General features: G+C 42.2%; 12 protein-coding genes, 1 long non-coding RNA gene and 1 pseudogene across 20 annotated transcripts in view; 6 read left to right on the forward strand and 8 right to left on the reverse strand.

Annotated features, from left to right (window-relative positions):
• Nucleotides 1–310, forward strand: part of LOC135520473 (amyloid beta precursor like protein 1-like) — a 56,425-nt gene extending 56,115 nt beyond the window's left edge. For both annotated transcript variants that reach the window (XM_064946067.1, XM_064946068.1), the window contains exon 17: nucleotides 1–310. This exon is cut by the window's left edge. The gene's annotated coding sequence lies outside the window, so the exon portion shown is untranslated.
• A 32,403-nt stretch (nucleotides 311–32,713) lies between these two features.
• On the forward strand, nucleotides 32,714–44,265 carry LOC135520474 (zinc finger and BTB domain-containing protein 16-like). The gene is made up of 5 exons (XM_064946069.1): nucleotides 32,714–32,780; nucleotides 37,830–39,040; nucleotides 40,533–40,633; nucleotides 41,985–42,158; nucleotides 42,302–44,265. The coding sequence occupies exons 2-5, from the start codon at nucleotides 37,929–37,931 to the stop codon at nucleotides 42,529–42,531; spliced, it is 1,617 nt and encodes a 538-aa protein (XP_064802141.1). The 5' UTR covers nucleotides 32,714–32,780; nucleotides 37,830–37,928; the 3' UTR covers nucleotides 42,532–44,265.
• Nucleotides 43,302–55,563, reverse strand: LOC135520477 (uncharacterized). The gene is made up of 3 exons (XR_010452391.1): nucleotides 55,010–55,563; nucleotides 45,033–45,069; nucleotides 43,302–44,908 (listed from the first exon to the last, which is right to left on the reverse strand). It is a non-coding gene; the product is annotated as an uncharacterized LOC135520477 (long non-coding RNA).
• On the forward strand, nucleotides 55,548–58,806 carry LOC135520475 (IGF-like family receptor 1). Its single transcript, XM_064946070.1, has 7 exons — nucleotides 55,548–55,730; nucleotides 55,858–56,053; nucleotides 56,192–56,231; nucleotides 56,477–56,606; nucleotides 56,773–56,874; nucleotides 57,018–57,125; nucleotides 57,951–58,806. Exons 1-7 carry the CDS (start codon nucleotides 55,565–55,567, stop codon nucleotides 58,271–58,273), a joined length of 1,065 nt encoding a protein of 354 aa, XP_064802142.1. The 5' UTR covers nucleotides 55,548–55,564; the 3' UTR covers nucleotides 58,274–58,806.
• Nucleotides 58,807–59,066: 260 nt separating this feature from the next.
• LOC135520476 (histone-lysine N-methyltransferase 2B-like) lies at nucleotides 59,067–62,999 on the reverse strand. The gene is made up of 3 exons (XM_064946071.1): nucleotides 62,849–62,999; nucleotides 62,236–62,319; nucleotides 59,067–61,686 (listed from the first exon to the last, which is right to left on the reverse strand). The coding sequence occupies exons 1-3, from the start codon at nucleotides 62,938–62,940 to the stop codon at nucleotides 61,560–61,562; spliced, it is 303 nt and encodes a 100-aa protein (XP_064802143.1). The 5' UTR covers nucleotides 62,941–62,999; the 3' UTR covers nucleotides 59,067–61,559.
• Nucleotides 63,000–73,264: 10,265 nt separating this feature from the next.
• On the reverse strand, nucleotides 73,265–153,160 carry LOC135520478 (histone-lysine N-methyltransferase 2A-like). Of its 3 annotated transcripts, none has more exons than XM_064946074.1 (34): nucleotides 152,805–153,160; nucleotides 147,287–147,365; nucleotides 129,493–133,941; nucleotides 129,107–129,300; nucleotides 128,772–128,885; nucleotides 128,385–128,547; nucleotides 128,003–128,237; nucleotides 127,594–127,892; nucleotides 125,614–125,717; nucleotides 124,808–124,918; nucleotides 124,180–124,293; nucleotides 123,853–123,993; nucleotides 123,255–123,465; nucleotides 123,006–123,119; nucleotides 103,274–103,458; nucleotides 102,850–102,951; nucleotides 102,588–102,698; nucleotides 101,208–101,284; nucleotides 99,730–99,965; nucleotides 99,468–99,622; nucleotides 99,124–99,261; nucleotides 98,810–98,968; nucleotides 98,599–98,716; nucleotides 98,409–98,487; nucleotides 98,160–98,320; nucleotides 97,212–97,355; nucleotides 93,813–97,086; nucleotides 93,067–93,176; nucleotides 92,788–92,925; nucleotides 92,225–92,477; nucleotides 81,320–81,427; nucleotides 80,709–80,792; nucleotides 76,663–76,792; nucleotides 73,265–76,069 (listed from the first exon to the last, which is right to left on the reverse strand). In XM_064946074.1, the coding sequence occupies exons 1-34, from the start codon at nucleotides 153,111–153,113 to the stop codon at nucleotides 75,794–75,796; spliced, it is 12,675 nt and encodes a 4,224-aa protein (XP_064802146.1). In that variant the 5' UTR covers nucleotides 153,114–153,160; the 3' UTR covers nucleotides 73,265–75,793. The 3 variants fall into 3 exon arrangements, with proteins under 3 accessions (XP_064802146.1, XP_064802145.1, XP_064802144.1); XM_064946073.1 differs by having other exon boundaries at nucleotides 129,107–129,297; nucleotides 152,781–153,160; XM_064946072.1 differs by having other exon boundaries at nucleotides 152,781–153,160.
• An 891-nt stretch (nucleotides 153,161–154,051) lies between these two features.
• Nucleotides 154,052–155,762, forward strand: LOC135520484 (gamma-secretase subunit PEN-2). Its single transcript, XM_064946084.1, has 4 exons — nucleotides 154,052–154,189; nucleotides 154,571–154,681; nucleotides 154,903–155,007; nucleotides 155,267–155,762. The coding sequence occupies exons 2-4, from the start codon at nucleotides 154,621–154,623 to the stop codon at nucleotides 155,404–155,406; spliced, it is 306 nt and encodes a 101-aa protein (XP_064802156.1). The 5' UTR covers nucleotides 154,052–154,189; nucleotides 154,571–154,620; the 3' UTR covers nucleotides 155,407–155,762.
• A 4,961-nt stretch (nucleotides 155,763–160,723) lies between these two features.
• Nucleotides 160,724–170,338, reverse strand: proser3 (proline and serine rich 3). Of its 3 annotated transcripts, none has more exons than XM_064946076.1 (14): nucleotides 170,038–170,338; nucleotides 169,715–169,799; nucleotides 169,493–169,604; nucleotides 169,084–169,376; nucleotides 168,719–168,870; nucleotides 168,142–168,248; nucleotides 167,532–167,617; nucleotides 167,277–167,374; nucleotides 166,831–167,045; nucleotides 166,252–166,691; nucleotides 165,951–166,167; nucleotides 165,609–165,771; nucleotides 165,027–165,108; nucleotides 160,724–161,062 (listed from the first exon to the last, which is right to left on the reverse strand). In XM_064946076.1, the coding sequence occupies exons 2-14, from the start codon at nucleotides 169,723–169,725 to the stop codon at nucleotides 161,023–161,025; spliced, it is 2,016 nt and encodes a 671-aa protein (XP_064802148.1). In that variant the 5' UTR covers nucleotides 169,726–169,799; nucleotides 170,038–170,338; the 3' UTR covers nucleotides 160,724–161,022. The 3 variants fall into 3 exon arrangements, with proteins under 3 accessions (XP_064802148.1, XP_064802149.1, XP_064802147.1); XM_064946077.1 differs by having other exon boundaries at nucleotides 166,252–166,541; nucleotides 167,277–167,410; XM_064946075.1 differs by having other exon boundaries at nucleotides 167,277–167,410.
• A 96-nt stretch (nucleotides 170,339–170,434) lies between these two features.
• LOC135520482 (protein lin-37 homolog) lies at nucleotides 170,435–173,218 on the forward strand. Of its 3 annotated transcripts, none has more exons than XM_064946081.1 (10): nucleotides 170,435–170,481; nucleotides 170,866–170,912; nucleotides 171,031–171,106; nucleotides 171,251–171,298; nucleotides 171,439–171,468; nucleotides 171,562–171,647; nucleotides 171,794–171,954; nucleotides 172,074–172,205; nucleotides 172,299–172,372; nucleotides 172,549–173,218. In XM_064946081.1, the coding sequence occupies exons 2-10, from the start codon at nucleotides 170,879–170,881 to the stop codon at nucleotides 172,634–172,636; spliced, it is 729 nt and encodes a 242-aa protein (XP_064802153.1). In that variant the 5' UTR covers nucleotides 170,435–170,481; nucleotides 170,866–170,878; the 3' UTR covers nucleotides 172,637–173,218. The 3 variants fall into 3 exon arrangements, with proteins under 3 accessions (XP_064802153.1, XP_064802152.1, XP_064802154.1); XM_064946080.1 differs by having other exon boundaries at nucleotides 170,449–170,515; XM_064946082.1 differs by having other exon boundaries at nucleotides 170,458–170,515; nucleotides 171,037–171,106.
• On the reverse strand, nucleotides 172,443–175,763 carry LOC135520481 (C3a anaphylatoxin chemotactic receptor-like). The gene is made up of 2 exons (XM_064946078.1): nucleotides 175,648–175,763; nucleotides 172,443–175,049 (listed from the first exon to the last, which is right to left on the reverse strand). The coding sequence occupies exons 1-2, from the start codon at nucleotides 175,682–175,684 to the stop codon at nucleotides 174,010–174,012; spliced, it is 1,077 nt and encodes a 358-aa protein (XP_064802150.1). The 5' UTR covers nucleotides 175,685–175,763; the 3' UTR covers nucleotides 172,443–174,009.
• Nucleotides 175,764–180,110: 4,347 nt separating this feature from the next.
• Nucleotides 180,111–182,349, reverse strand: LOC135520483 (chymotrypsin-like protease CTRL-1). Its single transcript, XM_064946083.1, has 7 exons — nucleotides 182,334–182,349; nucleotides 181,961–182,061; nucleotides 181,545–181,624; nucleotides 181,330–181,412; nucleotides 181,013–181,192; nucleotides 180,471–180,588; nucleotides 180,111–180,222 (listed from the first exon to the last, which is right to left on the reverse strand). The coding sequence occupies exons 1-7, from the start codon at nucleotides 182,347–182,349 to the stop codon at nucleotides 180,111–180,113; spliced, it is 690 nt and encodes a 229-aa protein (XP_064802155.1).
• An 863-nt stretch (nucleotides 182,350–183,212) lies between these two features.
• Nucleotides 183,213–185,827, reverse strand: LOC135519737 (heat shock cognate 71 kDa protein-like; annotated as a pseudogene).
• Nucleotides 185,828–199,969: 14,142 nt separating this feature from the next.
• Nucleotides 199,970–205,778, forward strand: LOC135520486 (uncharacterized). The gene is made up of 9 exons (XM_064946085.1): nucleotides 199,970–200,079; nucleotides 200,338–200,398; nucleotides 200,500–200,877; nucleotides 200,984–201,031; nucleotides 201,171–201,209; nucleotides 204,575–204,674; nucleotides 204,839–204,916; nucleotides 205,059–205,140; nucleotides 205,452–205,778. The coding sequence occupies exons 1-9, from the start codon at nucleotides 200,002–200,004 to the stop codon at nucleotides 205,524–205,526; spliced, it is 939 nt and encodes a 312-aa protein (XP_064802157.1). The 5' UTR covers nucleotides 199,970–200,001; the 3' UTR covers nucleotides 205,527–205,778.
• Nucleotides 205,779–215,970: 10,192 nt separating this feature from the next.
• On the reverse strand, nucleotides 215,971–221,982 carry LOC135520487 (sialoadhesin-like). The gene is made up of 10 exons (XM_064946086.1): nucleotides 221,909–221,982; nucleotides 221,748–221,823; nucleotides 221,060–221,422; nucleotides 220,579–220,869; nucleotides 220,066–220,317; nucleotides 219,299–219,568; nucleotides 219,089–219,185; nucleotides 218,914–219,000; nucleotides 218,694–218,769; nucleotides 215,971–218,560 (listed from the first exon to the last, which is right to left on the reverse strand). The coding sequence occupies exons 1-10, from the start codon at nucleotides 221,975–221,977 to the stop codon at nucleotides 218,495–218,497; spliced, it is 1,647 nt and encodes a 548-aa protein (XP_064802158.1). The 5' UTR covers nucleotides 221,978–221,982; the 3' UTR covers nucleotides 215,971–218,494.
• Nucleotides 221,983–240,558: the final 18,576 nt, after the last annotated feature.

Consider the following 240,558-nt stretch of genomic DNA (forward strand, 5'->3'; position numbering starts at 1 on the left):
AAGCACAACTGTGAACAAATGATTGCTCTTTGTCAGACACAGATACTGGCTGTATATAATGTGAACTCCCACCATTTTGACTATACTCTGATTGGAATGATACTGATGACATCACTGAGGGAGCTGATCTTCAAATCCCTTCAGAACTTGACCAAACACATGCTTTGCTCTAGAAGAGGTCAGACAACTGACTAATTTGACCAATTGTCCCTGAGCTATGTTGAGTGTAATTCATGTGCAAGAAATCTGAGCAATGGAGATCTGATTAAGCTAATTAAAACTGTAATAAAATTTGAAATAACCCACAAAACACTGTTTCTTGAATCACTGTACTTCACCTCTGAGCACAGGATGGGATAGTTGACTTGATTTTATAATATCAGCCAGCATGGGGTCACCAAGAGAGACGCCTGTGTTCTGTCACAGCTATAACCAGAGAGATATTCTCTGGTTCTAATAACACATTAATAAACACACCACCCACAGGAAAGTGGAGTGTTGTAAAGCATGGCTTATGTTGTGTGGCTGGGTGTAGCCTAATGTATGATCTAGATTGGTGAAGGTATCTATACTGTGTGCAACACTATAAACAGTGTGCTGCCATATTTGGGATTTGAGGTCTTGAGATTGAAACCCACCTTCATATCTGTACAAAACATAGCCAACATAGATAGTTAAGGGAATAAAACCTCAAGTGTTCTGCAATGGTGTTTATGCATTTTTATGTCCGAACAGGGAGTTTAACACTTTCACACATCACCTATTTAGATTCAATAGAACATGAAGCACAATGACATCCTGTTCTTTCACCTCAAAATGTCCATTCCAGTATTTAAACATCACAGACTGTAACTCAGTATATGCAAGAGCAGGAAGTCAACATGGTTATGGTTTGTTCTAGGCCAAATGACAACCCTCGGCAGCAATACTGTCTTAAACACCATAGACAATGGTTTTGCTTGTCTACTAAGTCAAATTCACTTGCTCCAATTGAATGAGTGGAATTGCTTTCTGTTTTTATCATTTTTAAAAATGTAATAGCTTCAACAGGCTCAGCACATGTTATTTGGTTGGAACGTTATTAGGCATTAATTATGACTTTTGGACTGGTCGATCTCCAATGAATTGCTATTCGATCGTCAAAAATGTCAAAAAAACAAAAAAAAGAAAAGCATCGAACGTTCAGCAAAGTTGATGCCGGTATATTTCAAAACTTTAAAAACCATGACAAGAGGGAAAGCCAACAAATACATCAAAGAGCTGTTGTTTTTGAGTAAGTTCATGTTTAAGTTGTTAGTCAGCAATGTCAAGACTTTGTTTAACACTTTTATATGCCATAAAATGCACGTGCCGCTGCATGAATTAATATTGGAAAGTGCTTCCGATAAGCTTGCGTGGGTATTATTAGCGGCTTGTGTCTTTTTTAATATCAAGGAATATTTATTTTTCTCTGGTCATAGGAGTAACAACATGAATTGGTGCATATGAGGCAGAAATAATTCAGTGCGATTTGAGTTTCCCCATCAGTTGGAAGACGATGTCCCCACAGATAGAACAATGAGAGAGTTTAGCAATAAACTTTGGTATACCCTTTTCTCACGTAATGTTTCCACAACTTTCGTATTCGCCCGACGAAGGTCCTCGCCCATTTATTTTTAACGGGAGCATGCTGAGCAATGCGCAGCACGAACCCTGCTAGCAGAGCAATAGAAAATATTCAGCTCAACTTTATGCACATTGAATGCTGACACCGCTGTCGTTAACCAATCAGGTGAGGAGTAGATATTTGCTTAAAAATCCCCCACCCATGAAACAGTTCCGCCAAGTTTCAGACAAGCACAACCAAAAAAGTTGGAGGATAGCGAATCATCGCTGTGTCTGGTTTTACAATTCTATATGATTTTGTTTTGCTACAACACGAGGTCAATGGCATGGAGGAGAATTTCAGAGATTGTTGGTGTTGATGGCGGGTGAAGAGAGATTTGCACAACAATATTTGCGTGTGCTGCTAGCTAGCTATAAACATAATGATAATCATGATCAAAGCCACCATTTATATATAAATGAAAATTAAATTGTGAAATTTGCCCACCAAAGGATAGAAATCACCAGTTAACACACATTATAACATTGTAAATTATACACCAAGCATGCATTTCCTATGTAATATGCTACCAATTGGATTATGGTATTTTAACATTATGAATCTTATATATTAAAGCTTAGGGCTCTTTCATTATGTTGTCATGACATTGATGATTATAGCTCACTTCCTGTAAAATACATAGGTCTACATTCACATGAATGGGTACTTTGGGTAAAGGGAATTGTGCCTTTGACTTGCAAAAATGTATGTGCAAATCTCTCTTTACCCATCATTAACCTCTCTGCGCACCGAGCCCGTTAGCAGGATGAAATTCGACAACATGCAGTGATCGCTACATAAATAGTCATATTAAACATTCATCAAAATACAAGTGTCTCACATGTTTCGAAAGCCTAGAAATTTGCTAATCCAGTGTTGTCAGATTTAAAAAAAGGATTTACTGCGAAATAATACGATGCGATTATCTGAGGATAGAGCCCCATAAAAAACAACTACACTGCTCAAAAAAATAAAGGGAACACTAAAATAACACATCCTAGATCTGAATGAATGAAATATTCTTATTAAATACTTTTTTCTTTACATTGTTGAATGGGCTGACAACAAAATCACACAAAAATGATCAATGGAAATCAAATTTATCAACCCATGGAGGTCTGGATTTGGAGTCACTCAAAATTAAAGTGGAAAACCACACTACAGGCTGATCCAACTTTGATGTAATGTCCTTAAAATAAGTCAAAATGAGGCTCAGTAGTGTGTGTGGCCTCCACGTGCCTGTATGACCTCCCTACAATGCCTGGGCATGCTCCTGATGAGGTGGCGAATGGTCTCCTGAGGGATCTCCTCCCAGACCTGGACTAAAGCATCCACCAACTCCTGGACAGTCTGTGGTGCAACGTGGCGTTGGTGGATGGAGCGAGACATGATGTCCCAGATGTACTCAATTGGATTCAGGTCTGGGGAACGGGCGGGCCAGTCCATAGCATCAATGCCTTCCTCTTGCTGGAACTGCTGACACACTCCAGCCACATGAGGTCTAGCATTGTCTTGCATTAGGAGGAACCCAGAGCCAACCGCACCAGCATATGGTCTCACAAGGGGTCTGAGGATCTCATCTCGGTACCTAATGGCAATCAGGCTACCTCTGGCGAGCACATGGAGGGCAGTGCGGCCCCCCCCCAAAGAAATGCCACCCCACACCATGACTGACCCTTGCCAAACCGGTCATGCTGGAGGATGTTGCAGGCAGCAGAACATTCTCCACGGCGTCTCCAGAATCTGTCACGTCTGTCACATGTGCTCAGCGTGAACCTGCTTTCACCTGTGAAGAGCACAGGGCGCCAGTGGCAAATTTGCCAATCTTGGTGTTCTCTGACAAATGCCAAACATCCTGCACGGTGTTGGGCTGTAAGCACAACCCCCACCTGTGGACGTCGGGCCCTCATACCACCCTCATGAAGTCTCTGTTTCTGACCGTTTGAGCAGACACATGCACATTTGTGGCCTGCTGGAGGTCATTTTGCAGGGCTCTGGCAGTGCTCCTCCTGCTCCTCCTTGCACAAAGGTGGAGGTAGCAGTCCTGCTGCTGGGTTGTGGCCCTCCTACGGCCTCCTCCACGTCTCCTGATGTACTGGCCTGTCTCCTGGTAGCGCCTCCATGTTCTGGACACTACGTTGACAGACAGAGCAAACCTTCTTGCCACAGCTCACATTGATGTGTCATCCTGGATGAGCTGAACTACCTGAGCCACTTGTGTGGGTTGTAGACTCTGTCTCATGCTACTACTAGAGTGAAAGCACTGCCAGCATTCAAAAGTGACCAAAACATCAGCCAGGAAGCATAGGAACTGAGAAGTGGCCTGGTCACCACCTGCAGAACCATTCCTTTGTTGGGGGTGTCTTGCTAAATGCCTATAATTTCCACCTGTTGTCTATTCCACTTGCACAACAGCATGTGAAATTTATGGTCAATCAGTGTTGCTTCCTAAGTGGACAGTTTGATTTCACAGAAGTGTGATTGACTTGGAGTTACATTGTGTTGTTTAAGTGTTCCCTTTATTTTTTTGAGCAGTGTATTTCAACCAGCACATGCATAACAAAATCACAAACTGCAATAAAATAAATCGTTTACCTTTGACGATCTTCCTCTGTTTGCAATCCCAATGCTCATTGTTACACAATAAATGGTCTTTTGTTTGAGAAAATCAATTTTTATAGCCTAACACGAAACATTTTGTGAACCGCTTGTGCCGTGAATTCCGCCTCATTCCATTTTTGACGACACATTCGATGCAAATACACACATTAAACAAGACTTTTCCAGTCATGTTTGGTTTCATTGCAATCAACTGGTTTGTTTGTAACACAACCAAACTTGATGGGTCATTTCGTGGGACGTATTGACTGAAAGAAACCGATTTGAAGACAAGTAATGACATCATTGTTTTGTTGATTGACTGTATTTTAACCCAGTGACCACTGATCGTCTTGAAATCTAGCTGGGTAGATAGCCAATGAGCTTCGGTAAACGGCAATATGTAATGTTTATGTGTTGGAAGACCAACCCATGTAGTAAACTCCGGCGTAAAGAGGGTCATTCGTCATTGAAGTTTCATACCGGAAGGAGCAAACCATGTTACGCACAGCGTTGTTTTGGTAAAGCGCATCTTCAGCTGTTTATATATCAATCAGTATGGCGACTAAGTCAGGGAAAGCTAAATCTAAGTCTAGATATACAGATGTACACAAAATTTTAGAAGAAATTGATCAGGAAAGTGAGACAGAGATTGTTGGAGGACGATTCATTTAGCAATTCCCAAATGGAGGAATATTTTTTTGAACAGAGAGGACATCATTTTGGACTGGCAAGTTCTTCTCATGCTAATGCCGTTATTAAATATTATTTGTGATTTTTATTTTATTTTAGTAGCAATATATAAAAATGTAATATAATGAAATATGAGATGCGTGTGTCTGCCGTCCCACCCCACCCCCACATGAAATAGCCTATTTGAGGCTGTTGAGGGGAGGGCAGGCCCACAACAATGGCCAAAGTGAAATGGAGACGGTAGATACAGCTGGTCTGTCATAATATAAATGAGACAGTAGATCTAGCAGGTCTATAATAATATATTCAACCTTATGTTCTCTGTACTATATATATATATATATATATATATATATATAGTACAGGTATATATAGTATATAGTATATATATATATATATATCTGTTTATTATACCTGTTGATACAGGGCTCATACATTGGGGCAAACAAGTATTTAGTCAGCCACCAATTGTGCAAGTTCTCCCACCTAAAAAGATGAGAGGCCTGTAATTTTCATCATAGGTACACTTCAACTATGACAGACAAAATGAGAAAAGATGGAAAATGAAGAAAAAAAATCCAGAAAATCACATTGTTGGATTTTTTATGAATTTATTTGCAAATTATGGTGGAAAATAAGTATTTGGTCAATAACAAAAGTTTATCTCAATACTTTGTTATATACCCTTTGTTGGCAATGAAAGAGGTCAAATGTTTTCTGTAAGTCTTCACAGGGTTTTCACACACTGTTGCTGGTATTTTGGCCCATTCCTCCATGCAGATCTCCTCTAGAGCAGTGATGTTTTGGAGCTGTTGCTGGGCAACACAGACTTTCAAGTCCCTCCAAAAATTTTCTATGGGGTTGAGATCTGGAGACTGGCTAGGCCACTCCAGGACCTTGAAATGCTTCTTACGAAGCCACTCCTTCGTTGCCCGGGCGGTGTGTTTGGGATCATTGTCATGCTGAAAGACCCAGCCATGTTTCATCTTCAATGCCCTTGCTGATGGAAGGAGGTTTTCATTCAAAATCTCACAATACATGGCCCCTTTCATTCTTTCCTTTACACGGATCAGTCGTCCTGGTCCCTTTGCAGAAAAGCAGCCCCAAAGCATGAATTTTCACCCCCATGCTTCACAGTAGGTATGGTGTTTTTTGGATGCCACTTAGCATTCTTTGTCCTCCAAACACGACGAGTTGAGTTTTTACCAAAAAGTTATATTTTGGTTTCATCTGACCATATGACATTCTCCCAATCTTCTTCTGGGTCATCCAAATGCTCTCTAGAAAACTTCAGACGGGCCTGGACATGTACTGGCTTAAGCAGGGGGACACGCCTGGCACTGCAGGATTTGAGTCCCTGGCGGTGTAGTGTGTTACTGATGGTAGGCTTTGTTACTTTGGTCCCAGCTCTCTGCAGGTCATTCACTAGGTCCCCCCGTGTGGTCCTGGGATTTTTGCTCACCGTTCTTGTGATCATTTTGACCCCACGGGGTGAGATCTTGCGTGGAGCCCCAGATCGAGGGAGATTATCAGTGGTCTTGTATGTCTTCCATTTCCTAATAATTGCTCCCACAGTTGATTTCTTCAAACCAAGCTGCTTACCTATTGCAGATTCAGTCTTCCCAGCCTGGTGCAGTTCTACAATTGTGTTTCTGGTGTCCTTTGACAGCTCTTTGGTCTTGGCCATAGTAGAGTTTGGAGTGTGACTGTTTGAGGTTGTGGACAGGTGTCTTTTATACTGATAACAAGTTCAAACAGGTGCCATTAATACAGGTAACGAGTGGAGGACAGAGGAGCCTCTTAAAGAAGTTACAGGTCTGTGAGAGCCAGAAATTTTGCTTGTTTGTAGGTGACCAAAAACTTATTTTCCACCATAATTTGCAAATAAATTCATTACAAATCCTACAATGGGATTTTCTGGATTTTTTTCTAATTTTGTCTGTCATAGTTGAAGTGTACCTCATCCAGCTCCTGCCACAAGTGGTGTTCATCTGCCCAAATGTATTTCTGGAGGCATGAAATCCCCCATCACCTGCACCACATGCTTGGTGACCCTCTGCTTTACAGCAGAAAGGGACTGCTATGACACCTGGCATCAGCAGCACAATATTGTGTAGAGGACTGAGGGTCTTCCAAATATTGAAAGTGTTATTTTTTTCATGTTTTTTCTCCATTTTTTTTTGGGGGGGGGGGGGTGTGTGTTAGAATACCATTTTGCTATTTTGTATATAGTTATTCAATTCAAAATGTATAACTTCACCAATTCGGCCACTTGGGTATATTTGGGCTACTTGTGTGGGACACCTGGGTGACTTCATGATAAATGTCATGTAGCAGACTCAGAGTGTTTTCTTTCAAATTAAATCAAGAATATGCATATCCTTGGTTCTGAGCCTGAGCTACAGGCAGTTAGATTTGGGTATGTCTTCAGGTGAAAATTGAAAAAGGTAGGGGGGTAGCTGTGAAATACTCCATGTCACTGACCTTCTTTTTTTTTATCTCTGTATTCTAAAATAATTTTCAGCAAATATACGAGGTAGAATTACAACACTCCCCACGCCACATCATTTTCCTTTTTTATATTTTTCATTAGACTAAAATTGCCAGCTCATTTTCATCTGATTAGTATGCTATATAAACAGTTCAATGTCAATAATATGTTTTAATATGTTTGTTTTGGTTACACTGATAAAATCACCAATGTCTATTAAATTAGTTATATTTCTTTGTGCATTTATTAGGGAAAAACGTCTTACAATCAAGAGATGTCCTCTGAAAAAGATTCAAAAGAAAGGTAGATAATGAAAATAGACGTTTCAGGGAAGAATTGACAGAGAAATGGGCATTCTTACCATCTTTCTCCACTGTCAAACCAGAGTGTTTTGTTCGCAACCAAACTGTTGCTGTTTGCAAATAATTTAATATTAGACATCCTTAAAAATCTAAGCATGGCACTTTCAAAAGTTACCTTTCCACCCAGACAGGCTTGACTGACGCAGAACAACTTAAGCTTCAACTGCTGGCTATCCGTCCATTGCTTATCCCAACAACAGAAGTGCTTCCCTAAAAGCTGCCTGGGTTTAATTTTTTTATTTCTATTTATTTAACCTTTATTTAACTAGGCAGGCCAGTTTAAGAACAAATCCGTATTTACTTATTTTGGTAGAGGATAGCCAGCATTACAAATTAAATAAAAATATAGGACAAAACACAAACATCTTCTCTTTTCAGAAAATGAAAAGCTCAATTAATAGGGATAGCAAAGTCAATGTTTTTCTCTCCTCCAATATCGAAGGCTGCAGCTCAGCTTCAGAATGTCATAGTGAGGAATCAATACATCCAGAAATGCAGATGTGTGAATTTTAAAGCTTGTTTCTAGCATAAGGCAGCATGGTGTTAAGCGTTGTTATAGAACGCTTTATATTATCTGGATACTTTTTTAGTTATTTCCAAATATAAAGCTAACAATAGGTATCCTTTTTGTACTTTTCTTTAACAAAGGGTATGGCATACCCTCACTCAATTTGAACCCTGGTTTTAACCTAACACATCAAGCCCTTCCCAGACACGGAGGTATTTAAGGAGTGCATGATGACAGTATTGGAGGATTTGGCTATAACAATACATTTATGGATATCATAATTGTGTCTGTCAAACCAAGCGGAGAGAGAATAAAGTAGACGGCGCGCGTCAAATGTCTGATTTATGACCCTATGTCCGGATGACGCGTACATGCCCAAGTATGAGCATCTGCCAGGACATCCTTACGGGAAGGTGTCACGTGGTTATGGCCATATAAGTACAACCTGTTGTCACGTGTAAGAGGGTGTGTTATTTTATATCTATATTGCACTTATTCCTTTGAAGTTGTCATGATGATTGATTGTGTAGGGACCTGGTTGAACTGGGGGGGGGGTTGTGTTTGAACATTTCGAAGAGGATGGCCCCACACCCACCCTATTTTATTGCCCTTAGGGTTGTTGTCTATGAAGCAGGAATGTCCGGGGTGAATATATTTGCGGCAGACGCATTATAAATAAAGCCCAGAACAACACATGCGGCCCCAGAACACTAAACAAGATTTTTTAAATAAACATGGATTTTGTGATCAGTGGCAAAGCAGTGATGACCGTAACGATGGAAGCAGGACCGTCGCTGAAACAGAAAGGGACAAGTATAAAGCCACAATATACGATGCGCCAAAAAATAGGTTTCTAAGTGTGTATAGAACCCAAATACCGCCCGCAACTGCGCTGAAAGATCAAGTGATTATGTCTAATGGACAGCAATGGGGGTATCAGTTTGATTACCAGGCCTTTAGAGTGAAACTCTATACCGTAGCCAAAGGAGAAGAATATACCGACCAGACTTTAGGAGTGGACTACGGGCTTGAAGACTGGACGGTTTTTCGCAAGGTTGTGTGTCCCGAACTGAGAGTTATCACAAAGGGGTATAGGGTGTTCACGGGCTATGAGACCTATTGGGAAGGTTCACCTGACTCCTCAGGTAGAGTATTTCACAGTGTGAAAATGCAAAGAAAGAATGGACTTCCATGTGGATGCGTGGAGTTCTATATCAGCAACGAGGAAACCCACAACCAAAACATTTGTGATGGTGGATTTTAGGTTGCGCATGCTTAATCATTTTAAAAGTTGGGATCTAATGGAATTGAAAATGTTAGTTGTTGGACGCTCTTTTTGTACAGAGACAACAGCGGCAGAGCATTGTTCGGCTAAGGAAGTGCATAATATATACGAATCCTGAGCATTATGATTCAAAGGAACACCAAGAAGGTACATCCTCAGAAGGTTCAGCCCCCGAAGAAAGTAAGTACACGGCTGCGTTAACCACGCCCTGATACCCAAAGGACTGGTTCAACAATAAAAGGAGTGCCCATAAAGCCTCCGGTTCTTCATTTCAGCATATACCACGGATATTCATACAACATACCAGGACTCCGATACGTCATGGGGGCCAGACCCTAAGGACTCTATGCCATGCAGCCCACCAATCTACTCCTCCCAGGCAAGACCCCCGACACCTCCTACATGTACACAGCCTAAGGTTGTGTTTGATGGGGTGGTCAGTACTATTTTTGTGGACACCATCAAGGCCTCTGTAGCCACACTTTTAGATGTGGTGATTGGAGAGTATTTAAGAGAGAAATGCATCGGTTGTGAGATCAATGATCCCAGCCAGCACCATCGTCCGTGCCGATACGAGCCCCCAAGATACTACTTCTTCAACCATTTTGAGGAGCTGGTGAAAAGACTTCGGTCCTGCAGGTTTATACCATCGCTGGTCAGAGCCCTGGAGTCTATGGGCCTTGTGCCATCTATCCCCAGAGTTTACGGGGTAACCAAGGCTTTGCTACATGAACTGAAGGAGGCGATCCACATCCACGAGAAACTCAAAGAAATCCGACACACCCTGGTGGACGACAACAAATACGGGGAAGCTGTGGTGGCTGATGTGATGACTTTCTGGCTCAATAAACCCCAAGAGACCGAGTGACAATACATATTTGTATCCTGCAACGTATCCTGAATTGTCTGTATACGTAATACTTGATGTTTGCAAAAATAAAAATTCAAAATGAAAATGAAATGTTGTCGTTATTTGAAGTGGCTCATTAACGTTATTGTACCTGAGAGAGGCAAGAAGGATGGCGGAACAGATGTTGAAAAACATTTATTATACCCCCTCTAACCCTGGGTCTTATGGGGGTAAGGAGCGTTTACAGAGAGCTATAGCCGAAGAAACAGGTAGCCGGTTAAGCACTGCTCAAGTGAATGAGTGGGATGCTCATACTCTACATAAACCTGTACGAAAACAATTTCCAAGAAATATAGTTTTTTTCTACTCATCCCGGATCTATGTGACATGCAGGCCCTTGCAGATAAAAATGATGGAAATCGCTACATGCTAACGGTTATAGATATTTTCTCTGAAATAGCATTTGTAAGGTTCTTAAAAAATAAGAGCGGGTCAGAGGTGACCCGGGCCTTTGACTCTATCTTGAAGGAAGGAGGAGCCCCCAAGAAAGTGCAGACTGATGGCGGAAAATAATTTTTTAATAATACTTTTCAGAAACTCATGAAGAAGCACAATATAGTACATTTTGCTACAGGCTCAGATTTGAAAGCTTCAGTTGTTGAACGCTTTAACAGAACTCTGAAGAAGCAGATGTGGTGATATTTTACAGCTCGCAACACGCATACATATATCGATAGTTCAAGATTTAATAAAGGGGTACAACAACAGCTACCATAAGAGTATACAGATGAAGCCCTCCGAGGTCTCTTCTGAAAACTCTTTTCAAGTCTTTAAAAATCTGTATAGTTTGTTCCCCCTTCGCCAGAAGAAAAAAAATGATTTTAAATTCATAGTGGGGGACTTGGTACGTATATCCAAATTGAGGGGTGTTTTTGACAAAAAAAAAATATGAGCAAGGTTACAGCGATGAGGTGTTCGCCATTACCAAATATCTACCGCGCATACCCTCTGTCTACAAGTTAAAAGATTATGACGGGGAGCTTATAGAGGTATCTTTTTATGAGAAGGAATTACAGAAGGTACAGTTGGGTAAAGACAAAGTCTTTCATATGGAGGAGATTCTAGATCAAAAGAGAGAAAAGGGTAAAAAATATGGGTGCTGGTCCACTGGAAAAACTGTCCCCGAAAGTTAAACAATTGGGTATTAGAGCATGATGTGGTGGAGGCATCAGGGGTTAACTTAAACCCTCATGCATGATAAATACAACATCATTCGTGTGTACACAGGAGTGCATCATGGAACACAACGGCTTCTACCTGACTCTCCCCAGTAATGCGTCGGCACATATATATCGTAATAACCAAAGTTTGAATTATACAACCAATTTTCCAAAGCCTATAGAGTTATCATAGGCCTGGGAAGTATGTCTCAGCAAGTATTAAGCTTAAAAAAGGGTTCTATAGAACCGTCAACAGGATCGTCTCAGAGTTGAATGAACTCCTAACCCTGAACAATATGGAAATACTCTTGATCTACAACCCTATACATAAACAAACGTCGGTATTTTGGGTATAAAAATCATCTTTATGGAACAAAAGGAACATTTGCTGTGTAACTGGGAGTCTCGTGAGTGAAAACATCCGAAGATCATCAAAGGTAAACGGTTAATTTAATTGCTTTTCTGATTTTCGTGACCAAGCTTGCTGATGCTAAGTGTACATAATGCTATGCTTGGCTATCGATAAACTTACACTAATGCTTGGATTGCTTTCGCTGTAAAGCATAATTTCAAAATCTGAGACAACAGGGTGATTAACAAAAAGCTAAGCTGTGTTTCGCAATATTGCACTTGTGATTTCATGAATATGAATATTTGTTAGTAATATTATTTGACTGTTGCGCTATGCTATTCAGCGGTTGCTGACGAAAATGATCCCGCTACAGGGATGGGTAGCGTCAAGAAGTTAAGGCCCTGGCAATCCTCAACATTGCCCTCTCGGGTGTACCCAACTATAAGCTTCGTCAACAGATTCAAGCTTTAAAACAAAAACATTCAACAAGCTACAGCACCCCTAAATATATCACAACAATCCCTCCCCGCTATGAAAGGGATGATGATAACTCATTTACCCCCCTGAACATCTCCGGACCTTTTCCTAATCCCGATCTCTCAGGGTGGTTAGACTTTTGAATGACTGATTAAATTCAATAAAAAAATTATTTGAAAAATTAAGCAATTTAACATTTGTGGCATTCTTGAAACATTTGACGTGAACATAAGCCTGGATGACATGGTCTTAAAGGACACATATTTGAACACTCTTGATATTTTCTAACAAAACAAGCTACAACGTTATCGTTACTTCTTAAATCATCATTAAAAAGAGACATAACATCTTCAAAAGTAACTCCCCGGGCTCTTTGGCATAGGTAGAATACACAGTGTTGACCACATGTAGTGGAAAGGTTATCTTGCACTTGTTTGATGCTGTAGTACGGATCCGTTTTTGGTCAGAAACTCTTTCATAGATTTGGGGAAATGTGAAAAACCAGGGGGAAAAAGTTTAGATTTTTCTTCCTCCATCGTCTTCTAACGTCACAGCTAGCCAATGTTCACCCGGCATGTATTTAGGATGGGTATTGACAATAAACATGGCAGGCCACTCCGGCCATTTCTCAATAGGTAATTCATCACAAGCCAACACTCCACAAAATTGTATTCCAATCAGTCGGCTCATGAGCCCTTCCAACTCTTGGGTATTCATGTCTTTGCTCAACGATCCTTAATAAATAATCCACTAAGACCTGTCTTCGGCTATTCACTTCCAAGATTGAATCAGAGCATGCATAAACAATCATGCTAACGGTACAGGCTAAAGGTGTACGGAAAAGGTTACCTTGGGACACCACAGACAGATTTCCTGAGGTGTCATCATCAGGTGATAAATTGAAAGCATACAATGTATAACCCTCTGCAAAATAATTTCTGTCAATAGGTAAAGAGAGATCTTTTAGATGCCTCCCGGTAGCCAGGAATAGATTGTAAAATTCTCGCACAGATAAGTTGTTATTAAATTGCGGTTGGAAAGCCTTAGCAGGGTCCTGACAGAGAGCTACATACTCTGCATTGAAGTGTTGAAAATTAAATGGGTTTTTATTTAAGCTGCCCGTATTAGAGGCGTGATCAACCAAACCTATAACAATGTATTGGGGTAAAGGGCCTAGAAAAAGGTTTTCTTGACTGCAGATTCTACTGCCCACAGGTATGCTAAAGGTTTTCATGGTAATTCTTTGGAGAGGGTAAAGGGCATTTCCTTTCATCAAAGCCTGTGAGTGACCCAGACAAACTGCCGGAGACACTTTAATAAAACGCGTTGCCCCCAACACTTTTAAACTAAAGTCACCGTCCTGGGCAGACATCAGGCAAAACTCATCCTTGGCCCTGGTAAATATTAGTCTTAAATCAACCGAATTTAAGAGTAAACGTTCTTGAAAGAAAATGTCAGGGTGTATAGGCCCTAGCAGATGAAACTCTCGAGATTCAGCACAGTAGCGAGCGCGTGCTTCCAGTCCTTTGTTTGCACCGGTGGAATGGTCTATCGATGCCATAGAGACTCCTGCAGTATCCTTGCTAAACAGCCCGGTGCTGAATTGTGTCTTGAGAGTGTCTTCGGAGTAGTTGAGTAAACACTCCATGATGGCCCTATAAGGGTATTAGACACTGCTTTTAAATGATTAGGCGTTCACCCAAAATCACATCCACTTGGGAGAACATGGTGGCCAAGGGCCTATGAGACTCACTTTGGCATCGTCTGCAATATTAGTAGCATCTCTTTTGGTTACTTTTAGATGTAAATGCACCAGGGTGTTGTGGAGGTCCAGATAGTTGTCATCGTGGCCTGGTATGAAAAATTCTATAGGACTGTTGTCTGTAATGGCAAAGAGTGGGGCTACCTATTGAAAATTTGGTTAAAAAACTGACGCCACCCGGGAGGTCTTCTGTCATCAGCAACCTTGTGGGCAGCCGTGGTACTTTTAAGCAAGTCAAGCATATGTGAACCCTTGACAACAGCGCCCTGAAGGATAAACTCTCCTTTGTCATTTCAAGTAGCGGTCCCCTTTGAGTCTTTTATCTTGTTCATAATGTATCTAACATTCAACATAACTTTATCTTCAACAGGCATTTGATCTTCAGCCGATGAGATCGCAGGTACAGGCATTACAGCGGCTTGGCTCTCTCTAGGCGCATCATCTTTTAAAGGGTCCGGTAGGGAAAGCGTTAAATGGTTGGTCTCTCACCTTGTTTTAACAAGGCCAAATACCTTTGCAAGAGGTTTGTGTATTTTTGGACCTTATCATATGGGTTCAATCCTTTTTGGTTCAAAATCTCCTTCATGGTCGTATCCAAGTCATTTTCTGCTGTTTGTCTGATATTTTCAGGACCCTGCATTTGTTTTTAAGTCTATCCAACTCTTGTTGAGGCACCAAGTACATTTTGTTGGCCTTCACACTCTGTGTTCAACCCCGACATCTGGCAGCAATAAGACTGGTGATGAAGGGCACGGCTATACTTAGTAAAGGTAGAAGAAAACCGCCAGACTGTTGTATGATATGTCTTTTCTTTTGAAGACTGGCCCTTTTATTGGAAAAGAGTTTGATCGCGGTCTTTTGTCTCTTTTATTTTTTCAATTGGGTCAGGGTGAGTGGAATGCATCCTTTGAGAAGATTCAAAGCAATCTCACATAGAGATAATATGAGTTCTGAAGAACGTGACCCAAGATGGCATTCCGTTCTTTAGCTGTAGCCCCAACTAGGGTTCTCAAGAGGGGCAGGTTTCTTTTTAAACGCAGAGACATAGCTGTTACTTTTTAGGAATGTACACAGCCGGCCACTCACATGGGAACAGACCGGTTCGTAGCCTCAGGTGTTCTGGAGTATTTGCTTTTAAATCCACGATTAAATATGAAAATGGTGCTTTCGTAGCGTCCTCATAGCTCTCCATAAAGTAGGATTTCCTTCCTGGGTACATCTGCTGAGCTAGAGTGTTAATTTGTAGTTTGTCTCTAGGGTTTTTTAACAAAACCATGTAATTGGCATTCAAACTAATGGTACGGCTATTTTTAGCTTGGTGAAACACATTCTGCACCAAGTAAAGCACGGACAGGTTTCTATGATGAGTATATTGGGTAAAAGCTTGTGCAATTTCAGCATGTTCGCTACCTGCAAATGGCATATCGTCCAAAACCAGCAGAAAACCAAACAGTTTTTATGAGGAGGGAGAAGTTCATCATCAGACAGGGATTCAGGTATTCCTTCAACAAACTTGATTTTTATTTTCTTCAACAATTCATCATACAAAGGTTGATAACACGAATAACACCACACAATATTGTCAGGCTTTTGAGATAACACATGTCCAGAATTCTCTAAAATACTTTTTACAAAACAAGTTTTACCACTATTGGAGGTGTCTGCGATTAAGGCCGAAAATGGTACTTGCAACCGGGGGTCAAAACCTTCTACAGCAGCCATTATATCTTAAGCTTTAAGACACACTGGGGCTTGTAGCATAAGTCAGTAGCCAAAGGGCAATGTGGTCCCGTCAGGTAAAAGCAGTCTCTTGTCATAGACTACCCTGAATCTTTTAGTAAGTGGGGTATTCCTTAGATGGAAGCCCTTTTTATCCCTAAACATTTTTTGGTAGGATGCCAAAATCTCCAAGTCACTATTCCGGTTGTTTATGAACCCCTCGACCAAGCGTGTGATTTACACGTGGGGCATTTTCATAGTTTTGAGTCACGCCTTTGGCTTTCAACACCACACGATTGTCTTTAGTCCTAAAAGCATAGCTTTTAGGACTAAAGGAAAGCTTAAGTACAATTTCGATATATTTCTTTTGGTTTTTTTGACCTCTATTCTGTCAGGGTCAAGAAGTATGCCTTCTCTGTCGTGATAGTCTTGAATGTACCTGTCTTTGCTCTCTTGATCTGTGACCGATGCAGGATAGCCTGAAGCCATTTGCTTGCATCTCAAGAAGGTCTTGATATACTCTTTAAAAAGAGTGTCTGATTTCCTGGAAAAGTTCCACAAGATTTTGGCCACACGATACCCCATCTCTAGAGCCTTAGAGAATTCAACTGTGACCCATACACCTGTCAGGGCTCTTTCTTGATCTGAGTGATCACAAGGCTTTTCCTGGTTGTTGTTTTCACTGCAGGTGTGTTAAAGGGGAAAGAAACGTTTTCCTTGAGGTTCCTTGTAAGGCAACACTGGTATAAACAAACCCCTAGGAGGGTAGACAGTTGCTTTGATAGACCAAAATAGTTTTGGGGTAAGTCAAAGTCGCTGTGAATAATTTCAGGATGCCCCATAGAACAGCATGAGGAACTCATTACATGAGGATAAAGGGATGTAAAATCTACATATCCTATTGTCTCGTCGGGTTGCAAAGCCTGTCGTGTTTCCAAGGGTTCTGGTGTGTCAAAGCTAGAAAGGAAGGCTTGAACATGAGGATCAGACTTTCTGAGTTCAGTCCACTCATGCTGCCACATCACATTCACTTTTAACCTGCAAGTAGCCTGTAAAGATTCCAATTTGTCTTGAAACTCTTGGTACATTACCCCAAAGGCTTTTGGGTTAGGACACACATGTCCTGGGGCACAAAGCAAGATATACAAACGTGGAAGAAACAATCATTGTACTCAAACACAGTCGCAACACCGTCAATCTGTATGTATCCATCTACATGATAAGGCCCAAACGCCTTCTCACCCCTATTCAAAGCATGTTGAATAAAAATGTCTTTGTCCTGGGCCAAGTACTCCAACCATTGAATGGACCCACTAGAGTATGACTTAGCGTTGGTAGTTGTCAGGCGAGGGGATAGCTATAGATGCTGTAGGTAGAAAGTGTGTACGATAGGTTTTCATGAATGCCGATGCAATAGTTGTACAACTCCAGGGGTCAATGCCTGCATCTTTGATTACCTCTTTGAATCTGAGGCATCCTTCACGAAGTATGACCACATCATTGTCACAGTGTGATTCCATCTCTTTATGGAAATCAACGGTGTTATGTCTTACTGTCTCGTACCACGTCATGAATCTCTCTCGCTCTTTGGGAAACATTTGATCACACCCGTACATTTCGGGGCTGGGATAAGATCCGATATAATGTAGATTCTCCTCAGATGTGAAGAAGTGGGGAAAACAGCCTTTCAGAGTTCTCAAAACCCAAGGCCTCTGGCTCAAATGCCAATCTCATGGGTAAGAGGCTTAAAATGTCAATGTATCTCTGGTTGAAGGCAGGGTCTACAAAACACAAGATTTTACTACCTTGAGCTATGACACTGGGTGCCATGCCTTGCTGTATCAAGGGGTTCAAAAGAAGGTAGGAGTCATAGGCTCTAGAATTGTGCGGTATAATCGTGAAGTTTCTTTACTGGGGTTTTCTAAAGTGTTTTGGAAAGAGGAGTGCACAATTGGGCCACTCTGCCGACCACTTATCACCCTTGAATGTCATGGTAGATACAAAAATAGGCAAATGAACCCCTGACTGCATATTTGTCTCAAAATCATAGAACACATATTTCTCTGAATGTTCATCTTCAGCCAAGGGCTGAATTTAACACTCGTGTGGCACTTCTTGAACCACTTCAGCATCTCTGCTTTTCAAAGTCCCATATTGTGCACCTCAGCCACGCTCAAGGTTCTAAACAACATCATAACCGCCATCGATAAGAGACATTACTATGCAGCCGTATTCATCGACCTGGCCAAGGCTTTCGACTCTGTCAATCACAACATTCTTATTGGCAGACTCGACAGCCTTGGTTTCTCAAATGATTGCCTCGCCTGGTTTACCAACTACTTCTCTGATAGAGTTCGGTGTGTAAAATCGGAGGGTCTGTTCTCTGGACCTCTGACAGTCTCTATGGGTGTGCCACAGGGTTCAATTCTCGGGCCGACTCTCTTTTCTGTATACATCAATGATGTTGCTCCTGCTGCTGGTGATTCTCTGATCCACCTCTACGCAGACGACACCATTCTGTATACTTCTGGCTCTTCTTTGGACACTGTTTTATAACCCTCCAGACGAGCTTCAATGCCATACAATTCTCCTTCTGTGGCCTCCAATTGCTCTTAAATACAAGTAAAACTAAATGCATGCTCTTAAACCGATCGCTGCCTGCACCTGCCCGCCCGTCCAACATCACTACTCTGGACGGTTCTGACTTAGAATACGTGGACAACTACAAATACCTGGGTGTCTGGTTAGACTGTAAACTCTCCTTCCAGACTCACATCAAACATCTCCAATCCAAAGTTAAATCTAGAATAGGCTTCCTATTTTGCAAAAAAGCATCCTTCACTCATGCTGCCAAACATACCCTTGTAAAACTGACCATCCTACCGATCCTCGACTTTGGCGATGTCATTTACAAAATAGCCTCCAATACCCTACTCAATAAATTGGATGCAGTCTATCACAGTGCCATCCGTTTTGTCACCAAAGCCCCATATACTACCTACCACTGCGACCTGTATGCTCTCGTTGGCTGGCCCTCGCTTCATACTCGTCGCCAAACCCACTCGCTCCAGGTCATCTACAAGACCCTGTTTGGTTATGTCCCCCCTTATCTCATCTCGCTGGTCACCATAGCAGCACCCACCTGTAACATGCGCTCCAGCAGGTATATCTCTCTGGTCACCCCCAAAACCAATTCTTCCTTTGGCCGCCTCTCCTTCCAGTTCTCTGCTTCCAATGACTGGATGAACTACAAAAATCTCTCAAACTGAAAACACTTATCTCCCTCACTAGCTTTAAGCACCAGCTGTCAGATTAGCAATTACTGCACCTGTACATAGCCCATCTATAATTTAGCCCAAACAACTACCTCTCCCCCTACTGTATTTATTTATTTAGCTCCTTTGCACCCCATTATTTCTATCTCTACCTTGCACATTCTTCCACTGCAAATCTACCATTCCAGTGTTTTACTTGCTATATCGTATTTACTTCGCCACCATGGCCTTTTTTTGCCTTTACTTCCCGTATCTTACCTCATTTGCTCACATTGTATATAGACTTATTTTTCTACTGTATTATTGACTGTATGTTTGTTTTACTCCATGTGTAAGTCTGGTTGTTGTATGTGTCGAACTGCTTTGCTTTATCTTGGCCAGAACTTGTTCTCAACTTGCCTACCTGGTTAAATAAAGGTGAAATAATTTTTTTTTAAATATATTGGAAAAACACATGATTTCAAAACTGGAAAATGACATGATTTCACATGTGAAATTCCCACGTTTCGCAAATACCGACCAGTAACTAGACTGTATGGATAATAGATACAGTCTACCATTCTAGTGACATGGACAATAGAGACTCCATTTCTCTCCTATAAATTTAGTAGCTAGTTATGTCTTAAGAACAAAATATTATTTTTTTATGATTGTGATTTAAGTTAGTAGGAAGTCAAAATACTATAGAGGTAAAACAAAACAAAAAAACATGTAAGTGAAAAATTCAATCCCAGATTTTATTTTGTTAGGCTTAAAAAAGCTAAATCCACAACCTTTCCCTTTCTCTGTAACCACAATTAGTATTTAACAGTAACTACAGGAAAAACAGTAACTACACTTTTTGGACAACAAAGGTCATTCTACCATTCCCATGACATGGACAATAAAGACTCATTTTCTCTCTCCTATAAATTGAGTAGCTAATCATGTCTTAAAAACAAAATACAATAATATTTGTTTATCTTGAAAGAATAATTGTGATTGAAGGTTGAATCATGGGGAGTAGATTGGTGACTTGATGTTAGAATGTTCCACCCGAGTCACGTTTTACACATTGTCTGATGAATAAACTTGTACAGCAGGTATGTCCAAAATTAAATGAAGATAACAGCCTTGATCAATTATGTGAAAACTGTGAAAAAACAAGCTTTAGTCTAATATGTATATGGAATTATATTGGTGCAGGCACCTGATTTTACCATATACCTCCTACAGTAGCAACGCCCTTAAACTGTGACTATGTTCATGATGTAACATGACCTCATATGCCATAATGCTCAGGGAGATTAACAGACACTAAACCATGTGAATATCCCTTGGATTCAATCATTGCAGATTTTCTGCTACTTCTCTCCGGTTGTTTATGCTGTATCAGAGGTGCCTGATTATTATGGCTGATAACCTTGACTGCTTCCTGTCACAACCCTGTGCACTCAAATAATGACATTTTATTGACATTGTCATTGGATATTGATATAGTATGAAGTCACTCCCATCCTAACCTTCCTTGGGTGAATACTAACTGTAGTTGCCAATATTAATTGTTTGCTATTTTGTGGACTTGTCCATGATGAATTATTCGCAATGATTGAATTCTGCCTAAATGAGCTTTGTTGATATACTTCCAGTACATGCATACATTTGGCACAAGAGGGCAGTGTTTTGCTTTAGAAAGAGCGATAGAGACACAGAGACAGGGGTTAAGGTAGATATCAGGCATATCTACATGGATTTTATGGCAAAATATGACACTTTTGATATCAATATCAATGAAGAATAAAGTCACACACTCCATCGTACTGTATTGTAGGCCGATTCAATGTTTGTTTGAAAATAGTGCCTCATTTGTTTTCCTTTTGCATGATAAATATCCCACCCTTCATCTCCCTAAGGCCTACTTTTATTGGCTTTTAAAAATATATATTTTATTGTATTGTGTTTACTTATTTTGATGGAATGTGCATCTTGTCAAATGTGTCTTCAGTTGCAATACTTCTAATAAATATGCCAGTATCTAAGTATCATTAAATTGCCTGAAAACTACATTTGCACTCGTCTTTATAATTGAATTATATGAATTTGACTTCACTGAAAGTTGAATGCTTCTGTGTAATACAGTGTGAAAGGGGAACTGAGAGGGAACACCCTGTATGAAGGACCTGATTTGATGTACATAGTGGGTTCCCCCTCTTTAACATTGGGGAGGACCCCCCTCCCACACACTACACCATATGCGGTTCACTATCCCTACACAGCACGGTACAGGTTGAATCACACACCCGTTCATATTTTATATCTTAAGATACTACTGTATAGTGCATAGCAGTGAGCTACTGACTCAGTAGCTAAGGGCTCGATTCAACCCATAGTACTGAAGGCCTTTACTACATCGCAATATACATTTAAAAGCAATGTTCCCGCGTTTGTGGAGACTAAAAACTGCATATGTTGGCTCATTTGGACATTTTTTTTAAAGTTACAAAATTTAACCAGGCAAGTTAGTTAAGAACAAATTCTTATTTACAATGATGGCCTACCCCGGCCAAACCCGGGCGACGCTGGGCCATTTGCGCACCGCCCTATGGGACTCCCAACTATGGCCAAAAGTGGCGCAGCCTGGATTCAAACCAGGTATTGCAGTGACGGCTCTTGCACTGAGGTGGCTTAGATCACTGCACCACTCGGGAGCTCCATTACATGATCTTCCATGTTACGGATTGAATCGAGCCCAAGAACCTTGAACTGAACAGAAACGCTAATTTAGAAATTACCCAGAACTACTCAGGACTAGACAAAAGTTTTATATTCCCTTTGTTTTTAACTTTTCTACCATGAATTATGTGCACTGTATTTACTGTATGTATAGGTTATGCAAGTATAAAGATGTATATTCATGTGTACCTTTGACGCTGTAATAATCTGAACTAAAAAAATTTCCTAACAGCTTCGGTTGGTACGGCAATAAAATCTTGAATCTTGAAGGTTCCCTTCCTTCCTTCCTTGAAAGGTTAATCATGGCAGAGATGTTGCAATACATGATAACCATCTGTAGGCTATATATAGAAGGGGTAAGTAATTGGAGCTGTTATTGTGCTACCTGTGTAGTGTAGAAGTTGTCATTGAATGGTTAATGTTGGGTAGGGGGAAGACTCACTGACTCAAAACAGTGCACATTCAAGTTGGAAAAAATGCTTTTCTTAGGAAATAGAAACTTTCACAAGAGTTTATACAGAAAAATAGTAGTGTACATGTGCACACAACCAACAAACACACACATTTAAGGCTTCATTCATTTGAATCCAGATTTGTTTGAGTGAATCAGGCTATGTCATACTGTATGATCTTCCAGGGGAGATAAGGCTTTAAATGGATAGCTCTGGATAGCTCGAGATTTTCAGAATTTACAATCGACAAAATAAAAGCTAGACACGCGCCATGTCAAAATGCATAGAATTGTAGGACATGAGCTTAAAAACATAAAACAATTATCTCAACTCCATGGTAAAATGAATAGAATTGCAGGAAATGGACTTGAAAATTGCTAAATGTTCGTTCAGCTCAATGGCAGGATGTGTGGAATTGCAGGAGATTAGCTTTGAAACTGCAAAATGTTCTGTCCGCAGCCAAGATAATATACTTGGTCTGTGTATGTTTTTTTTACCGCTCAACCCTTATGGTGGGTCATGACCCCCTAATTGGTGTTTCAGACAAAATCGTTTGGGAACCCCTGTCCTAAAGTACATGCAAATGCCTCCAAACTCATTGGATGGCGCTTCTTCATACAGCAAGACAATGACCCCAAACATACCGCCATAGCAACTAGGGAGTTTTTCAGGGCCAAAAAGTGGAAAGTTATCAAGGGCATTTAATTTATTGAAGATGAGACTTAAGGGAAAAAGACATTAAAACAAACAACAGCTGAAGATGGCTGCAGTACAGGCCTGGCAGAGCATCACCAGAGAAGATAACCAGAGAAGATACAGTGGGGCGAAAAAGTATTTAGTCAGCCACCAATTGTGCAAGTTCTCCTACTTAAAAAGACAAAATGAGAAAGAAAATCCAGAAAATCGCATTGTAGGATTTTTAATGAATTTCTTTGCAAATAAATTCATTAAAATAATCTTGCTTGTTTATAGGTGACCAAATACTTATTTTCCACCATAATTTGTAAATAAATTCATTAAAAATCCTGCGATGTGATTTTCTGGAGAAAAAAAAATCTAATTTTGTCTGTCATAATTGAAGTGTACCTATGATGACAATTACAGGCCTCTCTCATCTTTTTAAGTGGGAGAACTTGCACAATTGGTGGCTGACAAAATACTTTTTTGCCCCACTGTATATCACTCAGATATAGGACAGACACTTCAGAACAAACTTCACATTTACATTTACATTTAAGTCATTTAGCAGACGCTCTTATCCAGAGCGACTTACAAATTGGTGAATTCACCTTCTGACATCAGTGGAACAGCCACTTTACAATAGTGCATCTAAATCATTTAAGGGGGGGGGTGAGAAGGATTGGTTTATCCTATCCTAGGTATTCCTTGAAGAGGTGGGGTTTCAGGTGTCTCCGGAAGGTGGTGATTGACTCCGCTGTCCTGGCGTCGTGGGGGAGTTTGTTCCACCATTGAGGGGCCAGAGCAGCGAACAGTTTTGACTGGGCTGAGCGGGAACTGTACTTCCTCTGTGGTAGGGAGGCGAGCAGGCCAGAGGTGGATGAACGCAGTGCCCTTGTTTGGGTGTAGGGCCTGATCAGAGCCTGGAGGTACTGCGGTGCCGTTCCCCTCACAGCTCCGTAGGCAAGCACCATGGTCTTGTAGCGGATGCGAGCTTCAACTGGAAGCCAGTGGAGAGAGCGGAGGAGCGGGGTGACGTGAGAGAACTTGGGAAGGTTGAACACCAGATGGGCTGCGGCGTTCTGGATGAGTTGTAGGGGTTTAATGGCACAGGCAGGGAGCCCAGCCAACAGCGAGTTGCAGTAATCCAGACGGGAGATGACAAGTGCCTGGATTAGGACCTGCGCCGCTTCCTGTGTGAGGCAGGGGCGTACTCTGCGGATGTTGTAGAGCATGAACCTACAGGAACGGGCCACCGCCTTGATGTTAGTTGAGAACGACAGGGTGTTGTCCAGGATCACGACAAGGTTCTTAGCGCTCTGGGAGGAGGAAACAATGGAGTTGTCAACCGTGATGGCGAGATCATGGAACGGGCAGTCCTTCCCCGGGAGGAAGAGCAGCTCCGTCTTGCCGAGGTTCAGCTTGAGGTGGTGATCCGTCATCCACACTGATATGTCTGCCAGACATGCAGAGATGCGATTCGCCAACTTCCTTTTGATTTTTTTAAAAATCTGTTGTTCTATCTGTTGTTCCATGTAATCAATCTCTCATTCAATGCGTTTCTATGGGATAATAGCAGTAAGAGCCAAAATAATTTTTCATGAAATATATATTTTTTATTACTTAAGGGGGATTTAAAATTCAAAATCAAATAGCAAAATGATCCTTGGTATGACCTTCTTAAAACAATTCCACATAGCTTAATAGATCCACCCCCTTACTTACAAGCCCTTAACTAACAATGCATTTTTAAGAAACACAAGTGTTAAGAAAGTATTTAGTAAATAAACTGAAGTAAAAAATACATATAAAAATAGAAGCCCAGAATGCTAGTACCATGCTAAAATCTTGAACTATCACTTTAAGACTGTAAGGAGTTGAGTTTAGCTGAAAGTAGATATCATCAGTTCTCTTGTACCATAAGGACTACTAACTCAGACTGGCTGCCTGTTATCTTAAGGATTCCACACTTCCTCAAACATTGACTACAGAAACAAGCTAGGGTTCCACTGTAAAGATTTTCACTGAACACCAGATTTGACCAAAGGCTGGGGATCTCTGGCCTATTGGGTTCAGACAGCTAGACTGAAAAAAAGAGGTGTTCATGGAAAATGTGTTTTCTGTATTCAGGCTTGTGTCATGAATTGTGGTTATGGTACATGCACATTAGCCAGCTACATGGTGAAATGTTCTCTACCTCCTTGTCAGGAACCACACCACCTCTTGGTTCCATTGAAACCTTTGCACATGATGCTATTGTCCCTGTCTGAACCCACATCTAATGTGGTGTTAGTTACACCCAGTCTGTCTTGGTTGAGATTCTTATTAAGCAGACGTGCTTATCCAGACTTAAGGAGAAATTGGGATTAAGTGCCTTGCTCAAGGGAACATTAGCATATTTGTTTTGCACTAACTTCTTTGACTCATCACATGCGCTGCTGCTACTGTTGACCATCTGTCACTTTATTCCTAGTTATATGTACATATCTACCTCAATTACCTCGTATCCCTGCACATCCACTCAGTACTGGCACCTCTGGTATATAGGCAAGTTATCATTACTCATTATCTATCTTTTATTATTACGTGTTTTACTTCTATTTCTCTATTGTCTTTCTCTCTGCATTTTTGGGAAGGGCCCATAATTCACGGTTCGTCCACACCTGTTGTTTACGAAGCATTTGACAAATAACATTCTATTTTAGTTGAACCAGTGCTATTATTGGCAAGAGCTTATTGACCAGGGCTATACAAGGTATGGTCCCTATACAAATGATCCTGTGCAAATAGGTCAATGTCTGTCTGTACCAACTTTCCCTGCCCAATGATCAATACAACACTACAGTTACAAAATATAAAAAAATCATACATCTACAGTGCATACAGAAAGTATTCAGACCTTATTCTAAAATCGATTAAATTGTTAGTTTTTTCTTCATCTCCACACAATACCCCATAATGACAAAGCAAAAACAGGTTGATTTTTTTATTTAAAATAAAAACTTAAATATTACATTTACATAAGTATTCAGACCCATTACTCAATACTTTGATGATGCACCATTGGCAGTGATGACAGCTTCAAGGCTTCTTGGGTAGCTTGGCAGACCTGTATTTGGGGAATTTCTCCCATTATTGTCTGCAGATCCTCTCAAGCTCTTCAGGTTGGATGGGGAGCGTTGCTGCACAGCCATTTTCAGATCTCTCCAGAGATGTTCGATCGGTTTCAAGTCCGGGCTCTGGCTGGGCCACTTAAGGACATTTAAAGACTTGTCCCGAAGCCACTCCTGCATTGTCTTAGCTGTGTGCTTAGGGTCTTTGTCCTGTTGGAAGGTGAATCTTCGACCCAGTCTGAGATCCTGAGCTCTCTGGTGCATGTTTTCATTAAGGATTTCTCTGTACCTTTCTCCGTTCATCTTTCCCTCGATCCTGACTTGTCTCACAGTCCCTGCCGCTGAAAAACATCCCCACAGTGTGATGCTGCCACCACCATGCTTCACCGTAGGGACGATGCCAGGTGTCCTCCAGACGTGACGCTTGGCATTCAGGCCAAAGAGTTAAATCATTGTTTCATCAGACAAGAGAATCTTGCTTCTCATGGTCTGAGCGTCCTTTAGGTGCCTTTTGACAAACTCCAAGCGGGCTGTCATGTGCCTTTAACTGAGGAGTGGCTTCTGTCTGACCACCCTACCATAAAGGCCTGATTGGTGGAGTGCTGCAGAGATGGTTGTCCTTCTGCAAGGTTCTCCCTTCTCCACAATGGGACTCTGGAGCTCTGTCAGTCACCATCAGGTTCTTGGTCACCTCCCTGATCAAGGCATTTCTTCCCCCGATTGCCCAGTTTGGCTGGGCGGCCAGGTCCAGGAACTTCTTCCATTTAAGAATGATGATGATGCCACTGTTCTTGGGGACTTTCAATGCTGCAGAATTGTTTTGGTACCCTTCCCCAGATCTGTGCCTCAACACAATCCTGTCTCTGAGCTCTACAGATAATTATTTCGACCTCATGGCTTGGTTTTTGCTCTGACATGCACTGTCAACTGTGGGACCTTATATAGACAGGTGTGTGCCTTTCCAAATCATGTCCAATCAATTGAATTTTCCACAGGTGGACTCCAATCAAGTTGTAAAAACATCTCAAGGATGATCAATGGAAATAGGATGCACCTGAGTTCAATTTTGAGTCTCATAACAAAAAGTCTGAATACATAAGTAAATCATTTATGTTTTATATTTGTAATAAATTTGCACCAAAAAATGTGCTCTGTCTTTATGGAGTATTATGTGTAGACTGATGAGGGAAAAAAGATGTAATAGATTTTATATTAAGGCTGTAATGTAATAAAATGTGTAAAAAGTCAAGGAGTCTGAATACTTTCCGAATGCACTGTAATTGCAGTAGTTGCATTAGTATACATTAGACACAAGACCAAATACCTTCAGCAGTCTCTAACGTAGTTCCCAGGCTATGATCCACCTGATAGTCAATGTGTACAGGCTCTCATTGTCATCTCCACCATCACCCACAAATTAGAGAGAATTTCACTGACCTGTCCCCTTTATTTCTCACTGCAGCTTCACCTCTACCACATCACAACTTTTAGGCGCCTCTGCTCTACTAACGGTAAGACCTGTATACACAGATTACTCTGAACAGGGTCTGTGGCCGTACACTGACGGTTTGCCATTCATGCGTTTTGTGTAAGTCACAGTCATCTTGGTAGTTGTTCCTCTGAAGTACTCAGACACAGGCATTTACCGTGTTGTAGTGTACTGTAACAACGTAGCATCACATTCAGTGGTGGCGACCTTATCACTTCTGTTAACATCTCACCTGCTACTCCTGCTTTTCATTCATGGACGCTTTGATTCATTCAGAGACAATATAAAACTGTTTCTAACAGAAACAAATGTGTGTCAAGAGACTCAGATCAAAGAAGGGAGAATTAACAGTGAGTTTGTCTCATCTGAATGATGACTGAAATATAGGTGTTGTCATCCAGGTCACCTGGGACTAGGAGAACTGGAATAAACATCTGTAGCAAAGTGGCAGATGTCCTGAATGGACGACCATGTCAGCAACCATACAGAAATTCCACTTACATTGGTTTGGTTTATAAAGGCTAGACACACACACACTCCAGTGACACATACCAGTGAGTCAGCATAGACGCGGAGCAGAGTGAGTGAAGTGAACATTAAACTGGCAGTAGAGGACTAGCAGGTGTTAGGGGGTTGGATGTGGGGGAGAGGTACTCTTGCTATTACTGTATAAGAGACCGTAAAGAACAGCCTCATACACCATCTCTCGCTGTCTCTGCCCGGTATCTGAAAGGGTGACATTTCTGTGTTTGGTTAGAGGGACCACTCATAACCACTTACAGCCACATAGAGTAGACGAGACAGTCCGGTGGTTTGAGTTCAAGTCATTTCAACACCAAACAGTGAAGTAGTCTCAGAGCATGACACAGGAGCTCTAACGCTAACTCTCTCTCTCAACTAAATTCAAAGGGCTTTAGTGGCATGGGAAACATATGTTTACATTGCCGAAGCAACTGAAATAGATAATAAACAAAACTGAAATAAACAATATAAAATGAACAGTAAACATTACACTCACAAAAGTTCCAAAGGAAGAGAGATATTTGAAATGTTATATTATAGCTATATAGAGTGTTGTAACGATGTGCAAATAGTTCAAGAAGAAAATGGAAAATAAATAAACATAAATATGAGTTGTATTTACAATGGTGTTTGTTCTTCACTGGTTGCCCTTTTCTTGTGGCAACAGGTCACACATCTTGCTGCTGTGATTGTACTGTGGTATTTCACCCAATACATACAGTTGAAGTCGGAAGTTTACATACACTTAGGTTGGAGTCATTAAAACTCATTTTTCAAACACTTCACAAATTTCTCGTTCACAAACTATGGTTTTGACAAGTCGGTTAGGTCATCTACTTTGCGCATGACACAAGTCATTTTTCCAACAATTGTTTACAGACAGATTACTTCACTTATAATTCACTGTATCACAATTTCAGAAGTTTACATACATTAAGTTGACTGTGCCTTTAAAAAGCTTGGAAAATTCCAGAAAATTATGTCATGGCTTTAGAAGGTTCTGATAGGCCAAGTGACATCATTTGAGTCAATTGGAGGTGTACCTGTGGATGTATTTCAAGGCCTACCTTCAAACTCAGTGCCTCTTTGCTTGAAATCATGGGAAAATAAAAAGAAATCAGCCAAGACCTCAGAAAAAAATTGTAGACCTCCACAAGTCTGGTTAATCCTTAGGAGCAATTTCCAAATGCCTGAAGGTACCATATTCATCTGCACAAACAATAGTATGCAAGTATAAACACCATGGGGCCACGCAGCCGTCATACCGCTCAGGAAGGAGACGCGTTCTGTCTCCTAGAGATGAACGTACTTTGGTGCAAATCAATCCCAGAACAACAGCAAAGGACCTTGTGAAGATGCTGGAGGAAAGTATCTATATCCACAATAAAACTAGTCCTATATCGACCTAACCTGAAAGGCCGCTCAGCAAGGAAGAAGCCACTGCTCCAAAACCGCCATAAAAAAAGCAGACTACGGTTGGCAACTGCACATGGGGCAAAGATTGTACTTTTAAGTGAAATGTTCTCTGGTCTGATGAAACAAAAATAGAACTGTTTGGCCATAATGTCCATCATTGTGCTTGGAGGAAAAAGGGGGAAGCTTGCAAGCCGAAGAATACCATCCCAACCATGAAGCATGGGGTGGCATCATCATTGTGGGGGTGCTTTGCTGCAGGAGGGACTGGTGCACTTCACAAAATAGATGGTGCCATGAGGAAGGAAAATTATATGGACATATTGAAGCAACATCTCAAGACATCAATCCTATAGAAAATTTGTGGGCAGAACTGAAAAAGAGTGTGAGCAAGGAGGCCCACAAACCTGACTCAGTTACACCAGCTCTGTCAGGAGGAATGGACCAAAATTCACCCAACTTATTGTGGGAAGCTTGTGGAAGGCTACCCGAAACATTTGACCCAAGTTAATTAAACAATTTAAAGACAATGCTACCAAACACTAATTGAGTGTATGTAAAATTCTAACCCACTGGGAATGTGATGAAAGAAATAAAAGCTGAAATAAATCATTCTCTACTATTATTCTGACATTTCCCATTCTTAAAATAAAGTGGTGATCCTAACTGACCTAAGACAGGGGATTTCTACTGGGATTAAATGTCAGGAATTGTGAAATACTGAGTTTAAATGTATTTGGGTAAGGTGTATGTAAACTTCCGACTTCAACTGTATGTGAGTTCATCAAAATGTGATTTGTTTTCGAATTATTTGTGGGTCTGTGTTATCTGAGGAAAATATGTGTCTCTAATATGGTCATAAATCTCGCAGGAGGTTAGGAAGTGCAGCTCAGTTTCCACCTCATTTTGTGTACAGTGTGCACATAGCCTGTCTTCTCTTGAGAGCCAGGTCTGCCTATGATGACCTTTCTCAATAGCAAGGCCATCCTCACTGATTCTGTACATAGTTAAAGCTTTCCTTAAGTTTGAGTCAGTCACAGTAGTCAGGTATTCTGACACTGTGTACTCTCTGTTTAGGGACACATATCATTCCAGTTTGCTCTGTTTTTGTGTTAATTATTTCCAATCTGTCAAGTAATTCTCTCTCTCTCTCACTCACTCCTCACTCACTCAGTTAACTCTCTCACTCAGTTAACTCTCTCGCACAATGTGAATAGTTTTCTTCTGGAAAAGTGTTTATTTCCTGTGAGAAAGATGTGTAGGTGTGTTTCTTGACACCTACCCGTAGACCTTCTATTATTTGTGATCTAAATAATGTGATGAACAGACCACCTTGTGGTTAACCCCAACAACAGGAGTGTTTGACTAACTAAGGGAGATGCATGGTGGCAACCAACACCTCCATCACTTCAAATGGAATGCCTACTGCACTTCATCATAGTATTTCTGTTACTTCTGTTTCAAACAGGCAACATGCACATCCAGAAAGGCTTTTCAGAAAGTTACATTTTGGATCAATTGGATCAATCAAATCACATGATCAGTTATCTTCAAAAAAGTTGTTCTGTAAAAAAATAAAATAATTCTAAATGCAGCTTATCTTTGTGTGGACCTATAGAGGAGGATTAGGCAGGGAACCCCACATAAGGCTATGACACTAAAGTTGACATTGTTTCCCCCCGTGTGTGTCATCGTTGCTCTTTCTGTCTCGGAAAGCAGTTGAGCTGATATGCAAAAACAGGTGTTAAGGGTGAAGGAGTAGGGGTGAAGGAGTAGGGGTGAAAGGGAAACCACTGGACCATTCAGATGGTTGGTTGTCCCTCTCACCCCCCCACCCACTCTCTTAGTAAAATGGAAAAAATATCCGGCATAGTACAGAAAGAATGATTGGTCAAGACTCTCCATACTACAGTAGGTCTTCTCAACACAATGGAGGTTCATTTATAGGGTCAATGCAGATGTTTTTATATCAATATCAAATCCTTTCTGGGTAACAATTAAGTACCTTACTGTAATAGTTTTCAATTAAAATAGTCAAAAAGAATATACAAGATTTCTCAAACAAGAATTTAGCTAAGACTGTCTGGGAGTGGTCTGAGTAGGGAGAGGAAAAATAGCTGTTATTGGCAGAGAAGTTTGGAACTCTCGTTGTGATTGATCTATTAAGTCATTTACCACCTGGTGATGTCACCAGCCAAGCCGAAACTCCACCCATGCAAAACCTGCTTGTTAGGTCGTGTGTAGATTGTATTTTCAACCAGCAAATATCAGGAAATAACACTGATCAAATGTATTCACACTTTTACAGTGTTAGTTTCATCAGCTGTATAATATGATACAAAATATAGGAAAACTGAATTGTGACTGAACTGGTCCTTTAATAAACATAAATATCTTTGAAAAATAGAGCCTTAAATGTCCATGCTTCACTACTGTATAACGTACTACTAAAGATGCTGCATGCATTGTAAAGAGTGCAAGGTCTGACCATTGACCCCATAGTAGAAGCCTACATGCCTATATCATTAATGATAATAGTTTTCACATTATCCATCTCACACGCACATGAAATGCTGCACCATCAGGCTAATGCATGTGCTATTTCAGGTAGACAGGTTCTATTTCAGGTAGACAGGTTCTATGTTGTTACAGCATCTCCGGCCTCTCTGGCGTTCAACATCCTGTCAAAGCTAAACTAAGTGCAAATGGTTCTCTGAGCACAGTACTTCAGCCCATTACAACATTTCAGTAACCTGCGACTGTGATGTGGGTGGGAAAAAATGAATAAATGTTTGTGCCTTTTAGGATAATATCAAAAACATGATTAAAGAGATTACTCTGGCATAACCTGTGCATAGCTACATTTCAAACTGTCAGTCTCAGCCTAACACAATATTTTGAAATGAGATAATCAACCAAGATCAATAGTACAGCCAGTTCAACTCTGTATACTGTAGTAACCAATCATATCTCATGGGTGCTCCCATGACAGACCAATCGGGGCCAGATGAGGTTAAGAGGAGGGACTGAGAAGAGAGAATAGGTAACCACCCTTTCCCTTACCTAAACGGACACCCAGCCAACCCTGTCATTCAACAGCCAGGCCACAATGCGTGTAGTGTCGACACTCTCCACACTGGGTTGGTTGAGTCACTCGTGAACTGGTGAGTCTCTCCATCGCACTGAACACTTTTGCTTCATTTCACTTTCTGTCCCTGCATGGTCTCCCAAGCCAATTTAAAAGAAAATCTCTCTCTCTCTTTCTCTAACTCTTTCTCTTCACTATCTCCTCTCTGTTGATCCTGTCATCTAGCTGGTGTCTCTGTGGTTTTTAGCTTTAAAATGTTCCTCACATGCAACTCCAGCCTTTACATGTGAATAGAGGAGAGGCCCTCTGGTTTTTCATGTGTTGTCAGAGGATGTTGAAGGTATGTCAGTGCACACTAGGTTTTCCCCTTAGCTTTATGGGCTATTGAGGACATGTAGATTTGCTTGTGGTATTATTGAGGCCTGCATACTGTAGGCATAATGTCTGTCTGTAGCCCGCTACTGTATGTGTGATATTCAGTAATCATATCGCCATCAGTACCTGATTTCTGATGGTACTCTCCTGTATGCGTATAACCAGGGAAGATCTACTCATTCAACTTTGTGGATTGATTAGTTTGTATGGATGATTGCATTGATGGTGGATCAAGCTGTTGTTAAAGGTTCTGCATGTAACATTTCTACCTGCAATAGTCCTAGATGTCAATAATAATAATAATGCATTTTACTTCTATAAACCCATGTCAGTATCAGTAAAGGAACATAGTCGTGACTCAAATTATTGGCACCCTGATAAAGATGAGCAAAAACGACTGTCTAAAATAAATACAAGCTATGCTGCAAAGATTTTAAAATGATAGTATTTTTACTAATACAATTGCTCAGAAAAATGTATTTTGTTTAACAACTAATATTTTCTTTCTCAAAAAGATAGGGGTCATAATTATTGGCACCCCTGTTTTCAATAGTGTTTTTCTCAAATGTTAGAAGAGATTGGAGAACACATTGGGAGGGATCTTAGACTACTCCTCCATACGGAATCTTTCCAGATCATTGATATCCTTTGTCTGTGCTTATGGCCCTCTTCAATTCAAACCACAAGTCCGGAGACAGAGATGGTGATTGCAATATGTTGATTTTGTGGTCAATTAACCATTTCTATGTGGAATGTTATGTGTGCTTGGAGTTACTGTGCTATGGCCAGATGACATGAAAGTAGACATGTCTGGCCACGCAAGAAGGATGTGATTAACAGAAAAGAACCGCATACCTACTGTAAAATATGGAGGTGGATCTTTGATGTTATGGGTCTATTTTGCTTCCACTGGTCCTGGGGCTCTTGTTAAAGTCAATGGCATCATGAAATTTACCTAGTACCAGGACATTTTAGACAAAATCCAGGTTGCATCTGACAGGAGGTTAAAACTTGGCCAGAAGTGGATCTTCCAGCAAGACAATAACTCCAATCGCACATCAAATTCCACAAAGAAATGGTTAATTGACCACAACATCAGAATTTTTCAATGGCTCTCTCAGTCTCTGGACTTGAACCCCATTGAAAACCTGTGGTTTGAATTGAAGAGGGCACTCACTCCATTAGCACAGATGAAGGATATCAATGATCTGGAAAGATTCTGTATGTGGGAGTTGTCTCAGAAAAAGGCTCAGTGCCGTCATCCTCACAAAGGGAAGGTGCTGGATTACTGAAAACCGAGGTGCCAATAATTGCGACCCCTATCTTTTTAAGAAGAAAAAAAGTATTGTTAAACAAAATCTCTTTCTGTGAGCAAAATTGTATTAGTAGAAAATAATATAATTTCCCCTTTTTTTCAGCATACAATATAGCTTAGTATTTGTATTATGTATTTTATACAGTATTTTCTGTCGTGACTTGATGTCCTACTGGTGGAAATAATATAATATAATTTTTTTAAATGCACTTATACAATTCTCTAATATACAGTAAATAGTCAAATTAATGTCAGTAAAGACGTTCTATAAATGTTTACCCTATAAAGTATTACTGTACCAATAAAAATAGGGATGAAGTGATGCTGGAATACATTGTACGATAACTGCTAATCTGTAGTTTCACTTACGCATGAACTTCATTGTCATTTTCGAGAAGGGTGTTCAATTTAATTTAATTCAATTAACATAAAGCAGTTGCTTCTCAACAATAAGAAATTCAAAAATGTGATTGTGGGATCCCTCATGTTGCATACAGAAAGTTTAGCAGCAAGATTTAAATCCGAATATGATGATTTCTATGATCTGTTGTGTCCCCACCACCAATAACCAGCGTTATTGAGCCTTGAATGATTGGCCTTTGTATGTTTGTGTCTTGGCAAGGATAATGTATTGCACATTTGTGGACAATGTGAATCCATCATCTGGTGCATAAATACGATATAGGGGGGTGGTATATGGTCAATATACCACAGCTAAGGGCTGTTCTTAGGCACGACGCAACACAGAGCCGTGGTATATGGCAGCCCCCCGCACCTTTCTGATTCAGAGGTTGGGTTAAATGTGAAAGTCACATTTCAGTTGAATGCATTCAGTTGTACAACTGACTAGGTCTCCCCCTTTCCCTTAATATCACCACCTTCCGGAGACACCTGAAACCCCACCTCTTCAAGGAATACCTAGGATAGGATAAGTAATCCTTCTCACCACCCCCCCCCTTAATGATTTAGATGCACTATTGTAAAGTGGCTGTTCCACTGGATGTCAGAAGGTGAATTCACCAATTTGTAAGTCGCTCTGGATAAGAGCGTCTGCTAAATGACTTAAATGTAAATGTAAATTGGCCACAACCCCCTGAGGTGCCTTATTGCTGTTATAAACTGGTTACCAACGTAATTACAACAGTCAAAATAAACGTTTTGTCATACCTGTGGTATACGGTCTCATATACCAATGGCTTTCAGCCAATCAGCATTCAGGGCTCGAACTACCCAGTTTATAATATGATATAATCTATAATTATACAGAGGCCATTACAGAGGCCAAACAGAGGCATAATATAACAGTTGTCCATGGCCATCAGTATACTCTCGTTGTTCGTTTTAGTTTTTGTATTTTCACTCTGGGGTCTGTAGACCCATTCAGCAAACAAATCACATTCTGTGTGTTTAGTAAGCAAATAAAGGAATGTATTACTTAAAATATTGAGTTCATACTTTTGGGAGTGGAACTGACACTTTGTTTGACCATGTGTGTGTTGGAAAGAGATTAAGCATCAATTACAGTAACGATGATATTAAAGTGCTGTCATTTCAGTACCGGTATGTCTACTTTCGATCTTATCGACTGTCGCCGTCGGCGGATAGAAATGGAGTCACTGTACTGAGCAGAGGTTACTGTGCCAAAGTGCTCCATGGGACAGTTCTCTCAGAGACAGGTCAGCTGGAGGGGCAGAACAGAGGATACACAACTACACATCACACACATAACTGACCACTTGGAGTTTTTAATGAAGGGGGTTTTAATGAGTTCAAAAATAAAGTAAGTTTTAACCTGTTTTGCAGTGGTTTAAGTAAAAATACTTTAAAGTACTACTTGAGTAGATTTTTTCAGCATCTGTACTTTACTATTTATATTTATTACTTTTACTTTTACTCCACTATATTCCTTAAGAAAATATGTACGTTTTACTCCCATACATTTTCTCTGACACAGAAAAGTACTCATTATATTTCAAATGCTCAGGTAGGACGGCTATATGGTCCAATTCACGCATCTATTAATATAACACGTTGTCATCCCTACTGCCTCTGATCTGGCTGACTAAATGCAACTACTGCGTTTGTAAATTATGTCTGTGTGTTGGAGAGTGCCGCTGGCTGTCCATAAATAAGAAAACCAAGAAATTCTTGCCACCTGGTTTGCTTTATATAAGGAATTTGATGTAAAGCATTTTGTTGTACTTTTTACGTATAACAATTTAGTACTTTTTCCACCATTGTAATGAAGTACATTTAAAACCAGATACTTTTAAAATATAAATACATTTAAAACCAGATAAGACTTTTACTCAAGTAGTATTTTACTGGATGACTTTCACTTTAGCCATATTCTATTAAGGTATCTTTACTTTTACCAAAGTATGACAATTGAGTACTTTTTCCACCACTGCTGTTTAGTAGGATTGTGCACAATATAGCACAGAACTGTGGTTGACCCCCTGTAAATTGACGTGACCCGTTTCTTTTCGACACAATCCTGTCATGTCAAGACTCACTACTGCATGTTCCAATAGCACAGCTTGATTTATACCACATACAGCACACTGTTACAACTGTAGATGCCTATCTAAACCAAATTACAGTACACTATAGGTTGTTGTTGATCAAACAAGCTTGTCGTCTGTCTGTGAAGCCTGTGTGTACTGGCATTAGTCATAGTGTCATATTCTGAGGAGGTTTGTGGCTTCTGAGCGTATACCTGAGAGATTCATTTCAAAGCTAACATGAAACATAACATTTCCACACGTCAACCAGACATACAGCCTCCGCCACTTATTTTTAATACAGAGGTCAGACATAAGATGTTCTAAAAACATCTGTGAAATATGCTGTACTTCATCAACCACAGAATTGACATAGACGTTTTAAGCCACATATTGCCACACAAGGACTTCAGGGGAAATGGACTTAAAGATAATATCATGAATGGATATAATTTATTACGACATGTTCTTGAGATTAATTTCACTTCATGCTGCAGACTGTGAAATGCCACTCAATATTTATTGATATGTAACACGATCGACATATCAATTGCTCCTGTAATGTTGAACTTTTTAAGTCATTCTTGCATTGTGTCAGTCCCTTTCGGCTATGAATTTACAAAACCCTAGTAACCAACAGAACGTTATCAACCGAACCTACGTCAGCAGGTGATATGATCTGCCCTCTGAGTTTCCAACCCCCTCTTCTCTCACCCCTGATAGCTTGAAAACATCCTAAACGTCTGGCATTGATGGAAAAACACTAAGAACCAGGCGTGGGATATAATCTATTTATCACAACCGCAATCTCTGCAATTTACCTATTTATACAAATACATTTTCCAACTTGCAATCTGCCATTTTTATTTCTCAGAAACATTACAAAAAATGATCACATTTAGATAATTTCACTGTCTCCTTTTTCCTATAGGTTGAATGGCATTGTCTCAAACAGTTTCCAAACCATCTCCTATCCACCTGCCCATCTTCTCTTCCCATCACTCCTCCCTTCCTCCTCCATACCTCTAAGATGATCCGAGTTCACAACACCCAGTACTCCCTCTTCCTGCGCCAGGCAGATGTCTTTCGTCGCTCGGGGACGCTGTGTGATGCTGTTATCTCAGTGGAGAGCCAGGTGTTCAGGGCCCATCGGCTGGTGCTGGCCTGCGCTAGCAAAACCCTGGAGCATCAGCTCACCCTGCAAGCTGCATACTCAGACCAGCACGATCGCCTCGACCAACCTCACCACTGTAGTCTGGAGCTCCTCTCTCCACACACCTTCCAGCAGGTCCTAGACTTTGCCTACACCGAGACACTGGAGGTCCCTGTGGATGATCTGCCCCAGCTTCTGAGGGCCGCCAAGCTCCTGGAGATGCATTCCCTGGAGGAGCAGTGTCGCAGCCAGCTGAAGAGAAATCGGGGGTGCCTGAAGAGAGAGAGAAGAGAGTTGAGAGAAATGAAAGAAGTGAGAGGAATGAAAGAAACTGGAGAAATGACAGAAACAAGAGTTCAGATAACAGAAGAGAGAGATGAGAAAGAATCCCTGAAAGGAAGTCCCATTCCAGGAGAGGGGGATCCCCAGACAATTCCCTCCATTGATCTGGAGCCCCAGAGCAGCCCGTACACTGAGGACCCCACTCTTCCTGACACTAGGGATAACTCCTCTGGTTCATCACCACCACAGAGAAAAAGGCCAAAGCCACTCACACCCACACTAGTGACCACCACACCGCCTCCATCCAGAGACAGTGTCATCGCCACCACTGCTGCCACCATCCAACCCCCTCCCCCTCCTCCCCCAGCGTCGAGGGTCATGTGGCACCAAGTCAACACCCTGAGGAGGATGGCCTTGAACTATAACGACATCCTAGCAGCCAGTTCCTCTTCCCTTCACCCCTTACAGCACCTGGTGACATACCCCTTCCACCTCTCCTCTCCCCACATGTACCCCCTGCTAACGTCCTCATGCCCGCCCCAGGTCCACAGCGCCGTCCTGGGCTACCCGGGCATCCTGCATCCATACCACCACCCCCTACTCTCTGGGTCTCGGGAGCTGGGGGACATCCTGAAGCAAGGTCTGCTGGGAAAAAGAGACCCGATGGATAAAGTGTTGATAGGAGGAGCACTAGGGGAAGGGCAAAGGTAAGACCTCTCTGGACGGGTTTTATACTACAGACATTTTGGTCTTCATTCTTCTCCTTCTTTCCCTGTTCTCACTTCTACAATATAGTTCAGAATCCCCCTAATTTGCTTACATTAAGTAGCACATATCGACACAGCTATCTGACTCATTGTCGTTTGGGTGGATCTGAGTGAAAGTTCTTTCCTACAAGCAGAGTTTCCGCTGTCTCCAGTTAACCCTGTCTGTCATATTCACATGATGTATATTATGGATGTAGATGGTCATTCATATTAGCTGTGTCCAAACCACAGAACAGCTGCTGAAGTCCTGTTATGTGGTCTGTCCCTTGATGGTGGCATTACACTGTCTCGTTTCTGGTTTTACAGTGAAGCTACTTCCTCTTTTCTAATGCAGAGACATGATGTACAGTATGGTGTAATTGAAAGGCTCTACAAAGCAGATTTCTGCATAGTATCTAAAGGGGAGCCCCCTTAATTACTCTCCTCCCTTGCAAATATCAACCATGAAAGACATTCAGATCCACTACGGATCAGTTACAACCTGTTCTTAAACAATGTCTGCCTATTTTTTATTTATTTAACTTTTATTTAATCAGGGGAGTCCATTGAGCCCTGAGGACAACAAATTTAACACGAACATTCCAATAAAACAATATATATATAAAGAAATGCAGTTTACAATTTGGTATAAGGTCCCCGTAATACACATTGCACACACACACACACACACACACACACACACACACACACACAACATGATACATACTGCACTCCCTCAGATACCACCTTGATGCCCAGGTCAGAAATAACATGTGGCTCAGATCAGAGTACTACAAAGTACTACAGAATGAGTGTAAGTAGTCTTAGAACTGTGTTTATGTGATCCTGTTTCAGTGTTGAAACTATCGATCGTCAACATCTTTCTGACTTCCTCCTCCCTCCTGTTGTTGATCTCTGAGGTTTATCTGATATCTGTGTCCATTTAATTTAGGTGGCGTAGGAAACCATCTCGCAGACTTTGTAGCAGATTTGTCACATTTGTTTATTTGGGGGATTTTAGGGCCACAAAGAGCGTTACCACTCCTCCTTTAATCTCTGAAAAATCATTCACCAATGGTTTTTCAGTCGAGCTAACAACGTGCGTCAGATGCTGTGGAAAGTCCCTCTTCTATGTGACACTAAACATACAGTATATTTGTAACGCCTGGCCTCTTCCTCAGAACTCCAGCCTACGACAGTTGAGTACTTACATTTGACATCAATAGACAGGTACATATAGCCTGCGGTTGGAGAGGCCGGGGAGAAGGACAGGATGTCTAAAGGTGGTGTGCAAATCAATCAGCTTTGGCATGACACTCATTGCAACACATCAACTGGGTTATCTAATAGTGGTTCGGTGACCACCATGCTCCCGTGTTTGCCTTACAACAGTTACGTTGACTCTTGTCCTTGAAATAAGGTTTTATTTTGAACCTGTCTTCTATGGGGCCAGATACTCCCAGGGGCATCCAGGAAGAACCCAGGACTGTCAGCACTGCAACAAGGTCCTCCTGGGCAGCTCATGGCTGCAGGCCTCAACCACCAACCCCTCAGGTATTGTAATGTCACAACATTCACTCAGTGCTTTTTCACCAGACCTCTAACTGGGGTACATTGCAAAAAGCATCATCTCTTTATGTGAATATTGTATTGAGAGCTGTACAGAACTAAGACGTGACTGTATTCTTAATATTCTAATGGATACATGGCAGTGACATTTCTAACAGTGTGACCCTTAACCTCTATCGTCATAGGGACAGAGCATATAGGAAACATGAGAGAGAGAGAAGAGTGCCTGAGGGAGAACGAGAAAAAGAGAGTAAGAGAGTGAGAGAGAAAGAGTGGGGGAGAGAGAAAGAGTATGAGAGAGAGTGAGAGCAAGAGCGTGTGAGAGAGAGAGAGATACAGAAAGACAGACAGACAGACAGAATGAGTGAGTGAGTTGTGGCTTTGTGCTGGCGGTGCAGCAGTGCGGTAAGCTGGCAGAACAAACAGTACGTTCTGCAATGTTCTGGTGGTTTTGATACAGTGCCAAAGGGAAAAAAAGCTTACATCTTTTTTTCACTCTATGTAGGGTGGTCAAATCAGCCTCACATCTTTACAGTCTGTGTTTGTGTGATGGGGTTAGCACTGTCACTCGCTCGTTACAGTACGACTGAGAGACAGTATTCACGTGACTCAAGATTGTCTCCACCAAATTGAATGGACAGCCAAGAGTAACACATTTAGTTGAGTAATGAGTGTTTCACTGACTTCAACTGGTCACTTTTATCAGACTTGATCATTTTAGTCCCTATAAGTGAGATACTTATCAAGCTTAGACGTCAGAGGTTTGTGCGTTCTAAGTGAGAGGCCAAGGAAGATTTGGACAGGAAGCTAATTGAGAACAGGCTGAATTGTAGTGAGAGAGGAGTGAACACTTTATTGTGGTCTTGGTCCTTGCTCTCCCCCACCTCTCTTGCTCCCTCTCTCATCACCCCCCCCCCTCCATCCATCTGCATGCAATGTGGCTGAGCTCACATCACCCTTTAGTGCTATTAGTAGGTCATCACTCTGGCCTGACACTATTGTTTAATCGGGTAATGGTCACCAATGATTGTGCTGATAAATATTGACGTGTGAGAAAACAATTAACCCATACGGTCAATTATACCGGCTGCAATGGGGAGCACAGGGGGAACGTCAGGGGAAGAAACACATTACAGAATAGAAATGGAGCTAAGCTAGGTTTATTAATACTGATGTTCATTGGACGGTTCTGTCTGTATACACAATGTACATTCATGTAAACTATAACTAATTATAAGTTACTCATCACAAGATACTAAATGAAAAAAGGCATTTATATGACATGGAATGATTACAATTCGACCCCCACCCCAACTTGTTGCTCTCTCCTCCCCAGGCTCAGGTGAGACTTCTCTGGGGTGTAAGTACTGTGATCGTAGCTTCAGGGTGGAAAGGTCACTGCCGTCCCACCGGCGAGATCAGGGAGGAGAGAAGCCCTACCAGTGTAAACGCTGCTCCAAGAGGTTCAGCCTCAAACACCAACTGGATACACACCATCGGGTACACACAGGTATTATATCCCCCTGTGTTTGTGTGTGTGTGTGGGGGGGTGGGGGGGGGGGGGGAGGGGTGTAGGTGTAGGCGTGGGTGTGTGTTTCAATGTGTCAGTCATTGTGTATGTGCTTGCCTGCTCACTCTCAATGTCAACCCCAGGAGAGAAGCCGTTTGAGTGCCGTCTGTGTGGCCAGCGGTCAAGGGACTACTCAGCCATGATCAAGCACCTGCGGACCCACGGCGGGGCCACACCCTACCAGTGTACTGTCTGCCTGGAGTTCTGTAGCAGCCTGGCTGCCATGCAGAAGCACCTGAAGAACCACCCGCTGCAGGACTTTCCCCCAGACTGGAACATCAGCAGCACCTACCTGTACACATGCCATACCTGAGCGAGCTTGAAGGCAAATGTAATGTCAACAGAGAATCATTTTATTGCCAAACAACTACATCTCAGGGAAACTAACTCATAGCATGTAATGTACATACATGGTAACAAGACACCAGTTACCGTAGCATTTATCCATGTACTCCAAAAGTGCATGGAGTACGTCAATGCATATTTCCACCACTAGAGGGACACTGGGTCTCAGAAAAGAATGTAAAACGTCTTGCATCAACAGCATTATCATTATCAAGCACAGTATTATTACCATTCTATCATGGCTGCAGCTGTCAGTGACTTCCAAGAGACAAGGAAAGGAAACATCAAGACTATTTAGAGGCAGCAAAAAATGTGTCCTTGTTTCATATGAATGTTTCCATCCATGTTTGGCCGTTATCTCTCTCAGGACGACTTGGAGCAATTGTTTTGTACTCAAGTTCTTGATTTTCATTTAGCCATGTGTTTAGATCTTGTTCGATTCATATTTACAGTGCCTATAGAGTCTGCACCTCCTGGAATTTTGCATTACAAAGTGGGATAGAAAAATATTTTATACATTTTTAAAAATCATTAATCTACCCAAAATACTCCCTAATGTCAAAGTGAAAAGAAAATTCTACACATTTTTACAAATTAATAACAATTAAATAACTAAAACATAGTAGCTGCAGAAGTAATAGCCTAAATGAAGTAAAATGTGTCTTAACAAATCACATAAGTTATACGGACTCCCTCTGTGTGAAATAATAGGGCTTGACATGGTTTTTGAACGACTACCCCTTGCTCTGTCCTCCATACATACAACATATGTAAGGTCCCTCAGCCAAGTATTGAATTTGAAGCACAGATTAAACTACAAAGACGAGGGAGATTTTTGAAAGCCTCAAAGATGACCAGTGATTGGAAGATGGGTAACAATAACAAATCAGACATTGATTATATCTTTAAGCATGGTCAAATGAATAATTATGCTGTGGATTATGTATTAAACCACCCAGAAACATCAAAGATGCAGTCGTCCTTCTGAGCTGCAGGACATTAAGGAAACTGCTTAGGGATGTTATTATGAGGCCATTGGGGATTTTAAAATAATACAGAGTTCAATGGCTCTGATGGGAGAAGACGGAGGATGGATCAACAATATTGTAGTGACTCCACAATAATGACCTAAATGACAGAGTGAAAAGAAGAATATAAATATACAGAATAAAAATAATCCAAAACACGCATAAAGGCACTAAAGTAATACTGCAACAACAACAAAAACATGGCAAAGGAATACACTTTTTGGCCTAAATGCAAAGCCGTATGTACTTATCTAATCAAGGTATATTAGTGTCTTCCACTTTAATATTACAGAGTATTTTGTGGAGGCCGTTGACCAAAAAATACAATTAAATCCATTTTCATCCCACTTTGTAACACAATATAATGTGAATAAATCCAAGGGGTGTGTAGCCGTTCTATAGGCACTGTCTATTTGCTTTAGCCCGTTGCTATTTTAATGATAGTATTGATGTAATAAATGTACTCATTTGGCAGATGGCTTGTTTTTCTATTGAATGTAGATCCTCACACAGTCACACCCAACAACAACAAAAAACAGTAGCCTGTCAAACCTTTATGACCATTGATTTGTTTTGGCATACATTACACAGCAGCTGGCATGCAGAGTGGATTTGTAATTATTATCTCTTCAGAGAATAAATGTTTTAAATAAATATTTATTTATTTTTGACAAGTTGTCTGTGTCAGTGTTCTACCATTTTACTTATAGTACTTTTTAGATAAAACTATAATCTCATTATTAAACAATATCTAACATCTTATTCATCTGGTCCAAACTATCCTCATAATTTATCTGAACTATCTACCTGAAAAGATATCTGAAAAGCAGTATTCACTAATGCAGCACTTTAAACAATCAACGCGGTCAGTCTTAAATAAACGAATGTTCTACATTTAAAATTACAGTTGCTTATTATTTTAAATTAAAATATCTTAGGCGAATATAATCAGTTAATGTGGAGGCCTGAGAGCATCTGATATCACAGAGTAGTGATCTGATCCTGGCTCCCATCACACTCTTTCACTTCACCCGTTCCTCTTGGATGTTGTCTATAGTGAAGCCCCCACCGTGCGACGGCCGCTTCTCCTTCTCCTCCCTTTGCCCTCTTCTCCGTCTCTCTTTCTCTCTCTGCCCCGTCAACACAGTTCTCCGAGTCGTCGCTGGCCTTGGAGGGTGCGAAGAGCGTACACTCCACCAGGACGTTAAGCTGCTTGGTCTCGCGGGCGCTGCAGTGGGGTGGAGTGGAACCGACGCAGGTCCACCCGGAAGGAGCCCTTCTCTAGGGTCATGCATGGCTCACATCGAGGCCCCCACTCTATCAATTCAATTTAAGGGCTTTATTGGCATGGGAGACATATGTTAACATTTGCATAGAGAGTGAAGTATATAAACAAAAGTATATGTCTCTATGCAGGAGATATTTGCTTAGCACATCATACCTGGTAGAGGAATAGTCAGTCAATCCAGTCACTGCATCTGGAAATGCAGAATAAATAATACACAATACACATCATAATATGACAAATGTATTATGTTTATAAATTAAATATTGTCTACTCGAGAAATTTTTTAATTACTGACGTAGCCTACAAATGGCAATGGAAAAGCTGAATCTCTTTTCGACTGTTAAACTGTGCTTCGGAATGGATCGCATAGAGCAAAATACTTCAACTAGCTTATCTATTTACTACTGTGAAGTGGATACAAGTAAATAAGAGATGAAGCCTATCCTTACTTGTTGTAGGCTTATAAGGTTTTCAGCCAGAACATTTGCAGAACATTTGAGGAATTTATTCTGCAACATCATGGAAATCAAATAATAGGCAATAGATGCCCATTTCTAATTATTTTAGAATGGAAAGATAAAATACATAGAATTTCGCTGTTCTCACGAACGGCAGATAATTTCATCTTGTTATTAAAGCGTATTTAGCTTCATGTTCTTTTTAGGAATAAGAGCGTCATTATATTTTCTCCATTTCCCAAGGTTCGGCTATTGCATTTGGCTTCTTGCAATGCAATACTTCAACCGCTAGAAACTGTGCTTACACATGGTCTAAAGTTTGCGGGAAGATAAGCACATTCTCACATCAAGTTGAGTTTTTATAAATGGCAACTTTTGCGTGAAAACTGTCGCATGGCATATTTTGGGGCATATTTTGTGCATATGCAATGTTTATAAATGAGGCCCCTGGTCACTTCAACAGTGTTAAAGGACAGTCCTCCAACAGTGCTCACTCAACACATCAGCCACAATTAAAAGGGAAAGACACCCATATCTCTGTTGCCTGCAGTTATGCCAAATGTCTCCATTTTTTTTATTGGTTGTATTTCGGGCATTTCCTGATCCAGAGACTCCCTTTGGAAGGCTTCTACCTAAAAATAAAACCTGCCTGAATCATTTATACATCTTGGTGTGTGTTTAGTCACTGCCACTTGCATAGTCAGGGACATCACATGAAGTACTTTCCTACAACCATGTTCCTAGCCACTCCCTAGTCTAACTGGCAGCAACACACCAATCAAGAACCATATACAACCATGTTCCTAGCCACTCCCTAGTCTAACTGGCAGCAACACACCAATCAAGAACCATATACAACCATGTTCCTAGCCACTCCCTAGTCTAACTGGCAGCAACACACCAATCAAGAACCATATACAACCATGTTCCTAGCCACTCCCTAGTCTAACTGGCAGCAACACACCAATCAAGAACCATATACAACCATGTTCCTAGCCACTCCCTAGTCTAACTGGCAGCAACACACAAATCAAGAACCATATACAACCATGTTTCTAGCCACTCCCTAGTCTAACTGGCAGCAACACACACCAATCAAGAACCATATAAAACCATGTGCAACAGAACCACAGATATACAGTCTGGAGCTGTCCTGTGAACAGTGTTTACAGCAGTAGAAGGATTTAGTAGACAGATAAAGACAGTAGGGTGGGGGAGAGATTTTGGCTCTTAACCTGTCCACTCAAACAGGGCCTGTTGCTCTAAGCCCCTTCATCCTCTGTCTCAGCAGAATTGTAATGGTGTCCCAACCGAGCACCACAATGACTGGGACAATAATAATATAAAGTATTTTTTTTTATCCAATGAGCAACTTACTGTTAACACACATATGAGGTGAATGCAGGATTTGAACCCACAGCCATGCTATAGTGTCCGCACCTACAGTATGTGTCCATGCCTGGACTTATCTTCTCTAAACCAGTGCAATTAAAAACACATGGAAAAATAATGGAGTCCACCTGGAAAGCATCTTGTCTTTATTTGGTGACACGAAATACCTCACTGGGGGGGGATTAATGAGGTTGTTCTTTCAAAGATTATTTAACTCCTTCAGCACAAGGAAACACAAACAACATTTGGGAATACTCTACAAAATTGGAACAAAAAAAATGTCATGTAATCTGTTAAGAAATACATATTATATATGAATTTGCCTAGTAAAATGTTGGTACTCCGAACACAAGGTAAAAGGTAGCCCGGTCAGCCTACACTCCATCCCTACAGTCTAGGCATCGACCATTGGTCAATGCGTATGTCTGTCTGTCGAAGAAAAAAAATACTTGCTTATAATAATATCCTTTAGTCTGGTTACACACATTTTGCTTTTAAACAGTGGCTGTCTGTGACGTTTATACAATTATTATTTTTTATGAACATGGCCTTATTATAGCATATTGGATAACTGTCATTCATATTCCAGTCACCCAGTTCAATGTAACAGCGATAGTGCATGATACTCAAATTGATTCCATACCCATAATGAGGTTGATACAACCTAGCCTATGAATGAAAGTTTACAACATACAGTAGGTGCACAGGTCAAGAGAAATCTGAGTATTCGAGGTGACAGACATTAACACATTCAATACCGCTTTGCACACTATTGTGATCTAGGGTGTAATCATTAGTTCAACAGTGGCAAACGAGAGTTTATTGGACAAATTCAGGTATGTTTATACCAATTTCGTTCTGTTTGCTTCCGTGTAAGATTTTTTTTTCAACAGAATTAGTGGAATTTATACACCCCTGATCACACACAAATACAGTTCACTTTCATAGCAGCCACATACAAACAGCATGATCTCTTTGTTGTATAATTCCTTCTTGCATCTACGTGCTCTCCTCCTCTCACCTTTTCCCTTCGCTTATGGACTTCAGTCTACAACACCATCAGCTTTCTCTGACATTACATTTAAGTCATTTAGCAGACGCTCTTATAATGAAAAAAACTTTCCAAGCCAAACCTTCATAACATAACTGTTAAATTCTTAGGGATAGCCCCCTTTTTTAATTTTTCACCTAAAATGACATACCCAAATCTAACTGCCTGTAGCTCAGGCCCTAAAGCAAGGAAATGCATATTCTTGGTACCATTTGAAAGGAAACAATTTGACGTTTGTGGAAATGTGAATTGAATGTAGGAGAATTTAACACAATAGATCTGGTAGAAGAAAAAAAACAACCGTTTACCACCATATTTGAAATTCAACAGAAAGGTCCCAAATCTAGCCATCTCTATGGTTGTAAATCCAATGGTGTCCTAGAGAGGGCAGCAGTGTATGTGCAAAGACTCAGACTGATAACTTGAAGTATGAGCAAGCTACATGACATTTAGTGTGAAGTCACCCAGCAACATTTGGGCAAATCATGAAGGACACATTTCATTGACATTTTTCTGCAAGAATATCATCAAATCTGTATACTTGCACTTTGATTGAGCTTTTCCAGTATTAGTAGCCATATTGTAAATTCAACATTTGTAAAACACCCAGGTTTCATAACTCTCCATATTCTTGCAATTTTTGTCCAAAGGAAAAGGCTTGCTGTCGCACAAGGTTAGCAGAAAAATTGTGCGACAGACATAGGGTTATCGCATACTCCTGTAAAGCCCAGCTCATTGGCTATCTACAGTTGAAGTCGGAAGTTTACATACACTTAGGTTGGACACATTAAAACTTGTTTTTCAACCACTTCACAAATTTCTTGTTAACTAACTATAGCTTTGGCAAGTCGGTTAGGACATGTACTTTGTGCATGACACAATTCATTTTTACAACAATTGTCTACAGACAGATTACTTCACTTTTAACTCACTGTATCACAATTCCAGTGTGTCAGAAGTTTACATACACTAAGTTTAAAACAGCTTTAAACAGCTTGGAAAATTCCAGAAAATTATGTCATGGCTTTAGAAGCTTCTGATCAGCTAATTTACATAATTTGAGTCAATTGTGTACCTGTGGATGTATTTCAAGGCCTACCTACAAACTCAGTGCCTCTTTGCTTGAAATCAAGGGAAAAATCAAAAGAAATCAGCCAAGACCTCAGAAATAAAAAATTGTAGACTTCTACAAGTCTGGTTCATCCTTGGGAGCAATTTCCAAATGCCTGAAGGTACCACGTTCATCTGTACAAACAATAATACACAAGTATAAACACCATGGGACCACGCAGCTGTCATACCGCTCAGGAAGGAGATGCATTCTGTCTCCTAGAGATGAACGTACTTTGGTGCAAAAAGTGCAAATCAATTCCAGAACAACAGCAAAGGACCTTGTGAAGATGCTGGAGGAAACAGGTAAAAACGAGTCCTATATCGACATAACTAGAAAGGCCGCTCAGCAAGGAAAAAGTCACTCTAAAACCGCCATAAAAAAATTCAGACTACGGTTTGCAACTGCACATGGGGACAAAGATGGTACTTTTTGGAGAAATGTCCTCTGGTCTGATTAAACAAAAATAGAACTGTTTGGCCATAATGACCATTGTTATGTTTGGAGGGAAAAGGGGTGGCTGGCAAGCCGAAGAACACTATCCCAACCTTGAAGCACGGGGGTGGCAGCATCATGTTGTGGGGGTGGTATGCTGCAGGAGGGACTGGTGCACTTCACAAAATAGATGGCATCATGAGGGGGGGAAATTATGTGGATATATTGAAGCAACATCTCAATACGTCAGTCAGGAAGTTAAAGCTTGGTCGCAAATGGGTCTTCCAAGTGGACAATGACCACAAGCATACTTCCAAAGTTGTGGGAAAATGGCTTAAGGACAACAAAGTCAAGTTATTGGAGTGGCCATCACAAAGCCCTGACCTCAATCCTATGGAACATGTGTGGGCAGAACTGAAAAAGCGTGTGCAAGCAAGGAGGCCTACCAACCTGACTCAGTTACACCAGCTCTGTCAGGAGGAATGGGCCAAAATCCACCCAACTTATTGTGGGAAACTTGTGATAGGCTACCCAAATCGTTTGACCTAAGTTTAAATTGTTTAAGGCAATGCTACCAAACACTAATTGAGTGTATGTAAACTTCTGACCCACTGGGAATGTGATGAAAGAAACAAAAGCTGAAATAAATAATTCTCTCTCCTATTATTCTGACATTTCCCATTCTTAAAATAAAAGTGGTGATCCTAACTGACCTAAGAAAGGGAATTTTTACTCAGATTAAAATGTCAGGAATTGTGAAAAGCTGAGTTTAAATGTATTTGGCTAAGGTGTATGTAAACTTCCAACTAGCTTTGTTTGACCCCGATTGGTGCTTATTTGACAAAGTTACAGTCAATCAAGTGTAGACTGCCCGTGTCATTGGCGCGCCATTAAGGCGTCGCTCTCTGACCAATTTTGGTGTCTTATAGGATATACTACACCCCTAATGATATAGTGAAGTATGGTTCCGTTCTAGGATCTCTAAGGAATAAATACGAACATAATTTGACTGGTTGAAACAACGTTTAGGGTTAGATTTTCCCAGATTCCTTTCTTTGCAAGTTTTATTTTATTTTTTATTTTACCTTTAAGGTAGGCTAGTTGAGAACAAGTTCTCAATTACAACTGCAACCTGGCCAAGATAAAACAAAGCAGTGTGACAGACAACAACAGAGTTACACACGGAGTAAACAATTTACGAGCCAATAACACAAACAAGTCAATGAAGCAGTAGAAAAAAAGAAAGTCTATATACAGTGTGTGCAAAAGGCATGAGGAGGTAGGCAATAAATAGGCCATAGGAGCGAATAATTACAATTTAGCAGATTAACACTGGAGTGAAATTAGCAGATGATGATGTGCAAGTAGAGATACTGGTGTGCAAAAGAGCAGAAAAGTAAATAAAATAAAAACAATATGGGGATGAGGTAGGTACATTGGGTGGGCTATTTACAGATGGACTATGTAGAGTTGCAGCGATCGGTTCGCTGCTCAGATAGCTGATGTTTAAAGTTGGTGAGGGAAATAAAAGTCTCCAACTTCAGCGGTTTTTGCAATTCGTTCCAGTCACTGGCAGCAGAGAACTGGAAGGAAAGGTGGCCAAATGAGGTGTTGGCTTTGGGGATGATCAGTGAGATATACCTGCTGGAACGTGAGCTACGGGTGGGTGTTGTTATCGTGACCAGTGAACTGAGATAAGGCGGAGCTTTACCTAGCATAGACTTATAGATGACCTGGAGCCAGTGAGTCTGGTGATGAATATGTAGCGAGGGCCAGACGACTAGAACATACAGGTCGCAGTGGTGGGTGGTATAAGGTGATTTGGTAACAAAACGGATGGCACTTTGATAGACTGCGTCCAGTTTGCTGAGTAGAGTATTGGAGACTATTTTGTAGATGGTAAGTTTGGCGGCGTTAGTGAAGGAGGCTTTGTTGCGAAATAGAAAGCCGATTCTAGATTTGATTTTGGATTGGAGATGTTTAATATGAGTCTGGAAGGAGAGTTTACAGTCTAACCAGACACCTAGGTATTTGTAGTTGTCCACATATTCTAGGTCGGAACCGTCCAGAGTGGCGATGCTAGTCGGGCTGGCAGGTGCGGGCAGCGAACGGTTGAAAAGCATGCATTTGGTTTTACTAGCATTTAAGAGCAGTTGGAGGCCACGGAAGGAGTGTTGTATGACATTGAAGCTCATTTGGAGGTTAGTTAGCAATATGTCCAAGGGAGGGCCAGAAGTATACAGAATGGTGTCGTCTGCGTTGAGGTGGATCAGGGAATCGCCCGCAGCAAGAGCGACATCATTGATATTTACAGAGAAAAGAGTTGATCCAAGAATCCCTGTGGTACCCCCATAGAGACTGCCAGAGGTCCGGACAACATGCCCTCCGATTTGACACACTGAACTCTGTCTGCAAAGTAGTTGGTGAACCAGGTAAGGCAGTCATTAGAAAAACCAAGGCTACTGAGTCTGCCGATAAGAATACGGTGATTGACAGAGTCGAAAGCCTTGGCCAGGTTGATGAAGACAGCTGCACAGTAATGTCTTTTATTGATGGAGGTTATGATATCGTTTAGGACCTTGAGCGTGGTTGAGGTGCGCCGTGACCGGCTCGAAAACCGGATTGCACAGTGGAGAAGGTACGATGGGATTCGAAATGGTCAGTGATCTGTTTATTTACTTGGCTTTCTAAGACTTTAGATAGGCAGGGCAGAATGGATATAGGTCTGTAACAGTTTGGGTCTAGGGTGTCACCCCCTTTGAAGAGGGGGATGACCGCGGCAGCTTTCCAATCTTTAGGGATCTCGGACGATACGAAAGAGAGGTTGAACAGGCTAGTAATAGGGGTTGCAACAATGGCGGTGGATAGTTAAAAAAAAAAGATTGTTTAGCCCAGCTGATTTGTACGGGTCCAGGTTTTGCAACTCCTTCAGAACATCTGTTATCTGGATTTGGGTGAAGAAGAAGCTGGGGAGGCGCTGAACGAATGGAAATACAAAATCGATCATGCATGCTATATGGACCTTTTCAGGATATGAAAAATGATTTTATCTAAGAAAACTACACTTTATGGTATCTCTGGGACCCTTGGGATGATAAATCAGAGCAAGATTTCACAATCTAAGTACACATTTCACTTTCAGAGGTGAATTTATCAAACGTATCGCGGTGAAAAAAAGTGTTTTGTTGTCTCCTCCTCCTATTGTAAATTGGACAGTGTAGATATATTAACAAGATGTTATGCTTTCAGCCGGTATAAGACAAACGACATTTGTTGTTTCTCTAAAATCTGCGATCGTGACACACGGCGCTGCATGATTTACAACTGTCCCGTTGACGGGATGCCTATCCCTAAGAAATTTTAACCTCTACACACAGCCTACATCGTTCTCACCATATTAACATCATAGTCAACATAGCTACTAGAACTAACACGCTACAAACATGCAGTACAGTGTACAGTAAGCAGCTACATCGGCGGGCCCCGGTGGCAATAAATTAATAATACCAAAACCTTACTTCAACTTGGAAGAGTTCCAGTGTTTGATAGCCATATCCAGATAGCTAACCTAACATCCCTCTCTGTTTGAGCCAGGTGTTTGAGTAGGCTAAACTAGCTAGCTGCATTTGCTAGTTTAGTGAAGGTGAAAGTTTAAAAAAAATACAAAATATAGCTCTCTCGCGTCTCCTTAATTTAGGAATAAATTAATTTGTTCAAAACTGTTATACTATTGTTTTTCTCTATTTGAGTCAACTACCCACAACATTTGATGCACTGCAGTGCTCGCTGGCTATAGCTTATGCTGTCAGTACTAGATTCATTCTCTGATCCTTTGATTGGGTGGACAACATGTCAGTTCATGCTGCAAGAGCTCTGCTATGTTGGATGAGGTCCTCCGGAAGTTAGACTGGATTTACACAGGCAGCCCAATTCTGATCTTTTTTTTAAATTAATTGGCTCAGCTGTTTTGCCCATAATTGAGCAAAAGATTAGATTTGGGCTGCTTGAGTATGTATCTCATATCTAATAAATAAGCAGAGGCCTAATGTAGTTGAGCTCTATCTACTGCCACGTAGCCACCTTCCACAATCCAACCCTCCTACCCTTTTCCAGGGCTGGCAGCAGAACGAATCAGTTGGACAGGCCTTTGATTTCCATACAGAGACACGTTTTTTCAGTAGACCTCCTGCAAAGAAAATCTAAAAACCTATTTTTGCTTTTTCTTTATGGGGTATTGTGTGTTGATTGATGGGGGGGGGGGGGATTCAACCCATTTTAGAATAAGGCTGTAATGGAACAAAATGTGGAAAAAGTCAAGGGGTCTGAATACTTTCCGTGAGTTAAGACAATAAGAAATACGCCATTGCCAAATGGGCACTTTCCTACATATGAATGCATTCTGGAGAGAGAAGCACCATATCTTCGCCACACAACCCTCTCCTTCTTCTTGTTGCAACATTTTAAATTACACTCAAGGCACATTATGTTCAGACGTTTTAGGCACTTTTCACCCATCAACTAGCCTTTACAATTTGCAAGGTGCTGAAACCAGAGATCTGTATATAATGATGAGATGTTCATGTCTCCGCCCTTAAAATGGGAGTCTTTGTTCCAAAGGCGGGAAAGCAGGCGACAAGTTTAGGTCTGCATATTATTCCTATAGAAACTAACTGGGCTTATTCTGGACAGATTTTGGTGAGAGTGAGCACTCTCGCTTCTTCTGTGCTGAAACGATATCACCAAAGAAAGCACAAACACAAACAGACCCCACAGACCCCCAGGACAGCAACACAATTAGACACAACCAAATCATGAAAAAAAAAGATAATTACTTGACACATTGGAAAGCAAGCTAGAAGGCTATTTGGCCCTAAACAAAGAGTACACAGTGGCAGAATATCTGACCATTGTGACTGACCTGAACTTAAGGAAAGCTTTGACAATGTACAGAAAACAGGCTATGTGCACACAAAATGAGGTGGAAACTGAGCTGCACTTCCTAATCTCCTGCCAAATGTATGACCATTTTAGACACATATATTTCCCTCAGATTACAATGATCCACAAAGAATTAAAAAACAAACCCAATTTTGATAAACTCCCATTTCTATTGGGTGAAATAACACAGTGTGCCATCACAGCAACAAGATTTGTGACCTGTTGCCACAAGGGAAACCAGTGAAGAACAAGCACCATCTTAAATACAACCCATATTTATGTTGTTCTTCCCCCTTTTGTAATTTAACTATTTGCACATCGTTAGCACACTGTACATAGACACAATGTGACATTTGAAATGTCTTTATTCTTTTAGAACTTCTCTTGTTTATTATCTACTTCACTTGCTTTGTAAATGTTAACATGTTTCCAATGCCAATAAAGCCCTTAAAGCCTGAATAAAATGTAAAGCATCTGAGCGAGAGAAACACCGCCCATATAGGCCTATCTGATGCTGTCTGGACAGAAATAGGTTGACATGCCATACACTTTCGGTCCAGACAGAATCAGATACAAGGTCGAAACATACTGAGCAGTGTTGCCAACTTATCAACTCGGTCGCTATATTTAGCGAGTATTCAGAACCCTCTAGCAACACATTTTCAAAAAAGCGACTAGCGACAAATCTAGCGACTTTTTCTGGTGTTATTGGAGACTCTGATGTGAAAGCAGGTATCGTTCTTACACTTCTCAAAGAGCAGCGGGTGTTGCCGGGATGCTGCCGGGGTGCTCCTACCCCCATCCCAATCCCAAAGCACTGACAGGCGGCCCAGTCCTCGCGTAGTAGTCCCTCCTAGCTGCAGTCAGAGCAGGAGATGTTCACCCCTCCGCGTCCAGACTGCAAATGAATAGCACATGCGGGAAGCCGCCGCTGGCTGATCCCGCCCTGGCAAACATTCAGGGAGGGAATATAAAAAACAAAAATTTAAACATTTAAAATAAAATAAGTAACTCGGTCAGTGTCTCTTTTGCAGGTCCCAAGCCCAGATAAAGGATGGGGGTTGGAATTGTGACATAAAAAATAAATAAATAAAGTTCATTTATAGTTCAAAACATATTTAGGGTGTTTTTTACTCACTTTTTGTCTCTCCCCACGACATTTTTCCTCTCTTCTACAGCGTCCATCACAATTACATGGTCAATTATGCAAATTGTGCTATGACGTCATTTGGCGACTTTTAGGACAGCCAATAGCTACTTTCCTTACTGAGGAGTTGGCAACACTGAATTACTGAGACAGATGGTTGCTGTTTCGCTTCCACTAACAGAACCTTGTCTATTCCTGACGTCTTCTCTGAACGAAATGGACCACTATTCTCATCATTGCTCTGATGACTTGGATACATTTTGGGATGAGTTGAGTAATACATGTGTGCCATGTCGTCAACATAATCCGATCCGACCAGGTAAACTCGACATGCTGCAAAGATAACTTTTGATTTAAAATAAAGATTTCGATGTTGCTACGTTTTGATGTTTTTCTGTGCACAGCGGACACTTGTAGTCTACGAACAATGATACATTTTTGACCAGGGTACGAATTTAGTCCAAACTGTGGCAGGCATGATGATGGGGGAAGATCAGAAATACCGTATCGACCGTGTGTCGCCGCCCAGAGCTTCAATGATGGGAGCTTCGTGAAATGCCAACCCTGTTTTCGCTGCGCTCCAAATCATCAAAAGCTGTCCGAATGCAACGCAACGACAAACACGCAATGCTGCGTAGCGAGGTGAGCGCAAATTCTCTCTGGGATAGCTTCAAATCTTGATAGGAAAAGAAAGGATGGCCATTTGTTTTCAATCTGGTGCTGAAACTATGGGTGCTTGGTTGTTTGAGTAAAATGTTTAACTGTAGACCCTATGTCTAGGGACCAGACACGGTGTTGGAAAGGAGCCCTGAGTACCACGGTAGGTTGCACCGATGATGATGAAGCTGATGAAGAGCGTTTGTGTGCTAGACTTTGAAGACCACTCTAAAATGTATCATGGCTGTTATTAATCTGTGGACTAAATACATCAACAACAGTGCCCCAGGGAGGATATTTATTCACAAATGTTTTCAATTTTGGTCAATGTCTTCTCAATAGGGCAATGAGCAAATGTATTACATTAGAAATGACAAAGTTAATATGTTGACTTCACATACATTTCAGACTCAACATGTCCAACGGTCAACAACATTAAGGGTCCAAGTGTCAACATCAAATCCCACCACAGCCAAACACATTGATCCAATATTACGTGTTGATTCTGCAACTTCACATGTCAACCATCAGACTGCATGTAAGTTCCAACCCCCAAATATGAGCCATTTTAGAAGTAATTTAAAAGGTACTGAGTTTGATAATACCAGTCCTTCACCATTCAAAAAGATGACTTAAACTGTTTTGTTAGGATACTGCTGAACATGTCTAACTGCTCATTGTCACGCTCCTCTGTGTTCTTTCAGGGATAGTGCTTACTGTCGTCTTGGTTTTCTCTGTACTTGCATTTCTCTTATTCATCTATATTAAGACGAGAAGGAGAAGATCAAGACCTTTTTGCTTCAGAGGTGAGCAGGATGATGAACATTAGGGAGAATAAAAAATGAAAACTGTCAGGCTGCTTAAAACTGCTCTAGCTCTTCCATTTGCCGTACTCTGTGTAAAAAGCACTTTTTTCCTGTCCTGTTTGAATGGTTGTGGTTTGACACAGATAAGGAGAATACCCACCAACGGTCACGGAGCAGTAAGACAACAGCAGCTGTCAATGAAGAGGTTGCTCTGCTACAGTCAGAGACCAGGAGCCTAGAGGACATTTTGAGTGAGTTATCAAGTGCTATTACTAATAGAGCTGCTACCAGTCTGTTATTCATTGGTATTACCAGTACCTCTACATCACTACTCTTCCATAAGTTGCAAAAAGGCTGGAGGTTTCAGTGTGCCACTCAAATTTCAGCACAAATCTCCCATGATATGTGGGTGGTTCCACGAAATGGGTCCCTTTTTTGTGTTTTTTTAAATATTTTAAATTGTGCCCCATATTTAATTTTAAACATCTGTTATATTAAATTAAGTGCCCTTTAATGTAGACCACATGGAAGACTGAAAAGGATGTTCAATGTTTCTTTTGAAGCAATTACCTAAAGGAACAGTTTAACATCTAATAGTCAAATCATTGTGTAAAGCAGGTGAGCTGGTTCTACTGTCAATTTTATGGTGTTTTGTGGTGGAAAACTGAGTGGGTCGAGCAGAACACGTCAACCCTGTTACCCAACAATTTACATTGTGAAGCTTGCATTCAATTGTCCCTCCCAGTTACACACAAGCTTCCATTCACCCTGTCAAAAGGGGATTTATGGCTGATTTAAGACAAAATCGTCAATCATGTTACATTATTTGGCACTTAATATAGTCATTATTTTATTTAACTTTGATGGGAAAACGTGTTTTTGATTAAGTTGACAGTGTGCTTTTCATGACAATGTTATAATCAGATTTTTTTCAACCAAGTTACACTACCCAAAAGGGACTCATTTAGTGGAACGACCCATTAATACTTGATTTACGTATTTGGCTCTGGATTGACACAAGTCAGCATTCCAGACACGTCACTCACCCGTAGTGATATTTCCCCATGTCTTACCAGGTTCTGACCTCCAGTCTGCGCCACTGCAGACAGTTCTGGACAACCTGGATGTTCTAGAGGAGCTTGTGATCCTGCTGGACCCAGAGAGCCCTGGGGTGAAGAACACCAGCCACCTAGCATCTCGCTGCTCCTTCCCCGCCACCTGGATTACCTACACCTACTCCCTGAGGGAGAGCAAGAGCCCCCTGAGGGCCGTGCTGGAGGGGGTCACCACCAAACACCCAGACTGGACTGTAGGACACCTGGCCAGGTTGCTGAGAGAGATGGACCGGAACGACGCAGTGGTGGTGCTCACCAAGCTCAGCTTGCTTAAGGTGTTCTAGTCTGGATGTGTTCTGTGTTGGGCCCGGAAAAGATTTCTCCATCCAGATACAACTGCGAGTCTCTACCCCCTGCCAACTCACAGATATGTGACTCGTTTCAGGAAACTAGGCGTATGTCACGACTTCACAGGAGAGGCATTTTTTTTGTGGCAGAAATGCCTTCTGGAACATTATAACCGGAGGGCCAGTAGAAGGCATGCCTTCCTGGGGGACACCAAAGTCCCAAGGCAGTGATTGGGAACACTGCTCCTTTGCATTAAGGTTCAAAAAAGATATTTATCTTCGATAACATGGCACTTAAAGCAAGGATGGTAAACCCGGTGTCCAGGCCAAGTTCCCAACCGTGGCCAACTAATCATTATCATCTTATGTCAAATGTATTATCACCAACCAATGATATTGCTTTATTCATACATTGCATGTTATATAAATGGCATATCAGCATTTATTTGTTGTTTAATTCTCTTTTCGAATGACCAAGTCTGATTTTAGGCATATAACATGAAATAAAAAAAGTGCATAGAAAAATTAAACAGGTGTAGAAATATGTATACAATTATTTACAAACTCATGGTTTATTTGTACAAGGTAACAAAGACAAGTTCACACATTTTCTTGTTTTATGTCTGTTATACTTAATAACCCTACCATATAGAACATACAGCTTTCTGAACCATTTCTGGGAGAGATCGTCATGGTAACTTCAGGTTTCCAACTAGTGCTTTGCATGTTTCATCGAACACACAGGCCAGCTCTGCAGGACATTAAAACCAAGTTACTCTTATTATATTGTCATCATCCTCATTTTTGCATTAGTATTCTTTAACATCTGTCAGAGCAACTGAGGTTCTCTGAACAGTCAACGGAAAGCAAATATGTACAACCTGACGGATGATGAGCTCTGTGAAAAATAATTTCAGATAAATAAAACAATGATTAAAGTAAAGATAGAGATATAGCTAAGGGATCAACTAGAAATGATGGAGCCAACATAATTATGGGTGTCAAAGAAAAAAAATACCTTGACTTTGTTGTCCTTAAGCCATTTTGCCAAACTTTGAAAGTATGCTTGGGGTCATTGTCCAATTGGAAGACCCATTTGCGACCAAGCTTTTAACTTCCTGACTGATGTCTTGAGATGTTGCTTCAATATATCAACGTAATATTCCTCCCTCATGATGCCATCTATTTTATGAAGTGCACCAGTCCCTCCAGCAGCAAAGCACCCCCACAACATGATGCTGCCACCCCGTGCTTCACGGTTGGGATAGTGTTCTTCGGCTTGCAAGCCTCCCCCTTTTTCCTCCAAACATAATGATGGTCATTATGGCCAAACAGCTCTATTTTTGTTTCATCAGACCATAGGCCATTTCTCCAAAAAGTAAAATCTTTGTCCCCATGTGCAGTTGCAAACCGTAGTCTGGCTTTTTTATGGCGGTTTTGGAGCAGTGGCTTCTTCCTTGCTGAGCGGCCTTTCGGATTATGTCGATATAGGACTCATTTTACTGTGGATATAGATACTTTTGTGTCCATTTCCTCCAGCATCTTCACAAGGTCCTTTGCTGTTGTTCTGGGATTGATTTGCACTTTTTGCACCAAAGTACGTTCATCTCTAGGAGGCAGAACGTGTCTTCTTCCTGAGTGATATGACGGCAGCGTGGTCCCATGGTGTTTATATTGCGTACTATTGTTGGTCAGATGAGCGTGGTACCTTCAGGCGTTTGGGAATTGCTCCCAATGATGAATCAGACTTGTGGAGGTCTACTATTTTTTTCTCTGAAGCGGATTTCTTTTGATTTTCCCATGATGTCAAGCAAAGAGGCAATGAGTTTGAAGGTAGGCCTTGAAATACATCCACAGGTGATCTTCCAATTGACTCAAAATTATGTCAGAAACTTCTAAAGCCATGACATCATTTTCTGGAATTTTCCAAGCTGTTTAAAGGCACATACAACTTAGTCTATGTAAACTTCTGACCCACTGGAATTGTGCTACAGTGAGTCAGTGAAATAATCTGTCTGTAAACAATTGTTGGAAAATTACTTGTGTCATGCACAAAGTAGATGTCCTAACCGACTTGCCAAAGCTCTAGTTAGAACCAGCAATTTGTGGTGTGGTTGAAAAATTTGTTTTAATGACTCCAACTTAAGTGTATGTAAACTTCCAACTTCAACTGTAGTTTGCACACAAATCTCTGCACCTCTGAAATAAGAAATCATTAATATATTTACGTGCAAGTTCCTTTATTCTGTCGGAACCAGCCCTCGTTAGGAAGGTTGTTGGCCTTTCAGTGGAAAACTGTATGGCTCTGATTGCCCAAAAGGGTATCCCTTTTCTCGTCTTCTACTGTTGTTCACTCTGGAAGATAACTAATCAGCCGTGTCGACGGTTCCCATTGGTGATGAGCTTAGTAGAAAAGTCTAATTTAGATTCCCTTTTCTAGATATTTGACACGATAGCTGTCTCAGTGGTTGTCTGGGAGGTGAGCTTCTCGCCTACACCTCGTGTTGATTATTCAGAATTCATACTACTATGGTCTTGAGATGCAGCTTGCCGTCTCTGGTCTAAAGGAAGGTGAGTTTAATTCTTCACCTCATGTTGAGGTTCAAAGTTCCAACCATTTCAAACATGTAGCTACTGCCTCACATTTTCTGGTCTAATGTTAATTTCGTTACCAAGCTATTTCATGTACTCTGGGCGAAAAGGACAATTCCATCAGTCTGACATGCTCTCCTGCCTCACTCGGGGCTTGGCTACGTACTTATGCACAGTTTATAGGAGATAGATTATCTTATACCTCCTAAAACCACATTAATATCTTAACAACAATACTTTAATCATTTTTCATATTATATGCGCAACGTATTAGATGGAAACTTGACATAACGGGGATTTACTTTCCAAGTTACAGTTTTTTGTCCATAGAGTTTAACGACATCACAAAATGAAAACCAATGTTACATTCATTTTCCAAAGCTCTCCACTGACCATTCCCCACATTCTTATGTTAGAATTATTGTTCCATTAGACCGTGTTAGAGTTTCGGGGGGAAAAGTTAACAAAGAGCATTACTTGGGATAAATACTGGAGGGGGAGAGAAAGTCTACTTACATTTACGACAGGGCTCCCTCCTCCCTTCTTTAGTGGGTGAGAGAAGGTCTTGTTTTTGTCAACCATTGCCAGGCTGATCTGACCCATTGTAATCCTCACAGGACAGTCATGACAGTAAGCTCCTCGCCCTGGTAGATCTTGCACAGGGCAAAGATGACGATGTGCTTCTGGCCCTCTACGTTGATGACGCGTGAGTAGCAGTTGGGCTCGCACAAGTGGTTGATGAAGCGCCCCGCATTGCTGCGCATTGTGGCATCCACCACGTCAAAGTCATCGATATGGAACATGTAGCAGCCGATACCCTGTGGAGGAAGGAGGGAAAAGAGACAGGGGACTTAGTTTTAGTTTAAGGAACATGTATTATGTTGGTATCAATAACATGTATTTATATATAACCCACAATTAGTGGATCCACCAAATAAGGTCACGTTGGGATGAACCATAGGATTTATGTCGTCTCCGCAAACACACTCTGGACTAATTGAACACCAGTTTCCATAGCTAATCTCCTTGGCTATTTATTGATTTAAATCTATTTTATGTATTTATTATCTGACGCTGAGTCAATGGGAATTCATGTTACTCATTTTGCAGCAGAATAACAGCCTTCACTATGACACTTCTTGAGGAAGTCTTAAAAAGGGAGAAGCAGGAAATATAAACCATGACTCTGTCCCTAGTTTGCTGTGACAGCTGTAGAGAACCACAGTAACTGCTTCCTCTCCAGACAGACCACAAATGACCTATTGTGGGGTCAGTTGGCCACCCCACTGAGAAATGCATGAGCTCTTTAGCCCAGAATCATGATCATAGTCACAGGCTCTGGGGACCAGGACAAGTTGTGTGATGACCTGTACACGCCTACAGCCTCCTTCGATGTCCTCTCCAGATGTCTGAAGCGCATGGCCATGGGGAGCTCCAAGCTAGTGGCACGTCTAGGAGAAAAGGGATAAGCAGAGAAGATGACGATGTGCTTCTGACCTTTCACATTGAACTCTGAGAAAAGAGTCACTAGAGACGAAGACACAAGGGTAGAACACATTTGTAACGTTGCTTGATTGGGGGAGGTAGTTGCAGAAATGACAGAATGGTTTAGTCCAACCACAAAGATCACTTTAGGGGAGTTACAAATACAGGAATAGACAACATTTCAATAGTGAATTAGTCACAGCTATAAAAACGATTGTGTAATTCTGTAGATGTACAGCTGGCTCCTTTGTTACTCATCAGGCTGAAGGAATACATTGATATGTCTACCAACTAAAAATTGATAATTTGTTAATGTGAAAGTTGTTTTTCAAAGGAACAACATTTGCGGCCATATAAAACAAGTTCTAAGAATGTTCTGCTAGACAAGATCTTTCATGGACTAGCTACTGCAGTATTTAGGCCAAAGCTTCCTTTTCTAAGTTATTAGCTAGCTTCCTTTGCGATGGCCAGCATACAATAACTTCGTAATCTGACCTTGTGGATTTGAGTGGGACTTCATCCTCCTCCTCATCGTAGGGGTTGATGTCAGGGAGCTGGCGGTGCTGGGAAGCCAGGAAGTTGAACATGTCGAAGGTGGACTTCCTGTAAGAGAAGACAGGAACAAGGTGTTACGCTAAATTTTACAGTATGCAGACTTTCTTTATCATAGTTATTTTGCCCAGCACTGGTGTAGAATTTGGGATGTGGACATCACCCACACACTCTTCATATGTTAATGAAAGGAGCAGCATAGACGTCATACAGGTCTTATTTCCAGCTTACTCAGACTGTGGTATTGGAGTTCACACTCACATCGAAACACAACAGTCACAGACATCCTTTGTTCCTCTAAACCTGACAGCTGTCTACATTCAAAACAGACATTTCACCAATACTCCACACAGAGACTAGCTTTCACTGAAGTTGAAAACCACCTACAGAGGGGAAACCCCAGATTCTCTAGACATTTGCTAGACAGTGGTATGGGTTGACCAACTGCAAGGTGAGGACAAAATAATACCTGTTTCCACCATTACACTTGTGGTGATTCACCAATTCTCTGAAATTTCGACTAAGACTCATGATACCTAGGAAGTGTTTGTTGAAATATTAAGATATGTAAGATGAGTATGTAAGACAACTTGGACTCAATTTCTGATTTACATTTAAACTTCCCTTGTAATTTCTATATTTACCTTCCAGGGCAGCTGTTGTGGACAGAACACAGGGACACTGACCTGAGGTAGAAGGTGTGGCTATGGCAGCGGCGGGCCGCCTGGAGCTGCTCCACCAAGAAGACCACCGTGTCGTGGAGCAGGCCCAGCATACGGACACCTGTCATCCCAAAGAAGGACATCTTCCTCAGCCTGGCCCCAGCCAGCGCCCCCTGGACAGTCTATCACTACCCTCCAGGCCACGGAGGGAAAGGAGGGGGAAGAAGAATGGAGAGAGAGAGAGAGTAAGGTGTGAGTAACACAGGATAACACAAAAATGTAATTCATATTCAACATAATTTACAAATAAATTCATTAAAAATCCTACAATGTGATTTTCTGGATTTTTTTTCTCATTTTGTCTGTCATTTTGTCTGTTGAAGTGACAACTGCACCGTATTGAGGGGAGGATGGATGGGGTCATGTATCGCGAGATCTTGGCCAACATCCTCCTTCCCTCAGTAAGAGCATTGAAGATGGGTCGTGGCTGGGTCTTCCAGCATGACAGCAACCCGAAACACACAGCCAGGACAACTAAGGAGTGGCTCCGTAAGGAGCATCTCAAGGTCCTGGAGTGGCCTAGCCAGTCTCCAGACCTGAACCCAATAGAAAATCTTTGGAGGGAGCTGAAAGTCCGTATTGCCCAGCGACAGCCCCCAAACCTGAAGGATCTGGAGAAGGTCTGTATGGAGGATTGGGCCAAAATCCCTGCTGCAGTGTGTGCAAACCTGGTCAAGAACTACAGGAAACGTGTGATCTCTGTAATTGCAAACAAAGGTTTCTGTACCAAATATTAAGTTCTGCTTTTCTGATGTATCAAATACTTATGTCATGCAATAAAATGCAGTGTATCAAATACTTGTTCTCCCCACTGTAAGTACCTGAGTATTTGTTCTAGTCAGTCAGGGCACTGCGACACAGTCCTGTTGTTTACCCGTGTTCCCCCCTAGTCGAGGTATAGACAGGCGGTCCCAAGGCCCTGGCCTGTGAGGAATATAACAAGAGAAACACTGAAATCGACTGGATACAGGCTGAATATCACTCACTTTATCAGATACACACCTTAGGGCAGAAATGCAGTGATGACAATTGGAGAGCATCGTGCAAACTAGGAGCTGTATTGTAGATTGGTAAATGAGTGGTGACAATGACAATCTCAGTTATGACTTCAAAAAATGTTTCTATGCATGACCTGCTCTTTGCCTAGTAAAATAAAGGTAAAATAAAAAAATAAAAATAAAAACTGACCTCTACATAGCCTATCGACAGTTCTATTTCAGGAGTAAAACACCTTGTTCCATTTGTCATATCATACTGTAGGTTACTAGTAGGGAGAGGAAGAGTTAAGAGTAAGGTTAAAAATAGCCAGACATGATCTTATCGATGCTAAAGAGAAGAGGCCCACACTGGAAACATGAGTGACGTGCCAATTGTGAAAAAGAATATTTCAATATGAATCTGACTTTGAGCATAGTTGCAGATATATCAACTTAATCACTTTTAAATTAAAACGGAACTCTACAGGAGACTCACTGGCCATTAAACATAAAGGCATGACTATTCTTGTATTATTCATTGAAGATACATGTACATTTTGTCTCATTACTCACTTCATTAGATCACTGCCCTGATAAGTTCCAAAAGACTAACCTGGTGCTTTCAGAGTCACTCAAGTGCTCCTCCTTTAGCCTGTCAAGGTCCAGCACACTTTTCACCATTGAGGTTTTAATGCGAACACCCCTGACCAGGGCTGGACGATATGGCCGAAATCTCATATCCCGATATAGGTAATTTCATATCCCGATAACGATACATATCACGATACACACATTTTATGTAAATTCAATGAAAAAATAGTTTATATAAAATGGCCACATGTAAAGGCCTATTTCTTATTACATTTTGAATCATAAAAAAAATGTGGAAGTGCACTGTCTGGAAAAGGTGCTGATAATTTGGTACAAAAGGTCTCTATGGGCGGCAAGACTGTTGACCCTTGGGAGGATGTCAGGGGTTGTAGCGAGATGCTACTGAGCGGTGGCCTTGAAGGGTTAAAGCCAGGCAAAGAGGACTGCACAGAGGGACTCATTTGTAAAGGGTTCATCTGTGCTACGCTGGGGTTACGGAAGTCCGAGGAGATAAGAGAAGAGGGTTGAAGAAGCTCCAACAGGGCGCCCTGACTACTGCTCAACGAGGGATCTCGTGAACTCTCTGTCAAGTGGTTCATGTAAATGGCAGATCCATCTGTGGGTGATACAAAGTGGCCGCTGTTAGAATCCAAGAAGAGGTCTTTTGGGTCTTGAGGCTGATGGGTTTCCATGGGAGCATCAACCTGGACAGGGACCAGCTCAGTGAAACAAGTGCTGGGGGAGGGAGGATCACACCTTTCAAGAACAGGTGGAGCCCCAGGGACAAAGTCCAGACCAGAAACTTGAAATAAATCCTATAGGTAGACCGTATCAGGCACCTTAGTATGGACAAAGTCCAGCAGAGTTCCTTGAAGGGGTGCAATCAGCACTGATTCGTGGGAGTCTAAGGAGGGGACTGAGTTATTTTGCTCTACAGGAGTTGGGAAGGTGTATAACTGCAGGGGAGTAGTATTCACATCAGCAGGGCTGTATGTTGTGGATGGGTCCACTGCAGCTGGTCTTCGAGCTTCTGGTAAGATCTCAGTTGGTGCAAGGGTCACACTGTCCAATTCAGTCCCAGCTAGTTGTGTGGAATTGAAGGCTTGGATGGATCCTGGGGTATACACTACTGGTCAAAAGTTTTTTATTTATTTTTACTATTTTCTACATTGTAGAATAATAGTGAAGAAATCAAAACTATGAAATAACACATATGGTTCATGTAGTAACCAAGAAAATGTTAAACAAATCTAAACATATTTTATATTTGAGATTCTTCAAATAGCCATCCTTTGCCTTGATGACAGCTATGCACACTCTTGGCACTCTCTCAACCAGCTTCACCTGGAATACTTTTCCACAGTCTTGAAGGAGTTCCCATATATGCTGAGCACTTGTTGGCTGCTTTTCCTTCACTCTGGCGGTCCAACTCATCCCAAACCATCTCAATTTGGTTGAGGTCAGGAGATTGTGGAGGCCAGTCATCTGATGCAGCAATCCATCACTCTCCTTCTTGGTAAAATAGTCCTTACACAGCCTGGAGGTGTGTTGGGTCATTGTCCTGTTGAAAAACTAATGATAATCCCACTAAGCGCAAACCAGATGGGATGGCGTATCACTGCAGAATGCTGTGGTAGCCATACTGGTTAAGTGTGCCTTGAATTCTAAATAAATCACAGACAGTGTCACCATAAAAGCACCCCCACACCACCAGCAAAGCACTCTCACCTCCTCCATGATTTATGGTGGGAAATACACATGCAGAGATCATCCATTCATTCACACGCGTCTCACAAAGACATGACGGTTGGAACCAAAAATATCCAATATGGACTCCAGACCTAAGAACAAATTTTCACCAGTCAAGTGTCCATTGCTCGTGTTTCTTGGCCCAAGCAAGTGTCTTCTTATTAGTCTCTTCCTATTATTGGTGTCCTTTAGTAGTGGTTTCTTTGCAGGAATTCGACCAAGGCCTGATTCACCGTCCCCTCTGAACAGTTGATGTTGTGATGTGTCTGTTGCTTGAAGGATGTGAAGCATTTATTTGAGATGCAATTTCTGAGGCTGGTAACTCTAATGAACTTATCTTCTGCAGCAGAGGTAACTCTGGGTCTTCCTTTCCTGTGGCGGTCCTCATGAGAGCCAGTTTCATCATAGCACTTGGAGGTTTTTGCGACTGCACTTGAAGAAACATTCAAATTCTTGAAATGTTCTGTATTGACTGACCTTCATGTCTTAAAGTAATAATGGGCTGTCTTTTCTCTTTGCTTATTTGACCTGTTCTTGCCATAATATGGACTTGGTCTTTTACCAAATAGGACTATCTTCTGTATACCACCCTTACCTTGTCAAAATCCAACTGATTGGCTCAAACCCATTAAGGAAGACAAATTAACTTTTAGGGCACACCTGTTAATTGAAATGCATTCCAGGTGACTACCTCATGAAGCTGGTTGAGAGAATGAAAAGAGTGTGCAAAGATGTCATCAAGGCCAAGGGTGGCTATCAAAATATATTTTGATTTGTTTAACACTTTTTTGGTTACTACATGATTCCATATGTGTTATTTCATAGTCTTTGATGTCTTCACTATTATTCTACAATGTAGAAAATAGCAAAAATAAAGAAATACCCTTGATTGAGTAGGTGTTCTAAAACTTTTGAACGGTAGTGTATACAGTGGGGGAGGTTTGGTAGCAGGGAGGACAACTCCGGTTGTAGACTCGGGAGGGTTGCCAAAGGGTGACTGATCTGGGACAGGGCTTCGAGAGTCTGCACTTAGACCATTTGTTGTCGTTTCAACATCAGGCGGAGCATCTTCCGTTTGAGCTGGGTTCTGGACTTGACTGGCGCTCTTCAGTTTCTGAGCCCCGTCCATGGTTGTCATGCTGGCATCACTCTCCATCCCATTGTCTATGCCGTCCAGCTGAGGGATAGATCTTGAGGAGGGAGAGGCAGGAGCCTGGGGTGGGTCCCTGGAGCCTGTGCGACTGACCACAGCGCGCGTGGAGTCAAAATAGTGCTCCATGTCCTCATCGGAGGAAGTGTTCCCCCAGTCTTGCCTGGTGGATGCAGCTGAGCGGGTCAGCGCTTCCTAGGTTTTTCCAACTATTTCAGGCACTTCATTAGGGGTTTCAGCACAATGGTGGCCCCTCTGACCTCCCTTCTGAAGGGAGGTCCTCGACAGCTGCTCTGGACTGAGGAGGCCAAAAAAGCTTCCTGTGTGCTCAAGGAACGTTTTACGAATGCACCTGTTCTGGCTCATCCTGACCCGTCTCTGCCCTTTGTCGTGGAGGTGGATGCCTCCGAGGTTGGAGTAGAGGCTGTTCTCTCCCAATGCACTGGATCGCCGCCTTAACTCCATCTGTGTGCCTTCTACTCACGGAAGCTGTCTCCCGCGGAGCAGAACCACGATGTTGGGAATCGTGAGTTGTTGGTTGTCAAAAAGGCACTGAAAACATAGCAGCACTGGCTGGCGAGTGCTCAACACCCATCCCTTGTTTGAATGGACCAATGGAACCCAGAGTATATTCGAGCAGCGAAGAGGCTGAACCAGCCAGGATCTAAGAACGTCAAGGCCGATGCATTGTCCCACAGAGGATCGGAGGGAGAGCGTGACACCCATTATTCCCATGTCCCACATTGTGGCTCCTGTCGTCTGGAATGTGGACGCGGACATCCATCGAGCCCTGCGACAGGAGTCCTCACCTGCCCACTGTTCCGAGGGCGTATCTACATCACCTCTGATGTGCGGGACCGTCTCCTCGCCTGGGCACACACAGCACCTGTGTCGGGGTACCCGGGTATAGCCTGTACTATCGACTGTCTCTCCGCCAAGTTTTGGTGAACCACCTTGGCCCAGGATGTCCGGGAATATATCTCTTACTGCACCACCTCCTTATGGAGCAAGACACCGAGACACCTCCCCTATGGCAAACTCCACCCGCTGCCGGGTTCCCCATGACCCTGGTCCCATCTCTCCATGGACTTTGTCACAGACCTCCCCCCCCCCCACCATCCTAGTTGTTGTGGAACGGTTTTCCAAAGCCTGTCATTTGATTCCTCTGCCTGATCTCCCTACGGCCATGCAGACCGCGGAGGCTCTTTCTCTCACATCTTCCGGCACTACGGGATCCTGGAGGACATCGTGTCTGACTGTGGTCCTCAGTTCACCTTCCGTGTCTGGAAGGTCTTCATGGAACGTCTGGGGGTCACAGTCAACCTCACCTCCGGGTACTGTCCCCAATCTAATAGGCAGGTGGAAAGGGTAAATCAGGAACCGGGTAGGTACCTTTTGTAGTTACTGTCAGGACCGGCAGGGGGACTGGGCTGTGTTTCTGCCTTGGGCACACCTCCACTAACCTCACACCCTTTCAGTGTGTTCTAAGCTATCAGCCTGCCCTGGCACACTTGCACCAGAGTCAGATCGAGGCTCCTGGTGTGGACGATTGGTTCTGGCGCGCCAAGGAGATATGGAACACAGCACACACCCATTTCCAGTGCGTCGTCCCCTGGCAGAAGGCGCAGGCCAATCGTCACGGCAGTGTGGCCCCGGTCTTTCACCCCAGTGACAGGGTCTGGCTCTCTACAAAGGACCTGCTCCTCCGCCTGCCCTGCCGGAAGCTGAGCCCACAATTTGTGGGGCCGTTCAAAGTCCTGAGGAGAGTCAATGAGGCGATTTACAGATTACAGCTCCCCGTAAATTACCGAATCTCACCCTCATGTCTCCTCAGGCCGGTGGCAGCTGGTCCCTTGGATAGTGCTGGACCCCACGGCGCACCTCTCCCTTTCTTGGACATCAAGGGGGCCCCGGTGTACTCCGTCCACAGCCTGTTGGACTCACGGCATCAAGGGGGTCTCTCCACTACCTGCTCGACTGGGAGGAGTATGGTCCCGAAGAGGGGGATGCTGGGTTCCAGCGTGGGACGTACTGGACCGTTCTCTCATTCGGGACTTCCACAGGCATTGTCCCAACCGAACCACATCTCCCGGGTCGTCGACAAAAGTCGGCGGCATCCCGCTGGGGCAGCGCCTCGGCGTTCACTTTGGCTCCCCCTCTTCCCCAGGTGTTCGGTGTCGCCTGCCTTCTAGCTGCTGCCAAACCTGCTGCTGGAAAACGCCCTTCACTCATTAACCCCGGACTTGTCTTGTCATCATTACACACACCTGGTTCCAATCCCCACTCTATCACTGTATGTATATTTCCCCTGTCATTTGTCTTTGTTGGTCATTGTATATGTTGCTTGTTTTCCTGAGAGGAATCTCCAGTACATTTTCCTGAATACTTTATTATTTTGCACTTTGGGTTTCGTCCAGCTTTTATCTATGGTGCTTTAATAAATTCAGTAGTTCTAAACCTGTGGCTGCCTTCTCCCTAGTCCTCTCTACACGTGTGAAATTAGCTCTGTGTACTTTCAAGGGCCAGCTGTGCTGCCCTGTTCTGAGCAAATTGGAATTTTCCTAAGTCCTTTTTTGTGGTACCTGACCACATGACTGAACAGTAGTCAAGGTGCGAGAAAACTAGGGCCTGTAAGACCTGCCTTGTTGATAATGTTGTTAAGAAGGCAGAGCAGCGCTTTATTATGGACATCTCCCCATCTTAGCTACTATTGTATCAATATGTTTTGACCATGACAGTTTACAATCCAGGGTTACTCCAAGCTGTTCATGCATCTCAATTTCCACATTATTTATTACAAGATTTAGTTGAGGTTTAGGGTTTAGTGAATGTTTTGTCCCAAATACAATGCTTTAAGTTTTATACATATTTTGGGCTAATTTATTCCTTGCCACCCACTCTGAAACTAACTGAAGCCCTTTGTGTGTTGCAGTCACTTCAGAGCATCTCGCTGCTCCTTCCCCGCCACCTGGATTACCTACACCTACTCCCTGTGGGAGAGCAAGAGCCCCCTGAGGGCCGTGCTGGAGGGGGTCACCACCAAACACCCAGAGTGGACTGTAGGACACCTGGCCAGGTTGCTGAGAGAGATGGACCGGAACGACACAGTGGTGGTGCTCACCAAGCTCAGCTTGCTTAAAGTGTTCTAGTCTGGGTGTGTTTTGTGTTGGGTCCTGGAAGAGATGGCTCCATCCTGATACAACCGCGAGTCTCTACCCCCTGCCAAGGCACTGAGATATAACAGGAGGGCCAGTAGGAGGCATGCTTTTCTTGGGGACCCCAAAGCCCCAAGGCAGTGATTGGGAACACTTGCATTAGGGTTCAAGTAAGATATTTAACTGCGATAACATGGCACTTATCGCTTAAAGCAGGGATGTTAATATCCCGGTGTCCTGAAAAAGAAGAGCTACACACTCTAGGTTAGTATATTATTGCATCTGAGCTCCTAATAACCAACGTTTCGACAGACAAGCTGTCTTCATCAGGGCATAATGACAAACACTGTGGGGTGACTAGTTTATATTGTGTCGAAGGACACACACACACAAGTGTCTGTAATCATGACCGGGTGTGGCTTGATATCATTGGTTAATTTTCAGATATAAATGGAACATGCATGAATGGATAGCATACAATCATAGATAACATTTTGCTACATAGGCCTACAAACATTTATAATGAATAGCAAGATCACAGTAATGACTTCAGATCAATGTCTACGTTGAGACCGAGGGGAGCAAGGGTCTTTAAAGTAAAGATCCAGGCAGCCTCTCGTTTTAACAAATTGTCAAGGTCACCCCCTCTTCTTGGGAGAGGTGCCGATATAACGTAGGGACGAAATTTTTACCACAAGGACAAGTTGTAAGATAAATAACTGCTTTAGCAGAGCACGTGATAACACCTTTGATCGGGATCGGTTTCCCTGTTTGGGGGTGTTTAAAGGATCTACATTTGTAAGTGACATTGTATTGAGCGCAGCTGTTACACTTGTAGTCTCCATCCGGTAGAGGTGCAAATAGATATTGTGCAGGAGTATTTTGGGGTGGTAAATAAGTTCACCAATTGATCAGAGATTCTGCCCCGTGAAAATATGACCAAGGGAGGGTCCGAAAACACATTACCGATAGTGTCATCGGATCGTAGAATGTGGCAATGTTTGTGAACGATTCCCTTAATTTGTTCAGGGCACTTTAAATGAGGGGTAGTGAGGATGCAAGAATGCTTCTTTTTGCGAGACTGTCCTTGAAAGAGATTAAGGTACATTTTGTTTTCGCCATTCTCATCTAATTTCTGTGTTCATGCAAGTGGTTGACTGGACAAATCACACCAATGAGTAGCTGCAATTTGGCAGTAGGCCCAGACCGTGTTTTGAGAACAAACGAAAGATCTGTTTCAAGGTATCAGCTTAGAGAAAGAATCCTTGTGATGTGTTGGTCTGTCACGTTATGAAACCTTATTGGTGGGTAACATGGATGAAACAAAACGGTAATGATGAATGAATTATTTACATTTACATTTAAGTCATTTGGCAGACGCTCTTATCCAGAGCGACTTACAAATTATGCCAAATCATACAAATATAACTTGTCTGCGTATAGCCGTACATAAGACAACTATTGGGCCTGCCCAGGCAGAGCTCCTGATTGACACGTGTTCTATGATGCATTGAGTTGGTTGGAACCTCTCCAGCACGCTGACAAATATACTATTATTCAGTTAAGATTGGAGTGTCCCTGTGTAAGAATTAGTTGTGGATTTTTGTACCCCCTCTCCTAGAATTTTGTTTGTATCTCAGCTATATCTGTCAATCTGTTTTTTATTCGACAGAATTGGCTGTCGGGCAAACTGTATTTCACGGGAAGCGGGTGACAGATATCAGCCCTCAAACTGTTACGATCAATAGGTTTCCTGTAAAGATCAGTATATAGAACATTATCCTCACACAAAATCGGAAGATCAAGGAAACTGATTTGATGTGCGTGACAGATGTGTGTCAGATCTCAGGTGCTCAGAACAAATGTTAAGTTCCCAACCTGGCCCACACAATCATTATCATCTTATGTCAAACGTAATATCACCAACCAATGATATTGTTGCATTTATACATTGCATGTTATATAAATGTCATATTAGCATTTGTTTAATTCAATTTTCAAATGACCAAGTCCAATTTGTTCAAACATCTTAACATCTTTATTAAGCAAATAACATTATAAATAAAAAAAGTGCATAGAAAAATTAAACGGGTTTAGAAATATGTATACAATTATTTACAAACTCAGGGTTTATTTGTACAAGGTAACAAAGACAAGTTCACACATATTTTCATGTCTTTAACACTTTGTTATACTTTAAAATAACCCTACCATATAGAACATACAGCTTTCTGAACCAGTTCTGGGAGAGATCGTCATGGTAACTTCAGGTTTCCAACTAGTGCTTTGCATGTTTCATCGAACACACAGGCCAGCTCTGCAGGACATTAAAACCAAGTTACTCTTATTATATTGTCATCATCCTCTTTTTTGCATTAGTATTCTTTAACATCTGTCAGAGCAACTGAGGTAGAATCCTGGCAAGAGGTTAGGGAGTGGAGTGGGCATAGAGAAACCTGCTCTGAGTATTGTTACATCATCAGGTTTTCAGCGAAAAATGAAGCTAGGTTAAGGATAGCTGTATCCCTGAAAAACCCGATGCATCCTGTTATTGGCAAACTCTGCTAAGGGTGTTAGAAGATTGACAAATGGGAATACAGGCTCCATCTCACTGATTGGTCGCGCAGGCTGGTGGGCTTAAGCTCTTCCTTACTGGGTATTATATTTCAAAAGGACAGTGCTCATTTCCTTTAGAAAATGATCTGTACCTTGAAGGGTTCTCTGTAGCACGCAGATGGGAAGAACAGCATGACTCGAATGCTTGATATTCTCCTGTTATATGGCCTGCCGATACTAAGGCCTGCTGTACTTTCTCCATGAAAATTCTACCAGAACAAAGAAATACAATCAAAAACAATTAAAAAATACCTGCTTTAGAACAATGTCTTGTGTAAAGGCTGAAATGTAATACACAACTGTCCTCAAACATCAAGGTTCAAATAAGAGAAAGAAGAAGTAACAAAGTAAACAAAAAGAGGAAACGAGGAGAAGAGGATTTCCCACTAGACCACCATTTATACAAAGCACAGCTAGTTTCACCAGTCCAAAATCTGAACAGAAACAAATACAACTATTCTAGAGCTCAAGCAATCTCTTATTGTAAAGATGTGAACAACAGGGTGTACATTTGATGTCCTAATATGTCTGACTGAACTGACTGACAGCGTTGTCTGAAGTTGTACGACAGCAAATGATAAGGTGCTGAGTGCATTCTCTCCCTATCTTGGTTTTACACCAAGACATTACTCTCTCTTAAAGCCATCCTACTGAGCAACATACAGTACAGTACTGGCCTAATGCTATGCTTGAGATCTCCAGTGCACAGGGCAGCTGTCAGTCCACAGTCAGGTATATATAGAGTTTATAACACATCACTTAGTGGTGTAACATGGACAGCGTTCCACCCTTTGTGGATGGCAGAGAATGTCAGAAGGAGAAGTCAGTACTTTGTTAACTCCACTGACTGTTGAGAAATATGGAGTCTGGATTTTGTTAGTTCACTAAAGATGTGCAACTGTAGCAAAGAAGTAGGCCTAATATTATTGCAAAAGGTAATCAGCATTTGCCATGATAGTAATAAAATATATTTTTAAATAAAAAAAGAGCTACACTCGTCACTCTTGGATTGGGTAGTGTTTGCTACATACACAAATGGTGAAGGGAAAGTTCTTAAAGATATGATTTAGCTGCAGCAAACTCTAAGGGTGACACTGTTATCTAACCGTTTAACTGAACATAATGGAGGTCTCTTCCCCGGTCTGTGTAACAGGGAAGTGGAGAATGGATAGAAAAATAGGTATTATTTGCTGGGTCTCTGACCTAGGAGCCACAAAGTCTATGGCCCATCATTTCTAGCACCATGGTTCTCTGAACAGTCAACGGAAAGCAAATATGTACAACCTGACGCATGATGAGCACTGTGAAATATAATTTCAAATAAATTAAACAATGATTAATAAATCAAGTAAAGATGGAGATATGGCTAGAGAGGATGGAGCCAACATGATTATGGGTGTCGAAATTAAAAATCTCCCCCTGCACCCCCGACAAAAAAAGATGAGAAATCTCTCCAAGTCTAGCTTTTCTGGTCCACCCTTATTTCAACAGAAAGTGCTTGACGTTATGGCGCCAAGGAAAATACCTTCATGCAACATAGAACCAGCATAACCACAATATGTCTGCAGTGTTCAGTATCCTGTTCTCAAGAAAAAACCACACGCTATAACGGTAGCTACTTCCGCTCTCTTCTGTGGCGAACTTGCCCAACCTCTGGCAGATGCATATCAGTTAGGAGCCAATGTGAGCTTATGGATGCATGTCCCTGTGTGGCGGTCCTCTTCCCTCTTGCTCCCCATCTCCTGGCCCTGGTTCCTCTCCCAGTCTCTTCGTAGTGGCTCATCCTTTTCTGTATTTTCTCCTCCCCCACCTCCCAACCCAGTAAAACCTTAATTTAAGGCTTTTAACCTCTTCCTCTGTTGACTCTGCTCTCACCCCCTTCCCTTGTGCCTTGTTCCCCCTGGCAGTACCAAGTCCTCCTACTGCCCCTAGTTGAGGAAGCGTCTGCATTTCCGGGCCCCGCAGTTGCAGTTGAGCTTGCTTGCTGGGTCTTCGATGGGGAACTTGTAGTCGTAGGTGAGCTCCTCGCCACGGTAGATCTTGCGCAGGGCGAAGATGACGATGTGCTTCTGGCCCTCCACGTTGATGACGCGCGAGTAGCAGTTGGGCTCGCACGAGTGGTTGATGAAGCGTGCCGCATTGCCGTGCATGGTGGCATCCACCACGTCAAAGTCATCGATACGGAACATGTAGCAGCCAATACCCTGTGGAGGAAGGAGGGAAAAGAGACAGGGCACTTAGTTTTAGTTTAACATGTATTATGTTGGCCTCCCGGGTGGCGCACTGGTTAAGGGCGCTGTACTGCAGCAGCAGCTGTGCCACCAGAGACCCTGGGTTCGCGCCCAGGCTCTGTCGTAACCGGCCGCGACCGGGAGGTCTGTGGGGCGATGCACAATTGGCCGGGTTAGGGAGGGCTTGGCCGGTAGGGATGTCCTTGTCTCATCGCGCACCAGCAACTCCTGTGGCGGGCCGAGCGTAGTGCGCGCTAACCAAGGTTGCCAGGTGCACAATGTTTCCACCGACACATTGGTGCGGCTGGCTTCCAGTTGGATGCGCGCTGTGTTAAGAAGCAGTGCGGCTTGGTTGGGTTGTGTATCGGATACCACGAAATTGGGGAGAAAACGGGGTAAAATAAAAAAAAACAAAAGAAAACATGTATTATGTTGGTATCAATAACATGTATTTATTCAAGCCCATAATTAGTGGACTTAAAAAAAAGTCCACCAACTAAGGTCTCGTTGGGACAAACCATAGGGCTTATGTCGTCTCAAACACACTCTGGACTGATTGATCTCACCTTGCCATCGTAGTATTTCTCTCGCTTGTCTGTGAGCACTGAGCGAATGACGATGCCGGCATACTCGATGACCATCTCCTGAGCATCGATGTTCCTCTTGCAGAACAGACCTCGGCCGTGGATAGCAGACCTACACCAGAGAGATGTCAAAAGAGGTTCAAGTATGAACAACAGTTCCCATAGCTAATCTCCTTGGCTATTAAAAGGATGCAATGGATCACATTTTTTATTATCAATGGAAATTCATGTTACTCATTTTGCAGCAGAATGACAGAATAGCAGAAAAGGGAGAGGCAGGAAATATAAAGCATGCCTCAGTCCCTAGTTTGCTGTGATAGCTGTAGAGCAGTGGTTCCCAAACTTTCTATAGTCCCGTACCCCTCCAAACATTCAACATCCAGCTGCGTACCCCATCTAGCATCAGGGTCAGCGCACTCCGATGTTTTTTGCAATCATTGTAAAGCCTGTCACACACAAACACACTATACGATACATTTCTTAAACATAAGAATGAGTGTGAGTTTTTATCACACCCCAGCTCGTGGTAAGTGACAAAAAGCAGCTCTTATAGGACCATGGCACAAATAATAATAATAATCAATATTTCTCTCTTTATTTAACCATCTTACAAATAAAACCTTATTTGTTCATCAAAAATTGTCAATACCTCACCACAGGTTGAGAAGGGTGTGCTTGAAAGGATGCACATAACTCTGCAATGTTGGGTTGTATTGGAGTCTGTCTTTAATCATTTCACACAGTCTCTGCCTGTATTTTGTTTTCATGCTAGTGAGGGCCGAGAATCCACTCTCACATACGTACGTGGTTGCAAAGGGCATCAGTGTCTTAACAGCGTGGTTTGCCAAGGCAGGATACTCTGAGTGCAGCCTAATCCCGAAATCTGGCAGTGGCTTCTGATTAAATTCGATTTACACAGAACCGCTTGTTGCAATTTCAATTTCTCTTCTTCAGATATCAGTAAGTGGACTGGAGGCAGGGCATGAAAGGGATAACGAATTCAGTTATTTGTGTCATCCGTTTCAGGAAAGTACCTGTGTAATTGCACACCCAACTCACTCAGGTGCTTCGCTATATCACATTCGGCATGGTCCGTAAGCTTGAGTTCTTTCGCACACAAAAAAAATCATACAATGATGGAAAGACCTGTGTGTTGTCCTTGTTAATGCAGACAGAGAAGAGCTCCAACTTCTTAATCATAGCCTCAATTTTGTCCCGCACATTGAATAGTTGCAGAGAGTCCCTGTAATCCTAAATTCGTATCATTCAGGCGAGAAAAAACATCACCCAGATAGGCAAGTCGTGTGCGAAACCCGTCATCATGCAAGCGGTCAGACAAGTGAAAATTATGGTCAGCAAAGAAAACATTAGGCTCGTGTCAATACTTTGCCCCATGCAAATAATTGGTAGATTTAGATAGTGTTCTCTAAAGTTTCTAAAACTGTTAAAATTATGTCTGTGAGTATTACAGAACTGATATGGCAGGCGAAACCCCGAGGACAAACCATCCCCCCCAAAAATATATTCTGTTTACCACTGTTTTCAATGGCAAGTACTATAATTATAAGCCCAAGTCCTCCCAAATTGCAGTTCCTAGGGCTTCCACTAGATGTCAACAGTCTTTAGTTATAGTTTCAGGCTGGTTTTTGGAAAAAAAGACCCAGAATTTGTAGTGTTTCTAGGTGGCTCCCATTTTGGCTGTAGTGTTTCCAAGTGGGTGGAGGAAAACGCGTTCTTATTTATCTCCGGTAATGAACATACTATTCTCGGTCTTAAATTGTATAGTTTATTTGCATATTAGGATACCTAAGGTTTGATTATAAAGGTTGTTTGACTTGTTTGGAAAAGTTTATTAGTAACGTTTGGGATTCATTTTGTATGCATTTTGAAGGAGGGAAACTGGATGGATTATTGACTGAAGCACGCCAGCTAAACTGAGTTTTTATGGATACAAAGAAGGACATTATCGAACAAAAGGACCATTTGTGATCTTTTGGAGTGCCAACAGAAGAAGATCAAATGTAAGGCATTTTTTACATTGCTATTTCTGACTTTCATGTCACACCTGCCTGGTTGAAATATGTTTTTCATGTGTTGGAATGCAGGGTGCTGTCCTCAGATAATCGCATGGTTTGCTTTCACCATAAAGCCTTATTGAAGTCTTACACAGCGGCTGGATTAACAACAAGTTAGGCTTTATTTTGATGTACTACACTTGTATTTTCATGAATATGAAATATTTATGGTAATTTAATTTGAATTTGGCGCTCTGCAATTTCACCGGATGTTGTCGAGGTGTCCTGCTAGCAGCACGCCTTTCCCAAATTAACAAAGTTAACCATTTTCACTGTAGTGTCCAAAACGTCTTCAAGCTGTCAGGCATTCCCTTGGCAGCAAGAGCCTCTCAGTGGATGCTGCAGTGAGCAACTGTTTGCACGCGTTATCACTCCACTGTGTCTCCCTGTCATGGCTTTTGCACCATCAGTACAGATACCATTTTTTTGGAAAAATAACGTTCCCAAAGTAAACAGGCTATTTTGTCAGGACAAGATGCTAGAATATGCATATAATTGACAGCTTAGGAACTATAAAAATATTGTCTGTGAGTATAACAGAACTGATATTACAGGCGAAAGCCTGAGAAAATCCAATCAGGAAGGGACTCTTATTTAGAAAGCTCTGCGTTCCTATGCGTCCCAATTGAGCAATTGAGCAGTGAATGAGATATCAACCAGATTCCTTTTTCTATGGCTTCCCTAATGTGTCTAGTGTCACAATACATAGATTCAGGCTTTTATTTTGAAAAATGAGCCTGAATGTCAACATTGCGTCAGTGGTCAGTTGGAGTCTCTCAGAGTGTTTTGTGCGTAAGAGACAAATGCGGCCATTGTTTCACTCTTTCCTACTAAGAAGCCATCTGTCCCAGTTGATATATTATCAAATAGATATTTGAAAAGCACCTTGAGGATTGATTATAAACAACGTTTGCCATGTTTCTGTCGATATTACAGAGCTAATTTGGAATATTTTTCGCCGTTGTCATGACCGTAATTCCGGTGGAATTCTCAGCCAAACGTGAAGAACTAACGGAGTTATTTTGGCTACAAAAATAATATTTTTGGAAAAAAAGAAACATTTGCTATCTAACTGGGAGTCTTGTGAGTGAAAACATCCGAAGCTCATCAAAGGTAAACACAAATGCTTGTCTTGCTTTGGCTGTAAAGCATATTTTCAAAATCTAAGATGACAGGGTGATTAACAAAAGGCTAAACTGTGTTTCAATATATTTCACTTGTGATTTCACGAATATGAATATTTTCTAGTAATATTTATGTCCGTTGCGTTATGCTAATTAGTGTCAGTTGATGACAACGCTCCTGGATCCGGGATGGGTAGTTACAATTAATTAACAAACAGATTACCGACCATTTCGAATCCCACCGTACCTTCTCCGCTATGCAATCTGGTTTCAGAGTTGGTCATGGGTGCGCCTCAGCCACGCTCAAGGTCCTAAACGACATCATAACCGCCATCGATACAAGACAGCCGTATTCATCGACCTGGCCAAGGCTTTCGACTCTGTCAATCACCACATTCTTATTGGCAGACTCGACAGCCTTGGTTTCTCAAATGATTGCCTCGCCTGGTTTACCAACTACTTCTCTGATAGAGTTCAGTGTGTCAAACCGGAGGGCTTGTTGTCCGGACCTCTGGCTGTCTCTATGGGGGTGCCACAGGGTTCAATCCTCGGGCCGACTCTCTTGTCTGTATACATCAATGATGTTGCTCTTGCTGCTGGTGATTCTCTAGTACACCTCTACGCAGATGACACCATTCTGTATACTTCTGGCCCCTCTTTGGACACTGTGTTAACCTCTCTGGGATATGTGGGACGGTAGCAAATTACCTTTGTGGGGTCAGTTTTCACCCCACTGAGAAACGCATGAGCTCTTTAGCCCAGAATCATGATCATAGTCACAGGCTCTGTCCATAGTTTTGGCTTTGACCAGGACAAGTTGTGTGCTGACCTGTACACGCCTACAGCCTCCTTCGATGTCCTCTCCAGATGTCTGAAGCGCATGGCCATGGGGAGCTCCAAGCTCGTGGCACGTCTAGGAGAAAAGGGATAAGCAGAGAAGATGATGTGCTTCTGACCTTTCACATTGAACTCTGAGAAAAGAGTCACTAGAGACTAAGACAAGAGGGTAGAACACATTTGTAACGTTGCTTGATTGGGGGAGGTAGTTGCAGAAATGACAGAATGGTTTAGTCCAACCACAAAGATCACATTAGGGGAGTTACAAATACAGGAATGGACAACATTTCAATAGTGAATTAGTCACAGCTATAAAAATTATTGTGTAAACCTGTAGCTGTACAGCTGGCTCCTTTGTTATTCATCAGGCTGAACGAATACATTGATATATCTACCAATTTATAAATGGATCAGTTGTTGATGTGAAAGTTGTTTTTCAAAGGAACAACATTTGCGGCCATGTTCAACAAGTTCTAAGAATGTTCCGCGAGACAAGATCTTTCATGGACGAGCAACTGCAGTATTTAAGCCAAAGCTTCCTTTTTTAAGATATTAGCTAGCTTCCTTTGCGATGGCCAGCATACAATAACTCTGTAATCTGACCTTGTGGATTTGAGTGGGACTTCATCCTCCTCCTCATCGTAGGGGTTGATGTCAGGGAGCTGGCGGTGCTGGGAAGCCAGGAAGTTGAACATGTCGAAGGTGGACTTCCTGTAAGAGAATACAGGAACAAGGTGTTACGTTAAATTTTACAGTATGCAGACTTTCTTTATCATAGTTATTTTGCCCAGCACTGGTGTAGAATTTGGGATGTGGACATCACCCACACACTCTTCATATGTTAATGAAAGGAGCAGCATAGACGTCATACAGGTCTTATTTCCAGCTTACTCAGACTGTGGTATTGGAGTTCACACTCACATCGAAACACAACAGTCACAGACATCCTTTGTTCCTCTAAACCTGACAGCTGTCTACATTCAAAACAGACATTTCACCAATACTCCACACAGAGACTAGCTTCCACTTTGAAGTTGAAAACCACCTACAGAGGGGAAAACCCAGATTCTTTAAACATTTGCTAGACTTTAGTGCTATGGGTTGACCAACTGCAAGGTGAGGACAAAATAATACCGGTTCCCACCATTACACTTGTGGTGATTTACTAATTCTCAGAAACTTCCAAATTAATACATTTATTAAACTTCTTCCAAACTATGACTCATGATTAGGGTTGCACATTTTGGGAATATTCAGAGGTGAAAACTTTCCGTGGGAATTAACGGGAATATACGGGCATTAACGGAAATGCACTACCGTTCAAACATTTGGGGTCACTTAGAAATGTCCTTGCTTTTGAAAGAAAAGCGAATTTTTTGTCCATTAAAATAACATCAAATTGATTAGAAATACAGTGGTGACATTGTTAATGTTGTAAATACTATTGTAGGTGGAAACGGCTGATATTTTATGGAATATCTACATAGGCGTACAGAGGCCCATTATCAGCAACCATCACTCCTGTGTTCCAATGGCACGTTGTGTTAGCTAATCCAAGTTCATCATTTTAAAAGGCTAATTGATCATTAGAAAACCCTTTAGCAATTATGTTAGCACAGCTGAGAATTGTTGTTCTGATTAAAGAAGCAATAAAAATGGCCTTCTTTAATATAGTTGAGTATCTGGAGCATCAGCATTTGTGGGTTCGATTACAGGCTCAAAACGGCCAGAAACAAATAACTTTCTTCTGAAACTCGTCAGTCTATTATTGTTCTGAGAAATGATGGCTATTCCATGCGCGAAATTGCCAAGAAACTGAAGATCTGGTACAAGCTGTGTACTACTCCCTTTACAGAACAGCGCAAACTGGCTCGAACCAGAAAAGAAAGAGGAGTGGGAGGCCCCGGTGCACAACAGAGCAAGAGGACAAGTACATTAGTGTCTCTAGTTTGAGAAACAGACGCCTCAAGTCCTCAACAGGCAGCTTCAATAAACAGTACCCAAAAAACACCAGTCTCAACGTCAGCAGTGAAGTGGCGACTCCGGGACGCTGGCCTTCTAGGCAGAGGACCTCTTGCTCAGTTGTAACCCGGGGCCTCCCACTCTTTCTATTCAACAGTCATTTTCAACATTAATGTATTTCTGATCAATTTGATGTTATTTTAATGGACACATTTTTGTTGCTTTTCTTTCAAAAACAAGGACATTTCTAAGTGACCCCAAACTTTTGAACAGTAGTGTACATGCAAATTAATATTAATACCGTCAATACCATCCTGATGTCCGAGCCGTGTCTGAACCCTGGCTTAGGAAGGCCACTAAAAATTCTGAAATTTCCATCCCCAACTACAACATTTTCTGCCAAGATAAAACTGCCAAAGGGTGTGGAGTTGCAATTCACTGTCTGCAGAGTTCTGTCATGCTATCCAGGTCTGTGCCCAAACAGTTCAAGCTTCCACCATTCTAGAAATAAGTCTCTGACTGTTGCCGCTTGTTATAGACCCCCTCAGCCCCCAGCTGTGCCCTGGACATCATATGTGAATTAATTGCCCCCCATTTATCTTCAGAGTTCATAATTGTAGGTGACCTAAACTGGAATATGCTTAACACACCGGCCGTCCTACAATCTAAGGTAGATGCTGTCAATCTCACACAAATTATCAAGGCACCTACCGGGTACAACCCTAAAATCGGTAAACACGGGCACCCTCATATATATCATCCTGACCAACCTGCCCTCTAAATACACCTCTGCTGTCTTCAACCTGGATCTCAACGATCACCGTCTCATTACCTGCGTCCGTAATGGATCCACGGTCAAACGACCACCCATCATCACTGTCAAACGCTCCCTAAAACACTTCAGCGAGCAGGCCTTTCTAATAGACCTGGCCCGGGTATCCTGAAAGGATATTGACCTCATTCCATCAGTAGGATGCCTGGTTTTTCTTTAAAAGGTGCTTTCCTCACCATCTTAAATAAGCATGCCCCACTCAAAAAATGTTGAACTAAGAAAAGAAAAAGCCCTTGGTTCACTCCAGACTTGAATGCCCTTGACCAGCACAAAAACATCCTGTGGCGTACTGCATGAGCATCAAATAGCCCCTGTGATATGCAACTCTTCAAGGAAGTTAGGAACCAATATACACAGGCAGTCAGAAACACAAAGGATAGCTTTTTCAAACAGAAATTTGCATCCTGTAACACAAACTCCAAAACGTTCTGGGACACTGTAAAGTCCATGGAGAATAAGAGCACCTCCTCCCAGCTGCCCACTGCACTGAGGCTAGGAAACACCGTCACCACCGATAAATCTACGATAGAATTTCAATAAGCACTTTTCTACGTCTGGCCATGCTTTCCACCTGGCAACTCCTACCCCGGTCAACAGCTCTGCAACCCCAACCTGCCAACTTTCTCCTTCACCCAAATCCAGATAGCTGATATTCTGAAAGCGCTGCAAAATTTGGACCCCTACAGATCAGCTGGGCTAGACAATCTGGACCCTCTCTTTCTAAAACTATCCGCCGCAATTGTTGCAACCCCTATTACACTTCTCTTTCGTATCGTCTGAGATCCCTAAAGATTGAAAGCTGCCCCAGTCATCCCCCTCTTCAAAGGGGGAGACAATGTAGACCCAAATACAAACTGTTACAGGCCTATATCTATACTACCCTGCCTGCCTTTCTAGTCTTTGAAAGCCAAGTTAACAAACAGATCACCGACCATTTTGAATCCCACCGTATCTTCTCCGCTATGCAATCTGGTTTCCGAGCTGGTCATGGGTGCACCTCAACAACGCTCAAGGTCCTAAACGATATCATAACCGCCATCGATAAAAGACAATACTGTGCAGCCTTCTTCATCGACCTGGCCAAGGCTTTCGAATCTGTCAATCACCACATTCTTATCGGCAGACTCAATAGCCTTGGCTTCTCAAATGACTGCCTCGCCTGGTTCACCAACTACTTCTCAGATTGAGTTCAGTGTGTCAAATCAGAGGGCCTGTTGTCCAGACCTCAGGCAGTCTGTGGGTGCCACAGGGTTCAATTCTCGGGCCGACTCTTTTCTCTGTATACATCAATGATGTTGCTCTTGTTGTTGGTGATTCTCTGATCCACCTCTACGCAGACAACATCATTCTGTATACATCTGGCCCTTCTTTGGGCACTGTGTTAACAAACCTCCAGAAGAGCTTCAATGTCATACAACACTCTTTCCGTGGCCCCCAACTGCTCTTAAATCAAGTAAAACAAAATGCATGCTTTTCAAACGATCGCTGCCCGCACCTACCTGCCCATCTAGCATTACTACTCTGGACGGTTCTGACTTAGAATATGTTTTACATTTGCACACACTGTATATAGATTTTTCTATTGTGTTATTGACAGTAGTGTTGTTTGTGTCGCACTGCTTTCATTTTTGGCCAGGTCGCAGATGTAAATGAGAACTTGTTCTCAACTGGCCTACTTGGTTAAATAAAGGTGAAATATATATATTTTTAAATGTAGTTGTTTTTTTGCATACATCATCCAGGAGGATCCTCTTGATGGGGCTGTCCATATCGGCAGACTGTGATATGGCCATTTCTTGGAGAGACTACTTCCCCTCCAGGAGACTGTCAAATATGACAAAACCACCCACAACGGGTGTTGCTGTGCAGCTTCAATGTGGTGCTCTTATGCTTCTCACTTTGCTTGGTGAGGTAGATTGCTGCTATAACTTGATGACACCTCACATACCTAACCATTCCCATGGCTCTCTTGTAGAGTGTATCCATTGTTTTCAGTGCCATGATGTCCTTGAGGAGCAGATTCAACGCATGAGCAGCACAGCCTATGGGTGTGATGTGAGGGTAGGACTCCTCCCCTTTAGACCAAGCAGCCTTCATGTTCGCAACATTGTCTGTCACCAGTGCAAATACCTTCTGTGGTTCAAGGTCATTGATGGTTGCCTTCAGCTCATCTGCAATGTAGAGACCAGTGTGTCTGTTGTCCCTTGTGTATGTGCTCTTGAAGAATACTGGTGGAGGGGTGGAGATGTAGTTAATTATTCCTTGCCCACGAACATTCAACCACCGATCAGAGATGACTGCAATACAGTCTGCTTTCTCTATGATTTGCTTGACCTTCACTTGAACTCAGCATCTAGCAAATTAGTAGATAAAGCATGTCTGGTTGGAGGGGTGTATGCTGTGTGAAGAACATTCAGAAATCTCTTCCAATACGCATTGCCTGTGACCAGAGGTGAACCAGTTGCATACACAGCTCGAGCAAGACATTCATCAGCATTTCTCTGACTACATTCCTCCATTGAGTCAAAAAAACTTCCAGGAGGACCATGAGCTGTTGCTATGGATAAGGTGTCTCATCATTTTCACCTCGTATAGGAGTAGAGGGACTTTTGTCAAAGGTTGCCTGTTGTGAGCACAGAGGGAACGTTATTCACTTTGCCAGATGATTTTTCATGTTTGTTGCATTCCTCACATACAGTGGGGCAAAAATGTCAGCCACCCATTGTGCAAGTTCTCCCACTTAAAAAGAAGAGAGAGGCCTGTAATTTTCATCATAGGTACACTTCAACTATGAGAGACAAAAAGACAAAAAAAATCCAGACAATCACATTGTAGGATTTTTTATGAATTTATTTGCAAATTATGGTGGAAAATAAGTATGTGGTCAATAACAATACTCAATACTTTGTTATATACCCTTTGTTGGCAATGACAGAGGTCAAACGTTTTCTGTAAGTCTTCACAAGGTTTTCACACACTGTTGCTGGTATTTTGGCCCATTCCTCCATGCAGATCTCCCCTCGAGCAGTGATGTTTTGGGGCTGTTGCTGGGCAACACGGACTTTCAACTCCCTCCAAAGATTTTCTATGGGGTTGAGATCTGGAGACTGGCTAGGCTACTCCAGGACCTCGAAATGCTTCTTACGAAGCCACTCCTTCGTTGCCCGGGCGGTGTGTTTGGGATCATTGTCATGCTGAAAGACCCAGCCACGTTTCATCTCCAATGCCCTTGCTGATGGAAGGAGGTTTTCACTCAAAATCTCACGATACATGGTCCCATTCATTCTTTTCTTTACACGGATCAGTCGTCCTGGTCCCTTTGCAGAAAAACAGCCCCAAAGCATGATGTTTCCACCCCCATGCTTCATAGTAGGTATGGTGTTCTTTGGATGCAACTCAGCATTCTTTGTCCTCCAAACACGACGAGTTGAGTTTTTACCAAAAAGTTCTATTTTGGTTTCATCTGACAATATGACATTCTCCCAATCTTCTTCTGGATCATCCAAATGCTCTCTAGCAAACTTCAGACGTGCCTGAACATGTACTGGCTTAAGCAGGGGGACACATCTGGCACTGCAGGATTTGAGTCCCTGGCCGCGTAGTGTGTTACTGATGGTTGGCTTTGTTACTTTGGTCCTAGCTCTCTGCAGGTCATTCACTAGGTCCCCCCGTGTGGTTCTGGTATTTTTGCTCACCGTTCTTGTGATCATTTTGACCCCACGGGGTGAGATCTTGCGTGGAGCCCCCAGGGAGATTATCAGTGGTCTTGTATGTCTTCCATTTCCTAATAATTGCTCCCACAGTTGATTTCTTCAAACCAAGCTGCTTACCTATTGCAGATTCAGTCTTCCCAGCCTGGTGCAGTTCTACAATTTTGTTTCTGGTGTCCTTTGACAGCTCTTTGGTCTTGGCCATAGTGGAGTTTGGAGTGTGACTGTTTGAGGTTGTGGACAGGTGCCTTTTATACTGATAAGTTCAAACTGGTGCCATTAATACAGGTAACGAGTGGAGGACAGAGGAGCCTCTTAAAGAAGAAGTTAAAGGTCTGTGAGAGCCAGAAATCTTGCTTGTTTGTAGATGACCAAATACTTATTTTCCACCATAATTTGCAAATAAATTCATAAAAAATCCTACAATGTGATTTCCTGGATTTTTTTCCTGATTTTGTCTGTCATAGTTGAAGTGTACCTATGATGAAAATTACAGGCCTCTCTCATCTTTTTAAGTGGGAGAACTTGCACAATTGGTGGCTGACTAAATACTTTTTTGCCCCACTGTATGATTTGGCACAGTATTTGCAAATGTAATCAGCTTTTCTTTCCACATTCGCTGCAGAGAAATGTCTCCACACGTCAGATATTGCATGTGGCAATATCCTGTAGAGATTAGAAACAAACGAGTAAAAATAAAACAAAAATACAATTCCATGTAGAGAAAAATAGTTAACCTCTTTGGGCTGGGGGGCAGTATTGAGTAGCTTGGATGAATGTCCAGAGTAAACTGCCTGCTACTCAGGGCCAGAAGCTAAGATATGCATATTATTAGTAGATTTGGATAGAAAACACCGAAGTTTCTAAAACTGTTTGAATCATGTCTGTGAGTATAACATAACTTATGTAGCAGGCAAAACCCTGAGGACTAACCATTCACTAACCGTTCTGTCTGTTCAGTGAGTTCTCATTGGCAAACCATATTTCTTAGGCACTTGTTTTCAGTTCCTACCGCTTCCACTGGATGTCACCAATCTTTGGAGTTTGGTTGAGCTTATTCCTTTGTGCAATGAAGAAGTACGGCCATCTAGGAAATGGGTAACACTGTTGAGAGTTGCGCAAGAATTGAAAAGTAGCGTTAGTTTCCTCTCGTCCTCTATTGAAAACAGATAGACCAGTCTTCAATTTGATCGATTATTAACATTTAAAAATACCTAAAATTGTATTACAAAAGTAGTTTGAAATGTTTTGGCAAAGTTTGCAACTTTTGAGATATTCTGTTGCGCACGTTGCGCAAGTTGGAACCGGTGTTTTTCTGGATCAAGCGCGCCAAATAAATGGACATTTTGGATATATATGGACGGAATTAATCGAACAAAAGGACCAAATGTGATGTTTATGGGACATATTGGAGTGCCAACAAAAGAAGCTCGTCAAAGGTAAGGCATGTTTTATATTTTATATTTGTGTAGCGCCTGCAGGGTTGAAATATGCTACTCTTTGTTTACTGTTGTGCTATCATCAGATAATAGCTTCTTATGCTTTCACCAAAAGACCTTTTTAAAATCTGACATGTTGCCTGGATTCACAACGAGTGTAGCTTTAATTTAGTATCTTACATGTGTGATTTAATGAAAGTTTATATAATTTTATTTGAATTTGCTGTGCTGCATTTTCCCTGGCTTTTGGCCAAGTGGGACGCAAGCATCCCCTATACCATAAGAAGTTAAACTGTTTGAATGATGTCTGTGAGAGTAACAGAACTCATATGGCAAGCAAAAACCTGAGAAAAAAATCCAACCAGGAAATGGGAAATCTGAGGTTCGGAGATTTTCAAGTCTTTGCCTATCAGTGTAAATTTGGTCCGATTGCACTTCCCAAGGCTTCCACTAGATGTCAACAGTCTTTAGTCCTGTTTCAGGCTTCTACTGTGAAGGGGGAGTGAATAAGAGCTGTTTGACTCAGGGGTCTGGCAGAATGCCATGAGCTATGTCACGCGTGCAGCCGTGTGAGCGAACTGCATTCCCTTTCATTTCTAAAGACAAAGGAATTGTCCAGTTAGAATATTATTGAAGATTTATGATAAAAACATCCTAAAGATTGATTCTATACATCGTTTGACATGTTTCTACGTACTGTAATGGAACTGTTTTGACTTTTCACAAGTGCCTGCACCTTGTGAATTTGGATTTGTGAACTAAACATGCGAACAAAAAGGAGGTATTTGGACATAAATGATGGACTTTATCGAACAAAACAAACAATTATTGTGGAGCTGGGATTCCTGGGAGTGCATTCCAATGAAGATCAAAGGTAAGTGAATATTATAATGCTATTTCTGACTTCTGTTGACTCCACAACATGGCGGGTATCTGTATGCCTTGTTTTGGTGGCTGAGCGCTGTACTCAGATTATTCCATGGTGTGCTTCGCTGTAAAGCTTTTTTGAAATCGGACAGTGGTTGCATTAAGGAGAAGTATATCTTTAATTCCATGCATAAAACTTGTATTTTCATCAACATTTATGATGAGTATTTCTGTAAATTGATGTGGCTCTCTGTAAAATCACTGGATGTTTTGGAAGCAAAACACTACTGAACACTACATTACTGAACATAACGCGCAATTGCAAGCTGAGATTTTTGGATATAAATATGAACTTTATCGAACAAAACAAACATGTATTGTGTAACATGAAGTCCTATGAACGCCATATGATGAAGATCAAAGGTTTGTGATTAATTCTCTCTCTATTTCTGCGTTTTGTGACTCCTCTCCTTGGCTGGAAAAATGGCTGTGTTTTTTTCCCGTTAACGGGATCTCAGCCGTAAGAAGTTAATCTAACTGCTTAAACAACTCCTTTGTAAGATAAATGTTTTAAAATGAAACATGTATGGAAACAGGTGAATTAACACTCAGTTAGCAGGCTCAAGCAAGCTAAAACCCACATGGTAGCAAAAACTAACTAGCAGAAACTATTAACAAGTTAGAAATGATTTAAACACACTTTGCTGTAGCCTACTAAACTCAGCTAAAAAAGAAACATCCCTTTTCCAGGGCCCTGTCTTAAAGACGATTCATAAAAATCCAAATAACTTCACAGATCTTCATTGTAAAGGGTTTAAACACTGTTTCCCATGCTTGTTCAATGAACCATAAACAATTAATGAACATGCACCTGTGGAACGGTCATTAAGACGATAACAGCTTACAGACAGTAGGCAATTAAGGTCACAGTTATGAAAACTTAGGACACTAAAGAGGCCTTTCTACTGACTCTGAAAAACAAAAGAAAGATGCCCAGGGTCCTATGCCTTAGGCATGCTGCAAGGAGGCATGAGGACTGCAGATGTGGCCAGGGCAATAAAATGCAATGTCCATAGTGTGAGACGCCTAAGACAGCACTATAGGGAGACAGGATGGCTGACCATCCATGCAGTGGCAAGCCACGTGTAACAACACGTGCACAGTATTGGTACATCTGAACATCACACCTGCGGGACAGGTACAGAATGGCAACAACAACAACTGCCTGAGTTACACCAGGAAGGCACAATCCCTCCATCAGTGCTCAGAGTGTCCGCAATAGGCTGAGAGAGGCTGGACTGAGGGCTTGTAGGCCTGTTGTAAGGCAGGTCCTCACCAGACATCACCAACAACAACGTTGCCTATGGGCACAAACCCACCATCGCTGGCCCAGATGGGACTGGCAAAAAGTATTCTTCACTGACGAGTCGCGGTTTTGTCTCACTCGGGGTGATGGTTGGATTCGCGTTTATTGTCGAAGGAATGAGTGTTACACCGAGGCCTGTACTCTGGAGTGGGATCAATTTGGAGCTGGAAGGTCCGTCATGGTCTGGGGCAGGGTGTCACAGGATCATCGGACTGAGCATGCTGTCATTGCAGGCAATCGCAACGCTGCACGTTAAAGGGAAGATATCCTCCTCCCTCATGTGGTACCCTTCCTGCAGGCTCATCCTGACATGATCCTCCAGCATGACAATTCCACCAGCCATACTGCTCGTTCTGTGCGTGATTTCCTGCAAGACAGGAATGTCAGTGTTCTGCCATGGCCAGCGAAGAGCCCGGATCTCAATCCAATTGAGCACATCTGGGACCTGTTGGATCGGAGGTTGAGGCCAAGGGCCATTCCCCAAGAAATGTCTTTCCGGTTGCCTATATGGAAGGGTGGGGTAACATCTTGCAGCAAGAATAAGGGCAATCTGGTGCAGTCCATGAGGAGATGCACTGCAGTACTTAATGCAGCTGGTGGCCACACCAGATACTGACTTACTTTTGATTTTGACCCCGTCTATGTTCAGGGACACTTTATTCAATTTCTGTTAGTCACATGTCTGTGGAACTTGTTCAGTTTATGTCTGTTGTTGAATCTTGTTATGTTAATACAAATATTTACACGTTAAGTTTGCTGAAAATAAACGCAGTTGACAGTGTTCGGACGTTTCTTTTATTGCAGAGTTTATTTACTAGTTAATAAAATATATTCATCCCACCCAGTATTGTAATCAAAACTTACCAGAAAGCATGTTGTCCTTGACTCAGACAGTGTAGTAGTGTGGGCACAATAGCATCTCATTAGTGTGCAAGATCTTGAGAACCAGCTGTACATGTAATGGAAGAGTGGACTGCACGTGATGGTAGAATGCACTGTGCATGCAGAGATTTGCAATTCCATTGAATTGGGGATAGTTTAACCAAAATATGTCACAAAACCTAGAATTGCCTTGTGTATCCCACAAAAAATGTTCCCAAAAAAATTCCCATGGGCAATTTCCAGAAATTTACCGGAATGTTTCCGACCCTTTGCAACCCTACTCATGATACCGAGGAAGTATTGGTGAAATGTTGACAATATATGTAAGATGAATCTGTAAGACAACTCAGACCCAATTTACAAATTACACTCCAAAATAATGACTTCCCTTATAATTTCTATATATAACTTCCAGGGCCCCTGAAGTGAACAGAACACAGGGACACTGACCTGAGGTAGACCTCAGAGCGGGCACATCCAGAGGGGTTGACAGGCAGGTCCTCCTCTTGGCTGATCTGTTTAAAGAAGCGGAAGGCGTGGCTATGGCAGCGGCGGGCCCCCTGGAGCTGCTCCACCAAGAAGACCACTGTGTCGTGGAGCAGGCCCAGCATACGGACACCTGTCATCCCAGAGAAGGACAGCTGCCTAAGCCTTGCCCCTGCCCGCGCCTCCTGGACACAGTCTATCACTGCCCTCCAGGCAACTGAGGAGGGAAAGGAGGGGGCAGAGACATAGAGAGAGAAGAGTAAGACGTGAGTAACACAGCATAACACACAAATGTAATACATATGGAAATTAGCCTACATTTTGTGCTAGATGGTTTATTACACAAGTTAATTCTAGCCAAGTACGAGAACAAGTAATCTTATGTTTTGTCACATGTAGAAATAGTGGGTATTTGTACAGAAATCATTGCCTTGAGTGTTGGGAAATGTAATTATTTCTAAATGAACACTCCACAGATAAGACACATGCAATCCTATTCATTTGCCCTTTCCTCCCTGAAACCTCACCCTCTATGCTGTCTGCCTCCACACTGAAGCCGTCATCGCTTTTGATTTCGAAGCGAAGGTGGGGCTGGTCTCGGCTGGGGGGACACTCATCGTCCTCGTCTGATGGCAGCAGCTCATCATCTGAGCATGATACAGCACCTGACAGGATGGAAATACCACACAGGGTATTTTCAAATCAGGCAGACTTGTTTACAGATATAAGAAGTATCATCAGTCATCATCATCCAAGTCATCGCCATACAGACATACTATTCACACGGTACCATTACACATAAGTACCTGAATATTTGTTCCAGTCAGTCAGGGCACTGCGGCCCACTGCGTCCCAGTTCTGTTTACCCATGTCCCCCCCAAATCGAGGTATAGACAGGCGGTCCCAAGGCCCTGGCCTGTGAGGAATATAACAAGAGAAACACTGAAATCGACTGAATACAGGCTGAATATCACTCACTTTATCAGATACACACTTTAGGGCAGAAATGCAGTGATGACAATTGGAGAGCATCGTGCAAACTAGGAGCTGTATTGTAGATTGGTAAATGAGTGGTGACAATGACAATCTCAGTTATGACTTCAAAAAAGGTTTCTATGCATGACCTGCTCTTAATAGTTACTGACCTCTACATAGCCTATCGACAGTTCTATTTCAGGAGTAAAACGCCTTGTTCCATTTGTCATATCATACTGTAGGTTACTAGTAGGGAGAGGAAGAGTTAAGAGTAAGGTTAAAAATAGCCAGACATGATCTTATCGATGCTAAAGAGAAGAGGCCCACACTGGAAACATGAGCGACGTGCCAATTTGAAAAGAAATAATATTTCAATATGAATCTGACTTTGAGCATAGTTGCAGATGTAGCAACTTAATCACTTTTAAATTAAAACGGAACTCTACAGGAGACTCACTGGCCATTAAACATAAAGGCATGATAATTCTTGTATTATTCATTGGAAATAATATTTGTACATTTTGTCTCATTACTCATTTCATTAGATCACTACCCTGATAAGTTCCAAAAGACTCACCTTGTGCTTTCAGAGTCACTCAAGTGCTCCTCCTTTAGCTTGTCCAGGTCCAACACACCTTTCACCGTTGGGGTTTTAATGCGAACACCCCCAGCCCTGCTGGAGACAGCAGCAAAGCTGTCTTTGGGTACCGACAGGTCCTCCTTAGCACTAGGAGGCTCTGGCTCTAGGAAGTCTGTCTTGGACTTCTTTGTGGCACCAATGCGATCAGAAAGGGAGGACACCTTCTTCATACGGACATGGGCGCGAGAAGGGCGGGGTGTTGAAACAGACAGTGTGGTTGCTGCGGGCTCGGGTTCGATGAGTAGTCCTGGGGGCAGGACCACAGATTTCAGGGAAGGGTTGTTACGGAATGTGGAGGGACTCAGTATGCGCGGACCGGTCCGGTTGGGGGTGTAGTTACTGGCCATGGCTTGGTTGATGATGGCTTGGGCGCTCTCAGTCTTGGTCATGGAGGAACTCCCGTCCTGACCAGCAAACTCAAACAGGTCTGCAGCTTTGTCAGACTTCTCTCTCTGAGAAGTTGTGGAAGGTTCTTTCTTCTTTCTGGGTTTCTTCATCCCTGGTATAGCTCCATCTGCAGATACGCTTGCGTTCTTCCTGGGTTTCTTGACCGCAGTTGCTGCCACTGTCCCATTGCTGTTATAAGTGAGCAGTTGAGTGATGGTAGCTGGGTTCTGAACCACAGGTGTGGCCATCCTAGGGACATGGGTTGGCATGGCAGTCCCTGAAACTAGGGTGGACATTGTACCAGCTGCTGCCAAGGTGGCAGACAGGGCATTGCTCTGAAGGAGGCTGGCTATCTGAGTGACACAATTATAGGAGGGACAGCTCTGACTGGGAAGCTGGAAGGTGTTGCTCTCTGGGTTCTTCACAAAGATCTGGCCCAGGCGGTTGACCAGCAGAACGTGAGGTGTAGGGTCCACGTTGGGACCACCCACTTCCTTAACAGTAAGGATAGCGTGGCCAGGTAGTCCCTGAGGTAACAGCGGCTGTTGGGGCTCCAGTGGCGGCCTGGGGGTGGAGAAGTTGATGGAGATGGTGTGTCCCATGGCAGCTTCCTTCTGCAGAGACATGGAGCTGTATCCGTTAATCATCACAGGGGCAGAGGAGGGCTGAAGTGAAGAGAGCATGGGGTGACACTGGGTGGAAAGAGCATCGGAGAGAGAGGATACAGAGGGAGAGGAGGATACAATGGTAATTGCTGTGGAGACCATGGCCTGGGATTGTGTGGAGAATATAGGCAGAGAGACAGATCCATAAGATGGGAGCCTGACGCTTGATGTTGCAGATAAAATGGGATCAATTTGAGAGGACAAATGTGGAAGTGCACTGTCTGGAATAGGTGCTGATAATTTGGTACAAAAGGTCTCCATGGGCGGCAAGACTGTTGACCCTTGGGAGGATGTCAGGGGTTGTAGCGAGATGCTACTAAGCGGTGGCCTTGAAGGGTTAAAGCCAGGCAAAGAGGACTGCACAGAGGGACTCATTTGTAAAGGGTTCACCTGTGCTACGCTGGGGTTACGGAAGTCCGAGGAGATAAGAGAAGAGGGTTGAAGAAGCTCCAACAGGGCGCCCTGACTACTGCTCAACGAGGGATCTCGTGAACTCTCTGTCAAGTGGTTCATGTAAATGGCAGATCCGTCTGTGGGCGATACAAAGTGGCCGCTGTTAGAATCCAAAAAGAGGTCTTTTGGGTCTTGAGGCTGATGGGTTTCCATGGGAGCATCAACCTGGACAGGGACCAGCTCAGTGAAACAGGTGCTGGGGGAGGGAGGATCACACCTTTCAAGAACAAGTGGAGCCCCAGGGACAAAGTCCAAACCGGAAACTTGAAATAAATCCTCTGGGTAGATCGTATCAGGCACCTTAGTATGGACAAAGTCCAGCAGAGTTCCTTGAAGGGGTGCAATCAGCACTGGTTCGTGGGAGTCTAAGGAGGGGACTGAGTTATTTTGCTCTACAGGAGTTGGGAAGGTGTATAACTGCAGGGGAGTAGTATTCACATCAGCAGGGCTGTATGTTGTGGATGGGTCCACTGCAGCTGGTCTTCGAGCTTCTGGTGAGATCTCAGTTGGCGCAAGGGTCACACTGTCCAATTCAGTCCTAGCTAGTTGTGTGGCATTAAAGGCTTTGGATGGATAATGGGGTCTATACGCTGGGGGAGGTTTTGTAGCGGGGAGGAAAACTCTGGTTGTAGACTTGAAAGGGTTGCTAAGGGGTGACTGATCTGGGACAGGGCTTCCAGGGTCTGCACTTAGACCATTTGTTGTAATTTTTACTTCAGGCGGAACATGTGTTTGAGCTGGGTTCTGAACTTGACTGGCACTCTTCAGTTTCTGAGCCCCATCTGTGGTTGTCACGCTGGCATCACTCTCAGTCCCATCGTCCACACCGTCCAGCTGAGGGATAGATCTTGAAGAGGGAGAGGCAGGAGCCTGGGGTGGGTCCCTGGCACCTGTGCGACTGACCACAGTGTGCGAGAAGTCAAAATAGTGCTCCATGTCCTCATCGGAGGAAGTGTTCCCCCAGTCTTGCCTGGTGGATGCAGCTGAGCGGGTCAGGGCTATACGGGTCTTCCTCTTGCGAACCTCGGGCTCCCAGAACTCCTCTTGGTTGTCGTCGCCCTCCACGTCTATCTGGGCACCACAGTTCATGGCCACTCCCTCATTCACTAGCGTCTCCTCAATCTCAAGCTCAGTCTTCAACTCGGAGACCAGGGCCACGTCAGAGTCCTCGTGGAATTGTGTGAAAGAGCCCCTAAGTGGTGAGGTGCTGTTAGGTGCAGGGTTATCCTCCGGTTCTGGGGAAGCCAGGAAGTTGTGTGGTACCTCCACTGAGTCTGACTGGTTCAGGTCAAAAGACAGCCTGGGTCTAGGGGAGTGCTGGACGGTTGGTGAGAGGGACAGGCAAGGGAAGCTGCCCACACTGTCTTCCCACGGTGGCTGGGGAAAGAGTCCTGAGGTAGAGTGAGTCATGTTCCCGGGGCATCGGGCAGAGGAAGCACTTCGACTTCCGACAGGGCGGGCAGAGGGAGAGGTCAGCAGGATATCAGTAGCGCCGAGGGGAAACAGCGGAGAGGTGGGTACGGAGGCCTTGGGATGCATGGAGCCCCCAGTGCGGAGGGTGATAAGTCCCGATCCAGTTGGAGAGCCCAGGGGTGGAGAGGACATGTCCCTGCGGGTTTGGGAGTGGGGGCTGTGGCGACGAGGCCTGCGTGTCTCCTCCAGGTCACTGATGGTCAGGATGTGGTGGGGTTTGGACTTGGTAGCTCCTGCAGAGGAAAATCAGATAGCAGTGAGACAACTGATTTCTGGGTAATATCTAGAAATCACTCAAAACCTGACAATTGTCTTTTTTTTATTAGAATACAACATTAGCCAACCACGGAACAGTTACCTGGGGAGGGCAGAGGCCGGAACAGTCCTCCAGCTGGTCTCCTGATTTTGGGCCTTGCCCCTTGGTCAGGTTTAGGGAGTGGAGCTGAGAAGCTGGGAGTAGTGGGTCGGGAATGTGCCACGTCAACCTCTTGGGCATCAGATTCTAGAGGTGAAACAACAACAACTCTGTTTCTTATGCCACGTCTAAGTCTTGCTAATATCCACGTTGCAGTGTAAGAAAGCCAACAGTCACATTAATATTTATGCTGAACATAAATAGCAACGCAACATTCAACAATATCAAAAATTTCATTGAATGACCGTTCATAAGTAAATCTGGCTATTTAAATGCATTAGGCCCTAATCTATGGATTTCACATGACTGGGAATACAGATATGCATATTTTGGTCACAGATGCCTTAAAAAAAAGGTAGGGGCGTGGATCAGAAAAGTATCGGGTGTAAGCACTATTTTTGCCTCATGAAGCGCAATATCTACGTTTGGGCATACTGCCAAATTCTCTAAAACAACTTTGGAGGCAGCTTATGGTAGAGAACGAAACATTCAATTTTCTGGCAACATGTCTGGTGGACATTCCTGCAGTGAGCATGCAAATTGCACGCTCCCTCAAAACTTGAGACATTTGTAGTATTGTGTTGTGTGATAAAAATGCACAGTTTAGTGGCCTTTTATTGTTCCCAGCACAAGGTGCACCTGTGTAATGGTCATGCTGTTTAATCAGCTTCTTGATATGCCACACCTGTCAGGTGAATGGATTATACATTATTAGTAAACAAATTAGTGCACAAAATGTGAGCTAAATAAGCTTTTGTATGTATAGAAATTGATATAATATTTAATTTCAGCTCATGAAACATGGCACCAACACTTTACATGTTGCGCTTATATTTTTGTTCAGTGTAGTAGTGAGGGTTTGATGCAGTGTTGTGTTACCAAGACTCTCACCTGACTGGGCGCAGGGGCAGTGTGCTATAGTGCTATTCTCTCCCTTGTCAGGCATCTCTTCAGCAGGTTTCTCAGGGACTGGCGGTCGGACCTCACGGATCGTACACGTGTATTTGCATCGCCGCAGTGGGTTCACCGTGCTCCAGTACCAGCGAGAACACCTGCGGAGAGGAGGAGTTGAAGGAAGTCATAAAAAAAACAAGCCTAAACATGCCAATTTCTCATTCATTATTAATTGTTGCTACTTACCGGTAACCCACTGGGAAGAGTTTTCCTTGCTTTGCAGACAGCTCAGTCAGCATACCTAGCTTTTCAATCTGCAAAGAGCCTGAATTCAGAAAATAACTATGATTAGATGAGCAAAACCCATGACCAGTCCTGTTATACTTATACTCAAGTGAGCTAAAAAATAACAATGTAATGTGTCGAGAAAATATACCAATCATCAAATTGATGTTTTCTGGCTCGAGCCCAGTCAAGAACTTCCTGCGAAGACTGATCCCATCAAAGTCCACGTACATCCTCCGATTCACCTCAAACCCTTGGCCGGTGATGATCTGCAATGGAACAAGAACAAATGTACACATGCGTGAGGAAACTCATTCAGATGTTTAAAAAAACAACACTGCTGTGTAGTCTCAGGACTTTACCTTGCCACTGATGAGGTCTCTGTGTTTGTAGCAGTAGACCTTCTTGTCGTCCTGGAATACACAGTTGCGGGAGCGGGCACACATGAAGTGGTAGTTGCTCTGGCAGGAGGTCAGACAGCAGCCCACTGTGGCACCTGTATGGTTACAGCGCTCACAGCGCTGTGGAAACAAGGAGACAGGTTAGATCAGTCCAGGAGGAGAGAATAAGGGTGGATAATGAGTTTGAGAGAGATGATGGACAGTGGACAAAGATGCACAAATTACAGCTGCTGGAAAAACAAGAATGTCACTGCACAAATAAAGTGAAGCCTTACCATGAAGCGCCCCCTAGCAACGGCACTGTGCACGTGCATCAGAGAGCCATTGTCCTCCTCGAACACCTCGGCGGACCACATGGAGCAGTTGATGTGAGCCCATTCGTTCTGGCCCAGGTACAGCAGCCTGCCCGCCTCCTGAAGGACACACGGAGGAGGTTAGAAATACAGTACTGATGGGTTACCTACTGTGTGGATTTGGTTGACTTAATTTCCTGTGAGTCAAGGGCTGTTATGTTGAAAACGAGTTTGAAGGCTTAGTGCTCTGAAGTCAGAGTGCGGTTTGTGTTTCTTCCACCATGCTGCTCAGAAGTGTTCTGAAACCTAGTTTCAGTCTTACTCACATTGGACTTAGCATCTCCATACTTTTGGCACAGTGAGCATTGCCTCCCGTCGTCCTTGGACCACCCTGTGTCTAGGTCAGCCTTGGACAGCCGTCCCTCAGACTTGAATGGACGTCCCTCAGACATGGATTGCCGTCCGGCTCTTCCCCTTTTCCCTGAGGGACAAATGCCAAACATCAAACCAAAACAATTCCCTTAGGAAATTGGTTGATTCAATATTTTCGTTCTCATAGTTTTTCCTCCCCTCAGTTGTGTAAAGTACCTTTGAGTTTATTAAGCCTGAAAGCCCTGTTTTTCCTAAAATGGAGACCCCTGGTTGGCTCTGTGATCAGTGGGGTGGTGGGGTGAGGCACCTCTTCTTGTTTCACCTCCAGGCGTGGTACATTCTCTGTCTGCAGGCTCCCTAGAGGGGCCCTGGACCTTAGCTCCTGCCTCTCACGCCACTGGGCGTACACATGCTCAGTGGTGGGGGGCTGAACCGCATGGGACAGCATCCCACTGCAAAGGGAAGGAGAATGGATGAAGAAATGGATGGGTGAGGAGATGGAAGAAGAGGAAGTCAAGTTCTGTGTTAGACACCAGCACAAAACTCAAATTTGGATGGTTTAGGCAAACATCTGAGTTACATGCGCACACAGTTACTCAAGTTAGGATTTGACTTTGGGAATACAACTGTGACAGTGGCTCACATCTAGCTAACTTCAATGATGACATAAATACATTAAGAAACAATTCATGTTTATTAATCAATCTTTCCCCCAGAAGATAAGGTGACAGACAGGCAGAAGATGCCTATTGGAGAACTTATTTGTATTGCTTTTAATCTTTTTAATGAATTTATCTTATTAACACTTGGTTCTAGCTAGCTATTTGTGTCGGTAGCTATCAAGTAAACACAATGATAGAGCTTACCACTCTACCTTTACCACTCTGTGCATCACCCTGCAATGAGTTAAATGAAGTCACTACTCTGTGTCCTCCGTCGCTGGGAAGGAAAGATGTGAACTGGGAATGTATGGGAGAGGAGGGGGACTGTCCTGGCTTTAACATACAGAAGAAGAAAATAATTATAAGACTAACTTCCTGTCGCATTGGATTTGAATGACTTTTCCCCCACTTTAAGGTCATTGTTGACAGTACAATTAAAATCAACTTCTCATTTCCCATCAGGATGTGAACAACAGGAGTGTCATACAAATGTGTGGCAAACCAGAAAACATAATCAGTTGCGCCACTGAATGTAGGCTTATGCTGCTTCATGGGAAAATGCATAAATCACTGCAGGGAAGTAGTGAAGCAATATGTCACAACCCAATGTTAAACTGGAATTTCATTGAAATCTTCCCATATGAGTCAATATCTAAGTGTTAAATCCCCAAAAACCCAATGTCTGAGAAATAACTCCCAGACAGATAACCTTCTAAGAGCCTTGGTTAATCGTACGCTGAGTTCACAAGCATAACAAACTAGGTTTAACAGACTAGGACAGGGATCATCAACTAGATTCAGATGCGGATCGATTTTCTCTTGAGCAGATGGTCAGGGGGCCGGAACATAATTACACATCATTTGTTGACTGCAAAATGATCGCAAGATCCCCAAACAGATATAATAATTTGACTAAAACAATAATTTCAAAACCTGCTTAAATTGGTATAAAACCACATTTCTCTATTATGCGTGGGAAATAAAATCACTGTGGGCCACCAGTTGAGATTTAAGGAGAAGATTGCTACTCACATAGGCAGGTCTTTGGATCGGGGGTCCCACACTTTGGGGTCCTGACTGTTGAACCAGTTGAAGACCTCCTCCAGAAGCTACAGAGAGAACAGTGAGGAGAGGGTGAATCTACACTCCTCTGTTGGTCATTTTACAACATGTCGTTCATTTGTCTTTCCAATAAACATTGCATATGTTATTGGATTGAACCATCTTCTATGATTTTAGTTTGAACCTATGACCACCAGGGGAGTCATGACCACCAGAACCACAGCCCTACAGAGCACCATAACTCATTCCCAATCACATACTGTTCTGCAAACTAGACGGCCATTTGGAACAGCAGACACTGTAACTGACAAGTAACCTGTAAGTCTGTCGTTTTTTGTTTGAATTGTTTACGTGTTTGCTATGCGGGGGAAATGATAAAACAAGCGGAACTACATAGCTAATAACTGTTGTAACGGGGACAGTATTGTAGCAACACACCTTTGGAGGGAAGGCAATCCCGCGCTGCGTTAGCTAAGTTTTCATGTCATCAGGTGTAGTTCGTAAAAGTTGAAGCGTGTACGTTATGATGGTAACGTTATAATAATTAAGGATGAAGTGTGAATTCATGCCAGGAATAATAAGTGTGAAGTTTGATTTCCTCCCTTCTGGAATAAGCAGCCAATTAGGTATTTTTCCTTTATTCATGTGTTTAATCTGATACTGTTATAGCTCCGGCTAAACTGTTTATGTGTGTAAGCACTTCAGAGTTATACCAAGCTAATAAGTCACTCGTAAGATAAGAAGGCTGTAAGAGTGTGCTTAACTGTATTTTCATTTACTTTATAGTTCTCACGGAAGGTGATAATTCTGACTAAAACTACAGAATAAAGCTGCCAGTTAAAATCAAGGACCGGTTGTGTTCGTGGTTACTGAAGGGAGCTACAGAAACCACAAGACATATACTGAGGACTGATATCACTGACTGAGTACAGACCATGTATTGCGTTAGGATGAGGCTATTCAAGTGTCTCTTGTCTAACTTCTGATATTGAATTTTATGAAACATTTAAACTAGTGTGTACTGTCTATACACATAACTTCAAAATAAGTTGAGAATGTTTCAATCAAGATGAGCGTAAACAGCTGTGTTCAAAGTGCAGCCAAGTGTATATCCATTTACTATCGTGTGTGTGTGCTTTTAACAAAAAGGTTGTGGTTATGTAACTAAAGTACAGTAAAAACGTGATAACATTGCAGACGACTTATAGTTCATCCAACTGGTTTCTGTCATACTGAAAGTACTGTGCTTGTAGCTACATGGTCAAGTAAATACTTCTGATTTGTACTGTACAATTGCCTATGTAAAGAGTTTTCCTCCCAGAGTGTTGCTGTCTGAGTACTCCGCATTACCTTCAAGTAGTAGGAGCGGGCCACGGCTGTGGGCCTTTCATCTTCCGGGAGAGACTCCTCCTGGTCCAGACGCCTCCGCACCACTTGCACCACATCTTCATGGAATGATTTCTACAACATCAACAGACATAGAAATATACAAACATAGTTATTTAGCTGACTACTCATTCATCTTCCTTTGAAAATGTTCCTTCAAATGAGAGTTTCAATGTAGAAGAGATCCTGTCCTGCCAATTCAGATGCTATATAGACAGACACTGACCAGGGTGGTGTAGAGGCCTTTGTCAAACTTCTTGCCCACAGCACGGAGGTCACAGGCTGGCAGGCCTTCCGCTCCACTGTCAGGGTCAACCTGGGTCACACACTACAGGAGGGGAATAGGGACAAATGTAGTATGTTAGAGAGAAACAACACGGAACATATAGCCACACAAGCACTTATGTGCAACAGTTCAAGATGAACAGGCAAATAGTCCAAGCAGAACAGGACTTTATCAGCTAATAAACTTTTAAAAAGAGAGGAGAGAGTCGTTGCACTCGTTCTGTGAAATTATTTCTTCAGAAAAGCCACATCAAAACTTGACAAGTCATGATAGGTGTTAAAGCCTGCTGCTATTTTCAGCTTGCGCATCTGGTCTCATTTAGCATCCTGTGACAAGAAGCATTGTACGGCCTGGTATCTCCCACCTGTGAGCAGGTGATGAGGTGCTGGGTGAGAGTGGAGGTGAGCAGGCAGGCCAGCACCTTCTCTACCCCGGCCCTCAGCTCCATGTGGAGCAGCTCCCTCCAGGGGCTGGGCTGGGACTGGCTGCAGGGCCGGCAGGAATACGCCACACTCTCTGGCAGGCTGGACAGAATCTCATACAGGTCACCTGGAGGGGAGGAGAGGGACGGACAACCATCAGAACCATTCCACTACATCAAAATCATGGGAGATAACAGCATGTGATAAACTCAGATTTGGGCTGTCCCAGATAGTCGTCGTCTGTTCTTTAGACCAACCAAAATGTAAAACACATTTTTTAAATATAGACACACTCTATAATTTGAATAAAATCAACTATATGCACTGAGCTTGTCTGGCGCTTTAAGTGCACTGTTTGATTAAATAATTAAGACAAATTACTCATGAGGGAGGAAGCCCATTGGCCACACTGAGTAAAAACATTTATAACAAATGACAGCAAGTCTCTCCTCACTGGTGCAGCAAACAGACACCACAGCAAGTGTTTATTGCGCTGTCTGTGCCAAAGATGCAACATAATAACAGCTATTTTGTTTCTTACTTGTTTCTAAACTGAAAAGTTCTGTTACCGAAATACCTACATTTGTTAAGGAAAAACATTCCCTCGACCCTTGCTCTCTTTAAGTGAAACATGTATGCATGTGACCAATAGGGCCTGGCCTATAGCCTATCATAATCACATCAATAAATTGGTTCTAAAATACCGAACACATGACAGCAAAATGGATGTGAAAAAGAAACTCGAAAGTGCCAAGAGTGAGCAAAGCTGTCAAAGGCAAAGGGTGGCTACTTTGAAGAATCTCAAATATATTTTTCATTTGTAGGTTTACTACATGATTCCATGTGTTATTTCATAGTTTTGACATCTTCACTATTATTTTACAATCTAGAAAATAGGAAAAATAAAATAAAAACCCTTGAATGAGTAGGTGTTATAAAACTTGACTGGTACTGTTTATGGATAATTTATAAAACCAGGCATGTTTAACAGTTAGGCTATTCATTAATTAAGTTGGTGTTTCCCCTCAATTTTCTTATGACAATTAAGACAAGACCTGTTTCCTCGTCTCCTCATTCAGCTGCTGCCTCCTCCGCATTCTCAACACCAACAAGCTGGTTAACTTTGCTATTATGCACATAGCAACATATAGGGGGAAAGGCGCCAATTCAACGGCGCACTGAAGATTATGTATCAGAACCACTATCCATCGCGGGAGAATGCGCATTTGTTATATAATATTCTATTTATTAGCGTTGCACCATTATTGTTACATAATATAACCATTTACAATTTCAGTAGCACGTTTTGGAGTTATGGGCTGTGCCATCCTCATGGCCTCGGCAATGGAGCAGTCCACTGAGATAGGCAGGAATTAGACAGCCGGCTTGTGCACCATGAAGAAATACATACATTTGGGACTGTTCGGCTAAAGAATGCTCAGTCGACCAACAACCCATTGACAAAACAATCGACCAGTCCACTTAATGGTGTTAGTCTTAATAGAGATACAGTGCCTTCAGAAAATATTTACACCCCTGGACTTTCTCCACATTTTGTTGTGTTATAACCTGAATTTAAAATTGATTAAATTTGTCACTGGCCTACAAACAATACTCCTTAATGTAAAAGGGAAATTGTGTATTTCTAAATTTTTACTAATTGAAAATGAAAAGCAGAAATTTCTTTAGTCAATAAGTATTCAACCCCATTGTTATGGCAAGCCTAAATAGGTTCAGGAGTAAATATTTGCTCAACTGTTGACTGCAGTGGGCTAAATCAGTTTCACACAGCGTTTCTTGGTAATCTTTTATTTATTTATACATTTAAACCCTTTTTTCTCCCCTTTTTCGTAATATCCAAATTGGTAGTTACAACAACTCTTGTATGGACTCGGGAGAGGCAAAGGACGAGAGTCATACATTCTCCGACACACGACCGTGCCAAGCTGCACTGCTTATTGACACAATGCTCGCTTAACCCAGAAGCCAGCTGCATCAATGTGTCAGAGGAAACACCGTACAACTGGCGACCGAAGTCAGCATGCATGTGCCTGGCCCGCCACAAGAAGTCGCTAGAGCGTGATGGGACAAGGACATCCCGCTCGGCCAAACCCTCCCCTGGGCCTGGGATCGAACCAGGGTCTGTAGTGACGCCTCAATTAGTTCTTCCATGGACTGCATACTCACCAAACATGTCGCCCATTAAATATGTTTGGAATGCTCTGGATTGACGTGTATGTCAGCGCGTTCAAGTTCAGCCAAGATCTAGCAGGTTCGCACAGACATTGAAGTGTGAGACAACAATCCACAATCAACAGACTGAACTCTATACAAAGGAGATGTCGCACTGCACGAGGCAAATGGTGGTCACACCAGACACTGACTGGTTTTCTGATCCATGCCCCTATCATTTTATTTAAGGCATCAGTGACCAACAGATGCATATATGTATCCCCAGTCATGTGAAATCCAAAGATTAGGGCCTCATTTTTTTTCTCCAATTGACTGATTTCCTTATATGAACTGTAACTCACGTTTACATTTTTTTCCCAGTTTACTTTAAAACAAAAGTTTACACCTCACACATAGTCATGGGCTTAAAAAAATACAAATAAACCAGTACCATGTCAGAGAGTTGAAATGTATTAAATTGAGTTTGATTCCAAATATTACACTTTATATACACATCATAAAATACTAAAATAACGAAAGACATAGAAACACCACATTGTCGGCGGGCTTTTTTAAATAATGTTTATTCATTTAAATATTAACGTTCGACCATGAGGCCACAAGACAGTGATTTGGTCATTTGGCTGCAGGAAAGAGTTAACATGTCGCATAATAAGTTGTATGGACTAACATTGTGCAATAATAGTGCTTAACATGATTCTTTAAATCTCTGTACCACACACACACAAATTATTTGTATGGTCGCTCAGTTGAGCAGTGAATTTCAAACACCGAATCAACCACAAAGACCAGGGAGGTTTTCCAATGCCTCACAAAGGTTTGCTAGATGGGTTAAAAAAAAAGAAGCATAAATTGACTATCCCTTTGAGCATGGTGAAGTTATTAATTACAGTTTGGATGGTGTACCAATACACCCAGTCACTACAAAGTTGCCAGAGAGGAAGGAAACCGCTCAGGAATTTCACCATGATGCCAATCGTGACTTTTTAAAAACGGTTAAAGAGTTTAATGGCTGTGATAGAATAAAACTGAGGATGGATCAATATTGTAGTCGCACCACAATATTAACCTAATTGACAGAGTGAAAAATAGTAAGCTAAAAATATTCCAAAACATGCATCCTGTTTACAGTAAGGCACTAAAGTAAAACTGCAAAGAATTTGACTAAGAAATTAACTTTATGTCCTGAATACCAGTGGTGTAAAGTACTTGTGCAAAAAAAACTTTAAAGTACTACTTAAATAGTTTTTTCCCCCAGTATCTGTACTTCACTATTTATATTTTTGACAACTTTTACTTCACTACATTCCTAAAGATGTACTTTTTACTGAAAATACTCGCTACATTTTGAATGCTTAGTAGGACAGGAAAATTATCCAACTCAAGTAGTTATTAAGAGAACATCCCTGGTCATCCCTACGGTCTCTGGCGGACTCACTAAACACAAATCCTTTGTTTGTCAATTACAGTGCCTTGCGAAAGTATTCGGCCCCCTTGAACTTTGCGACCTTTTGCCACATTTCAGGCTTCAAACATAAAGATATAAAACTGTATTTTTTTGTGAAGAATCAACAACAAGTGGGACACAATCATGAAGTGGAACGACATTTATTGGATATTTCAAACTTTTTTAACAAATCAAAAACTGAAAAATTGGGCGTGCAAAATTATTCAGCCCCTTTACTTTCAGTGCAGCAAACTCTCTCCAGAAGTTCAGTGAGGATCTCTGAATGATCCAATGTTGACCTAAATGACTAATGATGATAAATACAATCCACCTGTGTGTAATCAAGTCTCTGTATAAATGCACCTGCACTGTGATAGTCTCAGAGGTCCGTTAAAAGCGCAGAGAGCATCATGAAGAACAAGGAACACACCAGGCAGGTCCGAGATACTGTTGTGAAGAAGTTTAAAGCCGGATTTGGATACAAAAAGATTTCCCAAGCTTTAAACATCCCAAGGAGCACTGTGCAAGCGATAATATTGGAATGGAAGGAGTATCAGACCACTGCAAATCTACCAAGACCTGGCCGTCCCTCTAAACTTTCAGCTCATACAAGGACAGGACTGATCAGAGATGCAGCCAAGAGGCCCATGATCACTCTGGATGAACTGCAGATATCTACAGCTGAGGTGGGAGACTCTGTCCATAGGACAACAATCAGTCATATATTGCACAAATCTGGCCTTTATGGAAGAGTGGCAAGAAGAAAGCCATTTCTTAAAGATATCCATAAAAAGTGCCGTTTAAAGTTTGCCACAAGCCACCTGGGAGACACACCAAACATGTGGAAGAAGGTGCTCTGGTCAGATGAAACCAAAATTGAACTTTTTGGCAACAATGCAAAACGTTATGTTTGGCGTAAAAGCAACACAGCTCATCACCCTGAACACACCATACCCACTGTCAAACATGGTGGTGGCAGCATCATGGTTTGGGCCTGCTTTTCTTCAGCAGGGACAGGGAAGATGGTTAAAATTGATGGGAAGATGGATGGAGCCAAATACAGGACCACTCTGGAAGAAAACCTGATGGAGTCTGCAAAAGACATGAGACTGGGACGGAGATTTGTCTTCCAACAAGACAATGATCCAAAACATAAAGCAAAACCTACAATGGAATGGTTCAAAAATAAACATATCCAGGTGTTAGAATGGCCAAGTCAAAGTCCAGACCTGAATCCAATCGAGAATCTGTGGAAAGAACTGAAAACTGCTGTTCACAAATGCTCTCCGTCCAACCTCACTGAGCTCGAGCTGTTTTGCAAGGAGGAATGGGAAAAAATTTCAGTCTCTCGATGTGCAAAACTGATGGAGACATACCCCAAGCGACTTACAGCTGTAATCGCAGCAAAAGGTGGCACTACAAAGTATTAACTTAAGGGGGCTGAATAATTTTGCACGCCCAATTTTTCAGTTTTTGATTTGTTAAAAAAGTTTGAAATATCCAATAAATGTCGTTCCACTTAATGATTGTGTCCCACTTGTTGTTGATTCTTCACAAAAAAATACAGTTTTATATCTTTATGTTTGAAGCCTGAAATGTGGCAAAAGGTCGCAAAGTTCAAGGGGGCCGAATACTTTCGCAAGGCACTGTATATCTGAGGGAGAGAGTGTGCCCCTGGCTATCCGAAAAACATTTTTTTTTTACAAGAAAATTGTGCTGTCTGGTTTGCTTAATATAAGGAATTTGCAATGATTTAAACTTTTACTTTTGATACCTAACTATATTTAAAACCAAATACTTTTAGACTACTATACTCAATAAGTCGGCAGAGTAGCCTAGTGGTTAGAGCGTTGGACTAGTAACCGGAAGGTTGCAAGTTCAAACCCCCGAGCTGACAATGTACAAATCTGTCGTTCTGCCCCTAAACAAGCAGTTAACCCACTGTTCCTAGGCCGTCATTGTCAATAAGAATTTGTTCTTAACTGACTTGCCTGGTTAAATAAAGATTTAAAAAAAAATATATATATATATTACTTTCACTTGAGTAATTTTGTATTAAGGTATCTTTACTTTATCTCAAGTATAACAATTGAGTACTTGTTCCACCATCGCTGAATACAAATCATTATGTTTGTGGCAAATCCAACAACACATCACAGAGTACCACTTTTCATATTTTCAAGCATGGTGGTGGCTGCATCATGCTATGGGTATGCTTGTCATCTGCAAGGACAAGGGAGTTCAGGTCTGCATTCTAACAGATACGGGGAGACAAATTCATCTTTCAGCAGGACAATAACCTAAAACACAAGGCGAAATATACACTGGAGTTGCTTACCAAGACGACGCTGAATGTTTGAGTGACCTAGTTAGCTTTGACTTAAATCTATGCAAGACTTGAATGGCTGTCTAGCATTGATCAACAACGAACTTGGCAGAGCTTGAAGAATTTAAAGAATAATGTGCAAATACTGTACAATCCAGGTGTTCAAAAACTCTTAGTTCGAGATTTACTCAGAAAGACTCACAGCTGTAATCACTGCCAAAAGGTGATTATAACATGTAACAAGGGGTTTGAATACTTAATCAAGATAATTTTATTACCAAGATGTTATTATTTTTTATAATAAAAAAAAGTTCAAATACTCTTTCAAAGTAGAAGAGATTCTGAGTAGGCGATAACTAAATCCATTGTAATCCCACCTTGTAACAACAAAATGTAGAAGTGATGGGGTGTTCCCCCCCCTTTGAATTGTATTTTCAATGTCCATGTGGCCCATTGGCATCAGTTACTTCTATCGTTACTTCATATAGAAGAATAATTACTTGGGGAAGGTATAGATTGTATTGGGGGGGGATAATAATGTCAATTTACTATGTGCTGGTCCTAGACATCCTTGTATGTAGCTTACTGTTTAACACCTTTTCCCGCTTCTTCCTTTACTCAGACAAGGGGTCTCTCCAACTGGAAGGGATTCTTCCTTCATGTCCAGGGCCTCATCTGCACTTGTGAATTCCATTCTTTGCTTTCCCTTCCATACTCACAGCATTGCCAGGAATCGTAGATGAGTTTAGATTTCACTTTTCTCCAGTGACGGTCTGATCGGAAAGAATTCGTAGTGCTTTTTCGCAGCCGAGCAGACAGGTCATGGATGAATCTAATGGATTGGCTGTGGATTTTAATCCCCTTACACCCCTGTGCATTCAGAATGTTGACTTTAGTCTGATAGTTCCACAATTTGAAGATTACCATGCAAGGGTATTTAGCAGGGATGTGGACTCGAGTCACATGACTTGGACTCGAGTCACAAATCTGGCGACTTGCAACTTGACTTTGACACCAATGACTCGTGACTTAACTTGGACTTGAGCCTTTTGACTGGAACTGACTTGATATCCTCCCCAAGCCCAAATATAAAAAATGATGCTATTAAAAGAGTGCAGCACGTCAACTCTTCATTTTACGGATTACAGTTTGAATCTGACAGCAGCCAAACAAATTGTGCCAGCTGAGAAAAAGTTGTGCGTGGCAGTGCAGAGGAACGTTGGCGGGTGAATTCAGATGGAGCCCTTGGAAAGACTATACCCAAAATTATTATTTTTGGATATAAAGACTACGCTGTATCAACAAAAAATGGATTGCAACTTGCAAAACATGCGGGAAGAAAATTAGACGGAGGCGCAACAACTTCAACTTTTTCCGACATTTTAAGCTGCACAAAGAAAGGTATGTCTTGGCTAATATAGCCGACAGCTACATTATTTATAACTTTCTCATGGCTACCCATGTATTTCCATGGAAATATAAAGTTTATTTGCAAAGTAATAAATGTATATATTTTTTAATAGTATATTACATTTACGCAAATCATGAATGCTAACTATTACACTTGTTAAAAATATGAAATGGTATTACATTTGGTGAAGAGCACATTATGACTTTATGACTCGAAACTCAAAGTTTAGGACTTGAGACTTGCCTGTCTTGACTTGGGACTTGAGTGCTAAGACTTGAGACTTACTTGCGATTTACTTGACTTGGTCCCACCTCTGGTATTTAGCGTTCTTCTATTTCACGCCGATCCAATGACATCATTCCAGATCCAGTGGTGATATACCCTTAACAAGTTCCTCTGAAATCAGTTTGACCACGTAGCTGGAAAGGGCTTCTTTTTCCTCATCTTCCGGTAAAGACAATCTCGTGTTTCGTCTCGTTCTACAGTATTTTCAATTCCTCTTCCAAAGTTAGCAGCTTTGTTTCCAAAAGGCAAATTTTGTCGTCTTGTTCGCTCACACACATGCCTTGTTGGTACGTATCTGACACGATAGACTACTTCCTTTCGAGCAAATCTATTTTTTTCAGCACAGATTGTAACTGTTTGTTTTGGTGAGCATCAAGAGCCTTTCAGCTACACTTTCCTGGATATCATTACTCTCATTTGCATCTCCAAGTTGTTCCTGGTCTTTTCCTCTGAGGGAAGCCATGGTTGTGTCGCTGCGTCGCTTTACCAACTGATTGGTTCGCTGATATTCACAGATTACCACTCACTCTCTCCCAGGTACTTGAGGATATATTGATCTATCGATTTTACAGGCTTAATTTAAACTGTTGTCTGGCTTCTACATATAACAGTTTTGTCGGTAAAAAAAAGAGCTTCCCCATGCTTCCTAAACAGAGCTACTCTCTCCCCTTGCATCCTATCGGCACCCACATGCCCCTCTCATATGTCGCCAATTCCAAGGAAAACAAACTAGACAAACAAAAAATGTGAGAAACATTTTCCTGAGAGCAAAGGTCAACCTCTTCATACCCGGAGAAAAAACACCCACGATAAAACAAGAGATGGGAAACTTTGTTATTATATGTGTTTCTGGGTAACCCTGACAGCAAAAGGACAAAGCAAGGAAGCCGAACTCCTTTAGGCAGAAAATTACATCAGGCCATTATGTGAAATAACTATTTTGAGAATCACCCACGTAATTCATTCGACCTTTCATACTAGTTCTCTATTGGAAACTCCTGTGCTTACTGTGATGATACCAGGCGAAATTCACACTTTCACTTAATACAACAAATTGAACTAATAGAATACTGCATAGAATGGCTGATTTGCTCATATTTGCAAAGCTCTACCTGTGATTTGGCAGGAGGAATGGGAGGAAGGGATATACATCAGTGGAGGATGCTGAAGGGAGGACGACTCATAATAATGTCTGGAACATCACAAATGGAATGGCATCAAACACGTATCGAACACATGGTTTCTATACCATTCCACTAATTCTGCTCCAGCCATTACCACAAGCTTGTTCTCCCCAATTAAGGTGCCACCAACCTCCTGTGCTCTACATGCATAATGATCTGCATGTCATTGTGTCAGTAAGGAGGGCATGAAACCTTTACTCTTCAGTTGACACACACACACAATCTCCCTCACTCTCATAAACACTCTCTCCCACAAACACACATACTGAGACCAACTTAAAAAACATTAGGCACTAAACAGAATTTAAGGAGCACCAGAAAGAAAGATTTTTGATATAGTTTAGGTTTACATTAGGCCTATATGAAGCACATCTCATGAGTAGGAGACCCATTTCCTTTATTTGTGTACCAATCACATTTGCCAACACCTACTGTCAAGTTACCAGGTTGTTAGCTAGCTAGGTAACATGACTGAACAACGTTAGTTGATGTCAAATCAATAATTAGCAACCCTGGGTTTGTTCAAAACGGCTCGTGGTTTGTGATATATAAAATGCGCGAATCCTGATACAAATAAAAAAGGCATCTCTGGTAATATGGGTGATATTTTTGTAACCGTTTGGGCGAGACAAGCCATTTTCTTTGCTGTGAAGCTGCAAGCATGCCTGTCCATTTTCCCTCTCCGACAATAAGAGGCTGCATGACAGTGAACTGATCTGTGCTCTTGGTTATAACAGGCGATGAAATTATACAATGTATCAACATTGCTCGTGTTGCGTGCTGCTCCAACATAACACAAGTACAAATCTAAACAGAAGACTAAGGGTCTGCATCCCCACTTGCCATCACAAATAAATTATATATTTTCAAACTGACGGAGGAATAGACGTGCGTGAAGAGCGGACGGAGAGAAGCAGGTGAGGACTGGCAGGGGATGAGGATGGCTGATTACATCTGCCACACGTGATATGCAAATTCATTTAATCTCAGCAAAAAAATAAATGTCCTCTCACTGTCAACTGCATTTATTTTCAGCAAAAACTGTGTAAATATTTGTATGAACATAACATTTGTATCAACAGCTGAGACAAACTGAACAAGTTCCATAGGCATGTTAATAACAGAAATGGAATAATGTGTCCCTGAACAAAGGGGGGGGGGGGTCAAAATCAAAAGTAACAGTCAATACAGCTGGTGGCCACACCAGATACTAAGTACTGCAGTGCACCTCCTCCTCATGGACTGCACCAGATTTGCCAGTTCTTGCTGTGAGATGTTAACCCACTCTTCCACCAAGGCACCTGCAAGATATTTCTGGGGGGAATGGCCCTAGCCCTTACCCTCCGATCCAACAGGTCCCAGACGTGCTCAAAGAGATTGAGATCCGGGCTCTTCGCTGGCCATGGCAGAACACTGACATTCCTGTCTTGCAGGAAATCACTCACAGAACGAGCAGTATGGCTGGTGGCATAGTCATGCTGCAGGGACAATGTCAGGATGAGCCTGCAGGAAGGGTACCACGAGGGAGGAGGATGTCTTCCCTCTAACGAGCAGCGTTGCAATTGCCTGCAATGACAAGCTCAGTCCGATGAGACACCCTGCTCCAGACCATGACGGACCTTCCACCTCCAAATCAATCCCGCTCCAGAGTACAGGCCTCGGTGTAAATCTCATTTCTTCGACGATAAACGCGAATCCGACCATCATCTCCTGGTAAGACAAAACCGTGACTCATCAGTGAAGAGCACTTTTTGCCAGTCCTGTCTGGTCCTGCGATGGTGTGTTTGTGCCCATAGGCAACGTTGTTGCCGGTGATATCTGGTGATACCTGCCTTACAACAGGTCTCCAAGCCCTCAGTCCAGCCTCTCACAGCCTATTGCGGACAGTCTGAGCACTGATGGAGGGATTGTGCGTTCCTGGTGTAACTCGAGCAGTTGTTGTTGCCATCCTGTACCTGTCCTGCAGGTGTGATGTTTGGATGTACCAATTCTGTGCAGGTGTTGTTACACGTGGTCTGCCACTGCGAGGAAAATCAGCTGGCCACTCTGTCTCCTTGTAGCGCTGTCTTAGGCGTGTCACAGTACGGACATTGCAATTTATTGCCCTAGCCACATATACAGTCCTCATTGCAGCTCCTTGCAGCTTGCCTACGGCACGTTCACGCAGATGAGCAGGGACCCTGGGCATCTTTCTTTTGGTGTTTTTCAGAGTCAGTAGAAAGGCCTCTTTAGTGTCCTGTTTTCATAACTGTAACCTTAATTGCCTACAGTCTGTAAGCTGTTAGTGTCTTAACTATAAAATGAATGAGAAATACCAGTTTCTATTCTATTTTACCATTGGTTTATGAGATAATATGATTTCCTTATTGAGTTATCAAGAGTTGTAATTCTAAGTTGATTGGTTATTCTTGATTTAACATGTTTTTGAATCACGATTCGAATCATGGGTTCGAAGGGAAAATAATCAGTTCCCCCGGGTTCCTGGTTTTTGGGTAAATATACAAATATACTTTGTTCAGTCTGCATACAGACTAAAAATACAGTGGGGGAAAAAAGTATTTAGTCAGCCACCAATTGTGCAAGTTCTCCCACTTAAAAAGAAGAGAGAGGCCTGTAATTTTCATCATAGGTACACTTCAACTATGACAGACAAAAAGACAAAAAAAATCCAGACAATCACATTGTAGGATTTTTTATGAATTTATTTGCAAATTATGGTGGAAAATAAGTATGTGGTCAATAACAATACTCAATACTTTGTTATATACCCTTTGTTGGCAATGACAGAGGTCAAACATTTTCTGTAAGTCTTCACAAGGTTTTCACACACTGTTGCTGGTATTTTGGCCCATTCCTTCATGCAGATCTCCTCTCGAGCAGTGATGTTTTGGGGCTGTTGCTGGGCAACACGGACTTTCAACTCCCTCCAAAGATTTTCTATGGGGTTGAGATCTGGAGACTGGCTAGGCCACTCCAGGACCTCGAAATGCTTCTTACGAAGCCACTCCTTCATTGCCCGGGTGGTGTGTTTGGGATCATTGTCATGCTGAAAGACCCAGCGACGTTTCATCTTCAATGCCCTTGCTGATGGAAGGAGGTTTTCACTCAAAATCTCACGATACATGGCCCCATTCATTCTTTCCTTTACACGGATCAGTCGTCCTGGTCCCTTTGCAGAAAAGCAGCCCCAAAGCATGTTTCCACCCCCATGCTTCACAGTAGGTATGGTGTTCTTTGGATGCAACTCAGCATTCTTTGTCCTCCAAACACGACAAGTTGAGTTTTTACCACAAAGTTCTATTTTGGTTTCATCTGACCATATGACATTCTCCCAATCTTCTTCTGGATCATCCAAATGCTCTCTAGCAAACTTCAGACGGGCCTGGACATGTACTGGCTTAAGCAGGGGGACACGTCTGGCACTGCAGGATTTGAGTCCCTGGCGGCGTAGTGTGTTACTGATGGTAGGCTTTGTTACTTTGGTCCCAGCTCTCTGCAGGTCATTCACTAGGTCCCCCCGTGTGGTTCTGGGATTTTTGCTCACCGTTCTTGTGATCATTTTGACCCCACGGGGTGAGATCTTGCGTGGAGCCCCAGATCAAGCGAGATTATCAGTGGTCTTGTATGTCTTCCATTTCCTAATAATTGCTCCCACAGTTGATTTCTTCAAACCAAGCTGCTTACCTATTGCAGATTCAGTCTTCCCAGCCTGGTGCAGGTCTACAATTTTGTTTCTGGTGTCCTTTGACAGCTCTTTGGTCTTGGCCATAGTGGAGTTTGGTGTGTGACTGAGGTTGTGGACAGGTGCCTTTTATACTGATAACAAGTTCAAACAGGTGCCATTAATACAGGTAACAAGTGGAGGACAGAGGAGCCTCTTAAAGAAGAAGTTACAGGTCTGTGAGAGCCAGAAATCTTGCTTGTTTGTTGGTGACCAAATACTTATTTTCCACCATAATTTGCAAATAAATTCATAAATAAATCCTACAATATCATCTTCTGGATTTCTTTTTCTAATTTTGTCTGTCATCGTTGAAGTGTACCTATGATGAAAATTACAGGCCTCATCTTTTTAAGTGGGAGAACTTGCACAATTTGTGGCAGACTAAATACATTTTTGCCCTACTGTATATGTTAAATAGGGATGACAGTTACTCCAAATGGATTTTGATATGTGATTTGCTGAATTCATTTTTTCGATACAAATTTCACCAGATTGGGACTGCTGGATTGTTGGTGGGATTCTCCGATGGATTAGGGTGCCAACTCCCTGATCGGGTAACTCTTCCGAGAGGTCGCCAGTAAAACAAGGGAGTATGAACTAATGTTGAAAATGGTTTCAACAGTAACAGTATGTTATGCTCTTTGACCTTTGTCGTAGAGATGGTGTTAAGAAAATTGGGAATGTAATAATTTATATAGTATAGTTATATAGTCAACGCTTGTCTGAATTTCCTGAAACAGGAAGGAATTTAACTAAACTGTTGTTCTGGTCTGTGCTTTTTTAAGGTTATCATGGAAGGTGACGTCAGATCGTGTCTTAATGCATTGTATGAATCATTTGGACACAAACTTTGTGTGTGAACCTCAAAACTCTCCCAAACTGGTTGAAGAACGAGCGACAAAGGCGTTCAATGTGACCGTGACTTTTAACACTTCAATACGAGTCAGAGCCATTAACCTGGGTATGGGCGGCAGAAGTGCACTAGAGTCCTGAGATCGCGCATGTGGAGTGAGCGTTGAGAGAGATAACATACACATTTCTCTCAAGTTTCTGCGGTGCTGGTGGGAGGAATAGGCCAGACAGGATGGTGATAGCAGCACAGGTGAGAGGCTCGTGTACGTGGGAAAATCGGACGTATCCATTTGGAAATTGAAATTGGGACATTATCAAGGACCATCAAATGTGACAGACAAGAGTTACATGTGCCGTTAGGAAGATGAACTGCAACGCTATCTGAAGAAGACACGCTAGAATGATAAGTCCAGAGGGGGGGGGGATTTAGGCTAAGTATGCATTGAGATACTGATCTTTCTGGCTGTTGCGAGAGTGCGCTTGCAGGCTCGGTGTGAGTCAGACCGAAACTAGATAAAGAGAAGTAACCACTGCCTGGTTTTGACATTTTGATCTTGTGTGACCATAGACAATGCTAATACATTCAGAGAAGCTACTGTACTTGGTTGCCTTATAAGGTAACCTCAGCTTATTGATACACACATACATTGACATAGGTGATCATACTACTAGGGAGTGATCACATGTATAAAATCAGCTGTGCTCTTAGGTGGGGTGCAGAACTTAATCGGAAACATGCGTGCTATGTTCCCGTTGTCAACTTCTGTCTGCAATTGCATTAATAAAGGTTTAATTGATTTACTTAAAGAAGATATTGTCTGATTGCTGATTTCACCAATAAGCCAATGATTGACAAGGAACCTACCACGATAAATTTTAGTCAGACTCAAAGTAAGCACTAAGGACTGTCACTCTATATTTGAGTTGGATCATTTACAAAATGTTTTAGTTATGATTCAGAGAGAGAGAGAGGGGCTCTAAAACACAGAGGTGAGGGCACTGCTAAAATGTATAAGTCCTAGGGAGGCTCTAAACTCATCTCTAAGTATCCTCTGACAGTGAGGTTGTTAGAGAACTCACTGGATGATAGCTTGGGTCAACCATGAAGGTTAATTTAGTTCTCTTTTGTCATCAGAATTTAATGTTAAACCGCATTGATACATAGAGATTGCTGGATGATACGGTACAATTAATTGCATACAAGGCTCAGTCTGTTTTGCGATTACACACAAGGATGAAAATGAAGGAGATGGCATTGAGACCAGCATCACATGGGTATAGAACGTAATGGAGTTTTAGTCGCATCAAGGGTGGTGTGAAGTTATTAAACGTGTACTTTTTCACTCTTTCCTTTGCAAGTCAATATGTTTTTAGGTTTCAGGAACCATAAGAGTGATCATTGTTCCAGAGGAGGGACTGATGTATATTGACTAATTGATTTGAGAATGTTTTAGTATGTCTATTACTGTAGAAGTGCATTAGGAGTAGTGACTAGTGTGTTATGGGTTAGATGGAATGATATATGTAGAAATGTATCTGTAGGAGGAGGCGAGGTACATGAGGTGTGTTTGAGACAGAATGATCACATAGGGCTGTTAAGTGGGATGGAATGTGACTGTTGCAGTGGAGATCTGTGGGGGCTCATAAATGAAGGTTGTGGTGATAGAGGGGTATTATTCCCAGAGGCTATGTATATTGTTACAGGAGATAGCTCATAGGAGAGGGAGGACAGCTAACTGTGCACAATATAGGGACTATTGAGGTTAAACTACAGCTAAACATTACACATACCCAGATCATGGTGAGAGTAGAAAAGATAGTGGTGGCATTTCAGACAATAAGGTCAACTTTCAGGAAACACGTGATTCAGTTTTGTTAGGTTGGATATTCTTCCAACTCATTCATCTCTTTCCCAATTTCTAACAGCCGGCGAACACTTGACAGATTACATGCAGTAGTTATTCTCACAGCAGTCGCTGTAGGGACAGTAATTGAAGGAGGCCATAGTCATAGGCCATGTTAGTAGTAGCAGGGGTTACTTTAGTAGCATTGTTGGGATATCAGTTTATGAGGACTCATGCCAAATGGCTGGGTAGCTGGTAACTGGGAGACTGATGGGAGTACCGGGGGCTGTTTGTTATTCAAATGGCACAAATTTGTGATCTTGCCATAAGGGGGAGTCTATGTTGTCAGGAAATGACCAATGTGTTGCAGTGTGTATATCCTCAGGAGAAAGCAAGATATGAGAAGCAGGAGATAACCAAGGGCACGGGCTGTATTCTGGAGATTGAGTGTACATCAAGATACACCAGGCAGGGGGTGTTGGGACAGTGTTGGTCTGGTCTATGCACAGTACTCCTTACAGCACATGTAGCGGTAAAGATCGTCATGTCTCTCCTCGGTGGGTTCACAGATCTCACAGGAAGTGAGGTCCAACTGCATAATGGGTGAACTTGAAGACGCCATGACAGAGGAAGTAGAGCTAAAGAGAGAAAGAGAGAGAGACTAGATTCCACTGTAGACATGTAGATGGGTTGGGTCAGGGAGCTACTTTAAACATCATATTTGGGTTGGGTTAGCTGCTTTATTGGTTAATGCATCATATGAAAGGATAGATGGTGGGGTAATTGTACTCTAAACAACATTTTGAAGGCATTGATGTAAAAGTCTATGCAGTGCTGAGTTACCTCAAGAGGATGTAGCGTTGATTTGTTCCCCAATGGAGGAGATGGGGAACAAAATGAAAACGACATGGCTTGGGAACACCTCTCTGAACCTAGGGCCGGGAAAAGGGAAGACTGGGCAAAAGCATGAGGCGGCTTTTTAGGGCTTTCAAGTTTGTGGAATCCAGCAGAAAAGTATCCTAGAGGCATAGAGTCACCAGGTGAAGAGAGAGAGTGGGAATTGTCAGGGTCTCAGACTTTGGTTTTCATGCATATATAATTATGCATAGCTTAACACATTGTTAATGCTGTTGTTTTGTGTTTCTTTTCGGCTTTCCAAGTCGTGCTATCACTCTCTTAAGAACCAGAAAGAGAAAGTAGAAAAGCAGCTCCAGCTGAAGTGGAGACAGCCAACAGCTTCAACTGGAATGGCATTTTGTTGTGTGATGAGAGACGGAAATAAGAGTGTGCATATAGAACAGAGGCCATAAGCCTAACTGTGAATGTTAATCGTGTTTTATTTTTTATTGTATGTCCATTTAAAAGTAATTTCCAAGTGTATGTATTGTTTAACAGTATGGAGTAATATGTTCGATACAAGGGACTGTTAGATTCTGGGTTCTGACTTCTTAAAACTTCTTTGGGATAGGAGGCAGTATTTGACTAGCTTGGATGAAAAACATGCCCAAATTAAGCTGCATGCTACTCAGCCATAAAAGCTAGAATATGCATATAATTAGTACATTTGGATAGAAAACACTCTGAAGTTTCTAAAACTGTTTGAATGATGTCTGTGAGTATAACAGAACTCATATGGCAGGCAAAATCCTGAGAAAAAATCCAACCAGGAAGTGGGAAATCTGAGGTTTGTAGTTTTTCAACTCAGCCCCCATTGAAGACATAGTGGGATATTAGTTATGTTTCACATCCCAAGGCTTCCACTAGATGTCAACAGTATTTACAAACTGTTTTGAGGATTCTACTCTAAAGGAGGGGCTCATAAGGGCTCTTTGAGTGAGTGGTCCGGCAGAGTGCCACAGCCTCGGTCTGGCGCTCACGTGAAAGGTAGCTACGTTCCACTTCATTTGTACAGACAAAGGAATTGTCCGGTTGGAACATTAATGAAGTTTTATCTTAAAAGACATCCTAAAGATTGATTCCATACTTAGTTTGGCATGTTTCTACGGGCTGTAACAGAACTTTTTGTCCGACGTTTGGCTCGACCTGAACGCGCTTTTGGATTTGTTTACCAAACGCCCTAACAAAAGAAGATATTTGGACATAACGGATGTCGAACAAATCAAACATTTATGGTGGAACTGGGATTCCTGGGAGTGCATTCTGATGAAGATCAAAGGTAAGTGAATATTTAAAATGCTATTTCTGACTAATGTTGACTACCCAATATGGCAGGTATCTTTTTGGCTGCTTTGTTGTCTAAAGGCTGTACTCAGATTATTGCATAGTTTGCGTTCTCCGTAAAGTTTTTTGAAATCTGACACAGCGGTTGCATTAAGTTTAATGTCTATTATGAGTATTTCTGTAATTTGATGTGGCTCTCTGCACAATCACCGCATGTTTTAGAACTACTGAACGTAACACGCCAATGTAAACTCAGATTATTTTATATAAATATGAACTTTATCAAACAAAACATACATGTATTGTGTAACATGAAGTCCTATGAGTGTCATCTGATGAAGATCATCGAAGGTTAGTGATTCATTTTATCTCTATTTCTGCTTTTTGTGACTCCTCTCTTTGGCTGGAAAAATGGCTGTGCTTTTCTGTGGCTTGGTGGTGACCGAACATAATCGTTTGTGGTGCTTTCGCTGTAAATCCTTTTTGAAATCAGACACTGTGGCTGGATTAACGAGAATTATATTTTTTATAAATGGTGTAAAATACTTGTATGCTTGAGGAAGTTTAATTATGAGATTTTTGTTATTTTGAATTTGGCGCCCTGTACTTTCACTGGCTGTTGCGGGGGCAGGCAGGTTAAACTTGGAACATTGTCCTAGACAGGTTAAACTTGGAACATTGTCCTAGACAGGTTAAACTTGGAACATTGTTATACTAGAGACATGATGGAACAAAAGTAATACGATAGTATCTGAGGATTGATAGAGACTGGTTTTTATATCAGAAGTTAATGGTTATCTGTAGGAGCCAGATGGCTTTGGAATATGCTGTGTAGAAGGAGGCAATCACGATTGCTATAGGTGATACGGGTGGAGAGCTTTGGAATAGGCATCAAGGGAGTTGAGGTCAGGGAGAAGGAACAGTTTATTACCATCACTTCGTCTTCTTGTCGAAACATAACAGATGTAAGGGTTGGAGAGAAGGAGGATTGCAGAGGAGGAGTGCATCTAAATTGGAGCATATATACTTGTGTTGGTGGAGACATGTTTTGTCTGAATGCAGCTGTATTGACCCTCTGGGAAGAATAAACTTGTTTAAGCTCTCATAGTATCCATTGAGTTTGACTCTGAGAATTAGAACCTAACAACACACACAGGAAACTTGTGAAAAGCCCAGCAGCTTTCGCAGTTCTTGACACTCAAATCCAGTGTGCCTGGTACCTACTACTAAAACCCATTCAAAGGCACTGAAATATTTTGTCTTGCCCATTCACCCTCTGAATAGCACACATGCACAATCCATGTCTCAAGGATTTAAAAAAAAAATCCTTCTTTAACTTGTCTCCTCCCCTTCATCTACACTGATTGAAGGTAACATTCATACGGGCTCTTAGCTCTCAACTGGATTCACCTGGTCAAGCTGTCAAGGAAAGAGCAGGTGTTTCCAATGTGTTGTACCCTCAGTGTATGTTCTCTTTTGTGAAAGCAGGGATGCAAACTGATGACGGCCTAAAAAAAGTGACAGAAATTCTTCCTACAGAAACACACAACAAAAGCTACGTAAACTGCAAGACAATGTGCCTATTTTCAGAGTGGGGTTGTCCCCACACCAACACTTTACTAAGGATGTGCTACCAGACCAAGTATCATAATACAGAGTAATATGTATCTACTTCCCTTGCACTGCGAGCAGCTCCAATTATTTAACAAATGTAACACAAACCACATCACTATCTGCACACGCCAGCTCGCCATCACGGCTAAATAGCATTTTAAAAGTGATAGAGATGTACAGAAAAAAACAGATGGAGAGATGCCGCTGAGCAGGCCAATGGCTGGTTAGTGGGACCCAGCTAGCTGCTCACAGCTGTCATACGTGATATTGGATGAAGCACTCATTCTGATATGACATATCTGACATCACGATCTAAACCTTGGTATTCTATTTGTAGGACGCAGAGGGTAGGGATGCATTCTGTACAGTCGGTAGTGATCACACAGGGAGAAGATCTGTTGGGGCCTCAACGTTATAACTCAATGAGTGATACACTACACCTACGCACTTTTTGTCAGATCTACATGACTCACATGGATGACCTTCTGTATTCTGAGATCAAAAGGCAAATATCACGGAAAAGTGACGAGTTTGCATCCCTGTGAAAGGTACCGCTGAGCAGGGGAGCCCGTTACACAGCAGAAGAAGTCGGGCGTAACACTGGAAGACTCACCTGTCAGGTCCTCACACTTGGCATGGACCCAGTGGTTACAGGTGGCACACTGCATCATCTGACTGTCGTAGTCACTGTCCTCATAGCACTTGAAGCAGATCGGACAGTAGTTGCCTTTAGAAAGTGATATCGTCAATATCCTGCCATTCCCATATGAATAGTGAAATCAAATAAATGAGCTTGTCTTTTATCATGTTTTAACATTAGTGTTTGCAGATCGACTTCCCCAAAGCGCTCACGTCATCTCACCTTGGTCGTGGAGCTTGGTGCAGTCTGGACAGAGTCCTTTATCGTGGTTCCACTCGGTGTCCCAACTCTTCCCTGGTGTAACCCCACAGCTTTTACACCTGATGCACGTCATACACACCCAGGCCTTCCTCCTCCTGTTGGGTTTGGGGTAGTTAGGCCCCAGGCATGAAGGGTGATAACAGTTCTGACATCTGTCACACTCCAGCAGAGGCTGAGGAACACCAGAGATACAGTATTACAGTTACACATAGATTGGTGACAATCTATGTCACAGTTTTTTCCAGATCAGTAAAAACCAAAGATGGTGGATATATGAAGATTGTTAACGACCGGAGTGTGAATTATTGAACAAAATGTCAGTTCTGATGTAATAAAGTAAGTTCCTCTCCTATAGGCATCAATGCAATATCAGCTAGATCTGGTCTACTTAGTTCATTGACTCTCATTGAAGCAGAAAAAAAAAACAGTGAGTGGGGTGTCTCACTTACTCTTCAGTCTCTGGGTTAACTATAGACCCTGGATATAGCCTAAACACTAGTGACCAGGTGGTTCAGTCCTCAGGTGAGACAAGTGACTGGGGCCTTGCGTGGACCCATACCTTGGAGTGCTTGTTTTTTCTGCCACATATATGGCAGCACTTGCAGCGGCGACAGCACCAGTTCTCCTCAGAGGGCCGCTCCGTTGCCTCAAGGCAAAACCGGTGGAAGGGATCACAGCACACCTGGCAGTACAGCATTTGCTAGGATAGGAAGAGGCAACAGTCTGCAGTTTTAAGACTTTCCAATGCAGATTCAAAAGATCCATCATGGCCGTACATTGACAAAAACATTATAAATGTCAAAACATCATAAACCAAACAGCAGTTTTGAAAAAGACATTCCTCCAATGGACATTGTAATAACAGAGCCATGTTGTGAGCCTTTACTTCTTGTTGTCCTTTACTGGCACACAGCAGGCAGACACAGGGGGGCATGATGGGTACAGAGGTCAGGATACTCAGGCCTCCCATCATCCACACATTCTGGAGGTCACAGTCCTCCTGCATGGCAGACAGGGGAGGCTTAGACACAGCTTTCACCTCTCATACTGAGGCTCGCAGGACAGAGTCAGACACAGGCGTGGGAGATACAGAGATGAGAAACAAAAGCCTTTTGGACTCTTGATGTAGAAGAACACTGACGTCCGGTGGATAGATAGGGGTATTACAGAACAAAACCAAACCAAAGACAAAACCTGATGATGATAATGGCTAATTTAATCATGGTTATAAACTGTGTAGTTTGGGTCCTGGGTGCTGATGGGCAATCTTGCCGTGTATTTAGCATACAATACATCACTGGTATGACGCAAAACAACTTATTTACTGTTATATTTATGTGGGTAACGGTTGATCATAGCAATAAGGCACCTCAGGGATTTCTGGTATATTGGCCATTAAAACTGGGTGGTTCAAGCCCTGAATGCTGAATGGCTGACAGCCGTATACCACGGGTATACCTGGTAAATGAGGTCTCTAAAACCACAGCTATAAGAGTCAAGGAAAAGCATCTGACCTTGAAGTCCACGCCAATCTTGTGCGTAGGCTCGGAGGGCTCCCTCTCCCTCTGGTCAAATCCATTGGCCAGGGCGGCCAGGACGCTAGGTGGCATCTGTTCCATAGGATTCTGGGAAAAATAACAACGAAGCATAAAAATAGGCTCGTCCCCACCCCGCCTCCACCAACATTCTTCCCCTCTCACCCCCTACCCTCACCCTGGCCCTTGGCCACCCCGGGGTGGCCCCAGTGTGGGATAGCAGGCGCCAGGGGTGGGGAGACCCTTGGTCCTCGGGGTAGGAGGAGGATAGCTCCAGGTCTGACTGTAAGTGTGGGGGCGACTGCGTCATCTGCAGCAGTAGCTGCTCCGCCGACAGCCCCTCTGACTCTCTCTCTCCCTGGTGGTCATCGTCCAGCCAGCTGTAGACACCACCGCTCCACAGGCCTGTTTGCTTCTGCTGTGCCTGTGAAGGGTGGAACTGCTGAGGCCAAAGCAAAAGAGCACCAGCGTTATCTGCCACGAGCACCTATAAGCAAGCAGCAGCTTAACTCAGAATGAGAGGAGAGAGAAGAACCTATAAGCAAGCAGCAGCTTAACTCAGAATGAGAGGAGAGAGAAGAAAGAGAGGACAGGGAATCCCACCATGAGGTGCAGCAGAGAGAAGACGAAGTAAGTGGAAAGATAGAGATTGGAGAGAGAGAGGGGGGGTGGGGAGTGGGTTGTGCAGATCCTTTGTGTTTTTCACCTAGGCAACCCAGAAACGGTCAATTCTTGCACCGCCTGCTCAGTGGCATCAGAGCAGCAGCCCTGTTGTGATTCTTTACCTTGTCAGTTTTACGGCGACCAGGAGGGACTCGGTGGTGCAGCCTGCGATGTCTCAAACCGTCGTCCGATAGGTCTCCCAGGAATCCATCCAGAGAGACAAAGTCTGAAGACAAAAAGAAACCATTGCAGTGGTGATTAGACATACAGTGTTAATACTTCAGAGTTAACGCATTCCCTCACAGCTTTGACATCTTCTAGAACAGTGGTTCCCAATCTTTTTGTAGTCCCGTACCCCTTCAAACATTCAACCTCCAGCTGCGTACCCTCTCTAGCACCAGGGTCAGCGCACTCTTAAATGTTGTCACCATTGTAAGCCTGCCACACACACACTATACGATACATGTATTAATGAGTGTGAGTTGTGGTCCTATAAGAGCTCTTGTACGTGGTTGGTACAAATAATAATAATCAATCGTTTGGCTCTTTATTTAACCATCTTACATATAAAACCTTATTTGTTCATCAAAACATGTGAATAACTCACCACAGGTTAATGAGAAGGGTGTGCTTGGATGGATGCACATAACTCTGAAATGGTGGGTTGTATTGGAGTCTGTCTTAAATCATTTTCCATACAGTCTCTGCCTGCATTTAGTTTTCATACTAGTGAGGGAAGAGAATCCACTCTCACATGGGTACGTGGTTGCAAAGGGCATCAGTGTCTTAACAGCGTGGTTTGCCAAGGCAGGATACTCTGAGCGCAGAGATCATAGCCTAAATTTTGTCCCGCACATTGAATATAGTTGCGGAGAGTCCCTGTAATCCTAGATTCGGATCATTCAGGCTAGAAAAAACATCACCCAGATAGGCCAGACGTGTGAGAATCTCGTCATCATGCAAGCGTTCAGACAAGTGAAAATTATGGGCAGTAAAAAAAAACATTAAGCTCGTGTCAATACTTTGCCCTTTGATAACCAGCGCACACAAGTATGTTGTAGAAACTGTAGTCTGCAAAACATCTTTCAAGCTGTCAGGCATTCCCTTGGCAGCAAGAGCCTCTCGGTGGATGCTGCAGTGTACCCAAGCGGCGTACACTGCCGAGAGCAACTGCTTGCACGCGCTACCACTCTACTATGTCACCCCATCATGTCCTGCCATGTCACTGATGCGTTGTGAAACAGTGTTGTTTGATGAAGGCATTGTCTGTATTGTTTTTTGGGGCCTTTTCCCACAGCATTGTCCCAGCCATATCCACGGCAGCAGGAAGAATGAAGTCCTCCACAATAGTATGGGGCTTTCCTGTCCTAGCCACTCGGTAGCTCACCATATAAGACACTTTTAGCCCATTCCTATTAATGGTATCTGTTGATTTTATACATGTCTTACTACTCGAAAATCATCTTAATTCTCTCTCAAAAAACTCCCATGGCTTATTTTTCAAATTGGCATGTTTTGTTTCTAAATGTCTGCACAAGAGTGAAGGTTTCATTGAGTTGTGAGAGTACTTTTGCATATAACACACTGTGTCTGAGGAAAGGTACTACTCCCAATATAAGTGAACCCCAAATCAATGTAGTTCTCATCATATTTGCGCCTTTTCGATGGTCCAATGTCCCTGTCTGTTGTTTGATGCTTTCCCGGGTAAGGGGACGGTAGCTCTTCGGCTGCATCAAATTCATAACTGTCAGTGTCCATGCTAGCTGGGCTAACAACGAATGTAGAGTTACTGATGCTAGCATTGGATGTGCTCGTGGAAGCAATACAACTTGTGTAGTCAACAGGTGAAGAACTGTTGGTAGTAGCAGTACTATCAGTAGAGCTGGTATGCGTCTCTATGAACGCAGGCCTTACCAAAATGGACTGTTTGAAAATGTGGAGAAAAAAAAGAAAGTTAAATGTGAATCACATTTTTATTTGGCATACTCCCGACAGCATTGCACGTGCCCCAGTTTGGGAATACCTGTTCCAGAAGATCTGACAATGTTAAATAGAGTAAAATCCCTTTCTATGATCACTTCCCAATAATGTTACATTACTACCTTGGATGCGTGGGCCGGGGCCTCTCCTCCGGCCGGGGGAGGCAGAGTTGGAGCCCACAGTGATCTCCAGGTCGGAGTCATAGTCCAGCAGGTCAAAGTAGGAGCGCGGCTTCACACAGCGCCGCGGCTGCTTCCTCACAGATGGGCTCTGGCTGTCTCCCACCTCCATCCCATCAACTTCCTCATTGCTAGACTGAACCACGCTGAGGCAGTGCCGCCTGCGCTTCCCAGGACCTCCAGGGAACTTGCCACTCAAACGACGTGCTTTTCTGTCTTCAATCTGATCACATCTTTTATATCTTATGGAGAGAGAAAAAATGGGTCATTTAGTTGTCTATTCAATCTATATAATTCAATAGCATATATGCGAGTTGGTCACCTTTGCAATTCTGATGAGCAGTACACTTACATGCAGCACTGTCGCTTCGTATTGGGCCCTCCAAACTTGGGTTTGTCCAGGCAGTTCATGCACTCGCCGCAGTCCTCCTCATGGTTGCAGCCCTTGCAGATCCCACACCTCCGAGAGCGGAGCCCAAAAGGTCCAAGGCTCTTTTGTTTAGCAAAACCTGCTCCCGACTTCCTGACCTTGGTAACCTTTTGGTCCAGCAGCCCAGGGCTGTCTGGCCCAGAGAGTGACTGACCACCTTCAATAGATAAGGTATATAATTATGATATCTTTCATAGGAAAGTCAAAGAAAGTTGTGTGGAAAGACCAGAACTCATAATGTCACTTAAAAATGTTTGTTGAGAGATTTGCATTGATAATCAGTTTTGAAAGCTTGAGGCTCTACCTTGGTTCTTTCCAGAGGGGGATATGCCAGTTCTCTCATGCAGAGGCAGCGCACTGAGTCTGGGGATCATGTCTTCGGGCACCAGTGCACGAGGCTGGCCCAGCACCACAGCTGCTGCACGGCACACATGCTTGATGCGTGGACCCCCAGCTCTGCGGAACTCCTGGTAACAAGGAGAGAGGGGGGACAGGGAGGGATGCTGTTTCATCACAATGAAAAATGTATTTATGACCAGAAAAGGTGGGTCTTAGTGAGGAAGAAACAACATACTGATACTTTATTAAGTAAGAGACAAAGCAACATTCAGACACATTGAAAAGTGAGAGAAACTGAACATAAAACATGCAGAGAACAGCACAGACCAGGATTGTGTTCATATGCCCATACCTGTGACAGGGGAGGGTCAGTCATGTTTGAGGCAGCAGGCTCAAGCTGCTCTTTCGGTTTCCTCCTTTGTCTCTTCCCTGCTGCATCTCTGGAGCCAGCAGGCCCTGATAGAAGCTGCAGGTAACATGTTTCATCACTATGGGCTTACACAGGAAGCTCTCCAGAGATATCACAATATTGGTGTTAATGAATATCATCCTATTCAATAACAATGAAGGGAAACAAAGCATATTCTGTATCAGAAATAAGTCCCATCATGCATGTTGTTTACTGAAAAAAAAACTGTCTGCATGGCAATTTAAGTGTATTCTTTTTATGGGTGGGCCAATTATTACCCCTGAAGACTTCAGTTGTTTCTGCTGGTCGATCTTGTTGAGCTGGACCTTGGCTTTCTTGAGCAGATTGAACACCCTCTTATTGGCCCCTGTGAAGCGAACTCTCTGGGTGGCTCCTTTCTCCTCAGCAGCAGCACGGTCAGGCTCAGCGATCATGTTCAGATGCAGTTCCTGTGGCTCAAGCTTTCCTGCTTCTGGGACAGAGAAAGACCAGAAAGTACATCACTACTTTCCAGGGTAGTTTAAGCAGTAAAAACATACTCAGAGACATTAAACCAAGTAACATACAAATAAACAAAAATACCAGGTTTACATAATGTGCAGTTATTTATCAAGCAAGCTAATGTTAAACAACTATCAGCATTATTTGATTAATCTTTGCTTACCTGCAATAACATTCTCAGCATTTGTTTTGTCTTCCTCTGTCAACTCCTCATGTTCTCCATATTGAAATGTTAAGAACTTTGAGTTCATAGTGTGAACACACACAGAGACTTTTCGCACAACCCCAGGGCTATCAAGGTCCTCAATCTTGAGCTTGGATTTGCCTTGCTTTGATTTGGGTTTGCTTGGAGCTGTGATTGTTGTATGTTTCTTTAGACAGATGCTCTTGACCTCATCATCCAGACCTTCCGCTAGCATATGAACAGAAGATTGAAGAGTATTGCAAACACCATCTGTCATCACATTTTTTCTTCTCTTTTTGGGAAGTCCTGGTTGCAGCTTCTTCAGTCGCTTGTACATATTTAGGTGAGATGTTTGCTTGTTGAACCTGCAGGGCCTCTTTTTCTGAACCTCCTGGGGATCGGTTGATTGGTCAGAAGCAATTTGGAATTCTTTGGATAAAAGTAAAGTCTCATACTTGCTCTGTAGAGTTTTGTCCAGTGTATATACCTCTTCACCAGACTCTCCTGGCACATGCCACTTGAAACTGGGATTCCTCAAAAGGGACTTCCTCTTTCCAGGCTGCTTTCCGGAGGATAAGCCGTCACTCACGTCAGTGGTTTCCTGTTCGAGTTCCTGAGTTGAGAACATATCGACATCCAACTGCGCCTCATTCAGAAATTCTTCCTCGTCGACAGGCAGATCAGGAGTAAGCTCTCTACCTGTGCCATCTTCTCGTTTCCTTCCAGTGCGTGGGTGTAAGCCGAATAGTTGGCCTTTCTTCGGGGAGTTTCTACGGGGCAAAACGGACATGCCAGCATCATCCATAAACCTCTGTGGAGTCTTGATCACCCGTGAGGACCGGGCACTGACAACAGGCATGATGAAGTGCTTTATGTTTTTAAGGTACTTTGATTTACCATGCTGTTCATCAAAAGCATCAGACTGTGGTTCATCATCCACCGTGTCTTGTATATCCTGCTCCTCCAAAATTTGCTGGGCGAGATCCATTTCTACCTGCTTCGATAGAGTTTTAGGCCTGGCTCTTGGTCTTTTGGTACCAAGGAACTGAAGGCGTGAATTGGGGACCTTTTTCCTTCTGTACTTGGTCTTGAGGATGCCAATGAGTTTAGATCTTGCAGGTATGGAAGCAGCCTCTGGGGAGAAGACTTCCTTTAGGTCTACCTCTTCAACAGTTTCAGGAACCTTACTTTCAGGTGATTTACTCTCATCACTCTTTCTCCCTCTTGGCCTCTGCCTTTGTTTCGGCCTCTGTCCAATCAAGGCTCTTCGCTTCTTTTTGCCATGTTTGAACAGACTTCTATGACGGCGTGGTTCTGTCTTTTCAATAACAGGGGGCTCCAACAGCAGCACCTTTCCACTCTCTATTGGCTGGATCTCTTGCTCCACCTTTATCACTGGTTGAGTGTCAGCCAAAGTCAAAGTTTCAGATCGGGCTACTTCTATGTTTGGAGTTGCAGATGATGTCTTTGACTTCTTTCTAATTGAAAGGCTCAAATTTCTTCTCCTTCTAGATTTAGAGACAACAGACAATGTGGAGATCTTCTCTGTCTGTGGTTCAAATGGGGCCATTTCTGTGATTGGAGTTTCAGATGATGTTGGTGTCTTTCTTGACTTCTTTCTTATTGAAAGGCTAGAAGCTCTTCTAGATTTAGAGACAACAGACAATGTGGAGACCTCCTCAGTCTGTGGTTCAAATGAAGCCATCTCTGTGATTGGAGTTTCAGATGATGTTGGTGTCTTTCTTGACTTCTTTATTATTGAAAGGCTAGAAGCTCTTCTAGGTTTAGAGACAACAGACAATGTGGAGACCTCCTCAGTCTGTGGTTCAAATGAAGCCATCTCTGTGATTGGAGTTTCAGATGATGTTGGTGTCTTTCTTGACTTCTTTATTATTGAAAGGCTAGAAGCTCTTCTAGGTTTAGAGACAACAGACAATGTGGAGACCTCCTCAGTCTGTGGTCCAAATGGGACCATCTCTGTGATTGGAGTTTCAGATGATGTTGGTGTCTTTCTTGACTTCTTTCTTATTGAAAGGCTAGAAGCTCTTCTAGGTTTAGAGACAACAGACAATGTGGAGACCTCCTCAGTCTGTGGTCCAAATGGGACCATCTCTGTGATTGGAGTTTCAGATGATGTTGGTGTCTTTCTTGACTTATTTCTTATTGAAAGGCTAGAAGTTCTTCTCCTAGGTTTAGATACAACAGACAATGTGCAGACCTCTGTCTGCTGTTCAAATGGGACCATCTCTGTGATTGGAGTTTCAGATGGTGTCTTTCTTGACTTCTTTCTAATTGAAAGGCTAGAAGTTCTTCTCCTAGGTTTAGATACAACAGACAATGTGGAGACCTCCTCTGTCTGCTGTTCAAATGGGGCCATCTCTGTGTTTGGAGTTTCAGATGGTGTCTTTCTTGACTTCTTTCTAATTGAAAGGCTAGAATTTCTTCTCCTAGGTTTAGATACAACAGACAATGTGGAGACCTCTGTCTGTGGATCAGATGGAGCTAACTCTGTGTTTGGAGATTCAGTGGGTTCAGGTAACATCTGTGTCTTCCCTGGCCTCTTTCTAACTGGAACACTCAAACTTCTTCTCCTTCTAGGTTTAGAGACAGACAAAATGGAAACCTCAGTCTTCAAAACCTCATTGATCTGTGGTTCTGCTTCACTGGCAGGTACATCAGATGGATGTTCCACATTTGGACTTGATTGAAGCTTGTGTTTGTGGGTTGTCCAGGGTTTATGACTTCCACGCTTCTTCCGTGGTGTAGACATCTTTGCCAGTCTTCTCCTCCTTGCTTTGGGAGTTGGCACAGCATTTGTGTCTGATAAAAAAACATTTTCCTCCAGAATTTCACTTGAATCTTTTGTGTTCACCGGTATCTTTTTTTCTTCAGGCGCAGGACTAGTTTGATGGATCAGGAATGATGGTTTTGAGCGTTTAGGTTTACCGGGTGAGGAGACCTTTTTTATCTGAAGGGGTGGAACGACCTTTGCCACAGTATCACCACAGTCAGTTTGAGTGGCCTCCTCTGGATGTGGTTGCGTTACCTGTCCCACTTCAACATGAAGAGAGGACTTTTCCTCAAGAGACGAAGTCTCCTTAGTCTTCTTCTTGGAAGACTTCTCATTATGTGTGTGCTCAGCATCTCTGGAAGTGGTGAAACTCCTGGCCTCTTTCTCTTCAGGGTTCTCTACACCCTTGACCACACGGGGTTCAAAAAGAGAGTCTTTGTCTAATTCAGTGGTACTCCGCTGCTTCTCTGTTCCTTTGACAGTATTTCCAGAGCCCTGCACTTGGGTGTCCTTTATTTTCCCCTTAACTAATGTAAGTGTCCACACAAACTTGCTTCGTTTCTTCTTACGAGAGGAGCCCTTACTGTCAGACCGAGATGAGCCTTCCAATTTGGGGTTTCTGATTTTAATCAGCTTAAAACTTGGAATCCCGATAATGTCATCGTCATTTTTAAAAGCCAGACCGTCATTGGATTCAACAATTGGCTTTTTAGGTTCTGTGGCTAATGGAAAATGGATTTCTGTGACCATCTTCTCTTCTTGATGTGCCTTGCTTTGTTTACGCTTACTCTTTCTGGGTGGTGGTTTGGCTTCCTCTATTCTTGAAACCTCTAACAATGACTCTGCCAGACATACTTTGTCATTGCTCTGGTTTTTTGATTCTGTTACAAGGCCTTCATGTGTTTCGCAGGGTGGATTAGTAGTTCTACTTCTTCTCCGGATCACCAGTTTATTGACTTCAGTGCTTACCTCTGTGGTTCTTTCTTTCCGTTTGAATTTCTTAATGTCTGTTTTTGGCGCCGCATTTCCACTTTCCAGTGCAATGTCCTGTTTGCCTGTTGATTTTATACCCCCCTCTGATTTTTGGTCATCAACCTCCCCAACTTTGGCCCCACTTTGAACACAGGGTTCAGTGATCTTGGAGGCAGATCTACCACGCCTCCTTGCTGGTATGGCTCCTCCACCTCCCTCATCCTCAGTGCCATTCAGATGCTGTGCCTCATCAGCTTGTGTCTCTGTCTTTAATTTGACATGGGCACTGGAGATCTGGTCACCTTTGACGTCATTAGCTTTTGATTGAAAATGCAGTCCTTTTACCTTCAACTTCTCCACAGATTTTAGATGTCCTCCCTTTTCCTTTCTTACCGTCTTCTTGGCCACCAACTTGATGGTAATCCTTGGAGTTAAAGCCGCCCCGTTTTTCGCAGGACGCTTCTCCTTTGCTGGGTTTGAGTGCTTGTTTTTTGAACCCTTCCTACCATCCTTGGAAGGCACTGCATCTGGAGAAATTGCACAGTGGACCTCTTGTGAAGATGGTGCATCTTCTTCTGGAGTTGGAGACCCCTCTGTCTCCTTTGGGGTGACTACAAGGGATGGCTTCTCTCGTATCCTTTTTGATTTTGTTTGGACAGGATCACCTTATGGAGGAAAATAACAAATAAGAGAGGAAATTACTATCATATCTAAGCTGATATACAATGCCTTCAGAAAGTATTCATACCCCTGGTCTTATTCCACATTTGTTGCATAACAGCCTGAATTCAAAATGGTTTAAAATTAAATTTCTCATTCATCTACACAATACCCCATAATGACAAAGTGAAAACATGAAAAAATAAAAAGATAGCTAATTTATTGCAAATTAAAAACAGAAATCAAATTTACATAACTAGACACACCCCTGAGTAAATACATGTCAATCACCTTTGGCAGTGATTACAGCTGTGAGTCTTTATGGTTGAGTCTCTAAGAGCATTGCACCACTGGAATGTACAATATCTGCACATTACTCTTTTTAGAATTCTTCAAGATGTCAAGTTGGTTGTTGATCATAGCAAGATGGCAATTTTCATGTCTCGCCATAGATTTTAAAGCAGATTTAAGTCAAAACTGTAACTAGGCCACTCAGTTACCTTCAAATGTCGTCTTGGTAAGCAACATTTAAACTCAGTTTTTCACAATTCCTGACAATTAATTCTAGTACAAATTCCCCGTCTTAGGTCAGTTAGGATCACCACTTTATTTTAAGAATGGGAAATGTCAGAATAATAGTAGAGAATGATTTATTTCAGCTTTTATTTCTTTCATCACATTCCCAGTTCGTCAAAAGTTTACATGCACTCAATTAGCATTTGGTAGCAATGCCTTTAAATTGTTTAACTTGGATCAAATGTTGTTTTGGGTAGCCTTCCACAAGCTTCCCACAATAAGTTGGGTGAATTTTGGCCCATTCCTTCTGACAGAGCTGGTGTAACTGAGTCAGGTTTATAGGCCTCCTTGCTCGCACACACTTTTTCAGTTCTGCCCACACATTTTCTATAGGATTGAGGTCAGGGCTTTGTGATGGCCACTCCAATACCTTGACTTTGTTGTCCTTAATCCATTTTGCCACAACTTTGGAAGTATGCTTGGGGTCATTGTCCATTTGGAAGACCTATTTGCTATCAAGCTTTAACTCCCTGACTGACATCTTGAGATGTTGCATCAATATATGCACAAAATGTTCCTTCCTCGTGATGCCATCTATTTTGTGAAGTGCACCAGTCCCTCCTGCAGCAAAGCACCCCCACAACATGATGATGCCACCTCCTTGCTTCAAGGTTGGGATGGTGTCCTTCAGCTGGCAAGCCTCCCCTTTTTTCCTCCAAACATAACGATGGTCATTATGGCCCAAACAGTTACATTTTTTGTTTCGTCAGACCAGAGGACATTTCTCCAAAAAGTAGGATCTTTGTCCCCATGTGCAGTTGCAAACCGTAGTCTGGCGTTTTTAAGGCGGTTTTGGAGCAGTGGCTTCTTACTTGCTGAGTGGCCTTTCGGGTTATGTTGACATAGGACTTGTTTTGGTGTGGATACAGATACTTTGTACCTGATTACTCCAGCATCTTCACAAGGTCCTTTGCTGTTGTTCTGGGATTGATTTGCACCAAAGTACGTTCATCTCTAGGAGACAGAACGAGTCTCCTTCCTCAGTGGTATGACGGCTGCGTGGTCCTGTGGTGTTTATACTTGCGTACTAATGTTTGTACAGATGAACGTGGTACCTTCAGGCATTTGGAAATTGCTCCCAAGGATGAACCAGGCTTGTGGAGGTCAACATTTTTTTATTCTGGGGTCTTGGCTGATTTCTTTTGATTTCCCCATGATGTCAGGCAAAGAGGCACTAAGTTTGAAGGTTGGCCTTGAAATACATCCATAGGTACACATCAAATTGACTCAAATTATGTCAATTAGCCTATCAGAAGCTTCTAAAGCCATGACATTATTTTCTGGAATTTTCCAAGCTGTTTAAAGGCACAGTCAACTTTGTGTATGTTAACTTCTGGCCTACTGGAATTGTGATACAATGAGTTATAAGTGAAATAATCTGTCTGTAAACAATTGTTGGAAAAATGACATGAAAATGCAAAGTAGATGTCCTAACTGACTTGCCAAAACTACAGTTTGTAACCAAGAAATTTGTGGAGTGGTTGAAAAATCAAGTTTTAATGACTCCAAGTATATAAACTTCCGACTTCAACTTTATGAATGTACAGTGGGGAGAACAAGTATTTGATTTTGCAGGTGTTTCTACTTACAAAGCATGCAGAGGTAAGTAATTGTTATCATAGGTACACTTCAACTGTGAAAATCCAGAAAATCACTTTGTATGATTTTTAAGTAATTCATTTGCATTTTATTGCATGATATAAAGTATTTGTTACATCAGAAAAGCGGAACTTAATATTTGGTACAGAAACCTTTGTTTGCAATTACAGAGATCATACGTTTCCTGTAGTTCTTGACCAGGTTTGCACACACTGCAGCAGGGATTTTGGCCCACTCCTCCATACAGACCTTCTCCAGATCATTCAGGTTTCGGTGCTGTCGCTGGGCAATGCGGACTTTCAGCTCCCTCCAAAGATGTTCTATTGGGTTCAGGTCTGGAGACTGGCTAGGCCACTCCAGGACCTTGAGATGCTTCTTACAGAGCCACTCCTTAGTTGCCCTGGCTGTGTGTTTCGGGTTGCTGTCATGCTGGAAAACCCAGCCACGACCCACCTTCAATGTTCTTACTGAGGGATGGAGGTTGTTGGCCAAGATCTCGCGATACATGGCCCCATCCATTCTCCCCTCAATATAGTGCAGTCGTCCTGTCCCCTTTGCAGAAAAGCATTCCCAAAGAATGATGTTTCCACCTCCATGCTTCATGGTTGGGATGGTGTTCTTGGGGTTGTACTCATCCTTCTTCTTCATCCAAACACGGCGAGTGGAGTTTAGACCAAAAAGCTCTATTTTTGTCTCATCAGACCACATGACCTTCTCCCATTCCTCCTCTGGATCATCCAGATGGTCATTGGCAAACTTCAGACGGGCCTGGACATGCGCTGGCTTGAGCAGGGGGACCTTGCGTGAGGTGAAGGATTTTAATCCATGACGGCGTAGTGTGTTACTAATGGTTTTCATTGAGACTGTAGTTCCAGCTCTCTTCAGGTCATTGACCAGGTCCTGCTGTGTAGTTCTGGGCTGATCCCCAACCTTCCTCATGATCATTGATGCCCCACGAGGTGAGATCTTGCATGGAGCCCCAGACCGAGGGTGATTGACCGTCATCTTGAACTTCTTACATTTTCTAATAATTGCACCAACAGTTGTTGCCTTCTCACCAAGCTGCTTGCCTATTGTCCTGTAGCCCATCCCAGCCTTGTCCAGGTCTACAATGTTATCCCTGATGTCCTTACACAGCTTTCTGGTCTTGGCCATTGTGGAGAGGTTGGAGTCTGTTTGATTGAGTGTGTGAACAGGTCTCTTTTATACAGGTAACGAGTTCAAATAGGTGCAGTTAATACAGGTAATGAGTGGAGAACAGGAGGGCTTCTTAAAGAAAAACTAACAGGTCTGTGAGAGCCAGAATTCTTACTGGTTGGTAGGTGATCAAATACTTATGTCATGCAATAAAATGCAAATTAATTACTTAAAAATCATACAAATGTGATTTTCTGAATTTCTTTATCTCACAGTTGAAGTGTACCTATGATAAAAATTACAGACCTCTACATGCTTTGGAAGTAGGAAAACCTGCTAAATTGGCGGTGTATCAAATACTTGTTCTCTCCACTGTATATGCCATTGTGTTGTAGGTTATCGTCTTGCTGAAAGGTGAACTTGTCTTCCATTGGCTGTTGGAAAGCACACCAAACAAGTTTTTCCTCTAGGATTTTGCTTGTTGTTAGATCTATTCCGTTTCTTTTTGTCCTTAAAAACTCACTTGTAGTTGCTGATGACAATCAAACCCATAACATGATGCAGCCACCAGCATGCTTGTAAATATGAAGAGAGTTACTCAGCGATGTGGTGTTAGATTTGGCCCAAACATAAAGCTTTGTATTTCAGGACTAGGGTTGCAAAGGGTCGGAAACCTTCCGGTAAAATTCCAGAATATTTCAGGAAATTGTCCATGAAAAGTTAAGCCCAGGAATTTTGCTAAAATTCGTCAAAAACGTTAGCTTATAACAGTGAACCTTTTTTTGTCGGATACACAAGGCAATTCTAAGTCTTGACATATTTTGGTTAAACTACAACCAGTTCAATGAAATTGAAACCCTCTGCATACACAATGTATTCTTCCATCACATGTGCAGTGCACTCTTCCATCACATGTATAGCTGATTCGAGATCTTGCACACTAATGAGATGCTATTGAGCCCAAACTACTACACTATCTGAGCCAAGGACTACATGCTTTCTGGGAAGTTTTGATTACAATACTGGGTGGGATGAATATATTTTTTAAGACATACATTATTTTTGGTTAACCAGTAAATAGTAGCCTACAGCAAAGTGTGTTTAAATTATTTCTAACTTGTTAACCGTTTTTGCTAGTTAGTTTTACCATGTGGGTTTTAACTAGCTTGAGCCTGCTTACTGAGCCTGCTTACTGTTTCCATACAGGTTTCATTTAAAAAAATGTATCTTACAAAAGGAGTTGTTTAATCTAACTGCTTAACTATTTATCTGTACATGGAATTGTACACTGCTCAAAAAAAACAAAGGGAACACTAAAATAACATCCTAGATCTGAATGAAATATTCTTATTAAATACTTTTTTCTTTACATATTTTGTTGTCAGCACATTCAACTCACACAAAAATTATCCATGGAAATCAAATTTATCAACCCATGGAGGTCTGGATTTGGAGTCACACTCAAAATTAAAGTGGAAAACCACACTACAGGCTAATCCAACTTTGATGTAATGTCCTTAAAACAAGTCAAAATGAGGTCTCCTGAGGGATCTCCTCCCAGACCTGGACTAAAGCAGCCGCCAACTCCTGGACAGTCTGTGGTGCAACGTGGCGTTGGTGGATGGAGCGAGACATGATGTCCCAGATGTGCTCAATTGGATTCAGGTCTGGGGAACGGGCGGGCCAGTCCATAGCATCAATGCCTTCCTCTTGCAGGAACCGCTGACACACTCCAGCCACATGAGGTCTAGCATTGTCTTGCATTAGGAGGAACCCAGGGCCAACCGCACCAGCATATGGTCTCACAAGGGGTCTGAGGATCTCATCTCGGTACCTAATGGCAGTCAGGCTACCTCTGGCGAGCACATGGAGGGCTGTGCGACCCCCCAAAGAAATGCCACCCCACACCATGACTGACCCACCGCCAAACCGGTCATGCTGGAGGATGTTGCAGGCAGCAGAACTTTCTCCACGGCGTCTCCAGACTGTCACATGTGCTCAGTGTGAACCTGCTTTCATCTGTGAAGAGCACAGGGCACCAGTGGCGAATTTGCCAATCTTGGCGTTCTCTGAAAATGCCAAACGTCCTGCACGGTGTTGGCCTGTAAGCACAACACCCACCTGTGGACGTCGGGCCCTCATACCACCCTCATGGAGTCTGTTTCTGACCGATTGAGCAGACACGTGCACATTTGCGGCCTGCTGGAGGTCATTTTGCAGGGCTCTGGCAGTGTTCCTCCTGCTCCTCCTTGCACAAAGGCGGAGGTAGCGGTCCTGCTGCTGGGTTGTTGCCCTCCTACGGCCTCCTCCACATCTCCTGATGTACTGGCCTGTCTCCTGGTAGCGCCTCCATGCTCTGGACACTACGCTGACAGACACAGCAAACCTTCTTGCCACAGCTCGCATTGATGTTCCATCCTGGATGAGCTGCACTACCTGAGCCACTTGTGTGCTGGATGAGCTGCACTACCTGAGCCACTTGTGTGGGTTGTAGACTCCATCTCATGCTACCACTACAGTGAAAGCACCGCCAGCATTCAAAAGTGACCAAAACATCAGCCAGGAAGCATAGGAACTGAGAAGTTGTCTGTGGTCACCACCTGTAGAACCACTCCTTTATTGGGGGTGTCTTGCTAATTGCCTATAATTTCCACCTGTTGTCTATTCCATTTGCACAACAGCATGTGAAATGTATTGTAAATAAATGTTGCTTCCGAAGTGGACAGTTTGATTTCACAGAAGTGTGATTGACTTGGAGTTACATTGTATTGTTTAAGTGTTCCCTTTATTTTTTTGAGCCATGTATTTTATTTTACTCATTTTTTTCTAATCTTCACAGGAAAATGCCACGGGCAATATCTGACGTGTGGAGACATTTCACTGCAGCTAATGTAGAAGGAAAAGCTGTGTACATTTGCAAGTACTGAGCCAAATCATATGTGAAGAATGCAACAAAGATTAAAAATCATCTGGCCAAGTGCATAAAGTTCCATCAGAGCCCACAACAAGCAACCTTTTGTCAAAGTCCCTCTACTGCTATTCGAGGTTAAAATGATGAGACACCTTATCCATAGCAACAGCTCACGGTCCTCCTGGAATCAGAAGTTTTTTTTGACTCAATGGAGGAACGTAGTCAGAGAAATGCTGATGAATGTCTTGCTCGAGCTGTGTATGCAACTGATTTACCTATGATGCTCACAGGCAATGTGTATGGGAAGAGATTTCTGAATGTTCTTCGCCGAGCATACACCCTTCCAACCAGACATGCTCTATCTATCATTTGCTGGATGCAGAGTTTAACAGAGTTCAAGTGAAGGTCAAGCAAATCATAGAGAAAGTAGACTGTACTGCAATCATCTCTGATGGGTGGTCAAATGTTTGTGGGCAAGGAATAATTAACTACATCATCATCTCCACCCCTCAACCAGTATTCTGCAAGAGCACAGACACAAGGGACAACAGATACACTGGTCTCTACAATGCAGATGAGCTGAAGGCAGTCACCAATGACCTTGGACCACAGAAGGTATTTGCACTGGTGACAGACAATTCTGCGAACATGAAGGCTGCTTGGTCTAAAGGGGAGGAGTCCTACCCTCACATCACACCCATAGGCTGTGCTGCTCATGCGTTGAATCTGCTCCTCAAGGACATCATGGCACTGAAAACAATGGATACACTCTACAAGAGAGCCAATGAAATGGTTAGGTATGTGAGGTGTCATCAAGTTATAGCAGCAATCCACCTCACCAAGCAAAGTGATAAAACTAAGAGCACCACATTGAAGCTGCCCAGCAACACTTCTTGGAGTGGTGTTGTCGTCATATTTGACAGTATCCTGGAGGGGAAGGAATCTCTCCAAGAAATGGCCATATCACAGTCTGCCAATATGGACAGCCCCATCAAGAGGATCCTCCTGGATGATGTATTTTGGGAGAGAGTGGGTAAGCAGCCTGAAACCTATAGCAGTAGCCATTGCACGGATTGAGGGAGACGATGCCATCGTGTCCGATGTTCAGACTAGAGGTCGGCCGATTAATCGGAATGGCCGATTAATTAGGGCCAATATCAAGTTTTCATAACAAAAATCGGTAAATCGGCATTTTATCGTTGAATCAATGCCTACTTCGCCAAACGGTGATGATTTAACAAGCTCGTTCGCGAAACAAATCACTGTCATTGTACCAACCTAGCCATAAACATCAATGCCCTTCTTAAAATCAAAACACAAGTATATATTTTTAAACCTGCATATTTAGTTAATATTGCCTGCCAAGATGAATTTGTTGTAACTACGGAAATTACATCACTTCTCTTGCGTTCTGTGCAAGCAGAGTCAGGGTATTTGCAGCAGTTTGGGCTACCTGGCTCATTGCGAACTGCGTGAAGACCATTTCTTCTTAAAGAAAGGAATTAATTTGCCAGAATTGTACATAATTATGACATAACATTGAAACTTGTGCAATGTAACAGCATTATTTAGACTTAGGGGTGCCACAAGTTAGATAAAATACGGAACCGTTCCGTATTTTACTGAAAGAATAAACGTTATGTTTTCGAAATGATTGTTTCCGGATTTGACCATATGAATGTATTTCTGTGTGTTATTATATTATAATTAAGTCTATGATTTGATAGAGCAGTCTGACTGAGCGGTGGAAGGCAGCAGCAGGCTCGTAAGCATTCACTCAAACAGCACTTTCCTGCATTTGCCAGCAGCTCTTCGCTGTGCTTCAAGCATTGTGCTGTTTATGATTTCAAGCCTATCAACTCCCGAGATGAGGCTGGTGTAACAGATGCAATACCGGTGCATATGAGAACATCCAATAGTCAAAGGTAAATTAAATAAATGGTGTAGAGAGAAATAGTCCTATAATTACTATAATAACTACAACCTAAAACTTCTTACCTGGGAATATTGAAGACTCAAAATCAAATCCAATTTTATTTGTCACATACACATGGTTAGCAGATGTTAATGCGAGTGTAGCAAAATGCTTGAGCTTCTAGTTGCGACAATGCAGTAATAACCAACAAGTAATCTAACTAACAATTCCAAAACTACTGTCTTATACACACAAGTGTAAGGGGATAAAGAATATGTACATAAAGATATATGAATGAGTGATGGTACAGAGCAGCATAGGCAAGATACAGTAGATGGTATCGAGTACAGTATATACATGAGATGAGTATGTAAACAAAGTGCCAAAGTTAAAGTGGCTAGTGATACATGTATTACATAAAGATGCGGTAGATGATATAGAGTAAAGTATATACGTATACATATGAGATGAATAATGTAGGGTATGTAAACATTATATTAGGTAGCATTGTTTATAGTGGCTAGTGATATATTTTACATCATTTCCCATCAATTCCCATTATTAAAGTGGCTGGAGTTGAGTCAGTGTGTTGGCAGCAGCCACTCAATGTTAGTGGTTGCTGTATAACAGTCTGATGGCCTTGAGATAGAAGCTGTTTTTCAGTCTCTCGGTCCCAACTTTGATGCACCTGTACTGACCTCGCCTTCTGGATGATAGCGGGGTGAACAGGCAGTGGCTCGGGTGGTTGATGTCCTTGATGATCTTTATGGCCTTCCTGTAACATCGGGTGGTGTAGGTGTCCTGGAGGGCAGGTAGTTTGCCCCCGGTGATGCGCTGTGCAGACCTCACTACCCTCTGGAGAGCCTTACGGTTGTGGGCGGAGCAGTTGCCGTACCAGGCGGTGATACAGCCCGCCAGGATGCTCGATTGTGCATCTGTAGAAGTTTATGAGTGCTTTTGGTGACAAGCCAAATTTCTTCAGCCTCCTGAGATTGAAGAGGCGCTGCTGCGCCTTCTTCACGATGCTGTCTGTGTGGGTGGACCAATTCAGTTAGTCTGTGATGTGTATGCCGAGGAACGTAAAACTTACTACCCTCTCCACTACTGTTCCATCGATGTGGATAGGGGGGTGTTCCCTCTGCTGTTTCCTGAAGTCCACAATCATCTCCTTAGTTTTGTTGACAATGAGTGAGGTTATTTTCCTGACACCACACTCCGAGGGCCCTCACCTCCTCCCTGTAGGCCGTCTCGTCGTTGTTGGTAATCAAGCCTACCACTGTTGTGTCGTCCGCAAACTTGATGATTGAGTTGGAGGCGTGCGTGGCCACGCAATCGTGGGTGAACAGGGAGTACAGGAGAGGGCTCAGAACGCACCCTTGTGGGGCCCCAGTGTTGAGGATCAGCGGGGTGGAGATGTTGTCTACCCTCACCACCTGGGGGCGGCCCGTCAGGAAGTCCAGTACCCAGTTGCACAGGGCGGGGTCGAGACCCAGGGTCTCGAGCTTGATGACGAGCTTGGAGGGTACTATGGTGTTAAATGCCGAGCTGTAGTCGAACAGCATTCTCACATAGGTATTCCTCTTGTCCAGATGGGCTAGGGCAGTGTGCAGTGTGGTTGAGATTGCATCGTCTGTGGACCTATTTGGGCGGTAAGCAAATTGGAGTGGGTCTAGGGTGTCAGGTAGGGTAGAGGTGATGTGGTCCTTGACTAGTCTCTCAAAGCATTTCATGATGACGGAATTGAGTGCTACGGGGCGGTAGTCGTTTAGCTCAGTTACCTTAGCTTTCTTGGGAACAGGAACAATGGTAGCCCTCTTGAAGCATGTGGTAACAGCAGACAGATAGGGATTGATTGAATATGTCCATAAACACACCAGCCAGCTGGTCTGCGCATGCTCTGAGGGCGCGGCTGGGGATGCCGTCTGGGCCTGCAGCCTTGCGAGGGTTAACACGTTTAAATGTTTTACTCACCTCGGCTGCAGTGAAGGAGAGTCCGCATGTTTTCGTTGCAGTCCATGTCAGTGGCACTGTATTGTCCTCAAAGCGGGCAAAAAATTTATTTAGTCTGCCTGGGAGCAAGACATCCTGGTCCGCGACTGGGCTGGTTTTCTTTTTGTAATCCGTGATTGACTGTAGACCCTGCCACATACCTTGTGTCTGAGCCGTTGAATTGAGATTCTACTTTGTCTCTACACTGACGCTTAGCTTGTTTGATAGCCTTGCGGAGGGAATAGCTGCACTGTTTGTATTCGGTCATGTTTCTGGTCACCTTGCACTGATTAAAAGCAGTGGTTCGCGCTTTCAGTTTCACGTGAATGCTGCCATCAATCCACGGTTTCTGGTTTGGAAATGTTTTAATCGTTGCTATGGGAACGACATCTTCAACGCACGTTCTAAGGAACTCGCACACCGAATCAGCATACTCGTCAATGTTGTTGTCTGATGCAATACGAAACATATCCCAGTCCACGTGATGGAAGCAGTCTTGGAGTGTGGAATCAGATTGGTCGGACCAGCGTTGGACAGACCTCAGCGTGGGAGCTTCTTGTTTTAGTTTCTGTCTGTAGGCAGGGATCAACAAAATGGAGTCGTGGTCAGCTTTTCCAAAAGGAGGGCGGGGCAGGGCCTTATATGCGTTGCGGAAGTTAGAATAACAATGATCCAAGGTTTTGCCAGCCCTGGTTGCGCAATCGATATGCTGATACAATTTAGGGAGTCTTGTTTTCAGATTAGCCTTGTTAAAATCCCCAGCTACAATGAATGCAGCCTCAGGATGTATGGATTCCAGTTTGCAAAGAGTCAAATAAAGTTCGTTCAGAGCCATCGATGTGTCTGCTTGGGGGGGAATATATACGGCTGTGATTATGATCGAAGAGAATTCTCTTGGTAGATAATGCGGTCGACATTTGATTGTGAGAATTCTAAATCAGGTGAACGGAAGGATTTGAGTTCCTGTATGTTTCTGTGATCACATCACGCCTCGTTAGCCATAAGGCATACGCCCCCGCCCCTCTTCTTACCAGAAATATGTTTGTCTGTCGGCGCGATGCGTGGAGAAACCAGCTGGCTGCACCGACTCCGATGGTGTCTCTCCAGTGAGCCATGTTTCAGTGAAGCAAAGAACGTTACAGTCTCTGATGTCCCTCTGGAATGCTACCCTTGCTCGGATTTCATCAACCTTGTTGTCAAGAGACTGGACATTGGCGAGAAGAATGCTAGGGAGTGGTGCACGATGTGCCCGTCTCCGGAGTCTGACCAGAAGACCGCCTCGTTTCCCTCTTTTACGAAGTCGTTTTTTGGGTCGCCGGCTGGGATTCATTCCGTTGTCCTGGGTGAAAGGCAGAACACAGGATCCGCTTCGTGAAAGTCATATTCTTGGTCGTACTGATGGTGAGTTGACGCTGATCTTATATACAGTAGTTCTTCTCGACTGTATGTAATGAAACCTAAGATGACCTGGGGTACTAATGTAGGAAATAACACGTAAAAAAAAAACTGCATAGTTTCCTAGGAACGCGAAGCGAGGCGGCCATCTCTGACGGCGCCGGAAGTACAAGTATGCGCCGGAAGTACAAGTATCTCATGTCAAAAGGAACCACCAGCTTTCATATGTTCTGAGCAAGGAACTTAACCTCTTGAAACTCTAGGGGCGCTATATCATTTTTGGATAAAAGGACGTGCCCGTTTTAAGCGCAATATTTTGTCACAAAAAGATGCTCGACTATGCATATAATTGGTAGCTTTGGAAAGAAAACACTCTGACGTTTCCAGAACTGCAAAGATATTTTCTGTGCGTGCCCTAGAACGTGAGCTACAGGCAAAACCAAGATGAAACGGCATCCAGGAAATGAGCAGGATTTTTGAGGCTCCGTTTTCCATTGTCTCCTTATATGGCTGTGAATGCGAGAGGAATGAGTCTGCCCATTCTGTCGTTTCCCCAAGGTGTCTGCAGCATTGTGACGTATTTGTAGGCATATCATTGGAAGATTGACCATAAGAGACCACATTTACCAGGTGTCCGCCCGGTGTCCTGCGCCGAAATTGGTGCGCAAACCACAGCTGCAAGTATTTTTCCATGGAATTCAGAGATAAAGCAGGCTTCCACGAACGATATATCAATGAAGAGATATGTGAAAAAACACCTTGAGGATTGATTCCAAACAATGTTTGCTATGTTTCGGTCGATATTATGGAGTTAATTCGGAAAAAGTTTGACGTTGTTGGTGACTGAATTTTCGTTTCGGTAGCCAAATGTGATGTACAAAACGGAGCGATTTCTCCTACACAAAGATGCTTTCAGGAAAAACTGAGCATTTGCTATGTAACTGAGAGTCTCCTCATTGAAAACATCTGAAGTTCTTCAAAGGTAAATGATTTTATTTGAATTATTTTCTTGTTTTTGTGAAAATGTTGCTGGCTGAATTCTAGGCTTATAGCTATGTTATCAATCAATACTCTTACACAAATGCTTGTTTAGCTATGGTTGAAAAGCATATTTTGAAAATCTGAGATGACAGTGTTGTTAACAAAAGTCTAAGCTTGAGAGCAAATATATTTATTTCATTTCATTTGCGATTTTCATGAATAGTTAACGTTGCGTTATGCTAATGAGCTTGAGGCTATAAATTGAATCCCGGATCCGGGATTGCGCGACGCAACAGGTTAAACGTTAGCTTTTTCACATGGCAAATATTGCACTTTTACTTTCTTGACCAACACTTTGTTTTTGCATTATTTAAACCAAATTGAACATGTTTCATTATTTATTTGAGGCTACATCTATTTTATTGATGTATTATATCAGGTTAACATAAAAATGTTCATTCAGTATTGTTGTAATTGTCATTATTACAAATATGTATATATAAACGTCGGACGAATAATCGGCACTGGCTTTTTTTGGTCCTCCAATAAATCGGTATTGGCGTTGAAAAATCAATCGGACGACCTCTAGTTTGTTCATTTGCGCTCGTTAGCATTTAGCTAAAAGCGTCCATGAGAATTCGCCATTACTTGTGCTCATTTTGTTGGAAATCTGGTAATACAGACTGCCAATGGGCCTTTTTTTGCATTTTGAGCCCCTTCTGTGCTATACCAGTTATACTGTAAATCCCGGGATGGCAGAATAACGGTATGAAAATCTCGATTCCACCCAAGAATAATAGATCAGTGGCAAGGGATGGGAATAGGTTTAGAATAGGCTAATACTTACTTTTGGAGGGATTATGTCTGGACCGTACGGGGCCTTTATATCCTTTTCGATCAGATTCAAATCCTGTGAAATCATCTTCCTGAAAGGCAAGGTCAGATTATTAACTTTGGACACATTCTTCCGACTAAAACACAATTTTACATAACCTCACAACAGTTTGATAACGAATATGCATTTAAAATTGATGAATAGTAGTTTACATGTAACAATTAGGCCTAAAATCTTTGACAACAGTGACAATAACCTCACACACACACACCTGAACACAACTAGGCTTATGCAATAGATAGCTAGAACTGGTACTGTTGACTACAGAATATATTTTTTTATGTCCCAACCTTGAGGGACAAGAGTAGCATGGCAATCAAAAATGATTTAAAATTAGATTGTGTAATGTCATGTAGTGAGTAGATAATTCCCTGGTAATGGAATTACGCTGAGACTCCTATTTTTTACATTCAATATATTCTAAACAAAAAACATTGATTTCAATGTAGAACAAACCATACAACTCTATGAACAAGGACTACTTTGAACAATTTACACAGAAAATTTCACAAAAATACATTTACTGGAAGAACTGTGCAGATGCTAAATTTGGTAACAGTAAAATCTCCCTCTGTTTATGCAACTGCATTTCCCAAAAACATCAGAGATGTACGCAGAAAGAATGGTGTCTCAGCTATGACATGACACCTTGACTTTGAAAATCTATTTTGGTTATTGAATACACTATGTGAAGTGAATTTACAACCGGCAATGAGAACTATGATAGGAGAATTACCTAATCAGTCCCTGATCTGTACTACACAAATGCATAATTATGTCACTCTTCATGGTGTCCTGAATTAGGTACACAAAGATAAAAATATGCAATATCATACTTTGCATATATGGGTATTATTCTACACACTGGCCATTATTCTCATGAGCTCATGACCAAATTTGGTTGGTCCGGATGAAATCTGAACCAATCATAGACTTCTCTGTAGGGTACAGTACAGAGGCGGCAGGTTAGCCTAGTGGTTAGAGCGTTGGACTAGTAACCGGAAGGTTGCAAGTTCAAAACCCCGAGCTGACAAGGTACAAATCTGTCCCTAGGCTGTCATTGAAAATAAGAATTTGTTCTGAACTGACTAGTTAAATAAAAGGTAAAATAAATCAACCGTACAGCACATACTAGGGATGCAAATTTCAGTCAATTCTGCTGCGACCATCATTAACCAGTCAATAAAACAGCTACATTTTCCCAAACAGTAAAATGACGTGATCAACCGAAAATACTATACATGGAAAAGGAGCGGCCATTTTTCATTAAGAGCTTACATGCAAACATGCAACAATAGCAAGCCTATTGTCTTACAGTCAAGCCTATTATGGAACATGCAACGCTTGTAATGAAGCAGGAAATAAAATGTAATTTTCAAACATTTGCCAAAATGCATTATGTGGGAAAACACAGTTCTAAAACAGTGCACCTAATGTGAGTGGTTTCATGTGTGACAGATATTAAAATCTCTGTCACACAAAAATATGGGAAATCTAACAGCAACAATTAGGATGAGTTGCTAATATGACTAGGATTGAGCCTTTGGGTTTCTTGACAACAAAAGAAAGTTGATATGAAAACCAATAGAACAGTAGAAAAATTGAGTGATCAGGGGTGTGCAACTATAGTTCTCATTCACAGAAAATACATTAGTGCAACACATACAGCAGAAAATAGCTTCATTTTCGTCAGAGGACAACATAAGTGCAACACTATGTGGCTAGCAGCCATACAAGTAAATTAGCTTACAATGAAAAAAGCAAGGTATTTTTTGCAAAAACGATGCATGGCCATCATATTTCTATTGTTCATCATAGAAAAAGCGTAGCCAGCTACATTTCCTAATGTGTTGCTTGAAGTTAATCTTGCATTTTACCGGAGAAAAGTAGGCTACACCGAGCAAAATGGAGAAGTGCAACTGAAGCACAAAAAAAAATGTCCGATGCTGAGCAGAAATTACTATAAGCATTTTAGATCTGTGCTTACAAAACGCAGCAAGATAATGTATCTTATGAGTTCTCTTTTTCTGAGTGAAAAACACAGAATTCTGCATTAACGCGTAATGAACTCTTATTATCTTTACTGTACCCAGCTGTGCAAACTTGTGAAACACAGGCGTCTAGGATTGGTGATCGGACCAAATCTGAACCAATCGTGGACGTTTTTGTTAGGGCCATATTAAGGCTGGTTTAGAACGACCAACAAAATCCAGACTCCTTGACTTTTTCCAACAACAAAAAATATTTTACAGTCTTATTCTAAAATGTACCACTCCCCCCCTTCAATCTACACACAATACCCCATAATGACGAAGCAAAAAAAGGTTTAGACATTTTTGCAAATGTATTAAAAATAAACTGTAATATGACATTTACATAAATACTCAGACCCTTTACTCAGTACTTTGTTGAAGCATATTTCAGGTATTTCAGGGTTCAAGTCAGGGATCTGGTTGGGTCACACAAAGACATTCAGTGACTTGTCCCGAAGCCACTCCTGTGTTTTCTGGTTAGATCATTGGGACAGTAACCGAAAGGTTGCTGGAACGAATCTCTGAGCTGGCAAGGTAAAAATCTGTTGTTCTGCCCCTGAGCAAGACAGTTAACACACTGTTCCCTGGGCGCCGAAGACGTGGATGTCAATTAAGCCAGCCCAAGGGGGGTAGGGGTAAATACAGAAGACACATTTCAGTTGAAGGCATTTAGTTGAACAAATGCTTAGGTATCCACCTATCCCTTTCTTGGGTGTGTGCTTAGGGTCTTTGTCCTGTTGGAAGGTGAACCTTCACCCCAGTCTGAGGTCCTGATCGCTCCGGAGCAGGCTTTCATCAAGGATCTCTCTGTACTTTGCTCCGTTCATCTTTGCCTCGATCTTGACTAGGCTTCCAGTCCCTGCCGCTGAAAGAAAAACATCCCCACTGCATGCTGCTGCCACCAACAAGCTTCCCTGTAGAGATGGTGCAGGATTCCTCCAGACATGACTCTTGGCATTCGGACGAACGAGTTCAATCTCGTTTCGCATGGTCAGAAAGTTTTTTTAGGTGCCTTTTGGCAAACTCCAAGCAGGCTGTCATGTGCCTTTTACTAAGGTGTGGCTTCCATCTGGCCACTACCATAAAGGCCTGATTGGTGGAGCTCTGTCAAGGAACTTTGGAGCTCTGTCAATCAGTGTGACAGAGCTCTTGGTTGCCTCCCTCTCCAAGACCCTTCTCCACGGTTTGTTCAGTTTGGCAAGGCGGCCAACTCTAAGAAGAGTCTTGGGGACTCCGAACTAATTCCATTTAAGAATGATGGAGGCCACTGTCTTCTTGGGTACTTTCAATGCTGCATAAATGTTTTGGTGCCTTGACACACAATCCTGTCTCGGAGCTCTACGGACAATTCCTTGCTAACTGTGGGACCTTACATAGACAGGTGTGTGCCTTTCCAAATCATGTTCAATCAATTGAATGTACCACAGGTGGACTCCAATCAGGTTGTAGAAACATCTCAAGGATGATCAATGTAAACAGGATGCACCTGCGCTCAATTTCGAGACTCAGAGTAAAGGGCCTGAATACTTACATAAATAAGGTAGCGGTTTTTATTTTTTAGAAATTTGCTATAATTTCAAAAAACCTGTTTTCGCTTTGTCATTATGGGGTATTGCGTGTAGATTGATGAGAACAATGTTTTTATTTCATCCATTTCAGAATAAGGCTGGATACCTTCCGAGTGCACTAACAGTATGCCAATGGGAGTGAGGACAGTAGCAGGTGATTCAACGGAGGTTTGTGACTATGATTTCCCATTATTGACAATTGCAGTCATTCCATTAATGATTACTTAATAATTGATAAACGAAAATTGGTTATCGTTAAAAACATGAACTAATTGGTAGGTCTACATTTACTTGTTACTTCTGTGAACTTTTGTTATCCTCCCTCCACGTGAGCGAGAGAAATTTGAAAATATCTTAAAGACGTGGGATTTTGGTTAACAGAATTACAAGGCACAAGGAAACATTTCTTCAACTTAAAGGCAAATAATTTCTCTTAAACAATATGAATTGCTTATATTAGTTGGCTGGGGGTCTTTACTTCAACATTGATGTATTTCTAATACCTTTTATGACTTCCTGGTAGATATTTTTAAAGACCCTATCCCATCTATTTTGCCAGAAATCAATGACAATTTTTATTTTATAAATAGGTTTTTCTTATGCATCTGTTCCTTCATTTACCAAAAATAGACTCTTAGCTTTCATTTGACACCCAATTTGATATGCGCCTACAAACTTCACATTGGTGCTTGTGGGTCATTTTACATGGAAATTACCAAGTATAGTGTAATAGGTTATTGCCTTCTTGGAATAGGTCTTCCATGTCAAATGTTTACCGGCATCATATCGTGCTAGTCTTGAGCACCAAATTATACCATTACAAACCCAACACAAGTGCACTGGACAAGCCATTACATCAACTAGTTAAGTTAATAATTAAAAACAACAGTCCAAGCACATCTTTCAAATTCTCTTCTCCTCCAGGTAATGCAGTTTTGTTCATGGATGGCGAGGCATTACCAAGAAACCAGCAGCAATTTACCCAGTCATGCCTGGGAACTGGGGAGGGGTTGGGCCTCTAACTACATATGCTACATGCCTGCTAATATGCAAATAAAGTTTATTGTGGCAGCGGCATTTTGTCAGCGAATGTGGAGCTAGGGTCCAAGTCAGATTATTAACATATGAATACTTAACATCATTTGGTAGGCCTAGGTCATTTATATGTCAAATTGAAACATCTAATATGCTTGGTGGTCCTCTCTTGCTTGTAATGAAATAGAAAATGGACTGCAATAGCAGGTCAAGTAACGTTAACATCTCACATCATGGAAAATTTATCCACTACCGGGTTTCGTTATTATAGGTTTCCCTCCAATGACTTCAACAAGCTAGTTACATTAATTGCCTCAGTGACTGCGACAAAAACTGACCTATGTGACACTCTGCAAACCATGTTTTTGAAAGGAACGTGAAATGATCCCCATAAACGGTAGTTAGCTAACTATCATAGAGAGTAGGTATCTGACATAGCCCCTCCCCCTCTTGAATTCATAGAAACATTTATGTAGCTACGTTCGTTACTCACTGCAGCAATTACAGGCATAAACCAGCTAAACACTCATTTAAGACAAATACCTGGCTAGCTAGCGTGGGTATGTTATTCGTGGTAAATGGTGTCTAACTATCCATAGAGCTCCAATGCAGACAAATTACATTCGCCTTCCCCTTTGTTAGCGAGCTTTATTGACGAACATCTCATAAAGTCGCTCCTGCTAACGTTAGCTAGCTAACTAATTTTGACACTTAAAGCAAAGTATTATGAAACGGAGCTTACTCTACATGACACACACACCAACACATGTAACCAAAATGACATGATAAAAGAAGCAAAAATGTACTAACTCCAGCAGCGATTTGGGCTCTCACCTCTTCGCTCCCACTTGAGCTGTACCCAGCCTCCGCTAAGCTCTTGTGGTTCGACTCTATCCCAAGTAAACGCAAGTGAGACTGGTCCTCGTTTAACGAGAGAACCAGGCTTGTGGGCCTTGGGCCTCCAGCATTAGTCACATCGTCAGCTTCTGCCCCTGATCGGTCGAGTTGCCATCGCTTCTCAGAACGCAAGCGGCTGCGAGACGACCAAGGCCGACCAGGGAAGCGACCTCGGGGTGCAGCAGTACCAACTTGGCCTCCTATGGCAGCCGCGGTTGCTGATCCGCATCCCGCTGCCGCCATCATAGCTTCAAAAACAACACCGATAGCAACTTGAGGTGAGACAAGAGGGAAGGCGCGAGATAGGGAGGGGGGACCCCGCAAGGCTGCCGGGAAATGAAGTAAGTCCAAGAAAAGCTTCACAGGGAAACTTGCAAATCTTTATTTAAATTATGATTGGAATTTATAGGAGTGGTGTGTACAATGCAATATGTAATGCAAGTAATAAACCCATTTGATATTAAACAAAGGACACATTGTTCGATCATCGTTTGATTACAGCTATTACGATTATTGATAAGTAACTACAAGGCCCAGCTTCCCTCCATGCAAAAAAATACACATTTTGTGAATGGCCATCTACCGCTGTACCAAGATGTTTCGGCTTGTCCCTATTCCTCAGTGGCAGAGCGGCATGTCCTCGTCTTCTGATATGATCATACTGAATGAACCACTGTACATTATGTGCACGCTCCTTACATGAGAGAGAGAGTCAATGCATTTACATCAAGCTCCAACATAATTTGAGAAGAAGAGAGGCAATGCACCTGAATTAAGCTGGAAACATAATTTGAGAAGAGAGTCAATGCACCTGAATCAAGCTCGAAACATAATTTGAAAAGAAGAATTGAAAACATCCACAAGTCTATGCCTATATTTGCATTGATAAGAAGAGAATTGTGGTTGTATATTGTAGTAAACTTCATTGATGGAAAATATTCACAGAATAAGACAGGCGGGTTAACAGTAATTTTGCAACTGCAAGGCACATATTTTGCATATCTTTTGCATGGCAATTCAGATAATCTGCAATGTCAGAAATCATGGGTGATTTACTACAAGCAAAGGTGAATTACATTGTTGAAATATATTTACATTTAAATGCCAAAACATACGTTTCTATTTACGCTATCTGAACTACATTACCCACAATGAACTGGCGGGGGCAGCATGGATGTCACATCCCCCTCTTCAGAAAACTGGAGCAGGAAGCGGAAAGGAACGAGTTGAAATGCTCTTTTGTGTTGATGTTTTGAGCTGTTTAACGTTAATTTGTCAAATAGCTCTAAATTGCTTGACATCTATTTAATTAAAGATTACAGGTAAAAGCCTCGGAAAATATTATTAATGCTGTCTTTTCTGTAATAGCGGTTCCTATAGAGGACAATTGCTGTTAACATTGTAGTATATATTGTTAGCCATCCAGCACGCAGTATTTTCGACTGCAAAACTTAGCTACTAGCCTACACATTTCCCCTTAAAATACTTAAATAGTTCGCAGAATTGGTGTTTTAAATGTTATTTTATCGTGTAATCTGGGAAGATAGCCAGGCAAAACTTGGGTGGAAGCACAAGAATTGTTCCACTCTTATCTATAGGGGAGACCCTCATTTTACAGACGGGCAGTTCCATGAAGCCGACATGTGCCAGTCTAGAGCTTCAAAAGACCCTCTCACTTTTATACTCTTCCTTCGTACTTCAAGGTCTCTTTGAAAAGCTGTCAATACTAAGGGGGAAATAACAGGAAATCGACATGAACCTAGAGCGCCTTCCAAATGAGGAGAAACTCACCCTCTGCAGGAAATACTATTTAGGTAAGTGAACTACCAAGTGTTGTGCTCTAATTATAAGCCATGTGAAATCATGAACTGCCCAATGTTAGTGTTGTGAATTGACGTTTTCACAACGTTGTTTGTATATACAGTGGTTGAAAAACACATTTCAATGACTCCAACCTAAGTGTATGTAGACTTCAAATGTATGTGTGTGTGTGTGTGTGTGTGTAGTAATACTGTAATGACTTTCTCTCTCTCAGGGGGATTTGCATTCCTTCCATTCCTGTGGCTGGTGAATGTGGTGTGGTTTTTCAAAGAGGCCTTTGTAAAGCCAACATATACTGAACAACTCCAGATCAAAACATGTGAGTACACAGATAAAGATCTGTGAATTAATATAGCTAAAGATTCCTGTACAAATGATTAGTTGTCCAGGTTTGCTGTGGCTCATCTACATACTGGATAAATAATACATTTATGTTACAGGTTGTGTGTCTCTTGAGCTGTAGGCCTATGATCCATGATGAGATAAGATGATCCAGCTAAAACAAAGTTGGCTTTGTATTAGTAAAGCATGCAGTTTCTATGCAAACATGACTACAATAAATTACATATCTCTTTCAGATGTAAAGCGTTCAGGGCTGGGGTTGCTACTGTGGGTTGCAGTACTCACCACATGGATAACCATATTCCAACACTTCCGAGCAGAATGGGGTGAAGTGGGCGACTACCTCTCCTTCACCATTCCACTTGGCATTCCCTGAGACAGACAAGGCGGGAAACAAGAAAGCTTCCTACTGTATAAAACTTGACCATGACAGAATTAATAGACAAATCTAACAGGTTGAAATAGTTAAATGTGTAGTTGATCTCAATGGATAATCATGGTAATTTTCTTCTGGGCTTTAATGAGTGGGAAGATGTCTTGTGAACACTGCACGTTTTTCCCCAAATTGTGTGTAGTGTGTGGATGTCTCAACACGTTTGAGTAAATTTGGAAGGTTAAACAGGCGAATGGTATGTATGACAAAAATAAATGGCAAATTCATAAATGTTCTAAATTAAATGGAAGTGTATGCTTTTTTTATTTGCTGTAATAAAGTTTTGAGCTTATATGCTAGATTGTGGTCTAGTGTGCATTTCATTAGACATTTGGCTCCTATGAATAATATCAATGGTATGCGCATAGCTTTTGATAACAATATCCAATTAGCTTTGTGTTTAGTAAGTCAGTATTTGTGTAACACTGCTCACGATAACAACATACTTATTCCAGATCATTTATTCATATTCTCCTTTGTACTCTCACAGTGTAAACAATTCCGACAGTGATGAGATATTAGCCAGTAAAGTACTTTATGATTGCAGCATTATGATTAAGTCCTTAAATGAGGTCCGCCTTAGGCCAATCTCTTATTATGAAACTCAATGCCTCTGTAGCAAATGTTACCACCTCCTCTCTTCAGGATCATGGTTGATGCTGTTTTTAGGTACTCAGTCAAAGACTACTTCTATTACCAACCGATGCCATGGCAGACATGTCATCCCACCAGCTCCAGTACTTAACACATGTCCATTGAGTGCCACGGTTGTATAAGTCACACAACTGTCTGCTCTAAATGGGGTCAAGAGGCAGTGGATATAAACCCAAATCCGATGTGTGTGATGGATGGTCATAAGATACCCAATCGATGAGGTGCTAAGACCTGTGACATGCTGGAGGCTTATATGACATTGTTGTGCATGTGGTGTCAGTGGAATTGTAGAACATGATGTTCACCCTGCATGTCATAATGACCTAATTATTATCAGGTAGTTTTAATACGCCCCCATTCCTCTCCAGGACAAAGTGGCTCGGGGAGACTGGCCAACATTAGTCACAGATTTGTTCATCCCTCTCTTTGGGATTTCTATCTCTGGAAATTACAGAATTATAAAGATATTGAATAATTTTTCAAATAAGGCCAATGTGATTGAAGATTAGTGTGCTTAACACCTGCTTCACATTGATCAAAAGATCGTTACATGAACAATGTAACAGAAAAATCTGAAGTATGTAGACCTACAGTGCCTTGCGAAAGTATTCGGCCCCCTTGAACTTTGCGACCTTTTGCCACATTTCAGGCTTCAAACATAAAGATATAAAACTGTATTTTTGGGTGAAGAATCAACAAGTGGGACACAATCATGAAGTGGAACGACATTTATTGGATATTTCAAACTTTTTTAACAAATCAAAAACTGAAAAATTGGGCGTGCAAATTTATTCAGCCCCTTTACTTTCAGTGCAGCAAACTCTCTTCAGAAGTTCAGTGAGGATCTCTGAATGATCCAAGATGGACCTAAATGACTAATGATGATAAATACAATCCACCTGTGTGTAATCAAGTCTCCGTATAAATGCACCTGCACTGTGATAGTCTCAGAGGTCCGTTAAAAGCGCAGAGAGCATCATGAAGAACAATGAGCACACCAGGCAGGTCCGAGATATTGTTGTGAAGAAGTTTAAAGCCGGATTTGGATACAAAAAGATTTCCCAAGCTTTAAACATCCCAAGGAGCACTATGCAAGCGATAATATTGAAATGGAACGAGTATCAGACCACTGCAAATCTACCAAGACCTGGCCGTTCCTCTAAACTTTCAGCTCATACAAGAAGAAGACTGATCAGAGATGCAGCCAAGAGGCCCGTGATCACTCGGGATGAACTGCAGAGATCTACAGCTGAGGTGGGAGACTCTGTCCATAGGACAACAATCAGTCATATATTGCACAAATCTGGCCTTTATGGAAGAGTGGCAAGAAAGCCATTTCTTAAAGATATCCATAAAAAGTGTTGTTTAAAGTTTGCCACAAGCCACCTGGGAGACACACCAAACATGTGGAAGAAGGTGCTCTGGTCAGATGAAACCAAAATTGAACTTTTTGGCAACAATGCAAAACGTTATGTTTGGCGTAAAAGCAACAGCTCATCACCATGAACATACCATCCCCACTGTCAAACATGGTGGTGGCAGCATCATGGTTTGGGCCTGCTTTTCTTCAGCAGGGACAGGGAAGATGGTTAAAATTGATGGGAAGATGGATGGAGCCAAATACAGGACCATTCTGGAAGAAAACCTGATGGAGTCTGCAAAAGACCTGAGACTGGGACGGAGATTTGTCTTCCAACAAGACAATGATCCAAAACATAAAGCAAAATCTACAATGGAATGGTTCAAAAATAAACATATCCAGGTGTTAGAATGGCCAAGTCAAAGTCCAGACCTGAATCCAATTGAGAATCTGTGGAAAGAACTGAAAACTGCTGTTCACAAATGCTCTCCATCCAACCTCACTGAGCTTGAGCTGTTTTGCAAGGAGGAATGGGAAAAAATGTCAGTCTCTCCATGTGCAAAACTGATAGAGACATACCCCAAGCAACTTACAGCTGTAATCACAGCAAAAGGTGGCGCTACAAAGTATTAACTTAAGGGGGCTGAATAATTTTGCACACCCAATTTTTCAGTTTTTGATTTGTTAAAAAAGTTTGAAATATCCAATAAATGTCATTCCACTTCATGATTGTGTCCCACTTGTTGTTGATTCTTCACAAAAAAATAGTTTTATATCTTTATGTTTGATAAGAAACAGCAAAAAAAACTTTTAGAAAGTGAAATTGTATAATGCATACAAATGATCTCAAATTAAATGAAAAAGCGATATGATTTTGAAGGAGGATTTTAAACATTTCCTCATATATAGGTTGATATGATAGGGAGGAGTGTTCCTTAAGGCAGGTGCCTATTCTATCGAAGCCTTTGATCACAACTAAAACAAAATCATAATTCCCAGGGGGTCTGGTGGTGAATCCAAAGCAATCCAGGGGCCCCACAGCGAAGTTCCCGCCTCATTATGTAACTCCTGCTATCATAAATACAGACCTTAACTGGTACTTCCACAATTTATGTCAGGGAAAAGGGCAGAGTCAGATACACGGACGCAGCAATCCATTCTATTGGCAGTCAGAACATAATACGATTTGCAGGCATCTCATAACCGTAAACGCTAACGACTTCTGCGTCTCTGGGATTTTACACTGTGACCCTTCCCACCAACAATCTGAAAGGTCTTTGAGGATCAAGCGGATTTGGTATTATTTACTGCAATATTCCAGATTTGTCAAGGACTATAAAAACCATCGCTGTAGCCTTTACGAATCAATCACTTTCTGAACCTCAGCAGTGAAGCAGCGGGTATTTTATGGTTTAATTAATTCTTGCTTCATTCTAACAACTTCAATTAGGCTAATATTTTCTCGAATAGACCTACATTTATTGGACTATCATTTTTCCCATTTGCTATTTCTTTCTGTTGCCTAGAATATTTGTCATCATCATCGGCCCATATGGGTGTAAAAGGCTGTAGTAATCACTGGATATTTTATTTTGACCTCAGACGTGAAATGGCATTCGATCTTCCACCCACTTTTCCAGACAGTGGTATCGCATGGGAGAGGGTCCTGCCGCCTCTTCTTCCTGGGCTGTACTCATTCACGCCGTCGGAGCTGCTCACCCCAGTGACGGAGCACACTGGCCCTGCACAGGTATGCATGCAGTGCTCGAAACTCTCACTGATAAAACAATTTTTAGATTAATTTTTCATTACTTTGTTCTGTATCAATGAGGTAGCGTTGATTAATGAATTTTGTGTTTTACTTTCTATATTCTACTGAAATTTTAATGAATGCCCATTTTTTGCAGGTGCTCTTGCATTTTCTTATCGTTTGAATATAATTACATAGAAGTAGATTAAACTAGTAGTAATAGAGCAGCAAGTGTCAATTTGAGTAGTAATATTGGGTATCTTCCCCTGTTGCCAGGTGTGTTGTGACCACAGTCGATTCACAGTTCAGGTTGATGTGAAACACTTCAACCCAGAGGAGCTGATGGTCAAGGTGACAGGAGACTTTGTGTAGGTCCAAGGGAAACACAAAGAGAAAAAAGTAAGCAACTACTGTGTTGCACGTATTACGCAAGAGTTGTTCTCTATTCATAATCACATTTCCATAGTTTGTGATGACAGACATTGAATATAGCCTGGTTACTATGCAGTCCGTTTCTGCTTCAACCAACTACTGACCAGACTGGAAACCAGACCACCTGTTAGCCTGAAAATGAGCATTCCTCACTGACTGGGTTCACTATAACGTGTGTTTGCAGGATGGGTCGGGGGTGGTGACTCGATAGTTCAACCGGCGCTACAGGATTCCAAGGGAGTGGACTCCATGGCTCTGTAGTCGTCTGCGTCGCCTGAAGGCATCCTCATCATATCGGCCCCTATGCTGCAGGGGGAGAACTCCAGACACCTGTCCCACTCAGAATCATGAGCATACACACCCTAGGAACAAACACACAATCCATAGGAACCAGTGTTGGGGAGTAGTAAACTACATGTAGTAATTTAACTACATTTTGCAGTAGATGGTGGCAGTTCAAATCTTGGTAGTATTTAGTAGTTAACTTCTTTTTTTGCCATGTAGCAGTGTAGCTAACTACTGGGATTACACTACTTTTTTTGCAAATAATTAATTATGGGTGTAGTAAGCAATAATTTCCTTTCTTTCTCAGTATTACTCCTTTCTAGTTCTCACTTGAAACATAGTTGTTTAATATGCTAAATTACACATTCTGTTAACATCTTACTCCAGAGTGAACTGTTCTTGCAATTTGTAGTCTGACATTTCAAACTTAAATATGATAATTTATCACAAAGTAGTTTGATGTAGTGAACTCTTTTCAAATTAATTTTAGTTAAAGAAAATAAAACTGTAGTTAAGGGTAACTTTATTGTAGCTTAACTTCTTCCAGTGTGAAGTAATTGGTAGCTTGGTAAACTATGCACACTCAAAAATACAGGCACTCTCCTCCAACAGACATATCAAACACTCACCAAGGAACTGGTGCCTGCCTGTACCAAAACACCCATTAACTATGCTTTCACACCATTAAAATTCCCTGCTCTCTCTCTGAGGTTTGTACATATTAACAGGACAGATTCCTCATTTAAAAGCATCCCTAATCCTAAAGAATCCCATTTAACTCAATCTTTAAATGTTTTTATGGAACCATTCATTGTAAATATGATATAAAACCATTGAAAATGTTGATTTGTATTGTGTGGAGTGTCTAATGCCCTTTAAGTCATGAGTAAATGTTAACACTCCGAGATTATCAAGTATGTTCACAAAACCCAACAGTAAGGTTGTTGTATATTTTCTAACTATTTATTGTAAGAAGAGAATTAGTTAAAAATAAATGCACTATATATTTTTGTACAAAAATAAAAATGCTGTTGAATTGATTGGTTGTTTTTGTTCCATGTGTACACACCACCAGTGCTCACTCTTCCTGGAATACATCCAGCAGTGAGTCCACCTCGCTGAAAGAAAAAACATGTTTTTAGAGCATGTTCTAAGGTTGCTTCAACACTTTGCATAGCCAAATATTATATCACTCTAGGAATCATATGGGTCTGCAATGTTATAAAATAAAATGTAAGATTTTACTCCAAAGACAAAACAATGAGCATAACATGATTTAACTATACAGTGTATTCAGAAGGTATTCAGACACCTTGACCTTTTCCACATTTTGTTATGTTACAGCCTTATTCTAAAATGGATTAAATTGTCCCCCCCCCCTCACCTACACAATACTCCATAATGACAAAGAAAATAGGTTTTTAGAAATGTTTGCAAAAAATAAAGTAAAATCTCAATCACAAAAGTATTCAGACCCTTTACTCAGTACTTTGTTGAAGTACTTTGGCAGCGATTATAGCCTCGAGTCTTCTTGGGTTTGACGCTGCAAGCTTGGCACACCTGTATTTGGCGAGTTTCTCTCATTCTTCTCTGCAGATCCTCTCAAGCTCCGTCAGGCTGGATGGGTCACTGCACAGTTATTTTCAGGTCTTTCCCGAGATGTTCGAACAGGTTCAATTCCGGGCTCTGGCTGGGCCACTCAAGGACATTCAGAGACTTTTCCTGAAGCCACTCCTGCATTGTCTTGGCTGTGTGCTGAGGGTCATTGTCCGGTTCTAAAAACCTGTTTTTGATTTGTCATTATGGGATAGTGTGTGTAGATTGATGAACATTGTTTATTGAATCCTTTTTAGAATAAGGATGTGCCTTCAGAAAGTATTCATACCCCTGGACGTATTCCACATTTTGTTGTGTTACAGCCTGAATTCACAATAAAAAAATAAAAATAAAAACATTCTCAACCATCTAGGTTTTTAGAAATTATTCCACATTTATTGAAAATTAAATACAGAAACTTGTAGAAGCACCTTTGACAATGATTACAGCTGTGAATCTTTCTGGGTAAGTCTCTAATAGCTTTTCACACCTGGATTAGGTAACATTGGTCAATTATGCTTTTCAAAATGTTTCAAACTGTCAAATTGGTTGTTGATCATTGCGAGTAACTTTTTCAAGGCTTTCCATAGATTATCAAGTAGATTTAATTCAAAACGGTTACTCGGCCACTCAGGAACATTCGCCGTCTTCTTGGTAACCAACTCATGTAGATTTGGCCTTGTGTTTTAGGTTACTGTCAGGTTAATTCATCTCCCAGTGTCTGGTGGAAAGCAACTGAACCAAGTTTTCACTCTAGGATTTTGCCTGCTCCATTACGTTTTTTTTTTTATCCTGAAAAACTACCCAGTCCTTAACAATTACAAGCATACTCATAACATGATGCAGCCACCACTATGCTTGAAGATATGGAGAATGGTACTCAGTAATGTGTTGGATTTGCCCCAAACATAGCACTTTGTATTCAGGACAGAGTGAATTGCTTTGCCACATTTTTTGCAGTTTTATTTCAATGCCTTATTACAAACAGGATGTATGTTTTGGAATATTTTTATTCTGTACAGGCTTCCTTATTTTCACTCGGTCATTTAGGTTAGAATTGTGGAGTAGCTACAATATGGTTGATCCATCCCCTGCAATTTCCTATCACAGCCATTAAACTCTAACTGTCACCATTGGCATCATGATGAAATCCCTGAGCGGTTTCCTTTCTCTCCAGCAACTGAGTTAGGAAGGACACCTGTATCTTTGTAGTGACTCTTATTGATACACCATCCAAAGTGTAATTAATAACTTCACAATGCTCAAAGGAACACTCAATGTCTGCTTTTTCCTATTCTCCTTTGTTTACCCATCTACCAATAGGTACCATTCTTTGCGAGGCATTGGAAAACCTCCCTGGCCATTGTGGTCGAATCTGTGTTTGAAATTCACTGCTCGACTGAGGGACCTTAAAGATAATTGTTTGTGTGGGGTATATAGAGGTAGTGATTCAAAAATCATGCTAACCACTTTTATTGCACAGTGAAACCATGCAATTTATTATGTGACTTGTTAAGCACATTTTTACTCGTGAATTTACAGTGCATTGCGAAAGTATTCGGCCCCCTTGAACTTTGCGACCTTTTGCCACATTTCAGGTTTCAAACATAAAGATATAAAACTGTATTTTTTTGTGAAGAATCAACAACAAGTGGGACACAATCATGACGTGGAACGACATTTATTGGATATTTCTAACTTTTTTAACAAATCAAAAACTGACAAATTGGGCGTGCAAAATTATTCAGCCCCTTTACTTTCAGTGCAGCAAACTCTCTCCAGAAGTTCAGTGAGGATCTCTGAATGATCCAAGGTTGACCTAAATGACTAATGATGATAAATACAATCCACCTGTGTGTAATCAAGTCTCCGTATAAATGCACCTGCACTGTGATAGTCTCAGAGGTCCGTTAAAAGCGCAGAGAGCATCATGAAGAACAAGGAACACACCAGGCAGGTCCGAGATACTGTTGTGAAGACGTTTAAAGCCGGATTTGGATACAAAAAGATTTCCCAAGCTTTAAACATCCCAAGGAGCACTGTGCAAGCGATAATATTGAAATGGAAGGAGTATCAGACCACTGCAAATCTACCAAGACCTGACCGTCCCTCTAAACTTTCAGCTCATACAAGGACAAGACTGATCAGAGATGGAGCCAAGAGGCCCATGATCACTCTGGATGAACTGCAGAGAGCTACAGCTGAGGTGGGAGACTCTGTCCATAGGACAACAATCAGTCGTATATTGCACAAATCTGGCCTTTATGGAAGAGTGGCAAGAAGAAAGCCATTTCTTAAAGATATCCATAAAAAGTGTTGTTTAAAGTTTGCCACAAGCCACCTGGGAGACACACCAAACATGTGGAAGAAGGTGCTCTGGTCAGATAAAACCAAAATTGAACTTTTTGGCAACAATGCAAAACGTTATGTTTGGCGTAAAAGCAACACAGCTCATAACCCTGAACACACCATCCCCACTGTCAAACATGGTGGTGGCAGCATCATGATTTGGGCCTGCTTTTCTTCAGCAGGGACAGGGAAGATGGTTAAAATTGATGGGAAGATGGATGGAGCCAAATACAGGACCATTCTGGAAGAAAACCTGATGGAGTCTGCAAAAGACCTGAGACTAGGACGGAGATTTGTCTTCCAACAAGGCAATGATCCAAAACATAAAGCAAAATCTACAATGGAATGGTTCAAAAATAAACATATCCAGGTGTTAGAATGGCCAAGTCAAAGTCTAGACCTGAATCCAATCGAGAATCTGTGGAAAGAACTGAAAACTGCTGTTCACAAATGCTCTCCATCCAACCTCATTGAGCTCGAGCTGTTTTGCAAGGAGGAATGGGAAAAAAATTCAGTCTCTCGATGTGCAAAACTGATAGAGACATACCCCAAGCAACTTACAGCTGTAATCGCAGCAAAAGGTGGCTCTACAAAGTATTAACTTAAGGGGGCTGAATAATTTTGCACGCCCAATTTTTCAGTTTTTGATTTGTTAAAAAAGTTTGAAATATCCAATAAATGTCGTTCCACTTCATGATTGTGTCCCACTTGTTGTTCATTCTTCACAAAAAAATACAGTTTTATATCTTTATGTTTGAAGCCTGAAATGTGGCAAAAGGTCGCAAAGTTCAAGGGGGCCGAAAACTTTCACAAGGCACTGTATTTAGGCTTGCCATGACAAAGGGCTTGAATACTTGACGCAAGACATTTTCAGCTTTTAATTTGTAAAGATTTCCAATAACATAATTCCACTTTGACACTATGGGGTATTGTGTAGGCCAGTGACCAAAAAACAAATCTCAATTTAATCCATATTAAATTCAGGCTGTAACACAAAATGTGGATAAAAGTGAATACTTTCATAAGGCACTGTAATTACTGAGAATATTTTAAGTTCATTATCTTAATGAGTAAAAGGTCAATGAAATAAATGATGAAGGATGTACTGTATCTAGGGAACATATCCCAGTTCTTTACCCGATTTGCTCCTTCACCCACTTCCTCTGCTGCCTTAAGACCTTCAGTAAGGGGTCATCTTTAAACTCCTGCTCGTCTGAATCTTAAGGGGGAAAATATATGCAGTTAAAATGTCACTGTGCAGATAACAAAAGTAACTTTAGGAGCATTTGATCACGTTACAGATTATTTTAGTTGTAACTTGCAAAGCTATGCCAGGAGTTCACAATATGTTATATTAGAGCACATGTTAACTGTACACAGGTATAAATAGCCAGAAATGTACACATGAACACCAGCAAGGTGAAGTGAAAATAGATAACTGGCACTGGTCAATGTACTCCTGTAACAGAGAGGACTATGGCATCACTAAATTGTTATGCCACCCAAAAGACCCCTTTAGCATTTAGGGCAAAATCCTAACTTATTATTTAGAGTAAGAAATGCATGTATAGGAATGGGATATTCAGGAAAAAGTTCAAGTTAGGATTCAGTCCCGGTGACTGGAGGCTATATATACACACTATTATACAGCCAGATTCTATTCCACCTCTGCTACCTAGAATTAAGGTCAGCAGTCCCCACTGCACCAAGCAGTCTCACCTTCAGCCTCCTGCAGCAGCTGAGCTACAACCTCCCGTGGATGCTGTGCACTGGGAGGCGCGGCAGGGGACTGCGGGGGCACATATCTGGGAGAGTCTGAGGACACAGGAGTTCTGGGCGGGTCCGGGGAGTCCGTGGTCAGGAACAGTACCTCTGAAACTACCTGCCAAGGTAAATTGATATGCTTTACAGGGCTAATATCTTTATTTAAATTAAACTAACCTGGATAAATGAATAAAGTAAATTAATATTATTGTAACACTGAAATTCATAACAGCCTTTCTTCAATGTGTTAATGGCATCTAGCGTCAGTGATGCTGGTGACCCACGGTGTTCACTGACCTGTCCCAGGGCGCTGTGTATGGGAGAGGGTGGTGGAGCACGATCTCCAGGGCAGCCCTCTCTCACTACCCCCGGCCCCCTTTCCTGTTGCCCCCAGTCTCTGCTGGGCTCCTCCCTCCATGGGATGACCCGGTCTTTACCTCTGGTGTGGTGTTGGCTCACACTCCAATCTGCATAGCTGGGCCTCTCAGCATGGTCCCTGTCACCAACGTGACACCTACAGAGATATTGTCATTGAGTTGACAGACTGGGCCACATGTCATTCAGTCAAACTGTCACCCCTCTTAGATACAGGTCATACCTGGCTAATTTCTTCTTTCTGCAGGACGGCCCTGTCCCCTTCTGACTCCTCTCCTTCTGTAGTGTCTCTTTTTTTGTCCTCTCGGTTCTCCTCTGTTGAACTGTCCACTCTTCCTCTGTGGTCACAGACAAGGCGGGCGGTGGTGGAGAGGACTCATGTTTACTAGTGGGCTCCTCAGTGGAGGTGTCTGTGGAGCTGAACTGGGCTTTGGGCTGCCTGACGGCCCGGTTGGCCCCAGAGACCTCACTCCTCTTTGGACTCCTCTGGTGGCTGGGTGGAGGGGAGTGGGGCTGAGCGGTACAAGAAAGGATGTCACAGAGGAGGTGCATGTGGGGACGGACAGGGGCATCCGGCTGCAACTTAGAGACGGTGGGGCTGGTGATGGGGAGGGAGGGGGCAACTCTATGAGAGGAATAGGCAGGGAGAGGATTCCGCTGTACCTAATGAAGGGGAACAAATCCAATCATATGATCTGTGATTCGCTAAATGCATTGGAAAATACTACCACACAATGGCAGACATTTCAAAGAGACAAAACCTCTTTCAAATTGCAGGTGTAGTAGACAAGGAGGTAAGTACCTTGTGAGCCTGACAGCTCACAGAGTGCTGATGAAGGGTGTAACCCTGCTGTGGGTTTGACTGAACCCACTGATTGGCCTGCTCCATCTTTCTCCTCAGACGCCACTGAAACAGGATGTCCTTCTCTGGGAGTGTGCGGGGGTCCGGGGGACCAACCACAGACGGTTTGGGCACGGTTCCAGCATAGAGGTCTGCTGAGCTTAGGTTCCCCACAACTTGAGGAAGCAGTTGCACAAGAAGAGTTACTGCAATATGTGTATTCAGATAAAGTGAGAATAAAGAAAGTTGCAAAAGGAAACTAAATCGTAACCATGAGAAATGAGGTACGTGGCAAGAGCACAGAATAAGAGTGGCTCTGGGAGTTTGAAAAAGTAATATCATGTGGTTGAGACAAGGGAAAATTCATGCAAATCAGATGTTTTGAACTTCCCAACCCCAAGGCTCACCAGTGGTTGAGTCGATAAGACTGGTAACTATAGGCCTTCGGACTGGCTCATCTATGCTCACAGGGGAGGAAAAATTGGAGCAGCCCAGGCCCTCAGAGCTGATGGGAATAGATCCACTACTGAGTGAGTGCTCACTGAAAACATAACATTTAGTTTTTGTAAGACTTATCCAATTCTCCTCATTGCAACTGACTGAATTACATTTAATTGCCCCCAACCCTGCTCAGTGTATTCCATTCCTCCCAGCATATCTACCTTCTGTGTAGCAGTCTACTGGCCTTCTCCTGCAGATGCAGTATCTCGGAGTCTCCAAGGTCACCATGAGAGGAGTCTGACAGGCCCTGCCAGGGCATCAGAAAGAGAGGCCAGTGAGTGCACCAGAGGCATCATCTCCCGTCACCATTTCTATCACCAACATTCTAGAACATTCACAATGCTGTGTAACTGAGCCCTCAGCGGGTTCTGTTTTGAACACGCTTTATGAATCACTTCTATAAAAGCTCACGTCAGTTGCATAGAGTTTAGCTCATTCCCTCAGGGATATGCAGCAAGCTGGATATGGAGCAGTGTTTTGACCAGAAGAGTTATTAACGAAGGCACCAAACACAGTTGCATAATCAAAGGGAACAGCTTCTAACTAGTTCATATAAACACAGTGGTTGGACAGAACATGTTGTCTGGTGTTGGTATGCAAATATTATTGCGGAGCGGCACCTTGCATGGGGAGTCTTTCTTCTAATACATCTCAGCCATTCTGGCTCTTGCACACTTGACAGAATTACATTCACCTGTCTAATACCAATATATCTCACCATCTCAAAAATAATCTTACCAAGACGGAGTATGAACATGATGATGTACTCACCATGGCACTAAGATCAAGGAGTCCCCTGCATGGGGAGAGGGTGGTGCCATGCCGAAACTGCCCAACTGGACTGAGGGTGGTGGCTGAGTCTTTTCTAAGGGAAAGGCCTGTGTACATAAATAAATAGGAAATTAATGAGAAGACATTGTATTTTACTGTTTATACACACAGCATATTTATTGAAATACTTGATTCTTGATATATCTCACTAATACAGCTACTGCTGTACATATTCATCCAGTGTATAAATTGAATTTTGAATCAGTGCTATTTGGGATGTAATTGTATTCGTCCTGACGTTCTTGATTTCTTTCCTTTAAAAAAATACATGTTTTAATTGTTTGACATTTGACTGCATTGTTAGGAGCTAGTAACATAAGATTTTCGCTGCACCCGCTATAACATCTCCTAAACTGTGTACTTGACCAATAAACTTTGATTTGAAATGGAGAGCAGAGCAAGACAGTTGGTCAAATGCATCACAACAATCACTACAGTCCTTGTTTTATAGAGCCAGCAAAACTTTTAGTGAGTTTCAATGAGATGTAAGGAACAATGAATGATCCAAGTGAAGTACCTATGTCAGTGGTTTGAGTGGGTGTAGAACTGGAGGGTGGAGGGGAGGAGGACAGCCACCAGAAAGGCTGCTGGCCCTCTCCCACCATTGCCGACATCTGCTGACGCACCTCTCGACTCTGTGGCCTTCCGTGACGAAAGCGTTCAATGTACCTGGAAAAGGAATTATTGTAGTTACTAATGAGACAAGTAAAGGGCATAACACCATAAATCAATAAAAAAATCTTATGAACTCATCACCTGCAAGCTTATTGTGGATATCATGATACACACTATAATGAAGAATAAGGATAACAAATGCTGTGTGACATGTCACAAATAAATCAAATTACCATCATGTAATTTTAGAAATAATATTAAGCATACTTTGCCAACACTGAATCTTCCTGCTCGCCTCCCCCAGTGGAGACCAGGGACTTTCCCGATGTTGGGTCCCGTGTCAGTGTGTCTGTGTTCGGGGAGGCGGCAGTGTTGGCCGGGGAGGACCCAAGGTCAGTGGAGGGCCAGGACTCTAAGAAACTAGGCTGGGCCTCTGTGGCAGGAGGAGAACAGAGGACAAAGTGGTTGGCTGCCCCAAGGAAGCACTGGTCCTCTGGGCTCAGTGAGTGTGTCTGGAGAAGAGGGCTGGACAGCTGGGCAAGGTGAACAGGGCTCAGGGTCTAAGACAAACCAGGAAAAAAGCACAAGTTTGATGTAATGACAATACATTTATTTACTGTATTGAAGCATGTATATTTGGAAAAGACCCTGACAGCCCCTGAAGTCCAGTATTTACGGTTTTTCTCTGTTGCTTTGGAAGCTTCTTGGTGCGTGAAGGGTTGTAATGGGTTTTTCCCAGAGGTGGGTCTGGCGGGAAGGGATTCTTCCTTGTGAACAGAGCAGCACCACTAAGAGAGCAAGAGAGACAAAAGATGACAATTTTCATTGTGGTAAAAACATATCGTTCTGGTTTGAAAAAGGAAGCTCTGCATTCCTAATTACTTGTTCCACGTCTCACCTGGCTTTCATGTTGACAGTACCACCAGCACCAACTCACACACTGGGCAACGAAGTGTTATAGCCCACATGTAGACAACTCTTAGCTATAATCATAGGATGAGACAGTGTTAAAATGTGTGTCAGGTAAATACCTAGCACACACGCATTTGATTTAACAAGAGAGTGAAAATAGACAACTAGCTAATTAGCTGGCACTGCAAAAAAAAAGTTATCCCTGTAACAAGCTAACAACATTGCAGTTGAAAACCGTTTTTGTTCATTTAGAAAGGCTAGACCACTGACATCGATGACGTATTAAATACTTTTTTTAAAAGCACGTACTTTCCATGTAAATGTTACTTGAGCATCTCGATTTGATCACTGCCTGGGTGGGTTGATTCAATGAAAGGAAAACATGGTGCGCCTTCCGGGTTTTCATCCGGTTTGGGCTTTTGTCAGTTACCGGGCAACCGAACGTCGAAATAATAGTTAGATTAGTAAAATCATATGCATAGTCTAGACAATTAGTTCTACTTTTCTAAATGGTACATTCCTCGCAGGATACATTTTTATTCACCCATTTGACAGATTCAATAATCTTGAGTTTATCTTTACCGAGAACATCATTATCGTGAACGATCGATTCTGGCCAATCGAGAAAAAGTTGGTAAGTGACAGACATTGATTTGAACCAATGATAGTCGACTCCACATTGTCCAACCAGCAGAAAGGAAACGACCTGCGCGCGGAAGAGGAAAGTCCACTGAAGCAAATCCAACTACCGAGGTAACCAACCAGGCAGCTAGTTAGTTGTTGGAGGGTAACAAAATTATGTTCTATGTATAGATACGTGGCATTTGGACATTAATTGTGCAATAATTTTCTGCTGATGAAAAGTTATGTATCAAATAGACATAATTCCAATAATGCGTCTCACACGCTGACTCAAAAAAAAAGACTGCTTCAATTTGCGTTAACTAGCTACTTTAGCTAGCTATGGCATCCAGGCACAACAACAGTCATCTTGGGTCATTTAATATCTAGCTACATATTTTGCATCAGTGTTTCCCTGTACATAAACTTTTTTACCAAGCTTGTCGTTGTAGCTAGCTACCAACTAACTTGTATTTTATATTTTGTTTTGGGGATTTCTGAATGTCGGTGTGAAAGGGGCAGACTGATCATGCATCACGTCAAGATCAAGACTGAGAAGCCAGGTGAGCGCGTGAACATTTCAAAACCAATTCCGCTGACGATACAGTGGGACTTAACAGTAGCTACTGGAATTATTATATCTCTCCTAAGTAAAGTCGACTGTTTATTTATTTTTGTCAGATGCAGAGGAGAGTGGTGCACGCAGCCGACTGGATGCAGTATTACAGGGGCTGGTAGAGAAGAGTGACAGTGAGAGGTTGGTGTTTTTATTTTATTTGGAAAGATACAGTACATTAACTGTCTTGACACTGAAACTTACAGCTTCAGGAACCTTTCATTGGCTGTGCACTATCTAATCAAGCCTAGGTAATGGGAAATGTTGGTTTTGCTGTTTTTCCAGGGAGCAAAATGAAGATGAGACAAAGATGGCAGAAGAGTCTCTGAGCAAGTATGGCCTTAACATTTATTTTCTTCCTCTGGTAATTCCAACTTTTTATATTAAATGAAGTATGCTATTTAGACTCACTCAATAACCTATTGTGGTTCCACTACTTCTGTAGTAATTCCGATTGCCTGTTTCTTCCATAGGGATGTGTCTCCATCTTCTGCTGGGAAGCGGTAAGCCTTATTTGAGGTTTTTTTTAACACATCTGACTGTTAGACACTGAAAGGCCTTGACCTGTTACCTTTCCATTGTCGTTGATGTCATAGGCCATCATCACGGTTCCCACAGCACCGGAGGAAGAAACGGAAAGAGATGGATGATAGCTTAACGGAGAGTAACCAACATAAACAAAGTAAGTCCGCTGCAGATGTCAATCCCCTTCCAAACACAGATCATTTGACTTTTAAAAACCTTTCTCTCCCACTCACTGACTCTACACTTCAAGCTCTAGATATTCACCTACATATACAATCATTTGTTCTCCTCCCTCTCTGCTAGATGCCTACATTATCAAGTTGTTTGACCGCAGTGTGGACCTGGCCCAGTACACCACCAGTACCCCACTTTACCCCATTTGCCGGGCCTGGATGAGGAACAACCCGGCAGTCAGAGAGAGAGCTGCATCCCCAAGCCCCCCACACAGCATGGGGGAAGAGGAGGTAAGCTCACAACCAAAAAGCTGGACAAAGATGCCCACAATGTGGGCATAAATATATATTTTTCATTAGTGCTCTCTGTCCAGTATTTGTTTTCTCACTTTTCACCTGCATCTTGCCAGGCTGCAGACATGCTCAATGGTAAGGGACAGAATGTGTATCGCCTCCCTCCGCCCACCTCCTGTCCTCTCAACCCTTCTGGAGATCCTGTCAATCTGAGGATCCCATCCACAGAAAAGCCTATTGTCAGCAAGGTACTGTATAACATCTGCTACGCCTAGCCATCATTTTCATATTTGCCACAGTAAAACGGTGGATTGCTTCAATCTGTCTGTCTTTGTCACCAGTCTACAGATACAGCTCTTGTGTCTGGTCCCCTCATATACAACCACATAGAACGCTGGAAAAAGATCAGGCAAAAGTAAGTCCAAGGCATCTAAATAATCACAAAAGATAACTTTGTTGACATGAATAGATTGTGGAGTCGAATATCAACTATTAAACCGAATTTAATCTTGATTGGAAAAAAAGTTGATACAAATTCTGTCAGTAAACATTGTTTATCTAGCTGCGATCAATCTTATTAACTGTGTTCAGATGGAAAGAAGCGTCCAACAAGAATCAGCTGAGGTATAGCGAGAGCATCAAGATCCTGAAAGAGATGAAGGAGATGTACGACCGCTAGCTGGGAATCCCCCAGGCAGTATCAACACAGCAGAGGGAGGAGAAAAGAATAGAGCAGGTAGGAGCCACGAGCAAGTGATCTACCCCAGGACGCTGCACTAGTCCTCTCCCCAAGGAGGACATTACGTGTGACAATGTCAGAGGAGCCTCATGGAGCCCATTTCTACCATATACTGCCACAATTAGGGACCCAAAGTCCTCGTTTTGAAAAATGTAGCAATACTTTCAGTAAGTTGATGCTTCTGGTGGGCCCAAGTTCATCTGTTTAAATAATTATTATATGTTTTTTGTCATATTACAGAATATCTGGTAATGCATTATATAGTCTGTTGTCAATCACAACAATGTGTCATGAAAAGTTTGTAAACAGGTTGAGTAGTGTGGAACATTTGTCTAAATTCCGGAATACTCTAAATTAATTCCAGGCTTCCAGTGGTATATATTTGTGTTTTAGGATCACCAGTTTCCCAGACAAGCAGTGCTCTTATGCATCTTTTTTGTTTAAACATTCAAAAGAAAAGTCTCTCACATATCTAAAATTTTAAGTAAACTGTAAAAAATAAAATAAAAAAAGTTGTAAAGAGCTATTGTAATTTATTCATCGCTATAATATATCTGCCAGTGCTGTTTTTACAATTGATTGATTTCTGAAATGTAATTTCTCCACAAATGATTTCTCCACAGCAGTTATTTTGGGAGAGGGTTTTTCAGAAGGATCTTGTCATCTGCAGGTCAGAAACAGTCCACATGGAAGAAATAGGTCCAAGATATCTATCACATACAGGCAATAAATGTTCTGTTTGTTTTGGATCACAAAAGGAATGTTGTCTGAAGTAAAACATTTGTAAGTGTGTTTCTTTGGTCAGATTTCAGAGTCCTTTCAGGAGTCAACTCTTGTATTAGCTACAAGCAAAATATGAACAAATACATTAATAAATTACCGTAAGAGGTTTTTTGTTATTTTTTATACCAAAATTGTTCTGTCTGTCGTACAGTCTTGTAAGAATTTGAAATTAGAGGTTTAGGAATGTTATTGTCTATTTGTGTGAGAAATTTCCTATAATGTCAACATAACATCCCCATAATGTCAACATAACATCAAAATAAGGTCTCCATAACTTCAACATAACATCACTATAACAGAAGTTAAATCTGGTAACTGCATCTGCATTGCTTGCTCTTTGAGGTTTTAGGCTGGGTGTCTGTAAAGCAATTTGTGACAACTACTGATGTAAAAAGGGCTTTATAAGATACATTTGATTGATTTCATTGCCACCATGAAAACCACAATGACAACAGCTACAGTCAAATTACTCTGTAATACAGATGTACTAGCCCTGTCTTTTGCAGATGTCTCCCATCTCACACCTCAGTTTACACTTTACTATCAGACTGGTCACCAGTGAGGTGTAAATGTCCTCCTTCTTCTGGAGCCAGAGACTCAGACTTACGGGAGATCCGGGAGAGATGGGAGCTCAGGGAGCGTGTTGATGACACAAAGTTCATCCCGTGGTCCTCTGCAAAAGCATTCTCGAATACGAGCAACACGGACTGACGCAGCTTCTTCTGGAACTCGTCACACATGAAGACGTACAGGATGGGGTTCAGGCAGCTGTTGAGGAAGGCCAGGCTAGCGGACAGGGGAGTCCCTATATGCATGACCAGCTTGAGGCCTTGGTTGTCTTCTTCCATGATGTCCAGAAACTGGAAGACGTGGAAGGGCATCCAGCAGATGAAGAAGGCCAAGACAACGGAGACGATGATCCGGAGGGACCTGTGCGTTCTTCCTTTCTGAAGGCGCCTGGCGCGTATCCATATGGCAATGTAAGAGCCTATGATGACCAGGAATGGGATGAGAAAGCCCAGCAGAAAGCGGAACATAACCAAGTTCCTGTAGGTGGAATAATGGGGAATTGAATAACTGCACATTGTCCTATTATCATGGTGTATGATCTCCCGAAAGATGGTGAATGGGAGGCTACAGACCAATGAGGCTAACCAGATCCCCACACAGATGACCTCAGCCCTGCCTGGCGTGCACTTGTTATGGGCCCACACAACCACCCACGTGGACAGGCAGCGGTGCAGACTGATGGCCGCCAGGAGGAAGATGCTGGCGAACATGTTGAGCATAGTCACCATGCTGTTTAACTTGCAAAGGATGTCACCGAAAGGCCAATCATAACCACGGGCAATGTAGATGATATAGAGGAGCAGAAAGGAAGTGAAGAGGAAGTCCGCCAAGGCCAGGTTGAGGAACCAAACAGAGTTGACATTCTTCTTTATCCTGCAGCTCGTCACGTAGATCACCAAGCCGTTGCCAGTGGGGCCAAGCACAAACGCCACACAGTAGACAACCAGAGATATTATGCCCATCCCAGTTGTCACATCAGAATATACCATGGTAGAGTTTTCTGAAATTAGAAAGAAATATTACCAATTGTCTTTTAGGCTCTGACACATTGTAATCTTAAATATAGTGCTGATTAGTAGACTTTTCTATAAGAGATTATTTGAAACTGATGTTCTCTGAATGTTATTTGCAAGGGAAGTCAGTATCTTGCAAAATGGTGTATATTTTGTGCAACCTTGCACGCGTACTGCACTGCTATAGATAAGCCTTAAATATATATTTGTTTTTTTGGATAAATTATTCACAAGAAATGGGGAAAAAGAGAAGGTTACATTGTGGTAATTTGTTACCCCAGTTTTCATTCATTTCCCACCTACTATGACCAGGTATGACTTTCAACAAGGAAAGTCATTAGATTTATTGAAGACATTTAGTACATGACTTAGCCCTCATATGTTCTCTATTCACACATAATGCAACATTTCTAATGCATAGGAGTTTGTAAAAAGCAATTGACAAAAATCGAGATGACATTAAGAATAGCATGTTTGTCATAAAACTCTACTTCTACAAATGAAGCATCAGTCTGAGTGAAAAGTTAAGGCACCCGGTGCAGAGATCATAAGGGTAGGAAAAAAATAGACTATAAAGCGTCTTACCCATTTCCATCTTATTCTCTATAGCAAAGAATATCATCCACTCTCGCCACAAATGAAACAGCTCTCTCACGTGCGCGCACTGTCGCCCTCTGCCTCCCTCCCTCCCTTTCTCTTCAAACATCCTCTCAAAGTTTAAAGTGCCCTATTTCATATTTGAAGATGGTATGGTTTAGGGTTGAATAACAGGAACTGGGTTACCGAGATTTCCCGGCCAAACCTACTCCATTTTCCCAGTATAAATAACTGCGAAAAACCGGTAAATTATAATAAATTATTTATATGAACAGGCTCAGCATGATGTGAAATGGAATGCTTACATTATATGCCATATCTAAATCTGGCTTCTTTGGAAAAAGTGCTAAATTGTCATTATTGAGTAAAAGTAAAGAAAATGACTCAAGTAAAAGTGAAAGTCAGCCAGTAAAATACTACTTGAGTAAAAGTCTAAAAGTATTTCGTTTGAAAAATACTTAAGTATCAAAAGTAAAAGAATGAATCATTTCAAATTCCTTTATATTAAGCAAACCAGACATCACAATTTTCTTTACTTTTTTTTATTGTCGGAAGGCCAGGGCATACTCCAACACTCAGACATAATTTACAAATGAAGTACGCGTGTTTAGTGAGTCCGCCAGATCAGATGCAGGGATTTTCCCTTGATAAGTGTGTGAATTGGACAATTTTCCTGTCACTGTAACGAGTACTGCTGGGTGTCAGGGAAAATGTATGGAGTAAAAAGTACATTGTTTTCTTTAGGAATGTAGTGTAGTAAAAGTAAAAATTGCCAAAAATATAAATAGCAAAGTAAAGTACAGATACCCCATCAACGCTTCTCAGTATGTAGCGCAGTTCACAATGCATGTATCATCTCATCATGGTAACTTTATTTTCTTCTGAAAGGTCGAACTACGTTTGCTGCAACATAGCCTATGCTACAGTAATTTAAGGTCTGAATGCGGTCCAATTTACTCTTCTCCATCTGGATTTCGGGGTCACCATTTTTTTCACTGTTAAGATGCATTTTTTAAATTGCAGCTGCATAGTTTTTAAACAGTCTATCACTCGAATATCATTACTTTCAATCAGTGCGCATGCAAATACTCTTTCTGTCTTTCTCGTTCCATCCATTCCATTCAAATTGCATCCAAAATAGATAGGCCTAATCCTGGTCAAGATTGATGTACTGTACAGTGTATTCAGACTCCTTGACTTTTTCCACGTTTTGTTATGTTACAGCCTTATTCTTATTAATTTGTCCCCCCCATAAATCTACACACAATACTCCATAATGACAAAGCAAAAATAGGTTTTTAGAAATGTTTGCAAAAAAACAAACAATAATAATAATCTCACATTCACATAAGTATTCAGACCCTTTACTCAGTACTTTGTTGAAGCACCTTTGACAGTGATTACAGCCTCCAGTCTTCTTTGGTATGACACTAAAAGCTTGGCACACCTGTATTTGGGGAGTTTCTCCCATTCTTCTGCAGATCCTCTCATGCTGCCAGGTTGGATGCGGAGTTTCGCTGCACAGCTATTTTCTGGTCTACAGAGATGTTCAATTGGGTTCAAGTCAGAGCTCTGGCTGGGCCACTCAAGGACATTCAGAGACTTGTCCTGAAGCCACTCCTGCGTTGTCTTGGCTGTGTGCTTACGGTTGTTGTCCTGTTGGAAGGTAAACCTTTGCCCCAGTCTGACATGCTGAGCGCTCTAGAGCAGGTTTTCATCAAGGATCTCTCTGTACTTTCCTCTGTTCATCTTTCCCTCGATCCTGACTTGTCTCCCAGTCCCTGCTGCTGAAAAGCATCCCCACAGCATGATGCTGCACCACCATGCTTCACTGTAGGCATGGTGCCAGGTTCCCTCCAGACGTAACGCTTGGCATTCGGGCCAAAGAGTTCAATCTTGGTTTCATCAGACCAGAGAATCTTGTTTCTCATAGTCTGAGAGTACTTTAGGTGCCTTTTGGCAAACTTCAAGCGGGCTGTCATGTGCCTTTTACTGAGGAGTGGCTTCCATCTGGCCACTCTACTATAGAGGCCTTATTGGTGGAGTGCTGTAGAGATTGCTGTCCTTCTGGAAAGTTTTCCCATCTCCACAGAGGAGCTCTGGAGCTCTGTCAGTGACCATCGGGTTCTTGGTCACTTCCCTGACCAAGGCCCTTCTTTCCAGATTGCTCAATTTGGCCGGGCGACCAACTCTAGGAAGAGTCTTGGTGGTTCCAAACTTCTTCCATTTAAGAATGATGGAGGCCACTGTGTTCTTGGGAACCTTCAATGCTGCAGAAATGTTTTGGTACCCTTCCCCAGATCTGTGCCTCAACACAAACCTGTCTCGTTGCTCTACGGACAATTTATTTAACCTCATGGCTTGGTTTTTGCTCTAACATGCACTGTCAACTGTGGGACCTTTTATATAGACAGGTGTGTGCCTTTCCAAATCATGTCCAATCAATTGAATTTACCACAGGTGGACTCCAATAAAGTTGTAGAAACATCTCAAGAATGATCAATGGAAGCAGGATGCCCCTGAGCTCAATTATGAGTCTCATAGCAAAGGGTCTGAATACTTATGCAAATAAGGCATTCCTGTTTATTTGTAATACATATGCAAAAATATCTAACTCTGTTTTTACCTTGTCATTATGGGGTATTGTGTGTAGATTGATGATTATTTTTGTATTTAATCCATTTTAGAATAAGGCTGTAATGTGACAAAATGTGGACAAAGGAAATGGGTGAATAATTCCTGAATGCATTCTATAGCCTATAGATCTTTGAGCCTACCTCTTTCAGGTAATACATTAAATGCGGTATTAGCCTTACATTTAGCTAATGAATGATGGGTTATGCATAGGCTAAGCTTCTAATTTATAGCTGTCTCTTGCATAATCCACACCTACGCTCTGCTGGCCTCTCTCCTTTAAAAAATGCTCCTTAGCTCTTGGAGTCCCAGGAAAAGCTAAACTAGATTAATAGCTTGCTGGATATTTTTTTAAATCATTATTAGACTATCAATAGACTATTGGAAGAGGGATACAGTCTCTTGTTTGCTGAATGTTAGATAGGCCTACAGCAGCCAATAGAACTCGTAGAGAGTTTAAAAGAGGAGAGAATGCACGATGGTAGGTTCTGACAGTTATGGAGTGAATAGATAGCCATCTGCATCTTATTCTAGTCCTATATTTATTATTCAAGGGTGTCATTACAATGGCGAAGATAAGGACAACAAAACATATTTAATTTAACTGTTGAAAGCAAAGAAGGAATGAAGCAACAATGGAGAAAGGAGGTAGGCTTATACACACATGGTAAAACATTAAGGGAAATGTTTTGAAAGGTATATATGTCAGCCTGCAAATTATACACATTTTAAAATAGGCCATATTATATTTCCAAATATAATTGTGACTTTGTAGGCATCATGTCCTGCACCAGCATCACGTTCTCTCCCAGCTTCATGGTTTGAATGAGGTCAGTAATTCCAGTCCTTATAATACAATACAGTATACTTATACAGTCCAGACTCAAAAAGATTAGGCTACTGGAGCTTGTTTCCTTTATTTACCCAAGAGAGCATGTATACATCTATTAGCTTTTATGTTTTTGTGTAATGTGTGGTAGCCTATATCATAAACAATGTATTGGATAATGGCACTATCATTTGGGCTTGGGATCATAACATGTCGTGGATGTGTGACTAATCAGGCTTGGATGTTCATGCCGATCAAAGCTCTAATCAAATCCAGACACATTTATATTCTTTATATAGTTTAGAATGGCACTTCAGGTTTTGGCCTGAAATACCAGGTTCGTCGTGTGACAAGTAATTTATGTTCAGGATGGAACATTTGTAAAATACTAGGAAAATATTTAACCCTGTTATGGCTTGCTTGCGTGACACATATTTTAAATACTTTCCATATTTGCTGTTTGGGGAAAAGTTGGGGGGCAAAAAAACTTTACTTTCACAAGGACCGTTCACACATAAAAAAATAAAAATAACTGCCAAGTGTGATTTAGTAAGACTTTCCAAGGGTTACTATTATTATTTATTTTTTATGCATGTGTGCGCTTTGTTTTGTTGGTTATGTTTTTCCTCAATGGTCTCTCGGCACTGCTCTGACTTCAAACAGAGAGAACCTTTATACAACTTTAATTGAATGCATCTTTTTCAGTTACATTGAAAAAAATGAGACTGTGGCCACACAGTGAGCGGCTGTGCATGAGACAGGTTGAAATATCACTAGCTGATGGGAAAGCTAGCCGGATCAAGCCTGTGTGACATCACACACTCATCTGTGGGACTACTGTTTGCAGGAAGAAGAGTTTGTGTAAGGAGACATGCAGCTGGGGTCCACTGTGACTCTAGTTGGATGCGACGGTCTGGTCAATCCAGCCACACAGGTAGGCGACACGGGAGTAGACAACAGGGGTACTGACGTTGCAGTTGGTGGTGCCCTAGGACACAATGCCCAACTGAAACCACACGCCACTGCTCTGACACACCAGAGGACCGCCAGAATCATCCTGGAGATGGAGGAGAAGAAGGGAGAGGTTAGGAGCACTGGCACTGGTAGAGATGATTGTATTAGGGGCCGAGTTGTAGCCTATCTGACTTCCATTGTCATGCCATTGCCAGATAATTTGGTCAAACAAATCTGTACCTGGCTACTTTAAGATAGCGCATGTGTTGGGTGAAAGGTTGTTGCCGGACGACATGATACGAGAGTGATTAGAGAGAAATGTTCAGTAACTGACTGGAGAAAGGTAGCCTCAACTTGCTCCAGAAGGACATGGGAGGTCAGTCAGTTACCTGACACTCCGGAGGCTCCGGCGCAGATCATGGCTTCAGTGATCCTGTTCTGGCCCCAGTACTGCTTGCACTGAGCAGAGCTCAGCAGAGGAAGGGTCACCTGCTGGAGGATACAGGGGCTTGCTGGGGACAGGGGACATGGTTAGGAAGGAGCTCAGTGAAGGAGCTCAGTGCTCTTAATGAAAGCTGAGGTGGAAACATTGCCACAATACATTTTACATTTTAGAAATTTAGCAGAGGCTCTTATCAAGAACACCATACTGTAGTGAGTGCATACTTTTCCGGAAATAATGGAATAGTGCTACATTTGCAAGTGCAGTGTGTGGCAGTTTCTTTCCACAAACTGAGAATGAGGAAGGAAATCATGATGCAAACATTAGGCCTTTATCTATGATGCAGTTGTTTTCTTAAGAGCCATGCCCAGGCTGACTGGTTTACTGATTAAAACAGTTTTTGTTTATTTTACCATCCATTTGCACATACTCTTGTATTAACTGTAAATCTATCGTGTATCAATAATGGTTCAGTAGCTTGTGTGGCCACTCACATGTGGTGCCAGTCTTGCCCCAGCCAGTGGTGACACAGCAGGTTCCAGAGGGGAAGGGGGTGCAAGAGGAGGCCAGACACACAGGGGACACGCGGGAGGTGATCTGGACGGGGGAGGACAGCTTCAGCGGGGTCACGTTGTTGTTAAAGTTCTGGCTGTTGTAGTAGGGATGGGTGATCAAAGAAAGATGTAGACACAGATAGTGAAGTGATTCATCTTTGAAAGTGAACAGAATCTCAGAACTCTGGTAAAACCTATGAAGCAGGCAGGCATGTTGTGGTTAAGTGAGTGGATCTCTCCCCAAACTCCTGGACTTACCCTGGAGATGCTTTTGACCTGGATCGGCTCAGCATTGGACTGACGATCGTGCTCTGACAGGATAACTTGGTGACGGCCAGGACTGGAGAGAGAGAAATCAGATTACAGTGTGTATGAATGAACCCAGTTTATCTGAGTGCAACTAAGGAATGCTGTATGTACTTATGAACACGGTGCTAATAAAGCACTATTGAATGGAATTAAATGCACTTACATGACACGGCAATGGGCAGCAGTGACAACCCAGTTCTGGCTGATTAGGGAGCCTCCACAGAAGTGGAATCCAGAGGCATCCTGAAGGAGAAAGGAAGAGGTGGAAGACAGTTGATAGTATGGGTCTGACCATAATGTGAAGACAGTAGATAGATAGTATGGGTCTGACCATAATGTGAAGACAGTATATAGTATGGGTCTGACCATAATGTGAAGACAGTTGATAGTATGGGTCTGACCATAATGTGAAGACAGTTGATAGTATGGGTTTGACCGTAATGTGAAGACAGTAGATAGATAGTATGGGTCTGACCATAATGTGAAGACAGCACTTCCCAACATTGTCAACATATATTTACTGTAAGTGGCTAACAAGAATAATCAGTGTATAGAATGAAAGGATGGAAATGGGGTTACCTGAAGGGAGACTTGCCAGGGCCAGGAGCCAGATACGGCGTTCTGTCCGTTCACAATCTTCAAGCCGCTCACCTGCGGCGGGATGCTTGGCACTCCGCCACCTAGGGCACAAACACACTGTCTCAAACAACACCCTATCCTCATATATAGTGCACCACTTTTGACCAAAATCCTACATAGTTTTGATTGGCCTCAGAGTATGGACTGACATGCCTTCAGTAACTACCAAAGTATAATACAACACTTCACCTCCTTGTTGGCCAGGGCTTCTTTTAGCTTTTCGTCTCAATAGGACTTACCTATGTGAATAAATCAAGGATCAAAAAGATCAAATTAGTTCATGTTACCAGACATTGATGATGACACCACTCACCCAGGGCTGAGGCCATCAAAGCGAGAGCTGACGATCCAGAGCATGGCCATAGTCTAGTAGATTGTACTTGATGTATCTCTCCCTCTTATACCCTGGCAGGCCCATCAGTCATGTCTCCCACAGGTTCCCCCATGGTCTGATAGAGCTGGGAACAGTCAGGTGGAACAGGTGGGAAAACCTCACGCCTCAGGGACAGTCGGATACACGCTTGTGTTTGCCATGTAGTGTACTGTACTCTATGTGGACCAGGCCTAAGCAAAAAAGTCTTTGCACAATGATTCCAGGGAAAGATGCAGTCATAATTCTTTGCAGAGTGGAAAATATGCCCAGACCCTACATTTGGTCCTCTGAAATGCCCTTGATGCCTATTTTTCTGGTTTCTTATCATGCTGTCCAATTGGAGTTCTGATGCTGGTCAGAACAATAACATCTTGTAACCTTGTGTTGCAATCCCACAAGCAGGGTGGAAAACCATGGTCAGACCGTTCTGTTTATATGCAGCTGAACGTGACCGCAAAACAATCAAAAACAAAACACTTGATTAACATTATGGATTCAGATCATATGTTTTATGGAGCCCTCTGTGACAAAAACATTTGTTTTATTAAGAAAGGAAGATAATTGTTTATTCATCTATACAAAGTAGCAGTAAGGACATGTGTTAAAATTGCTATTCCATTTCATAATTAGACACATTTAAAATGCCACTACATTTGAGGGTTGATGAATGTCACTTGAGGGAACTTTTCCGATGAGCAATAGTGCAAATGTTCATACAAGTTTATACGACTTTAAGCACTTTGTGACAACTGTTAATGTACAAAATGAATTTGTCATATCTAACCGAGGTTAAAGAAAAACACAACAAATGCTTATCAGAATCCAGCTTTATTGGTTGTGATATATTCAATCTGATTAAAGTGAAGGTTGTGTGAACTGCACAATAGCACAAGGCTGTAGGAGCCTGCAGTAGATATAAATATTACACAGGATGTTCTCAAGAAGGGAAGTGATGACACAGGCCAGGTCTGCAGTAGGTGTTGTGTGAAGGGAGCTGAGATGTGGACAGGATGTGGATTCTCTCCTGTAGAGGTCAGGGATTTTTGTCGACCTCCTTGATGTTTGGGCCAGAGGAGGAGACAGCTCCAGCGCCTCCAGGGAAGCCTCCAGGCATACCACCTGGCATACCTCCTGGCGGGCCTCCGGCACCCTGATACAGATTGGTAATGATGGGGTTACTTACACACCTTCTCCAGCTCCTTCTGCTGGTGCTCATACTCATCCTTCTCTGTCGTCTAGATAAAGACAAGGGGGTAGACAAGAGAGGAAGGGAGAGAGTATGAGAGGGTAAGAGACACAGGTGGTGAGCACAATATTCTATCTTATATGATTTATTTGTTTTAAACTTACTGTGAAGCCTACTTTTACCATGGGAGGAAATGCATCAATGTGAAACCATTGCTCACCACTAAGAACACGTCCTCCGGGCTGATCTTTTCCGTGAGCTTCTTGTCATCCACTGTGCTCTTCATGTTGAAAGCCAGGGACTCCAGCGAGTTCTTAGCTGTGACGTTCTCCTTCTGTGCCTCGTCCTCAGCCCTGTACTGGTCAGCCTCTTGCACCATGCGCTCAATGTCCTCCTTGGTCAGACGTCCTGGGGATAACAAGATACAGACACGTCATTATATAATTGTCCATATGTGACATATTCATTATCTCCTACTCTCTTCTGTTGTCTCTCTTTCTTTTTGAGACTCTTTTCTTTGAGGAAAGGGTTGGACATCGATAAGATCTTTGATTATGTCGTGAGGTTCAAGGTTAAGGAGGCATACCAGTGTCATTGGTGATGGTGATCTTGTTCTCCTTGCCGGTGCTCTTGTCCACCGCAGACACATTGAGGAGGCCGTTGGCGTCAAAGTCAAAGTTCACCTCGATCTGGGGGACGCCCCTGGGGGCAGGGGGGATTCCGGTGAGCTCAAACTTGCAGAGGATATTGTTGTCCTTGGTCATGGCTCTCTCCCCCTAATTCACCTGAGAAATAAATAATGGGAATGGATTAATACTAGATAGAATCATGGAGGGTATATGTGATCTGGCTACTTTACACATATGTAGGCAGCTGATAAAGACTCTGGTTTTCTGAGTATGTTGTGAAGGTCTGAGTCTGCTTGATGGGGATGGTGGTGTTTCTCTTGATGAGCACAGTCATGACCCCTCCCGCCATCTCAATACCAAGCATCTCAAGTCCAGCAGCAGCAGGTCCTGCACGTTCTCTGACTTGTCACCGGCCAAGATGGCAGTCTGCACAGCTGTGGAGGACAGAGAGGAGATGTTGGATGAAACATTGTATCACATACACTTGACACAGTGAAATATTCCTGCAACACACAGTGAGATACCTACAGGCGCCATAAGCCAGAACCTCATCAGGGATGATGCTCTTGTTGAGGTCTCGCCCATTGAATAAGTCCTGCAGAAGCTTCTAGATCTTGGGGATACGTGTGGAGCCTCCCACCAGGACGATGTCGTGTATCTGGGCCTTGTCCATTTTGGCATCCCTCATAGACTTCTCCATGGGTTCCAGGGTGCTGCGGAACAGGTCAACGTTGAGCTCCTCAAAGCGAGCCCCGGTAATGGAGGTGTAGATGTCGGCACCTTCATAGAAAGAGTCAATCTCGATGCTGGCCTGGGTACTGGAGGACAGGGTGCGCTTGGCCCGCTCACAGGCAGTGTGCAGGCGCCGCACCACCTCTTGTTGCCGCTGATGTCCTTCTTGAATTTACGCTTGAACTTGCTGATGAAGTGATTGGTGTCGCCGGCGGTGGACTTGACCTCAAAGATGCCATCCTCGATGGTCAGGATGGACACGTCTAAGGTGCCGGCACCCAGGTCGAAGAACAGGACTCTCGCGCTCACCGCCGACCTGATAAGAGAGAGCAATTAAGTCAGTAGGACTTTCAAAGGACTAATCAAGCAGACCTAGTGTGAGTTGTACAAACCAGTGTTTTTTGTTTGTTTTGTGGTTTCTGTACCTTCTTGTCCAGGCCACAGGTGATGGCTGCAGTGGTGGGCTCGTTGATGATACGCAGGACATTGAGTCCAGAGATCACTCCAGTATCTTTGGTTGCTTGGCGCAGGGAGTCGTTGAAGTAGGCAGGGACTGTGATGACAGCATTGTTCAGAGGGAAAAACAGAGGGAAAGAGGGAAAAACAGTATTAGTTAGGTCTAGTGTGTATCATCCCTAAATAGATTGTCAGTTGGAGTTATTAACATACAATGTATACCCATCCAATCTTTTCAAACCTACATGGGGTGCATGGAGTGGGTAGGGGCTAAGACTAGATTTGTAATTGAGGTGGTTTTTCCATTTGGTTAGTCAGACTCCCTACCTTGCCCAGTTAAGCTTCAGAATCTCCTTCATCTTGGTGAGCACCATGGAGGACACCTCCTCAGGGAAAAAGGTCTTCCTCTCTCCCTTGTACTCTACTTCCATCTTGGACTTGCCTGGACATTGGACAACATGTGTGTCCAGAAACAGAAAGTCATGCAATAGACAAATCATTCAAACAGGCTTGACAATAACTTTTGGCTTCATGCTACTTAAACACTGCTGAAACAATTTGGGATAAGCTTTATGCTAGTTCTTAATTCTCCAATAGCTGACATAAAGCATAATAGTGTCATTATGAGAGTGTGGTCATGTCCCTTGAATTGGACAGGAACTGGCAAGTCAAGCTGAAAAAGCAGAGCTGAATGCAACGCTTCTTAGAAAAGGAGTTAACTTGCTCAGTCAGTTGTGCAACGCTTCAAAGATTACCACACAAACCTCAGAACAACTGCTGCTCAATTCCACTGAAGCACTCCTCTTCCTTTCCTGTACAGAGACTAAGAGGAAGAGTACCATGTCTCTACAGAGTATATAACGACAGACAGACAGCAGACGGCTCACTGAGATTCCATCAGGTGACTCAGCCAGAGAAAGTTCCAGGCTCACGTAGTTTGTGTGCCCATTCAGTGCTAGCCAACTAACTTTATCTAGTATAGGAGTTAGCGGAATTGCTGTTAGACATTGCTGTTTGAAATTAGAAAAGGAAGACTATTGTATTTTCTCTGATTTATAAAAATAAATGTGAAACAAGTTTGTCCTGTCCACAGAGAAAGGAGGTTCTCAGGGCATGTTTAACTTGGTTCACATGGTCTGGGGGCTGTTCAGTGATATAAGCACTGTGAGAAGACTACAGATATCTCCTACCAGCAACCGGCCTGTGGATTCACATTCATTAGAAAAGCAGGAAAGCAAGCAGCAAAGCACATTCTAGTTTGTACAGTAAATGACATGCTGCAATGAATTGACAGTAATGAATTGACAGTATTTTTTAATAAATTAAGCATTTTTTATATAGTTGTCTGAACCTTTCACTGCATGCTCCATGAAAATACTACACTAACCATGAAAGCATTTCACCAAGGGCTTAAGTCAAGTAGGTCACACAAAGTCTATTCTTCAGACATGTATATGCACCTATAGTATTCCAGACAGTATTGGCACACTGTCTGGAAAGTGTGCCAATACTGTCTATCACAAAGTGTGCCAAACCCCTTTTGGACACATCATTGTCCTAGGTAGATCCCACAGCAATATTAATACTTAAACGTTAGTGGACAAGACATGTAAATAGTACACACTCCTCTCAGGAAATAAGTCCCTTGTTTTGAGTCCACCCCACAGTTACTACAGGTTGTAGCTGAATGTTCAAGAGGTTAAGTTAAGGACTGATCTGAGTTCAGGAGAAGAAGCTGCGGAGCTGGAACAAGAAGTGGTCTTCCTTGTTTTTACTTGTCCTGCAGCGGCCGTTCATATAGTCCCAAGCAGAGCGCTTGCAGCAGTTGTAGAAATGCTCCTCTGCTTTCTTCAGTGTGAGGTTCAGGTCCAGAGTTCCCTGCAAACTGCACATAGAGAATCACGGAGCGAAAGACTGATGAGTCTGGTTGTATTGCTTTGTAATGACAAGCCAAAATTTCAGAGGACGGACGGGCACGCGCGCGCGCGCACACCCACACACACGCACACACACACAAACCTATTGGTGAACTGGATGAGCTGCACGTGGTTCCTACAGCTTAGCAGGGCATCTCTGTTGTCCAATAATATGGTGGCACAGATTAAGAGTTCAAAGGTGAATTCCGTGTTGACGGCCTGTGCCTCAGACACTGGTTTATCCTCTGGAACCATCCCAGAACATCCGTTACAACACAAACAAACTACAAGAAGGACAACATACCATTGTTATAAGCAAATACAGAAGGACCAAAACGGGCTTCTGTAAATTCATATTACCAATTGTATGGACATATACACAACATGACATCTCATTCCAAAATCAGAGGTGGTCCCGTTCTGTGAGTTTGTGTGGCCTACCACTTCGTGGCTGAGCCGTTGTTGCTTCTACATATTTCCACTTCACAATATATAGTGTATTTGGAACCATAGGCTGTGCACTGTTTCTTATGTACTGTCACACATAGCCTGGGACTTGGAAGGATGGCCACAGGAGACTACCGTCTATCCTACACCGTGACTACAGTCTCACCTACAAGTGACTACCGCGCCTACCGTCTCACCTATACCGCGCCTACCGTCTCACCTACACCGCGCCTACCGTCTCACCTACACCGTGCCTACCGTCTCACCTTCAGTTGAAGTCGGAAGTTTACATACACTTAGGTTGGAGTCATTACAAATCGTTTTTCAACCACTCATCAAATCTCTTGTTCACAAACTATAGTTTGGGCAAGTTGGTTAGGACATCTACTTTGTGCATGACAAGTAATTTTTCCAACAATTGTTTACAGACAGATTATTTCACTTATATCTCATTGTATCACAATTCCAGTGGGTCAGAAGTTTACATACACTAAATTGACTACCTTTAAACAGCATAGAAAATTCCAGAAAATGATGTCATGGCTTTAGAAGCTTCTGATAGGCTAATTGACATAATTTGAGTCAATTTGAGGTGTAGCTGTGGATGTATTTCAAGGCCTACATTCAAACTCGGTGCCTCTTTGTTTAACATCATGGGAAAATCTAAAGAAATCAGCAAAGGCCTCAGAAAGGTTCATCCTTGGGAGCAATTTCCAAATGCTTGAAGGTACCACATTCATCTGTACAAACAATAGTATGCAAGTATAAACACCATGGGACCCCGCAGCCGTCATACCACTCAAGAAGGAGACTCGTTCTGTCTCCTAGAGATGAATGTACTTTGGTGCGAAAAGTACAAGTCAATCCCAGAACAACAGCAAAAGACCTTGTGAAGATGCTGGAGGAAACAGGTACAAAAGTATCTATATCGACATAACCAGAAAGGCAGCTCAGCAAGGAAGAAGCCACTGCTCCAAGCCGCCATAAAAAAGCCAGACTACGGTTTGCAACTGCACATGGGGACAAAGATCGGATTTTTAGAGAAATGTCCTCTGGTCTGATGAAACAAAAATTGAACTGTTTAGCCATAATGACCATCATTATGTTTGGAGGAAAAAGGGGGATTCTTGCAAGCCGAAGAACACTATCCCAACCTTGAAGCACGGGGGTGGCAGCATCATGTTGTGGTGGTGCTTTGATGCAGGAGGGACTGGTGCACTTCACAAAATAGATGGCATCATGAGGGAGGAAAAGTATGTGGATATATTGAAGCAACATCAAGACATCAGTCAGGAAGTTAAAGCTTGGTCGCAAATGGGTCTTCCAAATGGACAATGACCCCAAGCATACTTCCAAAGTTGTGGCAAAATGGCTTAAGGACAACAAAGTCAAGGTATTGGAGTGGCCATCACAAAGCCCTGACCTCAATCCCATAGAAGATTTGTGGGCAGAACTGAAAAAAGTGTGTGCGTGCAAGGAGGTCTATAAACCTGACTCAGTTACACCAGCTCAGTCAGGAGGAATGGGCCAAAATTCACCCAACTTATTGTGGGAAGGTTGTGGAAGGCTACCCGAAACTTTTGACCCAAATAAAACAATTTGAAGGCAACGCTACCAAAGACTAATTGAGTATGTACACTTTGACCCACTCAGAATGTGATGAAATAAATAAAAGCTGAAATAAATAATTCTCTCTACAATTATTCTGACATTTCACATTCCTAAAATAAAGTGGTGATCCTAACTGACCTAAGACAGGGAATTTTTACTAGGATTAAATGTCAGGAATTGTGAAAAACTGAGTTTAAATGTATGTAAACTTCTGACTTCCATCTCACCTAGACCGTGCCTACCGTCTCACCTAGACCGTGCCTACCGTCTCACCTCCACCGTGCCTACCGTCTCACCTAGACCGTGCCTACCGTCTTACCTCCACCGTGCCTACCGTCTCACCTAGACCGTGCCTACCGTCTCACCTCCACCGTGCCTACCGTTTCACCTAGACCGTGCCTACCGTCTCACCTAGACCGTGCCTACCGTCTCACCTAGACCGTGCCTACCGTCTCACCTCCACCGTGCCTACCGTCTCACCTAGACCGTGCCTACCGTCTCACCTCCACCGTGCCTACCGTCTCACCTAGACCGTGCCTACCGTCTCACCTAGACCGTGACTACCTTCTCACCTAGACCGTGACTACCTTCTCACCTAGACTGTGCCTGCGAGCGATCCTCTCCTGGTAGCGGGCGCGGTCCACCTGCTGGGAGATGAGCTCCAGGTGGTCACAGCTCAGGATCTCAAAGAGACGCAGGGCATCACAGTGCTCAAACTCTCTTTGGAAACCCAGCAGCAGCCATCTGGGAGAGGGGACACACAAGTGTAAGTATACGTATTTCATGCAAATACACCCCCTCAAATTGGTGAATTCTGCCATTTGAGCCACACCTGTTGCTGACAGGTGTATAAATCGAGCACACAGTTATGCAATCTCCATAGACAAATATTGGCAGTAGAATGGCCCGTACTTACGAGCTCACTGACTTCCAACGTGGCACCGTCATAGGATGCCACCTTTCCAACAAGTCAGTTCATCAAATTTATGCCCTGCTAGAGCTGCCCCAGTCAACTGTAAGTGCTGTTATTGTAAAGTGTAAACGTCTAGGTGCAACAATGGCTCAGCCGCAAAGTGGTAGGCCACACAAGCTCACAGAACGTGACCGCCGAGTGCTGAAGCGTGTAAAAACCGCCTGTCCCCAGTTGCAGCACTAACTACCGAGTTCCAAACTGCCTCTGAAAGCAATACATTTTATTTTTAAGCTTCATGAAATGGATTTCCATGGCCGAGCAGCTGCACACAAGTCTGAGATCACCATGCGCCATGCCAAGCACCGGCTGGAGTGGTGTAAAGCTCGCTGCCATTGGACTCTGGAGCAGTGGAAATGCGTTCTCTGGTGTGATGAATCATGCTTCACCATCTGGCAGTCCGACGACAGAATTTGGGTTTGGCGGATGCCAGGAGAACGCTACCTGCCCCAATGCACAGCGGGAACTGTAAAGTTTGGAAGCCCCCTTAGTTCCAATGAAGGGAAATCTTAAAACTACAGCATACAATAACATTCCAGATTATTTTGTGCTTCCAACTTTATGGAAAAAGTTTGGGGAAGGACCTTTCCTGTTTCTACATGACAATGCTCCTGTGCACAAAGCGAAGTCCATACAGAAATGGTCGAGATCGGTGTAGAAGAACTTGACTGGACTGCACAGAGCCCTGACCTCAACCCCATCAAACACCTTTGGGATGAATTGGAATGCCAACTGCGAGCCAGGCCTAATTGCCCAACATCAGTGCCCGACCTCACTAATGGAAGCAAGTACCGGCAGCAATGTTCCAACATCTAGTGGAAAGCCTTCCCAGAAAAGTGGAGTCTGTTATAGCAGCAAAGGGGGGGGACCAACTCCATATTAAAGCTCATGATTTTAGAATGTGATGTTCGACGAGTAGGGGTCCACATACTTGTGTAGTGTATGTACTGCAAACACATGTAGATGCAGTATATGCGTGTGTGTTGTGTTGTGTACCTGTGACAGAAGGTGAAACTCTCCATGCTATCTGTGATCAGGTGGGTGTGGAGCTGAGGGTCCAACTCCTTCAGCAGTGCTGCCTCCAGCTCCGAGTGACAACAATCAAAACGTAAATAACATTACCTTATTATCAAGTCTACCATATTATTACACGTGTACAGAGAAGACAAAAAATGTATTAAAACTAACACCAAACCTATCTTCCTGTGCAGGCCGTCAGCACGGAAGTCCTTGGAGAACTTCTCCATGTAGCAGGAGAAGCTCCAGTAGGTGTCCACCTCAGAGTCCAGCACCTCCAGGAATCGGCTACAAAGGTCATTCATCCCTTGGGTATAGCTTACCTCTGACCCCCAGCACATCAGCATGACACACACAGTATGAGGAAAGTAAGTAAATACAGTTACTTTAGCTTACTACTAAGACTAAGGCGATAATTTGAACATATATGCGTGTACATTTCTCATAAGTTCTGAATTTACTTCCATGGCAGATCGGGGTGGAAACGTACACGCACATTTGTCAAGTTAGGATTGTGTGACATTTTACTCCGCCAACATATTTCGCCATTAGAGGGCTATCTAACGACACTCTCTTTCAGTGGTTGGGTGACAACTGGCTCATGACTTTGATGACCTATATACAGTATTTGCAGCACTAAAAACTGAGATAGGCAGGATCAAAGATAAACAGAGAGAGAGAAAAGAAAGAAAAAAATGACAGAAGAGAAAGAGAGACATTAGGAGAGAGATTACCTGGGTGAAAAGCAGCATATGTGATGAGAATATCCCTCAACACCAGCAGATTGCCCAAGCCTTCACCCCTGTAAAAGCAAACAAACCAAAAACACTAGGGTTGCAAAGGGGGAGAAAGTTACCGGTAACATTACCAGTACACTACTAGAATATTGGACACTTTCTAGGATCTTTGGTAATTTTCGTAGCATGTAACAGATAAAATAAGATGTTTTAAAATGTGACAAAGCTGTTAAACATAATCCTTAATATGACACATTCATTTTTGAATAAAGTTGGTGTTTAATATGAGTGTTTCAGCATAGAAAAGATATTCCATCTTTTTTTATACGCTTTTCTTTATTTGACTATGGGTATGTCAATGTCTTTGTTGTAAACGTTTTGGGGCTGAACTGGTGGCAGTTGTGAAAGGTAAACATTTGGAAGAGTTGCAGAGGTAATTGCAAACAATTTCATTATATTTCCTCTGTTTTTTCATTATGTAGGTCTATCCACTCGAACAGGGTTTCCAGGTCTTTTTCTTTGCAACCACACCATGTAAAAACAGTGATGTAATAAAAGGCCAATGTTTACTTTTTTAATTGGGTCTATGGCAGTCTATTACAAATCAGTTTGACAGTACTTCAATCTAAAGGAAGTATGGTTTGAGGTGACTGAAATGCATCAGAAAGGTATTGGGAAGTTCAGAAGATCATCAGGCAATCATTTACATGGTATTCTGTGTAGAAAAGCTCATAATTGATGATATTCTATTCACCCAGTCTGATTTAGAGCCTGGTCTTGTCCACTCTGTTCTAATGAGTCCCGCGCAGCTTGAAGGAAACAGAAGACACATACGTATTCCTTATCTTTCAGTGAAGGGGTCATAATATTTTGTAGCTTAAACCGTAAAAAAAATTGAGACACATTTGTAGGAAGAAAACAGAAACTGCTCTGTTTATTACAACCGTATCTAGCGGCTACTGGAAGTTACTGACAGAACCCCGGTTCTATGAACCAAGAGCAATTATTGATTTATTTTTATTTCAGTCGCAATCCCTAGTTTGGGAAACGCTGCACTAGAGCTCCAGGAAGGACAGCCTCTCCCTGACCTCATCACTCCGGTTCTGAGCCTGCATCTGGACCCTGTCCTGCCTCACATCGTAGTACCGCACCGCTGCCACCAACTCAGCTAGAAACACACACAGGGATGGAGGAAGAGAATGGGAGGCAGGTGAGCGTGAGTGAAGGAAGCAACTTTACAGGAGGAAACCAGGGAGAATTTACAAAATTGGTTGAGCTCAGATTCCAGCATAAAGTTGATGAGTCTAGAATGAGGTGCTGAACAACAATAGATAGAAAGAGAGAGGAGTATAAGTTGATCTACATCCGGGCCCTACCATCGGTGCCATTTATACGCAGTCGGACGGCGGCAGGAAAAAGCTGCTGCCACTTCCTCTTCATGGATTGGTAGCAGACGTTGAGCTGCCCCTGCAGTAGGGGGCGCTCCAGAGAGGTGGAGCTGCAGGGGTACACCCCGAACAGGAAACGCCACACCTGGCCACGCTCCGAAGGGGACACACCACCTAGACACATACAGCACAGGTTGAGACCAGATACTTTACAATGGCTTCTTTCCTCCTGTGTGTTCCTTTTCCTCACTGATGGGAAACAACTGGACAGGTGAGAGATGCAATGACATGTCCACTTGGTGTTCTGGACTGGTAGGTCTCTCTTTAGCTTTTCAACAGAATCGACTCAGGTTATAATGGTGAGACAAGGACTTTTGCATCATTTCACAGGAATGTGAAGACAAGAACTAAAATATAAAAGATAAGCTATTGGATCAATTGGCCTCTGACTAGATATATATATATATATAAAAAAAATGTAATTTAAGCTTTATTTAACTAGGCAAGTCAGTTAAGAACAAATTCTAATTTACAATGAAACCCTAACTATGCTGGGCCAATTGTGCGCTGCCCTATGGAACTTCCAAACACGGACGGTTGTGATACAGCCTGGAATCGAACAGCGTCTGTAGTGACGCCTCTAGCACTGAGATGCAGTGCCTTAGACCTCTACGCCACGCGGGAGATAAAGTGGCTAATTTATTCCTTCTAGCTAATTTATCCCTAAACAAACTAGGCTTTTCAAGGAATGAGTGGCTTATAATGGTTAGTGTGCAAAACAAGTCTTGATCCCCAGCGTGGAGACCTTTAGCCCCCTTCTTAGAGCTCTGACAGTGATCATTATATAATGTTTTTGCACCATAGTCAATGCAGCTAATGATATCGCACCAGAGGAGAGAAGGAATGTGCATCGATGAAGGGGGGGGGGATTTTTTCCCCATGTTCCTGGTTACATTTTCTGATAAACCCAGTCACAGTAGTAACCCCTCTGTAGTAGTATACCATGTACCTAGCTCACAGAGCTCTACCTTGCGTGCAATGGAAGACTCATGACTCATGATTTTCAGCACAATGAAGCCCTAGGGGTTCCTAAGTCAGTGGGGGGGTTCAGTGTTTACAGTCAACACGATGCACCCTGAGTCCTACATCTTGGTCATATACTGTAGCCGTTTCCCCTAACCACTGGTACATGGTCAGATATTTTGTCATCCCTAAATGGTTAAGGTTATGATTGGTAGTTGGATAATCTGATCCTAGATCTGATGTTAAGGTCTATTTCACCTTGAGCTTGAAAACATGTGAGTGAAGGCCCTGAGTGTACCGGTGACTGTAACTTACACACTGATGCAGATAGAAGTTAGAAAGTATACTGTCCCCAGCTATTCACCCATTAAGCTCAGGATCAGCTGTGTGTGGACTGTTGATGTCATACCCACAAACCATGATTGATGGATTTCATGTGAATAATGATTTTTCCTCCTTCTGAACATAATCTGTCAGATCACACCAACGTCTTGACTGGTAACTGTAAAACCAAACCATTGTCTGTTTCTAAAAGTCATTTTGGGAGTCTTTGCTTGAGGGGTCTCAGTGAGGTTTGATTACATGGCTTTCTAGAGAATGGTTGAACTGTAGTGCAGTCAGCTAGCTCCCCAGGAAAACATCACTTGACATCCTCTTGACTTGTAGATAGTGATAGAGCAATACCAAATATGGGAAACCCAGCACTGGGAAACAATTTAACTTTACTTAATTTAAACTTTATGATAGGCTCCAACATACTGGCCCATAATGTTTAAATATGAAATCATTGTCAATCAATTAATATGTTGAATTATGAATAGCTGAATTGGCAGTGATTTATGCCCATCAATTTCTCTTTAGGATATCGTATCCCATCCTTACCATTCTTGAAAATGTGCATCCGTAGCCTGGACTCGTCCACTCTCCCTTCTACGTCCATAACGCCAGGTAACCCGAGAGGTGTCGTGGAAGGAGCAGGAGCGTTTACCAATGGTACTTGGTACAACTGCTGGTTGCCAAACTCCGCCGTGACATGATTGGCAGGTGAACTTCTTTCCGTTGTTCCATTATTGCCCTTTGTTTTAATAAGGGGAGTCCCACATACCCCGAGTTCTTTGGCGGTACTTTCACGACCGGGAATATCGAGTGCAGGTGAGTGCGGTAGCCCGTTCTCATGTCGAGTGTCCATGATGTATATTCTCACTCACGACACGAAGTGTAAAACACAAACATTCCTCCCCGTGAAATCGGTTTGAGTGCCCGCTACATTTGTTTGTTGCAAAATAAAAATTTGCGTTTTACGTTCCTTTCACTTTTATGTTTATGCTGCGCTCCGATTTTAAATGGAATATGCTTCAATACACAGGAATTGGGACATTTTCCTGTTCAGGCAGGAATCCATGATGTGTAAGACTTCTATGCTCTACCCACTTTAAACCTCACGACCAAAGATCTTCCTGTGAGTCAGTCATATGACTGAACCTTACTGTTTTGTGTGTGAGGCCTACATTCGGGTTTTTATGTCGGGTTGAAAGCCGCAATTCTTCCACTACATGAGCATTTTAACGCTACCTAGTGGTTTTTACGAGATAACTATTCTACTGTATAGGGCTAGGCTACACATGGTCAATCTGGCATAAGCGTTTGAAAGTGAAACGCCTTTATTCATATTCTTGGCATTTTATGATGGACTAGGCCTACAGCTAACTAGTCTACTGCTCTTTTATCACCCTACACCCAAATATTTACATTTCCTCCCACACTATGAATGGAAGTGGTCTGTGAAATGCAAATTCAGTGCAATACTAAAAGTACAAACTAATGACTAACATAATGACCATACAATATGTTGGGCTTTTTTCCATTAATGAATTGAATAGTTAATAAATTTAACATTTTTTTATTTAACCTTTAAATTGTCCAAATTACATCTTTAAGAACTGATTGTGAGGCCTCCAAGCACTATGATGACCAACAGCTTCACTGCCAGAAAAGCATAAAAATAAAAGAGTTGCATCTCTGAAGTATTCTCCTCTTCTGCACCTTAAGAACAAAATCATATTGAAAACATTAACTACAAAGGAAAGGACAACTGTCATCTGTATGATAACTTGATACATTTTTGAGCAATACAATAGCAAGGGAATAAATGTGATATTTTTTTAACCTAATATATGCATTTTCTTTGTTGTGTTACCTGGGATAACTGAGGTAAATATTAACCCATAAGGTGTGTGTGTAGCCTCGCTGATGAGGAGTCTTGTCCCATTGCCATGGTACTGCTTGTCCTTCCCATTGACGCAGCATTGCAGAGTGCAGAAGTAGTAGCCTATGTCATTCAGCTCTAACCAGATCATCTGGATGCTTGTATCTGTTGTGTTCAGGTCGTAGGTTTTCTGAAACCTCCCCTTGAATCGGGGAAAGTCACCCATCTCCCTCCACACCTTCCTCTGGCCATGTGTGGCCGTGTTGATGTACCACTCTGCCCTGCAGCCAGTGATCAGCTCCCCGCTGTCCGACAGGACACGGCATCCCATGGAGACTTTCTGGCCCAGTGTGCTGGTCACCACAGGGTCCTGGTCCACCCATACACGACAGAAAGCCTGATGAGGGACTGGACAACAGAATAGACAAATGTTCTCGTTATGGTATAATTAAGCAATAAGGACCAAGGGGGTGTGGTATATGGCCAATATGCCATGGCTGTTCTTACGCAGACGCAACGCGGAGTGCCTGGACACAGCCCCCTTAGCCGTGGTATATTGGCCATATATCACAAACCCCTGAGGTGCCTTATTGCTGTTATAAACTGGTTACCAACTTAATTAGAGCAGGAAAAATACATGTTTTATCATACCCGTGGTATACGGTCTGATACACCACGGCTGTCAGCCAATCAGCATTCAGGTCTTGAACAACCCATTTTGTAAATAACTATATTTCTGTCAAGAGGATGACTTTCTTTGCCATCAAGACACAAGAGAGTATACAATAGTGAAACTAGATGCACCTGTTTAGATCTCTCCTATAGTTAACATTGGGGTTTGTGTCTGCCAACTGCACAAAACTAAATTAAAACCCAAACAAGATAAAACCATTACCTTTGAGAATGATGATCACAATTAGGACAATGTGAAAGGTAGTCATTCCTTACAGCAACCAGAAGAGCCAAATAATTAGCATGTTGTATTATACCTAAAGTCAGATTTTATGGGTTGAATAGTGGAAGAATTTCATCCAGACAAGAGATTCAAAGAAGAAATTGACTACATTTGTCATTAAAGTCTTACCTTATGCCCCCAAATAGTACCGCAACAATTACAGTGACCAACTTTACTTCCTTAAGTTCATTTCCTGTTGCTCTAGCTACACTGTTGAAGAAAAAAAATATATATATATAGATGAGTCAAACCCACTGTGGTTTCCAATGTAGGTTTGTGTGAGCAAATGTCAGTTGGATGTGGATATCAGAAATATTTAATGTTTAAATCATTGACCTTGCAAAGGCCTAAAGAATAAAAAGTGGTTTTGTTTTTCTACTTTAAAAGTTCCAGAGAGGGGTGAGAGAAAGACAGCGGTGACAGAGAGGGGTGAGAGAAAGACAGAGGGGTGAGAGAAAGACAGGGGTGACAGAGAGGGGTGAGAGAAAGACAGGGGTGACAGAGAGGGGTGAGAGAAAGATGGAGAGGGGTGAGAGAAAGACAGAAGGGTGAAAGACAAGAGAGGTGAGAGAAAGACAGAGGGGTGAGAGAAAGACAGAGAGGGGTGAGAGAAAGACAGAGAGGGGTGAGAGAAAGACAGAGGGGTGAGAGAGACAGAGAGGGGTGAGAGAAAGACAGAGAGGGGTGAGAGAAAGACAGAAGGGTGAAAGACAAGAGAGGTGAGAGAAAGACAGAGGGGTGAGAGAAAGACAGAGAGGGGTGAGAGAAAGACAGAGAGGGGTGAGAGAAAGACAGAGGGGTGAGAGAGACAGAGAGGGGTGAGAGAAAGACAGAGAGGGGTGAGAGAAAGACAGAGAGGGGTGAGAGAAAGACAGAGAGGGGTGAGCGATAAAGAGGTGAGAGAAAGACAGAGGCATGAGAGATCGAGACAGGGATGAGAGAAAGGCAGAAAGATTATATGAGAAATGTTTTCTGCGTTCCTGATCATGCATCAGTTACACTCATACTCATTACCCCACAATCCCCACCCCGTGGCAGCCCCTCTCTAACATAATACCTTGCTAACAGAGCTCTACCTTGTGTGCAATGGAAGCCTCATGACTCTCAGCTTTTCAGCATGACAAAATCTCTTCGACAACCACAGGTTAGAGATGATTGTGTTTACAGTCCAAAACTGTATACCCTGGGTCATATCTCTCTTTCTCATATCTCCCTTACTGATAGAGTGAGAGAGAGAAAAACATCTGGGTCCTTGACAGTTGTGGGAATGTACATTTTTAGTTACCCATGTGTTCTGGGATCGAAGCCATAAGTTTCCTGACCGGTAAAATGTTATGTTTTTTAATCATTCTGAGAACAGATGTGACAATTTAGCCTGTTCAAGGAATGTTCATTTTTAGGGTACAGGGAGGTTCTGAGAACATTTCATTATGGAACCCTGAAAGTTTTCCGGGGACATTTTATTAACATTCTGAGATCAAAAATGATAGGCTATTTGAAGGTAATTAAATAACATTCTGAGAACATGTTTCAATAACACTGTTGGCTTAGTTTGGGTTAACTGTTTTGAACCCATGGAAATTCATTTGTTGGGGCATTTTTATTGTTGTGCCAAGGCATCGTTGAGATTCAAACCTATGATCTTCTGTTGCCTATTCATGGATTAGTCCACTGCGCCAACAGGATGTACAAACAGGCCCACTTTAAAAAAATGCATTGTGGTTTTTATGGAAAGTTATCTTAATGTTCTGAGGACATGACGTTAAATAGAACCATGAGAAAACCTGCAGAAAACATGCTGAAGTACTGAAATTTCCACCTAAGAAACATACGGTTCTCAAAACGTAATGTGCCATCTGGGTATCCTGCACCGTTCCCAGAATGTTGTGTTCAAAATAACCATAGGACAACCACACTCTCACCAAGCTCTAAGAAGGGGCGGCAGGCAGCCTAGTGGTTAGAGCGTTGGACTAGTAACCGAAAGGTTGCAAGATCAAATCCCCATGCTGACAAGGTCAAATCTGTCATTCTGCCCCTAAACAAGGGTAGTTAACCTACTGTTCCTAGGCTGTCATTGAAAATAATCATTTGTTCTTAACTGACTTGCCTAGTTAAATAAAGGTAAAATAAGAAACATATGGTTCTCAGAACATTATGTGCTAGCTGTGTCTCAAGTAATTAGCCAACTTTCAGTTTTCACATTTACACTAAACTTCCTCAATTTTTTTGTTCAACCATTGTTAAGTAACAGGAAATATACATGCAATACTTTTGACACCACTCTCGTTATAACTGCTTGTCACTCATTTTATTGAAAGCAGTTGGCTTTTAAGACATGTGCGGTGCCATGGTCACTGCTGGTGTTTTGCTTGGACCTGTAGCCTCCTGTTTTGGCACCTCTTTTCACAACACAGTGAGTATCCTCTGTAGCTTTGAGTTTTTATTTTGTTATTGCTGTTGTTTTATTTTGTTGTTGCTGAACCAACATTATTTCTTAGTGCTTTACAGTCTGTGCTATGCTTGTTGGTCAGTGGTAATGTTGTATTTGGTTTGACACAATTATGATGGGAGCGCCATCTAACACCAGGTATCTTTAACACAACGTAAACAATGTTAGGAATCTGGTGCGTCATCAGTTAGAATTAACTTTCAAATCTCTCTGTTGGACCAGATGAGCCCATTGATGTGGATTGTGATGATGCTCATTTTGTCTCAGGCCTCTGGCACTAGTGGTATGTGATTCATTTTTATGTCAATATGCACTCAGTGTTTTCTTATGTTATGTCTAAACAACATGAACTGAATAATACTTTTGTTGTTAATTCAAACACAGGTGTGGTTTGGAAAGCTGATTACCCGAAAGTTGTTTTTACCAAATTGGGAGAAGATGTGACCATACCATGCAATGTTACCTATCCCCCGTCCCAATCTAAAGAGCCTATCCAAGCCTACTGGAAACGCTGGGGAAATACTAAACTAAACATCAATGATAACGACAAGAATGAATTCCTCTATCACCCCAACAACACATTCGTCATCAAGAGTTTTCAAACCAGGACCAACCTGACAGGAAATATCACACAGGGAAACTGCTCCCTGAAGATCAATATAATTCAACATGGCGACATTAGGCACTTCTACTACTTGAGAATTTCCACTGGAGCCGACAACTTCAGTTTTAAAAAAGAACTTGTCTCCATTCAAATATCTGGTAAGCAGTAGAGGAGAGTATGCAATGTAAAGTGCCTTTGTTCAGTGCAGTGTGTCATTCCTTTGATTTGGAGGAAACTAATCCCTACTGTATTTTGTCCATTCAGGAACCTCTGGGACTATTTCAACCATACTAAAGGACATGTCAAACACAGGTGAAATACTCAGCTTAGAATTTTCACGTACACACCGAATTTAAAATGTTGCTCTGAATCAGATATTGGTTTACTTTAGAAATGACTAGTGAACCTGACACAGTTGATAACAGCAATAACAATGTCTTTGTCTTCTCAGTTGATTCCACAACTACAGTCCCACTAGCCACCACAGAATGTAAGTAGACTCTAGTAGACACTGCCATATCTACAACCTGAATTCAAAATGGATTCAATATTTTTTTTCTCTCACCTATTTACACCACAGAAGGTTGGTGGCACCTTAATTTGGGAGGACAGGCTCGTGGTAATGACTGAAGCAGAATTAGTGGAATGGTATCAAATACATCAAACACATGGTTTACATGTGTTTGATGCCATTCCATTTACTCCGTTCCAGCCATTATAATGAGCCGTCCTCCCCTCAGCAGCCTCCACTGATCTACATAAAATATCCCATAGTGAGAAAGATAAAACATGTTTTTAGAAACTATTGAAAATTAAATAATGAAATGGCTTATTTACGTAAGTATATCACAACCCTGAGTCAAAACATGTTATAATCAGCTTTGGCAGTGATTACAGCTGTGAGTCTTCCTGGGTAAGTCTCTAAGAGCTTTGCACACTTGATTTGTACAATATTTGCACATAGTTTTTTTTAATTCTTCAAGCTCTGTCAAGTTGGTTGTTGATCATTGCTCTTAAAGCTAGGTGGCACTATTTTTATTTTTGGAAAAATAACGTTCCCAAAGTAAACGGCCTATTTCTCAGCACCAGATGCTAGAATATGCATATAATTGACAGCTTAGGATAGAAAACACTCTAAAGTTTCCAAAACTGTAAAAATATTGTCTGTGAGTATAACATAACTGATATTGCAGGCGAAAGCCTGAGAAAAATCCAATCAGTAAGTGACTCTTATTTTGAAACTCTGTGTTCCTATGCATCCCCATTACCATTGAAAGGGACAACTAGATTCATTTTTCTATGACTTCCCTAAGGTGTCTACAGCCTTTAGACATAGTTTCAGGCCTTTATTTTGAAGAATGAGCGTGAACGCCACATTACGTAAGTGGATAGGTGGGGGCTCTCAGAGTGATTTTTGCGCAAAAGAGAGAGGCGGCCATTGTTCCTCCCGGTCCTAGTGAAAAGCCAACTGTCCCGGTTGATATATTATCGAATAGATATTTGAAAAACACCTTGAGGATTGATTATAACAAACGTTTGCCATGTTTCTGTCGATATTATGGATATAATTTGAAATTTTTGTCCGCGTTGTCGTGACCGCTATTTCCGGTGGATTCCTGGGCATAACGCACCAAACTAACGGAGGTATTTGGATATAAGAGCGTCTGCTAAATGACTTAAATGTAATGTAAAATGTAATAAAATATATCTTTATGGAAAAAAAGGAACATTTGCTGTCTAACTGGGAGTCTTGTGAGTGAAAACATCCGAAGATCATCAAAGGTAAACGGTTAATTTGATTGCTTTTCTGATTTTCGTGACCAAGCTTCCTGATGCTAAGTGTACATAATGCTATGTTAGGCTATCGATAAACTTACACAAACGTTTGTATAGATTTCGCTGTAAAGCATAATTTCAAAATCTGAGACGACAGGGTGATTAACAAAAGGGTAAGCTGTGTTTCGCTATATTTCACTTGTGATTTCATGAATATGAATATTTTCTAGTAATATATTTTTGCTGTTGCGCTATGCTATTCAGCGTTGCTGATGACACATATACTGGATCCGGGATGGGTAGTTCTAAGAGGTTTTTAACAGACATTTTCAAGTCTTGCCATAGATTTTGGTAAGCAACTCCAGTGTAGATTTGGCCTTGTGTTTTAGGTTATTGTCCTGCTGAAAGGTGCATTTGTCTTCCCGTGTCTGTTGGAAAGCAGACTGAACCAGGATTTCTTCTAGGATTTTGCCTGTGCTTATCTCCATTCCATTTTTGTTTTGACTCCATAGTCATTGCTGATGACAAGTATACCCATAGCATGATGCATCCACCACCATGCTTGAACGTATGAAGAGTGGTACTCAGAGATGTGTTAGATTTGCCCCAAACATAATGTTTTGTATTCGGGACATAAATGTAACGAAAATAATAATAATTTGCCAACAGGATGCATGCTTTGGAATATTTGTATTCCGTACATACTCCATTCTTTTCACTCTGTCAGTTAGGTTAGTAGTGTGGAGTAACTACAATGTTGTTGATCCATCCTCAGTTTTCTCATATCACAATCATTAAATTCTGTAATTGAAATCACTGTGTGGCCCATACATTTTCCATAGGCTTGAGGTCAGGGTTTTGTGATGGCCACTCCAATACCTTGACTTTGTTGTCCTTAATCCATTTTGCCACAACTTTGGAAGTATGCTTGGGGTCATTGTCCATTTGGAAGACCCATTTGCAACCAAGCTTTAACTTCCGGACTGATGTCTTGAGATGTTGCTTCAATATATCAACATAATTGTCCTGCCTCATGATGCCATCTATTTTGTGAAGTGCACCAGTCCCTCCTGCAGCAAAGCACCCCCACAACATGATGCTGCCACCCCCGTGCTTCACGGTTGGGATGGTGTTCTTTGGCTTGCAAGCCTCCCCCTTTTTCTCCAAACATAACAATGGTCATTATGGCCAAACAGTTCTATTTTTGTTTCATCAGACCAGAGGACATTTCTCCAAAAAGTACGTTCTTTGTCCCAGTGTGCATTTTCAAACCGTAGTCTGGCTTTTTTATGGCAGTTTTGGAGCAGTGGCTTCTTCCTTGCCGAGCTGCCTTTCAGGTTATGTCGATATAGGACTCGGTTTTACAGTGGATATAGATACTTTTGCTTTTGTTTCCTCCAGCATCTTCACAAGGTCCTTTGCTGTTGTTCTGGGACTGATTTGCACTTTTTGCACCAAAGTACGTTTTATCTCTAGGAGACAGAACGCGTCTCCTTCCTGAGCAGTATCACGGCTGCGTGGTCCCATGGTATTTATACTTGCGTACTATTGTTTGTACCTTCAGGCGTTTGGAAATTGCTCCCAAGGATGAACCAGACTTGGAGCTCTACAATTTTTTTTCTGAGGTTTTGGGTGATTTCTTTTGATTTTCCCATGATGTCAAGCAAAGAGTCACTGAGTTTGAAGGTTTGGCCTTGAAATACATCCACAGGTACACATATGTATATGTAATGTAATGTACACCTCCAATTGCTCAAATGATGTCAGTTAGCCTATCAGAAGCTTCTAAAGCCATGACATAATTTTCTGGAATTTTCCAAGCTGTTTAAATGCACAGTCAACTTTGTGTGTGTAAACTTCTCACCCACTGGAATTGTGATACAGTGAGTTGTAAGTGAAATAATCTGTCTGTAAACAATTGTTGGAAAAATTACTTGTGTCGTGCACAATGTAGATGTCCTGACCGACTTGCCAAAACTATAGTTTGTTAACAAGGAATGTATGGAGTGGTTGAAAAACAAGTTTTAATGACTGCAACCTAAGTGTATTCCTCAGTCCTAATCAGAATGTTTTTCACAGACGCGCTATCCACGGCCACATATATTGCCACCGTCCCAGTGGTTGCAGTTCTACTGGTTGCTGTATTGGGGATTGTTTGGTTCTTCAAGTACAGGAAAAGGTGGGTCCAGTTGATGGGTGTCCCCAGAGGGATGCACTCCAGCTTGACTGACATTGATCCATTTCTATAGCAACATCTTGTCCTCTGCCTTATATTAGTCACTGCAGATACATTTTAAATAGATTTTTCTCACATTCACTAAAATAACTGAATTGATTTAATAGGTCCAGAGGTGTCACTAAGCAAGAGTCTGGATATTATGCTAATTTCACCATGACAACTCCAACGACCAAACCTGAAAGGTATGCTTAAAACTATGAAACATCCTTCAGTAAATTGCTAGTTTGACATATTTTGTTTTTTCTTCTGAACATTACTCTAAAATGTGTTCTTTGAGTTGACCTACAGTGTCAGTGAGATACTTGTCTTCCCCTATCTCCACAGAGTCAAAACTACAAAGAAGAAAGATGACACCCAAGTTCCTCCTCCAAAGGTCATTGATGAGCCCGTCTATGGCAACGTCCAGGTACATTACAGCACCCTGAGCAGATCTGTTTTAAACTGACACTACTCTTTATAGTGATATCAACAGACTAAATGTACTAAGTCATCATCTTTGGACATTATGGTCTTTACCCACTGGGCACACACTGGTTGACTCAACGTTGTTTCCATGTCATTTCAATGACATGACATTGAAGCAACGTGAAATAGACGTTGAGTTGACATCTATGGCCAGTGGGTACTATATATGTTTACCATGTAGTGTTGTGCGCACAGCTTGATGATAGGGAAAGGGTTAACTTCCCTGCCTGATTTCTCCATTTCTCTTTACAGGGTCCAGACGATCCGATGGACAGTATGGATCAAATGGACAGTGTATATGCAAATGTGGATCATGCAAAACAGTGATGAAGCTGCATCTCAGATATCAGCACTGCTTAATGATGCTTGTTGAATGTGTGTGTGTTTTTTTATCTTGATTGTTTTCTTGTCAAAAGGCAGTTTACAGTGTCAGCCCTCATTTCTAGTATCCTGTTTGACTTTCACTTGGTTAGACAATAATATGTGCAGTTTGTTTGTTAAATGTAATATACATAATTCAGTATGTAACTATTTTTTAAAGGACTGGCTTTCAAATAAACATACTGAGATGATATGCTACCGGTTGTTTGATTCAATCTATGTCAAAACATTTCACAAAAGCAGCTCTCACAGTCCTATATTGAAAAGCATTCACAACTCAATGTAACATTTGTGCTGAGTTGGACAGAAACAATATATTGCCAGAATTTTTTTTTTTAGACAAAGGCTTTCTGGGTAGTCATGAGTGAGGGAAGTCATACACACGAGAATCACTTGTCAAAGTGAATACATTTTTAGAGTTTTGATTAGAGTTTTAAGTTTTATATGTTGCGTATGTGAACAAAAAGTATATAATAAGAAACTTTGCAGACAATAACTGCCACTGTTAGCTTTTTTTCAGAGGGGATGCAGATATAGGCAAAGTCTCAGGGTAAGAGTGGGTGAAACTCTGGCATATTACTGGACATGAACTAAGGAAACACAGAAAAGGTACCTCTGCGTTCTTATTTTTTCGGTTCAAGTTCATACATTGTCTTCTGTTTTTGAGAGCGAATGAGAGCTTTTCCAATTGCTTTGGTTTTAGGATTTCATCTCTGGCATCGGTTTTAACACGTTCCCTCTTTTTTCTTCCACAGTCACCTGTGATGGAGATCAAACTGCTGTTACTGCCCCCTTTGGATGAATTGCGTGCCCATAGTAAACTGAAACAAAATCTGTCCAAAATTGCTAATATATGCATATAATAATTATTATTGGATAGAAAACACTCTAAAGCTTCTAAAACCGTTTGAATTATGTCTGTAAGTATAGCAGAACTCACAGGGCAGGCAATCTCCCAAACTAGTTTTGGCATCCAGAAAGTAGGGCCAACTTTGACGTCATCGCCCCCACCCTTCCAAACCAGCTATGGATCTGTAAACACTTTCTATGTCTTCCACTAGATGTCCTCATTCAGTAGAGCATTTAATTGTGCAAATCCCGCGAGCTTTGACCCTTTGGGAGGCAAAATAGTGGGTGTAGCGAGAAAATACATGCGCGTTAGAGCGCGAATTGTACACAGTCATTCCTCCGTTCCAGATTGTCTGAGAATAATTGCTTTTGTCCGGTTGAATCGCCAATTGTTTTGTACGTTTATAACTTCCTAAAGCTTGATTCTGCACATTGTTTGACCAGTTAAGTCGACATATAATATGTACTTTTGAAGTTTTGATGCGCAACTGTTCGGGACCAGAAGTCATTTTGGATGCATTTCAGCTGAAACGGGTAGCATATGCTACTATAACTACACACAAACTGAAACAAAACGATGTATTGGGTAAGTATGACTCCTTCCACTACATTCTGATCGAAGACCATCAAAGGTAAGGGAAAATTTATGTTGTAATTTTGCATTTCTGTTGACTCCAACATAGAGGAGAAATATTGCTTACGTCTGAGCGCCGCCTCAGATTATTGAATAGTGAGCGATTTCTTTAACTTTAAAAATAAATGTGACAAAGCGGTTGCATTAAGAAGCAGTGTATCTTTCTAACTATATGTAGAACATGTATATTTAGTCAAAGTTTATGATGTGTATTTTTGTTATCTGGCGGAACTATCTATAATTTCTCCGGACATTTTTGAGGATTTTCTGAACATGGCGTCAATGTAAACGTAGATTTATGGATATAAATTGCATATTATTGAAAAAAACAAATGTACTGTGTAACATGTCCTATTACTGTCATCTGATGAAGATTTTCAAAAGGTTAGTGAATTATTTTTCTTTTAATCCTGTGTTTGTGATTGCATCTTTTGTTCGACAAAATGGCTGCATATCGTCTGTGTCTTTGTGTTGGTTTGACATATTGCTATGTTTTCGCCGTAAAACATTTTGGAAATCTGACTCGCTGGGTAGATGAACAAGGTGTTTATCTTTCATTTGAGCTATTGGACTTGTTAATGTGTGGAGGTTAAATATTTCTAAGAATATTTTTGCATTCTGTGCGCCACCTTTTGAGATGAGCGGGGGGAGGTGTGGTGCCCTTGGGGAACCTGTACCGTGAACAAGATAAAACCTCTTAAGGATCGGACTCTTTTTTTCAATTTTTATCTAAAATTACGTTCCCAAATCTAACTGCCTGTAGCTCAGGACCTGAAGCAAGGATATGCATATTATTGATACTGTTTGAAAGGAAACACTTTGAAGTTTGTGGAAATGTAAAATTAATGTAGGAGAATATAACATGTTAGATCTGGTAAAAGACAATATTATCATTATTATTATTTATTTATTCATCATCTTTGAAATGCAAGCAAAAGGCCAGACTGTATTATTCCAGCTTCGGCACAATTTTGGCCACTAAATGGCAGCAGTGTATGTGCAAAGTTTTAGACTGATCCAATTAACCATCGCATTTCTGTTCAAAATGTTTTCAATGTTTTCAAGTTCATAACTGTGCACTCTCCTCAAACAATAGCATGGTATTCTGTGCAGTTAGATGAACAAGAATTTAAGCTTTCTGCCCATATCAGATATGTCTGTCCTTGTCACACTCTGATCTTTTCACCTGGCCTTGTGCCCGTCTCCACCCCACTCCATGTGTCACCCATCTTCCCTGCTCTCCCCTTTGTTTTTACACCTATGTTGTCTGTCTGTTTGTGCCAGTTCGCCTTGTTTGCCAAGTCAACCAGCATTTTTCTCTGAGCTCCTGTTTTTCCCATTCTGTGTTTTTCTCATCCTCATGGTTCTGACCCTTGTCTGTCCTGACTTTGCACACGCCTGCCTGAACATTCTGCCTGACCCTGAGCCTGCCTGCCGCCCTGTACCATTTTGGACACTGACCTGGTTAGGAACTCTTGCCTGTTCCCAACCTTCCTTTTGCCTGAACCTTGGACTATAATAAATGTCACAGCTCAAACCATCTGCCTCCCGTGTCTTCATCTGGGTCTTGCCTTGTGTCGTTATAGTCCTGGGAAATGTACTTGTTGCTTACAACTTCATGCTTACAATCACATTAGCGCACGTTAGCTCAACCGCCCCGGGGGGGGGGGGGGGGGGATTTCCTGATAATATTACAGCAGTCATGTTTGTGCAAGCGGTCTATGTACACTAGGAAGAATTTATTTTAACTCTTGATTGACTTGAGGCCAATGACTGCTCCAGTAATCCATGGGGTCCAGTCTCAGGTCAGCAGACGTCCCATGTATCCTGTACATTCAGGTACCCTCCCACATGGACACACATCACAGACTATGGAGGCTTCTGATAAACCCTCTCCTGGTGGGAGAAGGTCAACTGAATCTACAACCTGCAGGAGAACACCAGGTGGCCCCAGAGTTTGCACCCAGATCCTGGGAGACCTGAACAAGGGAAACTGCATCCTGAGTATTGATAATGTTCAGCGCGATGACGTCAGTCCTGAAACAGAATGGTAAAACATGCCAGAGTACAACCAGTTCTCCTATGTTAGTAACATGGTTTGCATCAATGTGAAAGCTGGGTTGGCCTATGTTAATTTGGTTGAGGATTTTTTGGCTATCTATATCCTGTTGAATTGTTGAACGTGGCTTATTAAATGTGCCTTTCAAAAGACCATATATCAGTCTTTCCCTCAGGGGAATAGGGTTTGGCATGGGTCCTCAGATCATCAAAAGGTTCTACAGCTGCACCATCGAGAGCATCCTGACTGGTTGCATCACTGCCTGGTATGGCAACAGCTCGGCCTCCGACCGCAACGCACTACAGAGGGTAGTGCAAACAGCCCAGTACATCACTTCCTACCATCCAGGACCTCTATAACAGGCAATGTCAGAGCAAGACCCTAAAGATTGTCAAAGACTCCATCCACCCTAGTCATAGACTGTTCTCTCTGCTACCACACGGCAAGCGGTAGCGGAGCGCCAAGTCTAGGTCCAAGAGGCTTCTAAACAGCTTCCACCCCCAGGCCATAAGACCCCTGAACATCTCGTCAAATGGCTACCCAGACTATTCACATTGCGCCCTACCTCCCCTCTCCACACCACTGCCACTCTCTGTCATCTATGCATAGTCACTTTAATTAACTCTACCTACATGTACATACTACCTCAACTAACCGGTGCCCCAGCACATTGACTCTGCAATGTGTATATGTTATTTTTTACTGCTCCTCTTTAATTACTTGTTACTTTTATCTCTTATTCTTATCCATATTTGTTTAAACTGCGCTGCCGGTTAGGGGCTCGTAAGAAAGCATTTCACTGTAAGATCTACACCTGTTGTATTCGGCGCATGTGACTAATAAAATTTGATTTGATTTCCTGAAGATCACAGTAATTGGGGAAGTTCCAGAGTTATCGTAGCTCGCTCATTGCAGTTCTGACGTGGTCTGTAAAAATATGCTGTGTGGCTATAAACAAATGGCCCATATTCTCCCAACAGACCTTCCAGAAAAGTATGCAGATTACTCGGGCTGAACCAACGAAACCACACATTTGACTTGTCAACCTCTACAGTTTTGGTGGAGGAGGAGTTTGAAGATAAGGACACTTTCCTGCACTCCCAGGAATTAGTATGGGGAAGCCTTTCTCACAAAATACATTTAAATGTTTCTATGCCTTTCAAATCATATGAAGGATTTGTTCAAAAACATGTATTGTGAAACTTTCTTTTTTTTTCTCCAGATTTAATCATGTATACAGAGCTACAATCAGAACCTAATAACAATTAATAATTGTCTGTATTTTGATTTGTATGCCCGTGGCCGATATGTTCTTATAGAGAGGGTCAAGAAAGCTGACAAAATCAGTATTGTGAAATAGCTCAAACCTCATTGAAATAAACAGACGTTGAAAATCTCAATAAATGAAAGGGGAACCCCAAGTGGAGAAACACTGAAAGTTCCACACTCGTAATCTATCCTCAGATTACACTCAAGACACAATTTCAACAGATAGCTGGGGAATTGGGAAACAATCTATCGTTAAATACTGGTTGATTTATTGTGCATATTAAACATCTTGTAAAAACTCTTCTGAATCACCCAAGCCATAGATGATAAACAAATGCCTTGTAAAAGCCATAACACAAAGCCACAGCCCAAATAAGAATTTTCCATATTCATTAGCCATAAGAACCATAAAGCTACATCAAGCTAACAAATATAAGCAGTCACCAGCTCTGCTACATTGGTTAAAAATGTTAATATTTTACTGGAACCTTTGAGAGACTGAACACCATGGCCTCTGGGCCAGGTGACTTCCACATGCTTCCTGTTGTGTTCACATGTTACCATAGACTGCATCATCTCCACCATCACACTCGTATAGGTCACCATCCTCTTCAGTCTACAGGAAACCAGATCAGAGATACTATCAACAACACCTCTTGTTTTTTATATCCTTTTTATTTAGAGCAAACTTTTCTCAGATCTCTACAGCAGCTGTAAATGTCTGCAGTAGAACCACAGTACATACCTCCAAAAAATATCTTGATTTTGAGGGATCTGAGGAAGCACACTTTGATGCATCAATGTCCTGCTTGCTGGTTACTGGCTGGTCACAACGACTCCCGCTGACTAAAAAAACAATGCCAAGGTGAACAAACAGAACAAAACAGCTGAAAACAAACACAAATCTGCTTAGCTCACTCCAATAAGAAATGTTAGAGTAATTTACACCTTGTTCAATACGCAAGCTGAAATGGGAATTAGTATTACGACCACCACTAATGCAGCAATACCAATTGAAACGTACAGCATCAATATCTTATCTGTCCAAAAACAAATAAATATGTTGTATTAATGTACTAATAATATCCTTTATGATGTTAATACTGTATGTAATACTTCATTTATGATGCACCACTGTTTCCTTTACCATTTGTGGACACAGTCAAGGACAAGGTGGCATTGCCCTGTGTGTTGCTGGCATGGCAGTGGAACGTCTCTAAGAAGCCTAGTGCCCTCTGTAGGATCACCATGGTAACTGACCCTTGCATCTCCACCCTGGTACAGGGAAAGGTGGGCAGGGGTCCAGCCGGAAGAGACCACTCCACGGTGGCGGTGGGCTCCGAATCCACAATGCACAGACAGGTTACCATGGAGACGTCTGAAGTGCAGGCAGAGCCCACTTTGATCTCAGGGGGTCTGGGATGAGGATGATAAACATTGGTTTCAAATGAAGAGTATTGTCTTCATATTATATACACAGAAAGGTCCTCTGCTGTTGTGCCAGCGGTAGCTGTGTGCAGCAGGGTTACTGTCACTGGAGCATCTCAGCTCCACAGAGTCTCCCTCCTTCACACTGGACACTCCCTCAATCTTCACATCCACTGGGGCATCTATGAATCACAACATTAGTAAGAATTCTATTACTATGTAATAAACATCTTAGGACAAATTCAATTGATCAACCACATGCTTTCAATCTATTTAGATTTCAAAATGGAAGTTTTCCAAATCCAGGCTGCGGAAAAAGTGCATGTTTCCTTTTAAGTTTAATTCTAGTAGAAAAAAAGACGGAAGGGATGTGCTGCTAAGGTACACAATAACAGACGAGTGTTGAGTGATGGTAAACTGAATAGCTGAGCAGCAACACTCCCCATCCAACCTGACAGAACTTGAGAGGCTCTGCAGAGAAGAATGGGAGAAACTCCCCAAATACAGGTGTGCCAATTTTATAGCGTCATACCCAATAAGACTCAAGGCTGTAGTCACTGCCATAGTTATTTCAACAAAGTACTGAGTAAATGGTCTGAATTCTTACGTAAATGTTATCTATTTCAACCAAAAAAACATTTTTTCTTTGAGATTATGGGGTACTGTGTGTAGATTAATGAGGAAAAACTACATTTAATCATCTGTAGAATGAGAAGATAACAAAATGTGGAAAAAGTCAAAGGATCTGAATAATTTTCAGAATGCACTGTAAATATATTTTAGAGGCTCTTTATACAGAATATATAAAATCTATATACTGTATACTGTATTTATAATTATGTGATAATATTGAAGGTTAATAACAATAATTATGTTACACAATTTCTGATACAATTTCCTGCAAAAGTAAAAGCAGGAAATCCATCACATATGCCTCTACTGCTATTCCTTCCAATTGGTTTTGTTCGGCATGTATATGGGAGGTGAAGTCAAGTGCAGGAGAGCTGATTATAGTAAACAGGCACACTTTAATTCCGGTTAACAACGACAGCACATAAAACAGACTAATGCTAAAAACACGGTACATAACAAAAGTGCAGCGCCTGACAAAAAATCCACGTAACAATAAACAATTAAACACGACTTCAGCGGAAGTCGTGACAGTACCCCACCCCCCCTGACGCGGCCCGCCGACACCGGCCTTAGGGATGACACGGAGAGCAAGGCGTAGTGCGATCCGGCCGGCGATGGTGAAACTCCCGCAGCAGTTCGGGGTCCAAAACATCCGCAACCGGAACCCAGCACCTCTCCTCCGGACGAGGGGTTAATATGATAATCAGAGGGAAGCTGTAATCTGGAACACACCTCGTTCACCCTCCTCAGGACTTTGAAGGGCCCCACAAACCGCGGACCCAGCTTCAGGCAGGGCAGGTGGAGGGGCAGGTTTCGGGTCGAGAGCAAGACCCGGTCCCCCGGTGCAAACACCAGGGTCTAACTGCGGTGACGGTTCACGCTGGTTTTCTGGCGAAGCGAGGCTCGTTGGAGGTGTACAGGGGCGGCCTCCCATGTCTCCTCCGCGCGCCTGAACCAGTCTTCCACTGCAGGAGACTCGGTCTGCCACTGATGCCATGGTGCCAGAACTGGCTGGTACCCAAAAACGCACTGAAAGGGGAAGAGGTTAGTGGAGGAGTGGCGGAGCGAGTTCTGTGCCATCTCGGCCCAGGGCACAAATGCTGTCCACTCCCCCGGCCAGTCCTGGCAATAGGACCGCAGAAACCCCCCCACATCCTGGTTGACTCTCTCTACATGCCCGTTACTCTTGGGGTAAAAACCCGAGGTAATGCTGATCGAGACCCCCAGACATTTCATGAACGCCTTCCAGACTCTCCGTCCGACCAATCCCCGGATGACCAGAGGAGGGTGACGTGTGGGCCCAATAGATCAACTGGTCACGGACAGCAGACGGAACGTACATATGCCCGACCGGACACTGGAGGGGAGCGGGCTCTGTACGCAACGCCTGTTCAATGTCCGCATCCAGCTCCCACATGACCAGTGCTACTAGGCAAGAGGCCTGGAGTATGGGAGTCTGATCCATGGGCTGGTCCCCTGTGTCATACAGCCGGGACAGTGCGTCTGCCTTCGTATTCTGGGAACCTGGTCTGTAGGACAGGGTAAACACAAAACGGTTAAAGAACATGGCCCACCTTACCTGATGAGGATTCAGTCTCCTCGCTGCCCGGATGTACTCCAGGTTGCGATGGTCAGTCCAGATGAGGAAAGGGTGTTTAGCCCCCTCAAGGCAATGTCTTCACGCCTTCAACAATTTAACCACAGCCAACAGCTCCCGGGTCCTCCACATCCTAGTTACGCTACGCTGGGCTGAGCTTCTTCGAGAAGAAAGCACACTGGTGGAGTTTTGGTGGCGTACCAGAGCGCTGTGAGAGCACGGCTCCTATCCCAGCCTTGGACGCGTCCACCTCCACTATGAACGCCAAAGAGGGATCCGGATGGGCCAGCACGGGAGCCGAAGTAAACAGAGCTCTTAGCTGCCCAAAAGCCCTGTCAGCCTCAGCCAACCACTGCAACTGTATGGGACCCCCTTCAGCAGTGAGGTAATGGGAGCAGTCACCTGGACAAAACCCTGGATAAATCTCTGGTAGTAATTGTCAAACCCTAAAAATTGCTGCACCTCCTTTACCGTGGTGGGAGTCAGCCAATTTGTTACGGCTTTCTAGGTGTGAAGGAGAGTCGGACCAAAATGTGGCATGTAGATTGCGATCCATGTTTATTAAACTGAAGCAACACAAATCTAAATACAAACACTACAAAACAATAAACGTAACGAAAACCGAAACAGCCTAATACTGGTGCAAATAAACACAGAACAAGGACATCAGGACACTAAGGACAATCACCCACGAAACACTCAAAGATTATGGCTGCCTAAATTTGGTTCCCAATCAGAGACAACGATAAACACCTGCCTCTGATTGAGAACCACTTCAGACAGCCATAGACTTAACTAGAACACCCCACTAAGCTACAAACCCAATACAAACACACCACATACAAAAACCCATGCCACACCCTGGCCTGACCAAATAAATGAAGATAAACACAAAATACTTCGACCAGGGCATGACACAATTACTCCAACAGTCTTCCAAGTACCATGTGTAACAAGGACACATGCTCGGCGCGTGTAGTGGGGTATATCAGAATGTCATCGATATACACCACTACACCCTGCCAGTGCTGGTCCCTGAAAATGTCGTCTACAGAGGCTTGGAAGACTGATGCAGCATTCATTAACCCGTACAGCATGACTAAGTACTCATAATGCCCTGAGGTGGTACTGAAGGCTGTCTTCCACTCGTCTCCCTCCCAGATACGCACCAGGTTATACGCACTCCGGAGATCCAGTTTCGTGAAGAAGCGCACCCTATACATTGACTCAATTGATAAGAGGTAGCAGGTAACTGTACCTCACCGTGATTTGATTGAGACCTCTATAGTCAATGCGTAGAACTCCATCCTTCTTCATCACAAAAAATAAACTCGACGAGGCGAGAGCCAAATCGGCATATTCTGGGGGAATGCGCACTGAGGGGACCTGGTCTGGACTTTCCACCTTGGTACACCAACGGAAACCCCTACACACCTCCCCAAGCACTCTCGCGACCACCCCGTAAGAGCCCTCTATTGCCAGGAAATAGTGGGGTTATGATAAGCTAACCAGAGAAGGCCTGGTACCACGGGAAATGCAGGACAGTCAACGATGTGACTAGGTCAACAGATTTCACTAATCACACTTCTTAAGGCTAGGGGGCAGTATTCTGAATTTCCAGATGACTCAAGTGCCCAAAGTAAACTTCCTGTTACTCAGGCCCAGAAGCCAGGACTGGCCGGGGGAGTGGACAGCATTTGTGCCCTGGGTTAAAAAAGTCACATCTTTCCAAAACTTCATATGTGTGACTAGGTAACCCTCATGAACTCTCAAAGACAAACCTCTCTCACACACACACACACACACACACACACACACACACACACACACACACACACACACACACACACACACACACACACACACACACACACACACACACACACACACACACACACACACACACACACACACACACACACACACACACAGACACACACACACACACACACACACACACACAGCCTGCAATGGCATTACCATAATCTCTAGGCTGTGCCGAGTTCTCATACGAGATGCCCCGCTCTGACTGCAATATTTTTTCATAAGGGTATATTCACTCAGCACCACAACAAGCACTGCAGCAGTCATGAATGAGTAGGAAAGCGTATCTATAGGCTTGTGTTGTGGTTATTATTTCAGGATTGGGTATTTTTGAATATCAATTAATATTTCACCTTCTCTTCATAGGATGGAACTCGAGGTCGCCATCAGCTGGAAGATGGTGTCCCCTTTTGGTCAGTGTCAGCTGAGGAAAGGTGTAGCGGAGGCAAACCCTCAGTCTGCTGCTCTCTCCCTCGGCTGAGACTGACCATCAGATGCAGGCACGATCAGCCCAGTAAAATAAAAATAAAAAGCAAATGATTTAAATGTATGCTCACTCAGCTGTGCTTCACAAGTAATATAACAACGGCTCTATTACCGGTGTGATCACATAGCCTAACACAAATTTTTTTTTATTTTTTAAATGGCCTAAACAACGATGTATTGGCAAGGCAATTCAAGAAAGCCAAAATACTGTGACAATATATTGGTCCTATAGCATACTGCACAAACCTCACTGCTACAGTACTGTTTTTAATTGGTTATTGTTGCATAGGCTTCCATCTTTTAAATCATGTTAAAAAATAAAATCTGAGCAGTAGATCTCGGGTTGCATTTTGACTCAAAGTGATCTTGACTCAGAGAAGGTTGGTGACCACTGTTCTAGAGTTTTCCCTGTTAACATTTACCTTTACTGTTGCAATTGTGATTGAATCAATGCAATATTAGCTACTTTCAATGCAACATACCGAAACAAAACAAACTATGCAACAGATTTTATTGTAGGCAGAATGCATCGGAGTAGGATTCTATTGTATTGACATTCACTACTCAGCCCATACTCTCGTCTACACAGACCGTACTCTACACAAACTGGTGCAGCATTACAATCAGAGCTGCAGTAGGACTATACGCAAATAGACCATTGCCATATATGGATCGGTGCCATTTACTTTGAACTGGACTGTGTTTTTTTAAAGAGCTTTTTTGTTTGTATTAAAGGAGCAGTGTTGTATTTTGACACAGGCTTAAATAAGCTAAGTAGCCAATAGACAGAGGGTAGCATAATTTGTCTGATTCTCTGTAATCATGGTATGGGAATAATAATGCATTTTATTTTGTAAAGATGTTTCTTGCATCAAACACCACAACATTTTCAGTCACCTCCTTCTCTGAAGGACAAGTGGATTAACAGGTTAATATCAATTTTTTTTACGTCTCATGGAATGCAGGCCTCCATTGAACACCGCACATTGGATGCTACTGTAGGCTGAATGATAGAACAGCCATTTCCATGTTAAAATGTTATGGGATGCATTTTCTCCAATGTTTTTGATGGTAAATCACTTTGGTAGGCCTACATTATGATCAAATCGCCACAGTAGCCTGTGCTTCAAATGAGTGGTATTGTGAAGCTCTACAGTGGATGGTTAGGAAAAATCCACTTGAACTCCCCTCCAACTGGTAATTACTAGTTAAATCAGCTATGTACTCTTGTGACAAGAAGAATGGAAGCTTGTTGTGTGCAACAGGGAGGGTCAGTTGAAAGCAAGAATTACAAATAATTACAAATTGTTAAACATTTGTAGCCTGTCTATCTATGGGTAACAGGGTTGCCGTATTATGCTAGACCCGCTCTGTTTTTCACCACAAAACACCAGAAAATGGCTGCTTTTACGCTATAATTTAAAAAGGAATAGTTCCACTATATTAAAACGAGAGTTCAGATCAAGTAACAGACAAAGGAATCACTTTTCACATAAAATAAATAATCATCTTCAGAAATAACTTCATCAAAAGCAACAAAATGACTAGGGCTTTACAGTGATGGTGAAAACTGAGTATTTTTTGGGGTTACTGGGTTAAAATCTTTCTCGAAGTCACAGGGGGTGCTTGGAGGGAGATGAATTTTGACATATTTGTAGTAGTTTAAAGACATTTAAATGCTTGTTAGTGCCTTTGGTATGCTTTTGGTTTGTGTACAATAAAACATGCATTTTGACTGAATGCATTGTAGAGGTGGCCGCCTATGAGAAGACTTTTAGAAGCTTTATGGCCTCCCATGAGACGAAATGTCATGCCAGTTAATGTGTTAGGTGGTGTTCTGTAATTAACAGTTCAGCTTGTACACAGTTCTGCAGTATTAATGAGACTGACATAAGTGTATGTGATACCAAAGAGCCTGAATCACCTAAGCCATAGATAATTTAAAAAAAATACATAACACAAACCCTGCCATTTTCTTTAGCCTTTAGAACCATGGAGCTACATAAAGCTAACAAATATAAGCAGTCAGCTGTTCTGCTACATTGACTTAAAATGATAATATTTTACTGGAACCTTTGACAGACTGAGTACCACTGCCTCTGAACCAGCTGACTTCCACATGCTTCCTGTTATGTTCACATATTAGCATAGACTGCATCGTCTCCATCAACACACTCGTATGGGTCGCCATCCTCTTCAGCCTACAGATAACCAGATCAGAGACACAGTATCATCATCTACAACACCACCTCTATTGTTTAATCCTTTGTATCTCCTCAGATCTCAGATCTTTACAACACCTGTACATGTCTGCAGTAGGCCTACAGTACATACCTCCATGTTTCCATATAGCTGATCGTTGGTGTAATAGTTTGTGTGGATTTCACTGCTGGTGTCTTTCTGCTCTTTCCTGTGGATAGAGTTAGGACAACTCTCAGATGTATTCCCATCATTTGATAAGAAACTACAAGAGTAAATGTAGGCTAATGGGCTTTAACAACTCAGCCGGATGTATACATTATGATCACAGATAGAACAGCCTGTAGAAAAATACCTTGATGGTGAGGGATGTGAAAAAGCACCCTTGGCTGTGTCCACTTCCTGCTTGCTGGTTACTGACTGGTCACTACGACTCCTCCTACTGTTGAGAAAAATAATGTGACGTTATCAAAACAAACAAACACAAATCTATATAACTCCTTCCAAAAAGAAAAAAAATAGTAACTTACCCCTTCTTGTTCAATAGGCAAGCTGACATGGGAATTAGTATTACTGCCACCACTAATGCAGCAATACCAATTGAAACGTACAGCATCAACTTCTTATCTGTCCAAAAACAAATAAATATGTTGTATTAATGTACTAATAATATCCTTTATGATGTTAATACTGTATGTAATACTTCATTTATGATGCACTTCCCCCACTGTTTCCTTTACCATTTGTGGACACAGTCAAGGACAAGGTGGCATTGCCCTGTGTGTTGCTGGCATGGCAGTGGACGTTCTCGGAGAAGCCTAGTGCCCTCTGTAGGGTCACCATGGTAACTGACCCATGCCTCTCCACTCTGGTACTGGGCAAGGTGGGCAGGGGTCCATCTGGAAGAGACCACTCCACGGTGCCGGGGGGCTCCGAGTCCACAATGCATAGACAGGTTACCGTGGAGACGTCTGAAGTGCAGGCAGAGCCCACTTTGATCTCAGGGGGGTCTGGGATGAGAATGATAAACAGTTTGGTTTTAACTGAACATGTAGTTCTACATCCTGAAGAGATTTGTCTTAATATTATATACACAGAAAGGACATGCTCCTTATTAACTCAAATCTCTAGCCACTTTAATAATTAAAAATGGGATGTAATAAATGTATCACAAGTCACTTTAAACAATGCCACTTTATATAATGTTTACATACCCTACATTACTCATCTCATATGTATATAGTGTACTCTATACCATCTACTGCATCTTGCCTATGCCGTTTGGCCATCGCTCATCCATATATTTATATGTACATATTCTTATTCATTCCTTTACACTTGTGTGTATAAGGTAGTTGTTGTGAAATTGTTTATATTACTTGTTAGATATTACTGCATGGTCGGAACTAGAAGCACAAGCATTTCGCTACACTCGCATTAACATCTGCTAACCATGTGTATGTGACCAATAAAATTTGATTTGATTTGAATGGCTGCATCTACTTACACTCTACATTGAGCTTCAGTGGGCTGGAGTGGCCTTGTCCCTCTGTGTTGACGGCAGTGCAGTAGAGTGCTTCAGTGAGTCTGGTCACATTCTCCAGTGTGATGGTAGGTCCAGTGGTGGGCAGAGGCCCTCTACTGTTGTGCCAGCGGTAGCTGTGGGCAGCAGGGTTACTGTCACTGGAGCATCTTAGCTCCACAGAGTCTCCCTCCTTCACACTGGACACTCCCTCCACCTTCACATCCACTGGGGCATCTATGAATCACAACATTAGTAAGAATTCTATTACTATGTAATAAACATCTTAGGACAGATTCAGTGTATCAATCACATGCTAAATCTATTTCAAATGTAAAAAGGAAGTATGCCAAATCCAGACTCTGGACAAAGTGCATGTTCCTTTTTCAAAGAAGTTACATTGCATTTCTTCTTTAACTTTTGTTGTATGCACAGAAGCATTCTGTTTTCACAGAAGTGAAAGTGTAAATCTTCCACACACAGGTGTGGTTCACTTACATTTGACATTGAGAGTTTTGGACATTTTCACTGGCTTCACTCCCCTGTGTTCTGCTGTGCAGACCAGAGACTGGTTGTGATCAGTGATGCTGGGGGTAAAGGTCAGGGATGACGTCACTTTCCACTGGCCGTTGGTCAGCTGCTGTGATTGGACACTGGGTGTTCCGGAGTGGCTCCAGGTGAGGAGAGGGGAATCAGATGGGCAGGAGTGAGACACAGAGCAGGAGGCAGACAGCTCCACCCCCACCTTCACCTCCTCCCTCACTGACAGAAAGGGGGGGTCTGGAGAGCCTGAAATCAGCAAAGAAAAGAGAACAGTTATTGCAGTTCTCTTGAGGTGTGCATCCACTACTTCTTAGTTCTGTCCTTTCAGTAATATAATTTTAATCTACAATAAGCTATAACTATCATTTGGGTAAATAATGGGATATGATAATACAACAACAAATCATCCTTGTCAATTTTTACCCTGGGAACTTACTGCTCACTGCAATGGAGACCGTGTCATGTATGTAGGAATACTTGTTTTCGTCTTTAATTTCAACCCTGAAATGAAAAGGTCCTTTGTCACTGCGATGGAGGTGGTCGATTCTGAGAGAGCAGTTCTTCTGCCAGAGGTCTCCCACCAGCTCTGTACGACCCCTGTAGTCTTTGATAATGTTGGAGCTGTCTGGGTGGTATATAGTATCATGGGTGCCTTTGAACCAGATGCCAGTGAATTTGGAGTTCTTCTTCTCTGGTTCTGGGTAGTTGAATGAGCAGGGAATCACGATGCATGAGCCCTGCAGGCCGGATACTGAGCTGGGCACCTCAGCAGTCCATGATGAGGCTTCAACTCCCATCACTCAAATAGCAGTAGGGGAAATGTTAATAAGAGTTGTTGGACACAGTCAATGAATGTGAGTATTAGAAATATAATCCCTGATCTTCCGTTGGCTAGTCAAGGGGAATGATTTGAACAAATCAAGAGGCCATTTTATTGTTCATTTTGTTCTATTAATATTTGAAAGGGGGAGCCCCTCAAGGTTAGTAATACTAATGCACCTTTTGCTACCCGCTACCTTTCACTATTCTTTTTAACTCTCACCACATTGTTTTGTATTTTGTTGTGTGTAATTTAATAAATACATTTAAAAAAATGACTTTATACATCTAAATTTGTATCCTACCTCCAAGCCAAATGCAATGAATAAGAAAAGGCCATGTTAATGTTTCACTCCGCATCCCCTCCTCTTTGTGCAGGACCTGAGGGAATAAGAATGATTTTATTATCACTAGAATGTTAGCATTTCCTTTGACACGTTTAATGTCTAAAAGCCAAATCACTTACTTGCATAGTTGAATCTTTCTTTCTCATGTCAGATAACCACTCTCCTTCAGAGACTAAGGGATTTGACATATAAAGGAAATATTTGCATCCTGCTCACACTTCCCATTTCTTTATTTTTGCTATCAGGACTTCCCATATTTTCTCTCTGACTGATGGTCGGGTGATTTAACTGTTCCATTGAGGGTTAACCCACTAAAGTGTAATGCCTTTGAGAATATGTGTTTTGTCTGTTTTCCAAATTGCTAAACTCAAAGGTTTTCAGATGCTATGGTTGAAATCTCTTGAAATCAGTAAAGAATCTTGTAAGATTGTTACCGTACCATTCCGCCATGTTAACTTTAGTCAGGGCTATTACTCACACTCTGTTAGTAGCACTAAAACCACATGATTAACTCAAACGTTTTATCATATGCATTGCAATTCAATTTCCTTCAAACAATGTACTTGTGATCAAGTATTTCACATCCTGTATCATGATCCGTGCTGTGACCATTATAGATATGATGATAGTCACGTCTATTATAGGGATTGGATGAAGCTCAGTGTTAAATTCAAATCCCCCAATCACCATAACTAAGACAAGATTAATTTATTTAATATTTTTGACACCAATATGACACCAATATCTATGAAAATGTACAAATCAACTAGATTGGAGGTACACAACACACCTGTCAACAACAAAAAAGGGTGGGGAAGTATGAATTAGGCTGTTTGAGAAGGTTCGAATCCGAAGCAACCTGCCTACACATAGTTTAAAGTACAATAGACCCTTTCTCAGTACACGACACACTGATGTCACACACATTCAACATAAATCTAGGCTATGTTTTTATTACTTCTAAACAAAAACCTTTTGGGGGTTCTCATACACTTACAATTATTTTTGATTCTTGCTTGAACATTCGTTGTGATCTTGTGCAATAACTAACTTGGATGCAGCAGTTGTTAGTTAGAATACTAACACTAATTGATATAGGCTGTAGCAAAAGTTAGCCAAAGAGTAATTTTACTGGTTAAAGTTGAAGTGTTTTTTACGTCGATCCCGGAGCAAACACCAATTATTCCAGAGCTAGCCAGCTGAAGAGTTCCATCAGCCACTCCTGGGCTACAATCACCCATCCGGACCCGTTTTACTGCTGATGCGGAGCCCCACTGGGCCTTTACGACTGGACTACCGACGTTATCTGCCCGAGGGAGTTATCCAACTGGCCCCTCCGTCTCAACGTTACCTGAACGCCCATCTGCAGCCCTCTAATCGTTAGCTGTCTTATCGGCTGCTATCTGAATAGGTCTATCGGACAATTTTTCTTGGGTCACTATAACTATCTATTTTGCCAATTGGATTGATCCCCTCTTCTACACGGAACCCCACTAATCTACCGACAGAAACGCACGAGGTGGCTAAAAACAGACCTCCATCCTCTGCTAGCAATGGCCCGGCTAGCTGTCTGAATCGCCGTGACCCCAACCAACCTCACTACGCACTGGACCCTTATGATCACTCGGCTAAGCATGCCTCTCCTTAATGTCAATATGCCTGGTCCATTGCTGTTCTGGTTAGTGTTAATTGGCTTATTTCACTGTAGAACCTCTAGCCCTGCTCACTATACCTTATCCAACCTTTCAGTTCCACCACCCACATATGCGATGACATCACCTGGATTCAATGATGTTTCTAGAGACAATATCTCTCTCATCATCACTCAATACCTAGGTTTACCTCCACTGTGTTCACATCCTACCATACCTTTGTCTGTACATTATACCTTGAAGCTATTTTATCGCCCCCAGAAACCTCCTTTTACTCTCTGTTCCAGACGTTCTAGACGACCAATTCTCATAGCTTTTAGCCGCACCCTTATCCTACTCTGTTCCTCTGGTGATGTAGAGGTGAATCCAGGCTCCACTCCTATTCCCCAGGCACTCTCTTTTGATGACTTCTATAACTGTAATAGCCTTGTTAACATTAGAAGCCTCCTCCCTAAGTTTGTTTTGTTCACTGCTTTAGCACTCTGCCAACCAGGATGTTGTAGCCGTGTCTGAATCCTGGCTTAGGAAGACCACCAAAAATTCTGACATTTCCCATCCCCATGACATTTTCAGACAAGACAGAACAGCGGTGTTGCAATCTACTGCAAAGATAGGACAGAACTCTGCAGGCTACTGTCCATGTCTGTACCCAAACAATTTGGGTACAGTTTGGGTACTTTTAAAATTCCACCCCTCTAAAAACAAGTCTCTCACCATTGCCGCCTGCTACAGACCACCCTATGCCCCCAGCTGTGCTCTGGACACCATATGTGAACTGATTGCCCCCCCATCTATCTTCAGAGCTCGTGCTGGTAGGCAACCTAAACTGGAACATGCTTAACACCCCAGCCATCCTACAATCTAAGCTTGATGCCCTCAATCTCACACAAATTATCAATGAACCTACCAGGTACCACCCCAAAGCCGTAAAAACGGGCACCCTCATAGATGTCATCCTAACCAACTTGCCCTCTAAATACACCTCTGCTGTTTTCAACCAAGATCTCAGCGATCACTGCCTCATTGCCTGCATCTGTAATGGGTCAGCGGTCAAACAACCTCCACTCATCATTGTCAAACGCTCCCTGAAAGACTTCAGCGAACAGGCCTTTCTAATCAACCTGGCCGAGGTATCCTGGAAGGATATGATGATCTCATCCCATCAGTAGAGGACGCCTGGTTATTTAAAAAATATGCCTTCCTCACCATCTTAAATAAGCATGCCCCATTCAAGAAATGTAGAACCAGGAACAGATATAGGCCTTGGTTCTCCCCATACCTGACTGCCCTTAACCAACACACAGACATCCTATGGCGTTATGCATTAGCATCGAACAGCCCCCGTGATATGCAACTTTTCAGGGAAGCTAGAAACCAATATACACAGGTAGTTAGAAAAGCCAAGGCTAGCTTTTTCAAGCAGAAATTTACTTCCTGCAACACAAACTCAAAAAGGTTCTGGGACACTGTAAAGTCCATGGAGAATAAGAACACCTCCTCCCAGCTGCCCACTGCACTGAAGATAGGAAACACTGTCACCAATAAATCACACTGTCACCGATAAATCCACGATAATCGAGAATTTCAATAAGCATTTTTCTACGGCTGGCCATGCTTTCCACCTGGCTACCCCTACCCCGGTCAACAGCACTGCACCCCCCACAGCAACTCACCCAAGCCTTCCCCATTTCTCCTTCTCCAAAATCCAGTCAGCTGATGTTCTGAAAGAGCTGCAAAATCTGGACCCCAATAAATCAGCCGGGCTAAACAATCTGGACCCTTTCTTTCTAAAAATTATCTCCCGAAATTGCCACCCCTATTACTAGCCTGTTCAACCTCTTTCGTGTCGTCTGAGATTCCCAAAGATTGGAAAGCAGCTGCGGTCATCCCCCTCTTCAAAGGGGGGGACAGTCTTGATCCAAACTGCTACAGACCTATATCTATCGTACCCTGCCTTTCTAAGGTCTTCAAAAGCCAAGTCAACAAACAGATTACCGACCATTTCGAATTCCACCATACCTTCTCCGCTATGCAATCTGGTTTCAGAGCTGGTCATGGGTACACCTCAGCCACGCTCAAGGTCCTAAACGATATCTTAACCACCATCGATAAGAAACAATACTGTGCAGCCGTATTCATTGACCTGGCCAAGGCTTTTGACTATGTCAATCACCACATCCTCATCGGCAGACTCGACAGCCTTGGTTTCTCAAATTACTGCCTCGCCTGGTTCACCAACTACTTCTCTGATAGAGTTCAGTGTCAAATCGGAGGGTCTGTTGTCCGGGCCTCTGGCAGTCTCTATGGGGGTGCCACAGGGTTCAATTCTTGGACCGACTCTCTTCTCTGTATACATCAATGATGCGACTCTTGCTGCTGGTGAGTCTCTGATCCACCTCTATGCAGACAACACCATTCTGTATACTTCTGTCCCTTCTTTGGACACTGTGTTAAAAACCCTCCAGACGAGCTTCAATGCCATTACAACTCTCCTTCCGTGGCCTCCAATTGCTCTTAAATACAAGTAAAACTAAATGCATGCTCTTCAACCGATCGCTGCCTGCACCTGCCCGCCTGTCCAACATCACTACTCTGGACGGCTCTGACTTAGAATATGTGGACAACTACAAATACCTAGGTGTCTGGTTAGACTGTAAACTCTCCATCCAAACTCACAAACATCTCCAATCCAAAGTTAAATAGGAAGTCAATTCTACATTTCGCAACAAAGCATCCTTCACTCATGCTGCCAAACATACCCTTGTAAAACTGACCATCCTACCAATCCTCGACTTCGGCGATGTCATTTAAAAAATAGCCTCCAATACCATACTCAATAAATTGGATGTGGTCTATCACAGTGCCATCCGTTTTGTCACCAAAGCCACATATACTATCCACCATTGCGACCTGTACGCTCTCGTTGGCTGGCCCTCGCTTCATACTCGTCGCCAAACCCACTGGCTCCAGGTCATCTACAAGACCCTGCTAGGTAAAGTCCCACCTTATCTCAGCTCACTGGTCACCATAGCAAAACCCACCCGAAGCACGCGCTCCAGCAGGTATATCTCACTGGTCATCCCCAAAACCAATTCTTCCTTTGGCCACCTCTCCTTCCAGTTCTCTGCTGCAAATGACTGGAACGAACTACAAAAATCTCTGAAACTGGAAACACTTATCTCTCTCACTAGCTTTAAGCACCAGCTATCAGAGCAGCTCACAGATTACTGCACCTGTACATAGCCCATCTATAATTTAGCCCAAACACCTACCTCTTTCCCTACTTTATTTATTTAGCTCCTTTGCACCCCATTATTTTTATTTGCTTTTTGTAGGCCTTAACAGTTTGTGGGCACCTTTTGTCATCGTTATAGTGCAATTAATGTGTTGTGCCTTGGCTTTGCATGCATGCATGCCCCCCCCCCCATTTTTTTTTTGCCCCAATCAAGATTTACATGCTAAAATCACCAAGTGATACATCACATTAGTTACTTTTATTTTCCTGCATAAGAAAAAGCAGGAAATGCATCACTTATTCCTCTACTGCCATTCATTCCAATCAGACTGGTTTGGAATTCTCCCCAACCACAATGGCTGGTATTTTCACATGTTCTGGAACTTTGAGGGTTTAACATAGAGATCCTATTAAATTACTAGAGTGGCTATAGCTGTGACTCGGCAGACATTTCAATAAACTATCCCTTAATATTGATAAAGATCATTAGTCAAGCCCAATTCTAAATACAGTAACACTTCCAAGTAAAAGTGCTGCACAAAGTATATCAAACTCTTAACACAATTATTAAAATTGTCTTTACCTTATAACAATTACTGGTCTTCCAGTAGACATGTGTATGGTGAGAAAGTGTTGGTTCAACATGGAGCGCCCCCCCCCTCGCTTGTCATGTATGGCTTTTCCAATCAAGTTGAGCAGTGACTCAGTCCAGGAAGTAACAAGTGGTCTAGCTGTAGGACCTCATACAACAGTAGTGGTTATAGTGCCTGAATGCATCAACTAAATATTACCATTAACATGATAAATTGTCAAATGTTAGGGAGTAATTAACAGATCACAAGCAAAGAATGTGCTGAACACAAATGCTGTAGAACTTTTACTGCATTCCTGAGTGTAGCCTGCCCCTTTGATGCTAACACTATCAAAACCCTTATGGGTGTCCTATTTCTGTCTTTCAGTGGCTATGTGTTGCATGTAGTAGCCTACACAGGAAGTGTCTTCATGATTCTATGTATTCTTGGGGAGTGAGAGAGAAAGAGAGAGAGAGAACAGTAGAGAATCAGACCAAAGGCTGTGGGTAGGCCTACTCTTTTCACACCACCCCTTGCTCCCTCTCATGGTCAGTCTATGTAACATATCTGATATATTCATATTCTAGGTACTGTAGTCATATGGTCAAGAGGGAAGCCTGACTTCCATGTGCAGAGTGGAGAGGTTCGGGAAATTCCAACTCGAACAAATGACAATGTGTAAAATCTCATTTTAATTAAGTAAAATGAACATATTGAAATAGAGTAAAGACAAGTGTATAGTACGTCCTGACCTATAGACATTGCTGTTAGGTGTGGGTAAAATCACTGGGGAAGAATATGATGTGGCTGTCCATGGTTCTGATTTGTGTGAATGTTTGAGTGTGAAAAACATTGACTCACCCTCCTTACAGAGAAATGCCAAACCATCCTCTTTCATGTTGATGAAACAATCACTGTCATACATTGCATGTTTACATTTTTAATTTTTTTATCCTAGGCTACCTGGCTAAAATGCTTGCTCACTAGCTTAACTAACATTCATGTGACACTTGGGAGATTCAGAAACAAACATTACAGACTATTAAAATGCAGTGAAACAGATATTTTTTTATTTAATGTCTGTTGTTGAACAGTTACACATGTTCATATTCAATCTGATCTGGAGACGATTTTCAAGATACTTTAGATAACAATTCTCCATCTCAAGTATTCTCCATCTCAAATATTCTCCATCTCAAGTACATACACTATATATCAATATGGCCTGTTTTGACAAATGACTCTATACTGTATCTGTTTGTACATTCTAATGGACAACAGAAGCACTATGCTGACTTGATTGTCAGTTACACATAAGTGGATTACAGTTGAATGGGGCAACACAAAAACAATAATATACTGTATATATACTCCTCAACTATTATGACTGTATAGCCATTCATATCAGGTTCATTCTGATTCACTCAAGCCGTAGATAAAAATAAAAGCCTTGTAAAAGTCATAACACAAACCACAACACAAATAAGAATGTACCATATTCTTTATCCATAAAAACAATAAACCTCACAGATAAGCAGTCAGCTGCTATGCTACATTGGGTTAAAATGTAAATATATAGTACAAGGGTCTCTGAGCCAGCTGACTCCCACATGCTTCCTGTTGTGTTCAAATGTTACCATAGACTGCATGTCTCCACCATCACACTCCTATGGGTCGCAAGCCTATTCAGCCTACAGGAAACCAGATCAGAGACAACAATAAAGGTTGTTGTTGATGATATCTTAATCCTTCGTATGTAGAGCAACATTCTCAGATCTCTACAGTAGCTGTAAACATATGCAGTAGGCTTACAGTCAAGGTGTGAATTACCGGGGAGCCAGAGGGGGCTCCCCTGAATGAGACGTTTTCTCCCCTAAATGAAAAAAAAGTCTAACTTTGAGGGGGTCTCTAATAAATGCTAATTTAACCATTCTCTTATTTATTTGAAATGTAGTGTTAAGTATGTTTTACAGTGGTAAATATGAAAATAAAAGCTTAGAAATGAAACAGCACTGTCTACCCATTAGTGCTGAATTTTGGCCTATGCTGAGCGTCTTTGAGCATAGATTTTCCTTTGTATTACCTAATTTTCACAATTTCTTTGTCATGCGTCCTTGCTAAATAGCCTTTATTCCAATGCATTTGGTTTATCCGTTGATTTATCATTATTTGCGTTTGCCAGTCAGCTGTCAGTCATTGCTTTGTTTTTCAGGTGCGGGTAGGTACTGGTGTTCTCTGTGCCATCTGTGGCCAGAAGTAGTAGACCATTTATTTGGCTTTATTATTTTCTATCAATATTGTTTTGTTTCCTGGATCAGCTGATGATGGTTGACAATATCACTAGACAACTAGCCTACAGTTAGACACCAATGCACATCAAATACATCCAACAAGTAGGCTATACTTTAATGACAATAGGCCTATAAGGTAACTATTTCAGTTAGAAGAGGTTAATGTTCGGTTAGAAGCATTCGATTTTGCAATGGCATAGGGCAAACATTATTTTGGATTAGTGTGCCCTTCAGAACTGTTTTCATGGAGAAACAATTAAATGTTACGAAGGCATAGTTACACCTACAGTGCATTTTCCCAGATCTCCAAGATCCATGATTCGTACAGGGTTTAAGTTCAATATTCTAATTCAAAACTCCAAGCATTAACTCATGAATTATGGACAACTCATGAACTAGGGTGTAAAACATGGTTTGATTCAATTATAATGAAGGAAGGCTACCTGTTCTGCGTGTGTTCGAACATGCGTGTAAAATTGTCTCGACTGAGAGGGTAGGCTACCGGCAGTGGTACCGGCCTACTGGAGGCTAAACGCAAGTAAACTCCGTTTAGACACCTTTTTCATAGATATTAATTTAACTTCTTTGGGACAGGGGTCAGTATTTTCCATGTCCAGATAAAAAGCGTGCCCAATGTAAACTGCCTGCTACTCAGACCCAGAAGTTAAGATATGCACATTATTAGTAGATTTGGATAGTAAACACTGAAGTTTCTAAAACTGTTTGAATCATGTCTGTGAGTATAACATAACTTATTTGGAAGGTGAAACCCCGAGGACAAACCGTTCAGATGTACTCTTTTCAATGGTTTTCATTGGGAATCCAGATTTCTAATCAACTTTCCTGTAGTTCCTATCGATTTCACTGGATGTCAACAGTCTTTAGAAATTGGTTGAGGTTTTTCCTTTGAGAAATGAAGTAGTAACACTGTTCAGAATGAGGCTCGAGTCTAGTGTACTCTTTGTTAGAGGAGCGTGACCTGAAAGCACGCTCCACTTTGTTTTCCTCCGGTATTGAACACAGTATATCCTGTCTTCAATTTGATTGATTATTTACTATTTGGAGCAACGAACCGCCCTTGCTGTCTCTGCCTGAAAACAAAAGGAATTTCTTCCACCTCACAGAACTTGATGTCCGAACAAATTTCATGTTCCGGACAAGGTATAAAAGATCGGTAAAGAATCCAGCTACGAACTGGTCCGTTTGTTACATTTTGGGGAAGCTCATGGGAGACGGTATGGCCACATTACCATAACACTGTTTATATAATAGCCTCAGATATGAGGATTACATCTAATTGTTGTATAAGATGAATGAGTATGATACTGGTTGTAAAATTGTGTTATGTGATTTTGGACTGTTTAATGAAGGAAATTCCTTTTCCCTTTTGAGTTGAACTAAATCAGAGGACCGCCTATGAGCCCAGTTTGGGTCAGGCATCCTGGGACAGCCCCTTTTCTGCACTTCCGAATAAAATCCAACTTTGAGAAAATCTCAAGTAGACCATGTTTCTCTCAATCACGGGAGTACAAAGGTTGCAGACCATTGCTGAATCTGTTTAAACTCTTATACTATTGATACCTACAGAATAAGAACAAGTCTTTGATATTAATTACTAGTCTGCAGCAAGGAATACGGTATCATTGAACGCGAAGAATGACAACTACCGAAACATACATTCTACAACATGAATGAATGTCGCTCTGAACTATCCCCTCTAACCAAGGCAGAGAGAGCGAGATGGACAAAACTCTAACAGAAACTAACTTTTCAACAAAGATCCCGACGACACACTGAGCGTAAATATATATATTGATTGCAATTGTTCCCGAATGAGTGAGCGTTCATGTGCAAAGGATTAGCATTTCAATTGTTATAATTATCCACTTTGTAGTGTCTCATCTCAGTTGACCCCCACTTCCCCTTTTGTCTAACAAGCCGCGATGCTGGTTTAGGCCACTAGAGCACATTCCCCTATCATTTCTTGTAACCATATTTAACTTTTTTATTATTTTATTATATGCATTTCTGTGAATTACTTAGTTAGTAATACATAAATGATTTAAGACAATTTATGTATGGATGACTCATATTGAAGACTGGGTTCGTGCAGATAACCAACAATTTACGACGTTTGGAACGAGACTAACGTGAGGTAAAGTAAATTGTTCATTAATTCGAAGACTAATTGATCAGATAAAATATCTGAAAAGTTTAGGAAATGATAACTTTGTAATCTGAATATTTTCCTTGGTGCCCCGACTTCCTAGTTGATTACAGTTACATGATTAATCAATTTGATTGTGTAATACGTAGTACTAATTACAGAGAATCTTTGATAAAAAACTATCAGTCTTCATTTAATGATAGTAAAGACACGACACCTCTCTCTACTGGGATTCTCTGCCTCTAACCCTATTACAGGGGCTGAGTCACTGGCTTACTGGTGCTCTTTCATGCCTTACCTAGGAGGGGTGCGTCATTTGAATGGGTTGAGTCACTGACGTGATCTTCCTGTCTGGGTTGGAGCCCCCCCTTGGGTTGTGCCGTGGCGGAGATCTTTGTGGGATATACTCGACCTTGTCTCAGGATGGTAAGTTCCAGTAAAATATGATCATTTTAACCCAATGTAGGAGAGCTGGCGACTGCTTACATTTGTTAGCTTTATGTAGCTTTATGGATCTAAAGGCTAAAGAAAATGGGACATTTCAATTTGGGTTCTACCTTTTAGTTTTATGTGTTTTACTAGGCATTTGTTTTTATCTACAGCTTGGGTGATTCTGAATTATTATAATAATTTTTTAAAACTTTTAACTAGGCAATTCAGTTAAGAACAATTTCTTATTTTCAATGACAGCCTAGGAACAGTGGGTTAACTGCCTTGTTCAGGGGCAGAACTTCAGATTTTTACCTTGGCAGCTCGGTGATTTGAACTTACAACCTTTTGGTTACTAGTCCAACGCTCTTACCACTAGGCTACCTGCTGTACCTGTACTGTTATAATAGTTGAGAAGTATATATACAGTATATCATTTTTTTGTGTTGCCCCTTTCAACTGTAATCCACTGATGTGTAACTAACACTCAGGTCAGCACTGTGCTTTTGTTGTCCCCTTCAATGTACAGACAGATACAGTATAGTGTCATTTGTCAAAACAGGCCATATTGAGATATATACTGTATGTACTTGAGATGGAGAACACAACCATTGTAAAGTACCATGAAAATCGTCTCCAGATCAGATGAAATATGAACATGTGTAAATGTTCAACAACAACAGTGATGAAATAGAAATACACGTGTTTCATTGCATTTTAATATTGTCAGTCATGTTTGTTCCTGAATCTCCCAATCTACTACTGAGTTATTTTTCATCCTTTTACTTCCACAGTTTATGTTCTTACTGGGACACTCTGCTTCTCATTGAACTGCTGTGTGGGGAAAAACAAACATCTATTGTTATCATAAATCAACTTCATGAATCAACTTCAAGTACTCAAAGAATGTAAATGTCAAGCAGAGGTAATTATTAGTCACCAATGAGCTGCTGTCTCCGCTTGTCTATGTCTTCTTAGGTTGTGATGGCCTCTGTAAATCACCACGTCTCCTGTTGATTTGTAGAAGGTATTACATCACGTTTATGTGAAATATGAATGATGAGCAAGAGGAGTAGAGGACTGAAATGTGAACAAACCCAGTGCACACCAGTTCTGTTTAAATGGTCTAATCTGTATTTACGTCTATGACAATTTGTTTGTAGACTTGGAACACAATAAATCGTACTGCACCAAGGCCACAAATGTTTACAGGGCTGTATTACCACCTGTTACGGCAACTGCACTGCCCGCAACTGCAGGGCTCCCCAGAGGGTGGTGCGGTCTGCCCAATGCATCAACGGGGCACACTGCCTGCCCTCCAGGACACCTACAGCACCCAATGTCACAGGAAGGCCAAAAAGATCATCAAAGACATCAACCACCTGAGCCACGGCCTGTTCAAACGGCTACCATCCAGAAGGCGAGGTCAGTACAGGTGCATCAAAGCTGGGACCGAGAGACTGAAAAACAGCTTTCATCTCAAGGCCATCTGACTGTTAAATAGAAATTACTACCCGGCTACCACCCGGTTACTCAACCCTGCACCTTAGAGGCTGCTGCCCTATATAAATAGACATGTAATCACTGGTCACTTTTATAATGGAACACTAGTCACTTTAATAATTTTTACATACTGCTTTACTCATTTCATATGAACATACTCTATTTTCTTCTACTGTATTTTAGTCAATGCCACTCGGATATTGCTCGTCCTAATATATATATTTTTCTCAACTCCATTATTTTAGTTTAGATTTGTGTGTATTGTTGTTGCTAGAATTGCTAGATATTACTGCACTGTTGGAGCAAGGAACACAAGCATTTCACTACATTCTATTTGATTTGAAGAGTATCTATCCCATTGTGATCCTCCATAAAAACAACATTGTAGACTTTATTATTGAAGATGTTCCCTAATAGTGTTGGGGACAGTATATATATTTTAAATATACCCTGAGGACAAACAGTCTAAAACAACTGACGCCAACTCAATCTATTTTGTGATATTTTACAATATTTGCAATTTTGACATATTGTCTTTTCTCCATTCTTTGGTACCACCAATCTTAAATTGATTGAGAGCCAAATGCATTCATCAGCAATGATGAAGTGAAGTTGTATTGTTTCAACTTTCAGAAATCCTGACTGATACACTGTAACGGTTGTCATAGGTGGAAAAAGGTTTAAGAGGACCAAGGTGCAGCGTGGTACTTGTTCATGGTAGATTTAATAAAGAAACTGAACACTAGAACAAAAAAACAAACAAAAAAACTGAACACTAGAACAAAAAAACAACAAGGCAACAAAGCAGAACAAACAAAACAGTTCTGTCTGATGCAAACACACAAAAACAGAAAACAACTACCCACAAACACAGGTGGTAACAGGCTACCTAAGTATGGTTCTCAATCAGAGACAACGATTGCCAGCTGCCTCTGATTTGGAATCATACCAGGCCAAACACATAGAAATACAAAACCTAGACTACAAAACATAGAATGCCCACCCCAACTCACGCCCTCACCGATCTAAAACAGAGACATAAAAAAGGAACTAAGGTCAGGACGTGACATACACAGTGGTGTAAAGTACTTAAGTAAAAATACTTTAAAGTGCTACTTAAGTAGTTTTTTGGAGTATCTGTACTTTACTTTACAATTTATATTTGTGACAGCTTTTACTTTTACAGTGCCTTGCAAAAGTATTTGGCCCCCTTGAACTTTGCGACCTTTTGCCACATTTCAGGCTTCAAACATAAAGATATAAAACTGTATTTTTTTGTGAAGAATCAACAACAAGTGGGACACAATCATGAAGTGGAACGACATTAATTGGATATTTCAAACTTTTTGAACAAATCAAAAACTGAAAAATTGGGCGTGCAAAATTATTCAGCCCCTTTACTTTCAGTGACTCTTTCAAACTCTCTCCAGAAGTTCAGTGAGGATCTCTGAATGATCCAATGTTGACCTAAATGACTAATGATGATAAATACAATCCACCTGTGTGTAATCAAGTCTCCGTATAAATGCACCTGCACTGTGATAGTCTCAGAGGTCCATTAAAAGCGCAGAGAGCATCATGAAGAACAAGGAACACACCAGGCAGGTCCGAGATACTGTTGTGAAGAAGTTTAAAGCCGGATTTGGATACAAAAAGATTTCCCAAGCTTTAAACATCCCAAGGAGTGCTGTGCAAGCGATAATATTGAAATGGAACGAGTATCAGACCACTGCAAATCTACCAAGACCTGGCCGTCCCTCTAAACTTTCAGCTCATACAAGGAGAAGACTGATCAGAGATGCAGCCAAGAGGCCCATGATCACTCTGGATGAACTGCAGAGATCTACAGCTGAGGTGGGAGACTCTGTCCATAGGACAACAATCAGTCGTATATTGCACAAATCTGGCCTTTATGGAAGAGTGGCAAGAAGAAAGCCATTTCTTAAAGATATCCATAAAAAGTGTCATTTAAAGTTTGCCACAAGCCACCTGGGAGACACACCAAACAACATGTGGAAGAAGGTGCTCTGGTCAGATGAAACCAAAATTGAACTTTTTGGCAACAATGCAAAACGTTATGTTTGGCGTAAAAGCAACACAGCTCATCACCCTGAACACACCATACCCACTGTCAAACATGGTGGTGGCAGCATCATGGTTTGGGCCTGCTTTTCTTCAGCAGGGACAGGGAAGATGGTTAAAATTGATGGGAAGATGGATGGAGCCAAATACAGGACCATTCTGGAAGAAAACCTGATGGAGTCTGCAAAAGACCTGAGACTGGGACGGAGATTTGTCTTCCAACAAGACAATGATCCAAAACATAAAGCAAAATCTACAATGGAATGGTTCAAAAATAAACATATCCAGGTGTTAATGGCCAAGTCAAAGTCCAGACCTGAATCCAATCGAGAATCTGTGGAAAGAACTGAAAACTGCTGTTCACAAATGCTCTCCATTCAACCTCACTGAGCTCGAGCTGTTTTGCAAGGAGGAATGGGAAAAAAATTCAGTCTCTCGATGTGCAAAACTGATAGAGACATACCCCAAGCGACTTACAGCTGTAATCGCAGCAAAAGTTGGCGCTACAAAGTATTAACTTAAGGGGGCTGAATAATTTTGCACGCCCAATTGTTCAGTTTTTAATTTGAAATATCCAATAAATGTTGTTCCACTTCATGATTGTGTCCCACTTGTTGTTGATTCTTCACAAAAAAATACAGTTTTATATCTTTATGTTTGAAGCCTGAAATGTGGCAAAAGGTCGCAAAGTTCAAGGGGGCCAAATACTTTCGCAAGGCACTGTACTTCACTACATTCCTAAAGAAAATTATGTACTTTTTACTCCATACATTTTCCCGACATCAAAAATTACTAGTTACAATTTGAATGCTGAGCAGTAAAGGAAAAAGGTCCAATTCAGACATTTGTTAAGAGAACTTCCCTAGTCATCCCTACTGCCTCTGATCTGGTGGACTCACTAAACATACACGCTTCCTTTGTAAATTTTGTCTGTGTGTTGGAGTGTGCCCATGGCTGTCAAAAAAGCTATAAAAAGGAAATTATGCCATCTGGTTTGCTAAATATAAGGAATTTGATGTGTAGCATTTACTTTTAATTTGTACTTTTACTCAACTATAACAATTGAGTTATTTTTCCTCCACAGTACTTAAGTACATTTAAAATCTGATACTTTTAGACTTTTACTCAAGTATAATTTTACTGGGTTACTTTCACTTGAGTCATTTTATATTAAAGGTATCTTTACCTTTACTCAAGTGTGATGTTTTAATACTTTTTCAACCTTGTCTAAATGGATTTGAGTGAAACGTTTTGTTTCATGGCGACTAGGCCCATTCACACCTCCCTGGCCTACAGAACCTCTGCCATCAACAGACTAAATCATCCACCTTTCCATCAGTTGCTGACTGCAGAGGCAAGACACTTCCAAACTCATCTCTGGTAAGAAATAACATTGCTGCAGTTTTTATGGTTCAATTATGTTTAAATTACTTCTTACCCTCAAAACATTCATACAATCATTGGCAGACAGCATTTGTAAGTGGGTTACACAACTAGCACCACCAGTCGTTCAGTTGGTTTATACCAGTAAGTGTCCTTTTTCCTCACATGACACTGATTACAGTGTTTTTAAATTCCATATCTCATGTGCTCTGTGAAGCACTACCCCTCTACCTGTCTACATTAACCTCCTCCTGTCCCATGGGAAACAGAGTGTCCAGCGGCCACATGTCCCACCCTCTTGGGAACCTGTCCTGGGGCCGCCGCAATGAGGACACGGCCAAGCTGGAGGACTTCCTGGCCAAGCAGGAAAAGGATTTGTTGACGGTCCCCAAGCATGGCTGTGCCGGGAGCAAGCAGCAGCATCTCGCTAGGAGCAGCTGCATCTGTTACGTCCACCTGCCCATCCCATGCCCTCAGACCAGCAGATTCTGTCTTAACAAGGGAGAGATGTGTAACCCAGCCTTTATGGAAGACCAGAGTCACCCAGGACCACTGACTTCTGTTTACCATGGACAGCTATACTGTAACGGCGTTCTTCTGTTGAAGCAGGAGCGGACCAAAATGCAGCGTGGTGGTTACTCATGTTTATTAATGAAAATACGACTAGACATGAAATAACTGAATGTACAAAACAACAGACGGAACGTGAAAAACTATACAGCCTATCTGGTGAACATAAACACAGAGACAGGAACAATCACCCACGAAACACTCAAAGAATATGGCTGCCTAAATATGGTTCCCAATCAGAGACAATGATAATCACCTGACTCTGATTGAGAACCACCTCAGGCAGCCATAGACTATGCTAGACACCCCACAAAACCCCAAGACAAAAACACACCACAATAACCCATGTCACACCCTGGCCTGACCAAATAAATGAAGATAAACATAATATATTTTGACCAGGGCGTGACATATACAGTAAAGAAGTGAATACTGGAAGAATACCTCTATTCAAATATTGGGACAAACTTTACAAATTTAACTAAGTCTGTTGGGACATTGAAAGTCAAGACAGCAATGCCTTTAGGTCAAGACTTACTATACACTTGTTTTTATTCTATTTAATTATGTTTAATTTAGTTAGGTAAATATGTACACACTGGATATTGTTTCACCTCATTTGTTGGAGATGGAATTTCCCACCCAACTCCACTTTGCAAATGTAAGTCAGGCTTTCCTCTTGACCATATGACTACAGTACCCAATATATTAATATATCAGATATGTTATATAGACAGACAATGAGAGGGAGCAAGAGGTGGTGTGAAAAGAGTAGGCCTACACAAGGCCTTTGGTCTGATTCTCTACTGTTTTCTCTCTCTCTCACTCCCCAAGAATACATTGAATAATGAATACACTTCCTGTGTAGGGTACTACATGCAACACATAGCCACTGAAATACAGGAATAGGACACCCATGGGTGTTTTGATAGTGATAGCATCGAAGGGGCAGGCTACACTCAGGAATACAATAAACTGTTACAGCATTTGTGTTCAGCATATTCTTTGTTTGAAATCTGTTAATCCCTAAATGTTACGACAGGCTTCATTGATATTCCTGCATGCATGCACATGGGTGGAGTGAGATTTTTGGATTAGCAGAAACTAGTGATGCGCGGGTCAGTAGCAATGCGTGGGTAAATTCAGTGGGCAAGCCAAGCCAGTAAAAAAAAGCCATATTACAACCTGTTGTGATAATTGCGTTGTTTGCACTTTAACCCAGTAGAGAGAATAAAGTGGGCGGCACACGTCAAACGTTTGATTTATGACCCTATGTCAGGATGACGTGTGCATGCCCATATTTGGTCATCCTGTCAGGACATCCAGGTGGGAATTTATCACGTGCTTATGCTCATATATGGGCATCCTGTTCCTGTTCTCACGCGTTAGAAGGTGTGCTAATTTATGCATATATTGCATCTATTCCTTTGAAGTTGTCATGATGATTGATGTCTAGGGACCTCTTTGAACTGGGGAGGATGTGTTTGAACATTTCAAAGAGTATGGCCTCCCCACCCCCTGTTTTATTGACCTTAGGGCTGTTGTCTATGAAACAGGAATGTCCGGGGGTATTAGGTGTTGCAGGCGCATTATAAATAAAGCCCAGAACAAGACATGCGGCCCCAGAACACTAAACAAGATTTTAAAAATAAACATGGATTTTGTGACTAGTAGCAAAGCTGTGATGATTGTAACAACAGAAGCAGGACCACGGCTGAAACATAGTGAAAGGGCCAAGTATAAAGCCACAATATACAATGCGCAAAAAAGAGGTTTCTAAGTGTGTATAGAACCCAAATACCGCCCGCAACTGCGCTGAAAGATCAAGTGCTGGTGTCTAATGGACAGCAATGGGGGTATCAGTTTGATTACCTGGCCTTTAGAGTGAAACTCTATACGGTAGCCGAAGGAGAAGAACATACCGACCAGACTTTAGGAGTGGACTACGGGCTTGAAGACTGGACGGTTTTTCTCAAGGTTGTGTGTCCCGAACTGAGACTTATCACCAAGGGGTATAGCTTGTTCACGGGCTATGAGACCTATTGGAAAGGTGCCCCTGACTTCTCAGGAAGAATATTTCACAGGGTGAAAATACAAAGAAAGAATGGACTTCCATGTGGCTGCGTGGAGATCAATATCAGCAACGAGGAAACCCGCAAACAAAACATTCATGATGGTGGCCTGACTGGGGATTTTAGGTTGGGCATGCTTATTCCTTTTAAAAGTTGTGATTTAATGGAATTGGAAATGTTAGAGTTGTTGGACGCTCTTTTTGTACAGCGGCAGAGCATTTTTCATGTAAGGAAGTGCATAATATATGCGAATCCTGAGGATTATGATTCAAAGGGGCCCCAAGAAGGGTCATCCTCAGAAGGTTCAGCCCCCGAAGAAAACTAAGTACGCGGCTGCGTTAACCATGCCCTAATACCCAAAGGACTGGTTCAACAATAAAAGGAGTGCCCTAAAAGCCTCCAGTTCTTAATTTCCGCATATACCATGGATATTCATACAACATACCAGGACTCCGAAACGTCATGGGGGCCAGACCCTAAGGACTCTATGCCTCACAGCCCAACATTCTACTCAACCCTGGCAAGACCCGCAACACCCCCTACATGTACACAGCCTGAGGATGTGTTTGATAGGGTGGTCAGTACTATTTTTGTGGACACCATCAAGGCCTCTGTAGCCACACTTTTAGACATGGTGATTGGAGAGTATATACGAGAAAAATGCATTGGTTGTGAGATCAATCACCCCAGCCAGCGCCGGCATCTGTGCCTATACAACCCCCCAAGATACTACTTCTTCAACCATTTTGAGGCGCCGGTGAAAAGACTTCGGTCCTGCAGGTTTATACCATCGCTGGTCAGAGCCCTGGAGTC

This window comes from Oncorhynchus masou, chromosome 29 (genome assembly GCF_036934945.1).
Source record: "Oncorhynchus masou masou isolate Uvic2021 chromosome 29, UVic_Omas_1.1, whole genome shotgun sequence".
Lineage (NCBI taxonomy): Eukaryota > Metazoa > Chordata > Actinopteri > Salmoniformes > Salmonidae > Oncorhynchus > Oncorhynchus masou.

Bases quoted from the DNA above. Each gene is read 5' to 3' on its own strand.
- LOC135520474 (XM_064946069.1), top strand. From the start codon at position 37,929: ATGATCCGAGTTCACAACACCCAGTACTCCCTCTTCCTGCGCCAGGCA. The intron at 39,041-40,532 runs GTAAGACCTCTC...CTATGGGGCCAG, and splicing joins GCACTAGGGGAAGGGCAAAG to ATACTCCCAGGGGCATCCAG. The intron at 40,634-41,984 runs GTATTGTAATGT...TCTCCTCCCCAG, and splicing joins CTCAACCACCAACCCCTCAG to GCTCAGGTGAGACTTCTCTG.
- LOC135520475 (XM_064946070.1), top strand. From the start codon at position 55,565: ATGGTTGCTGTTTCGCTTCCACTAACAGAACCTTGTCTATTCCTGACG. The intron at 56,054-56,191 runs GTGAGCGCAAAT...CCCTATGTCTAG, and splicing joins ACGCAATGCTGCGTAGCGAG to GGACCAGACACGGTGTTGGA. The intron at 56,232-56,476 runs GTAGGTTGCACC...CATACATTTCAG, and splicing joins AAGGAGCCCTGAGTACCACG to ACTCAACATGTCCAACGGTC.
- LOC135520476 (XM_064946071.1), bottom strand. From the start codon at position 62,940: ATGTTCAACTTCCTGGCTTCCCAGCACCGCCAGCTCCCTGACATCAAC. The intron at 62,320-62,848 runs GTCAGATTACGA...CTTTTCTCCTAG, and splicing joins GTCCCACTCAAATCCACAAG to ACGTGCCACTAGCTTGGAGC. The intron at 61,687-62,235 runs GTCATCACACAA...CTTCCTCCACAG, and splicing joins GAGGCTGTAGGCGTGTACAG to GGTATCGGCTGCTACATGTT.
- LOC135520478 (XM_064946072.1), bottom strand. From the start codon at position 153,113: ATGATGGCGGCAGCGGGATGCGGATCAGCAACCGCGGCTGCCATAGGA. The intron at 102,952-103,273 runs GTGGGAGATACC...CCCCTCCTGTAG, and splicing joins ACCTCATCACCTGCTCACAG to TGTGTGACCCAGGTTGACCC. The intron at 92,478-92,787 runs GTGAGGTTTCAG...TTCCCTCCTCAG, and splicing joins GGAGGCAGACAGCATAGAGG to TTGCCTGGAGGGCAGTGATA.
- LOC135520484 (XM_064946084.1), top strand. From the start codon at position 154,621: ATGAACCTAGAGCGCCTTCCAAATGAGGAGAAACTCACCCTCTGCAGG. The intron at 154,682-154,902 runs GTAAGTGAACTA...TCTCTCTCTCAG, and splicing joins CTGCAGGAAATACTATTTAG to GGGGATTTGCATTCCTTCCA. The intron at 155,008-155,266 runs GTGAGTACACAG...TATCTCTTTCAG, and splicing joins ACAACTCCAGATCAAAACAT to ATGTAAAGCGTTCAGGGCTG.
- proser3 (XM_064946075.1), bottom strand. The intron at 168,871-169,083 runs GTATGCTTAATA...TTCCTTTTCCAG, and splicing joins GAAGATTCAGTGTTGGCAAA to GTACATTGAACGCTTTCGTC. The intron at 168,249-168,718 runs GTACTTCACTTG...TTATGTACACAG, and splicing joins CACTCAAACCACTGACATAG to GCCTTTCCCTTAGAAAAGAC.
- LOC135520482 (XM_064946081.1), top strand. From the start codon at position 170,879: ATGCATCACGTCAAGATCAAGACTGAGAAGCCAG. The intron at 171,107-171,250 runs GTTGGTGTTTTT...CTGTTTTTCCAG, and splicing joins GAGAAGAGTGACAGTGAGAG to GGAGCAAAATGAAGATGAGA. The intron at 171,955-172,073 runs GTAAGCTCACAA...GCATCTTGCCAG, and splicing joins ACAGCATGGGGGAAGAGGAG to GCTGCAGACATGCTCAATGG.
- LOC135520481 (XM_064946078.1), bottom strand. From the start codon at position 175,684: ATGATATTCTTTGCTATAGAGAATAAGATGGAAATGG. The intron at 175,050-175,647 runs GTAAGACGCTTT...TTCTAATTTCAG, and splicing joins AGAGAATAAGATGGAAATGG to AAAACTCTACCATGGTATAT.
- LOC135520483 (XM_064946083.1), bottom strand. The intron at 181,413-181,544 runs GTAAGTGCATTT...CTCTCTCTCCAG, and splicing joins GCTGCCCATTGCCGTGTCAT to TCCTGGCCGTCACCAAGTTA. The intron at 181,193-181,329 runs TAAGTCCAGGAG...TACATCTTTCTT, and splicing joins GGTCAAAAGCATCTCCAGGG to TGATCACCCATCCCTACTAC.
- LOC135520486 (XM_064946085.1), top strand. From the start codon at position 200,002: ATGTGCGGTGCCATGGTCACTGCTGGTGTTTTGCTTGGACCTGTAGCC. The intron at 204,675-204,838 runs GTGGGTCCAGTT...TTGATTTAATAG, and splicing joins TTCTTCAAGTACAGGAAAAG to GTCCAGAGGTGTCACTAAGC. The intron at 205,141-205,451 runs GTACATTACAGC...TTCTCTTTACAG, and splicing joins CCGTCTATGGCAACGTCCAG to GGTCCAGACGATCCGATGGA.
- LOC135520487 (XM_064946086.1), bottom strand. From the start codon at position 221,977: ATGTCAAATCCCTTAGTCTCTGAAGGAGAGTGGTTATCTGACATGAGA. The intron at 221,824-221,908 runs GTAAGTGATTTG...TTATTCCCTCAG, and splicing joins AGAAAGATTCAACTATGCAA to GTCCTGCACAAAGAGGAGGG. The intron at 221,423-221,747 runs GTAGGATACAAA...CTGCTATTTGAG, and splicing joins TCATTGCATTTGGCTTGGAG to TGATGGGAGTTGAAGCCTCA.